General features: G+C 35.8%; 1 protein-coding gene, 2 long non-coding RNA genes and 1 pseudogene across 4 annotated transcripts; 2 read left to right on the top strand and 2 right to left on the bottom strand.

Annotated features, from left to right (window-relative positions):
* Positions 1-2,421: 2,421 nt before the first annotated feature.
* On the bottom strand, positions 2,422-52,251 carry AHR (aryl hydrocarbon receptor). Its single transcript, XM_072783892.1, has 11 exons — positions 51,542-52,251; positions 39,701-39,888; positions 25,565-25,668; positions 22,625-22,714; positions 20,849-20,972; positions 19,457-19,587; positions 17,838-18,040; positions 17,022-17,131; positions 16,236-16,377; positions 7,533-8,790; positions 2,422-4,926 (listed from the first exon to the last, which is right to left on the bottom strand). The coding sequence occupies exons 1-11, from the start codon at positions 51,604-51,606 to the stop codon at positions 4,780-4,782; spliced, it is 2,562 nt and encodes an 853-aa protein (XP_072639993.1). The 5' UTR covers positions 51,607-52,251; the 3' UTR covers positions 2,422-4,779.
* On the top strand, positions 51,797-135,706 carry LOC140608926 (uncharacterized). Its single transcript, XR_012010925.1, has 3 exons — positions 51,797-51,892; positions 64,555-64,628; positions 127,932-135,706. It is a non-coding gene; the product is annotated as an uncharacterized lncRNA (long non-coding RNA).
* Positions 135,707-195,041: 59,335 nt separating this feature from the next.
* LOC140609638 (U6 spliceosomal RNA) lies at positions 195,042-195,155 on the bottom strand (annotated as a pseudogene).
* Positions 195,156-262,078: 66,923 nt separating this feature from the next.
* LOC140609505 (uncharacterized) lies at positions 262,079-282,372 on the top strand. 2 transcript variants are annotated; one of them, XR_012011323.1, is made up of 4 exons: positions 262,079-262,188; positions 272,581-272,677; positions 273,986-274,047; positions 282,049-282,372. It is a non-coding gene; the product is annotated as an uncharacterized lncRNA (long non-coding RNA). The 2 variants fall into 2 exon arrangements; XR_012011324.1 differs by lacking the exon at positions 273,986-274,047.
* The last annotated feature ends 5,986 nt before the right edge of the window (positions 282,373-288,358 follow it).

The raw sequence follows: 288,358 nt of genomic DNA on the forward strand, positions 1-288,358 counted from the left end.
GATTTGGTTTCATATTTTGCCAAAACTCACACTAGCTACACCTAATCATGAAGGAGTCTGGAAAATGTAGTCCTTTTCCCTTAGTGTGACCAGAGGAAAGTCAGAGTTCTCTTACTAAGAAGGTAGGGGGTGCTATTAGTGTAGGTAATTGTCAGTCTCTGCCATAGACATGTTAAAAGTTTGTGGTGAGGCCAATTCTTTCAGTTTTGTCACTTTTTCCAGCTTATTAGGGAAAGAACGTGTTTTGGCCAGGACTATGGATTAGAGTAGCAGTTACCAATTTAGGAAGTGAGCAATTACAGGATACAAGGAAAAAATACTGAAATCCTGATACTGAGGTCCAGGCTGATGGACTGAAAAAGAATAATATTCCATCTAGGGACTGGAGATTATTAGAAGGTGAGGGGCTAAACGAAGGCAGGATTGGGAAAGGGGAGAAGATAATGTGATTAAAGAAGAAATTTTCAAATTCACAGGATAAAGCATTTACACACGTGCCAAGTCTGACTTGGGGTCGTACTCAGCTGGAATGGAAATATAGACTCTTACAGTTGATGTGTAGGAGTTACAGAAATAAGACTAGAAGGATCATTGATAAGGATGGTAGTAGGAAGTAAAAGAGAAAAGGAACACTGAACTGGAGACTAAAAACCAAGAGTAAACAGGATGAGAAGGATTGGTGTCATGCAATTTTACCTCCACTTGAGAAGAGTTTAAGTATCACAGGGAAGAGGAATGGCAGGTATTTACCGAGTACTTGCTATGTAGCAATCAACAAACTTTTTTAAGTAGGAAAATGATTTTTAAATAAACTATTTTGGAATAATTTTGGATTAACATTAGATATGCAAATCGGGAGTTCCTTTATTCCCTTCATTCAGGTTCCTCCAACACTAATGTCTCCTGCAGTTCCAGGACATGGGTGAAACTAGGAAATGAGTTCGTCATCTTGTACCCCTCACTGTTCAGTTTTATTAGGATTTCTACATTCGTTGCTTTTCTTGTGCAGTTGGACCCTTGGTTGCAGCTGTGTCCTTTCGCTGTAGCAGGATGTAGTCCAAGGTGCCATACCATGTTTAATCACTGTGCCCCCCTCAGTATCCTTTGGTCTGTGACAGTGTTTCTGTCTCTGCTTTTACTGACTTGTACATTTTTAAGGAGACTTGTGAATGTTTCTCAATTTGCATTTGTTTGATATTCTCTCACAAGTGGACTGGGATTATGTGTTTCTGAGGATACCATAGAGCTGAAGTGTGCTTGTCACAGTATCATTTAGGAAGAACATGCTAGCCTGACTTAACATTGGTGACATCAACCTCGATCTCTAGGTTAAAGCAGTTGCCAGGTTTCTAGAATGTAATTTTTTCCCCCTTTTCTGCTCTGTTCTCAGTTTAGCCCATTCTGAGAAGGAGGAGGTATTAAACTCCATTGATTGGAAAGTGTAGTATCTCTAAATACTCGGGCTTCTTCCGTGAGGAAGGTTTGCCCATTTTTGCTCCTTTATTTAATCACTTCTATATATGAGGAGGCACTCATGGATATTTATTCTTTGCGTTTTAATCATATGCTATTATTTATTTTGTTGCTCAAATTGTTCCAGTTTTGGCCATTGGGAACTAAATATTTTTATATAAACTATTTATTGAATCCTTCCAACAGTCCAGTGAGGCAGGTATTAAGGTGATCCTTACTTTGCAGAAACTCTCAGAGTAACAAACCTTTCCAGAGATCCCTGTCATATCTGTGGAAGGCCAGGAAACTGACTCCAGGGCATGCATGCTTAGCTTTGCTACATTCTCAGATGTCCCACAAATGTCAATCAGGATTGAGGTGTCTTTTTATTTTACCCCTTTACAGAGGGGAGATAACTGATTTTGAAGCAATTCATAAAGAGTTGCAGAATGGGTGTGCTTCCAAAGGTACAGTATATTGAGAAAGAGAATCACAAATGGTCAGAACTAAGCCTGCTGCCAGACGTGAAGGAGGAGAGTAGTCATTCTCGTTCTAATCTAAACACAAAATACAATGAGTTGTTCTAAAAATGTGTTGAATATTCTTAAAATATGAAAATGGAATTTAAAAATGTAATCTGAGATCCTAACACCACCACATCTAAATACTAATACAAAGTCTAAAAAAAAATTCCATTTCAGCAGCACTTTAATCTATGAAGTTACTTGAAGAGTGTATTTATAAAAAATATATATATATATATAAATTCAGGTAAAGGCTACAATTATCCAGGATAATTTATTTATCCAATAAAGTTCTTCTTAGAACTTTATAAGAAGTTTATAAATTATTTAACATATCCTTAAATATTGTAGATTGCCTTCATTAATATAGTTATAATACTATAATGCTTAATTAAACATGCTCATTTCTTCTATATGGATCAGAAAGAATTTACATCAAAACATATTATTTATACTTAGTGATTATTTTATTACCATATATTACTGTATACAATTTTGCTTGATAAGGATGTTATAAATCATATTTTGAACAAAAATGTATGCATGGCATAGGTAAACAGTAACATTTTGAAGAAAAGAGAAAAGCCATGAAAACATGTGCCTAAAATTTGGTAATACTGAGAAACACTTTGGTGCATAGTAATGATTAACAGTTTCCTAATACACCAGAACACTGGTAAATCTTCAGATACTGTAAGAACAACCTGGTATAGGAAGAGTTCGAATTAGACATATCCACATCCTCAGAAGTGCGCTTCATGTAAAAAGGAATCCCTTGTTAGAGCAGTACACATAGAGCATTCTTTGTTTGGCACTTAGCAATATAGACAAATGGTTATTTGGTTTAATGTGATTTTATTATTCTTAGATACATTTTAGTTATTTTATATAGATAAAAATATACAATATTGCTTTAAAATTTTGTAATTGTACAAGTGCATAACTGTCATCCTATTCACAATTTTAAATAAGCCTATTTTTCTGCTAATTAACTCACCCAGTAACATGTTGGGAAAGACTAACAAAAACGGTTACATGAAGACTTTTGATGAAAGGCTTATGTGTAAAAAATGGAATATTAATGCAGACCCTACTCTAATTCTTCTGTGATACTTGGTGCTGGAAACAAATTATGAAATGTTTTAAAATCTGTTTTTTTCAGAATTTAAATAGATTTTACAGATTCAAAATTTTGACTAAAAATGCATAGAACTGACATTTTATCTGAAGCCACTTTTATATACATTTACTAAAAAAGTGAAAAATGTTATATTTTAATACTACATCTCAGTTTGTTACTCCATCATATTTTTATGCAATACATGCAATGTGTCTGCCCTTCAGATGTCACATTTAAATAAAAGGGTATTTTTTAAAAAATCACCTGAGGGACGGTCAAGTTAGTAGGGTGATTAATAATAAAGGTCATTTTATCATAGAAACAACATAATGCTTGAAGTTAAGAGAACTGCATGGTTGTCTCAATACCAAGGTAAAAACAGTTGGATTCATTATATGATTTCTTACAAAGACACACAGATAAAATATCTAAGACCCAAATTATATGCATATATAAGGTATAGACTTTTTTTAAATGAAAGATTGAAAATATTTTACAAATAATTTTGTTCATTATAAACTATAAATGCACCATTCATTTCACTCATAACAATATTTTGCATCAAACATTGCTATATTCAATCTGAACACTCCTCAAATATGAGAAAAACAAAGTTTCCACCGTACTAAGAAGTGAAATTTATAAAGTCAACATACTATACCTTAAAGCTCATTCTAGATCTAAAATAGTTTTTAAGGAATTTATACACATTGAAATGGGTGATTGATTAAAGAGCTAGAAATAAAGCTACCTCTCATTGCAAGTTAATAAACAAGGTTGCATTCAAGCAGATTTTTCCACATTGCAACATTCAACTATCATGGAGATTTTAGTAAATGGTAGTATATCTCTTTCTTCTGAAAACTTCGAATTTTAGTGCTGTGGTCTTAATATTTATAGGATAATCAAAAAATAATTTGGAAACACAATTTACTTCGAAAAATTTTCAACATAAGGCACAGAGCAACATTTAAAGTCTAGGAGCGACTAGATTATATAATAAATATCTTTTCAATCATTATTTGCCCTTTTCCTGAAGAAAGTGGGTGAGTAGTGCAGTTTAAAACATGCTTGGAATAATAAAAATGACTGAATTTAAGAAATACAAATGATATTTGTGCACAGAATGTTATTAAAAAAAGTATATTTTCTATCAAATATACATCCTACAGTGTTATAGGTATAAAAAATTGTGAGGCACTTATATTAACAATGAAGGAGGAAAGCACTGAGATTATCTTTTATAAAAGCACCAAATCACTTACTTTAATATCTGAGATAAAAGCCAAAGCTAAACAAAAGGAGTTTAATTTTGTATTTGGTATATTAATAATAATCTAGAAGCTGAAAATTCAAAAGTATTTTTTTCTGACAAATTTTTATTTAAAAGTGTCCTACAGTTCCCCTAAATAAGTTTTGTATATTCTCTGGTACTCAGAATCATGTGAAATAGAGATGGAACCTCACTCCCTGTGGCAGCACAATTTATAGTTTAATGACTATATGTATTTCTGGTAATTTTCTTAACTCTTAAAAACACTGAAGTTTGGTTTGGAAAAATAGCACAAACAACACACATCAATGCCTCCATGTAAACTTGCTGATGACCAACACTGACAGTATTATTATTCTGTAATCTTCTGCAAACTCATCCAAAAACCAAGGTGCAAAAGGGGCTTGGAATTACAGGAATCCACTGGATGTCAAATCAGGGAAAGGTCTGGCTTCTGGTGGGTGATGAAGGGGCTGAAGATGTGTGGGAGTCTGAGTGTTATTTATATTACTTAATTCAGCGGGATAGGTTTCATTTAAAACTCCTCCATTCTGAAACTGCAAACAAAAATAGCAATGCGATTAATCAGACTAGATCTTTCAAGTATCTTAAGCCACTAAATGATATATTAAACTGCATTTTTAAAACATTTGCCTTGCATATTGTTAAACTTCAGTTCTTTACTGTTGCTAAAATTTCAATCATTCAGCAAAGACCTACTGAGCACATACTATGTGTTGCATTTATAACTTCCTGGTTTCTCCATTAGATGGTACAAATGTGTGATATATCAGTCTGAGCTCAGATTTGGCATTCCATACATTAGAAGAGTATCTGATGAACAAGTTGTCTTTGGTTTGGATAGAAACTGACAGATCAGAGAGTATCAGCTATGATTCACAGTTACATAATATATCTGTCATAAATAGGTTTGCTTTGACCAGATTCCATTTTAGTCAAGTTCTGGGTACCAATGGATTGACTGCATTCAAAATTAATACATTGGACTGCAGACCTAGGACTTTTCCATAAAAGGTCAGTTCTGATAGAGATGTCTTAATATTCCTAAAATATAGCATAGATAGGATTTCCTAAACCAATTTTTTATCTGTTATATGCTTTTGAGAAGTACTATTAAAAATGGTCCCAATTACAGATTAAGTTACCAAATAAAGTGCTCTCATCTTCTTTACAATAAAATTAGTCTATAACTGCTACTGAAAAAAAAGAGGCAGATACACAATTCTGTAGGGATTTATATGGAACTTTTGTATTTTAGTATATAGTTAGTGAAAGTTGTGGCAACTTTCAAATAGCTTGAACTCATAACTCTAATTGCTTCAAGTAAATCCTATGTCACATGTTAACATTAGACTTAAAAGATCCTCCAAAACATTAAATATATAGTAAAAAGTCACATAATCTAGGTCTTTAATGAATGGCATCTACATGGAGTCTTCAAACAGATGTTGGTATTATCAGAGAATGGTAGTCTTTGAATAAATGACTCATTAGTCAAAGCGTGATGCATGTCAGCAATTCTCTTTAAATATATTGTCAAAAGCAGTGCTGTCTAATAGAAATACAATGTGAGCCACATAGGTAATTTTAATTTTAAATAATTTCCTGGGGGAATCCATAGGGCTACTCACTTCCTATTATCTTCTTACTCATAAAGTAATAAAAAAACCTAAACTGGGGAGTAAAAAACAAAACTGAACAACTTGAGTAATATAATTGTAAACCCTGTAAATGAGGGACGTGTCAGCAGTTTACTCAGGTTGCCTACCTCTGCCACGTTATGGCGATGTTGTGAGATAGACTCGAACTGAAAACTAAATTTTGAGATAACTGAAGGATGTCGGGAGGGACGCTGGATATGTATCAGAGGAAAAACTTCCACTGCCGTTTTCTACTAAAAACCTCATCTATAGGCAAACCAAATGTGTGAAAAATGTCATGAACTTGAATCTCTTCTGCTATTCCAACACTTTAATACACAGTAAATAGAGATCAATGAACTTAATTTTGATCAGGATTTTCTTCAAAAGCCTACTGAATTATTCTTTAAAGTGCACTAAATATTTTTTAATGGAAAAGCATGAATGCAAACAAAATATATTCCCAGGAGGCCAGAGAGATAGAAAGAGAAAGCAGCTACCATCATTAATGTTTTTTTTTCAACGATTACTTTTAGATTTAAACTGTGGTGGCTGTTAGAAGAATCCTGATGACACATTAAAAAAAAATCAAAATGCAGGGGTGCTTACAGTAAAGTATATGACTCTTAAAAAATAAGTAAAATTTTTAAAAATAAAATGAAAATACAGTGTCAAGCTTGACAACATGAGAGAAAATTTTTTAAAATTCCAGAAGAAAATATTCCACTTTTAAAGATAAAATGAGCATCTGGCAGATAACTTGAAGGTACTGTGGCTGAATTCAGGGGTCACCCAGGACAAAGGCATTTGAAGAAAGCACAGCTATATTGGCTTTAAGTCATATAAAAAAGACTGAGCTTTAAATTTTTTAAGAGGGGGAGGGAGAGGAAGAATCTTATGCAGACTCCATGCTGGGCTCTATCCATGGCCCTGAGATCATGATCTGAGCAGAAGTCAAGAGCTGGGCACTTAACCAACTGAACCACCCAGGTGGACCTAAAGAAAACACTTTGCAAATACAGGGGCACGTAAATGGTTCAGTCAGTTAAGTGTCAGCCTTCAGCTCAGGTCACAATTCCAGCATCCTGGGATTGAGCCCCATGTCAGGCTCCCTGTTCAGCAGGGAACCTGCTTCTCCTTTTGTTTGTGCTCTATCTCTCTGTCAAATAAATAAATAAAATCTTTTAAAAAATGCAAATAGATTTCTGAATTTTTAAAGGATCATATAAAGAAGAGAGATAAACTCAAGAATCTATTCTAAACAATATATTTTGTAATAATTTCACTTGGTAACTAAAGGACATATTAGGTTGCCTTAGCCCTTGACTTCTTTTTCCTCTACAATTCAAGCAAAAAAGACCTATTCATATTAACATACTAATACCAGAAAAGTACTGGCTAACATAAAAGTAGTCACAGACATAAAATGTTTACAACTCATGTGTATTTATAATGTAAGAAGGATCACTGAAAGGGTTTCTTCAGTCTGATAAAACCCTTACCTTGTTTAAAAATGCCTGTGGACCTGGCATGGTTGGATTGTATGGCATCTGAGCCACATGGCTGTGCTGAGGTTCCGGCTGGCACTGGTACATGGACACAGCCCCGGCATAACAGGACTGAGGAGTTACTATGGTTGACTCTGGATTTAGTCCATGTGTTTGGTTTTCAGGGACTTGTAAACATGTGACAAAGTCTTCCAAATTAGTAGTATGGTAGGGGGATGGTTCAAAATTTCCTATGGGAAAGTCTAACTGTGTCCCCTTGGAATGCTGTGGTAACACAGACTGATTACAGGGAATAAAGTTCTGTGTACATGGCATAGCATCAATCTCAGATTTGTAGGGAAACTCCTGACTGGTCCCAGGTAAGTCTGAAAAGACACTATACTGTTGTAGATCTTGCTGAGGACAACTAAAAGGCACAGACTGGTTAGAGTTCCAATTGGCAAACATGCCATTGACTTGCATATGCTTCATTTTCTGACACAGTTGCTGCTGCTGCTCCACTGCTATGTGATTTTGGTGGTGTTGGAGGAGCTGCTGCTGCTGCTGCTGCTGCTGTTCTAACTGCAGGTGCTCCTGTACCATACAGCTGGAGTTCAGAGCCATGGGCTGTTGCTGCTGGTAATCTGAACACCCGAAGGCAGGCTTACTTAAAGAATCTTGGACGTATGTCAGGATTTCATCTGTTATATCAATATCTCTGAAGTCATCCTCACCAGAAAAGTCAGTTCTGAAAAATTCCTCATTCTGTTGCATGTGTTTGATATCTTCAAAATCAATACCTAGGTGTTTCATAATGCTATACAAGTCACTATTTCTATTGTCAGGAAGGAGCCCTGGTTGAACTCCAGAGAGTGTTGGATTCATTTCCTGAGAATGACCTATTTGCTCATGTTTTAGGATACTATCACTTCCCATGGGTGTGATATTGTCTTGCCAATTACTGCATTCATTCATAGAGTCATTAAAAAGATTTCTTTCAAATGGTGTACTACTTGAGGAAGGATAGAGATAAATAGACTCATCTTGTTGCATCATGGCAGCCAGGAGGGAATTGGGATTGAGAGAATCCTTATTTAGAGTTGATTTGGTAGCAGAATCTCTTCCACTTGCACCATTTTTAGTCCTTAGTGGTAAGGGATCCATCATGGGAGGAAAGGGATTTGTTATCTCATACAACACAGCTTCTCCAGTAGTAAACATAAAAGGCAACTTCATATTTCGTTTTCGTAAATGTTCTGTTCCTTCTTCATCTCTAAAATTGGGTGCAAAAAATTTGGCATATATTACGAAGAGTTGTATCATAAATATTTTAAAATAAAAAAAAATTTAAAAACCCAGCAAAGTTCATTGTAATTGAGTTTGAGAGCAGGGAGCATGAACTTAATTTTGACAAAGATTTCTCTGATGACAAGTGCTATAAAAGTTTTTAGAAAAATATTATTTCCACACTTAGTTTACATCCATGACATCCTGAAGAAAAAATAAATTCTGAGTAGAATAAGGATCCAAATATAAAAATAAATTGTAAGAATTTAGGAATTAATCATCCTGGCCAGGGTACCCCCTGTGCAGAGCAACCCAGGATTCCATGTGCCCAGGACAGCAGCAGCCAGCCAGCCAAAGGTGCCAGTGGCATACATGCAATCTACACAGGAGATGTTCCTACACAAGGTCACTCCTTCATGACTGGGAGAGGTAGTTGTTTCACTTAATTAGAAAGTGAAAAATGAGAAGACAGAGGGATATGCTCCAAATGAAAGAGTAAGGCAAAACTTCAGAAACAAAGGAAACAATCTACCTGATAAAAGAGTTCAAAGTAATGTTCACTGGACTTGGGAGAAGAATGGATGAACTCAGAACTTCAAAAAAGAGAAAGAAAAAGTTAATAACTAAAATGAAAAATACACTAGAGATCTGCAACAGGTTAGAAGAGACAGAAGAACAGATCTGTGATCTGGAAGACAGGGCAATGGAAAGCACCCAAGTGGAACCACAAAAAAAAAAAAAAAAAAAAAAAAAAGAAGATCAGTTAAGGGACCTCTGTGACCACATCAAGTACACAAATTTCACCTTATAGGTATCCTAGCAGGAGGAGCGATGGGGGAGGAAAGGCAGAAAACATATGAGAAGAAATAATAGCTGAAAAATTCCCTTAACTGGGGAAGGAAACAAGCATTAAAGAGAGCTGCAAACATGATGAACCCAAGGAGGTCCCACACCAAGATACATCAAAGTTAAAAACAGTAAGAGAAAAGAGCTGTTTAAATGCAAAGGAAACTCCATAAAGGTTGTCAGCTACTTTTGCAGCATAAGCTTTGCAGGCCAGAGGGGAGTGTCATGAGCTATTCAAATGCTTAAAGGAAAAAACCTACAACCAAGAATATTCCACCCAGCCAGGTTATAACTCAGAATTGAAGAAGAGAGGAAGAGTTTCCCAAGGTAAAGAGAATTATGAAAGAAAAAAATTTCACCAGGAAACCTATAGTACAGGTAGAGCAATCATTTGCAAATGATTGATTTAACCTTATGATGGTTAAAAGACAAAAGCGGTAAAATCAGTTATCTAGAAAATTAGGGAATCACAAAGATGTAACATTTGACATCAGATGCATACAAGATGAGAGGGGTAGTAAAAAAACAGTGCTTTTACAATCTGTTCAAACATAAGCGACCATTAATATAGACTGCTATATACTTGGGATGTTATATAGGAACCTGCAGGTCACCACAAACTAAAAATCTAATAGATACAGAAAAAAAAAAAAAATAAAGAAAAAGGAATCCAACCATAACATTAAGTAAAGATATCGATCACAAGACAAGAGAGCAAGAAAATAAGGAACAGGGAATAACCATAATAACAACCAGAAAACAATGAACCAAATGGAGTAAGTACATCCCTACTGAATGGCCTAAATGCTCTAATCAAAGGATACAGGGTGAGTGAAGGGATTAAAAAAATAGACATCGATATGCTGCCTACAAGAATAAAACTTCAGACCTAAAGACAAATTCAGATTGAAGGTGAAGGGATGGAAAAAAAAATACTCCATGCAAATGAAAGTAAAATAAATAAATTAGTATCACCCCAGCTTATTTTATTTATTAACAGAGAAAATAGATTTTAAAACAAAGACTATAACAAGAGATAAGGAAGGGCATTACAGAATGATAAAGGGATCAATCCAACAAAAGGATATAATAATTGTAAATACCTATATAACTAGCATAGGAGCACTAAAATATATAAAGCAAAATATTAATAGACATAAAAGGAGAAATTGTCAGTAATACAATAGTAGCAGGACTTTAGCACTGCATTTACATCGCTGGATAGATTATCCAGGCAGAAAATCAATAAAGAAACTTTGGCTTTCTAGGATACCTTAGACCAGATGGGCCTACTATATACACACACAGCATTCCATCCAAAAGAAGAACACCAAAACAAAACAAAACCAAACAAACAAAAAAGAAGAACACACACATAAAGCAAGATCATGTTAGGTCACAAAACAAGTCTCAATAAATTTAAGACCGAAATCAAGCATTTTTTTCTGTATGAATCTAGAAATCAACTATAAGGAAAAACACTAGGAAAAAAATCACAAACACATGGAGGCTAAACAACATGCTACTGGCTAAACAACCAGTGGGTCAACAAAGAAATCAAAAAGGAAATCAGAAAATACCTGGAGACAAATGAAAATGGAAACACAATGGTCTAAAATCTTTGGGACACAGCAAAAGTAGTTCTAAGAAGCTTATGCCAATATAGGCCTATCTCAAGAAATAAAAATCTCAATCTAACTTTTCACCTAAAGCAACTAGAAAAAGAACAAAAACCCCAAGTTAGTAGAAGGAAGAAAATTAATAAAGATCAGAGAGACACAAATGAAATAGAGACTATAAAAACAATATAAAGGATCAATGACACCGAGAGATGGTTCTTTGAAAAGATAAAGTTAATAAACTTTTAGCCAGGAAGAAGAAAAATTGAAGACACAAATAAATAAAATCAGAAATAAAAGTAATAATCAACACTACAGAAATACATATAAGGAACTAGTAAGAAAAATTAGATGCCGACAAATTAGAAAACAAAAGTGAAATAAATTATTGAGACTACACTGAAAACAAAAAACTTTTGCACCATGAAGAAAACCACCAACAAAAGGAAAAGGAAGCCTACTGAATTCAGGAAAATATCTGCAAATGATATATCCAATAAAGGGATAATACCCAAAATATATAAAGAATTCATACAACTCAACAACAAACAAAATCTGATTAAAAAGAGGACCTAAGGGATCCCTGGGTGGCGCAGTGGTTTAGCGCCTGCCTTTGGCCCAGGGCGTGATCCTGGAGACCCGGGATCGAATCCCATGTCAGGCCGCTGGTGAATGGAGCCTGCTTCTCCCTCTGCCTATGTCTCTGCCTCTCTCTCTCTCTGTGTGTGTGTGACTATCATAAATAAATAAAAATGTAAAAAAAAGAGGACCTGAATAGATAGTTTTCTAAGGAAAATATACAGATGGCTAACAGACACATGAAAAGATTACCAATATCACTATCATCGGGGAAATGCAAAATAAAACCACAGTGACCTATATCACCTCACACCTGTCAGAATGGCAAAAATCAACAACACCAGAAATAATAAGTCTGAGAATATGGGGAAAAGGGCATCAAAAAAGTACACATCCCTTGTGTCTACTGATGGGACTGTAAATTGGTACAGTCACTGTGGAAAACAGTATGGAGGTTCCCTAAAAAATTAAAAATAGAAATACTATGCAACTCAGTAATTCCACTGCTGGGTACTTACCCAAAGAAAATGAAAATACTAATTTGAGAAGATAAATGCACCCCTCTGTTTACTGCAGCATTATTTATAATAGCCAAAATATGGAAGCAATCTAAGTGTCCATCAATAGATGAAAGGATAAGGAAGGTACGGTATATTGCTCAGCCGTAAAAAAATAATGAAATCCTGCCATTTTTAAAAACATGGATGGACCCAGAAGGTATAGCATACCTAATGAAATTAGTCAGAGAAAGATAAATATATTATATCACTTACATGGAGTCCAGAGGAAAAAAATGAACAAAAAGACATACACACACAGATACAGTCTCAAATACAAAGAATAAACTGGTGGTCGCCAGAGGGAAGGGGGTGGAAGGATGGGTAAAACAAATGAAGGAGATTATGAGGTTTAAACTTCCAGGTATAATAAATCATGGTGATGAAAAGTACAACATAGGGAATACAGTCAATAATATTGTAATAACTTTGTATGCTGACAGGTGGTAACTACACTTACAGTGAGCATTGCAATGTATATCATTGTTGAATCACTATGTTGTACACCTGAAACCAATATAACATTGTATGTTAATTATACTTTTAAAAAATTTAGAAATCTGAGTAGGAAGAGCCATATCTAAATAAAACCCAGAATCTCTAAAGGAAAATAGTGGCATAACTGATATAAAAATTAAAAATCTTGCATGGCAAAAGAACAAATCAAGTTAAAGCATAGACAAAAATAGGTCATATTTATGATTTCATATATATATACTCTATATAGTATATGTGTATATAAATATATACAATTTAATATCCATGTTAAGTAAAGAGGTTTTTTTTTTTTAATATTTTATTTATTTATTCATGAAAGACACAGAGAGAGAGGCAGACACAGGCAGCGGGAGAAGCAGGCTCCCTGCAGGGAGCCTGATGTGGGACTCGATCCCAGGACCCCAGGATCATGCATGACCTGAGCCAAAGGCAGATGCTCAACCACTGAGTCACCCAGGTGCCCCAAATAAAGAGTTTCAGTGAGGACCAAGAGAGAATCAAACAACACAACAGAAGATATGAACTGACAATTCACAGAAGGAAAATGCCCTAGAAAGATTTAAAAAGATGTCCTGACTCATTAGTAATGAGAAAATGCAACAAACCTCTTAATAACTTACAAAACAAGCAAACATGAAACTCATATAATGAAAATATGAACAGCAGAAACTATATTACTGACATATGAAGAATATCATACATACAACAGAACATATATTCTTGAGAGCACATGGGATATTTTACTAACATTGACCATATGTTAGATCATAAATAAGCTACCACAAATTTCAAAGAACTGAAATCACTCAGAAAATGTCTTCTAACTTCAGTAAAATTGTCCTAAAATTCAGTAACAAAAAGACTACACAATCCCCAATGTAAAAAGTACATTCCACTATATTTCTAAAGAAATCATGAATAGAAAAAACAAAACCTGTCAAAACATTAGTACTGTAGTTGAAGTTGTACTTAAAAGGAAACTAATAGCTTAAAGAAAAGGTTGGAAAAATATCAAATTATGCCCAAAGAAAGTAGAAGGAAGAAAATAATAAGCAGACAAAGTGAAATAGAAAACAAATATACAATAGGGAAAATCAACAAAAGTTGGATCCTTGAAAAGACTAAAAAACTAATGAAAAAAAAAAAAAACAAAACTAATGGCCTTCTAGCAATAATAAGAGACAGGGAACAAATTTCTAATATCAGGAAATGTTTCTTAATCACTATAGATCTTACAATGAAAAAAAGACAATAGAGCATAAAAGAGAAAAATCATCATCATGTCTATGAATCCAGAGGAAGTATTTAATAAAATTCAATGTCATACATGATGATAATATTTAGTAAACTAGAGAGAAAAGAAGCTTATAAATTAAAAAAAAGTATATATGTATATATAAATAGCAAAAGAAAACACTACCACAAACATCATACTCTACAGTAAAATACTAAAGTTTCCCCCTTAGACTGGAAAGAAGACAAAAATGAAACCTGATATCATTATCTTTTTGTTTTTAAAGATTTATTTATTCATTCATGAGAGACAGAGAGAGAGAGGCAGAGACATAGGCAGAAGGAGAAGCTGACTCCTCACAGGGAGCCCGATGTGGGACTAGATCCTGGATCCTGGGATCACGCCCCGAGCCAGAGGCAGACACTCAACTTCTGAGCCACCCAGGCGTCGCAGTATCATTATTTCTTTCACATTTTATGGAGGACCTAACCAGTGCAATAAAGGAATTTTTTTAAAATAAATATCTAAAGATTAAAAAGAAAAAAATTACATACATGGTATATATTAGAAAATATTGAATAATCCAGACAACTTTTGAGAAAAAGTGGATTATAGTAAGGTCATTGAATACAAGACAGTATTAAAAAAAACAACAATGAAATGAAATGAAATGAAATGAAATGAAATGAAATGAAATGAAATGAAATAAATAAAATAAATAAAATAAAATAAAAATTAAAATAAAATAAAATAAATAAAAATAAAAATAAAAATAAAAATAAAAATAAAAATAAAAATAAAATAAAATAAAATAAAATAAAATAAAATAAAAATAACCAACAATTAGAAATTGCTATACAGGGACACCTGGGTGGCTCAGTGGTTGAGCATCTGCCTTTGGCTTGGGGGGTGATCCCAGGATTCTGGGATCAAGTCCCACATCAGGCTTCCCACACAGAGCCTGCTTCCTCCTCTGCCTCTCAGAGACCTGGGAGAGGTCTCTGCCTCTCTTTCTCTGTGTCTTTCATGAATAAATAAAATCTTAAAAAAAATAAATTGCTATACATACACCATTTAGAATACCATTGCAAAGGTTCAAGTATCTAGAAATAAAATTGAGAAAAAAATATAAGACTTGGGTAAGAAAAATACAACCCATTATTCAAACAAAGACAGGTATATATACCCATGTACCCATATGCCCATGTACATACATTTATTCACCATGTTCACGGGTTGGAACAATATTATGAAGACGTTAATTCTCCCAAAATAAGCTATAGTTTCAATGTAATTCCATTCAAAATCCCAACAGATACTCTGGTGGAAATTGACAACTGATTTCTAAAATATATATGGAAATATAAAGAACAGAGGACAGTCTTAAAGGAAAACAACAAAAATACTCAACAGACATGATGGAGAGCATACACTCAGAAATCAAGATTTATTATAAAGATTGAGCAATGGACAATGTGTGGTTGGTGTGAAAATAGACAACTAGACTCATGGAATTCAGTCTAGCAATAATAAGAGATAGGGGGCAAATCCCCTAATTAAAATTCAGTGCAGGGGGGATAAGATGGCCTTTTCAATAAATGTTACTGGTCACTTGGATATACACATAAAGGAATATAGACATTGATCCTTAATAAAAAGCACACAGAAATATCAACTCTCTAGAGTGGAGAAAATATTTGCAATACAGTATTTGACAAAATACTCATTTATAGAATATGTAAGAAACCTAAAAACCACTGCCTGCTTAGAAAGTATACTAAACACAGCATTCTTCTAGATTTATTTTATTTTACAGATGGTATTACTTTTCATCTTCATATACCACAATAAAACCCTGGAGTTTTCATTGTTAATTCTCTTCTGTAGTTCTATAAGTTTGGTTGTTCAATAAAGTTTGTTAATTCTATCTTCTCAATGTCCTTCACTTATGCCTTCTTTCTATACATATTATCTTTTCAACTTTTATTTCCAGAGAAAACTCTCATAGGATTTATTTGGAAGTTTTCATGTAAGAGGATTTATAAGCAGTATCATTTAAAAAAATTAAAATATGAGACATTTTTGTCTTTGTACTTACGTTAGAGGTCTCTGTGTTGCAATGATATAATCTGGTCTTCCATTTTTATACACTAAACGTGCATTAGACTGAACCCAGGTCCATCGATTGTCTTTGGTAAGGAGCCTGAATACTATCATGCCACTCTCTCCTGTCTTAATCACTAAAATAAAATACAAAAATTATCAAACCCAAAATCAACATACTAAAGAAAATCTCTGAAACAAAGCCCCTCTAACATATTTTTCGATGTACTGATCATCAAATATGATAAATGTCTTGACAACTTTTAAGCACAGTTTATTAAAATGCATAGAAACAGTTGTTCAAAGTTGTTTTTTTCTATTTCAGCCTAAACTTATTATTTAGTAGGTTAAAGGGAAGATAGGTCAGAAAATCCTGGTAATACATGAAACTACAGAGTATACATTTTGGGGAAAACAAAAAGATAAAAATTATTTTCATTTTAAAAGGGGAACATTTCTATCATTTATGTTTAAAAATTGTGTAATAAAATGTTAATATATATTAATAGATTTATAAATTAATGATACCATTTAAAATGCTATTAAAAATTAAATAAAATGTTGGACAAATGGTCATTTTCCTAGTAATTAAACTGTTATATTCTTGTGTGGCAGCTATAGAGCACTTTAGAATAGAGTGTAATCCAGGGCTATCATAATGGTATGACACTAAGTGTAAGTTTATTCAAATAGTTACCTTAAATACATTATGTAATAATCTGAAATATGTACCAGAATGTATGCCACTTTTCAGGCATGCATACAAGGAAATACAACTTACTCCGGATATGGTACTCAGCACAATAAAGCATATCAGCAGCATGAATAAATTGGTATCCTGATCCCCTCATGCACAACTCTGCTTCAGTATAGCCTAAAACAAGTTTTCCTCTGTTTAAAAAAAAGGTAAAATAAGAAATTAGTTATATGCTCTTTTCTGCATTGTGTCTTCCTTGACATTCAGAATTTAACAGTAGCAGGTAGAAACAATCAATTCATGTAACTGCTTTCTTCTTTTTATGACTGTTAATTTAAGTTTTAGATGATTTTCATCTCTTGAACAAAGAACATGATTATTAGCGTGGAAGATGAATCTAACAGAGTTACATACATAAAAAAGAATCTGTAATAAAAATGTTAGAATGCTCCATTTTGAGGGACAAAGTTTTTCAAACCGGTCTGCAATCCCATAGTTACAAGAAAAACAATTTTACATTTTGATATGATAAGAATGCTAATATCAAATCCACTTCATAATTTTCTGGAAGTTACTAAACTTCTAAAGCTAAAAATCAAAGTTTGTATGTGTTAAAAATGTAAAATAAACCAACAATAAATGTCATCAGAATACTGAATCTTATTACTAAAATAAGCAAGTCATCTTTATGATACAGAAATTGTGATAAGTATTGTAAAAAATTTTAAGATGATCTGTGAGCCTGATGAAATTACTTTAAGAGGCTATAGTGAAAGAGTATGAAATAATCGCTCATATAATAATAAACATTACAAGGTATACTCTATGTTTCATATGCTAAGAGATTTACTGCAACAAAATATATATTTAATGAAACAAAACTGAAAAAGTTTTACTTACTTGGCATCACAAGCAGTAGGTGTAAAGTCTAGTTTGTGTTTGGTTCTAAAGATGAAATTTTTGGTTCGGATCTCAAGGATGGATGGTGGTTGAAGTGGAGTAGCTATTGCAAACAAAGCCAACTGAGGTGGCAGTATTGAACCATCTTTCCCTTTCTTGTTCTGTCCATGAAGATACTTTAACCTCCCTTGGAAATTCATTGCCTTAGAAAACCGAAACCAGTTCATTAAAATTAATGCTTAAAAATTGTTCATTTCAAAAGGCTCAATCATGGCCATTTCCAGTAGTCTTGATAATTCCATAAAAGTTCGTGAGGCTGACTAATGCTATTTTCATTCTTTTCTTCACAGGAAGCCCATTAACAACTTTCCCCACAGGTAGTACAAACAGTATCCTAAAAGGGCTGACAAGGGAGCTGTCACAACAAAATTATCTGTATCTTTCTCTGAGCTCACAATTGCCCTGTTATTAATACCTTCCTTCCCCTCACCATGGCATTCAGTACATATTTCCTCAATGAATGAATAGTGATAAAGTCATCAAGTACATACTAATTTTCAAATACAGATAAGCTATAGTCCATAGCTCACTGTCTATTTCATAACCTATGGTAATCTTTCATATAGAGATAAAATGCAATTTTATTAAGATGCTAGAATGAATAATCAAATCATGTAAAGAATGTAGAACTCTACTAACAATATAGGGCACTTTTAGAAGACAGGAAACAAAGAAACTTAAATGTGAAAATGATCAATTTAGTTGCTTAGAAGTGTATTAACCAGGCTGAGCAATGATTCTGACCTCAGTATATGACAGCAACACAAGGAAGAAAAGACCCAAGTATACAAATTCTATCTCAGAAATACATATTAATTGATCATCAGTACTAAGAAAACTACCTCAAAGCACAATTCTAACTGTGGGTCAGCAAAATTACCTTCACAAATAAACACATCAACAAAAATAACTGCTAATATTTAAGATTTTATTATCTATTTCAAAGTCCTGATAATTCACAAAAGTAATATGTATCATGCTTTATATTCTCTTCTGTACCCATTGGAGTGCACTATCTTAAGGACAAAGACTCCTTCCACTCTGAGTATCCTGCTAAACCTGCTTGCTCCCTGATTATCTTGTTCAGGTGTTCAAGCTACACAATGGCAGCTCATACCACATGACAATTCTGCAATCACGAATATACAACCATTTTTAGATAGCAATTACTGTAGCTGTGTAGAAAAAGCTATGATAATATTTCTGACTGGCAAGGATTAAATCCAAAGAGGGTAAGCATTTTGCTCCTAAAAAAGGGCTACAAAGTTCTCTGTCTTACATATTATGAAATCCTGAAAATAGGCAGGATCAAGGTTCTATAATATTTCACTCAGTCTTTGTTACTACATCCTAAAAGATTAAGATTTTGAGTTATGGAAGATACTAAAATCTGAAAAAAGTAATTTTTAAGTTACTTTCCTTCATGAAATTATTTCTTAAAGGAGTTTTAAATATCAAACTCAAATCTAACCAAAGAAAGTAGTTTCAGTTTTCTTTTTTTTTTTTTGCTTTCTGAAACTTAATAGAAATTGCCAATATCATAAGACTTTGCACCTTACCAGAAAACCGGACGAATTATCCAGCAGACACCTTAGTCGGCACACGAAGCTCCTTTCCATTAAGGAAGAGTTTTCTGGAGGAAGCTGGTCTGGGTTATAACAGACTACTGGCTGTGGCAGCCCATTAGCGTCTGTAGAAATAATAGCAACACAAATTTACGCATTTTGCCGTACAATCAAGTGTTTGGAGAGCTGAAATTTGCATTAATTTCTAAATTGGATTCTGTTCTGATACAAAAAAGAATCATTTTCAGAAGAGTAGCTAATGAAAAGAAACTAAAATGCACAGAATATCACTTTTACTACATAGAACTTTACTCAGTTTTGTTTTTATTTCTATTGTCAAAAATATCTATATTTTCCAATGCCTTTTATCTTCTTAACACTTTTCATAGACTTTTTTTTAAGATTTTATTTATTTATCCATGAGAGACACAGAGAGAGAGAGAGAGGCAGAGACACAGGCAGAGGGAGAAGCAGGCTCCAGGCAGGGAGCCTGACGTGGGACTCGATCCCGGGTCTCCAGGATCACGCCCCGGGCTGTGTGCAGCGCTAAACCGCTGAGCCACCCGGGCTGCCCACTTTCCTGGACTTCTAAAAGCACTGCAGAGGGAAAAGTTTTTTTTTTTAAAGATTTTATGTATTTATTCATGAGAGACAGAGAGAGAGAGAGAGAGAGGCACCGAGACACAGGCAGAGGGAGAAGCAGGCTCCACACAGGGAGCCCGATGTGGGACTCAATCCCGTGACTCCAAAATCGCGCTCCAGGCTGAAGGCAGGTGCTAAACTGCTGAGCTACCCAGGGATTACAAAAAGTTTTTTTATACTTGCATATTCTAGTTTGCTTTTTTATTTGGTCCATTCGATAGACAGAACAATTTATACATACTTGAGTATCAACCTTACACATTCCTTCCAGTCTCTCAAAATATTATATGTGATTTTTATAAAATATATTACTGAGAGGGGCGTCTGGGTGGCTCAGTTAAGCATCCAGTTCTTATTGTGGTTCAGGTCGTGGTCTCAGGGTGTGGGACCAAGCCCTAAATATTCCTCAGCAAGGAATCAGCTTCTCTCTCTCTCCCTCAGTCACTTCCCCCACCTGTGCACAATCAATCAAATAAATAATAAATAATTTTTTTAAAAAAAATTAAAATATATTACTGAGTATGGTAACACTTTCTTGCTTGAAATTCATCAATAATTTGTCAAAATATTCCTTAGGTCACTAAGCTCTTTGTTATCTGGCTGGAGCCTACAACCACAGACTAATGTCTTCCTACTTCTTTCCAACCTTCACCATAGAGTTATACATCTCCCAGAGGTTCTGGCCTCCTTTCAGAGAACTGTTATCAAGAAATCACCATACTGTCTTTTGGCAAACATTCTTACCATCAACTCCTTGTCCAGAGTCTGTACACTGTGAAGGGTTTAATGTCCAGTGTAGCTGACGCTGAAATTCACCTCGGTCTTCAGTATGAATAAGTTCATATACGCTCTGATGTATGACATCAGACTAAAGAAAAAAGATACAAGGAGACTTTTTTAAAGTACTGATTTAAAAAACGTGGTTTACTAAATTAATATCAAAACGTAGCTAGATTACTGAGTGCTTGTCAGCAGTGACAAATGTATGTCAGATGGTCGCAAAACTCTCTAGTCATCCAAGATAGGAAAAGCTAGAGCGAGCAGAACACTGTAATTGGTCAGCCAAAAGTTAACTACCATCACTTCCCTACTTGAATGCTTTTCAGTCAACTAAGTCATCTTCTCATTCCTTAATTGCAACACATTCAGTTCTGCTCATTTTAAATTTATTGATCTTTTAAATCCTACTTCTTTCACAAAACCTTGTCTGAAAATCTAGCATCTTAGACTTCTCTAACGCTTAAAAGTATTATGTATTTCTTTCACTGTCCTCTAATGATTTTCTTTAAACTTTTACTTCTAGCATACTCCAGAAGAGTAAAGGATCATGCTTTTACCAGCTTAGATTCCTTCTTCTACCTCTTGCCTCTCAGTAAGTCAGGCTTTGTGGCAGGGCCAGATTCCGCTATCTATCGAGTTTAGCTATCTAAACCTCCCTGTGTACTTAATCTAGCATTAAACCATCTTACTGCCATCTATTCTCCAATTGCCAGAGTTCTCATCTAAAACACAGACTGCAGCATACACAGTCCCTTAACAAAAACTAAAGACTCTTGGTGGTTTCTATTGTGTATACAACATAGTTTAAATTTCAGTCTATATAACACTGTAGACGCTGCTATTCCAACCAGCACCCTTGGCATCACCTGTGAGCTTGTGAGAAATGCAAACTGATAGGCCCCACTCTGACCCAAACTGAATCAGATTATCTGGAAGTAAGGCCCAAAGATTTTCGAGTTTTACATGAAGTTTAAGTGAGTCCTACACATATTAGAATTTAAAAATGCTGGCACATAAGAATAGCTAACATTCAAGGGTATTTACAAACTGTTCTCAAATTATACCAAATATTTTTGTCCCTCAAATATGACAATCACCACTCCATTTATGCACCATTTATTCAATAACACTAAACAAACCAAACATGTTCATCTCTTAAAGTACTTCTGGTCTACTACTGCTTAACATAGTTCTACCTTTTCTTTCCTGTGTTCTCTCTACAACTGCCCACCCACCTGAATCTTATGCTTTCTTTAGGTTAGCTTAAATACCATTTCCTTCAGGAAAGTTTCCATTATCAGCTTAAGACAGAATTAAAGGTTTAAGCTATGATACTTTGCCTGTACCTTTACATATCACTTCATTCACTTCACAGTTGCCGTATGCCCTCCGGTATCCATAACTAATGGGATGGCAAATATTCCCTTGTCTGCCCCCCATCCAAAGTGTATCTGCCCCTAACCTGAATGTTTCTTATATATAAGAGTCTTTAATAAGTGTAAGATGAAACACAATATGTATGAATCTCATAAATATTTAAGAAAATTGTAAATTTTCTTGTAGTAAATTAATAGTATAAAAATTTTAGCTAAAAATATATTTTTACTTTAAAGCATATTTTGATTGATATTTTATATATACAAATTATCTTTTATGTCCCTAAAACATACGATACGTAAAAAGTAGAGTTAATTCTCCAAAAAAAATTTTTTTTGCATGGCTTGAGAAAAATATACTTACCTGCTGAAACCCTAGGTAATCTTGTATGGTAGAAGAAGCATAAAAGACCAAAGCATCTGTGGTGACAACCAGCACAAAGCCATTCAGAGCCTACAAGGAAAAAGATTATAAAATTAGTAATGTGACTAAATAACAATATTGCCACTCATAAACTGACTTCAGTTACGGTTATCACTTTTATTGCTGAAAAATCTCTCTTTAAAATGGCTAAAATGATAACATCTCATAAACACAGATATACCATATACTGTGGAATGAAAAGAATCTATTTATACCTTTTGATTTAGGTAAGGAAAAGCTGACAGCTAAACTTAATGTTCAATCACAGTAACTTCAATAAAAAACTGGTTTCTTTTTCCTCATGCTTTGGGTGTTCAGAGATCATAGCTATAGTACTGGTGAATGCCCTCAAATGAATGGTGGTGGCACCCACCGGGAACTGAAATGTTTAATAACACCTTCAAAATTAAATAGTCTTAAATTTCAGTTAGCAGTTACACCCAATTTTGTATTTTTTTCCTTCTGAAATATCTTTTTTTATAGAGAAGAGTATCCATTGATGATATGCATTTTCTTTTGTGGAGAGTCATGATTGTTCAAACAGTGAAATGAATTTAGTACTTTCCAATAAACTCCTTATGCCAGAAAGCACAAAGATAATTTAAGATACAGTATCACAAGCTTTTAGACAAATGTTAATTGTCAAAAATAAAACAAAAAAGCCTTTAAAAAGAATATATGCATGCCAATTTTATGTATCTCTCAAAAGATCTTAAATACTATTTGGAAGAAGGTTATTACTTATATTGAATTATTAGTGAACAAACAGAATATGTTAATTACATATTAATGAAAGAGATTATTATTCTTTAGTATTAGTCACAAAGATTTGCCCTACTTATCTGAAAATCATGATGAGGTTCACTTACTATTTAATATGAGAGAAATAAGTTGCAACTGATAGTGTTATTTATGGTTTCAACTTCTGTTAACTCAAAAATGAAGCTGTAGATTCTAATAGGCATGATAGTAAATAGCAGCAGGCAGAAGATGATTAAACAAATGAAAATGACTGAAATAAATGATGGATAATGAAAAGAGAAAGTCATTTTTTTTAAAAAGATTTTGTTTATTATACATGAGAAACACACACAGAGAGAGAAAGAGATGCAGAGACACAGGCAGAGGGAGAAGCAGGCTCCATGCAGGGAGCCCCACGTGGGACTCGATCCCGGGACTCCAGGATCACACCCCAGGCTGAAGGCAGCGCTAAACCGCTGAGCCACCTGGGCTGCCCGAGAAAGTCATTTTTATTTTTAAACCTTATATAATACTAATGAATTTAAGCTAAGCTTGAAAGTATTTTAAATTTTTCGTAATAAAACACGATGTAACATTTTCTTTATCTCCTTTGTTAAAACTAAAGGAAATGATTTCTCATTAAAAGTGTCATGGCAAGTAGTATATTGTATCTCTGGAAACATTCTCTATGCCTTAGGGATACTTGGTTGATAACCACATGTTGAAAGTATAGTTAGATGTCATTATGGCAACTGTATGTAATGAAATACACCATTTTTCATATGTCTACAATGTTCTTGATCATCTGTTTCAGAAGAGATCCAGCCAACTGGGTCCTAGCAAATCATATAATATGCGATGCTTCCTATTTGAAACTAATTTACAAGTGATATCCAACATAATTTGTAACAGATGCATTTACTTTAAATACCTAAATGTTTCCAATTTTCAGAAAATTAAAAAATAATACTAGTCTTGCATTAATATCATTTTTATTCTCTGTCCTTGACATAGTATATGCATACAATTTGCCTAAATATTCTAGGAGGGAAAAAATCATTGGCCCATAATTTAAACTGCTTTATCAAATGTTAATCATTCCATATTTGTTTATTTTCTCTTGAAGTGTAGGACTTCCTTATTACTTTACTCCAGAACCCGAGGTGTGTGTTTAATCATATAAAGCAGCAATTATAAAAATGTTTTCCTATGACCTGAATAAGGAGTCTTTACGTTTGAAGCTATTATATAAATAAAGATCCTCAGCCAGGGCCAGGAAGAGGACTCATGCTTGAATACATTTAATTTGTTTAACCTAATGGGAGCAAAAGTTAATTTTCACCATTACAAAAATAATAAAGAATGTTAAAATTATTGAGTTACACATAAACATTTTCAGAATGAATTAAAGGAGTTAGTAAAAGTTGCAGCTACTTTCTGTCACAAAAGGAAACTAAGTTCTTTACTCTGTTCACTGGATGGAATTGAAAATGATCACATAATAGTAATAGCACATAGCACAGCACACATCTTCATTCTATCCTTTTTTTTTTTTTCAGCAAAATAAATACCTGAGAATTTTAGATGAGAATTAAACATCGTATCAGTTCCAAAAAATAGAGTGAAAAAAAATAAAATAGTTTTACAAACAAATCTAAAAACTCTCTGAGTTCTAAAGCAAAAATTAGTGCTTCTAGTTGTTGAGAAAAAACTTTAGCATGTTGATACGACATGACGTAGCTAAGAGACAATACAGTTATAAGAACATAATGAAAAATGAAATTTAGTTTAGGAGCAATACTGAACTATTAAGTAAATGTAATTAACTGTTTTAATAAAGTGGTACTCCTGAAAAAGCGTATGTAAATTCAATGTCTTAAATGAGAACCTTTGAAATAATCTAGGAGTTCTTTCTAGTTAAAGAAATACAACAGGGAAATCGCTAAGTAGACTTCTAATCTACTTGATACAATTACATTTTTTCACATACTAGCGACACAACACCACTATTGCAGTTCAGATGAAGTGACATGAAATACTGGGTAAGTTCTAAATAAACTGGAGTAACTAAAAGACTGATTCATTAATCTTTCATTTACCATGTCTTTATTATGAGAAACTACATTTACTAAAATTTACCTGTAATAAGAATTCTCCTTCTTGCAGATGCAGACCTTCTCTGAATTTTGTTCTACAGTTTTCCTGGACTTCATTTCTGTCAGTTGGGGAGGACTGTAATGCAACTATGCAGAAAAGGGAAAAGCAATGATATAGTAAGTAGTTTTTCAAGTAAGTGACTTCAAAGGGCTATAATGGAAAATCTCCATATACCTAACAGAGACACAATGTGAAATACTGTCCACTAGTACTAGAATGACTAAGTATAATCCTTTGTGAATAAGTGGTTTCCAAATCAGTGGACAGATTGCTAAAAATAATTACCAATAAATAATTTATTAAAAAATAAAGTATTAAAAATAATTTGTGATGAGCTCAATAGGATTTTTGGCATGTAACTTAAGAGTTTTAAAGAACTGCATGGTGCTGCTATAAAAACTCTCCCCACTCTTACTCATTTACTTATAAGGTTCCTCAGAACATGACCTGTAAAAATGATTTTACTATCAATATATACATACCTAAACAGTGAACATATAGTGGTGAGGAGGAAGAATCAACTATCAGCCTTATTAAGAAATATATTTCCATTAAGGTTAGAATCCTTCTGTCTAGCTTTAGAGTAAAAAGCAAGTAGTATTGTTACTAGAGTCTTGTTAAATTTGTAAATCAACACACGAAGAATTAACATCTTTATGATTTTGAATCATTCTATCCAAGAACATGTTCTTCCTTTTGTTTAAATCTGTATTTTTTGTCCCACTAGAGTATTTTGAAATTGTTCACAAAAAAGATTTGCATATTAACTTTTATGTTTATTTCTACATATTCCGTTTCTTAAAGTGGCTTCTCCATTATTATCTTCTAACTGCTTGTGGATTATATATATAAGGGGAAGTCTGATGCCATGGCAGGATGCTTACTCCTGGAGGTAGCAGGTTATAACACTCTCTCTCCTTCTCTGTCATCTCTCTTCTTTATCTCATGTGTGTGTGTGTGTGTGTGTGTGTGTGTGTGTGTGTGTGTGTGTGTCTTGTATAGTCTGGGAGGCAACACAACTGAAGAGTAGTAAGAGCTATTGTGTACTTACTTAGAATTTTTCCAAGCACTCTCAAATATCATTTCATTTAATATTGGTAAGTGACAGAATGAAGTTCAAATCTTAGCTTTGCCATTTACTAAATGTGTAGGCTTTCTGAGCCTATGTCCCAAAACGTGAACTGGTAATTGAAAACAAAAACCAAAAAAACCATGTTGCTCGGTTATTCTGAAGAATAATGAGAATATATGTGAAGTTCCTGGCATATGGCAGCTCAGAAGTTCAATAAATGGTAACTTTATTAGCAGTGTTTCCCAGATCCTATAGGCTAGTTTGTTAAAAAGTATAGCCTTTTTTATAAAATCACAATGTATTTCCATTTCCTGATCTGTTTTTAAACATCAATATTTAAATACGAGAAATCATTAAATAACATTGACTTTGAGGGCAGCCCCAGTGGCTTAGTGGTTTAGGGCCTGATCCTGGAGACCCGGGATCGAGTCCCACGTGGGGCTCCCTGCATGGAGCCTCCTTATCCCTCTGCCTGTGTCTCTGCCCCTCTCTCTCTCTCTCTCTCTCTCTCTCTGTGTGTGTGTCTCTCACGAATAAATAAGTAAAATCTTAAAAAAAAAAAAAGAAAAAAAGCACAGACTTTAATATTCTTTTTAAGACTTATTTCATTAGATTTCTATTGTGCCAAAGATAATCTGGTTCAGTGGAAAACTAGATTTACTAATAACCAGATTTTCTCTCAGTTTGAGTAAAGCTTCACACATAACACATTTTCATGCTGAAATATATTTTCTGGTAAATCAGTGCATGTGTCACACTGCAATCTTATGCCAAGTTCTTGCCTTTGCAGAACCTGAAACATACTTCTTTTAAAGAGGCCAAAAGTTTGGCCTCTGTAACAATTTCAAAAGGCCAGAGAACATATTTCCTTAGGGCAAAAAAAAAAAAAAATTGAGGTACATAAATTGATCTAACAGTTAATCAGGACCAAAGGAAATGCTTTCATCTTCATTGAAAGAGACAAGAGAAAAAAGGTCTCTTCTCCCTTCCTATTCTGCTGCTGCTTGCTTTCTAACGGCCAAATTTGTTTAAATGCATTAAAAGCTCACAATGTCAGGGTTATCTACACTCTCTTACTTTTTAAAAGCTCCAGTATGAGGCACCATTTAAGGGTTACCATATGTCAGTAAGATGCACCATTAAAAAGAAAACAACAAAACCCTCACATTGTAAAAAGCAGCAAAGTAATTGTAAAAATGGGTAGATGTTACTAGTATCAAATTTTGAAATGTCTAAATTATCATATTAGGAATCTTTTAAAATGAATTTCTAATTAATAGAATTGATGTCAGTTCCAGCTAGAGTTACTGGACCACCAAGATCATTCATCTCAGAATAATCTATGATTTGTTTCTGACCCTGTATTGGGGATACTGGCCAACATAAATGGACATCAAACAGACTCTGCCTTTAGTTGGGAATATAAATTATGGAAAATAAATGACTAGAGAAGAATGTCAGAAACATTAAGTAGCTGAATGGGATTTCATTAAAGTATTACAGGAACTTGAAAGAAAAAATAAAGAGAAGAAACTCTTTTTCAACACCAATGCTTACAACTGTAAATGTTGGGAGGTAAATATTTAATATGTGTAAGGGAAAAGCAACAGGCACATTTTAAAGAAAGATCAATGGAGAGTTCTTCTAAAAATATTTCTGTTGCTCTTATGTTTAAAGTTAATAATTAGTAAAGGATTTAAGTAAATACTGTGCAAAGATGAGTCTAGGAAAGATGAATTCCCTTCACATTCTTTTTAAAAATATACTACTGTGACTTTTTAGAAATCTTATCTATGTCTGAGCCTCTTGACCCATACTAGGCAATTTCTGCCCTTCCACTAAGTTTATCCTCTATCTGACCTCATACCCACTACCTCTCCCTTCTTAAAATTGCTAGAACTACCTTAATACTAGTCACTTCCACGTATATATTTCTAGCCTCGGTTAGACAGCAACAGAAGAGTAATATGAATGTGGAGTACTATTACCAGTGTACTTCCTACCACTTAAGTGGCCTTAAATAACTTCCTTAATAATAATATGTGACACTTACTGAACACATTCCATATACCAAGAAGTTTCTATATATTAGATCTTTTTAATCTTTATAATAATATCCTATCAGACTGGTATTATTTTGTCCTTTCAATGAAACTGAGACTCAGATGAAGAAACTGTCTCCAGGTCAGAGTTTGAAGTAGTGGAGCCTAGATCAAACCCAGATAGCCTGACCCTATGTGTTCAAGTTATTATTAACCACCTGTTGGACTTCATCTGTACTTGAGGACAATGATACTTCTGCAGACAAATTCTTTTTAGGGCTAAAATAAGAGGCAGGGTACCTGAGTAACAAATGGAATACATAATTTACAGCCCAGGACAGCTGAGTTGATATACCCTCAAATCATTATGAAAAGATGACACGAAAAAATGAGTATCAGGACTGCTATGATGCCTATACAACAAAAATTTGAAAGTACTTCACAGCTGTAAGTTATAAAAATTATACACATAATCAGATGCACGGATACTTGAAACATTACATCACTGGAGTTAAATATATGACACTTCATAGAAACAAAATGTAATATCAGAAAGTAAGTCACAACCAATTCTGCTACTTGAGAAGCATTTGCTGTAATAAACAGACATTTATTAAAATCCTCCCCACCTGCAAGAACACTACACCTTCCAAAGTATAAAGACCTGAGTTTAAACAGTCTGTGGAATATTAAGATAATAAAGCACTGAAATATTTCAACTATTTCCTCATTGAGATCAATGAAGGAATTACACAAGCATTTAATCTAATTGATGAAGGAAACCAGAGTATAAATATTACCAGAATATTATCAAATAGTCATTTTACCAAGTGATTCAAGTCTTACTCCCTCAAGTATTTAACCATAACTGTTTCCTATATGACACTTTCCTTCCTTAGACATCTAAGCTTGGATTTCCACTTCTCCCTACAAGCCAAATATTTCCTCTTTGAAAAACATGCTCCAAATTGTTCAACAGAAAAATTCACTAGGAAGAAATATTGGCATGTAGTAAACTATATTTTGTATGTTACTGCAATTTGCAATTAAACAGAAAGATGACATGGTAAATATCTTGCCAGGAAAAAGCATAAGACTTTTAAATCTTCTTGTGTTGATATAAATTCAATTTATTTTATAATAACATTTATCATCCCCTTTATTACTTCTGGCAGAAAAAGTTAAATTCCATTCTCACATTGATATAAGCATACAAGAGAGCACAGCTATCATTATAAAATTCAACCACATAAACTTCTATAAGTTACAAAGGGTTAGGTAATGCAGTATTTCTTGAATATAAGGAAAACACCCCTAGATTAGTCTAGTATAATCAGTATTTACAAATAATTTCCAAATAATATATTAAGTGTACCTAATGAGAGTTCTTCTAAATACTTGGGGGTGAGAGAGAGAGAGAGAGATTTCAACACAAAGATTTTGGTGTTTGTAAATGAAGTGTTCCTTTGGGGAGAAGAAGGAAGAAACTGAAATTAAAGAAAACTGTACTATATTCTCAATTTCCAGGACACAAAGATTAGGTCTACACAGTTTACGCAGTAGTTTCTGATGATACTGACAGATTTTTTTTTCTACCTAGAAATTACTAATCACTAAGGCAGAATAAAAGTAAATTCAGTTTTTAAACATGCAAATGTTAGTCTGTATCTTTATGAATGAATGTAGGTTGCATAACTGGTAGTTTACTCTCTTTTTAGCAAATCTGAAAAACATCATTTTAAAGCTGAGTAAGTCCTTAAAAGTTAGACCTATATCTGCTTAACATTTTCCCAGTTTTACATTTATACACAATTCTATTGTAACTATATTAGGTCTCTGAATTAGCAAAACCAACAGCAGCTTAGTTTACCTTTTCAGTGGGGAATGAGTTGCACTGAGCTTTCCACACATACAAGAGTGGAATTCAAATTGCATTCTGTAGCAGAATTTAATCAAGTAGAGCAGTGATTCTCAAAATTTCAGACATTAGAATCGCCAGGAAAGCTATGGCTATTAATACCTGTTGCTGGACTTCACCCTCTAAAATTTCTGATTTAGGAGGTTTAGGATGGGGGCTTACAGTTTGCACTATTGGAAATTCATAATTTTGGAAATAACTTATAAATGTTCCAGATCTCATTCCCTTATTATTTTCTAAAATTATCATTCCTCTACTTAAAGAGTGCTCTTAATATGAATGTCTTCAGGAAATAACTCAATGCCAATTTTATAAAGATAAAAAAGAAGCACATAATTCAAGAATGAAACAAAAAATAACAAAAATACTGTATGTATACAAATAGAACAAGTAGCACACTGCCCTGTTTATATCTTCACCAAAGCAAGCCATGTCACATTTCCCTGAACAGATTTTCTAGATTTGAGTGTGTGCCACTTCTGAAAAATGAAATATGGGGATATAAATTATTACATATTATGCTATAAAGCTAAAAAATTTATTAGCAAATTTCCATCTCTAAATCAAAATACAAAATGAATTCAAGAGATTGTCAGATGATATGATATGAATGGTCTGAAAGGCCTCTATGCGTATTGAACAATGACCACAAAATCATCCATGAAAATAAGTAAAATATCACTATTCCACAAGAAATAATTATAATTTATGTAACAATTTTAATTATAAAATTGACTTCACACATCTCATATTTTTAGGGTAAATCTACCACAAACTTAAAACCTGGGGCAAGCAAGCATTCTTACTGTCCATGCTGAGAAGATAAAGACCCTGAGCAACAGTGAGGTTAAAGGTCATATCAAAGGCCACAGGATTAGTCTCTCTGTCTCCTGTCTACCAGTGCTTTTGTTAGATGACAATCTCCCTCCACCATCCTAAGATACAGAGAAGGAACCTCCCTAACATAGAGACCAGACACATAACACTGGATACTATCAAGAATCCAGCTGACAAAAGAATATCTGTAAAACTGACCATAAAAGGCACCTCACACCATATGAGAAAATTTAAGGCTAGAAGAAACCAGAATAATTAAATACAATTTTAGGCTAAATTGATTCAATGTGACTGCTTGTTTCCTTTCTCAACCTCCCACTGCAAACACCTGAATGGTTTCCTGGCCTCTAAGGACAATCAAGGACCATAATATTACTCCTGTAATACTATGATTTTTCTGTATGGACTTTAATTTCATTTTAGTTTATATTTTCATGTGCAATCTTCTTTTGACCCTCTAATTCAAGAACTTGAAACACCAAATGAAGGCATCCTTAAGCAAACTGTCACCTCAGAAGAGTTCTATATTCCATATATATACAGATTTGCTTTCTTCCACCTCTGCTCATCCTTAAAACATCTCATCTCTGGTATTTCTCCTCTTATTCTATGTGGTCTCTGGAATATTTTATTCACTTTATGATTTAGAATATTATTCCCACTATATTATAATGACTCCAAAATCTAAATCTCCAGCTATGAACAAATAAATGAATTTGAACTACTGACTAAAAATGGTTAGTCCGAAAGTAGAAAAGCTGTAAGAGCATGATTTAAAAATAACATATAAACCTGATTATTAAATAAAATGATTAGTGGTAATATAACTGCATTTCATTACAGGCTTTAAAGTGATTAATTCTCTACTCTATGTGAATACACTTTTTAAAATTCTGTAACAGGAAGATGTTGTAGATTTCCATTAACCAGATAACAAAGCCACACAAAAAAATCAAATTAACTATAGACATTTAAAATCCTTACTTGGGGTGGAAAAGGGGAAAAAATGCTATAAGTTAGCCGGCTTTAATATTACCTCAATGGTAATCCTCCTTTAAAAAAAAAAAGACAACTAAAGGTATCAATTTATGATCATCTGAACCTGTTCATGGTCAATCTTAGTTTAAAACAGAAAAATGTTGGGGTCCCTGGGCAGCTCAGTAGTTGAGCATCTACCTTTGGCTCAGAACATGATCCCGGGGTCCTGGATTGAGTCCCATATCAGGCTCCACTCAGGGAGCTTACTTCTCCCTCTGCCTATGTCTCTGCCTCTCTCTGTGTCTCTCATGAATAAATAAAATCTTTTTTTTTTAATTAAAAGAATCATTAAATTTTATAGTTTTAGTTATGGAAGCTATCATGAATGTTATAATGAGTTTTGTTTTAGAATGTGAATTCTGGAAAATATGGCTCAATTACAATAAAGTAGATAATACCATAGACAAAAGAAACTCAATACATATGATGATTTCAAATGTGTTCATATTTTGGGCAAATAAACCTACTATAGACATGTCTAGAATTAAGAAATCACATTTGCTGTGATAGAGTTATACTGAAAGTTTATAAACTACTTAGTGTTCAGTAACTTAAAAATTATAGCAATGCAGATGAAATTAAGCATACAAATTCCATGAATGAAAAGCACACATATAAACCTATTAAACTTTATAAAACTTAAATGCTCAAAAGGGCTTTTTATTTAATTCATTTCTCTGCTTGTTCAAGCTCATTCTTTGCATATATGCTTCTCAAGATAGTGTTCTGTGTTACACGGATACCAAAACAGGATCGAAATCTAGAGAAACACACAAACTGAAGATGAATAAACACAATAGCTCTCTTTTGAAAACCTAATGAACTGGAAGGGAGCTGTTAAATAACTAAAAAAGGAAGATCAAGAAAAGAGCGTGGATATTTTTTAAATTTAAAATAAAGTCAACAAAGATCTATGGTAAACACTGAGGTCGAATAAATGTTAGATCTTCCCATCATGTAAATTAACTGTTGTCATCCTCTCCTCTCAGAGCATTTTTAGCCTTTGTGAATTTAGAACATCCCAATATGTAAATATTACTACACTTTATAAACTGGTGATTATTTTAAGTGAGTGTAAATGGTTCAAGAACTACGTTCCTTAGTTTTTTTTTTTTTTTAATTTTATTTATTTATTCATGACAGACAGAAAGAGAGAAAGAGAGAGAGACACAGGCAGAGGGAGAAGCAGGCTCCATGCTGGGAGCCCGATGTGGGACTTGATCCTGGATCTCCAGGATCATACCCCAGGCTGAAGGTGGCGCTAAACCGCTGGGCCACTGGGGCTACCCCGTTCCTTAGTTTTTAAACTAACCAGAAACTGTTCTCTGTGACAGCTTTATAATGCAGGAGTTCGGAATTAGAAACTCAGATCCCCAAACTCACTTTTGTCAGGCTTCCTGAAACCTAGACAAAAATCATCTCCTTCTTATTTCTAAGTTTTCCTTTCCACAGATTAAATTTATTTACCCCAATTATAAAGATGTCACAAAGAATAACCCAGGACTTACATATAATAATGAAAGATGTAAAAGATCTCACAGTTAATAATTATATTTTAGTGATGTAATATGTACTATGATTATTTCATTGAAATAACAACTATTACATGCCACTGACCCCTACTATTGCCTCACTGAAAGAAAACTTTTCTGCCTTTTCTACCTCATGAGATACTTGTGTCTCAGCAGAGATATGAAAGAGTCATTTCCATATTTTAAATTTTGGGGATGCTCTCCAAAAGTAATAATAATTTAAACAACAATTAAAACTTACATAATGATGATAAAGTGATAATGAAATCTAACTCAAAATTTTTTATATGCTGTAATTACTCTAAGAATAAAACATTACCATCCTGATTCCAATTGGTCAACAAGGCCAATGTCCACTATTTGAACTGGTACTAAGGGACACAACACGGGAGGAAAAAGGCTGTTCCCTTAGTATCAACCAATTTCAAATGCTGGGTTGTGAACATGCATATCCTAGTCTCCCTGAATAAATTATTATTGATCGTAGTCATTAAGTTATTTAAACATATTAGATATTTTTCCCTCTAGAGGTACATGGTATTTGAGTTTAATACCCATTTTGTGCAACAACAAATACTTATTTTGTGACTTCCTTTAATGCTCCACTTCTTAATTAGCAAACAAGGTTTAATCTTAACACTCTAGAATTTGGTGAAAAAGTTTGAATGTAATGTTAAAGATTTTAGCCTTTCAGACTGTATTTCCAGGACCTAATTCCACACTGACTTGTCAGATCACAGCTCCATTTGATCATTTAACAGTCCTCAAGTCTGGACTGATTTAATTCGTCTTGAGAGGCAAAAGTGGCACTTTATCATGCTTAATCACCAACATCAGAAATCGTCAATTTTGGATTTGGGGTATTTATTTTCTGAAAACACAGAAGATTCTACAGAGAGACTTCAAAGATCTATAATTTTGAGAAGTCTTCAGGGGAAAATAAAAGATAACACAGAAGAGCAATGTTTCTATGGAAACTGAATACAACTTAAATAGCTTTTTACTATTTTAATTAGTCTCATTATTAATATATTGCTGTTTTTAATTCTTAAAACATGTCTACATATGTCCACTGTGTAGAAATTAATAATAAAGTATCACCTTCTTCTGGAATTTTTAATCTTTCAAATTTACAGAGGGAGTGATTTTTTAAAAAATGCTCAGTTCTATTTGCACATTCCATCTACGCTAACAAAAATTTTAAAAGTACCAAGATTGCCAGACTGCTGGGAGGTACAAAAGGAGCATCCAACAAAGAAGGAAACCAGTGAACCACGAACAAGATAATACCCGTAAAGACAAGGCAAAGGAGCAAAGAGATAGCTAACGAATGCAAAGGGCAGGACTGATTTGCGAACGGTACAGTTGATACTAATTTGTCCTAAAAAGATGTATGTAGCTTTGACATTTGCATTCTTAAGTACTTGTACACGTTTTTATATAAGCCAGCCAATCAGAGGCCATGTAAGAAATTTTATGGCTATAATTCCATAAAATATTTCTCACATCTTTTGTTTATAGATAGAAGATAAGATTATTAATAGAACCAATAACTGTAATTGGCTACTAGCAGATTGTCTGGGAAAAGCAAAATTTTAACATTTTTTAAAAAGATTTTATTTATTCATGAGAGATGGGGGTGTGGAGAGAGAGGGGCAGAGACACAGGCAGAGGGAGAAGCAAGCTCCATGCTGGAAGCCCGACATGGGATTCGATCCTGGGTTTCCAGGATCACACCCTGGGCTGAAGGCAGCATTAAACTGCTAAGCCACCCAGGCTGCTCAAAATTTTTACATCTTAAACTAAGCTCTAGAACTGTATTTTAAAATAAATAATCTAGAATTTCAACATGAATTTTACATTGTTTTTCAGATATAAGTTAGTGAAATTAATATTTATTGAATACCTACTATGAATCAGACATTGTTTTAAGTCACTGCTTAAAATACAGCAGTACACATAATATCCTCAAGGAGTTTCCATTCTAATTAGTGAAACAGGCAATATATATAGTACTTTTAAGTGCACCAGAAAAATCAAGGTATTGTAATATAAAAGTGAAAAATTTTATGATTACTTCATCTGTAGTGTAAACAGAGTATAAAGTGGAAAAATAATTCTCTGACGATTCTCCGTATTGTCTAGAATATATACAGTTCAAGAGTTTTCAAGGGTTAAACATTCAAAGATTCTCTCCATTATTTCTTCAGTTCAAACCAAAACAAACTCCTAATCTTCTTACTTCCCTTGAAAATGCTAAATACTGCATTAATAATATTGAATAGGTCCATCTTTAAAGGATTTCATATACTATATTTGTCACAGTTGCTGAGACACTATTAGAGCTATTAGCAGAAATCTTTTTCTCCCTCTTTTTCCTTTTAGTGAATTCAGCACCTGCACAGTGTTTAGAATAAAGTGCAATCTTGAATTACAAAATTTATTATAAATAATTTTAATTGAGTAGTGTAGAAGAAACTGCTTCTAACTTTACCATAAATTAAAAATAACTAAGTCTTGTTCAAGTACTTCATAGTTATATTTCAGAATGTTTGGATTAATTAGAAATGGGTAAATATTTGTGTCCTTAAATCTTAAGCGCTGCTGCTTTTCAGTCAGTCATAGAAGTAGAGTCATGGTTCCAAAGTTTAAGAAGATCCACCCAAGCTGGATTATTTAAACTTGCAATAAATAGATGTATTTTCTTGGAAAAATATCTATTGTTACAGTAAAACCTGAGTTTCCTTTCTAACAAGATTGTATGATTACTCGTTTATATTGTTCTTTCCGCAGGAATTCACACACCCCCTGTTTGCATCCTGTTATTCACTTAGAGCTTCCCTTCACTTCACTATACTATTTCCCTAATAGTGGGAGAGTGGTTTTAACTGCACAGAAAAATTCTCATCAGTCAGCATGCTCCAAGTCTCCTCATTTGCAGCATTTAGTATTTGTTCAGGTCTTAAGAATTACCATGAAAAATTTACTGTCTCTGTCCTTTCAAAATATTGCATTGCCTTCCTAGATCACTAGAGGTCTGGAGAAGACTATGGGATCTTTTCTACTGATTATTTCCTTCACCTTCCATCTAATTCTGTTCCTGTATTGAACAACCTAAGAAAATACTTAGGGTATGCACTCCACTGAAAACTAAGCAAACACATTTATAGTCTTTCTAAAATTTTGTACATTGGGATTTGTCTTTCTGAAGGCAAATAAAAAAAATTTAACTAATTCAAGCATAATTGAAGCCAAGTTAAATCATTGCCGCAGACTCATCTAGGATGCATAGGAAAAATATAGATTCCTTGGTTCTACATAGAAACTACACAGAATCAGCCTAAGAGGAGCATGCCCTAGAATGTGCTAAATTTTAATAGGCTTTCCAGGTTATTCTGATATACAATGAAGTTTAAAAGCAGTAATGCAAAGGACCTAAGATTAAAGGTAGTATAATTGATGAAGGAATGAAGCAAGTAGGGTAATAAGATCCTCTGTTAAATATAGTAAACCAAAATAAAAAAAATAAACTCATTAATGAAGAGTTAAGGAAATAATTTTTAATAAGAACTCCATAACGAGCCCTGCTAACCTACAGCATTCTTTATAAAGTAGGCTTAAAAATCTTCTTTACTTGAGGTACTGAACAGGACACATATGTCTAATCATGATTTAAAAAAATATATATATATATACACACTTATATATAAATTTATACATTAAACATACATACATTACCTTAATTAGCATACATATACACATACTGCCTAGAAAACAGTAATTATGTTAATACTTAAATGGCAGTTAACTACATACTAAGTTGCTTCAATCTCGATTCATTACTTCTAAATAGAGCATAATCTATACATTCTTTTCTCTTTTAACATTTATAGTTTGATTTTTCATTGTAGAGGAGCAGGAAATGAAAAGACAAAATGACTGCCATAAATTCATCTTTGCCAGAATCAAGGAATAACATCTCTGTCTTCTAGACTATAAACTCTCCAAGGGCAGAGACCACATCCTATGTGTTACGGACCGCCCCCCCCCCCCCCCCCCCCCGCCAAGGTCAAGCAGTAAGCACTGCATATGAACAAATGCTGAGGATAAGGATAAGCATTTCACAAAGCCAGGAGTAGCCTCAAGGTTAGAGTCTATGATAGGGACTCTAAACTTCCATATGCATCTAACCCCACCACTTTGCCAGAGTTTGATTCTGCAGGTCTAGGGTGGGGCCCAAGATCTGGCATTTCTAACAAGTTCCCAGGTGAGATACTATTGCTGCTTGTTTGGAGACTACATTTTGAGAATCACAGTTCAGAGTAAAGTCTTTAGGACTATGCTAAATAAATGATTTCTAAAAAAAAAGAGAAGTAACTGAGATATAGTTAGGGAAAAACAACATAGGATATCTAGAAACTGGGGTTCTAGTTTCAGCTCTATCACAAAATGACTATTCAGTTGATAAACGTACACACACGTCACTGAATATCACATTGCTCATCTTGAAGATGAAGGATCTGGTGTAGATGAAAATTGAAAATTCGAAGACTTGATAGGCCAGAAAAAATTTAAGTGTCATTATGAACCTTTAAACATATAATCTGCCCTGAAATAATTATCCTTATATCAACGTATATTGCCCAAATTACAACTGTTAAATGATACAGCTTTTATGGAAAATAAAGAACATACGCGGATAGCAAAGAAAAAAATTCCCAGACTAAACAATCAAACCATTTAAATACAAAACTAAGAGGAAATAACTGTTTTTGCAATATTCTAGAAACAAATTATAAATGTGTATCTTTATATGTGTCTAGGGGAGCAGTATCAGGATCATCTGAAAGCTTGTTAGAAATGCAAAATCTCCGCCTACACCCAAACCTACTGAATAAGAACCTTCATCTTAACAAGATCCCTTTATGATCTGTAAAAGCACTGATATAGGCCATTGAGATTTTATCAACAATTCTTTACCACTGTTTGTAAAATAACATGATATACTTAAAAGACTAAACATTTCCTGGAAAAAAAAATCTACTTCTGACATATAAAGAGATAAAAAGAGAATTTGAGGAATTATTTTACAAGAGAAGATACACTGAAATGTTATTTTCAAAGCAAAACTTCCATTTAAAATACTTTACAACTATGAAATAATGAAAGGTAACATGAGCTAGCTCAACTCCCTAACTTCATGGCTGAGTAAAGCAAGGTACAAGGATGCTAACTGGTTGGGTTAAAAACAAAGAGTTTGTCATGGCACAATGGAGACTGAAATCCAATTCTACTGATTCCTATACTAAAATATTCTTTTGGTTGGAAAAATAATTTGATTTTATTCTCCTGGAGTAAATACACAGTAACCATAAAATAGTAGAAGTGTACATAATTTTTAAAGAATGAAATATCTACACAACATATTGAAGGGAATCAGCAAAAATATGTCATAGTATAAGTGTTTTATTCCATCAAAAAAAAGAGAAAAACTTTCAAAAACTGAATTGGAAGGAGAAGTGGAACTAAAAACTGACATACTTAATATGGGCCTAAGATTTAAGCATATGATTTTCAAAGAATGATACCACATGTCATTTAAGTGGCACCATCTTTTTGATGAATGAATCTGGAACACTTAAATGTTACTATACAGCAATAAGCAAAACTTCTTCTTACCATCAAAGAAGCTCTTGGCCCTTAGGTAACTGACACTGAGCCTAAGCACTGAAAGTTTGTCCAGCTTATTAATAACATCTTGTGGAAAAGGCAGCAGACTAGCCAAACGGTCCAACTCTGTATTAAGTCGGTCTCTATGTCGCTTGGAAGGATTTGACTTGATTCCTTCAGCTGGGATTGGCTTGACACTGAAAAATAAACAAAATATCACAAAATAAAATACATGAGGCAAACATTTCTATTGCATTATAGCTCCTCAAATATTTCTCTAATAAAACAAACATCTAAAATCTACTTCAAGTTAATATAAATTCTTTCAAAATGCTCCTTTGTATCTTGATTAAGAAAAACAAGGGAGTGGGTAAAATTCTTCATGTTTTATTAAAAGCTTATGATCCCATCTTGAGAAAATGCTGCATATATCTTATATGCGTCATACTTCCTTTACTTCATAGATTTGTTGTATAATGATTCCCAATAATGAGTCCACTAGGAGTCTTCTTCAAACCCAGCCATTGTTACAAAAAGAAAAAAAAAAAAGGTATCTGCAATAAATTATGTGAAAATTATGCTTCCTTTGCTATCTTCTACAAGAAGCATCTTGGCATCATTTGTGCTGCAGATAGTTAAGAGCTACCCCAAATAAAAAGCTTATCTTTATCACCCTTAGCTTCCTATATTTAACACTTTCATCCTGTCAGTGACAAGTATTCAAAGGGCTTCAGGTACTTCCAGATGGTTGCCCAGCCATCTAATGGGGTCTTCTGATATTTAAAAAAAAAAAAAAAATGACTTTGGTTATTTATACTTGATTGACAGATATCAGAGGTTAACTGTGATTACTGGCAAATTTTGCTGTTAGGACTGGTCAATAATTCTACTTAATTATTAGCTTTCATAGTTAATGTCTCAATTAGAAAATTCAATGAAACCCCAACATTTAACATGATTCTCATCTGAAAAAAAAGATATTTATGATTAGGAGTAGAACTTGAGTTTAGAAATGAGAAACTAAGTAACTTCACAAAGGCTTTAGCCAGGGTTTCACAGCAGAAATTCATTATTTAAAGGGAATTTATAGATCATCAGATACCCATAATGAAATATAGAGAGGATATTAAAAAGCAAAATAGATCATCTTCTGTACCTTTCCATTTGCCAGAAAAATTAAGACTTGTACAGAGTATTCTTACATCAAAGACTCTCCCCCTCCCAGTTTTATTGAGAAGACAAAGACATTTTCAACATTTCAAATTACAGTGTCTTAAAAAAAGTAGAAATTGACCTGAGTGTAGTGCTATTAATTTGATTTAATAAATATATTTCTAAGGGATGCCTGGGTGGCTCAATGGTTGAGCATCTGCCTTCGGGGTCCTGCATCAGGTTTCCCACAGAAAGGCTGCTTCTCCCTCTGCACATGTCTCTGCCTCTCTGTATCTCTCATGAGTAAATAAAATCTTTAAAAACAAAACAAAACAAAAAGCAAAAAACAAAATATTTCTACTTTGTTTTCAACGGCATATGTGAAATCATACTTTATATAAAAAATTAATTAAAAAGTCAATATAAAAGGCTAATGTTTTTATATTGTTCCTAACAAATAATTTCTAGAACTTGTATATTTCTATTTTTATTACAGTTCATGTTATTTCTACAAAAATAAGAGTTAGGGATGCCCGGGGGGCTCAGCGGTTGGGCAACTGCCTTCGGCTCAGGGCGTGATCCTGGAGTCCCGGGATGGAGTCCCACATTGGGCTCCCTACATGGAACCTGCTTCTCCCTCTGCCTATGTCTCTGCCTCTCTCTCTCTGTGTCGCTCATGAATAAATAAAATCTTTAAAAAAAATAAGAGTTAATAAATTGGTAAAGTATATGATATACAAAATAAATCAAGTACTTTCTCCAGACTGTCTGTATAATTGCCTACTTAACAGAAACTGGTGACTGTTTCTCTATTTTCCCCTAATTATACTCCATTTATAATCAAATTTAAGTCACCTTAAATTTCTTCAATTAATCAACTAAATTTCAAATTTTACCTATTACGCGTGTCTACCTCACTGAGTAATTCTCTACTGGTTAATTACTTGTTAACACAAATATTTACTTTCACTTATCATGTCCTGGGTAGTCTAGGAAAACATTCTTCTTCTGCACATTCAAAAAGTGTAACAGGAGCAAAGTATGTGAGCAAAGGCTTGAACAAAGATTTTCATAGACAAGGTGGTATCTGAGATGGGCCTTTAAAGATGAACAGGATTTTAGGAGGAGGCAGGCCTGAAAAACTGATCTTCCCTATGTGGAGTGTAAAGCACAGAGAACAAGAGAAAAGAGAAGGAGAAAGCTGGTTAGGCCACATTCTTGCAACAATGACCACCTACCATGGGCCAATCACAGAAGATTTGGCAGTGAACAATACATACTCAAGTTTCCTGTTCTCATGAAGCTTACATTTCAGTCGGAAGACACATGAATGAATGAATGAATGAATGAATGAATGAATGAATGAGAAAGAAAAGAAAAGAAAAGAAAAGAAAAGAAAAGAAAAGAAAAGAAAAGAAAAGAAAAGAAAAAAAAAGAGAGATTGATTGATTTGGGGGGCTGGTAAGTGTTAAGAAGAAAAATAAAGCAAGATAAGGAACTGGGGAGTGACAAGGGTGCTCGTTTTGATAGCCAGGAAGGGTCTTTGATGTTACATTGCAGCACTGACATAAATACAATGAAAGAGTGAGCCATGTGGGTGTCTGATGAAAAAGTGTTCAAGATAGAGCAAACAGTAAATTTCCTCACAGAAATGGCATAAAATCAGACTTTGAGATCTTAAGAGTCATCTTAAGCTTTCAGTTGGGATTTACATGACCAGTCTTGTTTTTTACAAAGCTGACTCTTGCTACAGAGAGGATGAAATGTAGGGCAGCTCTCACTGAAGCTGGCGCTTCTCTCTAAAATACAAATCTACGTCACTCCTCTGATTCAAAGCTTTCAGTAGCTCTGCACAGTCCATGTTCCTTAGCCTAGCAAGCAAAATCCTTCTGGATCTTTTATAGCCCCCTAACTATTTCTCTGGTCTCATTCCTCCAACCAAAGCCTCCCTTGTCCATTATACTCCAGGGGGAAGAAATTACTTCACTACTAACATATACTTTGATGGCTTCATACGTGTTACTCTCCAGAATCTTCTTGTTCTGTCCCATCAGCTTCAAAGCCCTGCTCAATTAGATCACTTTTGTGAAGTCCTCCCTGACCTACTCACAATAGATTCCTCCTATAGTACTTCTGTGCCTTATGTATATTGTGCAAACGTCTTCTACAACCATTCCATTAAGGAATATCCTCTGCAAATAGCATTTTCAGTAAGTTGAAAATGCAATTTTGCACTCAAGTAGCTTTCCAGTAATGATTATAAAACATCAAAAAGAAGACACAAACACTGAAGCAAGACAAACGGATAGGACACAGAGAAATAACAATCATGGTAAAAGAGAAAAATAGCACTCAAGATATTCCTCCGTAGGGATCCCTGGGTGGCTCAGCGGTTTAGCACCTGCCTTAGGCTCCGGAGTGGATCAAGTCCCGCATTTGGCTTTCTGCACAGAGCCTGCTTCTCCCTCTGCCTGTGTCTCTGCCTCTCTCTCTCTCTCTCTCTCTCTCTCTTTCTCTCTCTCTGTGTCTATGAATAATAAATAAATAAATAAATAAAATCTTTAAAAAAAAACGGATATCCCTCCATGTGGTACTGCTGCCTATCTTGTGCTGGCACCCAGCAGTACTCCACCCTGCACTAGATCAAACTATTTCTTTGTGCCATGTAAAACTGCCCACAGCTCTAATGTGTTACTATGCACATTATGGAATACATAGCATGAGATCAAATTTCCCAAGTTACATAACCGGTATTACATATACCTGTTAGTTGCTCCTATTACTATGTAAATTTGATCACTTTTGTATCTCCGTTGCTCAGCATAGCATTTCACATAGAGTAGACTTTAAATTAGTGTTTGCCAATCAGAAGTGTCCCCCCCAAAAAAATTATCAGAGCCTGACCAAAGGCAGTGATAACAGGGACTGTAAGGTGTCATGGGAGACGTTTAAAAAATGACACTTTGTGCCTATCACAAAGCTTGCTATATAGCAAGACTCAAATGCTTGCTAACAGGGCACAAGAAGTATGGAAGAGGAGAAAATTGAGTGAGGGTGAGGTTGCCAATGACTGGAATTTGCAGCTTGGGGTAACAACTATATTTCCTAAACAGAAGGTACAACAAACAGAAAGAGACTTGAAGACAGACCTTGATGATACCAACATCGAGGTTAAGGCTGAGGAAAAAGCACAGGCAAAGACAACAGAGAGGGAATTATAATAAGACAGGAAAAGAGCTAGAGCAGAATACTTTCAAGGTTACAGAATAAAATCAAATACACAGAAAAATTAAGCAAGGTCAGAGCTGAGAAGTATCTACTTGGCATTGCATTTCAAATCCACTGTTGTTAAAGCTAAAGTAACAGACATGACATGCTTTTTCACGGATTTTGTGAGAGATACTCATAACTATTTTGTGAAAATATTTCACCTTTATTTACACATTTTAAAGATGCACATAATAAATATAGAGAGTAAACTTACATCAATTATACTCAACTTGGGTTATGCTAGTACTTTTACTTTTGTAAAGCCTTTAAATCTATGCCAAAACATACTGCCAACCATCTATTTAAATGAAAAGCTACATCTGAAATACAAACAAAATCCCTGTAAGATTACATTTGGGAGATCTGAAGTTATGATATCTCCTGAAACAGAGAGACCACTGATGTTGATAAAGCCAAGGAGCAATTTATTATTTTTTAAGCCTTACCTCAAAAACCTTGCCCCAACCTGCAAATCAGAATTGTGAAATCAACACTCCAGCGGACTGCATACCGTGCTTCTGTTTTAGAAGCCCTGCATGCTCTAAGTACTGTCGTTAATAAGCCCAGCAGCACAACTAATGCCAGTATAAGTGCTATCTTTCAAGCTTTTTTCATATCCCAGTGTAGAATGTCTTAGACACATCACTTGTGCCCACTGTTAAAAGCAAAATTAAAATTTTAACCCAGTTTAGTCATAAATTACCTTAACTGTAAATGTTTGTTTTTATATGACATTTATCGTAAAACCTCAAATGACATGCAAAGATACAATTTCAGTAATCCTATGAGATTAAAGCAGCATTTTCTAACAAAGATTACCTATCACAGTACTGAGTCTGCTCTATCAGCATTTTCCTCTCAGTGATTTAATCTACTCTCAACCGCTTCAGTCTACTTACTCATAAGTTGTTTATCTTTACTTCTAGCCCCTATACCTGAATGTCCTCTCATTCATATTTTCCAGACCTCGGGCATCCCCCTCTCTCCATGGGACATGGTAATGGCTCTTCACTCTAGCCAACAGCTAGGAAATTGACATATTCTTCAATAAATCTCTGTACCATAGTGACTATACTCAAGCCATTCATTCATCATTTCCACCTCATGGTTTCAGTGTGTACTTATTTATCTTTGAATGTAAATGCTGAAATGTTTAAAGTCATACATTATATGATTAATGTAATGTTAGAGACTGATCTGTAACACAGATGAGTCAAATTTCATTGGCAGGCTGAATACAGGTGAATATTTTACTTTCTTAGATGAGAAAAAAAATCTATAAAAACTTCAGAGAATCTAACTGGAAGTCACTTTTAATGAGTCAGAATTCTTCAGTCACTCTCCTGATGTTACTCTACAGTAATACGTCCTTCCTTCTCCCTTTTTTTTGCTATACAAAAGAAGAGGCAATACATACAAACAGTTTACAGTCTCTAGGACTTTACCAGTGAAAACCAGAACATGAAATATGCCCTGGAAATCATGGTTACTTCCAAAATCCCGAAGAAACTCATTAAAAATATTCCCCTTTACCTCTTCTTATATCAATGTACCTTTTTTTTTCTTTTGTCTTCTTTTCTTTTTTTTAAAATTATTTCTCTTGGGACCCACATAAAATATATCTACGATACCAAAATCACCGAAATGAAAATTTTAAGTGGTCAATTGTTAAGTTAGTAAATAAAGCTCAACTACCCACGTGCATGATACTAGGATGCTCTCGTTGTTACAAAGACAAAAGACTAACCTAACCTTAAACAATTCATCTTTCCTACCAGGAGGGGATGCATTATAACAAGGCAAAATCAAACACAATGTATCCTACAATAATACAGTTGCCATAAAAAAGTGACGCCCAAGAGTTCAGGAAAGTAAAAGCAGGTAGACTAATGAGAGAAGGTTTCATGAAGATGTGAGATCTTAAAAGTCAGGGATGTCACCTCCAGTTTCATGACAGCAGAAAACATAACTATCTACAAAGACCCTTCTCTTTGAATAAGTCATCCTAGACAAGGAAAACCACAGACAGAAACAGCCTGTCTCAAATACACCTAAGAGAGAGTTAAACCCAGATAATAATATGAAGATGAAAAATAGGTAGAAACAAAATAAATGATAAACAGAACAGGAGGAAGGGAAGGAAAATGTAATCATAGCATATTACTTGGCTCAGCAGCAAACAACATTTACTGTTAAAAACTAATGGAACATATAAGTGTATTTAAACTGACGTAGTGATAGTTATACTGAGAGGGTGAAAAAGGGGGGTGAAGGAGAGATGAAAGAACACTAATAACCTTAACTATCACAATAAAACAGATCATACCTGTGCTAAAAAGAAGATAGCATTTATACACATATTATGGACTTTCTTAACCCTGCAATATGTATTTAATACGAATACTTTTCACCCCCCCCCCCAAAAATTCTATCAATAAAAGGGAAAAAGCAAACTAAAAATTAATTGAAAAATATAAGACAAAGAAAAATAGCATGTAAAGGACATCTCAAGAAGAAAAATCTGCAGACACACTATTACTACTACTAGTACTACAACTTCAAATACATACACACACATGTACACTCACAATCCCAACCTTTATGTTCGATTACCTACCCCACCTCTCTTTTTTGCTTACAAAATTGGCAATTCACATTTTAAAGCAAAAATGCAAGGACACAGGCACTCTCACATATTACCAATAGGAATTGAATTTTTGTAGAGTAATTTGACATTATGTTTCAGAGCATATCTGGCTCCACCTTGAAAGTATACATACATGCCTTTGAACTTTCAAATTTCATTTATAGGAATCTTTCCTTAGTTAACAACTAAGAATTTGCATAGAAACTCACGTATCTCAAGGTTATTTTCTGAAATAGTAAAGTACTAAAAGGTTGGAAATAAGAGAATTTACCCCCAAAAGAAAAGCAGTTAAATAAATCATGGAATATTCACATAAAGGAGTACTAGTCAGCCACTGAAAACAATATTGTAAAGGACAAGAGGTGGGTAGTAAATCAAGAGGATTGTAGGAAAAGACTAAGAGGAAAGAGTGTGAGTGCAAGTGTGGAGTTCACAAGTCTAGGAAATGGTAAATCATTTATTTCAGAACACTAATTATTTAAGGAGAAACAGTGGATATTCAGGAAATCCCTAGTATATTGGTGGACTGAATGCATCACTACACTTACCACCTGAGCAGTACAGTTGATAATAACATAAGCTCTGGAGCCATAAGATCTGAAACATGATATTCAAACTCAAGATTTTTCATGTACTACCTGACAATTCTGAACCTGAACCTCAGACACCCATCTATAAAACAAATAATAATACCTTTCATACTATCATTATATAAATAAAATATGATGTATATAAAACACTGTGCACACCTGCAACATAGTAAATACTAATAAACAGCAGCTTTTTAAGAATTAAACCACTGTACAAAAAATACATTTTAAAAGAAGTATGGAAGTAGAAAGTTACTACTGTTAGATATCTGCATGGTATTTATTCCTAAGTAATTATCCTAATTATATACAATGCTAAGCACATACTATGTAAGTTTATTTGTCAGTGGAGTAGTCCATTTCAGTTTTAACCATAACTGAGAACATAATCATACACTGCCTCTTGCAGGAGAATTGATTGTTCTGTGATAATATGAGCTAGAATTATTTAAAGAATAGAATTTATGTTTCTGTTTCATTTATATGTTAACAACCTTTACAGTTTATAAAAAGCTTTTGTTTTGTTCATTTCAGTTGTGAAACTGGCATTGTAGGTATGGACCGTCCTGCTCTATTGGTCAGTCACTTGCTCAGATCTACAAAAGCAAGGAAACTAGACCTCATGTCTTAGTTTAGATCTAATGTTATTTCAATTTATTTCTCACTTTTTCTTATTTTTGTCATTTATTTTTCACAAATATTGATAACTATACACTTTCACTTATCTAATAGTTTCAATATGTAAGTCTCTAGAGTCACTATGTACAAACTAAGTAAAACCATCTGAAAGAAAAATGATGGCGAAGCAATAATTATATAATTGAAAAGACCTATCCTTTTATTTCAAAAGCTATTTAGAATGGTATTATAGTACATTTATAAAAAGCATTTTCAGCAAAGCAATACATAATTTTATTCTACTATTTATATAAATGAGGTTCATGAGGCTTAAATGGAACAGCAACTTAGCAAATATAGCAAGAAAGAGCACGCTTTTATATTCTTTTTTTTTTTTAAGATTTTATTTATCTATTCATGAGAGACACAGAGGCAGAGAGAGAGGCAGAGACACAGGCAGAGGGAGAAGCAGGCTCCATGCAGGGAACCTGAGGTGGGACTCGATCCCGAGTCTCCAGGATCACACCTCCGGGCTGAAGGCGGCGCTAAACCACTAAGCCACCTGGGCTGCCCGCTTTTATATTCGTTAACAATATTACTATGTTAACAAAGGAAACAGGATCATCTAAAACTGAGAAGTTATTACTGGTTCTGACATTTCATGATGGCTATCTTGACCATCACTATGGTGATAATCATTTTTAAGTGTAGATATCATTTATTCAACACCTATTATTTACCAACAATCAGTAATTATTTTCTAGAAATACAGTAAATTGAAGTAGCAATAAAATTTTCCCTGTAGTAATAAAACTTTAAAAACTATAAAAATATATACAAAGTTATCACTAGGAAAAAAAAAAGATTGTTTAATTCAATAGTGTGCTTCTCACCTATCTTCATAAGAAAACAAAGCAAATGAAGAAAAATACTTTCATCTCCAAAGAAAACAGAAACAGAATGTAAGCAAAAAAAAAAAATTGTTTGTCTTCCAAGCAGGGTTATTACATATAGAGCAACGCCTTAAGGAAAGTTACAAAAGAATCCACTGTTAAGTGTATCTTTTGAAAACTCCTTTAGGAACATAGGTCTGGTGCAAGGTTGTTTTGGATCTTTATATTTCCTATCCTAATTACTCCAAAAATAAATGAAACATTTACTGAGCATCTACTATGTACAAGATACTTTAGTGGGATTAAATTTAACACATTAAAGTTGTATATCCTACCAATTAGGTAATTTTCAATGTTAGACTTGCCACTAGGGGGAGTGTAATAAATTCAATTGAAGATGGACTGGAAGAGCTTCAGGTTAAAGTTATCACCTACTTGGTTCCAAGATGCTGTGGAATTGTGTATTAAAATGACTGTCTTAGTAACAATCCTATAATTACAACATATTTTTTCTTTAAAATAAAATGACTCTCACTTAAGGGATCAAAGTTAAATAGATCTCAATAGCATTCTCAGCTCAGACTAGATGTATTTTTCTGACAACACTGTCATATTTTAGACCTCATTAGCTAAGAAATAGTAACCAAAAATTCAACTTAAATTTAACATTGGGTTTAACAGCCACATTCCTAAAATGAACTTTGATTAACTGCATTATAAAGTAAACCATTTTTTTCATTCAGGCAAAAATAACTTATAATCAATTTTATATGATTCTGTATGTGAATGCCAGTACTAGGCTTTTCTTAGGGAGCAATGTAGTGACATTTTAAGGTATTTATATGACTAGCAGCAAGGCATGGTGCTCAACAAAGATTAAGGTGAATGTGGAAAATGCTTTAATTATACTGTATTATGAGATTATTAAATACAAGTATATTAAAAAGTTTTAGAAGTATATTAAAACACTAAGATGAAATAATGAAAGGTACATCTTACATTAAAAAAATACGTTTAAAGGGAAGATCTTTAATAAAATGTTAATTAGAACCAAAGTTGCTACACTTTATAATGAATACAGTATTAAGGCTTTTGATTTTGTTTTTTAAATCAGCCTTTGTTCCAACAATGACTAAAACCTAAAAATTCATCAGGGATATGTTCAAGTTTTCTAACCATACAGATAAAACCCATGATATCTCTATTTTATATTATATTAGGTGTATTAGGATATTAATAAATACATGAAGAGGCATTTGGGATGCCTCTCAATTTTAAATAAGGATGAGGGTAAGTTAGGCAAATACATTTTTATGTAAGATGCCACTCTACAAAATATGTATCACAGAACTGCCAAGACAGAAAACTGCTGACTAGGCATTATGCCTAATGTCAGCCACACTGCAGGATAAGACTTCCAAATTTTAATCAGTGTATTTAGAGGTTAACATTCTCTGTTAATGCCAAGTCTAAATCCGAAGAACTATAATAACGGAAATTCTAAAAGGAAATTAAAACTCCAGAATAATGAAACATAACGAAAATAACGAAAAATCCAGTTACTGGCTCCAAACACAAATTTTAAACTTATTTTTCTGACCTGCATTAATGACCTAAATTAAAGTCTTAAGCAAAATGCACACTTCTGACTTGCGTTGAGTAAACGTTTGTGTTCTTAAAATGGTTTATGAAAATTTGAAAAACGTCAAGTAACTCAAACATCATCATTAGTAAATAAACACATGAATACAGCCAACACGCAGCAGTCAATCTGTGTCAAGCACAGATTTTTTTTTTCTTGAAACATTATTTTATTTACCATCTCACACAAATACCTCACCAAAACAAAATACCTAAGTTTCTAATCACTATTAGAACTGATGAAACTTTGAAGGGGGGGGGGGTAATTAGAGAAAGATACTAAGAATGCAAACGTCTGTTTCAATAATTCCACCTCTAAATCTTTCAATTTCCAGACCCTAAAACCGTCTCAAAAGTAAGAAAGTTCCCCCCAACGGGGTGGCTGAACATGCAAATCCTCCGTTGTCTCCTGTCCACGACATTCACTCATCTCTGCTACCACCTCTATGTGTTTTACGGATATGATCACGTTGAGCGCTACAAAATTACTGCCAAATAAGTAAATAAGAGCGCACCAAAAAGCCGGTTGCAAGGACCAAAAAGTACCTTCACAGGAACTGAGAGCCTTTCTTGCAGACGGCACGTGCTCAGCTCTTTAAAACATCTGGCCCTACCAGGAATGAGGATAATAACCGTCCTTTAACCTAACCCATGAGGATATTAAAAGGGGAAGGGGATTTCAAGGCGGTTTTATGTTAACTAATCCACGAGCCCCACAGGGCAGGCTAGACCTGTCAACAAATTAGGAGCAGAAAAAAAAAGAGAAAAAAAAAAAAAAAAAAAAAACACAGAACAGAGGTGCAGATGGGTGGGGGTGCGAGAGGGTGTGCGCGCGCCACGGATTGCGGGTGGGGGGCGCAATTTTTAAAATGCAATGATTAAAAACGGAAAAACCAAAGGCCTGGGTGTCTCCACCCGCCTCCAAGTCTCGGTTCCAGAGACGGCGTCGGGGACGAGCCTGAGCTCTGGACGGCGAAGATCGGGGGCGGGGTGGGGCCGCCTCCCGCACCCGGGCCGGGGACGCGCGCCGGACACTCACGTTTTCTGCACCGGCTTCCGCCGCTTGCGGCTGGCGTAGGTGATGTGGGCGCCGCTGCTGTTCATGGTGCCCGGCGGGCGGCGGCTCCTCCGCGGGAGCGGGCAGGAACCGGGGCGCCTGCCGCGGCCGGCGCCGGGCTCCACGCAGTGCCGCCCGCTCCACCTGCGTCCCCCCGGGCGGTGGCGAAGGCGCCGGGCCCCGGAAGCCCCGCGCGTCCAGGTGCGCTGCGCGGGTCCGCTGCCGAGGGGCGAGGGGCGAGGGGCGAGGGGCGAGGGGCGGAGACCCGCGGGCCCAGAGGCGCAGGTGCCTTCTACATCGGCGGAGGCGGAGGCGGCGCGGCGCTGTCCGCAGGTGAGGCGGCCCGGCCGGGGGAGGAGCCTGGGCCGCCTGCTTGGAATCCTGGCCCGGGTCGCGAGCTGCGGCGCCGCGCCCCGCGACCGTCGCCGCGGCCCCCTGGGGAAGGGAGGCGCCGCCGCGCTGCTCCTGGGGCTTCCCCTGTCCCTATCCCGGTGCTTCCCGCCTGCGGAACGCGGACTCCGGCCGCGGTCCGGGGCCACAAGCTTCCGCTCGGCTACGCGGCTGCCCCCGCTCTGAGCCAGTGGTCCCGGCCACGTTCTCGGGACCGGGCGTCGAGCGGACTCTCCCCGCGCTACCTCTCGCCGCGGCGCACACCGGCTCCACGGCAGCAGCGCCCCCGACCCGTCTCCGGCTCCGCCCAGCTTGCCGTAGCCCCGCCCTGTCCCGCTTGGCCCCGCCCCTCCACCCCAGTCCCTCGAGGGCCCCACCCTCCTTGTACGTGGTGACGTAAGGCGCAACGACGCCCCCCCCACCACCCCCGTAGCCATCTTCTTGAGGTCAAGGGGAGGATTCTGTGGAAACCTTTCCAGTCCAGAAAAGAGGTGTGACAACTGATTACGTAGGAGCCGAACTCTGTAGCTAGAGTAGCTCAAGGACAGACTTGCCAAGTACTGAGCGTAACTTCACCTCTGTGAGGGTGACTCAGCGAACTTTGACTAAGAATTACAGCGAGCTGGCCGATAACCAGTGGGACTCTACATATTTTCCTAGAGGGGAAGGCTTCGTTCCGGAGGCTCCGTATGAGTTGAACTTGAAGCCTAAGAGTTTGCTTGGCCTTTTTTTTTTTTTTTTTTTTGTCTCCACGCTAGACAATACAATATCTTTTTCCCCAGCCAGAATAACTTGGTTATTTTATCGTCAGAATAACTTGGTTATTTTATAGTCCATGGGATGGAAAGGGAGCAAGGAAGAAGGAAATCACGGAGCATTTGGAGATAATAAATCTGTTAGGATTGGAGAGAGGAGCTGAAAGTGAAGTTCAGGAATTCTAGAATCAGATCACAGAGCCTTGATGAAGAGTCTAGAGTTTATCCTGTAGTCAGTGGAAGCCTTTTTTTTAAAAAAATATATTTTTTAAGTCTTTATTTATTCATAGAGATGCAGAGAGAGAGAGAGAGGCAGAGACACAGGCAGAGGGAGAAGCAGGCTCCATGCAGGGAGCCCGATGCGGGACTCGATCCCAGGACTCCAGGATCATGCCCTGGGCCGCAGGCGGCGCTAAACCGCTGCGCCACCGGGGCTGCCCCAGTGGAAGCCTTTAAAAGATATTCAGCAGGAAAAGTGCCATTGCGGTTCTCAGAAAAGTCACTCTGGGAGGAAAGTGCAAACTGGATTACAGGAGGGCAAGCCTGCATGCAGGGGGAGTATTAGAGAGTTGTTGAAATAGTCCAGGGGAAAGTCCAGGAAAGTGGCAGTAGGACAGAGAAGAAAGAACAAACATGATGATGGAGAGGGGTCAGGGGATGAGAAGACATCGATCTCAAATGGCTCCAAGATTTCTGACTCTTTCTGTGCTGGTAACCAGGATATTGAACACAGACAGAGAAGTTCTGTTTCCTTGCTGGGAACAGAAGGGCATCCAGGCTAAGATGTCTGGATGATATCTCTCACCGTATCCTACATTCCTACATTTTGATAGGCCTTCAAGCCCTTTCCAACTGGTGAGCTTGTAACTTCAAATTCAGTGCATCAATAAATGGAGCTTATTGTTTAGTTTAGCTGAAACTGCTTTATCATCGACTCTACCATTCTCCAGGTCCCGTATGAAACATCTTCAAGTCCCCTTCCACTTCTATTTAATTATTACAGCAAATGCTAATACATTTTGTTCTTTGCAATATCCTGAATTTATTTCTCTCCACCTTATTCTTCAATAATTACAGAGGGAGAGTACCCAACTCAAATGGCATACTATTTGGGATTCTTAAACTGGTATCATCCTCTCCATACATTAATTCATCAAGAGATATTTTGTAAAGGGTAACACCTATGTGTCAGGAACTGTGCTAGAACTGGGGAGATAATGGTGAATAAAAGCAGAAACGTACCGTGTTGTCAAGGAATATTGTAATACTGTAATCTATTAGGTAAATTTGACCTGGTCATTAAGGCAAAGATAGGTTCCCCCCCCCAAAAAAAAATAGTAACTCAGTTAAGTTCTGAAGGATAAATGGCATTAGCTAGGAGAAAAGAGGAGAGAAGCATTCCAAGCCAGTGAAACAGTATAAGCAACATCTCTTTATTGGGAAGGAGCCTGGCAGATATGAAGGACAAAAACAAGCTTGGAGCATCAATGGTGAAATTTGTCTTTAAAAAATATCATATCTGCAGAGTGTAGAACAGATTAAAGAGGGAGGATTAGAGTAATACACCTAGGGAAACCATTTGCTGTAGACTACCCCAGAGATGGCAATTATTGATACTAGGGTAGAGGTGATGGTAGAGATGAAGAAAATTGAATACATTCCATAGATAGGTGGGAGTTCTTGGAGGATAGAGTGGATATATGACAGCAAGGGAAGAGGATGTGTCAACAACTTAATAGTTTTCTGTACTGTGTACCTGGCTATGTGATGTGGCAAGTACTTCTGGGAAATCATTAATTTAGCATGGATCTCTTATGTTTGAGTTACCCTTAAGACATCTAAGGGAAGATATCAGGCAATAAGAGTACACAAGTTTGTAACTCAAAGAAGCTGTATAAGCTAGAGACATAAATTTAGAAGTCATTTGCATTTAGTTGACAGAGCATGGAGATTTTAGGGTACAAATATATACTAGAAAAGAAGGACTGGGCCCCAAACAATTTCAATATATAATATCTAATAGCCGAATAGAAGATGATGGACTTAAAAAACAACAATTTAAAAAGAGTCACTAAAATGTTAACTGGAAAATATGCAGATCATTATGTCATAGAGAACAAAGTGGAGAACTGTTGGGAGTGGTTCACAGTATTGAATGCTGTTGATGGGTTTACATAAGATGAGAACTGAAACTGTTGGCTTCTCAACATGGACTCATTGGTGACTTTACTGAGCTTATGTTGGTGGATAATGAATTGGGTTGGAAATAAAGAAATGACATAAATACAGACAATTTTTTAAAGTTTGGCTGTAAAAGGGAGAGGCTTGGGAAGGTAGCTAGAAGGAGAGTAAAGGGTTAGATTGGGATTTTATGTGTGTGTGTATTTTAATGAATGAACTTGTGCAGTTGAGAGAGAGAGGAGAAATGGATATTGACTATGTAAAAAAGATAAGGAACAATAGATATTAAAAATAGTAAAGACAGAAAGGAATGAGTGGCCCAGCAGAACAGGGGAATTAGGAGTATAGTAGATGAGGTAATAGTAGAAATAGCTCCTCTAGTGCTTTATTTTTCATAGTGGTCCACAGCTTGTTAGGGAGTTATAAGAAATGCAGATGCTCTGAGTGTCCTTGCTGAGCCAGAGTCTGACCTTAACAAGAGCTCTCAGATAGTTCAAGTGTACATAAAGTTTGAGGTGCACTACCCCACAGAAGCTGGGGGAAAGAAGAACAGTGGGTGAGACCTGGTAGGCTGGTGATTTTTGTTCAGAAAGATGAGGGAGATGTGATGAGGCACATATTCTAGCACGACCTACAAAGAAACCAGGTGTTTTTTGTGGTTGATGGGTTTTGTTTCCATTTTACACATCAATGAAGTAGAAGTGATCTTGGAAATGGCAACAGGGAACTAGGTAGACATCACCCCTATATCCTGGGTGTGTGATGAGAGAAAATAATTAGGCACCATTTGGGAGATGATAGTCTCAGGGACAGCTAGCTTTCAGTTTAAGGCTAAAGAGGGAACAAATTCCCAAAAGTGACATCGCATGCAGAGGACTTTGCTGTCTATGTCTTACCTTCTCTTTTATTTCTTCATCTCTGTATTCTTATTCATTGCCATTCTATCTAAAATGTATAAAGTGTACAAATAATTTCCTCCTAGCATAGGAACTTCAGGAGTGAGAAATGCATATCAAAATATAATTTATTGATTGTGTAGCTTAAAGCTCCTTTTAGAAATGAGATAAATGCAATGTACTAAGTCACATAAACCAATCCTATTTTAGTGTTATTACAAAATGTCCACCCTTTTTAAAGTTGCTAGTGACTTGATATAATCATTATCTTATTTTGTCCTACTTCCATACCCTAATCTTCTGCTTGACTTCAGGACTATTTTCATTATCCAGAAATCCTATGATGCTATACTATATTACAGTCTTCTTTTAGTAATCGATCTTTGTATAATAGATCATAAGACTAATACACTTTTCAGAATTCCACTTTAATAGTAACACCATGCACTTGACAATTTTTGCTTAGTATGTCAATGAAATTAGTCTTTGTAGTATAATTCCATTATACTACATTCCATTAAAAAAATAATTCCATTATACTTCTAATTCCATTAAAAAAAAAGAGTTGCCATTTTCTGGAAGCTATCACTTTCTACTTCTAATATGTCTGCTGTTGAATATGGTTCTCAAAGTGTAGTTTGCGGCTATCAGTCAGATTTTAAAATTTCCTGTGATCAATTTTTATGTAACAATATAATTTCTTTCTTATAACAAATAATTAGCCTAAAAGAGTTTGTGAATATTTTACTCCTTTATCCAAAGCAATGTTAGGCTTTTATTTAAATTATGTGAGATTACTCTCTGATGTTTCAGATGCAGCTATAGGTCTATTGGTTCCTATTTCCTGCTAAGTATTATGAGAAAAAAAAGAATTAAGTTTTAGGAATGCTGCTAAAGATAGCAGCTGTTTTAGAATAAAGGAAAATAACTAAATTGAACACTAACCCTATTCTGTCACAGTACATGTATTCATTCATTTCATTTAGCCAACACAATGACATCAGTTGAACACCATGCAAACCACTAGCTCCATGTAGTTCAGAACTTCAACATGAAATTGTACTTCTTCCTTTTGATGACATCATATCTTTGTGATGCTGGGTTTTTGTAAGTTGTAGTAATTTTTTAAAAAGGATTTATTTATTCATTAAAGACACACACAGAGAGGGAGAGACATAGGTGGAGGGAGAAGCAGGCTCCCTGTGGGGAACCTGACGTGGGACTCGATTCCAGGACCCCGGGATCCCGGCCTGAGACAAAGGCAGACGCTCAACCACTGAGCCACCCAGGCATCCCTGTAAGTTGTAGTTATAAAACACAAGGACCATGAGAAATTGACTATGAAATAGAAAATGAGGGTAGTGGTTTCCAATCCAATTCCAAGCTTTGAGAATTTGTAAAGTGCCCAATAGATGTGTACATCTCTTTAAGAACGACATAAATATTTTTAAAAATGCAAGGTGCATTATTTTTTTTAAATACCAACTAATAACTTTAGACTTAACTACTTGATAAATGGAATTGTGAAGTATTTCTTTTACCCTGTGTTATTGTGAAAAAGTTATTAACACACTAAAAATACCATGAACTGGGGAAGTCTGGGAATCTGTAACATTGCTAAACCCTTCCCTTAACAGAGGAGAAACCTTGGGGCCAGAGAGAGAAAGTGGCTAGCTTCTCATAGCCTACCTAGACTGTAGGTCTTATGACTTCTATTCCAATAAAAAATATTTATCTCACTGTGAACTGGTTGATTCATTTCTTACAAATAATCAGTTTATACATCACTTGCTTTGACACTAAAGAGCAGACATAAATATCTAATGGCTATTTCTTAATGCTTAATGCCTTCTCTCCCTGTTTGGATATCCCACAACACCGTCATAGGTAAAAGCCAAAAGCAAAAGTAATTAACAGGTAGTGAAGAACTTTGGAAATACCTTTTGGGTCAGTGCTAATCTTAACACTAACACTAACGCTACAATAAAATGTAGGAATAATTTGAAATTAGTCAAGATTATTTTTTTTTTACTTAGGGATAATATTTTATTGTAAGAAACATCAAGAGTTTTAACACACGAAAGAACATTCGTAAAATATTAACATGTATTTTATTTATTTATTGTTTGTTTTAGCATGTATTCCATTTGGATCTTGGCTTTTGCTTGCTGGAACTTTTATAAATGTGAAATTTGATTACAGGATAGGTTATGAAGAAGTTTTATGTTTCACATGCTAAATTTCATATCTGATTTATTAAACATTTATTTAAAAACATACAAATGTGTAAATATTTTCTGTTTAATGCCATTTAACTTTACAGATAAGTATATTTGGGATTCCTATAATGATACATGTTTTATGTATTTTAAATTATCATATAGGAGAAATTGAAATGAAGATTAAAAACATTTATATTAGATATTTTTTAAATTATATCAAACATGCTAAGAAAAATTTTAAGGAAATGTAAGTTATTATGACATTCTAACCTAAAATCTATCATTTAGATCCGCTAAACGTTAAAGACTAGCACATTCTTATACATATTAAAAAGCAAAAGCAGGGGTGCTTAGGTGGCTCAGTCAGTTAAGCATCTGCCTTTGGCTCAGGTCATGATCCTGGAGTCCAAGGATCAAGTCCCATGTTGTCCAGCTCCTTGCTGAGCAAGGACTCTGCTTCTCCCTTTCTCTCTGCCCTTTCCCCCATCCTCTGCTTGTGTTCTCACTCTCTCTCTCGCAAATAAATAAATAAAAATATTTAAAGAAAATAAAAGAAAAAGAAAAAACAATGTTTTCTTTCTTGAAAATGTTTAACTTGGATTTAATCTGTATGTAGACAGTGGTTCTTCACTTTCATTGTACATTGAAATCACCTGGAAGCTTTAAAAAATACTGATGTCTAGGGTTTCTTTTTTCTTTTTTTTTTTTTTTTTTTTTTTCGTCTAGGGTTTCTTTACAAAGATTTTAGTTTAATGATGTAGGTTATGGACTGGGCATCAAGAATTTTAGGGATAATAATTGTATTGTGGTTACATAGGAGAAGACCCTTATTCTCAGGAAATGCATGCTGTAACATTTAAGTGTGAAATATCCCCGTGTCTGTAACTTATCTAAGAAGGGCCTAGCAAAGAAAAATTAAAATAAAAAAACAAACACACATACATATAGATAGATATGCATATTTACACATACACATATACACTGTGAAGGGTATAAAGGTATTTGTTGTATTATTCTTTCACCTTTTCTGTATCTTGAAAATTTTCGCAATAAAAAGTAAGAATAAAAACAACCTTTGACCCTCAAGTTTAGAATTCAGAAACAAAATAATTATTTGGAGCCTAATAACTGTTTCAGTGAGAGACAAAGCCAGGACTGATATATTAATCACCCAGCTCTTGCTAAGATAAAGCTTTAGATCTTGCTCTAACCCTTAATATTCCAGGAAACAGATGAAAGATAAGTGAAAAAGAAAAGACTCACATGAAATTTCTGCTCTTCAGTGTGAGAACAAACCTAAAAGCCTAAAATCACCATTTTGCAGCATCTGTGAGCTGAGGAATATATGTGTTACTAGTTGGGCATTTCAGGAATTTAGCTGGTTTATGCTAACTACAAATCATTTTACTGTATTCATTTGTTAGTTATACACACTAAAATGCAAATAGTTTCATTTCTATTTTATTTCTACTCTAGTCTAAATTTCTAATACCTCCCAAATATATTTTTACTTGTTCTTATGCTGTAAATTAGAATTTTTTTCTTTATCCATTTTCTTGCATAAACTCCCTGAATTGCATAAGACTTTATAATGCATCAATAGTCAGGATTTATGTGTTAGGCTTACATGCTAAAATAATCAGTTTTTAAAAAATTTTTAGGGAAAAAATGTTAACTTGCACACCAAATTAAATCTTTTCACATTAGTGCTAGCAGAACAAGTATGATATGTAAAGGTTAGGACCCTTCTCAGTCAAACCCTGTACCAAGCATAGTAAAAAATCTGCCATTACCTGATTGGTAAATTGATAATGATAAAGGAGATCTGGTTACATAATTAATCAAAGGGATGTAGCTGCGGGTGGAGTGTCCTGTATAACATCAGGTTCTCCACCCTTCCCTCCTAAAGCAGGGTAGAAGAATTTCCCTTGTAAAATTTTAGGCGTTAGTTGAGTTTCTTTCCTGCCTGAACACAGATTGACTTCCCATATGCCTTTACAGAGGCAAGGAGTCCTGAAGGAAATGGATTGGAAGGATTCAGTTGATTCCCAGTTTTGAGCAAATCTATCAAAGTCTTTCAGTCCCTGCTTTGGGTTGAATTCTTTTTGGTTATCTGGGTTGATAAAAAAAAAAAAAAAAGAATTACGTAAAGCAAATGCGTTTCTAAAAAAGAACATGGAGATCAAACAATTATTTTGGAATTCGTTAGTATTTAAAGAAATGCCAACCAGATTATCTTATAATGTAAATAATCTTTATCTAAACTCTTCAGAAACCAAGATTTTCAAATATTTGTTACATATTGTTTTTTCCGTTTTATTTAAACTAAGATTTCGTGAGTGCTCAGATTTCTGCCAACTTTTCACGTGATACTTTGAAACAAATCACCACCACCATCACCAAAAAAAAAAAGTCAACACACACCTATGTTAGTAAAAACAGTAATCTGAATCCTGCTAAAGTGCTTTCACTGTATACAGAAAGTAGATGAAGGATAAAAAATGCAAACTTTGACTTTTTAGTTATTCTTGAATCGGAGTTACATGTTAACTTTGCAAGAACTGAATTTTTTATGTAGTAACATAAATTTAACCCCTTCTTTTCATTTTAACATGGTATTGTTAGATCTAAATGGACATATATCTAGTAATTTATATTATTTTAGTCTAGTAATTTATATTCTTTTAATGTATACGAAAGGAATGTCTATACTTAGATCATTAAATGTGCAATTAAAGATGTTTCCAAAGTTCCTTTAAAAAGCATTTGGAATGAAAGTTATGACTTAAGTGATATTAATGTGATATTACTGATGCATTATAAATTTTCTGTTTATCCAAATATTTTATTTACATATTCTGTATTATTAATTTTAATATTGAAGTACAAACTTAGGAGGATTTCCTTAAGAGGATTTTCATTCTTTTTTCTTTTATGTATGATTAAAATTCAAGAGGATTTGATATCCCAAATCTTTTCTTTTTAAACCCTTTTCTTAGATGGTTAGCAGAAAACACAAATTAAAATAAAGATAAGGTACGAATATTGCCTTACTGGCGGGTTTTATCCCGCAGAAAGAAAGCCGCTAATGTGGTCTCTAATAATGTCCTTTCCTCCATTTTAATAAGAAGGTTTGTGTTGTTCTGACATTAAATGGATTAAGCAGCAAGCCTGCTGAGAAAAATACTCAAACGCATTAAACCCTTGCAGTGTTGGTTTAACTGTAAGTACTGTAAAATAAGATTAAGTCTGAGTTTGGAAGAAGAACGAGATTTGACATAAGACTAAAAGGTAACAATATTCACAGATGCCTAAATTAATGCTTCAGTGAAAAATATAATTAGCACAAGATTTGAAAATATGTCTCCTTTGGCAAATGTCTTCAGAGAGTAATCAGTGCTGTAGACTGATGTAGTGGAAAGAGCACTGGGCAAGTCGCCAAAATCTTTGAATTCAAGTTTGTTACTCTAACACTCGCTAGTTCTGTGACCTTGGATGAGAAATTTCTAAAATCTTTGAAACACAGTATTGTGGATGCCGCCAACTGGCAACTGTTCTCCACTTTGTCATAGTGTGCATTTCTTTCTGTACTGCAGAGTCCCCAGATTTCTGTGCAATTGAAGTTGCAGATGCAAATTAGGTTCAGCCAATTAGATGCACTTGTTGAGATTTGGAAGGCAGAAGTCAAGTGAAGGTCATTTTCCTGCTGCTTGCTTTGTTTTCTGCCAATAAGCGAGATTGTGAAGGCATGATCTTTGTGTGATAGCTTCCTGCATCCAAGTTCTTGTTTCATGGGATTCAAGAGGCTGTTGCGGTGGCCACAGTGGGGGTTTCTTGATTCCCTACTTGTAGCTACAGTGGTGTGTTTCTGAACTCAATAAATTCTGAGGTGACGTCTGGATTCTTTACCTTTCTGATTGAAGAAGGACTAGTAGCCCCCCTAATAGGTGACGTCTGCAGTGTTCTGGAAACGTTCCTCGATGTCCAGCCTAGAGCCTCTATCTCTAGCCTTTCCAATTATTTTGTAAGCTTTTAATTTCCTCCATTAAATTTCTGTCTACTTTAAGTACCTGGACCTTAATCTGTTTCCTGAACTGAACCCTACTTGATAAATACATAAACAAATTTCATTCATACCATGTGGGTGGTTGAGAAGACCAAACCGTACCACCTAAGTCTATTTATAGCTATTTCCTCTTTTTGAAAGATGGGTAGTCATGATATGACAATAGCTGTTAAAATTTTCTCATGGTATTTCCCTGTCATTAATTTTACTTGGGTAATATTGGTCTAAACACATTTTTTGAAGTATTGGTCCTGTTCGGCAAATGACAGAAAAAAAAATTGTCTACTTAGTAAGTAGCTAATATTATAAATTTCTAGTTCCTAAGACTGTCCATGAGTTTGAATGGTGGCTTTCTTATAACTGAAAATTAATATTTTGACTTTAATTTTATATTTTCCTGTTAATGTTACATTTTTTTGATGGTAATAATTAGAAGCACTATGGCTAATTCCAAAAATGGAAATGTACCGATAGACATAACTCCAAGTCTGTCAAGATTTTGAGCAGATTTGAAAAAGCTCTGCTCTGTGTTCTCATACTTTTAAAGGAATAAAATAAAATACAAATGAATAAAATTCTTTTTTAGCATTTTTTTTTCAGAAACATTTGTTGTGTATACGGAGCCAAGACATAGTTTACCTTTAAACCAGTTCATGTGCCCAGCCACCATTAAGGCACCAATTCTCTTCAAATCAATTTCTTGACTTTACTTCTCTGCTGTCCAGTTTCAGCCTGGCTCCCGACTCTTGACTCCATTTCTATTTGTATCTTTTTCTGTACACTTTAGACTTACAATGAGCTTTTTATTTTGCCTTTTCCAAAAGGTCTTATTCCATTGGCTTTTTTTTTATTCCTGAGACTTTCTTAGAATATATACATCATAGGGATGCCTGGGTGGCTCAGCCATTGAATATCTGCCTTTGGCTCACAGCGTGATCCAGGATCAAGTCCCACGTTAGGCTCCTTGTGCGGAGCCTGCTTCATCCTCTGCCTATGTCTCTGCCTCTCTCTCCCTCTCTCTCTCTCTGTCTCTCATGAATAAATAAATAAAATAAAATAAAGAAAATATATACATCATATATATCATGATACATAGAGAGTCTTATTATATTGGTCTTAATCGGTGTTGGTCCCCTCAGGACTTTAATCCATTTGGATCTCATCATGATAAAGATCCTCTAGTTCTCCTCAATAGGTGAATTAAAAAAACAAGAGAATTACACTGAATACTCATTACTTTCTTATATAATTTTAAATATTGGACAGAATAAACTACATTGAATTTTCTAGTGCTCTGTGAATAAAAGCCTATTTATTTCCACGTCTATAAAATTCCATCATATAACCCTATATTCATGATTAAATCATTTCTTTAATAGCAATTCTAACCTTAATTAGTTTCTAATTTTACCCTTAATTAGTTCCTAAGTTTTAGATTTATCTAAGAAATCAGCATCTCCTCTTAAATACTACCATGAACTTCATTCTGAAAATAGTTTGTTCTGAATATGTACTCCACTTCCTTTCTCAAGAGCCTATAATTTCTCCTTTTCCATCAAATCAATTTTAAATAGCCATCCTAAGAAGCCTCATCAACTAATCTAACTTTACTTTCTTATCTAATTATATCTTCCCCATTCCCTAATACATGCCCTCCACTTCAATCAGACCAATTATTTAATGATTTCCTGAATATGACAAATTTATACTTCTCTCTTCAGCATCATGTTTAGTTGGGAAACCTACTCTCCACATACCAAAACTGAACCCACTAATTTCATAAAGTACTGGCTTGTGCCATGTGTTCTTCACATTAACTTATATTGGATCTTGTATTATTTATGATTTTTGTTATTAGTAAGCCATATTTCATGCAATTGAAGAACGTGCTGGTGAAATGTTAAGTGCTTAATCAATATGTATTTAATTGAGTTGAATTTATATACTTAATATAATATAGGCTGGACATTAGTTTTTAAGATTTTATTAATTTATTTTAGAGAGAGAGAGAGCAGAGGAGGGGTAGAGGGAGAGAGAATCTGAAGCTGACTTAGTCCTTAGTATGGAGCTTGACATGGGGCTCCATCCCACACATGTGAGATCACCACCTGAGCTGAAACCAGGAGTCTAATGGTTAACAGATTGAGCCACCCAAGCATCCCTAGCCTGGACATTTTATTGACATTAAACATCCTAATAATTATAGTCATTTTTTTTATCTTAGTGTAGTCACTTGCTAGTTTTCTCTTCTACAGTGCCTCTTTTTTTCAGGTGTCAGTAATAAGTTTGGTATATTACTTATAATTCAAGATGATCTAGAGGTAGTTTATATGCTGAAGACAGATAATTTCATTAATTGTACAGTATAATATTCATTCAATAGCTATAAAGGATGCATTCCTTCAACAAATATTCAGGAATCTGCAATGTGCCAAGCAATGGAGATAGTATAAAGAATAAGACATAATCCTTGTCTTGCTTTCAGAACATGTCCTGGGCATGCAGGGTGAGCAGAGTGAACAGGATGTACCATGGAGTGTGATGAACTTGAAGATTATGGTAAGTGCAATGTACTCTGAAAGCGCAGAAAAGCACATCTAACCTCAGGCATTCTGAAATGACAAGGTCAACCCTGAAGAGTAGGCATTATCCCAGCAGACAGGCCTTGAGGAAATCAGAGGAAACCCAGGCCAGGGTCTAAAGGTGCAGAAAGAAAGAAATTCTTGGTTGACATGGGAAGTTTAAAGATTTAGGGAAAATCACTTAATGAAACTTTTCTGCTGGTATATTTAGTTCTGATTCAGATTTCCTATGATCTAAGTCATTTCTTAAAACTAACAAAATTACCTCAAACCAAAAGAACATGCTGGGAATAAACATTTTAAAAATAATATTGCATAAACAATTATTATTCATAAAACATTAGCAAGGGGAAAGTTCTTTTCCTTTGGTGTCAGGTCACATTTCTAAAGAGCTTTTGCAGAGGGAGTGTTCTCAGGAGAAGGAAATGTGAGAAGTGGGAGAAGATAGGAGCTAAGTAGGCATGTGAAACAGCTGGAGCCCAGCTTTAGCTTGGTCCAAGGGCAACTCTGGAGCATGAATTGCATCCAGAGCTGGTGGGACCTTGAGGCAAGAGGTCTGGCTTGTGTTAGGGAAGAGGGAAGGAAGGATAACCTCATGGATGCAGGATACAGAGACTTCCACAGAGCAGAGAGAAATCTTATGGAAAATGGGGAAGCTGTGAGCCTCGTTAGCCAAGATGCACAGCATCTGGGGAATGGGTGCAGGTGGGTGCAGAATGTGGTAAAGAGAATTTGGGCAGGGAACTAACAGGACCTTCTAAACCATAGTTACTCCATTTTAGGGATTTTAAATTCCAAAGAAAAAATACTTGTTCAATTGTCTACTATAGTTTCAAGTATTGTGAAACTTAATTGGCTTTGTTGATTTTTAGAAAAGTAAGTAACTTAGAGAATAAAGAAGTTACATACTATCCATGTAGCCTATGACACATCCGTGTGACATAATGAATTTGGTTTTAGTGAGATTGCAGCCATTTCTTTGAAGTTTTATTATATACTAGGAAACTGCACCAACAGACGTTTGCCATTAGTTTGGAAAATAACAGTCACATTATGATTTTGTTTTATTGTTTTGTTTTGTTTTAGGCAAAGCCTCAGTTTCTTTTGGTTTTTCTTCCTATGATTTTTCTTTCTTTTTCTTATTTGTTCTATTTCCGCTTTTTTTTTTCATTCCCGTCTCTCTTTTTTCTTTTCTTTTTCTCTCTCTCCCTCCCTCTCTTGCCATCTTTTTCTCTCTCCCTTCCTTCTACCCTTCCTCCCTTTTTTTCTTTCTTTTCCCAGTGTTGTGAACTGCCCATCACAGGATAACTACAGCTCAACTTGGAACTCAGAAGAAACAAATTATTTCAGGAAACTGAGTGTGCTTATTTTTGTTGCTTTTTGTTTTTCACTATTAATTCACTTAAAACTTTGTGAACCATTTTTGGTTCACTTTGTAGTCTTCTCTGGATTTTAATCTTTGGCATTCACTTCCAAAGTATGGCCCAATAAATTGAATAACATTAATTTTATTTCTTTGTCGTTAAACTTTGGAGAGTCTAAATAATGTACTTTGAAATGACATTCCTGAGAAAGAAGTCCTTTAGAGACCTCACAACCTAGAAAGCAAGGATTTCCTAGAACTGTTGTACTTAGCTAAGTTATTTATCTATTTTTGTATGAAGTCAACTTGTCATCAAAACAAAATTAATATTGCATTATTTTTTGGTCAAGGACACATTAAACATTTAGAGCAGCACGCCCAACTTTCAGAGATGTAGAACCATAAACAATTAGTTGCATATACTTCTTATGACATAAGGTGACTTTCATGATGTGCAGTGCTACTCTTTAACATTAAATGCTCATCACTATGTACTGCACCTAGGAAAAGATTATATACCAACATAATTTAGTTCTCATAATTTAAGACTGGTTTTGCCTCTAGATAGTGCTTTTGTTGATGGTTATATGAAACTCTGACATAATGGCGATTGCACTGTAGTTTTTAAATATCTGTTGTGTAGTTTTTTATGTAGCAACCAAAATATTAATGACAAGGGCAATTCAGTAATTGGTTTACTTAGTTGTTGGATGGGGTGCTGTGCCTAACCCTAGGCCTTGTTATTGTGGTGTTACATTTATATTAATACAAACTGCATTGTCTTCCTTTTGATACATAAGCTCTATAAGAAGTATTTTGATAAAGTTTTAACACATTTGCATTCACTCTCCATAGAGCTTGCATAAACTGTATATTATTTATGTAAATTTTCAATCCTCAAAATGAATAATGTCTACCTTTTCCATTCAGTTCTTTTTTTTTTTAAGAAAATTAGTGTTTACCAAATATAGGCCCTGTGCATTTTATATGCTTTCTTCCACTTTATCTTACAATAATCCTATGAATCAGGTGCTTTAAAAAAAATGAACTAAAATTCACATGCCATAAAAGTCACCATTTTAGGGTGTGTAACTGTTTTTCAGTGTATTCATGAAGTTATGAAACCATCAATATTATCTAATTCCAGAACATTTTCATCACCCTACCACCACCACCACCACCCCAAAAAAACCCTGTAGTCATTCACTGTCACTGTCTATTGCTCTCTCACCAGCCCTTAGAAAAACCACTAATCTACTTTCTGTTTCTAGAGCTTTGTTTGTTCTGGACATCTCATATAAATGAAATCATACAATATACGTTCTTTTGGATTACTTTCACTTCCTGTAATGTTTTCAAGGTTCACCTATGTGGCAGTATTTATCGGTATTTCTTTCTTTATTATAGCTGAATGACATATCGCTGTATTGACAGATCACATTTTGTCTACCCATTCATCAGTCGATGGACAATTGGGTTGTTTCCACTTCTGACTATCTTGAATGATGCTACGATGAACATTCATGTCCAAGTGTTTGTGTGGACATGTTTTCATTTCTCTTGGGTATACATCTAGAAGTACAATTGCTGGGACATATGGTGACTTTATATTGGGCTCTTTGAGGAACTGCCAGACTCTTCCCCAGTGGCTGCAACATGTTGCATTGTCACCAGCAAGGTCTGAGGCTTTCACTATCTCCATATCATGTCATACTTGTTCTTCTTTTTTATAAGTCATCTTAGTAGCCACTTGATTATGGTTTTGGTTTTCATTTCTGTAATAACTAATGATTTGTGCATCTTTTCATATGTTTATTGGGTATCTATAGATTTTCTTTGGAGAAATACCTATTGAAATCCATTCATTTCTCGTTAGGTTGTTTTAATGTGTTGTAAGAGTTATTTATATATTGTGACTTCTAGATTCTTATCAGGTATATGAGTTGTATATATTCTCTTCCATTCTGTATGTTATCGTTTTTCTTGACAGTGACTTTTGATGCACAAAGTTTCTAATTTTGATGAAGTCCTATTAGTCTCTGTTTTCTTTTTGCTGCTTGTGCTTTTGGTGTCACATCTAAGAAATCATAACCAGATCTGAGGTCGGAAAGATTTGTCTGTACATTTTCTTTGGAGAGTTTTATAGTGTTAGTTATTACATTTGAAATTTGATTGACTTTAAGTTAATTTTTGTACACAATATGAGGTAGAGTCCAGCTTCATTCTTTTACATCTATATATCCAGGTATCCTAGCACTTTTGTTGAAAAAACTAGGGGCACCTGGGTGGCTCAGTCACTTAAACAGCTAATTCTTGATTTCAGCTCAGGGCATGGACTCTGGGTCCTGAGATTGAGCCCCATGGCAGGATCCACACTGGTTGTGGAGCCAGCTTCGGATTCTCTCTCCTTCTCCCCATCCCCCACTCCTCTTCTCTTTCTCTCTCTCTAAAAAGAAAGAAGGAAGGAAGGAAGGCAGGAAGGAAGGAAGGCAGGAAGGGAGGAAGGGTGGGAGGAAAGGAGGGAAGAAGGAAAGAAAGAAAGAAAGAAAGAAAGAAAGAAAGAAAGAAAGAAAGACAGACAAAGACTGTTCTTTTCTCCTATTGATTGTGTGAGCACTTTCCCTCAAATACTAATCATTATCTTCTTTTTAAACAGACTTTCATAGGCTTTTTTATATAACTCCCAAGTCATCTCTTATTTATTTTTTTAGAGGGGGAGAGGCAGAGGGAGTGGGAGAGAGAGAATCTTAAGCAAACTCCATACTCAGTGCAGAGCCTGATGTGGGGCTCCATCTCACGACCCTAAAATCATGACCTGAGCCAAAATCAAGGGTCTGTCACTTAACCAACTGAGACAGGGGACCCAGGTGCCCCTTCCTTTATATTTTATTTTGCATTTTTGAAATCTCATTTCTTGCACAAAATGATTCTTTTCTTTTTTTTAAAGATTTTATTTGTTTATTTATTTATTTATTTATTTATTTATTTATTTATTTATTTATTCAGAGAGAGAGAGAGAGACAGGCAGAGACAGGCAGAGGGAGAAGCAGGCTCCATGCAGGGAGCCCAACATGGGACTGGATCCCTGGTCTCCAGGATCACACCCCAGGCTGCAGGCAGCGCTAAACCACTGCGCCACCGGAGCAGTCCCACAAAATGATTCTTATGTCAAGTAATTAAGCTAGAAAATATCACCTTATTCATATCTTCTTATAATAATTTTCTCTTCAGATTTGTCACAGCTTGTCAAAAGTTAAAGACAAACGTCAAGAAGAAATGCAACACGAATTTTACAAAATAAATACATTTTGGAGCATTTACATTAATATTTAAAATCATTTAAATTATAATGTGTATAGGGAAAATGGCCATATCAAAGTTATATTCTGTTGAGGTTTCCTCTCTAATAGAGATGTTCAACCTCAAAGGCTGATAAAAGACTATATACCATTCATTATAGAAACATTTTTTGAATACTTGCCATCAGACTGATTGAATGTAATTCATGAGTGAATACCGGCCATTATCACTGATACCAGGAAAACTAAAGCTTTTCTCATCTAGGATTTATCTAGGAATGGAGAAAGATCAGTAACCACCTGATAACACATCGAAGCCTTATGGTAGGGGCGTGTTGTTATAGGAGAACAAGGAACAACTAATTTTGTGTCAGGGAGTTACTTAGATGACACAAATTGAATAGATCTTGTAAATAAACTCTTCTAGAAAGAGGAAAAGGCAAATGATTTCCAGCCTACTGGATGACATATTCAAAGCAGAGACATATGAGAGAGGAACATGAGGTATGGAGACAAGGACCAGTAGTTTTGTATGACTAGATGCTAGAATGTATCTGGGAAATATGCTGGCAACGGAGGACCGACAGATTGTGGTCAAATTATAAACTTGGGTTCCCCAATGGGGACTTGATCCTCTGGGCCATTGGAAATCATGAGAGGTTTTAAGTAGGAGATGGTCTAGTTTTTATCACAGTTTATATGTTATTGTAGTGAGCTTCTTCCAACACTAACCTTCTATTATACTATAAGAGAGACAATATAATGCAGTAGTCAAAAATTTGGACCCCAGGGACAGAACTGCCAATTTAAATTGACTCTTCTCAACTGTACAGTTTATGCAGTTTTAAGTAGGTCACGTAATCTCAATGAAACCCTGTGTCCTTTTCTGTAAACCTCACAGATTTGTTGGGAGAATTAAATAATACAGGTAAGTTATTTAGCACAGCTCCTGGAACATATGACATGCTCAGTAAATGATAGTCATATAAAAATGTCTTTGAAGTCTGTCTTGCCTTTCCAATGACAATGCAGTTAGTAGGTCATTAATCAAAATTCTAGGATGACATAATGAGTTTAAGGGTTTAGTCCAGTAGCATTTGGAAATACAAGTCTAGAGTGTAAGAGTGAGTTTGGGCATGACTGTTATTGACTAGAAATCAGGCTATCACCCAAACAGAAATAGGGTATGAAGCTCTGCTAGTTGTAGAGCTTCGAAAGAGAGAGAAAAAAATAGAGAATATTTTCATAGTTTTTTTTTTTTAAGAGAGAGAGAGAGAGAGGGGCAGACACACAGGCAGAGGGAGAAGCAGGCTCCATGCAGGGAGCCTGATGTGGGACTTGATCCCAGGACTCCAGGCTCACAACCTGAGCCAAACGCAGGCTCTAAACCACTGAGCCACCCAGGCATCCCAATATTTTCATAGTTTAGGAGTATGCAACCTTCGTACAATTAAGAAAACTCTGCTCTTAAAAAAAAAAAAACAAGGAAAGAAAACTCTGCTCTTTTCCAAGGAGGATATGCACATACATAGAATATTTTGTATGGAGTTTTAGGGGTTCATGGACACCATAAGCTCATTCCAAGAACCCCTGATTTAAGAATATGGAAATATTAAAAAATAAAAATATAAGACTTGAAAAAAGATAAAGAAAAAATCCCGAATAGAATATATAAAACTTAGACTGTTTTTATGGTTACAAACCTAGGACCTTTGATGGTGAAATGGTCTAGGAAATCAAGAACAATCATTGTTCAGCATTGGGATCAGATCCTTATTCATCCATATAACCAAGTTCAAACCAAGTATCTGGCAATCTTAAATTGGGCAAGGAAAAGCCTCTTGTAAGTGACAATTTTATGGTTAAACATTTTATGGATTTCCTTCAAGTACATTAGTCAATACTGAAGAGTAGACATCAGACAAAGTATATTGTATCCATATTGTTTTCAAATGCATGTTTCTCATCACCACCAAAATGGCAAGCCCCCCCGCCAAGAAAAAAATAGGCAAGCCCGTAGAATTCCCAGAGAATGATGTTGTTTTCTAATTCTCATGTTTATGGGAAAATAGTATTTAGACATAGTGGTAGATATAGATATAGTGGTAGGAAAAATCTTCCTTAAATTATGTGTTTGGTTTTTTTCTAATTTAAACACATTTTCCATGTTTTGTAGTATCAATCTCTTTATCTCTTTTATAAAAAGGAAATAAAAGTTGAAAGCTCCTAGAATTATATTTCTAACTAGGTCCTATTGATAAAGTGAGTTTATTCTTATTGATTCATTGAATTCTTGTCATCACTTTGAACCAGAATGCTTTGGTAGTTAATAAGTTTAATCCATTGTGGGAATTATTCATCTTATTTTAACTGGTAGTAATCATGAGGATTAATCATGAGACCTGATTTTTGTTCTATGCTTTATAAACAACTAAAACTAATTAGTCTAGGAAGCAAGGCTGAGGGTAGAAGGGCAGGCTAGAGGCAGTAGGTGTTTTCTTGAGTATTTCAATAATTATGCAATCATTTATTAAAAACCTACTGTATCTGAGGAAATATGTTAGGTACTAAGAAAACAAAGATAAACACAAGACTTTTCCTTTCTTCCAAAGCTCAATCTTCATCTAATTGAAGAGTCAACATATACATAATTATAATTCACAGAGGAGAATGAATTTAGCTTCCCTGGATTTGGGAGGGTTGGGATCATGCCATGGAAATCACAAAGAAAAGGTGACTCTGAGAAAATATTCCACGGATGAAATATGAATTTACCTGAAAGGTATGAAAGGGGAAAAGCATTCCAGGTAAAGAGGACAGCATGTTCAAACGCAGGGTGGCATAAATAAGCATAATGTGTTTCTTGAATTACAAGGAGTTCACTGATGTCACAATGTAAAAAGTGGTAGAGAGGATAAATGGGCTGTCAAATATCCTGCATCTTATGAAAAAATTCCCATGAGTTTGTAAGCAGTTGCTTGAAAGCCAGAATTGATTAATCAGCTTTCTGAAGCTGTACCTTGATCATATGAAAGTTTGCTGTGATTAATTTGTGATGTTTGAGCTTCAGCTTATGATCTAGATAGGGAAGTCTTTCTTATAAAAAATCTTTACTTAGTCTGGGGAAACCATTGGCAAATGAAAGTGAAAAAATTGACAGAGCAGAGCATAAGAGCCTTACAAACTATAGCAAAGCTTTTCTGTGCCTAAGAGGTCCATGGATTTTCTTATAATAAGGCTATTTTTTTAGAGCAGTTTTAGTTCACAGGACCATAAACTTTTTCACTAAGTAATTCATATTAATGAATATGATATTGTACAAACTTTATTTGGAAAATAACAGGTAGCAATTTGAAATGAACAGGAAGAAAATAAGACCAGTTAGGAAGTTATTATAATGCAAAAATGAAGGCCTGACCTAAGAGAAAGGAAAAAACAGGATGGATTTGACAAGCATTTTTCATAGGTAAATAGTATTTGATACTTGACAGATGTGGAGAGATAAGTTTTCTAGGATAACTTCCATGTTTCCTTCTTAGTAATTGGATAGGTAGTGTTGCCATTAATGATATGGGGAATTAAAGAGTGGGAGGCAGATGAATTTGATGTTGGACATCCTGAATAAAAATTGCAGGCTGGACATAAAAATAAAGATATCTTATAGGGAATTAGAAAATGTTTCTGAAGGCTAAGGAAAGAGGAATATGCCAGAGATACATAATTGGGTCGATAGACTATAGCTATCATATTTTGCAGGAGAGGTCCACTAAAGAAGTCAACTGGTCACTCAGACAAAGATTTATAGATTGGTTTTACTTTGCATTCACCGTCACAGATCACTTTTTTATTTTTAACTATGGACAACTAGAAAATTTGTTATTGCTTCACAGTTTTTAAGACTCCCAAGAAGAAATAATTTACATAAATGATATAATTGCATCCTATCTTCAAGGAGTATTTTCCCTATTAAAGACTCCATTATAAGCTTGTGATTTTTTAGAAAAAAAATACTTTTCTAATCTTCAAAATGACTTATTTATAAGTTGAGCATGTTATTTCAATTCACATCACAGAGAAAAAGCTAAATACTTTGGAGACATAAATTTGGCTGGATGATTTACCTACAGTATTTTCAGAGATGATGCCTTTTGTACTGACTATACACAGGTTGGGAATGGCTAGGGAAATCCTAGCTCAGGGAATGAATGAACACCAACAGAGCCCAGATTCTTGGAGATATCCTAGGTCTATAATTTGGAGTTGGCTTTGTCTTTAAACCCTATAAAAGCATTTGATGTTTTAGGATGCAGAGGGGCCTGGTAAGGTTTTGGTCCTGTCCCAGTTAAGGCTAGGGTCACAGTGTCAGGCTTTTAGCGGTGTGGGTGGTTTTGGCAAGGTTGCCACAAATTCAACATGGGAAAGTTATGGGATTTGTGTATGTGTGTGGGAAGGAGGCATCAGTTCATCCTACAGTATGTTTAGGAACAGTGTCTTCTGATGCCAGTTTTAAATTCCCTTTTTGGGTAGGACTTGGTCACACTGAATAGGAAAATTCAGTGACAGTCCCTCAGTCTCATGAATCAACCCCTTCACCCTCCCACACCCACTAAAAACACGATGCATGTCATTGTACTCTGCAAAATGAATAGGAGGATAGAGGGAAGAGAATCTGGAAGATCCTGGGACTGCATGTGGTGCCTTGGCACAGACAACTGGGCTGTGTGTGAGTAGACAACACAGCCTGGGAGAGCCTGGGTGGAGGCTGCTATCAAATCCTGGAGTTTTCCATGGTAAAGTGTGTAGATAGTGCATTGGAGAAACAGTATTGGGTAAATATACAACTTCCTCTTCCTACAGGAGACCTTCAGGATGGCCTGAGACTGGGCCCCTAGTGCTCGCTCCCTTTCTCAAGGGTCCATGCTAGACTTTGGCTCCCAGGGCCCATACCTCACCTGTACAGCAGCTCTAAGGTATTTAGAAGTAAATATCTTTTCTAGGAAGGTCTACTTTCGACACACATGAACGCTGTAAACATGATCTGGAGAGGCCAGGGCAGCTTCTGGGCTTGCCCCAAGTACTACAATTTTTCTTTCCTTTTCTGGCAATATGTCCATACTTTATTCATGCATATACATTGGACAGTCTGCCAGTTGCAAACTCAGCATTGTGGGATAGAGATGCCAGCTCTACCAAACCTGGATTCAGGATGATGAGCAAGTAGTTTTGTTTTGTTTTGTTTTTATAAATTGAACAATGAGCACGACATTCTAGGAAGGTTCTTAGAATGTGAAACAACAAAAATAAGAACCCGTGGTTCTCAGAACATTTTTAGACAAAGTGTCAGAGGGATAAAAATGGAGCTGCTCTGGCTGATTTAAACCTGACTGCCCAATGTGGCTAACAAGTGGTCTTCTGTAAACATTTGGTTTTTACTAGAGCATCTTTTGGAAATAATGACCTACCTGGAAGTACACCATTCTCACCCTACTGCCATTGAAGGGCTCAGGTCTTCACACTTCACTATTTCCTCCTCCAGGGGTGCACTAGGACTGCCTTGGACCAACCTCTGTGAGCTGGTTATACACCACTTCCCAATTTTGTGTTCAGTTATGTCATATTGATAGCTTGAAATCAGCCACAGTGGGTGTATTTATATCATAGAAATAAGCAAGCATTACAAATTAGAGCTCTCCTTCCCCCAGAGACCTCTAATCTCTCTCCCTGACTTCTCTCTTTCTGTCTTTCCCCACCCCACCACTTTTTGGTTCTAGAAATATAGGACAAAGTAGCAAATGCTTACTTCTGCACCCATGACTGACCATATCCTTTCTCTAGATTCATTTTTCCCCCCCTTCGGTAGTACTACCACCAGGTGGATTCCAGTGATGTCTTACTCTTTCTGCTTGTGACTAAGGAGAAATTCTTTTATTGAGTGAGTTCTGCAGATTTCTCTCATCTTTTTTCTTTTTTGATTGAGTATGCAGAAACTATTTTTTCTTCTCATCTACTGTTTCTATGAACAAGGAGCATCATCTGAGCAACTCTCCTGGATTCCTGCTCTGCTTTTTTTTTTTAATTATTTAAATTCAATTAATTAACATATAATATATTTTTAGTCTCAGAGGTAGAGGTCAGTGATTTAGCGGTCTTATATAACACCCAGTGCTTATTACATCAAGTGCCCTCCTTAATGTCCATTACCCAGTTGCCCCTCCTCCTCATCCCCCTCCCCTCTGGTGACCCTCAGTTTGTTTCCTATAGTTAAGAGTCTTACGGTTTGTCTCTCTCTCTCTGATTTCATCTTATTTTACTTTTCCCTCTCTTCACCTATGCTCCTCTGCTTTCTTACTTAAATTCCATGTATGAGTGAAATCATATGATATGCTCTGCCTCTTTTTCACTCTTAGTAAAAGATGGAAAATGAGTTATATGACAACATAACATATATTGACCCATGTTTCACAAAGAGGCAAAGTACTAGGAAACTTCCTTCTTTTTTCCTCTCTCTGCCCTGGACCAATGAGAGGAAACATTTCTGGGACAATCTGTTCTTTATACCTAAACATGAGCTTCTTGGGCTGTCCCAAAACCAAGCTAGGGGAGGTTGGAGGGAAGAGAGTTGGCAAGCTGTTTTGCTGAGGTTGTAAAGTTATGTTCCTCAATTGATTTATCAAGCACGTAACTGACATTTAGATATATATTTGTCTTCTGCATCTTCCTTCTTAGTTAGTTCTAAACACAGGAAGGAAAGAATTAAAAATTTTAAATAACCCCCTGAAAGCCCAACAAATTTTACATAATTTGAGACTTCTCAAATATCACTTCCTCAGTGTGAAGACTTCCGTAGGCAAACCAGCCAAATCTTTCCTTCCTGTTCAACTATTAAAGCATTTACTTTGAATCACTCACCTCGCACTCGTGATATACTATTTTATTCATGCATGCATGCACCTTATCCCTTAAGTAGAAATGGATCCAATGTTTCCGCTCATGCCTCTAGAAGAACACATGAGTAATTATTAAAATGGCCATGTCAAGAAAGGCTAAGAACAGTGTGGAGAGAGAGACTTATTTTCAGTATCCTTTTGAAAATTCTGGAGTTTGCATCTCACATTATCTTTTCAAAACTACGTTAAGAGACTAAACCCTCAAACTAATAAAAAATAATATAAAACAAAACTTTATTATTATTAATCTTCTAAGTCTACAAGTTTTGTTTGCTTACTAGAAACTACGTATCTATATCATATCAGTCCAGCCACATTTGGAATTGTCTTATGGGACCACACTTTACTTGTTATACCTTGGACTTTTCCTGGGAAGCAATTTTAGAACTAAATACATTCTGTTTAATGACTCTGCATTTTTCTGAGGAACTGGTATTTTTTCAATAGTCCATAGCTTGAAATTTACCCCCAGAACTCTGAACCAGAAAAAAAAAAATTCTCCAGGATTCCTGGGTGGCTCAGAGGTTGAACGTCTGCCTTTGGCTTAGGGCATGATCCTGGGATCCCAGATCGAGTCCGGCATCAGGCTCCTTGTGGGAAGCCTGCTTCTCCCTCTGCCTGTGTCTCTGCCTCTCTGCCTGCCTCTCTCTCTCTCTTTCCTCGTGTCTCTCATGGATAAATAAATAAAATCTTAAAAAAAAATTTCCTCCTTTTGAACAATATGATTCAAGTTATAAGAATCATTTATCACATTAAATTAAAAAAAAAAAAGTTATACAGACTGTAGTCAAGCGAAAACCTGTGCCTTAGCCCAATATGGAAAGCAGGTGAACATGGAGCTGCTCTCATTGACTCACAGTTAAAAAACCCAGGTTCTGACTACTTGTCCTTAACCTTCCTTGGGGAGTACTAATTTGATAGTCATTGTTATAAACAGTGAAAGTGAAATAATCATCATGTTTCCTTTTTTCCCTTATGAAGTGAGAAGCTTGGAACCAAGATTTGTGGCTTTTTACATACATTTCCTAGTATGAGATCTCTTGATCTCTTGATCACTGCCACTAAGAACTGAACTTGGAGTTCCCAGGGGAAGGCCAGCTGGAGGAGAGTTTAGGGGCATATAGAGGCAAAGCCCCCAGCCCAGAACTGCTAGTCCCTGCCCCTGCGGGCTGTGATGAAGCAGGGTTTGACCTGGCTAAATGAGGGGTGCCTTTTAATGTATGTGAGTCCTTCATAACCGCTAGGTGAGACTCTGTACTGTGCAGTCTATGAAGTCTAGGATCAAAATTTTTTTGCAGCCTAGGATCTCCTAATTTACTTCCTAAACTATGTTAGTCTCCAAATTGTTCTAGGTTTCCTTCTCTGTTTGTTGTATTCACTTTGGCTTTGGCTGCTGATTTCAAATCAACAGGCACTGTGATTAGATGAAGATCACTTTTAGTATTCTATAACCTGTTGAGCCTCTGGTCAGCTATAAGAGGGGGCAGAGGTAAATTGATTGAAGATACTGGGTCAGGTTTAGGTAAAGGGACTGGAAGTAAGTCTTCTGGAGCCCACACGATGTGTTTTGCAAAGTTGGGTTTGGTTAGGATAATATCCATTTTAATGTGACTGAACTGCCTTAGCTGTGACCTTGGATCCTGGAGCATTATGCCAGGGGAAGAATCCAAAGGTATTAAGAAAGCTTTCTCTCTCAATTCTCTTTCTGTATCTTCATCATCATCATCTCCTCTTTTGTGTTTGACAGGGCGAGCATTTGCATGATGTGAATCAAACTTTGTTCCACCAACAAAAGATCCTACATGAATGCTTCCATTCCCTCTTAATCTCCTGGGATCCCATGCAAGTCTGAGATCCAGTGGGGTAGACTCAGAAGATTTTCTCATGTCTTGCCTTAGGATAATCCTAAATCTAGGGTCAACAACTTGGTTTCCCTTGCTTTTCTCTTTAGCAAGTCTTGGATCAGTAGGAATGCTGAGCTCTGTGGAAGGCCTCTCTCCTCTCTCTTTTGTTTTTCTGTAATTATTTCAATTAGTTTGTCTGTGGTTAGAGTTAAAATACCTCAAATCCATTAGATTGATTGTATATACATTAATCTGGTTATTTATTACCTCAACTTGAAGGAAATTGACTGAATCAGTTTCTTTAACAGAGACTTTTTTATCCTCCGTAGCAAGTTTCTACAAAGCACATGCTAGGAGGTAACTAGGTCAGGATTTAGGGCATACAGACCTCTATACATCTCCAATAGTCTCAGTTGGACTCTGATATCCAAAATGAAAATAAAATAATGTGATAGATTATATAGTTAAAATACACGATTGTTTGTGAATTCTGTATATGTGGGACAAAAATAAATTGGTGATTGTGTGTATTTTTTAAAAATACATTTTGAGGAAAACATTTGCCCACACCACTTACTATACTCAAAACCAACAGATGACTCATATAACCTGAAGCTCATAAAACTAACAACAGATAAACCTATTTAAGATTATGGATTGTGACTCCCTGACAGCTGGAGAATGATTTAGTACAACAGTTGCTAAATACAGTAGCTACCTTTTCCATATCAACATTGTAACAATTGGCAGTGAAGCATGGGCTCAGGAAATTGGCAATGTCATGTCCCAAAGCTAGGTTTGTTAAGGTCTCCTAAGTGATATTAGAACAAATAAAAGCCAACCTGAAAATTCATCTGTATGACAGCTAACTCTGGAACTTTCCAGTTCTCTGTAAATTTACAGTAAGTACTGATTTGAGAGGAGAGAAAAAAAAAAAATCTCGCCAGCCTTAATGAAAATTCAATTCAACTATTTTTTTGAGAACCTAACATTTGCTAGACACCATATTAAGACGTTCAAGGTTTACAGGATGAGCAGGACATTTAGATAATATGTAGACTGTCCATAGGAAGATAAGAAAAAAAATAAGGAAAAAAAAAGCAGAATATCAGAATTCAGGCAGTTATTTTAGCATTGTTCCTTATCCTCTTTCTACTTTCATGCTGCTGCTCGAGCACATGCTTAAGGATCAGACCTGTGGTCCTTCTCTGGATTTCAACTCTCCTCAGCTGAAGTTACTGTTATTTAAGCACCCACTGAAGCACAGATGCTAAATTCTGACCTTTAGAACCTACTTTAAGAAGTAGAATTAGAGGACCAGGTACATAACCAGACTAAAAAGCTGTCCTCCCTTGTAACCAGTTCAGATATACTTGAGGAACCATTCCTTACTCTCTGGCTTTCTACTGTGAGATACAGAAAACTTTGAAGCACTGTTGACCAATCAGAATTTAAGAACTAAAATTCAAGAATCCTAGGTTCCCCAAATTAGATTCATCATGATCCTGGATTCATCACTACTTCCATCATCAGTTCACATATTGAGGATTTAAGGTAGTGGTCAAGGTCTCCCAACTAAGATAGATTCCAGTACTCACATCTTTAAGTATTCCTAGAGCCTAGAAACAAATAACACAACAGTATATTCCTTAGTATGCCTATTTTTTTCACTGGTGAAACAAACATGTACACTGTGGCTTGCACTATTAGACTGAAATAGAATGTGCATTTCTAAGGCTAACAGAGTATTTAGCACTGGTAACATTCTAAAGAAAATTTTCATTATTTGTATAACATGGCCCGTTTTTAAATTGTAATAAATAGTGTTTTTGCCAGCTATCTCATAGAGCAAGGAAACAGAAGGATATTGGAACATGAATCTTTGCTTATTTTAGGATTGAGAGCTCTAGAAGGAAGCATCATTTCCATGATATTGGGACTAGTTTGTTCTAATTTCATAGCTTCAAACTTGTTTGCTTTAAAAAAAAAAAAAAAGATTTTATTATACAAGAGACACACAGAGAGAGGCAGAGACACAGGCAGAGGGAGAAGCAGGCTCCATGCAGGAAGCGTGATGGGGGACTCATCGGGATGATCCCCGGGATCATGCACTGGGACAAAGGCAGACGCTCAACCACTGAGCCACCCAGGCGTCCCGAAACTTGTTTGTTTTTAATCAGATAAAAACTAATTATCCTTTATCTTTATATGTATTAATGCACATACTGAGACAGCTTGCCATCCTGTACTTCTTCAAGGGGTGGTCTGCTGGTCACCAATCTGTCGAGGAGATTGTAAGCTCCCTCAGGGAAAAGATCCTATTGGCAGTGCTCAGTTCATTATTATCAGTGTCTAGCACAGAGTCTGGTTCAGACTGGGCACCCAATAAATGCATGTTGAAGAAACACTTTGAGTTAGAAATGAAAAATACGGCTGCTGAGAATTAAGGAGAAAATGAAGAATTTTAAGTTGTCAAAACAAAACTGAACATAGTAAGATCATGTTGTAACATAAAATTAATGTTATTGTATTATTGTAGTTAACATTTATTGGCTGCTTACTAGGTGCCAAACACTGTACTAAGTACTTTTTAAAAAATTTAATCCTCATAACAAATCTGTGAAGCAGCTGTTATTATTGGCCACAATTTTACCTATGAGGAAACAAGCCTTTGAGAGCTTAACTAACATTATTTTGATCTCACTACCAACAGGTAGTGGAACTTCAGTGGTAATATTAATACCACATGCTTCCACAGAACTCTGAACTTCCCTTATCATGATGCTCCTCACATTTCTACACAACTGCCTATGTAGTATCTCTGTCTTCCCCACTCTAGGAAGGCAGAGTGTGGTCTATCATACTTAACATTTTATTCTCAGAACCAAAGTACCAGGAGCCCAGTAGTAGTGGCTCAATAATATTTGTCAAATAAATGAAACCGTAGTTGAAGAATCAATAGACTCATGGAACAATAGGACTTAAAAATATAGAGAAAAATCATAGATTACTAACATTCTTCAAAGGTTACAATGTAGATGTCTATTCCCTGAGATGGTTTCCTACACTCAGCTTTTAAGAAAGATCACAGGGGGGAAATCCATAGAGTAATACATATATATGGCACAGAAGCTGGCCTTGCTGAGCAGAGCAGCCAAGTCTGTGTTGTTCAAAGTAGTGCAGCATGAAGAGAAGTAACTGGCAATATCTCAAAATGATAACTCAAGATAATGAATTAATAGTTCTTACAAGTGAGGATGACCTTGGCATCAGGACATTATTAAATAAACTATCATTGTGAGGGGATGTTTTTCTCCACCTTCTCTATTCCACTGGAGTTGTTTCCAACCCAAATAAGAATAAATAGGCTGATTTCTGCTGTACTGATCCTCCCCTTTTTTGTAATAGAGAAGTTAATTGCATGGAGTTTAAATTAGAAAGAAACCAGGTTAGAGGCAAGTGAAGACTAGCAGTTCCACCAAGTAGAACTGCTTAACATACTCAGAAACACCAAATACACATAATTCAGTCAAAACTGGCGCTGAGGTGGTTTTTTGTTTTGTTTTGTTTTGTTTTGTTTGTACAATTTAAAAGTAAGGTTTGTCTGGAAGAAGATTAACCAGGGGATGATGGTGGGGAGGTGGATGGATGAATTCAGATAATGGCAGCAGGCAGAGATACACAAGCAGTCACTAAGAAACACAAGAAATAATCAAGGCAATTTCATAATTCTTCAAATATGTCTTTAAAGTGGGAGCAAAAATAACCATTTCTGAAGCACAAAAGCTTAGACTGTTTTAGTTTTTGTTTTGTTTTGTTTTGTTTTGTTTTGTTTTGTTTTTAATGGTGTATGGAAAGAGCCACAATTTAGTTAGGGGAATGAGGCTAGGTTTTAGATACGTTAAATTAGGATGGGGCAAAATATAAGAGAAGACCAAGATTTGAGGGTCATTGCCTGGATGCCATAAGGCCATCCATTAGGTAAATTGGTCTCAAGAGGAAAGTAAGAATACCAGTGAACTTCAGGAATACCCACAGAAAATGGACCTAAAGATGAAGTATAATTAGAGGGATGGTCAGGGGTGGTCAGGAATTTTGTTGTTTTAGGATTATGGAGTTCAAGTGATGAAAGAATTTTAAGATGGGCAATAGTCAAACTTGTTTAATATGACAAAGGAATCAAGAAGGAGAAGATTAAGAAAGGACATCTGAATTTGTCTAGAAGCAAAGTCCCTAAAACACAGAATATTTATTGGTTTATGGAAAGCAGCCAAAAAACAAATGAAGGGGTGAGAGGTAAAGGGAGATGGTACCCACACACTACTCCTGTAAGGGCTTTGAGTATAAAAGGAAGGAAAGAAGTATAATGGTGGGAAATGTTAGGGGCATTAGGTTAACAAAATAAAAGGACACTGATATAATAAAGATGAATCTAATCTTCCTGAATTCTGAGCTACTCCCTCAAAGTAAATTAGTAGCCTTGGGAGGCTCATTAACTCTGTGAGGGCACCAGGGTATTGTTCGCTGCATTGTATTGCAGCGCCTGACAAAGCGGAGAGGTTATTATTCATAGCTTTAGGAAAAGCACTTCCTGTCACATTGGAGAGACTCCCCAGGAAATAAAGATACCATTATAAGAAACAGAAGGAGCAGTGTCTGCCTTACTAGAAGAAAGATAAATTTTCAGATAACTGTCAAAATCTTTCACAATTAATGCACCAAGATCAGATTTTAAATCGCTGGACTCCTCCTGTATCATCTTCACATCTCAATTTTTTCACCTGTGAAAGGAGTTTGGAGTTGATGATCTATAAAAAAATAATAATAAAAACTCTTTAGCTTTCAAAATCTATATTCTTTGATTCTTTTCCTTCTCAGACACCATTACCTGTAAACAGAAAAAGGGTATCCATAATACAAAATGCCAAGACATAATGAAGAATGAACACAGGGAGCTTCCCTCTTTTTCTCTTCTTTCTTATCTTATCTCTTCAACCTCATCAAAGTGTGCCCCCTTTGACTTAAAAAAATGCATCTTGAAAGCTTCATGCATTATGGATCTTATGAATGCTAAAAGATATGAACATTACTACAAAGTGGTCAACTTTTTACACATTTTATATATCCTGGTTCCTAGGATTCTTATAAGTATTATTACTATCAGCCATAATGTCAGAAAAATTGTAATAATAAAACTTGCCATGATGATGTTAATTTCTTTGACATAATTACATTTTGCAAACCAAGTATGTATCATTAAAATTGATTTTCTCCTCTGTACGTTTCTGACATTCAGGTTTAACTTGGAAGAATAGGAGAATTCTACTGCCTCCCATCCTTATATTGTGCAGACTTTTAAGGATGCATATTGTAAATGTTGGAGCCTAAAATATGCAATGTTTCAATTTACAACACATTTATTAAAAGCCTATCACTGTGAGAGATTTCGGAGATATCAAAATGAAGTTGGGTAGCTATCTATAGGAGCTAAGTATCTAATGGGAAAGAATGGCCCTATTTAAAACTTGCATTCAGATACCAACATATAGCTTAACATGTGCTTTCTTTTTTTTTTTTTTTTTGAGTCTTTATTTGAGAGAGAGAGAGTGAGAGAGCCTAAGCAAGAGGAACAGCAGAAGGAGAGGGAGAAGCAGACTCCCCACTGAGCAGGGAGCCCCATGTTGGGTTCTATCCCAGGACCCAGAAATCATGACCTGAGCTGAAGGCAGACCCTTAACCAACTGAGGTACCCAGGCGCCCCTTTAAAAATGTGCTCTCATCATCATTCTCATTTGCGCCTGACAGCCACCCTGGAAGGTAAGCGTCCAACTTAGTTTCCTACCTTACATATTACGGCATTAAGGAAAAGAAAGGCAAAGGGACTTATCCCAAATCAATGATATTAGTGGGTTCTGAACTGAAACTGGAATCTTCCCTTTCAAATATCGAACTCTCTCCTACATATGGAAGCAGCTGGATGTAAGAAATGTTTGGACACTTAGACTAGTTGTTTTGGGGGTATAGCAGCAGAGGAGCATTACTGCAGGAGATCATGCCTGAAAGTTCACTAGGAACCACATATTAGAGGAGTTGACATCTCAATCCTAAGAAGCTAGGTGTTATTATTTTTGTATTGGGAGCTAATTGAAGTCTTTTGAGTAGTGGAAAGGCAAGGTCAGATCTGTGTTGAGGAAAAGAGCCTGATGGCCACAGGTAGGCTCCTGAGGGGCACAAGAACATGGAAACGTGGAAGGCAGCTCTGACCACTTGATCCAGGAGGGGGACAGGCAGCCCACTGACCTGCTTAGAGGAAGTGGAACTGAGAAGGAGGGTATTGATTTTACACATGGTTTCTGTCACATGAGATATATGCAACTTGGGATTTAGAAGGATGTTAGCAGGCTTAGGTTCAGGCCACATGTCACAGTACCACTTTCCAGTCTCTAAAAAAAAAATATTTAATCTCTCAAACTATTTACTGTACAAAGTAGGGGATTTATAGATCACTTTCTGTTACCAGCATCTACCTAATGATTTCAAGTAATTCACTTGGTCATCCAGCTTAAGTAAGGCTGTATTCCTAATTTTTTCTTCCTGACAATCTTCCTAAACTCTCTCTATACCAGGTCAGGGTATGAAACTGGCTTTTGGGTTTGATTTCTATCATTTCAGTCTCATCACAGTTTATGAGTCCTTCAAAATAGAATTGGTATTTGAGAATCCACATCTGCAATGAAACGCCAGGACACCTGCACCCCGATGTTTATAGCAGCAATGTCCACAATAGCCAAAGTGTGGCCTCGGTGTCCATCGAAAGATGAATGGATCAAGAAGATGTGGTTTATGTATACAGTGGAATATTACTCAGCCATTAGAAATGACAAATACCCACCATTTGCTTCAATGTGGATGGAACTGGAGGGTATTATGCTGAGTGAAGTAAGTCAATCGGAGAAGGACAAACATTGTATGGTCTCATTCATTTGGGGAATATAAATAATAGTGAAAGGGAATATAAGGGAAGGGAGAAGAAATGTGTGGGAAATATCAGAAAGGGAGACAGAACATAAAGACTGCTAACTCTGGGAAACGAACTAGGGGTGGTGGAAGGGGAGGAGGGCGGGGGGTGGGAGTGAATGGGTGACGGGCACTGAGGGAGACACTTGACAGGATGAGCACTGGGTGTTATTCTGTATGTTGGCAAATTGAACACCAATAAAAAAATAAATTTATTATAAAAAAAGAGAGAGAATCCACATCCACTTGATGTCCTCTATCCATATCAGTACAACATTCCAAAAAATCTTCCATCCCAAATAAATAATGTTCCAGGGAGGTTGAGTAGTTCAGTCAGTTAAGCATCCAACTCTTGATTTCTGCTCAGGGTTGTGAGATAGAGCCTTACATCAAGCTCTGTACTAGGTGCGGAGCCTGTTTAAGATTCTCTCTCTTCCACGCCCTCTGCCTTTCAGCCCACTCCCACTCCCACTCCCGTGCATGCTTTCTCTTTCTCTCTCCCTAAACAAATAAATATATTCCATTCTGGAGTTTGTAATAAGGATGCACACTGCACTAGGCATAGTAACCCTCTTGTGTCTTCAACACTATAACCAATATCTAAACCTTACTACCTTGTAGACCACAAAATAAATTTAGATTTTCCTTAAATATCTGAATTAGAATTGCTTAAATTTCCATAGGTTGAATGCAGGAAATCAGCCCCTCAACCCTGATGCCCCAGTCCCAAGTATTCCTGCAATTCCTAAGGATACATTTATATGTGCTAAGAAAAAAAAATAGATCTTCCATCTCCCCCACCTTGACCTTTCTCCCCGTGAAATTGTACTTTACTGATCACTCTGGTCTTGGATGTTACTCGCCTTTGGTTTTCTGTGAAGATGGTCAGACTGGCCCTCTTCTGATTGTCTACACGGACACTAGACTGTAATGTTGAACAAAAGGGATCAGAGATGATAGGACAGAAAAAATGTATATTTTATAACTGTTGTCTCTAAACATAGCCTGGCTCAGATATCCATCAGATCCAGACTCCTCTACAGATGGAGCTCACCCTGCTTCTAGGAAGTCCTCAGATGAATTTCACTAATGATTGGGACAAATCCAAACTGACAGATGTTGATAATAGGAGCAGGGACAGAGTGTGAATGTAACTTTCAAGAAGTTTGGCTTTCACCCTATGATTAGAAGAGCATCAAAGGGTCTCCCAGTTTTCTGTTATGTGCCAAAGCATGCCTCACTCTGACAGTTCTCTTAGTAACTTTGTCAGCAAAAGCCCAGACAGAGACCAATAACTAAGCAAAAGTCTGTCAAATTGAAAGGAAATTGAGGAGGAATTTTCTCCCTTCTTGGCTCTGGGAATGTAGCCCAAGACAGTTGAGTCATTGTCATGAACTTCTCTTGCTTAGTTTTGTATCTTTTGTGTGTGTGTATGTGTGTGTGTGTGTGTGTGTGTGTGAGGGGGTGTTGGTGTACTAGTCTTCTGCTGCTGCATCAAATTACCATAACCTCAATAGCTTAAGCAATACCAGTGTTTTATCTTATAGTTCTATAGGTTAAAAGTCAACCTAAGTTTCATTGGACTAAAAATTAAGACATCAACAGGGCTGCATTCATTTCTGGAGCTTTTGGAGGCTGCTAACATTCTTTACTTCATGGCCCTCTTCATCATAAAAGCCAGCAATGGCAGGTCAAAACCTTTAGAAATACAATCTTTCTAGTGCTTCTTCCATCATCATTTCTCTCTTCCTGACTTATAGCCAAGAAAGTTTCTCTGCTAAGGATGGGGAGTTTGGGCCCAGAATCCAGAATCATCTCCGCATTTTAAAATCAGCTGAGAAGTGACCTTAATTCCATCTGCAACCTTAATTATCTTTTCTTGTAACAAATATTCAAAACTTCTAGAAATTAGGACTAGGACCTCTTTGGGAGGTCACTGTTCTGTCTACTATGGTTGGTTAAAGACAAGGAGCTAAGAATCAGGAAGTCATAGGCATTATAGTGAAAACTGGACCAAAACAACAACAACAACAACAACAACAACAACAACACAAACCCACAAAAATGCAATAGGTTCTTGAGACCATTAATCAAAAGGAAAGTGGAGAGGATGTTAAAGAGGTGAGGGTAAGACATTTCTCCCAAATGAGAGTATGTTTATTTTTCAGTATTTTATTTAAGTACAGTTCGGGAAAAAATAAGGTGCCTTAATTGTCCACAGTTCCTAGCACTTTTGTGTATTTCATGGGGCAGTCCAGAAGAGCTTGTTCCTGTCTCAATTTCTTGTCTGGTAAAGAGATCCTTTGGTGGAAAACTAAAGGTTGGCCTTAGCAAATTGTGGGCCAGGTTATAGGCACTGCTTACTCTTTGCTGGGGTAGATATCCCTCTAGCATTATGCATGCTGAACATGTCCTAAGGTCTCCACAACCATTCAGAAGATTTTTCTACTCACTGTTGCTTCATGGATGTGAAAAATAGAACATAAGCCATGGAATTTGTATGTGGTAGACTAATGCCATGGGCATAAGGTGCTTCTTTCTGGGGGTAAGTAGCTCCAAAGCATGATGGCAGTTATGGCTGAATAACTGAGTAGCAGTGGAATCCCTCTAGTGGAGCACTTAAGTTATGAGAGGTGAAGATGTAGCTCAGGTGTGGACCTTGGCATAGTGACTGGTACGGGTCCTCTGCTCTGTCTGTTTTCTTGGGTGTTGCTTGCCACTCATTCAGGTTTTCCATGAAGGGGATTCCAATGCATCATGTTTAGCAGGCCAAAACTCAAAATGACCCAGCAAGTGATGCTGTATGAACTCAGGTGAATGAGGGCTGAAGCAGGCCATAGCACCCAAGAAAGATCCTAGAGATCATTCATCAGGCTTGGTTGTAAGGAGGACTACTATTTCTGGGAAGGGATAAGGCAAATAAATCATGGAGGAAGCTATAAACCAAACAGTACAGAAATATTTATAATTTAACAACTGATATGCGCATATGAATAGTAGCCCTGTTTTGGGTTCAACCAAAGCACTGGATAGTATTTTTTTCAATTCTCAAAATCCAATTCTCAACCTTCTCCCTAGGCAAATAGGAACTTCTCATCATATTTATCCTTCTAAAGCATTCTACTCTTGGTAATTCTAAAAGAATATTCTGTTTTTATGCCAAGAAGAATTGTCCCTTTTTCTCATTAAAGAAAAAAAATATTCAAATAATTTTTGGTAGGCTACCCCTTCATTATAAATCCTCCTATATCATGCTTATCAAAACATTTCATAAGAGGTTTATAGGACTCACAATATATTTGCCAGTTGATTCCAACATTTTAAAACCTCTTAAAGATTGGGGCCTAAAGGAATAGTGTGTGATAAAATTAACATACAGTTTCCCAAACCTCCATTTTAATTGCTTTGACCATAACAAGCAGATTTATTCACGCTAAAGTGACTGATATTCCAAAAGATACTCTTCCAAGTAATATCTTGCAATTAAACTTGATTTTCCTCTAAAATTAAAAATCTGTTAACAGTAACATTTATGTGATCATTCATAGCTATAGTCATATCTGCTAGTTGGTAAAATAGGAGAACACTGAAAATCAGTGAAGAATTCTAGAAGCTGTTAAGAAATCCTTAGGGAAAAGACTTAGGTGGAAAAGAGTTGGATACATATATCAGAAGTACGTGTTTTGCAATGGCTTTCCTGTAAGTCCCTTGAAGTCAGGGTTCATTCATTTAATAGGCTTTTACTGATTTAGTAGGTTTTTTACTGAAGCTACTAAAGCAGCTAGAGATACAAATAGGACAGGAAGAGATTATTCTAGAGATATGAGGTTTCCTGATGAACAGTTGTTGAGACAAATGATAATAAATGGAAATGGCGGGAATGGAAAGGTTTAGCGGAGGAAATGACTAGTCAAGATTTTGTGGGTTTGAGTATATAATATTTGTATTTACACAGAATCATTTTACACCTACATCCTCTTTCTAACGATACGTATTCATGTGAAAGCTGGTATATCAATCATTAAAGTGAAATGTCTAGACTAGACTGATATTCTCAAGGTTCTTGGCAGAATGACTCACTTGGGTACAAAACCACATGCACACAAAACAATCACACTTTAAAGTCCAAGGTGCTAGTCTGGCATTTCTCGACATTTACAATGTTAGAAGTGAGTAACCACAGAATGGCAAGTTGCTATACGTGGTAATCTGATAAATTACTCAAGGAAGATGCACAGAAATGAAAATGAGTTTATGTCTGTACCCTTTTAGTCCTTTCCCACTGATATGACTGGTACTTGTGGTTGAAATAGAGTCTGCTAATTTTTCAATGATTAAATCATACCTCTGAATTTTTGGTTCCCTTACAGTGAAGCTGGCAGTGTACAACCTCAAATTTAATCTTGTTGCCAAAAAGGCATCTATAGTTCAAGTGTTTAAAAACTACTAGAACTACCAACTCTATGAAAAGTGTAGAAAAATTAAACATACATTACTATACACATTCACGGGGTCTGTCTCACCCTGAAAAACTTAACAGGTAAACAAAATCACACACTATCAGGAAAAGAAGAAGAATCTTTCTGAAAAGTGCAGACAACACTAAGCAGTGTTCTGGGGGGAGGTAGGGCGGATGACAGTGTGAGCGCATTTCATTTACAACTTACACAAACTCAACTTGGTTTTATCTTTAAGATGCAGAAATTAATATGAACAAACCAATAAGTAAATTTAAACAATGTGGCTTTAGAACATTACAAAACTAGGAAGGTAACAATAGTTATCAAGAAAGAAAAAATATACAGAAACACGGAAAAGTAATTGTTAAAAAGGGCATTTTAAAGCATTGAAATTACTCTGTGATGTTACCAATGATGATATAGGTTGTTATACATTTGTCAAAGCCTTAGGACGTATGACACCAAGACTGAATCCTCAGCTAAAAAATGGACACCAGGAACTGTGATGTGGCTATAGGGGGTTATCCGTGGGAGAAAATGCACCATTCTGCTGAGTAATGCTGATAATTTGGGAGACTGTGTGTGCATGGGAGCAGGGAGCATTTGGAAAATTTCTGTACTTCCCTTTATTTTGTGTGTGTAAAGCTAAAGCTGCTTTAAAAATAAAGCCTTTTTAAAAAAGAAAATAATCATTAGAAGTTCAGAAATGAAACAAACTTCAGTTTTCTCTTCAGGGAAATTTCATAGAGCAGAGAAGTATCATCTACGTATTTTTCTGTTAGAGAAGGAAGAGTGTCACAAGAAAGTAAAGATAACAAATACAATATTTTGAGATATGTAATACGCTTATATCTTTGCATTTCCTTGTGAATAGTTGCTTTCTTAGACAGACAGGAACTTGGGGGAGATGATGAGGGATGCCTCAGAGAGGCCAAGAAAGAGCAAGAACTTCCCAAATGAAGTATGCAGACAGACAGTAGTCTTGAAAGCCTGACTTTGAGAGAATTTTCTAAATTTCTTCATTTCTCCCTTGAAATTTCTAGAAATTTCACTTCTCCCTTTAAGATTTCTAGAAGCTGGCTTAGCAAGATGGAACATACAGTTTTGAAATAAAAAAGCTCCAGACAGAAAGAGGAAGAAAGAAAGTTTTATCCTTTTGGTTCCCAGGGTTGGTGGGAAGAGAACAGGAGGGGCATGTGGAGGAAGGCAGAGACACACATGGCTAGATGTGTGTCTAGAACCTTTCCAGGTTCCAGTCCTACAGGGAAAATTGTGTGACATGAGAGGAGATGCCCCCAAAGTCTAATTAATCTGAACTGGATGTAGCAGGTGAACTTGGTGGCAGGGAGATGACATGAGTCTGGCTTCCTCTTACATCTGCTTCTTCTGTGTCGCAGATAGAATCTACAGTGTCTGTGCTCCCTGAGGAGGACATGATGTGCAAGTAAGATGAGAGTTAGGCTGGGGGCTGCACCAGGGACCTCACAAGTCAAGGCTCAGTAGCTGAGTAATCAATTGCCTGTGAAGATCACAGTGAGGCTGAGTCAGCAGGAAGGTGACTGTGCCCGGACCCAATCCAGGGTGTTCAGGACCGAGTTTCACTAGCTCACATTTCCATAGCAGATGCCTGAACACTCCTCAGATGCTCTGGGAGCCCTTCCACTGCCACCTGGCTGAGGCAGCAAACCAAACCAGCTACTGCGCATCAGAAGCCAGAGAGATTCCAGAAGTGACACTTTCCAACAGCCCCTACAATGATCAAGTAAACCGTACGCTCCCAAGCTTCAGAAACGCTGTTAGGAAAAGCTCAGGAGAGAGCCTGATCTAAGAAACTGTTCTTCTTACAAGAGATTCCTATTATAGTGAATTTAGCTATGGGATGAAACTAAACTGTTTCTTTTTCTTTTATTTCTTCCCATCATGTGGATGCCTATGATGGAGAAGATCTGATTGTTACCAAAAACTGAGGCAGCTATGATTTCTTTTTAAATCTGAGGATGTGAGTAAATTTGTAACTCTATTACGACTACCTTATGATTACATACTTCTTCAGAGCTTTCTACTCTTTTCCTGGAGACCTAGATTATTCTTGTCCATTTTTCACAGAAGAATCTCATTCCTTGGCTCCCATGACATTGACCTTCTTTGTCTTTTCCTATGCCGTCCAGGATGTCTTGTTTCACTTGCCTTTATCTGCAGATCTTTAAACTTAGCTACTTCCACTGCTTATGTTTCAGTGCCACATATTGATTCATTCTGTCTGATGTTTTTTTCCATGGGAAATGGTTTCATATATAGCATGGAGGAAAGTATTTTATAAATAATTGTGCTAGGCAATGTCCACAATAGCCAAACTGTGGAAGGAGCCTTGGTGTCCATCGAAAGATGAATGGATAAAGAAGATGTGGTTTATGTATACAATGGAATATTACTCAGCCATTAGAAATGACAAATACCCGCCATTTGCTTCGACGTGGATGGAACTGAAGGGTATTATGCTGAGTGAAGTAAGTCAATCGGAGAAGGACAAACATTATATGTTCTCATTCATTTGGGGAATATAAATAATAGTGAAAGGGAATATAAGGGAAGGGAGAAGAAGTGTGTGGGAAATATCAGAAAGGGAGACAGAACATAAAGACTCCTAACTCTGGGAAACGAACTAGGGGTGGTGGAAGGGGAGGAGGGTGGGGGGTGGAGGTGAATGGGTGACGGGCACTGAGGGGGACACTTGACAGGATGAGCACTGGGTGTTATTCTGTATGTTGGCAAATTGAACACCAATAAAAAATAAATTTATTATAAAAATAAATAAATAAATAATTGTGCTAGGACCAATTTCTTCTATCATCTATAATTTTATATTGGATAATTGTTTCACATTGCCTTTAAAGGAGCTCATGTGTATATGATTGATCTATACTGACTATATCTCAGTCTTTCAACAAGAGCTACTGTCATCAACAGGATATTATGCAATGCTTTATACATCACAGACATTTGTTAGAAAACTGAACTTCTTTGGTTATGGTGGGTAGACCAAGGAGACATATAAGAGGAGTCAAGAAACATTTTTGTTTTAAAATAAAAAGAAACAAAACAAATGGCTAGCAACTAATTTCAAGGTAAAGTAATAAATGCATGCTTTTTAAAGAGAATATGCAATAAATATATGTCTCCACACAAGTTGCATATGACCTCATGAAATAGCCAGGTCCAATTTTAAGTTTCTATGTCCATTTTCTTCCACTCAAATGAATGAAGTATTTGAGGAAAAAATTACAGTGAAACAATGGCCTGCAAACTGTAGTGAGCAAGAAAATCAATTTTAATTAATTCACCTTGAAGAGTTTCAACATAACCAGCACTGACTGGGTATATACTATATGATTGATAAACACAGAGGAAGAAAGCATGATCCTGCCCTCAAAGAACTTTAAGTTTAGCACAGGGACCTATGCAGAACCTAAGACTATAGAAGTACACAAAAGGGACAGCTTTTATTTGTATTCAATGGGGAATGTTCCTATAAGAAAATGGCCAAAGAGTTGGACTCTGCAGATGGGCAGACCTTGAGAAATATTCTGAGCAGAGAGAATCAGATGTGCAAAGGTATTTCCACAAACTTCTTTCCTGCTTCTTTGCTTTTATGAATAATAATTAAGAACATTGGGATCCCTGGGTGGCGCAGCGGTTTAGCGCCTGCCTTTGGCCCAGGGCGCGATCCTGGAGACCCCGGATCGAATCCCACGTCGGGCTCCTGGTGCATGGAGCCTGCTTCTCCCTCTGCCTGTGTCTCTGCCTCTCTCTCTCTCTCTGTAACTATCATAAATAAATAAAAATTAAAAAAAAATAAAATCTTTTAAAAAAAAAAGAACATTAAAGTAATAGTTAATTATAATAATAATGTATCAACCCTGTCTACCAACACATGTATATTTATAGGAAAAATACAACCCCAGTACAAAGTTAAAGTTTCCATCATTATATTATTTTATTTATTGAGGTAAATTAACATATAATTGACCACTCTGAAGAATATACCATTTAGTGGCACACAGTACATTCACAGTGCTGTGCAATCATCAGCTTTCTTTCTCATTTCAAAGCCACAATAGGAAAGATTAAAACTATCTGAATGATCGTATACTTATGAAGTTTAAACTCATTATCAGTCTGTCTCTCCTAATAATTGGTCCATGCTAAAGAAAGTTCCAATTTTGCTAGAAATTAAATTAGCATTTGTATCTAAGGTAAATCTGTATTCTTAGGACTCCATGCCTTCAAATTGTTTCACACAATTCAACAGCTCAATTTTCAGTTTTTTTGGCTTTTTAAGATTTTATTTATTTATTTGTTTGTTTATGAGGGAGCACATGCATGTGCACATGCGTAAGTGGGAAGAGGGGCAGAGGGAGAGATTATTCAAGTAGACTTCCCACTGAGCATAAAACCTTACACAGAGCTCCATCTCACAACCCTAAGATCGTGACCTGAGCTGAAACCAAGAGTAGGATGCTTAACCAACTGAGCCACACAGATGCCATTCAGTTTTCAGTTTTTAATATTTTTAAAGATATTATGTCCATATAGCTTAGGTTATATAAGGTACACATTATTTGTGACATATACATATAATGGAATATCATTCATCCTTAAAAGGAAAGGACTTCTGACGCCTGCTATAACATGGAAAAACCTTGAGGATATTATACTAAGTGAAATAAGCCAGTCACAAAAGCATGAATATTGTCTGAATCCATTTCTAGGAGGTAGAGCAGTAAAATCCATAGAAATAAAAAGTAGAAGGGTGGTTGCCAGGGTCTGGGATGGGGAGGGGTGTAGTTTTTGTTAAAGGGTATAGAGTTTCAGTTTGGGAAGATAAAAAATTCTATAGCTATGTGATGGTGATGGTTGTACAATAGTATGAATCTACTTAATTCCAATGAATTGTACATATAAAAATGGTTGAAATGGCAAATTCTATGTTATTTATATTTTACCACAATTTAGAAAATAAAAGTTATGGGATGACAGGGTGGCTCAGTGGTTGAGCATCTGCCTTCAGTTCAGGGTGTGATCCTGGGGTCCTGGGATAAAGTCCCTACATCAGGCTTCCCACAGGGAGCCTGCTTCTCCGTCTGCCTTTGCCTCTGCCTCTCTCTGTGTCTCTCATAAATAAATAAATACAATATTTTAAAAAATAATAAAAAAGAAAAGCTTATTTATATGATCAGAGATAAGTTACCACACTAAGAAGCATTGAATAAATAAACATGCCTATTGCCATGAGAAAAGAGTAGGGTAAATGTCTTTAGTGTGCTACAGACATCATCTTCATGGTTATACTTATGGCTCCAGATCATTCCAAGCATGGAAAAATCTATGAAATTTATCTAATCATCAGGTACATGTTATCTTTGTGATGAGGGTTAACACATCACGTCAAAAATGCTAGCTTCATTTATGAGAGTTAAGCCTTCCATTCATTGGGACCTCCTGTTTTTTTGTTTTTAAAGATTTCATTTATTCATTCATGAGAGACACACACACACAGAGAGGCAGAAACACAGGCAGAGGGAAGAGCAGGCTCCATGCAGGGAGCTCGACACAGGACTCAATCTTGGGTCTCCAGGATCAGGCCCTGGGCCAAAGGCAGGCGCTAAACCACTGAGCCACCCAGGGATCATCTAGGGACCTCCTGTTTTAAAATAGTCCTCATGAGCAAGAGATCAGCACACCCTAACCTGCTTTATCTTTCTTTGTCAGTGTGAAAAGAAATGAATGATTGTAACAAAAACGATTGAAAACAAAAGGACATTTCTCACAGCATCTTCTAATGACAGAAAATTATTCTGAATGTGCACCACTCTTGAGGAGAGAACTAAGCTCTTTCCGGTTTTAAAAAACAAAAGCCCCAACAAATATTTATGTATTGGACACATTCCATATGTTATCTTAGTGACTTCTATTTCTATTGGATAATGGTTACTGGAATACAAATAGTCTAAAAAACCATATTGTAAATCTGGGCACTTACATGTAACTGGACATCTGGAGAAATAACTAATTTAGAAGACATCTATCAGTAATTTAAGAAACTGAGGACATACAATAAGATAAAACAGTCCTTTAAACATTATGTTTACATTACAGCTACAAAGGAAGAATTATTTTTGTCATTGATTTTTATTTATAGCATCGATATTATCAAATAATGTGTCATATTACAGGTACACAAATTACCTGTCAGGGATACTTTTTTTAATGAGGGTCTATTTTAAATTAACTTTAAGTGTTTTTTTTCCTTTAGAGCTTGTGGGAAAGGTGGTATGTTGAGCCCAAATCCAGTTGACAAATATAAGTTAGATGAAAGTATTTTTTTGTTGGTGATGGCAGTGGTAAAAATTGCAGAAGAAATAATGCCTTGTATCCAGAGAAGCTCAGCTGTTTATAAAGTTTAGTTTGTGGAGTTTCTACCTATTCTTGGGCTTCTCATTGCCATCGCAACTGGATGCTGTTTCTACCCTGACGAAGAAGATCTGAAGGGAATATTTCCAAGCTGTCCCTACCCCATCTTTGCCTATGATCTCTTAATTTCTAAAATGAATGAAAACTTTGGAATGCTTATCTTACCTGATGTCTCAGCATCATCTGATGATACTATGGGCAAATCATTCCTTCTTGAAGTCTTTCCTTTTTTGGCTTTTTTTTTTTTTTTTTTTTGACACCATGTCTTGTTCTTGTCCTCTATTTTCCCTTCTGTTCATGGACTTTTTTTCTATCCATCCCATAAATGTTGGTGTGCCCAAGGTTGCTTTCCTCAGAAGTCTTTACTCTTACACATAGTGGGTTTTCTTCCCTACTTATGTAGCTTCTTGTAGTACAAATATGCTTTTGACACAAATCTGCATTTTTAGCTTGGATTTCTCCCCAATACCACCATATCCACAGGCTCAAGTCTTCCTAAGGATCTCTAGTTAAAGTTCCCAATGGCCCTCACACTCCAACTACCCTCCTGTTTTCTCACATCTTCTTTCCCACCTTACTCTCCAAGTCAGGAATTAGGAGTTACTGTAAATGAGCTAAAGATGAGACAGTCAATAAAAGTTACTTTATGTAAAAAAAAATATATTTTTTTTGTCACAAGCATGCATTGTTTCTATAACAAACTAAAAATGTCCTTGAAAATAAAAATAAAAATAAAAATGTCCTTGATAAACTCATATTTCTCAGCTATCAATTTCATATACAGATAAAATAAGACCTTAAAATTTCATTTGATATCCTGCCTGCAAGTTCCAGATTAGGGTAATTGATTTATATGTTTTTCTAAGCAGTAACCATTTTGCATTTCAATGAGGCTATGATAGGAAATAATTCAATAAATATGGTCTATGCATGAGTTTTCCTATCTGTGTGTTGACAATAAACTAAAGTCATGGTCAGGCACTGACACATGGACATTGGTAGAAAGTTTAGATAAAAATCAGTCTCAGGAAAATGTTTTAATGCCTGAATTTTAAGTAGCAGAGCTTTATGTCTGGAAAGTATTTTGTTTAACAGAAACAGCACCAAATACAATCAGGCAAAATGGTGACTGTTGACTATTTATGCTCACAGTGTTGAACACATCATGACTGTTTTATGTTTTATATACCTTTTTTTTCACACATTAGGCAAATGTTTACCAGATTGTGAATAGCACACCAGTCAATGTTGTGACCTGTGAAAAAGCATTACTTAATTCTTTAAGGTCTCAAGTATAGATTTTAAACTATGAGTTGACCTTTGGCCTGTGAAACAAGTGAATTGTTCAGAATCTTCATCCTTAATGTCTCATTACAGAGCCTAAGCTGGCACTGGAAAGGGAAGGTTGGATTCATAAACAATTCAAGACAGATTGGTAAATTAATGTTAAGCTCTCACATCATTATATTTTCATTTTCTTTTGCATTTATGTTTTGAAAGCTGTCATTAGGCTCTGAACTTAATATGGTCTGGGTGTGAACAGTGGATATGTTCAGCATGGAATGTTGAAAAAATTCTCACCGAACAAGTGTAGCAGTTTTATTCAGAATTAGCTAAAGGGCATAACACTGTAAAAGAGAAAATGAACCGCTCAAGTGCTGTCATCAACAATGAGGAAAATGGCTCCAGGCAATAGCTGAACGGTCCTTTTGAACTTGAGAAGCTCACAGATTTGGCAGTGAGGAGGATCTTGTTTGTCCTGCTAGTTCTAAAGAACTACTTATTCTGAAATAATTCCAGTAAATAAGGCACAAAGAAAAAATTCATCAACCTCATTTTTTTCTAAACATCTCTCCTTACAATTATTTTACATCACATCCAAAATATGAGATTGTTTTTATGTAGATCTTGATATGTACTATATCTTCCTACTTAGAAGAGAGTATCTTTATAACCTAATACTGCATATAAGGCAATACATGCTATAAAGTTAAAGTTGAAAAAAAAAAAAGTTAAAGTTGTTTTGAAAAATGGTTTATCTGTTGTCATAAGAAATAAAGGCAGAAAATTTAACATGGCCTCAACATTCTTATCTTTGCATTCCCACCAGCAATGTATGGGTTATTCAACATCCTCACCAGCATTTAATATTATCAGTAATTTTTATTTTAATTCGTGTGTAGTAGTAACTCACCACGGTTTTAATTTGCATTTCCCCAAAGGTTAATGATGTCAAACATTTTTTTTTCACATGTTTCTTTGCCTTCCAAATATTCTCTCTGCTGAAGTGTCTGGTAGGGTTTTTGTTTGTTTGTTTGTTTTATTTTGTTTTGTTTTACCATGTTTTAATTGGGTTGTTTTCTTACTGTGGTATTTTGAGAGTTCCTTTTTTTTTTTTTTATTCTGGGGTGAGTCCTTGTCAAATATGTAATTTTCAAATATTTTCTCTCAGTTGGGAGCTTGTCCTTTCATTCTCTTAGATAACTGATTTGTGACAAAGATTCAAAGGCAATGTAGTAGTGAAAAAACAATCTTCTCAACTAATCATCTTGGAATAAATGGACATCCATATGTATAAACAAACCTGGATTCCTATTTCACCCTATACACAAAAGTTGACTCAAAAGACATCATAGACCTAATTGCTAAATTGAAACTATAAACATCTTGAAGACAACACTAGAGAAAATGTGTGTGATCTCACATTAGGCAAAGATTTCTTGGATGAGACACTAAACACATATTCTCTAAAAGAAAATTGACCAATTGGATCTGATAAAAATTCTAAGTCTACTCTCTAAAGACAAACACTATTTTAAAAAGGCAAAACTATGAGAAGCTGAGAAGAGAAGGAATCAGCAAAGGACTCTGCAAACAAATGGCTAATGCACTAAGAAACTCAGAAGAGTGTCCTGGAAACGAAATAAAGAAATGGTGTCAAGAAGGAAGAGGCAGTTGGGACACCTGGGTGGCTAAGTGGTTGAGTGTCTATGTCTGGATCAAGGCGTGATCCCGGGGTCCTGGGATCGAGTCCTGCATCTGGCTTCCCAGGGGGGAGCCTGGTTCTCCCTCTACCTACATCTCTGCCTTTCTCTCTACATCTCTCATGAATAAATAAAGTCTTTTTTTTTTTTTTTAATAAAGGAGAGTAATTATTTTAGTTTGAATCAAGGAGTAAACAGGGACAGATGTCCCCAGACTCTACCAGCTCTAGGCAGTTTCTGTCCTAGTCATGGCTCAGCCATTGCACTAAGGTAGGAGGTACAGTGGCATCACTGGCCCATTACCTAGTCAGATAAACTTACACTTGGTGCCGTAGGCTTTGTGTTGGGTATACAAGCAGTTGAATTCAGGCTTTAACTTCAGTTATTATTATATCTGCATTCAATCATTCACTCCTTCAGTAGTTGCTGAAAGCTTTTCTCTGTGCTCAGCATTAGGCACATACTGAGGATGGTTATACACTAGTGATTTAAAACAGGCCCAGTATTTGAAATTACAGAATTAATAGGCTGGAGGAGATGACAAGAATTAACCAAAGTCACAATGGGTGAAACTATGATGTTTCTTTCCGCTGAATGACAAGTTTATTATTGATCCTACTATTACAAGGTATTATGAATCATAGCATTATGAGGACTATGTTGGGAATAAATCTTTGCCCTGAGTGTGAACAGTGGCTTGTTTGTATCATTTAGTACCTCATACTATAAATGTGACCCTGGGTATGGATAGACCCTGAGTGTTTTAACTCATCTTTATGTTTCTAGCAGATTTCTTTATCTTTCCCCAAACTGAAGTTGGCATCCACCTTAATGCCATTCTCATACCTAAATATCTCCCCTCTTTTTCTTTGATTCCTTTTTAAAATGAGTAAGCGAAATATAAATCAAAGGACTTGGAAAACACTAATCATGATTTACTGGGATGAATCTTAAACATATGTAGAATATTCATAGGTTTTGCCACTTAGGAAATTGATAATTAAAAAGATATTGGCAATAGAAATGGAAAATAAAGATACATTTGAATAAAATAACTTATATTCTATTTCTGCAAGTATATCTTCATAGCAGTATATTTTGTTACTAAAAATTGCATTTTTAATATGAGCATTTTTCTCAGTTGAAAGAGAATATAATACAGAAGTTGAGAACACAGATTCTGGAACTAAATGCTTAGGCTTCCTGTTTGTCTCCCTACCAATTGTGTTGACATGAGCAAGTTAACCTCTCTAGGCCTCAGTTTTCTTATCTATATAGAACATATAATTGTGCTCACTTTAAAAGTTATGAAGATTAAATGTGTTAATGCATATGGAGCATTAGAAGGGTTGCTAGCAGATAGTTAAATTCATTAAATATAGATATAGATGATATAGATATAGGTATAGATACACACACACACACCCTCACAGAGAATTAGAGAAAGAAAGAGAGAGAGAGAGAAAGTGCTGAAGCTTTTGGGTTAGACAAGTAGGTTCAAAGGCTGGTTTTACTATTTGTATGAGCTTGGGTAGTTAATTAACTTCTTCATGCCTATCAGCAAAAATAGGACTCATAATAGTAGCATTCATTCCTCATAGAGTTGCCATGAATGAGTGCATATGAAGCAATTAGCACATGCAATTAATACTAGGTTTTCTTTTAGAATTGATGTTGATGTATTTACAAAGATACAGATGGAACCATGTAAATGGAACACAAATTATTTGTGATTTACTCTAAAATAAAAGAAAAAAAAGAAAAAAAGGGAGGAGGAAGAAAAATATAACCTAAATTGCCTGGATTTTGGCAACTCTGAGTGAGTTTGGTCACTCAGAATTTCTCACAGATAGTAACTTAAATCCAAAAAGAACATAGAGCAGAAATGATAACTGAATAATTTTAAAGTCATGGGAGTGAATGGGGCTTGTCATTAATTGGTGATCTATTACGTGATTTATGTGCTGTGAAGATAGATTTATCAATAAAAGAATGCTAACTACTTCACCCCTCTTGATAGAATGGCTATATGCAATAAATGCATACCAACAGGCTGTCCAGACAGTTGGTTAGTGAACTCAAGAGGAATAGCCTTAAGTATGGAGGTAGAAAAAATACACTTTTTTTAATGATCTGGGGCAAACTTGTACAAGAAGTGTAAATAACAGAGAAACCACTGCAGCCTACATACCAGCTGGCAGGTAACCATAGGAAAAGAGCCAAGATTGGGGCCATTAAGCATTTCCAGAACCAGGTTATAAGTAGCTATAGGCACTGTGAATAAGAACCACAACAATTAAAGGACAATCTACATGTACAAAGAACATAGAAAGGGATGTCATGACCACATTTATCTTTCCTGTGACACCTGCCTGTGTAGATGATATCCATCATCAACAGTACCACCTTTTCAACTGACATGGAACTAGCTTCTGGAGGGACCCAAACATTTTTTAAACCAAAGTAATTGAACTACTTTCCCTACGTAAACCCAATTTCATTATGCCAGGGAAAGAAGTATAGGTTTTTTTGCACATTTTATTTTCCATGGTGGGTTTAAAAAAATTATATCTATTATAAAACTAACATGTTGAGGAAAGGTGGGATGGGCTAAATTTTTTAAATTATAATTAAATTTTAATTATAAAGCCATTTTTTGAAAAATACTATATTAGTAAGTTGACGATAGAAAAATAGGAGGAAGTATTTAAATTAAGAAGTTAAGACTTTTTAATCCATGCATAGAAGTTTCCTGAGATGCCATAGCAACCTCTCTCCTCAAACTAAGGTTAATTTTACCATGATAAGAGAACATGATTGTGCTTAAGATAATTTGCTTTTACACTGAAAATTCCCCTGAAGATAAAGAAGATCAAGTACTCTGACTTGGGCCAAATGATGACGAAAACTGTATTTGGATTTTGATCTTCAGTCATTGCCTTGACTCTAATTTAAGTGAGTAAAATGTTTTATGTAAGTGGAAATAAAAAAACCTCTTTAACTTAGTATTCCATAATATTTGCTAATTAAGAATCAGAGATTGAAGTTTGTTTTTTCTTATAAAAGAATAACAGTAAAGACAAATATATAACTTTTAGTAAAAATTCTTATATTAGAATTCTTAATATTTTATTGTCAGGACTTTATTATTTGCCAGATGATAGCTATTACTTCTTAACCAGAATTTACTTTTTTTCTTTTGTTTTTTAGTTTTTAATGACTATTAAAGCTTACAAATTAAACCTGCTTAATTCTTATAAGCCAACACACAACCATAAAGTCAAGAGTTAAGTAGAGGGCAGCCCTGGTGGCCCATTGGTTTAGCGCCACCTGCAGCCCAGGATGTGATCCTGGAGACCTTGGATCCAGTCCCACTTTGGGCTCCCTGCATGGAGCCTGCTTCTCCCTCTGCCTGTGTCTCTGCCTCCCTCTCTCTCTCTCTCTCTCTCTCTCTCTGTCTCTCATGAATAAATAAATAAATTCTTTAAAAAAAAAAAAAGTTACGTGGAGAGCTGAGTAATTTTCTAGCTAAATCAGTAACTGTAGTGACGATCTACTTATACCACCAGGGACCCAAAACATTCTTTATAGGCCTGGTGAATTACCTGCGAAGTATTCTCTTTCTCTTTCTTTATTTGGGGACAGTGTCATATCAACAACTCCAGTGTCACATTTACTTTATCAATTCCTTTATAATGCACAAAGATTAGTAAATTCTAAGTGGGAAATAACCAGACCAATGTAGCTTTATGGCTAAGATTAAAAAGTGAGTGTCCAAGTAAAAATATAAGGTTTCTAGACTTTCACAAACTTCTGAACTTCCTCAGCTTGCCAAAGTTAGTTAAATTTTAATTGAAGTGTAAATATTATTTATCTTAAATGGAAAGATGAATTAATCCAAATCGTTTAAAGCAGGTAGAAAGTATTCTATTTAATGATTTCTTAGATATGTATCAATAAGGAACAAATACTGTTCTGTCTGATAACTTCATATATCCCATGCTTTTTACTTCCTAATGGTATTATACAGTAGTCTAACAGGTAGTTCTTAAAACTTGGTGGTGAAAAGGTCATGTTGCTAACAAGATTAGATTCATAGCCAATCATCTTCAAAAATGTGTATGAAGAGTAAGGGAAACAGAAAGTCTGTCCATTGCAAAAAAAAAAAGGGTTTCTAGCTCTCTAAAACCTTGTGAGCTGAAAGGTGATAATCAAAACATCAAAAAATAAAATGTCTGCAAAACTGGGTTTTGTGTGAAACACTTACCTTAGTCAGTTACATTAGCAAAATCCTGTAGTAAGGTGGTGTAAGAGAGGATATGAGTGTGCACAATGGTTTTGTTAGAAACAGCATAACCTACCAGAGACATGAATCCCACAGTTGAATTTCACACCATCTAACCAATTCTTCCTTTCCCAGGCACTGAGAAATATTTCCTATCAGTCCAATAGATTTTCTTACTGATTTAGGGCTTTGTATTCATTCAGGGAAATGGGAGGGAACCATTAATAAAAAAAAAAAATAGTGAAATGGATGGTACAGGTCTTTGAGCATGCTTAGAAACAGCCTTTTTCTAAAGCCTACATATGAAAGTAGTAGTAATAATAATAATAATAATAATAATAATAATAATAAAAATACCTTTAGTGCCACCCCCTTTGAATCAATTCCAGTCTCTCTTTTTTAAAAGAGTTTATTTATTTATTTATTCATGAGAGACACACAGAGAGAGGCAGAGGCAGAGGCAGAGGCAGAGGCAGAGGGAGGAGCAGGCTCCCTGCTCTCTGATTGGGACTTGATCCCAGGACCTTTAACTGAAGGTAGACCTCAACCACTGAGCCACCCAGGTGCCCCTCAATTCCAGTCTCAAGAGACCCTTTTTTCCCTCTTTCTCAAAGGAGTGTTAAGCCTTTTTGGAAGAATAGAGACCATTAAATGTATACTACTTGCTCCAGGTAACAAGTTAAGGGTTCATATTCATAAACACTGTGTATTATTCAATCTCTAGTCATTGTGTGATTGCTCTAGTTTACAAAGCTTTTCTATTTTCAGGGAATAAATATTCTACCTCTCCTGAGTATCAAAGGAATAAAAAAGGTAACTAATCCGTAGCATATTAAATAAGTGAAGAAAATGAAAGTTATAATATTAGCAGAGACTGAAAAAAGTATATTTAGAATTGATTTAAAATAAGAGCATAACATATCAAAACCTGTGATACACAGACAAAACTGTATTCAGAGGAAAATATGTCACCTTAAATGTATTTATTAGAGAATTAGATTTAAAATAAAAAAACTAAGCAATCAATCCAACAATCTAAAACAAGAACAAAAATAAATCCAAGAGAAGAATCAAGTAAGGTAAGTAAAACAATGAATAAAGCAAATTAAAATAATTGATTACTTGACATGATTCAAAAATCAAAAAATACTTCATTGAACAGTTAAAGGTTTATAAAATGCATAAGGCTTTAAAAATTACAAGAAAAATAAGGCACAGATTTTTAAAATAAGACTACATAAAATCATATCTATACAAGATTTAAAAATTACTAAAATTGGCAAAAGAAGACCCGGAAAACCTAAGAAAACCAGAAAAAAAAAAAAAAAGAAATAAGAATGTAACAGACATTGAAGTGGTAATAAAATAATGACTTGCTCCCTACTAGTCCTCACTAATAGCTCCAGACCCAAGTATTTTTTATGGGCAAGTATTAACAAATCTTCTCAAAACAGGAAGTTCCTGTTTTAAAAAGGCAGATTATGGACACAAATAATAAAATGGTAACACATTGAATCCAACAATGTACTGTAAAAAAAAAAAAATACATGACCAAGTAGGGCTTTATCTTAGGAATGCAAAAAATGGCTTCACATTATAAATCTTTCAATGGAATGCACTGTATTAATGTATTAAATTATATAGTTGATCATCTCACTTGATTTTGAAAAAGCATTCTGTATGAATTCAAAATGTTTATAACAATTTTTGAAAACTTTTGGTAAAAAAAAAAAAAAAAAACATGTCAAGTAATTTCCTGACTTTATAAAATTATCCACCAAAGTCCTGAATTGATTTTGGCCCCCTGACCTGCTCCATCATCACCAAAACTCGAAAATTCTTCACTATTTTGGCCTCTGTGATTGTCTTTGCCAACCCTATTAGCCCTATACAATGGACAGGCACCATGCTTGTGTTCTTGGGTCTCAATCTCAATGCCAAGTTAGGGAAAGGAGCCAAGAAGCCATCCCACTAGGAGGAGAGAGACTACCTCCACTTTGAGAATATTTAAGTTATTATCTCAAATATGGACATCTCTTGGGCAAATGGACACAATAGTGATAAAGAACTGAGTTCCACTCAGTTTGGTTTTTTTTGTGTTTTTTTTATTTTAATTTTTAAAAAGATTTTATTTATTTACTCATGAGAGACAGAGACATAGGCAGAGGGAAAAGCAGGCTCTCTGCGGGAAGCTTGACCTGAGATTCCATCCCATGACCCCGGGATCATGACCTGAGCCAAAGGCATTATCTCAACTGTGAGACACCCAGGCACCCCCTATTTTTTTCTTAACAAAAGAAAGCAAAAGCACATTCTTTCTTTAAAAAGCACTTGGAGGGATCCCTGGGTGGCACAGCGGTTTAGCGCCTGCCTTTGGCTCAGGGCGCGATCCTGGAGACCCGGGATCGAGTCCCACGTCGGGCTCCCGGTGCATGGAGCCTGCTTCTCCCTCTGCCTGTGTCTCTGCCTCTCTCTCTCTCTGTGACTATCATAAATAAATAAAAATTAAAAATAAATAAATAAATAAAAAAATAAAAAGCACTTGGATTTAAAAAAAAAATGCTTGAGCATTACCCTTGATGATAAACTATGAGAAGTAGGCCTATATGAACAAGAAGAAAACTGTTCAACCTTTAACTTGAGGCCCAGCCAATGTAATAAAACAAGGAAAATAATAGAAAGGAAGTTATAAAACTGTGACAACATGCAGATAATATAAAAATTTGTATGAACACCTCTATGGGGTAAATAAGGAAATTTAATCAAGATGGCCAAATACAAGCTCACCATATAATAACCTGTAGCTTTTATTCATATCAATAAGTCAATTAGAAAATAAAAATAGAATGAGAGGTCTATTATAGTAATTGTATCAAATACTTAGAAATAATTATAACAAGACTTCACTGGAAGGCATAAGAGGAAACCTAAATAAATGGAGAAAAAATACTTTGTTCATGAATGAAAAGGTTTAATATCTTAACAATATCTGTTCTCTCCAAAATAATCTATGAGTTTAATACAATACTAGAAAAAAAAATTTTTTTTTGAAATTTAAAACCTGTTCTAAAATCCACAAAGACAACCAAATATCTAAATATAAATACTTGTAAATAAGTACTCATTTGGATAGCACATACTAAAATTAGAATGATAAAGAGAGGATGAGCATGGCCTCTGTGCAAAATTTTTTTTCTCTCTGTGCAAAATTAACAATGATAAATATATAATAGAAAATGAAGGGATGGCCTTGCCTACTACATATGAAACATGTTATAGAATTATAGTAATAAAAACATTATTTTAGTAGGATAGGAATTGATAACTAGATCAGTGGGACAGGAGTCTAAAAAACAGATAAAAGCAAAAAAAAAAAGCAAAAAAAAAAAAACAGATAAAAGCATATGCTTATTTAAGACATGATAACAGTGGCGTTTTAAATAAATGGGGTAAGGAGTACATTTTTTTAAAAAGATTTATTTATTTTAGAGAGAAAGTGAGACCATGCATGCACTTGTGGCAAGAGGGGCAGAGGGAGAGAATCTTCAAGCAGACTCCCTGCTGAGGGTGGAGCCCTACATAGGGCTTGATCCCAACACATGAGACCATGAGGTGAGCCCAAATCTAGAGTTGGTTGGTTATTGGACCGAGCCATCCAGGTCCCCCAGGGGTACATTTTTCAATGAGTTCCTGGGAGGTTTATTTACTCATTTACAAAGGTGAAGTTAACTCATATCTCATATTCATAAAGTCTAGACTACCCCTATCTTAATCTGATGGCAATGGTTGGCTATGTAGAGGGGAATAAGAATTTAGGATTACTGTTACAGGTACATTAGCCTTGTAAATAATACTTGAATTTTAATTAAGGATGTAAAACAATGGATAAATTATAGGTAGATAGATAAATTTAAAAAAAAATCATTATGTGTGTGGGGGGGGCACCTGTGTGGCTCAGTGGGTTAAGAGTCTGCCTTCTTCTCAGGTCATGATCCCAGAGTCCTGGGTGAAGTCCCACATTGGGCTCCCTGCTAAGTGGGGAGTCTGCATCTCCCTCTCCTCTGCCCCTGCTCTTGTGCTCTCCCTCTCACAATGATTCTCAAATAAATGAATAAAATCTTAAAAACAAAAAACAAAACAAAAAAAAGCATTGTAAGGAAAGGTTAATCAATCTGTTTTATAATTTCTACAAAGGGAATGACAAGTATGAAGATCAAATATTAGAAATAGAACAGCTGTCCAATTTGACAACTCTGGGGAAGAATGAGTTTGTTTTACCAATTCAGTTGAAATCCAACAGACTCAAGCAGTTTTAATTTATTCTATGTTTTAGTAAAATAAAATGTTTCCAAAATATTTCAAAGTATAAATTATTTCATTTCAAAATAAGTGAAATAAGCATAATTTATAGTGCAAATTAAAACATTTAAACCATGTTATTTTTGTGTTATCATGGGAGGCAAACTTTTATCCAAATGTTCTTCTTTGTAGCTTAAATGCATATGTTAACCTGGGGTCCATATTATTTTAAGTGTATTTAGTGCCTAAATAAGTTCTAGGAATTTCTCTACTCAAAATTAGCTAATGTTGACTATGTGGGATTTAAAAGCAGTATTAACCCGAGGTCACTGAAATGGCCCTAAGAAAACAACTTTCCTAAAAGTAAACACATAGACCAATCTTCTGCATATTTTTAGAACTAAATGCTTTTTTTTTTTCCACTGTTGCTGATCATTTTGTGGATGTTTTAGCTCTACCAGGAATCCTATTTTGATCTGTTCATGCTGAAAAAGAAAGAAATAAGAAAAAATAGAAAGGAAAATAAAAAGTGGTGGTGACTTGGAGCTTAAACTTAATTAAAATTAATGCCAGTAAAGATTTTCTGGAAGATAGCTAATCCTGCTGGGTTAGTGAGAACGGTCTTTTTAGACACTGCTAGAGAGTAATTTAACAGTGTGGGTCAAGAACTTTGACAGATATTCAAATAATTGATTATAGAGGATCTTTTCTTAGGATTTATCTTAAAATAATAGCAGATGGAAAAAAATTAATATCTTATGATACACATTATACCATCATTTACAACATCATAGATACACTAAAATTCCAGCAATAGGACCAAGCAATAGAGTACTTCTGGTTAAACAAACTGTATGATACATCTGTATGATAATAGATTATTATCTATTCAATAAGATGTTTTTGAAGATTAATTCATAACATGGGAAGATGCTTATATTTAGTGAAAAAGACAAGAGATAGGATTCTATTTATAATAAGGAATGAGCACACATACACCTATATCTATCTTCCTACTATCTACTTCTCTTCTAAACTTTGAGAGGAAAGAAATAATTGTCAGGTGGTTCCTGAGATAGTAAAAAAAATCTACTTTCACTTTCCCTACCCTATATCGAGACTTCAACCTAATTTGATTCTTTGACAATACGTACCACAAAAGTGAAAAATCTCTTTATTGTGTAAAGTGAAAAATAAGAGAACAATTAACTATAGTCCAATCATTTCTCCTCTAATTTCCCTGGGTCCCAGTGGAAGATTCTTAAAATCAGCTTATTCTTCCTTGAGTGCATATGCATGGGCTCCTCTTGCTCAAAGACTTGACTGCTGCTGCACTGTAATTTTCCATTTCTTTGACTTATTCTTAAGGTTGAAGAAAGTGTGTATATTCTGAGCCCCTAAAGCACAACCTGACACTGTCCCACAGAAGGTGGTACTGAAATCTGTGAGATCAGTATCACCCTGAAAAGCAGATTGTAACCTCTTGGCTCCTCAGTCTGAAAGGTGGAGAGAGGAGAAGGAAGAAAATATGTTGGTAGTTAAGAAGAAACTGGGTCTCGAATGATGTGAATGACAAAGATACTCACTGTTGTGCTCTTGTCATTGACTGGGCTCAGCTGGGACTAGGTCAGGGCCAGATGGCTCACCACCAATTTCATAGCCACCACCGTCTCCACCCACTCCAGCTTCTGTTTGTGAGAATGAGGCTAGCTTCTCCATGGTCCCTCTCCTTCAAGGCTACCACTTCCAAAGTGGGGTGGGCCTGTATCTTTTTTTTTTAATCACTTGCTTAGAGAGGTAAGATTTGGCAATTTTTGAAATCAAAGCATTTCTCTGTTCCTATTATTCTGACCTCTACAACATTTTTTTTGTGATCAATTCTAACTTTTAAACCAAAATATGCTGATTACCATGCGAACTGTGAATATCAGCATGACCTCTATTTCTGCTTCTCTTTTTTCTATGCGGAGTTAGCTACCTACTTTATTTAACCTAATTTCACAAAGGTTAGATAACCACAAACAGAACTTAAAAAAAAAATCTGCTTTAGGAATACACCAACGTATGAGTAACATTTACATTTAAGTTTTTGAATTGTGAGCAAATGTTATTTGAAATCTTTATTTTTTAAAAATTTTTATAATGAGTCTTACTTATATACTAAAAGGAAAAAGAGAAACAGATATATCCATTGTGGATCTTAGCTGATATTTGTCTAAGTTATTTTAGCTACATTTGAATGAAATTAAATTTACTGATAGAAAAAACATATGTATGTAAGATGAGAAAAAAATACTATTGGTAATTCACCTCTCTCTCTATGGTTGATATTTCTGTACTCCGTTTTTCATAATATAATGTCACCAAATTCTGTGCCTTCTGGTCTTTCAGGTTTGGGCTCAAACCTTCCCAAATTACCCTAACACTTCCCTCCATTTTCCTACTAACTTAGTAATCACCCTGTACATTTTTTCCATGACTCCCATCATAAAATCTGTATTTATTTTGTTTACTTGCTTATTTTTTGTCTCCTTACACCTGTAAGTAGGCTTCTTGTGGAGCACACAGGCTGTGTCTCCTTTTACTAGAAAACTGCCTTATGTAAGAGAGTACTCAACTGATATTTACAGACTCAGTGATTAAATAAATTATATAGTAGTGATTAAATAAATTATATAGCATTTTTAAAGTTCTACTAATTTTTATTTTGTAATTGGTCATCAGGATAACTCCCAACATGATGATGAGGTGATTAATTCATACTCCAGTGAGATCAAATAACTATCAACTTTGCTTTTATTTCACATGTGAACCATCACTTTTCTCAAAAATGAATAAAAAACAATTTTTGGATCACATTATTTTCACATAATTTTACATTTCTGCATGCAATGCTATTTCCAGTTCCAGCTGGAATGGAACTAAAAGTACTGAAATATTATGAGAAAAGCTATTCCTGTACAATGTCCAATCTGATTTTGCAAACTAAGTATGTTTGGAAACGTGGAGAGTATGAAAGAGATTTTAAATGCTAATGCCACAAATATCTTGGGCCTAGCCTCAAAAATTGACCCCAAAAAGTCACTTAGTATTTCTGCCCTTCATACTGCACAAAATGTATTGCACATGCTCTATTTCAAAATAAATGATCAAAGTAGTGACAAAACCAACCATTCATATAGTGCCTTCTAAGTACCAGGTACTATTGTAAATGCTTTGTGTATATTATTAGCTCCTGTAATCTTCCACACAACCGTATCAGATAGGGGTCATTATCATCTTCAGTTTACTGACTTGGAAACTGAGGCACAGAGTAAGCATATTAGGTGGCAAGAAGCCTCCACAGCAGCCCATCTGAGTTTCCTTCATCAGGTGTGGTGCTTCACTTTATAAGGCAATTTTTTTTTCCCTCTCCAGAGTGACTGTTGGCTGGCCTGGGGTCACACGGCTCAGCAGAGCCAGGAATTAAACATTAGAGCTTTGCCTGTTGCTCTCTCTCTCTCTCTTTCTCTCTCTCATAATGCTGCTCTAAAGACCTGTAATGGAGGAGATGTATCAGAGGAGCTCAGTCTGCTATCATTTACACACACAGCAACCTGTGATATAGGTGGAAGGGACATGGGAGTGGGATTTTGAAATCTTGTGATGAAATTCTGAGCTCTGTTCCTGAACCTGTTATTCATGTAGCCCTAATTTCCTCAGCTCTGAAGTGGAGATGCAAACCCTCCACTGTTGTGTTTTTGTGAACAGCAGCTGATGAAATGGTTGATGTATGCTGCATAGTCTGGAAGCCTTAAAGAATGATTTGAGTACTCTGTGAATTATGGCTACCTGTTTATAGACCTCTTTGTTCTATTAATAAAGGAGCTCATGAAATTATTTAAGCAAATTAGGGGCATGAAATAGGCAGTAGGGCTGATCTCAAGTGGGAGACAGAGACTCTTCCTGTGTCTTTTACACTTAGGTATTTAACTCAACAAATCTTTCAAATGTGCTCAGGAACCAAACCCAGAGCATGCTCTGTAGAGAGTAGCAAAGGAAAGGATATGGTCATTGTTCTCATAAGTCATGGACAGCAAAGGAGGTAAAACGAAAACCAAAGCAGATCATGATACGTGCTATGAGAGAGGGAAAAAGTTCAGGAAGTTCAGAGGAGGAAGGAGCACTTTTGGGTGAGGAGATTAGAAAAAGAAGACTTCTGGTATATGAATATTAGCAGAAAAGAGGAGTAACATATACAGGAAAAAAAAGTTATCTCTGAATCAATTTTCACCTTCCATCAGACATCTGCTCTTTTCAAGGTGCTGTGCTGATGGTGGAATCAAGGAGAAGAAGAGAGAGCTTAGAGTCTGGTGGAGGTGGTCTGAATTCCCTCTCCAGAGCCATGCAAAGCCAGAAGGACACCCATAACTAATAACTATACTCCACAAAGGTGGTGTAAAAAAAAAAAAAAATAGGAAGTGGGTATAATGTCGTTTGTGAATACTGATGAGGAAGCATTTAATTCTGCCTGTGGGAGACAGGGTCCAGGGATAACTACAAAAAAGGGATAGTTGAGCAGTCTCAAATGAAACTTAGATAGTAATGTCCAAGTAGATAAGAAAGGAAGGGAAAGAGAGTTCAAGCAAAAGACACAATATGACCATTGATTTTGGATATTTCTCTGGTCGTGTTTTTAGAGAATCACAGAACTGGGGACATGGTGGGGCAGAGGGGTAAACTCTCAGTTCTCCTGTTTTCTTGCAGAACATAGCTGGTCTCTCCTTTCACTTTAAAAGAAAAATTAGGGGCATCTGGGTGGCTCAAAGGTTGAGCATCTGCCTTTGGCTCAGGTTGTGATCCCGGGGTCCTGGGATCAAGTCCCACTTCGGGCTCCCTGCAGGGAGTCTGCTTCTCCCTCTGTCTGTGTCTCTGCCTCTCTCTCTGTTTCTCATGAATAAATAAATAAAATCTTAAAAAAAAAATGTTTTTAACTACTTGGCTTGACACCAGGATCTTCTATTTGAGCACATCAGCAGTTAAACTGGCTTAGTTTCACATGTCAGTCTCTGCTCTCCCCCACCCCCCCGCCCCCAGAGACTCTCCCAGAACGTTGGGGCTGGAATAGAGGGGGAAAAAGAGGCTTTTAAGCAAAGAAGGAGCAGATTCAAAGCGGCTGAAGGGGATAAGAGAGGAAAACAATGAATTAAGTTTTAAGGAGTTTGTATTATAAAACATGTCAAATACATAGTACATAGAATAGTATAACTCCTTCTTTTTATTGCCTCCTGGGTTATTTGGAAATCAATTTGAAACCACGCATTATTTTATCCATACGTATTTTAATATATATCTCTAAGGGCAAAAGGACTCATTATAACAACAACAACAACAACAACAACAAAACAATATAATTAACACACCTACAAAATTTAACAATACCAACCAACTTCAGAACATTTTTGAGACTAGGAGTTTATAAACATAAAGTTTGATGCTCTGAGGAGATATTAGAGCTAGAGATCAAGGATGTTAGTGTCATCAACATGTCGGAAATGGCAAGGATTAGAAAACAGGAAACATTAGGGACAACATTTAAATAAAGGCCATAGACATGAGGAGTTTGAAGAATGTGAGATCTGGGAGGGCTGGAAGAATCAAGAAGTCTCTCCCCTTGTGAGTACAATGAGACAAGCTGGGCCTGGAAATAGGCTAGAACATGAGCAGGTGGTGAGAATGGTGGTGGTATCTTATCTGAGGGAAATGGTAGGAGACAATCAGGGGAGCTTGACTGGTACAAACACTCACCTTACAGTAAAGTAGGGAAATGAGATTATCTAGATAGGGGAGACAAAAATTCAAGATTTCCAGGATTTGAATTTCATTCACTGTTTCAATAAATGTTGGTTGAACATGGAGACCATGCTAGGAGCCAGGGTTACAAAGATAGCACATCAGACCTCCACTCACAAGTAGATTTAAGTCTAATGTGGGAGGCATCCAAGCAAAAATGCCACAATAATTATAAATCACTTAATGAACATTTATTGAACATCTTCTATGGGTCAGGTGCCACCATATAAGCTGCAAATGCAATGATAAATAAGCCATGGTCCTCAAGAAGCCACTGAACAATAATGAGTTTTGATTGGATGCTGACATGGGAAAAAGCATTTTAGAGGAGGTTATTTTTCTCTCTGTGCCAAGAATCAAGTAAAGGACAACCTGAGCCAAGAAGACAAAGTGGTAACTGAAATAAGGTCATAGTAACAAAAACAGAGATGTATTATAGAAAAAAATACATAGGAGATGTATTAGCGGGGGAAAAATAGCAGGAGAAACTCAGTGACATCCAGAAGTCTCAGTTTTTGTGTGTGCACATGTGTGTGTGCACACCTGTTTCAGGTGTGAGACATTCAGCGCTCTTTTCAAGAGTCTGAAAATCTTCTCTATGACAAACATCAAGCTATATATCGATCACCTTTCTTTGATACAAAGAAAAATTTAGTTTACTTGCAACAGTGTCCTGAAACATCTTCCTGGGGACATGGGTTTTGTTTGTAGAAGGGAAACTTCCCCACTGCTGATGCCTTGATGTGCCGACCTGTTCCCCTCAAATGTGAGTGTGGCCGTAATTAAAACAAAACAAAAACAAACAGTGTTTTTTCGGATATCAAGGTCCACTTGGAGCATTCAGAATGTTTCTTAAATGATTGACCAAAGTAAACTCTTTTGCACTCTGCATGTTCACTTGGAGTCAGAAAGCATCACATAGTTAAAAACAATCAGTAAATTATTTCCAAGGATTGGAAACAGAAATCCTCAGATGATTCACTGATGATTCAGATTTCTGTGTATCGCTTCTACCCTACTTGTTGCCAAGGGAACTTGGGGCCTACTTCCTACCACATCACGGCTATAAAAAGTATCAGCAAAAGCCGCAAGGGAGAAACTTCTCTACTCTTTTATTAAAAATGGCTAACAGACTAAATGTCAGTTACACAAAGGAGATTTGCATTTTTATCTATGGAGGTCATATTCATGAGGCAGTGAGATGCTGTGTAATTATTCTATTTGTCAACTGCTTTTGTTTTGCCATTTTCTTCATGCAGGGTACTTTCTATAAAGAATTAATGATGCCAATGGAAATTGTATTTTTCCCCATAAAATCCAGGCTGATGTGCTTTTTTAATATTAGCTATGGTCTGTGAAATCGGTGTCAACCTTAGCCAGAGTCAGAACCCATGGTCCTACTGTCAGCCTGACTGCTTCTCTGTGTCATGAGGGCAAGAGAAAGACTGAGACAGGGAGAAGGAGGGAGGTGACTTCCACCTCTGGGTCCTGTACACCTTGTAGCCACATCCATTGATCTTTCTCTAACAATCGCTGTTATCAAGCAACATAAAAATATCATTACAGTCAAATATTAATAAGAGAAGACCAGTGATGGGTGGATACATTCTACTGAACATATAAGCTACATTTTTCCCTTTAATGTGTACTTTGAGTTCAATTCTCATCTGGAAATAGGGAATGAAGGCCGACTTTATGCATAGTTGTCAGGAAGACATGCAGAACACACTCTATGCTTATAGAGGGCAGGGTCTCCCATCCATTAGGAAGGGCTGGTAGGACAAGACAATTGAAGGCATCCCAGGAATAATAATTTTTTTCAAGGGGAATACTCGGTTTATTTCTGATGCAGGGGAATCTTGGGACAGTGGCAGATTCTGGGCTGAGGGGTGGGCACCAGGGATGGAGCTAGAACTCCACCTTGCAGGCGGGGAAGGCCTCGTCTTGCACGGACACGGTGTTATTGTTTTCCAGTATGGTGACGCCCAGCATCTGGTGTCGAGCATCTGTCTCCTCGTACCACTCGTGCATTACCACTGAATCAAAGGTAAAATTTGTAAAGAAATGAAATATCCTCTTTTCAGATGGACACATTTTTCTCTCTACATTTTCATGAGAGAAGCTCCCAACTATTCTTGTATGAGGCCTACCTAAAAGGTATGGGACACATAAGTGGGTTTTTTATGCTTAAACATATACACTATTAGAGCTCTCTTGCTCTTTGAAGGGGCAATACAATTGAAATCCAAGTTATTTTTTCATGGGATGCAGAGCCCTTCATGGTCTCATCTGACATCCTCTGGCACTTAAAAAACACAGAAGTACTTATACCTCCCAATTCCCATTACTGCACCACACCTCTGTCACTTGGCACATGGACCTTGCTAAACCTGGCATGTCTTCCCTCTCTTCCTAAAGGATTAGTTCCCATTTATTCTCATCACAATTCAAATATCAATTGCTCTGCTGAGTCCTGATTCAACTGCCATCAAATGCAATTCTTATGTACTCCTTTGTCCATATTTGTAGTATTGTACTCATTATACTATATGTAACTATTTTTTTATGTGTACGTATACTTTTTCTTCATTACACTGCACAATTCTTGGGAGCCAGACCCATATTATTATTTTTTTGATCTTTTTATTTCTAGCACTTTGCATGGTGCCCAGTATACATTAAGTTGTCACTTTTGTTGAAATCTTTTTCCATTTGATTAAAGGAAAATTTATTTAAAATAAATGTATCACTAGAAAATATTATTGATACATTAAAAAACTTGCATGTCTGTGCCTTAGAATGCCTTGGAGAAGAGAATTGTGTCCAAAACTCCTTTTTGAATGAACAAAGAAAAGGTCAAAGTATCGAAGTCAGGTGGATATAAATTAGATATTTGTTCAACAAAGAACAGTAACAATGAGGCCCTCCTCATCTCTGATCTTGGGACTAGTTGGTGGAAAACCAAAGATGTAATTTTTCTGATTGTTCCAAGGACTCTGAATGGAACTAATATGAACATTTATCTTAATACCTGATTCAAGTGGAAGATTTGCAACAGTTGCATCAATCAACAACTGTGAAGAAGGGAGGGCTCATCCTGTCATATCTAAATCTAGTGGGCTCTCTCTCTCTTTTTTTTTTTTTTTCCAGAGTAGTCACATGCCATGGGCCCAAGTATCTGAGAAGTCCCCAACCCTGATACTGAAAAATCCATGTGAATTGACAAGGATGGATGTAGGAGAAGGGACTTATTTTTTAAAAATATTTTATTTATTTATTTATTTATTTATTTATTTATTGAGAGAGAGAGGCAGAGACAGAAGCAGGCTCCATGCAGGAAGCCCAACATGGGACTCGATCCCGGGTCTCCAGGATCACACCCTGGGATGAAGGTGGTGCGAAACCACTGAGCCACTGGGGCGGCTGCCCGAATAGCCTTATTTTAAAACAAGACTCATATTGTACTTCTGGAAGATCTAAGGTAGCTGTAGTGCATGGGTTATTACAAAGGAAACTAAAATAAGTACTGGGTACTCTGGCTTTTCATCAGTAATTGGGACCCTGTCTGGCAAAAGCTGCTGTAGTATGGTGTTGAGGTTCCTAGGGCTAAAGTCAGAGTCACATCCACTAAAAGGAGAGAAGTTAGGCCATGCTGAAAAAGCTACAATAGAAACAGTATAATTGGGCCAAATGCTAGAGTAGGATCAGGAAATGAAGAGAAACCAGGTTGTATTTGAGAAGCATAGGCATCTTTAAACGAGCATCTAAATACCAATGAGCCTTTCTATAGGCAGATAACCTTGGTGTAAAGTAGTTGGTAAATAATTGGAAAACGCTCTCTACTTCCCCTATAGGAGTGAAAATTTTCTTCAAAAAGAAGAAAGAGTAGAGAATTTATCTGTGCCTGGGTTTCTAACCCCTCAGTGGAGTTACTATTTGGAATTACTGCCTACTTCCCTGATAGTGGGACTCCTAAACCAACCCCATAGAGTTTAGGTTTTCACAAAACTAAAAGCCCAAAGTGAGAATGAGAAATGGAAGCCAGATTTCAAGAAATGCATCAGGCAATTTGAATACATGAAAATGTTTGACCTTCTCAGTATTTCCCTTGGCCCCTAACATCAATGAATGGACTTTTATCCTCCACCAGGGTATATTCTTTTATTGGATATTGTCATCTGCATGTTCCTCTATACCTAGATATTTTCTGAACAACACCCCTGTGAATTTAGCAGTCAAGACTCTCACAAACTCTCAGGAGGGATACTTAAAGACCTGAGTTGGCTTCCAATTCTGGAACAAGATGGCATACACTCACTTTTCCCTACTCTTCCCACCTCCAGAAGATCACCCAGGAACAGTAGGTAGCCCAAGGAAATAAATGTCTTCTGTCCTCACAAATGGCATCAGAAGGAACTGAGCAATAACCCTAATAGCATCAAAGGAATGAAGTTGACCAGAATAATACCACAACAGCTCAGAAAGCCAAACTGTCATTAGAAAAAAAAAAAAAAAAAAAAAAAGCACAAGAGTAGGCCAAAACATATAAGCACAACCTAAACAGGGCAACTGCCTTCTGAAACAGAAGGTATAAATAGGATCAGTCTCCTAACATAATAACCAGAATGTCCAGGATATAATAGAAAATCATTCAACATACCAAGAACCAGGAAAACCATAATATGAATGAGAAAAGACAATTAACTGATGTCCATAATGAGATAAATTATATGGTGTAATGTCTGACAAGGACGTTAAAGCAGCTTTAAAAACCAATTACAAATCATCTTGAAATAAATGAAAAAAATAGAAAATCTTAGCAAGGAAATAGAAGTTATGGCATCCTATGGAATGGGAAAAAAATGTTTACAAATGATATATCTGATAAGGGATTAATATCCAAAATATATAAAGAACTCATACAACTCAACAGCAAAATAAATAATAATATAATAAAAAATTTTTAAAACAATTTAAAAATTGTTAAAGGACCTGAAAAGGCATTTTTCTAAAGAAAACATACGAAGGACCAACAGGTACATTAAAAGGTACTCAACATCACTAATCATCAGGGAAATACAAATCAAAACCACAGTGAGATATCAGCTCTCACAATGGCTATTATTAAAAAGCTGAGACAGTAAACACTAGCAAGGATGTGGAGAAAAGAGAACTTATGAACACATTGGTGGGAATGTAAATTGGTCACCACTGTGGAAAAGTATGGAGTTTCCTCAAAAAATTAAAAAAATAGAACTAACATATGATCTAACAGTCCCACTTCTGGGTATATATCCAAAGGAAATGAAAACACTGTTGAAGAGTTATCTGGACCCCTGTGTTCATAGTAACATTATTCATAATAGCCAAGACAGGGAAACAACCTAATGAATAAAGGAATGAAGAAGTTGTGATGTATTATATATAATTATATTATATATATCAATATAATATATATATGAAAAGATGGAATTTTTAAAAAAAGGAAAACAAAGAATTAGGAGTTATAGAAAAGACCCAAGCGAGCTCACTAGTACCATTTCCAGGCCAACTTCCGTATTTCTGGTTGTGTTTCAATTCATCATAAATATTACACATGGCACTAACCGTTATGAACTGGAATAGGCCCAGGACAAACAAGGATATGTAGTGGCTCTTAAATTTCCTCAGCTATCATCAGTATTTTATCCACCTCCCACTTTCCCAGTCTGACTTAGTAAATTAAACTCTTCATGAAAGGTCAGATTATAGTATTCTGAGAAACAAAAATAACGTTTATTCATGCCTTGTTCTGGGATTACCCAACCCAACCTAACTTGTTATTATCAAAATTAGCATGTGCAATACTGGGGAACAAGCCATCTTTTTGTAAGAATTTCCTGGTTTAACTATCTGTAAGTCTACATCTAGTTTCAGGAGAGATGTTCTTATTGAGGTCAACTGTTTTGAAGGGAAACTGAAAGCACAGCTGATGATCCAAATTGCCTTTCAAGTTCGGAAACATTACCTTGAGTGGATCTGCCCTAACCCCTCAATTCAGCTTGTACTAGGTGAAGTGAATTTGATTCTCAAAACATTTTAAATTCACATCTGTTACTTATCGAGCAGTCAGAATTGACAGGAAGATACCCAAGAATGTTAGCAAGATCTTATTTAAGCACTAGCAAAGGCATCTTGCCCAGAAAGATGCTTGAGGAAATAAAGAAAAAGTTCAGCTAAATTTGGTTACAACCAACCAAAGCAAAATGGGGAAATACTATTATTTGCATGTTGGTATGTCAAGTCAAGAAAGATCAACCAGAGGGCTAAAGCAGCTGGAGATGAAATGGAATGGTGGGTAAGGTACCCCAAACAATGGCTCTAAGTGTTGCTGCTGGCTTGAGCTGCTTTGTAGCCTTGCTTGAAGGGCCAGAGCCAGATGACAACTGAAAGTCCAACACACAAATAATTATTCCAAACAAGATTTTCAATCATAACTTTGGTGGTGGAAAGCTGAAATGCTTATCTATGGATAGCTTATTTAACTATTCTATGTCATTTCATGTCACTGAAAGAGATACTTCTACTGTACTTTCAGTTTGCTCTGAAATAATGTGTTATGACATAAGATTCAGACTCAAGTGTATCAAAGGTCAGATTTGTTCAATTTGCCCAAAGGAAAGATCATCAGAAAAATTCCTAGAGAGGTTTTAGTATGTCAAATGTAATTATATCTCAGTCAGTTGTTCAATATTTTTGAGCACATTCTTCATACAAAGGTCAATGTAAAGTGCCGTATATTTGTATTTTCCATCAAACTATTTAGCTTTGAATTTCAAAGGGAAACACGATTCTCAAAGATCAAAATATTTCTCATATGAATCACTTTTTGGTTCATGGATGTCTATGTCCAGTCATAACGTGTCCATTTATTACAATCTTTTATTTGCATGTTCCATCTCTTGTTAAAAGTACTTTGAAATATGACCAAAGAATAATAATCCCTTATCAAGTATAAGTAAGAATGGCCATATAATGAAGGATAGGCATAAACTAGTTCATATTACAATTAAATTATTTTGAAGTGAAAACATAAATTCAAAGATAAATGAATAAATTAGAAAAAATAACATGGCATATGGCTATCAAATATAATTTTTCACACATTATGAGAACATTAAAATGTCCAACTATAAATATTGTTTTATCTTAATCCAAGATCAACTAAGTTTAAAAATATTTAATGTCTGGACTAGTTAAGACAGGTTAATATACTATCACATGATATTGCTCCGACCAAGTACTTAAGCAAACACCCAGTACTTGAATTAAGAAGATATTTGCCTTATTTTACACATAATATTTTTAAGTAAGATGTTTCTTTTTCTTTGAAACAGTATATGTTTGAAATGGTCAGAGACTATGTGAATTTATACTCCTAATCAAGCTCTTTAAGTATTTATTTCGGTTGGAACTCTACATTTAAGCTACTTTGTTTGATTAAGTTCAATGCAGGGAAACCTCTTATTTGTTCTTTCTCCATAAAAGGACTAGTCTTTGATAAACAGTTTTGTCTCTTATCCTGGCCTATAATCATCAGTGTTTACTGGGAAAGATAAAGTCTCTGAGGTTTTCACATAGAGAAGGTTTTTAAAGAGTGCAAAGTGTACTCTGACTAGTACATCACATTGCATCAATAAAAGGTAGAAGACACACTTACTTTGATGTTTTCATTTATAACCCTTCTGTTTTCCCTTTATTCTTTCATGTTTTCACTGTTTTCATTACTCCACTATGCAGCCTGCTAATAGCTGAAGAATACTAATAACCAAATGTTATTTCACTTAGGGGGATTTTCCAGTTTCAGAGGACATTTCCATTTTAGCATAATTTTAAAATGAGTCCTGGGGAGATTCATTTCTAATATCTGAAGGCAGCTGTTTGTGAAATTTGAATCCCAAATATTACAAATTTAAACCTTTTAAGTAGTAAATCTCTCTCAGTAAATGTCTGACAAATGGTAAACACTCCTAAAAAAATGTTTAGTGAATAAATGAAACATGTGATCCTAAATACACAAGAACACTGAAGTTCTTAAAATTATTTTTAATCATACACCATTCTTTACAAATCTCTTTGTAGATGACCTTACCTTTCTCTTGGATGATTAGTACTATCCTTAGAGAAGGGAGAGAAGGCCTTGTGATGTTGCAGAACTGAGTTCAGATCCCAGTACTACCTCTACTGGCTATGTGATACTGAACAAATTACTTAGCCTCTCTGAATCTATTTTTTTAAAGAATTAGATATAAACTATATAAAGTAATGGACAAATTGAACATAGTAAGTGTTCAATAATAATAGAAAAATTGCCCAAAGAGAAGAAGTGGGGATACTTCAGGGTTCACCAGCCTTTCTTACTTCTATCACCTCTTTACTTTGTAGTAATGTAGCGATGCTATCCCTTGGACAATGCATGGCTTTAGAGGCTGCTGCCTTCAAAAGAGAAAAAAAAAGAATTCAGAAGCTCCTCTGCCAGCCTCTTTCCCACAGCAGTACTCCAGGCTGCCTGTTAGCTTCATACAAAGCCACCCTGCCCTCTATCTCCCTGGGTTTCTCAGTCTTCACATTAGTTCACTGGACCCACTCTTCCTCTCCCTCTTACATAGAGTCTACAGCGCTGAGTATGGGGAGGAAGGCAGCTTGTCTATCTTGATAGAAATGGCAAGTCTTGGAATCTGCATGGGGCTAACTTGACCCAGGAGCCTGTGTGAGTCTATGCAAGAGTCCTATGAAAAAAGTGCTATGAAGAGTTTTGAATTATACATCATGTCCAATGTGGGGCAGGTGATCATTACTTTTTCTATCAAAATAAAACACCTCTTGACTTTCAGGATACTCACTGTGAATGTTAAAGATGTTTCAAATAATCACTCAAAATTCTTGGAAAACAAAATATCCATTCAATTGCTGGACACAACTCTCTTCCTGGAGGGGGAGAGGAAAGATAGATACAGCTATAGAAATATTTAAATATAAATACACACACACACATATATATAATGTAGTTATTTATTAAACACATGTGGCAACCCTTTCTGTGAAACAGCCTGCTAGAGATTATTTTGACCTGGAGGTTGGGGGAAAGTGGCTCCCAGGGAGGTAGGCTTAGGATAATACTCAGAGGAATAGATTCTTGGAATATATGCCATCAGTTCAATGAGTGTGCATCTCTGATCACTTCCACTGTTTTGATGGTGCAAGAGCAGAGTAACATAAAGCACCTCACCCAAGGGATCTGCCAGTGGGAGGAAAAAAAGGGACAGCCTGAATCTTAATTATTTTATCTTCTCTATTTCTTAGTATAATCACTTCCCTCATTTTTTTTGTGTTACATGTTCTCATATTAGTTCAGCCTTTTTTTTTTTTTTTTTTTTTTGAGAAAGAACAGAGCTGGCTAAAATGACTAGATCCAAAGGGTAAATTTCCTTCTTAATTTACCTGCATGAAATAAGCAATCCTGGAGCACAAAAGACTTTACTGAAAGTAGGAACATAGAAGAAATACAAGACTTAGAAAATGACTGTTCCCTGTCATGTCTACTACATGTTTGGGCTGATACATATCCTACAATACTATGTGACACAAAAAGATTGCAAAGCTGCAAAGCCACAAAGCTGCAAAGCCACAAAGCCTAGAGTAGATGACAAGTTGGAAGAGTTAGTAGGAAAACAGCCCTGATGACATCTGGATCTCTTTCAAATATACTACAGCACATCAGGCAGACAAAACTTTCCGCTTTGTCTACTTTAGTTTAAAACTGTTATATTTTACAAGGATTAAATATAATGAAAAAGAATGAACACAAATAATAGGTCCCAACGAAAATACTCATAAAAACTTTTACAGAAACTCTGCCATGGCATCTGCATTTTTCACAATTCAAATACTGAGGGTGAATTTAATACAATTCAGTAGTAACACTAATAAGACAAAAAATAACTACACTAAAGTTTTCCCATTTGTCTTCACAGTTAATATTCTGATAGCAGCAGTTTCTGAAGAAAGGTATTCAGCTGAGAAATCTGCAGATTTGCAAAGTTCATGAGCCTGAAGGAATTACTAGAATAAATAAGTATACAAATGATGCTTTGTTAATCAAGTCTAAATGATAAAGCTTAATGCATGATAAGCACGGGGTGTTATACACAACTGATGAATTACTGAACCCTACACCTTAAACTAAGGAGGTACTATATGTTGGCTAATTGAATTTAGATTTAAAAAAAGCTTAACCCATGTATATACATACAAAATCATTTTTATAATACTATAACCCTGCTGTGCATGCTACTTTGAAGTCTGTTATCTTCACATAAGATACTATAAGTGACCATCTTTTTAAATCATGAATTTTAAAAATACAAACTACGAATGCATTTAACTTTTAGCCATTATTAATTGTACATTTGTTTTTAAGATTTCATGACTATCTATAATCTTTTGATCAATTTTTAATAAATGAATATTTGGACATGTTTCGTGATTCCTATTGAGTAAATTCCTGGCAATAGAAATGCTGGGTCAAAGAGTAAAGTCTCTTGAGACATTTTGCCAAAATCTTCCCCAAAATGGTTGTGTCAAGAAAGACTCTCAAAAGCTAATGCATAAGGATACACTTATAAATACCTAAATTCTTTGCATTATCATCTAGATAATCTCATATAGTATGTTTGTAGAAAGAACCTCTTTGCTAATCAAAATGCCACTGTGATGACATCTGCAGAGATCAAAAATCAAAATAATCATATAACCTCAAAAACACCTGCACAAGAGGAGCCCATTCATATTAACCATGCAGACAGGATGCTATCAAAACTCTAAGAAAGATCTGCAGCTATTCCCTATTTTTCCTGAATGATAAACTCTGGATAAAGATTAAAAGCTAGTTGCTTTGTAAAGTTGTTTTCAAATTTGATTACCTAAGACATGAAGATGTAATGAGTCATCCCATCAGATTAACACATGTAATAGATTGAATGTTGGGAAAGAGTGAGAATTCAGAGGGTAGAAAAATGATCCCCGAGGTCAAGATATAAGAACTGTCTTGGCAAAACTTTATGTCTAGTTGTGACAGATTAATTACAAGGCCTGTACAAGGTTTGTTCTGACTGTAAAGTCAAAATTATAGGAAATCAATTGCTCTCAAACGATTTGGTTTTGGATATTGGAAATTCTTTTCTGGTAAAAGGATCTAGTAATTTCCAATCTTTGGTATAATGGAGAGAACATAGGAAGAAAAGTCAGAAAATGTTTAGTATCCTAGCTCCACTACACATACTAGATGACTTGGGGGAATGAGCACACTATAATAAAAATAGCTAACTTTCATTGAGCACTCTATTTCAGGCTTGTGCTAGCATATGTGTGTGTTCTCATTTAATCATATAATATCTTTAGATCATATTTCATATCCCCCTTTTTTTGTAGATGGTAACATGGAGGCCCAGAGTTCATAGGCCTTGTCCTGCAGGACTGAGTCATTGATAGAGACTGCGGTTTGCCTCCAGAATAGCCATGGGTTTAACTATTAAGTTCCTCATTTGAAAAATGGAGGCCGTTTGGGAATTAGACTACATGTTTTCTAAATTCCTCTCTAAGTCTAAAATGCTCTTTTCTTTTGCTTCCTATCTCTCCCCCCTCCCTTTTTTAAGATAAAGACTATTCCTCTGTTCACAGAATCAATAAGGACTGAAGATGTCATTTAAACCTCTCAGTTATATTCATACTACTTTAAAAATTAACTGCATTGAGATATAATTCATATAAAGTATACAATTCGGTGGTTTTTAGTATATTCATAGAGTTGTGCAAGCATCACAACAATCCATTAGGAACATATTTTTTTAATGTTTTATTTATTTATTCACGAGAGACACAGAGAGAAAGAAGCAAAGACACAGGCAGAGGGAGAAGCAGGCTCCCTGCAAGGAGCCCGACGTGGGACTAGATCCTGGGTCTCCAGGATCACCCCCTGGGCTGAAGGCGGCGCTAAACCGCTGAGCCATTAGGAACATTTTTATCATTCGAAGAAACCAATTCCCCCTCCAGCCCGTATTTGAAACCTAGCTCTAGGCAACCATGATCTATTTTCTGTCTCTATGAGTTTGCCAATTTTGAAAATTTCATGCAAATGGAATCATACAATATATGGACTCTTGTGACTACCTTTTTTTTCACTTAGTATAACATCTTCAAGTTTCAGCCATGCCGTAACCTAAATCAGTACTTTCTCCTTTTTATGTTGAATGATATTTCATTATATGAGTATCCCACATTCTGTTTATCCATTCATCAGTTGATGGATAGTTGTGTTGTTTCCATTTTTTGGCTTTTATGAATATTGCTGCTAAAAGCATTAGTGAACACATTTCGTGTGAGCCTAGGTTTTTATTTCTGTTGAGTACATATCTATGAGAAATGCTCAGTCATGTGGTAACTCTGTTTAGCATCTTGAGAACCTGCCAGAATATTTTCTAGAACAGCTTTACTATTTTACATTCTCACCAATAGTTGGAGAGTTCCATTTTCTTCACATCTTTCCACCATTCATCACTTTTTGATTATAGCCACTCTAGTGGGTATAAAGTGGCATCTCGTTGCAGTTTTGATTTGCATGTCCTTTATAGCTAAAAATATTGTGCATCTTTTCATGTGCTTATCTAACATTTACATACCTTCTTTGGAGAAATTTCCATTCAATTCTTTTGCCTATTTCTTGACCTGTCTTTATTATTGAATATGAAGCAACTCTTTACATATTCCAGAGACAAGTCTCTTAAAAGATATGATGTGCAAAACCTTTCTCCATTCTGTAGGTTGTCTTTTCACTTTCTTGACAGTGTCCTTTGAGAGACAAAAGCATTTCATTATGATGTCTACTTTATGTATTTTTTTAATTTTGTTTCTCACGTTTTTGGTGTCATATCCTGATTTTTGTTGCCTAATTCAAAGGCATGAAGTTTTACCCCTTCATTTTCTTTTAGGAGTTTTAGGTCTTACATTTAGGTGTTTGGTCCATTTTGAGTTAATTTTTGCATAGAGTGTTAGATGGAGGTCCAACTCGTTCTTTTGTATGTGCGTAGACAGTTGTGCTAGCACCAATTTTTGAAAAAAACTATTTTTTTCCTCATTGAATTATCCTAGCATCCTTGTTATCTACATTGCTTTTGATCTCTAACTTTTCATGTCCACTTATTCACTTTGTTTCTCATTGCACTTATAATGGAATTGTAAGTTCCTTGAGTTGAGGGACCATGTGTTATGCATGCTCCACCCTCAATACCTGGCAGAGTACTGAGTTTGTAGTAGGCACTTAATAAGCACTTCACTGGTTGGTTGTTTGATCAAAGGAATTAAAGATATCAAACGGGTAAAGGAACTAAGCCAAGAGGTTATAGATATAAAAGTTGTAAATTTGATCTTACATTAATGTTTCAATTAATATTTGGAAATGCTTAAATAGTTAACTAATACTTGAAAAACAATGCAAGTTAATATTCTATTAAGAGTCATTTCTAAATCATTATGTTCAAATATATTACAATGTTGGTAATATTTGCTGTTGTGGGAATTCCTTTACAAAACATTTAATCTTCAAAATCCATTCAAGACATGGAGTCAACTTCTTTCATATACATTCTTATCTAAGCATCTTGTATACAATTAATTATATTCTTATTCTATAATCTCTTGTGTGCCCACTAATTATATAGCCAATTACATAGTTTTTTTTTTTAACAAATTATTCAATTACATTAAGCCAAACAACCCCCCTACGGATATCAGTCTGGAATAAAAGAAACTAATTGTAAAACATTGTCTCTTTGTTCATTGCAAATACATTTCTTCTAGATACTAAGTTTAGACTGTAAGCTTTGAGAATTTGAGAAGCAGATAAAGGAAAAAAAACACATTTCTGCCTGACCTACAAACATGAAACATAAAAAAAAGTTCTGGTTTTCCTCCATTAAATGAATATTAAGTTAATCTAATCTAAGACTCATTTTTTAGTTAAGCTTTGCAAGCAAGTCTCTAAAAATGCAAATTGTATAATAGACTCTTGGATTTTTCCTGTCCTTTTCCTTCATCTTATTAATCTTGCAAGAAACATCATATATGTCTTTCAGAACACTGAATTTAGTGGAGATGTTTCTGAGGAAAGAAAACAAAGCTCCACATAAGAGTTTAACAAAATAATGGAAAAAATTTGGAAAGAAGTTTGAGAAATTAAGGCTCTTCTTTCATTATTTGAACTGGATGACTGTCAAATGTGAAACAATGGCTTTCATTTTTATGTAACTTTTTTTAATTTGAAAATATGCAAGGGTGAAATTCTATAAAATTATGTATGCAAATACAAATACAGGAAAATAACACGTATGCATAGAAAAGACCTGAAATCTTAATCAATCTCTTTATTATATTTTAATTCTTCTAGATCTGAAGAGGCCGAATGAAATACTTGAACTACATCAGGAAATAAAAATAAAGTCAACGATGTACATATTTGTTTGGAGGCTCCGTTGAAGAGTTGGATTTCCATGCATCTCATATTTCTTTGGTTATTAACTTAATTACTCTTTCAGCTAGCCATCAGTACATAGCAAGTAGCTGTTGAAGATCTTGTCCAGGGTATATGAATCTTTTGGACAGCAAACATTACAGTGGGATTTAGGAAAGATTGAACTCTTTGAACCTTGCCAAAGCAATAATTACAATGAATGGAATCTGTTCATATAAACAGCTGTCATTTCTTCTTCAACAAGGAATTTTGCTATTTACCAGTTATCAGAAAATCTCATCTCCTAAAAGAAAACTGCATTTTCCCATTTACCTAGTTTTTAAAAAAACATTTTTTATCCAGGTAGAATTCCTGAAAGAACAATCCAAAGGAATGTGTACTTTGAGGAAGTTTGGCAACAAAATGCACTGTAGCCTCTGCTCAAACTCATGGAAATTTAAGGAAAAGTCAGTTCAATATTTTTTCTAATTTTTGTTTGTTTTAGTATCTAATCAAGGTTAGAATTCTTATGCATTATTTTCCTCTACCATCTCTACACCAGTCTTTGGGTTTTAGAAGTCTAGTAAACATGCTCCAGTCTTTGAAAGGCAAACCTCGATTTTTATCTAAATAACTAAAAAGGTGAAACATTTAAAAGTAAAAGGAAGTTCTGGTTATTGCTGGTTAAAGTAGTGGACTTTTATCCAATTTAAATGGTCATCAGTAGACACTAGTTGTCTGAGAAGCTGAACATGCAAAAGTCACCAAAGCTTTCATTCTAAATGCTATGATGACTATAAGGTAGGGTAGAGAGTCTAAATGTTATGAGAGAAAAAAATATGGAGTTGTATGTGAAGCAGACTATTGAGTGATGGGGAAAGTGGATAAGGTATTACAGATCCTCAGGTCATGTCCCTTTATTATATTTATTTCATTCTTAAACATGGGGTGGTAGAGTGAAACTGAGGCTCAGGTAAACTTTATGCTTTGCTTGAGAATCAAGACTAGTTAATTGAAAAGTCATGATAGTGCTTGAGACCCCAACTTCTAGGCCAGTGTTTTTCCTCTTATTTTTCCAAGAATGTTATAAAAATGTGTGAACGTGTAGGTCAGAGAAAATTATACAAATGGCCCTCGTGCATGTGAAAGGATGTCTGATTTCAATGTAACAAAAGAAATGCACAGAGGTATCATCTCTCGACCATGGTACTGGCAAAACCAAAAGTAAAACAACAAACTCTGTTGGTGAGATTGTAGGAAAATAGGTACTCTCATATAATGCTGGTAGGATTAAAACGTGGTACAACCCTGTGGAAAAGAATTTGACAAATTTAATCAAAGTACAGATGTACAGATGCATTTATACTTTGAACCAATCTCACTTTTTGGAATTTAACTTATAAACATACCCATACATGTCCAAAATGACAGATGAAAAAAGTTTTTCATTTGCATATTATTTGTATAGCAAAAATTAGAAATAACTCAAGTATTAACAATATGGGGTTGCTTGAATTGTAGTATATCCCTACAATAGAGTAATATGCAACAATAAAAAGCAATGAGAACTATCTATGTACTGATAAGGAGAGATCTTTGGGATGTAATAGCATATATAGTTTAATATCTTTTCTACATGAAATGGGAAAATATATATGTGTCAAAAATAATACTGGAAGGATGAGCAAAAGCTATAAAAATAATTACAGAGAGCAGAGAGGGCTAAGTTAAAGAGAAAGGCCAGGAGAGGCATCTAGGCATATATTTTTTTGGCATACTTTTGACTTTCATACCATGTAAATGCATTGATCTTCCTGTTTTTAAGGAGATAAAAGTGAAAGAGAAATCCTTAAAACTAGAAACAAACTTAGATAATTACATATAATTCCATATAAACTGGTAACATAATCACAAAGAAAGGCTTTTCAAAGTTACTTTAGAACATAGATCTTTAACTGTACATCTTCAGGAATGTGTTCCATAGGGAAGAGAAAAGAACCACAAAGACATTTTAAACTTCCTTTAGTAGTTTTATTGTTTGTAGTGTTTTGGTAACTACTCTATTTATAAACTATTAAAAAGTTCTATCATTAAAGTCCCACCAATGCAGGGGAAATCATTTTTTTAAGGGAATATAAACGAAAGAACAAACTGTAAAAGGTAATGGAGGAACAGAGAATCCACAGAGAGGAAGTGATAAAGCAATCCAGATTTTAAACACAGCAGGAAGCCACTCCAACCTTAGACTAGATGGACAAAAAAGAAAAGATGGAGTTCTAGAGTCCAGAGGACTAGGTCACCTTTCGGCAGTTATCACCAACATGGCCCTTCCTAGGGGCCTGGAACCACAGAGAAGCAGTTACATTCAGACATCTCCCAAGACAGGGAGGAAAAGGTAGAAATACTCTGGGTTTACCCTTTTGATTAGCACCTCATCCCCAATCTCCCACCAGTGAGTACTACTGATGGCATGGGAGCCTACAAAGGTCATGGAGTATGGAAAGAGTATGAAATAGATCTGAGGGCAAACAGGCTAAGGGACAGTCACAGAAGCTAATAAATATTAATTTTATTAAAAATCAAGATTTTCAGCATTAGGGAAAAATAAGTATAATTATGAAATCAAAGAAATTATGTAAAATTGATGAATCGTTAGTATTAGATTCAAAATCTGAATATAAACCCATGATCTAAAAAATTATTTTCTCACTTCATCCATCAAAATGGACTTAATATAATTTCACTCTAATATCAATGAACTCACTTAGACTGATATTTTGTTTTTAATATCGTTCCTCAGTAAAAGGAATCAGAGCTCTTTAGAGAAGTGGCTCATTCTTAATCTGGAACACAGAAGCTATATACTAAGCCTGGGATATTTCGAGCTCAAGATATGGGGAAAAGGAACCTTTGTGTACTCTGGGTAGAAATATAAACTGGTACAGATACTATGGAAAGCTCCTCAAAATATTAAAGTTCCTCAAAATATTAAAAATAGACCTACCTTATAATCAAGGAATCCCACTTCTACATATATCTATCTATCTGAAGGAAATTATTCATTATTCCTAATAGCCAAGACATGAAAACAACCTAAATATCCAAAGACTAATGAATGGAAAAAGAAAGTATGGAGATAGATAGATATATCTTCATCCACATAAACACACACACACACACACACACACACACACACAAATAATGGAGCATTATTCAGCCATTGAAGAAAGGAAAATCTTCCATTTGGGACAACTTAGATGGACCTTCAGGGCATTAATGCAAAATGAAATAACTCAGACAAAAAAAGACAAATACTGTACAATCTCACATAGATGCGGAATCTAAAAAAACTGAACTCACAGAAGTAAAGAATAGAATGGTGGTTGCCAGGGGCTTAGGGATAGGGTAAATGGGAGGATATTAGTCAAAGACCATAAACTTTCAATTGTAGGGTCGCCTGGGTAGTACAGTTGGTTAAGAGTCTGACTTTCGGTTTCAGATCAGATCAGGGTGCTAGGGTTGTGAGATCGAGCCTTCTGTCATGCTCTGTGTTCAGTGTACATGTGTGCACCCATGCTGGCTCACCCTCTCTCTCAAATAAATAAACAGATCTTTTAAAAAGGAAACCTTTCAACTGAAAGATGAGTAAGTTCTGGAGATTTAATATACAGCATGGCAACTGTATTAATATACAGTTAATACAAATTGTATACTTAAAATTTGCTAAGAATATAGATCTTAAGTGTTCTCATAACACACAAACACACACAAGGTAACTATGTGAGGTGGTGGATATGCTAACTAACCTTGCTATAGTAATCATTTAAAATATATTTATCAAATCATCATGCTGTGTACCTTAAACTTACACAATGGTATTTGTCAATTATATCTCAATAAAACTAGGAAAAATCTAGTTAAATGTTTTGAAACTAAGACAGTTTTATTTAATGGAGTCACTTTAAAAGCAGAGAAAAGCTTGAAAGTGTTCCCATTAGCAATGTCTCAATATTGGACATCAAAAAGAATAATTTTTTGGTTGATTTAAAATTAATTTTTTTAAAAAACTTCATTGTACAATTACACTAAGAAAAGGGAAAGACCAGAAAAATATATTTGTTGTCATTTGAGTTAGATATTAAACCAAGTCTTAGGATATAGGCTTTGTTCTCACTGTAATGTAATTCAACACAACATCAAGCTCAATGCATTCCAGCCCAAATGGCCAGTTTAAATATCATCAACATTTGGACTGAATTTCCAATTAATAAAAAATGTAAAGTTAGATTTAAAACACGCTAAGAAGAAGCTATGAGATAAATCCAGAGATCCATTATCTTCAAGGAATGACATGAAAACGATCTAAATTGTTCTGGACTGAGGCTTGTAGGGTAAGATACCATTGTAATGCATAGTTTTAGACTGGATCTTGATTTTGGACAAAGCAGGGGAAAATTAGAGATATTTGATTATGGTTGGGTATAAAATGAAATTAAGAAATGTTTAATTTTGCTAGTCATAAAAATAGATATTGTGGCTATGTAGGAAAAAATATTTTTAAGAGCTGAATACTGAAATTATTAGGGGCATACTGTGATATCTAGAATTCTTTTAAAATACTTCTGTATAAAAATATTATTTTCTTAAAGAGAGTTTTAGCATGATCCTTTCTGATCTGACTCCAGCTTACTTTTCTAATTTCATCCAGTCATATGGTGAAATAATAAATATCACCTGTATCTTTACTATGATTTAAAAAATAGCTCTCTTTGAGTCTTTCAGGATAAGTAAACTTATTTTATTCAACCTATGAGAAAGTTTTATTTCAGACCAAGAATATTTTTAAGTTCTTAAGTGGACTTCAGGATGCTTTAGAAATGTGTGTGTGGGCACACATGCACGTATTCATGGAACTGTCTTTACCTTGGATGAGTTATGGCTTTCATCAGGTTGTCAGATGGATATGTGACCCAAAAAAATATTAGGAGTGTTAAGAGGTTTGTCAATTTTATCTGTGTAACTCACTGCTCTGTACCCTTTAAAAGAATAATGCATAGCTACTCTGAGGGTCTTGAAAATAATTGAATCAAATTAAAATATTATATGTGAGGCTCATGGTTTTCCTTGTTGAACTTTTGGCCTCTTTACAGATGATGTTTCCATTTATATTTTTCCATTGCATGCTGAGGATTAAGTAACTCCTGAGGGTTATTCATTCATATACATTCACATATGTTATAAACTATGCCTCGTTTTCAGACAATGGGAGGATGACAGTTGATTAAAGGGTCTTGTCTTTGAGGCTTTAGAAAAGAAGGATCATTTAATCCTAAACCATTAGCTGGATCATGTATCTGGAATTAAAGCCTGAGTGTTTACTTGGTTTTAGATTAAAGTAAACTTCCATGGACATGCTAAAGGCTGGGCCACCAGAGACAATTCCTATAGGAATAGGGCTGGTGTTATGGAGAGAAGGAAAGACATATGTGCAGGGCTGGCCCCATGGCATGCTGCTTGAACAGCTGCACGGAGCTCCATGCTGAAAAGGGCCTGGTACTTGGTTTAATGCTTGGCTGTCACTGCATTGAAATTCTTAGCCATTTTTTGACCAAGCTTCAACATTTTCATTTTGCCCTGGGCCTCACATAATATGCAGCCAATCCTGTGTATGTGGCTTGGCCCTGGACTTATCTGTGGAGCTGACTGTCATTCTGTTTTATCCTCGGCTTCCTTCCTGCAGATAAGGACTGGGGTTGGGCTGCTCCAGTTACTACAGTGGTACAAAAGCCATGAGCAAGCATGTATTAGGATTGGGGAATGCAAGGTAGGGTAGGCAAAAAGACCTAGGTTAAGCATAGAAAGTTCATCTGAATGTTAAATCATTAATGTCCAGGTAACTTTATTCAATTATTTACCTTCCATGGACAATTCAATGAATTCTTTGCCCATCCTTCTATTGCTTATGACATCTATGTGTTAGAAGAGGACACCTCATCTGCTGACAGAGTCTCAGAGTTCCTCATACACTAAAACTAAAAATGATATTGAATGGTGCTCCATCTGGCAATTCTGATGTTTTTTTCTCCAAAAAGTTAAAAGTATCACTTTTCCAAATACAAAGACCAACAGTGGCAACATGTTGACAAGTCAACATTTAAAGATTTGTCTCTATCAACAATGTTATGGGGGGCTTTGGTTTGATTCTGTCTTGGGTATTTTGGCTACAAATTGGCATTTTATCAGCTCTGCTTTGTAGAATTGTGCTGTGCCCAGCCTGCTCAAGAGAGCTCAGAGGCATCCAAAGACTATGTTCACTGGCTTCTTATCTGATCCTAGTGTCATTGTGATAAGTTCTACTGATTTTTTCAGCAGGGGAAGTGCTCATAGTAAGTGGAGTAGACATTTATTTTTTCAAGGTGCACAAATAGTAGCAGTAGCAATAATAATAGTAACAGTAATGGTAACCGTATATGGTAATAATTGTAATAACTATTATATATTATACAATGGTTAATTACCATCTATGAGGCACATGTTAAATGTTTGACGTACTCCATTTCATTCAATACCCTCAGCAACCTGAGAAGTAGGATAACTGAAGTGTCCCATATTTGTAAAAGAGTAAAGTGAGATTTAGCAAAATGAAGTGAAGTGCCCTAGATTATGTGCCTAGAAAATGATGGAGCAGAAATTTCAGTTTAGGCCAGAACAATCCAGAGGCCATGTTGTGAAGCACTGTAGTCCCCTTCCTCCACCAGAGGAACCATTTGAGATGAACCTTCATTAAGAATAGGGAGGTCCTGTGGGTGGGGGGAAGGGGCAATTGGGTAATGTACATTAATGAAGGCACTTGATATAATGAGCACTGGGTGTTATATGCAAAAATGAATCACAAAATTCTACCCCTGAAACTAATAATACAGTATATGTTTACTAAGTTGAATTTAAGTAAATAATAAAACACTTCTATCCTCATGAAAGAAAATGTTCCTTGAAAAGAAAAGAAAAAAAAGAATAGGGAGGTTCTAGCTTTTTCATTGGTCTGTGGAATAAATCAAACAAATAGAAAATCATTCCCTGCAAGTGATTCCATTGTTTTTAAGTTTTAACTATTATTTTAAAAACACAATGATAGCTTTATAGACAGAATTTTAGCTGTGGAAACTTCATGATCAGCAAACAGTCATTCTTCAGGTAGGATTTTAAAGGATCATCAATTGTAGACTCTTCTTGGCTGTTGTGAAAGGGAGAAGAACTGAAGAAGGAGTTAACAGATAAGACTAGGAAATCTCTTCTTTTGCTGAGAAAATAGCGTACTGTGTCTTAAGTACTTTAAAGTGTCATCACATTGATCTCTACTGTTCACATATGTAAGGAATTTAAAATATGATATTTCATAGTCTGAACACCTATCTTACTATCTTTGTGTTTAAGTATCTAGTTGTTTCACACTTTGTGGCTGATTTAAGAAAGCACTAAACATGCTAATGTTGAAAAAAATCACACAAATGACACTTCCTATATAAACAATAAAAGAGTATTAAAATACTATATGATAAAGTCTAATCAGAATTCAAATGCAACCCAAAACTCTCTAATAATCTTTTTAAGATTTTGTTTTATTCAGACAGTATGAATGAGAGTAAATTTTAATAAAATTCCCTTGAAGGAACTTCTGGTTTGAGGATGTTGCTGTGACTATGTGGCTGATGAATATGGAGAAAGATGCCACCATAATTTCTCGGCCCTCATTCTCCTAATTACTTACCAGCTCTATACAGGTGAACACGTCTGGGAAACCAGATGCCAAAGACAGAACAGGTTTTGTTTCTTTTTATTTCCAACAAACACATGCTTCAAAAATCACATGAGGAATATAGGTTTGTAAGTAGCTATCAGCAGAGTTAGAAAGTTCCACACCTTTTCATCCTATGAAGGCACAGGCAAGTCTCAAAAGCAGAAAACTGAAAAGCCACCATGGAATATAAAAAAGGAAAATGATCTCGATGGAACCTCATTTTCCCAGAGAAAATATTAATAAGGGCTGATATTACTGACCAAGTTCAAAAAATGGCAAATGATATCTCCATACTATGTATTTTTTAATCGTCATGTATATTACCAGCAGAGTATAGTAATCAGTTGGATATATCTTCTGTATGTTTATGATCATTAGTGATTAGAGATTCATGACAGATTTCTTGAGACTTCTTTTTGCACCACGTACAATCATTTCATGATTTTTGTGAAAAAAAATCTTTCACAAGAAAGATTGTGAAAAAAAATGATGTGAAAAAAAATCTTTCACAAGAATAGGCTTTAGGGATACAGTTCTTGATTTCCCAAGTTTGAATTTGTGATTGTGATCTCATTTAGCTGATAACTTTATTTATGTGATGGCTTCTGTAACTGATTATGGATATGAGTAGAACTGCTTTGCATAGACAACTGTATGCATTATGCCAGGTTCACATCACAAATTTTGATACTGAAGTACTTTTGGATTTGTTACTACTTAAAAAGCAACATATTCAAACTTACTATTGTTAGGACCACTTAAAACGTGGGTGCGATTAGATCATATACTTGCAATATTCTTTATACACTGAATTTGTTGGAACTTGTGATACACATTGATTCTATGAGAGCCATAAAATTTTAAGAGAAGGAAAGGTATGGGTTGGAGTTCCAAGATGCAGTCTCCAAAGGCAGCTGCATCTTCTAATATAGAGGAAAAACAGCTTAGCCATGCTAACCTGATCATCCTTTCTGAAACTTAATTCTGTATTATCCATGGCTTGTCCCTGGCTGCAGCTCTTTGTTCATGACTGTATATTTTCTCTCCATCCCCAGTAATCCTCTCAGCTTCAGAGCAACATCTCTGCCCAGCTACTCAAGCCTGGGACCCTTCCTTCGCCTTACCTACCCACCAGTTAAGGTGGGTATTATTATTTCCAGTGGGTCCCTTACCTAGACACCTTCTAAATAGTTCTCTATCAGCCCTTTCATCTTCAGCCCATGACTGATCTTTCCTGTTTCTAAGCCTTTTATTATTTCTTGCCTAAACTATCTCAAACCCCCTCCTAACTCTTCCTCAACTTCAAGCCTTTTCACCCTATATAGTCCTCTCTACTTCCTTACCACCATGAACTTTCTAAAGTATAAATGTTATCATGTCTTTTTAATGCTTTTGCATTCCTTCATAAGTAATCTAGTTATTCCTATAAACATGAATCATATCAAATAGCTATAAGAAATCTGTGCACTTGATGTAATGTTTAGTTTCCTTGCCATGCAGATTCCCTCCCACAGCACCCTGGGAAATGCAACATCCTTATAGCCTGCTATCAATTTCATCTCAGCCTGTCTTCACACTTCCATGCTCCTCAGGCTCAGCTCAGGCATTCTCCTCTGTGATGTCTGTCCCTGAGTTAGCTACTCTTTCATCTCTGTTCCCAGATTGCCTTTCTCTGTTTTTTCTTATATTCTTATCTCTGTAGACTTCTAGAAGTAAAGAAGCCAAGAGTTCCTATGCTGTGTCTTGTTCACTGTCTTGTATACCCAGTACCTACCATAATACCTGGAACATTAAAAAAAAAAAAAAAAAAAAAAAAAAGAGCCCAACACATATTTGCAGAATAAAGGCACAAATTTATGACTCCACCTGTTGGTCCCTACTTCTTGTTCTCAAGTTCCACAGAATGGAGAGATTCTGGCAGAAGTGGAGGTAAACAGAAGGAATCCACTGTGCTGTAGGCACTCTAGGTACTGTTTGTATATTTTTTCTAGTTCTCACAACATCCTGTGAGGTAAGTATGAGGATTCCAAAGCACATGTTCAGAGGCATTGAGTTACCTGCCCCAGGTCACTAAGCTGAGAGTCAAATTCTGATTTCTATGTCTCAAAAAAGCTCCCATCCTTTCACTACACTATGCTTCCTTAACAACTTTTTCTCCCAAAGGACAGAAAAATTTATTTTGGATTAAGGCTGAAACTCTTCCCAAACAGTATTTTCTCCTTAAGAAATGTGCAATAAAGCTTCTTTGACAGAATGCTTAAATGATGGCTGCATGAGATAACCAGAGAAGCATGGGAAATGATGTAATCAAGTTGACATTTGTAGACTGAATTAGGTTAGATCAGTCAGTGAGTGCTGTTTTATAATTTTTAATGACTTATTTTGCATAATTAACAGGTAAGAGATAGCTACAGATATTTTTCTAGTTTGTTAGACATGAATGTAACTTGTATTTTTCATCAATGGTCTGTTTTCCCTTTGTTATTCACTGTGTAGCATTCACACAAGAAATTCCAAGAAGCTCTATATTTGCATAAGCTCTTAAGCACGTGGATCAAGTTGAATAAAGTGTGGAACTTTATCTTACTTTTTCTGATTGTATTTTTATATTCCAATAAGTAGAAAAAATAACAGAATATTTCATTATTGCATCAGATCAGTGATTGATTCAGACCAGAATTCTGATGCCAAAAGAAGTTCCACTCAATGGGCCTTGGCAGATGGAGGGAGGGACACTACTGCCCCTCTTGAAAAATATCTTAATGATTACCTGAATGTCAGAACTACTCAGGCTCTTGCAATTAGTAAAATTCCCAAATCCTTTAAAATATAACATGTACTGTTCAATTTTCTGTGTTATTCACAAAAAGTTGGAACACAGAAAAACACAAATTAGAAAAACAGGATTATGTAATTGCATCATGTAGAATAAGCATCTTTTATGATTTTTGTGTCCTTCCAGGTTTTTTCTTTCCTTATATTTTTTTCAGAATACGTCTTTTCTAAAGATACCATAATGCCCTTTCTAGGTCAGTCCATTTTCATGTGCCAGTGTACCATGGCTATTACTTTAACATCCAATATCCTATGGTATTTCATCATATGAATATGCTATTATTTACTCAACCAGTTCAGAGTTATTGAGAATTTATATTATTTCCAATTAATTTGTACTTTTAATCTTAAAAAATTTCCCTGTAATACATCTTTGTATTGACAAGGCACACCAGTCAATATTTTCCTGACAATAATGTCTAAAACTTTGTATACTGTTTATTATTTTTGGCTTACTTCAATTCTTGTGTTGAGTTTCCTAAGAATACCCTATCAGAATTAATGATACATTATTTGTTGTAGATGTGTATGCGGGAATGAGTGAGTTTAACAGAACACCTTTTTTCTTAGGATTTTAGAAGTTTAGTGCCTGAAACAGTTATGGTACAGCAATTTCAGCCATATGTACTTTGCTTTGACAATTTGAAGCTCTAAGGCAGTATAATTGGAACAATGCCTGAACACGGTAGATAATAAATATTTAATGATTTATTAATTAAATTAAAATATTTATTAAATTAACTCTTCTATTTACCACATATTTTATGAGAATCTACACTCTTGCACCGTTTCTTTGATTATAATTAAGTAGTATAGTGGAGGGGACAAATCAGCTGGTATAGTAGGATGTGATACTTCTTATAATGGGAGTGTAAAAGATGCCATAAGGGACATTTGTCATCAGGGAAACACAAATTAAAACAATAATAAGATACCACCATACACTCAAGAGAATGTTTAAGATAGCAAAAGGACAGATTATAATATCAAATGTTGGAGAAGAGGGTTGGCAAAGAGAGCTACACACATGATTGGGTGGGAGTATAATTGGCACAAATATTTGAAAACTTGTTTGCCAATATCTACTGAAGCTTAATAGTGGCATACCCTTTTGAATAAGAAATTGGGAAAATATACTAATAGAAATATTTTATAAATATTTTAAGATTTTACTTATTTGAGAGAGAGAGAGAGAGAGAATGACAGAGAGCATGAGGGGTAGGGGAAAGCAGAGAGAGAAGCAGACTCCCCTGAGTGGGGAGCCTGATGCAGAGTTTGAAACCAGGACCCTAAGATCATGACCTGAGCCAAAGGCAGACATTTAACGAACTGACTGAGCCACCCAAGTGCCCTTCTTTTATTTTTATTTTTTTAAGATTTTATTTATTTATTTGAGAAAGAGTGAGAGAATATGGGCAAAGACATACACAAGAATGGTCTCGAGCAGTATTCATGACACTAAAAACTGAAAACAATATTAATGTCCAATCAAGAGCACAATAGAAACATAAATTTATATATTTCACAATGGAAGATCAGGTGGCATTATAATGCTATATGCTATGGATAGTTCTTAAAAATAATATTGCTGGGATGCCTGGGTGGCTCAGGGGTTGAGTACCTGCCTTTGGCTCAAGGCATGATCTCATTGTCCCAGGATCGAGTTCCACATCAGGCTCCCGGCATGGAGCCTGCTTCTCTCTCTGCCTCCGTCTCTGCTTCTGTCTCTCTGTGTCTCTCATGAATGAATAGATAAAATCTTTTTAAAAAATAGTATTGCCATATAAAACACAAATATTGTTGATATAAATACTGTTCAATATAAAATGCCACAAAACACATCCAGTTAAACATTGCATGAGACATGGCTATACTAAAAAATTCAAATTTAACTGGGTAGCCTGTATTTTTATTTCCTAAATCTGGCAACTCTACTTAGAAAAAGCATTCAGTTAAAGAAGCAAGGCACTAAAGAGTGCATACCAAATGATTACCCTTACACAAAATCACAAACCAGGTGAAAACAGTTTTATGGTGCCAAGAGCCAGTTTAGTGGTAATTTTTGGAGGGAGATAATGACTGGGCAGGAGCATTAGGATGATTTGGGAAAGAGTAATGCTCTATTATCTCTTGACTTGGGTAATGGCTACTTGTATTTACTTTGTTAAAAACGAAGCTGCACATTTGGATTTATTTTGTTTTACCTTTTGGAATACATATTCTACTAAATTAGTTTATTTTAAAGTGTCATTATCATATGTGCATCCCACAAAATATTACTCTGGAGGAAAGTTGACAGTGAATTAGAAAGAAGCCAGGCTGCTGCTAAGAGGCTGAGGTACTAGGATAAGGGTTTGCAGTGGGGCCACGGATCTAATTATGGAGAAGATAGAGTGTGCATATGTTTAGATGATAATGTTGGCAAAACTTAATAATTAAAGGAATATTTAGGAATGATTAACGAGTCTAGGAATACTACCAGATACTTGGCACAGAATATCAGGTGAGTAGTAGTCAGGTCACTGCTTATGGCTGAAAAGTTTGGCTCTGCACAACCACAAAGAGCTACTACCTTCCAATCTCAGGCATCATAGACATGTAACTTATTAAGAAAAATGCCTGGCAAACAGTAATAAAGTCTCTTATTTTTAAAAAATATGCATATTAAGACTTCTTTCTGAGAGATAAAAGTAGTAGCAGCATACTCCTTTAATTCCCACAAATGTTTATTTGGGGTAGTGTAGGTAGCCCTGATAAGGTTCTTAACACCCAGAAAGAGAACAGAAGATGGATTTGCATAGGTTAGTGGGGAGGAAAAAAAAAACAATGAGCTCATTTTTCAGCTATCATACCTGATGTTCATGGAATATTCCATTAAAAATATGCAGCAGAAGGCTGAATATGTGTGCTTGCATTGTGGCAGTCCTCTCTGGGCGAGCAATATAAATTTGGTAGAGTCATCAGTGTGTAGGTAAGAGTTAATGGATGCTGAGCAAAGATCACCCAGAAAGAGTTGGAAGCAAGAAGTGAAGGTGAACAAGAGCAAAATGCTGAACAATAATGTCATTTAAAAATGACAGAACGTGTGAAGATGACTAAATATGTGCACTAGACAGGTACAGGATGAAAATTAGTAAGGAATGGTGAAGGAAGATGGTGGAGTATGGACTGGAGATTGCTCTTGGGATTTGGCAAGCAGGAATGCCTTGGCAAGGGCAATATCAGTGACATGGCGATAGGAGCCAATTGAGCAGGTTGAAAATAGATTAGCAGTTGGGAAAATATCTATTTTCCTCCCAGAAATTCGGTTATGATTCAAAAGAGAAAAATAGATGGAAGACTCAGAACAAACAGAGAGATTTTGTTTTAAGATAGAAGAACCTTAAACATACTTATGCACTAGGACAGCCAGTCATTGAAAGTCTTGAGAAGATACTTTGAGATCTGAATCCAGACCTTGGGATAAAATGGGAATGTCTGAGGCCCAAATGTAAAGAAAAAATTGGCTGATTATGAAATGGGACACTTCATATTCCGAGACTGGATCAAAGGCACATGCATTTAATAACATGTGTGGTATGAAGGAGGAAAATCAAGAGAATTCATTAGGAAAGCTTCTGTTTTGTCCATAAAGTTGTATGGAAGTTTGTGTGCTGAAAGTGAGAGCAAGAAGACAAAATGGGGAGATTAAAAATGGTTGTACACGTTCAGAATACTGAGGGGAGCGGGATACTAGACTGGCCAGGCCAAAAAAAAAAAAAAAAAATAGCAGAACTGTTGAGGGCTATTGCAAGTATCTAAGCTTGGAGGTTACCCACTCTGTTAATACCAACTCCACAGTGGTATAGTTGTTTCCAGAAAGGCTTAGCAGCTTAGAAGATGAGATAGAGTACTGAGATTCTCAGTGAGGGACTCAGTGTGTGGAAGACACAATCCCAGAGAGTTGAGGATTGAGGTATTGAGGAAATGATGCTCCTGAGCACAGTCGGTGGGAACCTTTGGGCATATAAGAAGAGAAGTTGTAGACAAGGACTGGCGAACAAGATGTGAACAGACAGAGGAAGTGCCGTGGGAGTAGGCTGTGTGAGAGCACAGGAAACAAAGGATGCTGTGGTCAGATTATCAGTTCTTGTAGTCATCGATTTTGGAGATGGAGCTGTTCCAGCTATTTATATATTCCAACAAATGACCCTGAGAGTTACAGCTGAGGTGAAAGTAACACTACATACAACAGATCATACAAAGGAACTATGAGGTTACAGACAGGAAACACCCTCAGGGATGTTTAGGCCTCCTCTAAAATGATGACTGCAGGTTATGATCCAGGTGTCAGAATGCTTGATAAATTGCTCAGAATGATAAGGAGTCAGTGGGGCCCAGTGAAGAATCTGATTCACAATAAATGAACTGGTTGAGTAGTGTATCGAAGGGGGTGGGTGATACAGAAGAGCTGAAAGAGCAGAGCCTAGAATCAGTGCTCTGGAGCTAGGAGAATGTGATTCCTAAAGGATTTTTGAAGAGAAGCCTAATCTCCAGAGAGCTACAAAGAAAGCACTAGCCTCTAGGGAGAATCAGACTTCAGAGAAAACAATTAGCTGGACGGAGCATTCAGTAGAGAGGTAGGCAGCACAAAAAAGTTTATTTCCAATGAAATAAGGGCTTAAAGCGTCATGGAATGGGAAGATGTTGGGAATGGGAACAATGTAGAATAATGTGGCAGAGCATAAGAGAAGGCAGATACAGTACCTGGTAGCTGTGGATCCTTCTATGTAACTGAGCTCTGGTGTCATTGTAGGGGTAGGAAGATCTGGTCAGTTGTAAAACAGGACCCCAGCACCCCTGATGGCCAGCTGTTGTTGGGAGGCCATTTTAGGAGGATCAGAAATGAAAGTAGTATGTTCAAAGCAGTTTTGGATTTTCTCCAGTATTTTCTATCTTCTCTATCTATAGCCATGAAAAATTAGGATTGATATTTATAATGATTACTCTAAATCCAGAGAAAATTCTCAGTGATCAGAGAAAGATTCAATAACATTCTTCTAACCATAAACATTAATAGCTGAAATGGGTTATTCCTTACATTGTACTTGTTAAGCTAAACAAGTGAACAACTAATTTTTAAATCAGCTAATTTTTTTTTAAAGACTTTATTTTTTGAGAGAGAGAAAGAGGGAGAGCACACAAGTGGGAGGGGAGGGATAGAGACAGAGGGAGAAGCTGACTCCCACTGAGTAGGGAATCTGACTTAGGGCTTGATCCCAGAACCCCAAGTTCATGACCTGAGCTGAAGGCAGATGCTTAGCTGACTGAGCCACCCAGGAACCCCTAAATCAGTTTCAAAAGTCAGGCATAAAATGAAATTTGGAATACTCAGAAAACTCAGTTATTAAAAAAGACATTTTATTTAAGAGAGTTCAAATATGGATGCTATTTCTTAGCAGCACAGTAAAAATAGGTGAAAGAATAAAAGCCCGAATTGACCTATTTTTTTGGATATGCCAGTGAAGTGAATTACATTGGCTAATGAACAGTTATGACAGAAAGAACCTGTGGAGACATCACCATGAAAGACTGATGAATATTTACACGGCAATATGGAAACCAGAAGTTGCAAGATAGACTTCCTTGCCAGTTTTAAAGACTGGGGAAATTTCTTACACCTACTCTCACACTCTTAAGAGAGAGGACTTTGAAAATCTTTCAACTTCAGGGCTTCTGGGGGCTCAGTCAGTTAAGCATCTACTTTCGGTTCAGTCATGATCCAGGGTCCTGAGATCAAGACGCACATAGGGCTCCCCACTCAGAGAGTCTGCTTCTCCCTTCCCCTTTGTGTTCTCTCTTTCTTTCTCAAATAAATAAATTTATTTAAAAAAGAAAGAAAGAAAATCTTCCACCTTCATGGTAAAATGTCTGCTATAAACCTACTTACAGTGAAATTGGAATTTTAAGTATAACTCCACAAAGGGCTTTATGCCTTGTCCTTGTACACACACATACTTAAACATACTCAGATGAAAGAAATATGTACTGAAGAATTATTTCTTCAATCATCCCTGATTAATATCAACTAAACCATATGCTACATAATTGGGAAACTTGTTTGGGAGAATAGTTGCAAAAAGGCCAACCTTATAGCTGCAAATCAACATTGACATGCATAGCTGTTGAGCCCAAGATGGAATTTAACAACTTAGCCTAAGTTCATTTAAGGTCAACAAAATGTTTGTCTTTAATTCTAAAGAAAAGTATTTCCACTGGAGCATATCCCCCAAATTTGGCTTGCCAAACTTTGTACCTGTAACTAATGCAACAACAACAACAAAAAAATCCTAAAATATTAGTGTTAGAAGAAAATTTGAAAACATTAATTTTCCTTCTCCTTTTTCTTTCTCTCCCTCCCTTCCTGCCTCCCCACTTCTCTCTCTCCCTCTCTCTTTCTTTCTCTCTCTTGATTAAGAAAGCAAAGGCTAGAAAAGTTCCAAATCTTGCTAAGAATGTGACATGAGTTAGCATTAACTTGGTATGAGGAAAAATTTTAATGTAAAGGATGTATTACTTTGGCACTAATCAACATCAAATTATCAACATTATTTATAGTATGCTGAGGAGGATAGGATAAACACAAGAAAACTTCAGGCCTGAAAATGTCTTATATATTTGTGCCACAAACTATCAACTGGAAGGCCTTAAAATTAGAGTATTTTGGTTAACTAACTTTTTGACCAAAAATACCGTTTGCTTCAACTCTTCATGGTGAAAAGATTTTCTTCAGGAAGCTAGGGCACTTTTTGGCCTTTAAAAGACTATGCTGTATATCAACAAGTCATTTCCTTATTTCTGAACCTAGAAACTTAATTTTTGTGCCTTTTCATGTCCTTTTAATGTTCTTCTATGTCTTGTTTAACATGCCTTCTCATCCCTGGAACTCAATATACAGATGACGCCCTGGGATCCCCTCTCCAGATGTAACTTTACTACCGGAGCCCATTCTTCACTAATGGTTCCCAAATCTAGCTGCTGTACATTGAAATAAATTGGAAACTTATTATAAAGTAAATATCTGGGCATGGAATACAGGTGTAAACTACATGTCCATGTACATTTTGTGTACTAATGTACACAAGTCTTGTACCAGACACTTAGAACATAGCTTAAGAGTAATCTCTCCCTCTTCACTCCAGTGAAAATGCAGCATTTGCATTGGGTAGCTTTTTAATTTGTTTTATTTTATTTGTTCATTTTCAAAGTGTCAAGCAGAGAGAAACTCAATAAAACTAACCAATGCTGAGATCCTAATAGTAATTAACTTCTCTAATATTTACTCCTTCTGGGATAATTTGCATTATAGTAGTTAATCTGTAAAGGGCAAACTTCTGATCCTAAGAAATAAATCTCTTCAATAGACTTTTAGGGACCAAAGCAGCCAGAAGTGTTGGTATTTGGAGAAAGGCAGAATTATACAGCTTGTCCTTCAGATCAGCTCTGATTGTGATGCTCCTTGGAGTGATCATTCTGAATGATAGTTAATATCCACCAATGGTTTTACATACTAATTTATTTCCATCCTTATCATAGGAGATATGTAAGTCCATTTTTAAGGATACATAAAATATATACTAATATATATAATTTAGAAATGAAGAAGAAAAAAGGCATAAACTAGAGTCAAGAAAAAGAATGAAAAAAAAGCCAATTGCTAAGAGTTCTTACTATCATTCATTCATTCATTCACTCACTCATTCATTCACAGATAGTATCCACCTATCATCAGTCTGGTAATCAGCTAAATGGCTATGCAATGACCTGGCTGTTTATTTGAGGTGTCTATTCTGATGACTGATGCCCAGGCCTTCTGTTAATTTAATATTTTGAATATTACTCCCTACCACTGGGAATATGACAGAGAAAACAAACATGGACCTTCCCCTCCTAGGCTTCTAGCCTTTCTGATTGACAGATGTGTATATAAGCAGCTACAACAGAGAATGACAAAATCAAATACAATGTATTAGGGAAACAAAAAAATAAAAATCAAACAATAGCAAAGGAAACAAAACAACAGCATGAGTCAGAGATACATGCAGAGACCACCACATCATGAAGGGCTTTATGACATTTTCAAGGAAGTTTGGGCTTGACTCTTAACTGGGTTTTAAGCAGGAGAAAAAAGTAAGAAGAGTTGCACGTTACAGAGATCACACTGGCCCAAGCACTGAACATCTCCTGCTGCCCCCACATGGTCAAATCCCACTAGTTACGATCTTGTTTGGAACTCCGTGTACAGCAAGGTTAATTATGAGAAGTAGTGGTTAGCATTTTACTCCTAGTGCTAGAATGCCTGGGCTCTAGTCCTGATGTAGAATGAAGAGCTCTCTTACTGTGGGCAAGAAATTTTAACCTCCCTTCACTTCAATTTCCTTGTCTATAAAGAGGGGTTGAGTCTCTACCCTAGAAGTGGTTGTGAGGATTAAAAGAGAAAAGAAGTACATAATCTAAGAAACATACTTAGAACCTTTGTCTGGCACATATGAATACTCACTGGGTGTTTTACATATAATTTTTCTCAACTTTATGACAGCACTTGATGGGACAGATCATTGTCACCATTTGAGCACATTCATAATCTCTCGTTTTACAACACCAATTTTTAGATTTAGCTACCATTTGGCAATCCCTTTTTATCGCTCTTTGTTCTGATTGCATTTGGAAATCAACCGTAATTTTGCTTTATGGATTCCCTTTTTAAAAAAATTTCTTCAGCATGAATTTGAAAGTTTCAGTTACTAACATGTGGTTTATGTTAACTTCCTAGACGGAGTCTCAAAAGGTCATCCCTAAGTGATGGGGCCTCTCCCTTTAGGTAGAAAAATGAAGTGATGTTAGCACTTTCTGTGTATCTAAAGCAACAGAAAGAAAATGAGCTCTATAGAGTCTGCCATGGAGTATTTCAGGCCACCAAAGTAGAAGGGAGTGCTTCTCCCAGTGCAGTGGCCTTCTCTGACCTGAGGTTTTATGCAACTTCTGCAGAAGGGAAGGAAAACATGACCTGGTTGAGCTAAGATCTGCCAAACTCAGAGGGACACTGAAATAAATATTTCAGCAGACAAAATATGGAGGTTATTTGTCTATGAAACTTGGAAAACATTTATGGGAAAGGGATCAGGGGAGGGCCCCTATTTTCCTGTATTTGTCCAAGGTGAAAACAGAGCTGTGTGCAGGTGTCAGACACTTTGTCAAAGGCTTCAGTGGAACCAGTGTGCTTTACGTCACTGTAGTTGGACATAAAGAATTTGTTAAGACATTTCATTAGGAATTTTAGGAAACAAAAACTGTAATTTTCAGGACCTATTTTTTCCTTGTAAGACAAGCAGCACTTACATGATTGCTAAATGCTTAGAGGAGAGAGGTCTCACATGAGATGCTCTTCAAGGAGCCCAGACCAACTGATGACCTATACAGTCAGCTGTCACCCACGGGTAAAATCATAGCACCTCAAAAATCTCACCCAACGTTGCCTCTAATAAAAAACAAGAGCCTTTTACAATTTCTTTTGTTTTCTGTAGTTTCAAGTCTACTGTACTCTATGTAAGTTTTCACCTCTCTGACTAGCACTTTTGGTTTGAAGCTTCTCTGATCTATTTTTTTCCCTAATGTAGCTTTGTCTTAAATATTATTTCCTTTCTCTCTCTCTCACTCTCAGCGGGGAGGAGCACTGGGGAAGGACAACTTAACTCAGAACCAAAGGTCAGCCTCATTTCTAGTCTACTGTCCAGGCCAGGGTAATAGAATTATAGTCCAATCGAGTACATTGGAACCGGATTTAGGAGAGAAGAAAATCTGAACTTGACTTTGGGTGCCAAGTCATTACCCTTCAACAGTGTTGAAGCCCCTGGAAACCAAGTCCCGGTTCCTCCTGCAGCAACAACGGAGACTAGTTCATCTTCGACATCCCCTTTTCCCAAATCCATAATAAATATTTTTCCTGCAGTGATTGTTTGCCTAACTTTTTCCCACTGTTGCAGGGAGCAGTCGATTTCCCTGAGGAGATTATTCAGACAGCAAAACCCCCAGCTATTCAGGGAATTCCGGCCCATATTCTCTACATTATCTAGCATACCCAGAGGCTGTCAAATAGAAGGCAGTGTTCCATTGAAAATTTCGGGTGCTGGAGACAGGAAGATGTGCATTCTGTTTCAACTCTTCCAATGAGACCTTGAACAAGTTATTTTAAAAATTGTTCCTTGAGTTTATAAAACTTCAATATTTAGTGAAGTATAATATACACATAAGGCCTGTAGCCCTTGATGAAATCTCATAGATTGAACACTGACTGCTATGTACCCACACCCAGATCAGAAAGAAGACCTAGCTAGCCTCCTCCCGCAGATATCCACATGCCATTCTTTTCAAGAGCACTGCTCTACAAGGTAACAACACCAAACACCATAGATTCTTTGACCCTGTTCTTAGTCTTCCTAAGCCCCAGTTTCTTCTAAAGGAAAATTGGGAAACAATTTCGAACAATGTATAGATTAAAGGAGATAATCAAAAAATAAATAAATAAATAAATAAATAAATAAATAAATAAATAAAGGAGATAATCAATATAAAGTATTTTGCACAGGATTGGTTATTTAAGCTCTTATCACTCCTACAATTTATATTGATTATTATTTAGATCAGTCCATCACCTGCCTGTCTGATGCATGGAACAAGCTCCATATTTTTCCAAGGACTTAAAGCTATTTTTTTCCTACAGCCTTCCAGGTTTTGTACTCAGCCAGAGGAGGTAGGGGTGTTGTGACCCATAGAGAAGATGGAAAGCCAGTGAATACCAACATATAAATGAACACACTGGTGGGTCCATCTTGCCAAACATTGGAAACTACCAAAACAAATTCAGAACAGAGAAGAGGAATGGAGTGGGAACAAAGGAGGTATTTCTCATAGGAGGTGAGGGGAGAGGGTCAGATATTAGTTTCCAAAACCAGAGACATTATATTTGAGTTGAACAGCCGTTAAAAGTCCTGACACTGCCGGGTATGGGTAGGGCCACTGCACAGTGACCCCGATAGGACCGTGATGTATTTGTTTGTTGTTAGCAGCAGAGTATGTTCAACATAGAACTTCAATTTAGCACTTGGCTCCATGCTTCCTTGAGATAATATCAATTTATAAGTAGATTAGCATCTAATAGGCTCTTCTATGACCTCTGGCCTCGCAGAAATTTCTTCATCCTATTTCTTAAATTGCTGGATATTGCCTTACCTCTCATTTTAGTTTACATTCATCTTTCCTCCTCCTTAATTTTATATCATTCACAGTCTCATGGAACAGCAGCTTGTTGTTCAAAGATCTTGGGCCTCAGACTCTCATCAAGACACCTAACCATGAACTGAGTCCATATTTTCAACTTTTGCATAAAGATCAGCTCTTCCTTTTGGGAACTCAGAGCCAGCTTGGAGAAAAACCATCAATGGTAGGTTTTTTTTTTTTTTCCCTCAATTCTGGCCCAAGAAATTAGCTTGATTAAAAGTTGAGAAGCATCGTAGATGAAGAGAAAGCCTACATTCCTGAAATTAACAAGCTCTTGGTAAAAGAGCATTTCTTCAACTTCCCTTGTGTTGGACTCTGAATTGCAGCCCAGATAAGTACACAAAGAGTGTCGACTTCAGAGTCTAACACCTGGGTTTATAATCTGGTTGTATACTGAACAGCTATGTGAATTTGAGCATATTTTACAACTTTCCCAAGTCTTACTCTCCTCTTTTATAAAATACATTTCCTAATGTTCATACATAGTATCATTGTGAAACTAAATCATAGTGTTCACCCAGAGCATCAGGTTAAGCATTTAGCACAGAATGGGTCACAAATACAACCATTCTATTTAATAATCATCATCTTAACAAATTTGCTTTGCATTTTATGACTTGACTATATTGCTATTAATGTTCCTTTGCACAGAACTAATAATATTAACAACAGCAAATATTTATTGAGCCCTTACAGTGTGCTAGACACCAATGTGAAGTCTTATCTTATGAACCGAACAATTACTCTTTAAGTTTGGAATTGTTTTTTTTTCTCCAGCTGTACAGATGAGAGAACAGATTATGTAACTTGCTCAAAGTCCTACAGGAATAGGGGTAGAAAGAGATTTGAACTCAAAAAGCTTGACACCAGAGTCCACAATCTTAACCATGTATCCACCCACCATGTTGCTCTGACGCTTATTCTGTTTACAGATTCAATTTTAGAGCTTGTCCAACACATCTGTAACTGGTTTTTAAGAAAGCATGTACATATGCTTTTGCAAAGTGCTTGGATTCAAGGTTTTGAGTCTGGCACATTTGCCAAACATGTGTCAGTTGGATGTTAGGAGAAGGGTACTAAAACTGCATGCTCATTTTTTTCGAATTACAAATAGTGACTGACATGTTAAACTGTCATGTCTGCTTAATGCCATTCTTTCATGAGATAAGCAGAGTTTTTCAAGAAGTTTGGTTTTAAGGACTGTCTTCCATAAGAGACATGTTATAGGATCAAATCCACAGTATTTGAGAAAATGATTAAATTTTATGGTGATCAGGACAAATTAAAATTATGGATCACAATCCTCACATGTCAATATTCAAAACAATGCTAATGAGAGTTTTCAAATAAGGGTAGGAGCCTGGAGAGAGAAAATGTCCTCATACGATATATATGTGTTATTAGATATTCACATATCAGACTTGTTACTAACAATAAAGCAATTCTTACTATGGGGCAGATGTTCTATGTTTAATAGAAATGACTCTGTTATCAGTCTTCTACTTGCTTATCATATGGTTTCTTCTCTCTTAATTGCCCTACATCTGAGATCAGAGCAATATTTTTTTTCCTAAACGATACAACTCTTCATATGAACTCCTGCATCTCTGGATTATTTCATCACATCTGGAACTACTCAATAACATCTCCTCCTTAATCCTCACCTCTATTGGCTACTAATGACATTCGACTTCCAATTCAGCTTCTACTTGTTGAAACCTGATTTCAATGACTCCTGGATGCTCTGTGTGCTCTGGGAAACAAACAATAAGAAGGCTTGAATCCTTCCCTTAAGATTTACCCAATTTAAGCAGGATGTATATATAAAAGTGTGTTATACCATGAAATCACAGAAGTATGCATAAAGTCAAAATACAGCTCAGAGATGAGGATAGGTAACTCTATGGAGAGAAATTGCAATGTTTGTTCCTCAGAAGAGCTGGCTTTGGGGCTGCTCATTAAGGGATGCATAGTACCTTACCAAAGCGCTAAATGAAGAACATTCTAGACAGAAGAAACAGCATGAATCCATTTGTAAAGACATGAAAGAGCATACTATATTTAGGGAAATACAAGTAGTTTCCTATTTTTAGGGGATAAAGCAAAATGGAGAGAGCTCCAGAAGCTCAGGCTACAGAGGTACTTACAACTTAGATTAAGAATGAACTTTTGATACCTTGAAACATCATCAAATTATTCAGTCATTTGGTCATGCATACACTCATTCACACAAAAATATCCTTGTACATTTTTATGTGTCAGTCTCTGAGAGAGATCCTGTAGGGATAATACTGAGCAAGATAGGGTACAATCCAATGGAGGTGACCCATTATTAAACAAGAAATGATAATAATGTGAGGGATCAGGAATCCCAACAGGCTAAGGGGTCAAGGCACACTGCTTGGAGTAATGGCATTCAATATGAGGCGGGTGAATTGGAGTTAGACATGCAAAGTCCACAGGAGACAGAGTGGGAAAAAATAGTGCAGTCAGGGGAAACTGTCTCTTCATAGCCATTAGGTAACACAGCACTTGTCTCATTGAGTAACAGAAAGAATTTCATTATGACTGGGAGCAGGGTGTAAGTTTGAGGGCCTAGGCTAGGCAGCAGGGGCTGGAGGCTGCCTGCATGAAAGGCTAGCAACAATGTTTAGGAGTTTACACTTTATTCTGAGGGCAAATGGGAGCCCTTAAAAGGTTTGAGGTAAGGCATTTTAGAAAGATTACTAAATTAGAATGGGACAAAACTAGGGGCTGCTAGACTAGTTAGACGGCTAATGAATAATAGTAATAGTAGGAGTAGGAGTAATAGGATTAGTAGGAGTAATAAACATAATAGAAATCTTCACTGTCATTTAATATAGCTTACTAAAAGCCAGAAACCCTCCAAGGGCTTTGCATTTAACACATTTAATCCTCACTGTCCCCTTTCACAGATGAGAAAATGGAGATAAGGTCATATAGCAATTTGTGATAAAATCAGAACTAAAAACCAAGCAATCTGGTTTTAACACAGTCTCTATTATTCTGCCTAAAGGTGATATTGGCAGAAACTAGAAACAGAACAATAACTGAAAAAATCAAATAGAATTGAGAATTCTGGAGGTAGAACCAACAGGATTAAACAAAGCAGTAAGAGAGATGAAACTCATTTTAAATATTCTTTAAATACTATTTATATTAAAGCTCTCCAGATCAAATGGCTACCATTGCTCAAAATACCAAATCCAAACCTATGCTGGCATTTAAAATCCTCTGCTAAATAAAGCTCTCCCTCATCATTCCTTAACTAGATCAACAAATATTTAATGACCTGCTCTGTGCAAAGTCATGGAAATTACAAAGCATACATAGTTCTTGCCTCATAGATCTCTGAGATAATGTATGCAAGGTCTAGCTGTGTGTTTACTACATTAGTATTAAATGCTCAAGGGCAAGGACTGGATCATATATTTTCTGAATCCAACACACACGTTCCAGTTCTTTCTTTAGATATTAATTTTAAAAATATGCTGATTTTAGGGCAGCCCGGGTGGCTCAGTGGTTTAGCGCCACCTTCAGCCCAGGGCGTGATCCTGGAGACCCAGGATCAAGTCCCACGGTCAGGCTCCCTGCGTGGAGCCTGCTTTTCCCTCTGCCTGTGTCTCTGCCTCTCTCTCTCTCTCTCTCTGTGTGTGTCTCTCATGAATAAATAAAATCTTTAAAAAATATGATTTTAAACAAGTATTTAAATCACATATTCATATTTCAGCAACTAAATTTATTTTCTAAAAAGATTTTATTTATTTACTTACGAGAGAAAGAGAAAGAAAGAAAGAAGAAAGAAAGATAGAAAGAAAGAAAGAAAGAAGGAAGGAAAGAAAGAAAGAAAAAAGAAAGAAAGAAGAAAGAAAGAAAGAAAGAAAGAAAGAAAGAAAGAAAGAAAGAAAGAAAGAAAGAAAGAAAGAAAGAAAGAAGAAAGAGAAAAAATGTGCGGGGAGGAGAAGAGAGAGAGGGACAGGTAGACTGTGCTGAGCACAGACCCTAATGTGGAGCTCTATCTCATGACCCTGAGATCATGACCTGCCTGAGCTGAAATCAAGAGTCAGAAGCTTAACCAACGGGCCACCCAGGTACCCCTAAAATATATTTTAAAATATATATTCAGATCTAAAGGTTGATGCTGTATATATCCAAAAATGAAAAAAATAACCCTTACATACAATGCATTTATTCTTGTTAATGGCCCAATAATGCAGTACAACTCAAGATTTAAAATCCCTTCTATATTATGTTTTACCATTTATTATCTATCAACTCCTAGTTGGACTGAATTTAAATTAAGTCTCAGAGATAGCTGCCTGATCAGCTAGATAAGCTGACAAGATGCTGACAATCACCAGGTAATAAATTTTGCGACCAGATTGCCCTACTGACCAAGAAACATGAATTCAATCATAACCTTTAAAAAATTATCAACTAGAAAAGTAATTTGTTAAATTTTTAGAGATTTAAAATAAAGACGACCCAGGTCACATATACTGGTTAAAATGTTGTAGAATCTTAAGGAAGTAGAAAATGTGAACATGTACAGACATTCTATATTCTAAAATAATAAAGTTCTTTCTACTAAATAACAAAAACTCTTAAAAACTGGAATACTCATGTTTCCAAGGGCTTTAAAATCAGGAGAAGAGACTTAACTTCCAATTTGACATAGATTCATTGAAGGAAAATAGTATATTTGGATTGTCCTATGTTTGCCCTTTATGTCTCTTGGTGAAAATGAAGAGTGCTAATTGCCGAATTATTTTGTTCTGTAGTGTTCATATAAATACCGGTTACCTTCACAATGAGGATTTCCTGGCATCAACTGGAAGTTCAGTAGTTTGTCAGTAACTCACTCTTCATTAAAACATATTTTCCCTTGGGACGCCTGGGTGGCTCAGTGGTTGGGCATCTGCCTTCAACTCAGGGCTTGACCCTGGAGTCCCAAGATCAAGTCCCACATTGGGCTCCCTGTATGGAACCTGCCTCTCTCCCTCTGTGTCACTCATGAATAAATAAATAAAATCTTTAAAAAAAATAAAGCACTTTCCCAAAATGAATAAATCCTTTTATTTTCCCAAAAAAGTATAAATAAATTTTAAAGAGCTAGGATTTTCCTTGATGGAAAAGTTTGGTGAAACTTAATATAGGTATAGAACTAGGAAGAAAAGATGTTCATACGGTGGTTCTCAATATTCCATTCTATTTTTTGCCTATTCTTTCTTGTTCTGAATGTTAAAAATTAGAGCTCAAGAAAGTAATTTTTATTACCAAATTTTTCAATATAGCGTCAGATAGAAATCAGCTGGACTATAAATAAACAGAATTTTTTTGCTAAGCATTTTAATTTGTAGCCTAAATTCTGTGTTAACAAATGTAGATCTTGATAACCAATCAGTATAAACTTAGCTAAACAAAAATGAAACCCCAATATAATGTACTTCCTCATTCTATGACTCATGTTATTTTACTGGAAGAACATAATTGTTGATCTTCATGTCTGAAATTTTTTTAAGTATGTAAATATGCTATCCAAGTTATAAAACCTTAGGGTTTTGTTTATTAGACATTCAATTACACAAGGACATTGATGTGATTATCTTCCAAGTTTTGATTCATTATAATTTTGACTTATAATCAAGAATCTTTGAGTTTATTTAACTTCGGGAGATTGTTGTGAAGATGTGAAAATCCCCAGTGTTGCTTCATACTGAGGTCAATTAATATTCTCGTATTCAGAAGATTCTCCAGTCCACAATCATACTACTTAGAGGGATATACAAGCTATTTAAAACCATAATTTAATATATTTTCTGGCAAATAATTATTGACCAATTCCTTTAGTATTATGAATTACTTTTTCTACTAATTGTTTAAAAATACCCATCTCCCCTCCTCCAACACCATTTTCACAGTTCATGGTTTTTTGCTATATAGCAATTCTTTCCTTTTCCTTTGGCTCTGTGTCTAGATCTTCACTGAGACAAATGTTTACAACTTGTGCAGTGTTTGGCTCAGTTCCCCTCTCCCACTTCACATAATTGCAGGCAGGGTGCTCCTAATCAGACCCTATGATTTATTTAGTAAGAGCTAATTAGCCAACTTTTATTTGGTGACAATGTGAACATACTGAGTAATAAGTGAGAGATCCCTTTTCTCCAGTCAGAAAACATGGCTAAAGCCAAAGACTTAGAGCTGAATTGAAAACACATTAAACATATATAAACATGTTAGGTCCAAACTCTGCAAAATGATACTGTTCCATCATTACAACTTGACTTTTCTACCATCTTTGTTGAAGACTTACGACTTACTGACTTATGGCCAACTCTAGCATATGTACATAATAGAAGTTCAACAATCAACTATTTAACAAACCCATTGGCTTACATTTTTCCTGAATAAAACAAGGTGTCAAAAATTCCTATATGATGGCAGTGTGGTCCTAGACAGGGGAGGCCCCAGAATCTGATGAAAATTGAAAGATAAACAGACAAAGAAAAGGCAAAGTAGAAGGATCTATGGAACTAAAGCATCCAGAAAGCATATCCAAGATAGAGAGATTCTTGTAAGCCTATCTGAGTTTCAAATACAAAGTTATTCATGGTTAGAACATGAGATAAAACAAAATCTAGATGAGCAGGCAATGGTGTCTAAAGGACAAGAGAGCAGTTTTCAGGAATGGGTGCAGAGCTGTGAAGTCAGGGACTATGCACAGGACCAAGAACCAGACAATGACAAAAGTTGGATCAGAGCAGGGATGCAGGCCTGGGGAAATGAGGCTCAATAGGACTGCAGCAGGACCCAAAGAAAGAATACTGGAAAGCTGCTATGAGAAATACTGAATACACTCCCATAGACCCTCCTTCGCAGTATCCCCAAAACAGGTCACCCTGAGACAGAATATTCAGGCAAGGCCTGAGCAGACCCATGAGGGCTTAGTAGGAATGACTCCTGGGTTTAGAGGATGAGGAAAGAAACAGGTAAGCCAAATACAGTGATAACATTTGAATGCCATGTCTGAGGAATGGAGCCTTTTAAAAAAAAATTATCTTTTTTTTTTTACAGATTACCTTTCTTTACAAATATAACTCCTTAAAACACTACCACCACCAAAAAAACCACATCCATCTTGTCCGATTTTATAGATTCAGGGCAGAATCGTATCGGTGATCTTTTCTACTTTTTTCCCATTTTATTAGAAGGCCAGTAACCCGAGTTCACTGTGAAGTTTAGAAAGTTTGTCTTCCTGGTCTCCCATTTATGCAGTGATCTCTTCTCTCTAGTACAGTAATTTAAAATTCCCTTGTTCCTGATTTTGCCCCTAAAACAGAATGAGATTTTAAAAGCCTATTTATATTTTTGGTTGAAGAGCAGATTGCAATCTGAAGTTTTTTCTTAACATTGTTTCCTCCAAAGTGGCTTCTTTTTAAATAGGCCATCCATTTCTAATTCTTCAAAGATATGAATTTTCCTCTTAAAAAGAGGAAGTGCGAAGAACAGTGTGAGTCAGTAGCGATTGAAAAAAAGGTGGTTGGAGGTGGGACAATGTCAGTGGCATCAAACTGGTGCATTAACATTCTAGTAGCCTTGCCCTCATTGAGAATCTGACCAGTGTTTTAAAGAAGGCTACAAATTAGTAAGAGAAGGTTAGAAGGTATGCTTTCTCAAAGACAGCTCTCAAGTGACCAGGAGACTGCATAAGGTGCTATATACATATTTCCCAAAAACTAAAGGCATGGAAAGAGCCATGGAAATGGTTTTAAAAACAAAACAAAACAAACAAACAAAAAAAACCCCACCAACAACAAAATACTAAAGAACTCCAAAAAATATGGTAATGCTGAAATTATCATATCTATTCAGGAAGCATGAACGTCAGACAAATAATCTAGTCCAGAGGACACTGCTGCTCTGTTATAAGTGATGTATTCACTGGTCAGTTCCTGCAGCATTAGACAATTGTAGTTTAAAAGTGAGTAATCTAATTTATTGTTCATGGTAAAGATTCAGCAGTTAGAAAATTATAGTTATTTTTAATTTTCTCATTGTTTATTGTTATGCATTTGACAATGGAATTTCATTTTTACATATTCAGACCTTTTCTCCATGTATGGGTACTCTAAAGGTAGTCATTTCCGATTATATTTGGAATCTGAATCTCAGTTCTTTTCCATGCACAAAGGAAATAAACAATCCATTCTACGTCTTTCCTTTTTTCCTTCCTAAATAAGGACTTTTCACTTACACAGACCCATGCTCTCCTTGTGAATTCAGGTTTAGTTCCCACTAGTTTTCTTTCTCGTTTTAAGCCATGCCTAAAAGTGGTGCAAAGAAGTTTTCAATGTTTGACAGCTGTGTTACTCTAGAAAGCGAGGAAGAGTTCATTTGTTACTTTACATTCCCTCCTATACACACACACACACACACACAGAGACAGACACATACACAGGTTCCTGATTAGGTAGTTTGAGGTTTGACATTCTTAAACCAAAAAATAATTTCAAAGTAAACATCAATTTATGTTTCAGAGTATTTGAAAAATAAGCAGCCACCATGAGACTTCCAAACGTTCCCTCTTTGAGTCCATATTTTCATGAAAGTATTTACCAAACCATGGAGTGCACATCTCCACAGCAAGGACAACATGGCATTTCTGATACAAGTTCTAGGGGCTTAACAGAGAAACTTTGTTCTGAACTATCTTTGGGGCACCAATTAAGTATAGATGTTTATTATCTCTGTTCATCAAAAAGACTGATTTTATATTGTTAGAAAGATTATTTAAAAAAAGAAAATTCAGGGGTGCCTGGGTGGCTCAGTGAATCTAGGAAGTGTAAATTTTCACAATTTTAATATGTCATATGCTAATTTATCTTCTCAGTTCACCTTTAAAAATTCACTAGTGTTTGCTTTCTGTTATATCTTCAGAGACTCTTATTTTAATAATGAATTACATTAAATCAACAAGCAGTATATTCTTTTTTTTAGTATAGGGATTTCCTCTTTAATACATTTTTATTAACCTACATTGGTCCTGTCACAAAGACTTTATTGAACACAACTGCAAGCACTCACAGATCCCATTTCTTTCTGAGTGTGACATGTATATCCATATCATTTTGACCTGCTTTATTACTATCAAGCCTTTTCTTTCTATTTTTTTTTTCTCAGCTTTATTCAATCTTCAATTATTGTATTTTATCACTCACCAACTTAGGTTGTCATAGTGAAGGAATAGTTTAAATGCCACATTTAAACTGACAAAGTTGGCAAGCCCAGAAAGAAATGATAATCCTAAGAGCAAACAGATGTCTGCAATGGGTGAGCTTTTCTCTTCAGAGATAAATGAAATAGTGACCCCAAGTTGCCAGAGTTTGACATGGTGGGCCAAGATCTATCAGGAGAGAACGAAATAAATTTATAGGAGTCAGAAAGTGAACTTTGAACATGTGACACACACTTCTGTTTTGACATGAAGTGTTTGCTTGAAAAGTCTGCTCAGATCCCTTTCAGATCGGATCTGGCACTCTTTCTAGGTAGGAAGCTGTTCCAACTGATTGGACTGTGAGCAATTAGGTTAACATACCGAATCATTCATCTTTGGTGAACTGCTTGCGTTCATCTAGTTTGTCACATGCATTATGTTTGTGATTTACTGAGCATTTTTAAAAGACCTTTGTAGCTTTTAAGAGGCAGCATGTCATCTCTCAAAAGAGTTACACTTCATACGCACCAGTTCAAGCTCCAGACAGGCCCGCAGCTGTATCTCTTTTCCCACCAGCAAAAGACAGTATCTCCTCTTTGCCTGAAGCCTCCTTTCCTGGACTTCTCAATGTCTACAGTTATTCCCTCCTACAGAACATCTATGGGAGATCCATATTTCTGAGACCTGGGGAAGCATTTCTTAAGGCAATTAAATATTATAAATAGGGTTCCTACTCCTTGGTATCATATATCCTGAAACAGAATAGCAAATACGTAATTTGAAAGACACAAAAAGGAACTGCTATCAAAAGTAGTACTAATTAAGATCCCAGATGAGATTAGCTAGAATTGTTATTTTGGCTCTATTATTGAAATTATGCAAAGATAATGGTAGTTCCTTGTTTTCTGATTTGTGAAAAAAAGGTAATATCCTAATATACTCATGAAAAATTTGAAAATTAAGATAATGTCTATTGCATTTCTTTGAGTACTTGAGAAGAAAGAAAACATATAAAACAAAACTGGTGGTGTTGTTTAATGCTCAGAAGGATGTTGTCAGCAATTTTTTTTTAGTTGTATGGATTTATATTCTATATTAATGCATTACATATTTAGAAACTGTAAAAAAAAGTGTGCACATTAATAAGTAATGTTTATGCAGCATCCTATGTGATTTTATATTTGAGATATTTGGCCTAAAATTTTTTTCTCCAGTGAAAGCTAGTCAAATAAGAATAACCAAAGTTACATCTGGAAAATCTTATGGGAATTCCCTTACTCACTTTCTTCATTCAGAAGATGTTATACATTTCAAACCCCCTCTAGTACAAAGGGCTTTTGGAGTTTGCAGTGAGTGGTCTATTAAATGACTCTCATTTCAGTTAATTAAATTTTCAGGTGGCTCACTCTTTCTACTAGAAACACAGATGTGTTATCTTCACTTTCCCTCCCTGTTGTAAGAGTGTTTTCGCCTCTGAATGTATTTATTTTCTTTTCACTCATGTGCATACTCTTGGAAGTGATAAAAAGAAAAATGAGAGTGGTATAAATCATGAACATATCATGGTAGACAGAAATGATATGAATGCACCAAAAAGTTAAAGATAAAATAATAATAAAGGCACACCAATAAATGGTGCAAAAACCACCCTGAGGAGAGAGACAAGAAGAAAATTCATCCAAAATAAAAACAAACAAACAAACAAAAAACCATAAATGAATGAAGCAGGATCTTAAAGAGTCAATTGGTTGGATGATCAAACTAAAAAGTGTGAGCAGACAGGAGAAGGAAAGCTGTGAGGAAGAGATCATCTAAGGTAGGTGGAGGCAAAGCTTACATACATGTCTACTGCAGTATATTTCTTATGCCAAGGACAACTCATTTTAATTCTACTGTGTTACTGTATCAGGCACCGGAGATAAGAAATTCAAGAGATGTGACTGATGCCATCATGGAATTGATGGTCTAGTGGAGACATCTGCTGGGTTTAGACATGTCCTTAAATCAGATTTCCAAAATAAAGTTTTATCCGTGCCCCTTGTTCATCCACTGAACAAATATTTCCTAAATGTCTACTTCGCATCTAATATTCACATAAGCACTAAGGTGAAAAAAAGACTATGTGTTACTCTTCAGGGCCTTATGTTCTGATGGGGTTAGGGAAGACAGTCAACATATAATTGAATAGTTTGTCATGTTGGATAAATTCCAGTGAAACTAAAACAGGATAAAGGTGTGAGGAGAGTGAGGAAGTTATCTTGCATGGGAAAGTGAAAAAAAAAAAAAAAAAAAAGCTCACTGATGAGATGCTCCAGCATGTTCCTGAACAAAGTGAAGGAAAAGCCATGTGGCTCTCTGAAGGAAGGGCAGCTTTGCCAGAAGGAGTAAGAGCAGCAAAAGGTAAGTTAGGAAAGTATTTGTTCAGGAACAGCAAAGAAGCAGCCTATTTACAGAAGAGATAACAAGAAGCAAAGTAGTAGGAGATGGCTCAGAGAGGAGAGGGTCAAGCCACGAAATCCTATTAGGTGGCACAGCATGAGGGAGCCATTGCTGTTTACCAGCTGAGCATCTTGGAACAGTTGCTTAAATTCTCTGAACCTCTGTATCTACCTATATAAAGCGGGGGTAACTAAGAGCTTTCTCGTGGTGACTGTGGAAATTAAATAATGCATTTTGCTCTGAATCTGAATTAGAAATGCTGCTACTCAGAGTAAATACTTAATAAAAGTATTAGTTGTTATTGCATTAGCTAATTGGTCATGAATTTCTGTCATTGTCCCCATTTATATGCCCTTGTCATCTCTCAGGCTGGGTTATATAAAACAGCTTTCTCCCTAGTTCAATTTTTCACCAAGTCATTAGATATTTTATGCTTAAATACTGCTATCATCATCATGTCACTGATGGCTTCTTACAAATTTGGTCCAAACATACAGTTCCAAAAGCATCTCTCATGACTTTGCAGCTGGGACCATCTGTTCCAGTCTAGCTCGTCTGTCTCCTCACTCACCCTCCAATGGGTCTCTGTTTGGGCAAAACTTCAGAGCCCAGGTTTTGATCAGCACATCTGAACCTGCCTTTTCCCATGTCTACTTAGATCCTACCAACATTTCTAGGCCTGTTCTCTTCTCGAGAGAACTATCCAGAAATTACTTATCCCCTCCTCTACCTTTAAAACAACTCCTTACTGTTGGATATTCTTTCATTTTCATGTTATCTTAATTAACGCTATTATAACAAATTTGGATGTGGTGGATCATGGTGGATTTTTCTTTTTAAAAGAAATTTTTCAATCGGAAAGGAAAATTTCTTACATGGGGAGGTAAGATCAGCAGTCCTGGTGAATAAAAATATTTAGTCCTATCATATTTTATGGATACCCCAAAATTTCTATGATTGTTCTTTCATGTAATGAATTCACGTAATGTGAAAACAAATAATAAACTGTCAAATAGGATTTGGTGAGTTCTTATAGCAAGTCCCAGGAAGAGGGCATGTTATAATATGAAACATGCCATCTTTAATAAAAAGAAAAAACAAATATGTAACATTGACTCCCATAGCTTTTTTTTTTTTTACAGTTTTGTCATTTTAATATTATTCCAATGTGGTTACCATAATAGCTTTTATTTTGGCATCTCTGCAATCCTGAAAGGAAAAATTTCTCACAAAGAAGTCTGGAAATTTTAAATAAAATTTCCAACAGAAATGTCAAATTTTTGCCTCACTAAATTCAACTTTCAGAGTTTGGCACCTTGTGCTGTGTATAGTGTGTTTAACACACACTTAATTTTCAAAATAACCTTATTTCTAATATTCAAATTTGAAAACTGTTCTTTAAACATGTGAGAATGTGTATGTGCACATTTGCATTAACTTCAGGTTAACTTGATTAGAAGCTCTCAGGGCAGCACGTGATTGGCCAGGCTTAAAAGTAGTGTCCTCCTGGGAATGCTGGCCAATGAGGCATAGTCTGGTAAAAACCAAACCAAACGAACACAAACAATTCTTATGGACACATGACATTGGAGGGAGGAATGAGAAACTTCCGAAGAAAGATGGTAATATTTCTGGAAGAAACGAAGGTGCTAGGCAGCTGATATATGACAACATAAATGCAGGTCAGTCAAACCCCAATGCTTTTACTCATCTATCATACCAAGAAGAAAAGGCTTAAAAGTGTAGCATGAATATTCTTAATAGCATGACCTATCTTACAATAAAAACTGGCTACAATCTTAATTTTTTTTCCCAGTTGGTCTATTGGGAGATTTTATCCTTGGTAATATATAAGACAGAAAGAAAAGAGGATTAACTCCAAAATAAACTTTTCTTAAAAAATTTTTTTTCTTAAAATATTTATTCATTTAACTGCAAAAAAATAACTCATGGACACAAAGAAACTTTCTGACAATATAAAGTAATAATAAATGCAATAAAAAGTATTTTATTTCCCCATTCTGGGTCTCAGTTTCTCTTCCAGGAAGAAACAGCTTAACAGTTTGTTGTCTACTCTTCCAGAGTGTGTCATGAATATATTGCATAGAAAACAATATAAATGACTTTGTGTGAAAGTGCATATGTATGTCTGTATGCCTCTTAGTTTACACACACACACACACACACACACACACACACACACACTCTCATTTTTACTCAAGTGGTAGCACAAGATCCATAATCTTATATAATTTTACTACTCGGTAGATATTATTAATTTTACCAGTCCCATATTGGCTAGATATTTATGTCACTTTTTCTATTACAATAGGATTGTGATAATTATTTATGTCTTTGCAAATACATTTGCATGATAAATTCCTAGAAGTAGAATTTCCGGCTCAAACCTATTTTTCATAGCTTTATTATCAAATTATCCCATCTGAAGTTTGTCACCACTTATATTCCTACTAACCAAGTGTAAGAATGCCAATTTCCAAACAAACTCATTGACCGTACTATTAATTTTTCTTTATCTATGTCAACAAGGGTAGGATATTTTATAACTTTATGGCTCTACTTATTCACTTTTGTAATCACCGTGATCAGAAAATCCTCTCAGGAGTGCAGTAAGTGTGCAGCAGCATAGAGACTTACCCCTCTTAGGCATTTTAACTTGCCTTATATCTGTAAAGTGAAAATTTTGCCACACTCTCCTCAGTGTTATCCTCTGTTATGAGGAACAGTGAAAAAAAAATGGCTTAAACCTTGGACTATGGCATATATCAATAAATTATGTTAATATCACTTAATACCCTCATCAAACCAGGAAATGGTTCTTTAAGTGAACTTTCTGCTCTTTAGAATGAATGAGTCCTCCTGGCTGGGGTACAAAACTCAAAGTGGCAAGACTGTAATGTGATCATAATAGAGAACCTTACAGGGAACTTCGTCCTTCAGACATGATTTGAGGATAAAATTTGATTTCAAATAGGAAACTACGCTATTACATACTTTGTAATTTCAAAGGGAATCTGTCATCATACAAAGACAAATTTATTTCTCGAAAAATAAATCCAAAAAACATCTGGTACTTTTTTATACAAGCCTCAGGCCAGCTCTGTGCAATGAATGAAAAATGTGCTAGAGTTAGTGTTATTTCATGTTGCTTTTCATTTAATCAGCCAGTGAGGAATGTTTGCATTAAATTAAGCATCTCTAAGAAGTCTGCTTTCTTCAAGACCAGGGTGAAGTTTAAAGGTTTTTAAAAATACATATATATTTATCTCCGTATAATAAATAGTGATGAAATAGATTATGTTAGTGGTCTAGGGAATAAATTATTTGTAAGGATAAAGTTTGTTGGGGTGGGAGACTTAGCACCTGATGACTTAGATTTTCTTTCTGTGACTGTTTGTGTGAAATAACTAAATCTATTTTCCAGGATAAAGTTTCTACCTTGACAGCTATCAATAGTGACCCAGATAAGGCTCTGAAAGTCTTTCTCATCTACTGTGTACTTTTCAAAAACCAAATAATAAGTGGAGACCATTTAGAGAAGTATGATCATTTAGAAGAGTATCTTTTACAACCCAAAGCACAAGCCAAGAGCTAGCATTCTTTCCCCTCTTCCCTACCAAAGTTCTCCAAGTCTCCAGCAGGGTAGAAAAACTTTAAGCATTTATCGTACATTTCTAGCTTACTTGGTATTGATGGTTAGACGGATAGCATACCAGCTGGCATCTGAGATAAGAGATGTTGCTTATCAATAGTGAAATATGTCCTCTTTCTAAAATTGAAAACTGCAGATGTGCCGCCACTTTGTCAGACATTTAAGTTCAGCAAACCTCAAGTTCCAAGAGAGGCTCCAAGAGAACCAAAGAGACAAAAGGGCAGTGGTCAGTGCTTGGCTGTGTAGCATTAATTTCAGAGTGCAAAGTTCAGACTGGTATGTTTGAGCATCCTTTGTGCAATATTGTGAAAACATCCTGATAGTATAATATAACCCTGTACACGATATTTCACATAATTTCTGTGTGACATGCCTCAACAGAAAGTAATTCAGGCATTCACTGAATTTGGAAATTATTAGAAATAACAACAGTGAACCTCAATGGAAAGTAGGAACAGGTGCTTCTAGTTTCCCAAAAAGAGTAATCTTGATTTCTTGGTATGAAGGTGTGAAATCAGATACTAGTTGTTCAAAGAAAATTTCCTTTTGAAGACTCTGAATGCTCCCAATCACCCCATCCCAAGTCCAGTTAACATCTTCTGTCCTTTTCCCTTTGGAATATGTTTGCTGTCAGTGGCTTTTATTTTACAATGTACAAATGTTGCTTTCACAGTCATTTAAAGCCTTTTCTATTCTTTTTTTTAAAAGATTTATTTACTTATTTGAGAGAGTGTGTGTATGAGAGAGAGTGAGTGCATGCACAAGTTGGGGGGAGGGGCAGACAGAGAGGGAGAAGCAGACTCCCCACCAAGCAGGATGTCCTGCCTGACACAGGGTTTGATCCCGGGACCCCAGGATCATGACCTAAGCCAAAGCCTTAACTGACTGAGCCACCCAGGCATCCTCAACTTTTCCCATTTTACAGTCCCACAGCAATTTGTGCTCCTACTGTTGAACTGTGGGAACCCAGAATTCATCAATCTATCCAATTCCCCACTTTTCACACAGAAGGCAGTAATTGCAGCTCCATGGTGAGCAAAGGTACAGCCAGCCCCAATAATTCTCTGCTAGAATCTAAAGTAGGCCAAATATGATCAGCTTCCTTTTTGTCCTTATGAGTAAGGTAGTGATTGGGAGAGATTCTCTGTTGCTTTCCCCATTGTTACCAGATAGAAAGAGAACCTTAAGACCACCAATTTGCCCACACCCAAGAGTGGATCACTCCTCTAGCAAGTCCCAGCTTCCTTTCTGATTTGGAGCTGAATAGCCCATCTCAGTGACTTCCCTAATGGATGTACACTCCTCTTCAAATTTCTATGCCCTAACACGTGTTCTCTTCCCTCCTCTGCATACATCACCAGAGTGCAAACACTGTTCTTGTTCCAAATGCAGGTAACATCAAACCTGTCAGCTTTTCAGGGAGACCTCAAATATGTTTTTCTTTTCTATGATTCTTCCAGATATAACTGCAATTATTCTTTCTTTTTTTTTTCCCCATTCTGACCTTATGAAGTTACCGTAGGGTGTGCATGTCTGCATTTCCACTTACTTTATTTTCCCTCTTTGATTTCTTCAATTTTATAGCACAGTATGCATTTGGGAAACTTTATACAAAGGGCCCTAAGACCTCATTTTTCCAATGCTTCGGGCACAAGCAGATGCCTGTTTTGCATTTTAAGTTTACATTATAGTTTAGTCCATCAGAGCATAAGCCCCAAAATAACTTGAATCTAAAAAGCAATCCAAATCCCTCTGAACTCATTTGCCAACTAGAATTCACCCCCGGATAAGAGCCAACCAACTTATTAAGAAATCATGGAGCCACTTGGTGTTATATCTTGATGACAATTCAAAACTAAATTTATAGATACAGATGCAACTTCTGGCTCAAATTATAAGGTATTAGTATTCTATACAGTCTTTTTTCTACTCCCAACTATATAAAACTTTAGTTTCTTTGAAGAGTTTTAAAAAAATTGTGCTTAAAAATGACAATATCCTTTATAATAATATCTATCCAGGGTTGGACCAAGATGTAAGGGAAAGCTTGCAGTTTCTTTTATGCTATGAGCTGGTAAGTCTGAAAGACCACCCCCCACCCACCATAAAAAGCCTTCCCTGGACCTTCCATGCAGGACTTGAAACAGCCCTCTGTCAAAAGAATAGGCCAAAGCCCAAGCCAAACCCTATTATTCATTGCAATTCAGTTCTAGGTAACCAATATTTGTAAAACAGTTACTACTCCTCAAGCAGGTGCTAAAGAGAAAGGAGCCTGAGGAGCTAATAGACCAGCTGGAGAAAAACATCAGAACAATTAACAATATTTTTAATTTCTTACAATGTAGAAAGAGCAATATTGGAAAACATCACAGTGTTATGGGGCCTCTGAAGGTCATTGGGAGAATGGTCTCACAACGGAGATGATACTTCAGTGGACTATGAGGAGTTAGGAGAATTTCTTCTGGGAAAGGAAGAAGGAAGAACATGTAAGGAAGAAAGTATAGCCATAACCGAAACAGAAAGGCACGACAGATAATAAGACATATTCTAGTAAAAAAATTGTCTTCATTTTCATGAAAAAATCTGGAAAAAATGGACCTTTGGATGCATGTAGAAGTGAAGTTAAAAATAGAGCTGGAAAAGTAAGCTGCGATCGGCACACAAAGGGCCTTAGATTCCATGCCAAGGACTTTCAGCTTTTTCCGAGAGGTAATAAGGAAAACCTGAGAGGTATCGAGAAATGAAGTGACATCATGAGGCCTAAATTTCAGAAAGTTACTCAAAGCATTGAAAACAAAGAAGCAGAAAAAGACTAGAATTTAGAGGCAGGAGGATATTAAATGGCTGACCCTGCTTTAACAGGGTGAGGCACTGTAAACTTCCAGAGGATAGAATAAGAAATTATTAGAGTTGAGCATATAGGATGCAGACCACTGACTTCTGAAGAAGGAAAAGACTGCTTAAAAAGACCTCAGGCAGAGGGTGGAGCCTGAGAGGTGCAGTGGTAAACTGGAAGCATCCAGTCAGTTGACCTGAAGACAATTTGCACGGGGCAAAGGTCACTGAGAGGGCAGTAGAGTTTAAATTTTACAACTTTGATTTCCCAAGCTTAGAGAAATCAACAGTTACTAGCTACCAGATTGTACTAGCTAGTCCTAAATTAAGGAAGAAGAGGAGGGGGCATTTATTGTCGACGAAATAGGAAATACAAGTATTGTTTTACAACAGAAATTCTGTGATGTGCTGTAGTAATGCAACTTGTATTGGATTCATCTTCATGAAGAGACTGAGTATGTAAACTGGATAAACTACGAACATTATTAGCTCTCTGAAGTTAACAGAGAACAATTACGACAGCCAGAATGTGAGAAGCCAAGTTCAAGGAGCCAAAGAACCACAGAGAAGTGGTCTTGGAATCTTGTGCTACTATTTCCCTCAAAGCATTATGCTGATTCTTAAATTATAATATCCGCCGCATGTAGCAGACAAGTAAGGACTAGCAGAGCTGAATACTCAGAAAAGCTGGGGGAAGAAGCTCAGAAAAGACCAGTGAAGTGTTTTGTTTTTGAGGTCATGTAGTTCTTGTGAACAATATGATTAGACATGGTAAACGTTCCTTTATAAAGTAAAACAACTTTCAAGCAAAACCAGATTATGGGGCCCTGAACAAATTGCAAACATGAATTAGAATTGTTAGAATTTTGAGCTACTCTGTAATCCCCCATGTAGCTCTCCCCCTTTCAAGATTCCTCACTGCTAATACTGTGAAATACTCAGAAAAGAGCATCCTTCCAAGTTTAAGCCAGTATCACTGATCTTCTGTCAGAAATTTATATGCTACACAAAAGCTTTTCAACTCCATGGAAAGCCCTGGTACAACAGACATTTTACCTGGCTAAAATATTTTTTTAAGTACTGATAATTAAACTCCTCATATTTATATGAGGTACTTTTTATAGCAAATCAGCTCTTTATCTTCTGTAAATTTAAATTCAGGTTCAGATGTAGTTCAGGCAAATCAAATTAGGTAAACAAGTAACAAAATAATTTAATTTCCTCATGTCATCTCCATGATGTAAATTTATCAAAATGAGACTAGGCCAAGGTCAAAGAGAATCAACCAATCAAATTGAGTTATAAAAGACTTTCTAAATATATTCAAAATCAGCTATGGGATAAATTCTGAAACTTGATCTATGATAAAAGAGTTGCATTGTGAATTCAACCTCATATGTTTGCTTATTTATATTTGTCTTGCCACTAAAAGTATTTAAGTTTCAACAACCAAAAAAAAAAAAAAAAACAGTATAACAGAGTATAGAAATAGGTGTAAAAGAAAACAAAAATAAAGAGTAATGGTATAAAATAGAGCCAGAACTAAAGATAACAGAATGGTTCAATACATTGCCCTCTCCGCTAATAAAATAAGCCACACATTTACTCTCAGCTTTTGTGCAGGCCGTTAGAAAAGGAAAAACTGATCCATTGCAGAATTCAGTGTTCCCAGTAGAGAATCCCATTTTAAGAATAAAACACAGTATATTCTGATACAAAGACTAGGAGGTCATATTTTCCTCACTTGTCTTCATCAAGTGGGCACCATGTAACATAGCAACTAACAATTATCATCTGTGCAATACACAAAATGGAGAACTTTTCAACCCTCATCACAGGCTAATAGGTCAAATGCCCAACTAGATTTTACTATTCTGTGTGTATTGATTAGTTACTTTGACATGATGCAAAATAGGATGTGTGTAGTGGAAAAATACTGCAAACAGAAGGAGGCTCAGGCACCAACTGAATCTGTTACCTTGGAAAGGCACTTAAACTTTCTGTGTTACAGTTTTCCAGTCTGTAAAGTCACAGGACTGATTTCTAAGGTTCTTTCCAGCTCATAATTTCTATGTTTCTAAGAAAGAAACCACGTGACTTACTGCAAACTTGAGAGTTGATAATAAGAGTAAAATGCCTTTCACTCTCTCCGTCTGCAAAGTCATTGTGAAACAAAGTGAGAAAGACTGCTCTCTCTAGAATAAAACAGAAACTGTCCCCACGTCTTGCTTGGTAAAACATGAAAGTATCTGAGACACTTCTTTACAAAAATTATTAACAATTTATAAGTAGATGTAGCCACATCATTAATAATGATGTACATGGTTTTTACTGGCATCAACACACAAGTACCCAGCAACCCTCAAGACACACTGAACTTGAACTCACTAAGGTTTGTGAAGGAAGTGGAAATAAAATCTCCATAAAAAAGCAACTATTTTATGAGCATGAACTATGTACAATTCATTATTCTGGACATTGTGGAAAATATCAACAAACACAGATAAAGTAGAAGCTTCCAAGTCTCTTTTTAGTATTATTTCTTTCACTTGCTACTGATAGGATTTTTTTAATTAAAATACTTATTTATTCATTTGAGGGAGAGGAAGAGAGAAAGAGAGCAAGAGAGAGCATGAGCGGTGATGTAAGGGAGAAGCAGGCTCCCCACTGAGCAGGGAGCCTAATGCAGGGCTCCATCCCAGGACCCTGGGATCACAACCTGAGCTGAAGGCAGATGCTTAACCAACTGAGCCACCCAGGTGGCCCCCTGATAGGATATTTTTTAGAGAGTTATTTAGATTCTCCATTTAACATAATGCAGTACTTTTTAATTTTTAGTAAATAGTGAATATAAAAATCAAAATTGGTGCCAAAAAATAATTCAAAAATTTTGTTTGCATTTTTTGTTGTAAAAGATACAAGAATAAAATGAAACCCTTTTTGATTTAATGAGCATTTGTCTGAGTCCTTTGGATTTTTAATCCCATACATTATACTGTAATTACGCCATTATTGTTTGAGAAACCATTATTGGCTTGTCAGGCTAAATATTTGAAATGGCAGAAGCCTTTTACATTGCATATAAAATCTGTATCTTGTTTTATCTCAAATAAAAAAACAAGGGAAAACTTGCAATCTTTCATAGCTAGTATTCCTATAGTAAATGTAATCCATGGGTAAAGAGTCTGGAAATAAATTGGGCCATGGGTGCCCAATAGGAAGCTCTCTGTGTCCTACATTTGTGGCTAAAAATCATATAGAACATAGTCCAAACATAATGGACACTTTTCACAGGACTGTTTCTTTCATACTTGCCCTACAGCTCAATGTACTTGCCTTTTACTTCTTGAAATTTGGCAAGATAGAGACAGGAAGCATTCAGACACAAGTGAGATCAAAATCCTTCCATTCATTCTCTATGATAAATTTTATTCTCCATAAAGAATAAATTCAGTGATGGTCAATACTCAACCTCTTGGCTTAGGTCTAAATCCCTCCTTTCCTATGTTCTAACTTTTTACCTCAGGATATATGCCTTTGTCTTTCTAGACCTCAGTCTTCCTCAACTTTGGCCTTCTGATTGGCTTTCTAGCTCTTCCCAAATTCCTTCATTTGGACAGTTCTTCCTTAATCCTGTATCTGTGGACCCTACACTAAAAGGATAAAAAACAAGACAATTATTAACTTTTATACATATCTTGGTCATAGTCACTTGCCAAAAAGAAAAATGCTGAAGTTTAAAGTTGGCTGAAATGAAAACAGGAATTTGGACCAGAAGTAAAAAATAACTAAAATATAGATTGAAGATTTGCTTTCATCAAACAAGAAATGTTTTCATTATTAGAAAACATTCACATACCTTTGAGGCCTTAGAGTGTATGTGGTATCAACATGGACTTTTGGTGTCTTTTCCTGCTCTACTACTTATTATCAGTAAAATACCAGGTGAAGTTACCTAACTTCTCTGAGTCTCAGTTTTCTCATTTATAGAATGTAAAATAAAAGTTTACCTTTTTCATAGAGTTGATGAAATACATAAATAAAATCACATTTAAATCCCACAGCTTGGCTAAATAAATGTTGTACTTCATCTCTAAGGCATATCCATTTTCTTTCTAAGAAAGCTAAACTCGCTCCCTTAGAACTTGCCCTTCCTATTTTCTCCTCCTTTAGCACAGCATCCCTTGATAAAAATGAGATCATCTCCACATTGAAGCACAGCATCTTGTCATTCACATAGTATCAGTAAAATGAGCTTTCATTTCCTTCTGGCCTAAAGCTGCAGCAAATAATTTGTATCAGTTGGTATGGTGTCAACTCTTCATTTGAGGGGCAATTATTCAGGGTTTATATAAATAGAGAAAGGAAAGAAAAAGGAACTTAATGTGAATTGCTTATAGAGTAGGACTACATACACTCATCCATTCTAAAATTTACTGCCTAGTTTCAAGGGAGCAGTAGGGCATATTGTCAAGAAACAATCTCAGTTCTGATACTCTTAGTGCAGGACTCTGAGACCAGACAAATCTAAATCTACATATGAATTCCATCACTTACCAGAACTTAGGAAAATCACTTAGCTTTCTGGAGTATCTGTTTCCTCATTTGCAAATGATGAAAATAATTATTCTCATAAGGCTTTTCTGGGTATTTAAAGTAAAATAATTAGGTATGCACCAGGCATATATTCCCTTTTCAATATATGAACGTTATAAAAATAAGCTCTAAAAGAACAAACCAAGATCCTCCACCAGATAGAAATTTAGTTTAAACATAACTTCTTTCTGTTTTGATTATTATCTATTTTGTACAATCAGTAAGACATGTAGTTTTATAATCCTGTTTCCCTGAACTTTGTTGGGACTTGTTTTATGACCTAGTATTTTCTGATATTTTTGTTTGTTTGATCTATCAGGCACTGGGAAAAGTTTATCTCCATCATGATGACGGTTTGTCAATTTCTTTTAGTATTTCTATCAACTTTTGCTTTATATATTTAGAAACCTCGTTACTAGTTTTATATGAATTTAGAATGATTACATTTTCCTGATAAAATTAAGCCTATTATCATTTTGTTGTGATCCACTTTATCTTGTTTTTTTGAAAGACTATTTTTTCCTGATGTCATTATAACAATAAGATGGTCTTCTTTATCTTTGCCATGTCATCTGTTGTTTTTACGTACCACATTTTTGTGGCGCAAGGCTTTAGTTACCTCCAATAAATAGAACAATAAATAGCTAGATTTTTTAAATCCAGGATGATTTCACTCAAATGTGGAATTTAAAAAATAAACAAAAAGCAGAATCAGACCTATAAATACAAAGAACAAACTGATGGTTCCCACAAGAAAGAGGATGGGAGCAGGCAAAATAAGTGAAGAGGAGTGGGAGGTATAGGTTTCTAGTTATGAAATGAATAAGTGATGGAAATAAAAGGTACAGCAGAGGAAATACAGTCAATGTTATTGTAATAGTGTTATGTGATGACAGATGGTAACTACACTTGTGGTGAGCACAGTAATGTATAGAGATGCTGGGTCATTAACTTGTACACCTAAAACTAAGGTAACGCTATATGTCAACTATGCTCAAAAATTTTTTGAAATAAAATAATCTGTATGGCTGTCTTTATGCCAGTAACATGCTATCTTAATTACTAGCTTTACAATAAAGTTTGGAATCAGGAAGCACGGGTCTTCCAACTTTATTCTATTTTAATATTGGGCTAGTCAGAAGTCCTTGTTTTCTATATGAAGTTTAGGATGATTTTGTAAATCCTGAAAAACAGCAACACAAAATCCAGCTGGATGTGGACTATGTTCCATCTGCAAATCCATTTGGAGACTATAGTAGATAAATGATGATTCCTAAAAAACAGGTCCACAATCTAACTCCAGAATCTGTGAATAAGACCTTACTTGCAAAGATAATCTTTGCAGATGTAATTAAGGATCATGAGATAAGATCACCCTGGGCCATCCCAGTGGGCCCTTAATGCAATTACAAGGATTCTTATAAGACCCAGAAAAAAAGAAGACAGTCATTCAAAAGGGAAGGTCCTAAGAAGATGGGGAGAGACAATGAAGTTATACACCCACAAGCCAAAGATGGTCTGGAGATAACCAGAAGCTAGAAGAGGCAAGGAAATATTGTCCTCTACAGAATTCAAAGAAACTACTACCCTGTCAATACTTTGATTTTAGACTGCTGGCCCCTAAAATTTTGAGAAAATAAATTTCTTTAGTTTTAAGCCACCAAGTTTGTGGTAATTTGTTTTGTCAGCCATTGAATACTAAGCCAAAGAGAATCACGATCTTAACAGTATGTTTTTCCTATTAATAAATATGGAATGTCTTCTCATTTATCTTCAAGTTGAACAATGTTCTATAATAGTTTTCACTTTACAAGTCTTGCGTTTCTTTGTTAAAGTTAATTGTAGGCATATTCTTTTTGATGTTACTGTGAATTCAATTTTTTTAAAATTTTCAGATTGTTTATGGCATATATAAATATAACCGTTTCAGTATATTGATCTTATATCCTACAAACTTGCTGAACTTGTTTATTGGTTCTTAGAGATGTTTTAAGTCCTTGATTGTTTATATACAAAATCATGTCATCTGTTTATAAAGATAGGTTTTTCCTTTTCCTACCTCATTGCCTTTTATTATTTTTCTTGCCTTGGATAAAATATCCTGTACAGTGTTGGATATAAGTGAAGAGTATAGATCCTTGTCTTTTCCTCATCCTAGGAGGACAGTCTTCCACCTTTTACCATTAGGTATGGTGTTAGCTATGGGATCTTTCACAGAGGTCTTTTCTAAGTTTAAAGAAGCTCTGTTCTTTGAGTTTGCTGTGTGCTTGGCCTTGATGTAGACTGCTTTTCTGTATATATTGCTGGATTCCATTTGATAGTATTTTGTTGAGGATTTCATATCTTTAGAGGAAATATTGATCTGTTGTTTCCTTTTCTAATGCTACCTTGTTTGGTTTTAGCATTAGGTTAATACTGGCCTTACAGACCAAGTTTGAAAATATGTCTTCCTCTTCCAATTTTTGGAAGAGTTTGTGGGGCCTTTGCATTAATTCCTTTAAACGTTTGGTAGAATTGACCTGAAAGCCATTTAGGCCTAGGCTTTCCTTTGTCTATAATTTTTAATTTACCAACTCAATCTTTTTACCTATTAGAACCTAGTGTATTTAGATATTCTTTTTGAGCCAGTTTTTATTGTTTGTATCTTTCAACGAACTTAACATTCTATGTTATTTCATTTATTGGTGTACAACTGTTCACAGTATTCCTGTAACTACATATATAATATATGTATTTTTTTATTTTTATGAAGTGATAATGATAGGCCCTGTTTTCTTCCTGATGTTAGCAATTTGGTTATTCTTTTTTTCTGCATTAGGCTAAGTAATGATTTACTAAATTTTTTGAACTTTTTGAAGAAAAAACTTTGTTTCATTGATTTTTTTTGTTTTCCATTTTACTTAAAATCTGTTCTTTATTTTTTCTTTATTTCTGTTTGCTGTAGATATAGTTTGCTCCCCCCCGCCATAAGTTTCTAAGGTATAGAGTTGTTATCTTTGTTCATTTTAAAGAAAAGCATTTATAAATTCTTCTCTAAGCACTTTAGCTACATCTATGCCCTAGAAAAATTTCCAGACACTTTCAGTGGTTATTTTTCACAATATCCACCAATTATAATTGTTTCTTTGGGGAATGGGACCACAGAGTTCCTCATGGCAGTATTCCTAAAGTGCTTCCATGATTATTTTTATAGCACTAATTATTAGCCAGGAACTAGGGTTATTTTTAAGTTACTAAGACAAATAGTAATAAATCAAGCGTAAGAAAAGGAATACTGCAAATTTATACAACTAAGATTTCATCTTGACTAACCTAGTTTTGCCTAAAGGAGCATGAACTAGTTTACCAGAATTATGGTTCCTGGTCAGCTTCTAGACACTTATTCAAATCATCTTTACTGCTAACATCTGAATGTGCCACTCTGGGTTTAGCCATGTGAATGGCTTCATACAGTAAAAGCTGAAGTTAGTACTTCCCTATTTATATATTTTTACTTTCAATTATAGGTTATCTAAATATCTCTAAAAACAGATGATATTTAAAAAAACAGATGATATTGCTGAATGTATTGTCTTTGCCATATAATTCAATCTGTATTAAGCTGTAGCTGGAAAAAAATGAAATTAAAGAATAACTAGTTGCTTTATTTCACTTCTCTCTTATGTGTGTCCATTTCAGGATAGAAGAGACCCTAGTTAGAGACTTGAAAAGATGTATGTATATAAAAAAAGGTGGGGGACACCTGGGTGGCTCAGTGGTTTGGCATCTGCCTTTGGCTCTGGGCATGATTCTGGATTCCTGGGATCAAGTCCCACATCGGGCTCCCTGCAGGGAGCCTGCTTCTCCCTCTGCCTGGGTCTCTGCCTCTCACTCTGTGTCTTTCATGAATAAATAATATCTTAAAAAAAAGAAGGGTGGGACAGAATGAAGATGAAAATGTAGCTAACTATTAAAGTAAGGTTCTAGAGGAAGTAATTTAGGGTGGAATCACAGCATCAGTCAGTAAAAGCATTAACCTCAGGAGGACCTTGGAGAAGATTTTCACATGGAGATAAGCCAATTTTGAATGTTCTTGAACTAATAAACTAGTAACTTTAATAATCTATGAGAAGTGAGTTGAAAAATTAATTTAGGAAATGGGCAATAGAACATTCAATAGGGACACCTGGGTGGCTCAGCAGTTGAGTGTCTGCCTTTGGCTCAGGTCATGATCCCAGGATCCTGGGATGGAGTCCCATATCAGGCTCCCCAAAGGCAGCCTGCTTCTCCCTCTGCCTCTCTCTGTGTCTCTCATGAATAAATTAATTTTTTTTAAAAAAAAAGAACATTTCAATAGATGGTGGTGAAAATGCTATAGTCCATTTGAGATGAATAAAAAAATGAAAAACATTGGTGAAGAAATGGCTAAGTTTCAAACAGTATGAATTTGTGCTCACTTCGGCAGAACAAACTAAAACAGCAGGAATTTGTCTGATATTTACATGCTTTATTTTTGTACCAACATCATCCAATATTACATGACAACCCAGAAGTAGAAAAAAACAAAGAAGTTAAGGATTGGAGATTCTCCTGAGTGGTAGACTAGAGTTACACAGAAAAGTGACTCTGGATTTACTGGCTATGGATGACCGAGAAAGAAAGAACAAAAAGGAGATGATACAGGTGAGATCATAAAGGTACTAAATGCTAGAGATTAGGGACAAGGTTAGGAACACGTGGACTGGAAGTGAGAGAGCAAACACTGGCAAGCTTGTGACCAATGATAGAGAACTTCGAAGAGTTAAGTAAGATTCAAAAGGGGTTTTTCTCTGAGGATGGCCAGAAGATGAGTCAAATTGATGGTAACTGGAGTTGTGGTTTTGTACACCCCTAAAAATGGCCTATTTTTAAAGAATCTATACTTCTTTGTAGGCCGCTGGTCACTTAACTGGTGTTCTTGTCTACCTCTCAAGAGGCTTGAGTCACATTTAAAAATACTGGGCCTAAGTTGCCCTCATGTCCCACATGCTGACCTCATCTTTGTCAAGTCATTTCTGGATTCAATAAAATACCACACTCGTGGTTTCCTGCACAGCCAGACAAGGCAACATAAAAGTGAAGGAAAGTCAACTCTTTACGGAAACCGTGACCAATGGGAAGTGAGAGTGTAAAGGTGCCAGGTAGATATATTTCCCTTTCTTTGTCTTTTTGGTTAATATTTCAAATTATGGTCTTTCTTTATAATCCTTGCAAAAAATTCCTGCATGTCAGAAGAACATACTTACTGAGTATGGTCTGTGTCCTTCTGCAGCTGGTCAAGAAGAGAAGCTAGGGCAATAGCCCTGTATTTCGCAGCTTTGCAGCACTCTCCTCTCAGTATCATTTTCCCACTGAATCATTTCCCTAAGTTTGTACCTTGTCAGTAAAAAGCATTATGATCTTTGCCTTAGGCTCTGCTTTCTGTAGAACCTAAGTTAAGACAAGAAGTTTTGGTGGGAGATATATCATCACAATGTGGATAGGATCAAAATATAGGAACATTCTATTAATCACTTAGAAATTCTATTAATCGGGACGCCTGGGGGGGGGCTCAGTGGTTGAGTGTAATTATTACACTAAATTTTATGGGTGGACAACTTTTTAAAGAGCTATTAGCATTTGAAGACACATTTACATCATAGATTTTATGCATATATTTTCTGGAATTCATGTATTCATTTCATCATTAATTCATTTTTTACTAAAATGTATTAAATATGTGCTACCCCTAAGATATTCACAGAGCATCTTCATTCTTTGACCTAATAGAAATCCGTACAGTGCTTTCTTGTGGCTTAGGGCTCTACAACTTACCAACACACATAAGTCCGGCCATTTTTACTTGCATCCTCCTCTCTTCAAGTATTTGGAAGTAAATTCAGGTTGCGAACAAGACAAAGATGCAAAATTGAGATACTGTCAAAGATTTGCCTAACAGACCCTTCTTTTGGAACACAATCCCTCTGAGACACCTGGACAAAACAAGAGCATTGATTCCCAGCAGCTGTCTTACCAGGGTACCCCATATGTGCAGACAAGATGGCACTGGGTACAGCTATTGATCTAATGGGGTTTCCCATTAGCCTTTAGTTAGCCTTTAGTTTTTAAGGCTAAAGAGCTTTCAGGTTGGAAAGTATTTTTTCTTTCTTGCCAAGGAGTAGCTTAGATTTTCTCTTGTAGGCAATGGGAAAATGTCCTTTATAGGGATGGATGGATGAATGGGGATTGAATGGATGCTAGGGTGAATTAACTGGTAAATTGAAAATTTATTATGGAAATGTTGCTCTAAACCTCTTTCTATCCTGGGAATTTTGAAATTTTCTTAGCATTGACCTTGGAATCCTGAGGCTTGGTTCAAAACTATAATTCGCAATTGTTATCAGTTGTTCACATTTTCAAAAAACAATAAATATCATTTGGATGTACAGCAGTATTATATAAGAGTTATAAGGAAGTTGCTATACAAGAAGTGTGGCTCATGGGTAATGGGAGATATCTCCCTCTTCATTACCATTATGAATTTCTTCCAGTTTCCTTATGCCCCATTAACATGTTGCTGTTACCATTTTGCAATAACCATCTCTGGGTAAAAAAAACAAAACAAAACAAAACAGGACATGTAGCTTTATCTTTGTACATGTACACTTTAAGGATAATTTGAGTGTTGAAGGAGTTGGTGGAATAAAAATCAGAGGCCCAATTACTTTTTTTTTCATTAAAACTAACTTTCTTATATATACCAGTTTGATCATGTAACACTAAATATTACAGAGCACACATAAAAATTGGAGCTGGCCATAGGATGTAAATGGGGTATAGAATTAATCAGAATTTTCCGTAGTGATGGCAACGATTTATTTGCATAGAAACAAAATCTGAGTGTTACTCATTTCTCTTCCCCAGAATTCACTCACAGGGTTTGCGCACATCTTAAGAGTTCTGTTTACCACCTTCAGCCCTGGGAAATAGTCCTGCCTTGTTTGTCTCTGTGTCTTCCCCAAAGCCAACGTGGAAAGGTTGGAGGAGGGCCCCCGTTGAGAAGCTGTGAAGTTCCCTTAAAATTACTTTCAGAACGACTCTTTTTTCTATAGACAGAATGCTTGAAAATTATAATTTATAATTATACTGAATTTACAATTTATAATTATACTAAAACACCGTTTTCATAGCAGTTTCTTGTAGTGGGTTTTCTGTGTCAAAATCGTAATTTACACTTGGTTCCAAACCTGGAAACTGAGATATTAAGACCATCAAACCATGTCATGGAACTGGAATGAGACCAATTTTATACCTCAGACTTTGCTACTAACAGATCTTGGTAAATGACTAAGTTTTATAAAGTGGAAGTAACATTTAACTTGATCTTTAGATGTGATATTAAGTATATCAATTATATTAAAATAATTCTGCTAAAATTTTCCTTTTGTATCTGCTATGCTTTTTTCCCCATTTATATTTCTCTAAAAATGAGATACTAAATTCAAAGTGTTTTCTCTTTTTATTTATTTTTTAACACATTTCTAGGCTTCACAGTCAAATTAGATTTCAGCAGAGCAATGACAAGGGGAGAAACAAGTATAACAAAAACAAGGGAAAATAATCTTTTGTTTCCTTAGCTATGTTCCCTCAATACTGCCTTCCAATATCTTTCTACAATCTACTTCCACCAACCAAGGCATTTCAGAAAAAGCTTAGAAGCATGTAAATTTGGAATGAGGAGCCCATCCTTTAAAGCAGCCATTCTCAAAGGGGCAATAGCATTCCCAGTGAGTTGAGGAGAGCGTTGGTTCTTGGGGAGGGTGCATAAAATCTTAGACACTAAAATGGCTTGAGGCTCTCCAAATAATACATGGACTGTGTATCTAGAGATAAAGATGTATAGTATGTCTTAGGTATTAACTTTCATAGGGGGCTGAAATGAGGAAGAAAAAAATTCTAAAAAAACTTCATAGTGGAAATGATGGTAATACTAAAACAGTTGGAAAACACTGCTCTTCTCTTCTAAAATGACTTAATCTGTAGAAACAGTCCCTATCCCAGCACATACATTGTTACAACTCAAAACCTAAACCAGAAGGAAACCTATTAGCCTTCTCTTAGTTTTCCAAATACTGTTTCTGTGTCACTGTTTTCATATCAGTTACCAAGATTTGATGATTTTGCCTGTACCTACAAGAATGTTTTTAGTAGTACTTTTCTCTTTGCTAAGTCATTAAGAAAGACTATCTTATCTCTGATTGTTCAACATCCTGTTGACTCAACTACCTCCTTCTTTATCATTAGCAACACATCATTCTTTTGTCCTAAAGCTTTTATAGAGCAGAATGAATGTTATTACATCAAATTAGCATGATCTTGGAAATATTTATATATGGATAATTCCCAAACATATTTCTCTCATTCAGACCTCTCTCTCAAACTCTATATGTGAGTTGGCAAACTATGGCCCTTAGGCCAAATTTGGCTAGTTTTGCAAATAAGATTTCATTGAAACAACCACTCCCCTTCTTTTGTATATTGTCTGTAGCTGCTCAATGGCAGAGTAGTTGTGATAGAGAACATTTGGCCCACAAAGTCTAATAAAATATTGACTACCTGGCCCTTTACAAAAGGCCATTGACAAAACAAACAAAAAAACTTCTAGATGCATCTACCTAATTCTCTCCTTTATCTCCACTTAGATGTTCACACAACCTACCAAACTGAAAAGATTTAAAACCAAACTCTGTTCTTTTTTCTAATATCTGCTCCAAACCCCAGTTGATGGCAACTTAATCTTTCCAGTTACAAATCCAAAGCTCTGGAGTTAAACTTCTTCACTTCTTGGTTTCTTTTACACCCTACTTTCAATCAGAACATCCTTTAGGCTCTATATTCAAGTTGTATTCAGAAATGAGTTTCTTCTCTAGCACCTCCACTAATGCTTTTGCCTGAACCAGTGGTCTTTCAGCTTTTATCTATGGCCTTTGTAATCTTTTTGTCTATTTTCAGCCCACAGCCAGAGTAATAATGATGAAATGGAAGTCACTCTATGGACTTTGTCTTCTCTGAAGTCTATGGTGGCTCCTGGTATTCCTTAAAGTAACAGCCAAAAGGCTAGTAATGGCCCACAAAGTCCTAAGAGCGCTAGCTTTTTCTCTCTACCACTTGACCTTATCACTGTCCCATCACTTACTCCACTCCAGCCACTTTAGCCTCCTTGCTGTTTCTCAAAACACTATTCCTGCTTCAGGCCTTGATCTCCTTTATCTGTTTTTCCACAGCACTTTCTGCCTTTAACATACAGAATTTACTTATTTTGTGTACTATTTATTTTCTGTGTTTTCTCTCAGAATATAAGTTCTGTAGGGCAGAGTTTGGGGGATATTTTGTCTATTTAAATACTTTAGAGGAGTGCCTGTCTCATGATAGATCTAAGATAATGTTTGATGAATAAAAATGAAGGAGGGGAGTCTGGGTGGCTCAGTCAGTTGAGTGTCCAACCCTTGATTTCAGCTCAGGTCATGATCTCAGTGTTGTGAGATTGAGTCCCACATTGGGCTCTGCACTGAGCATGGTGCCTGCTTAAGATTATCTCTCTGCCTTTCCCTCTGCCCTACCTTTTTTATTTATTTTATTTTTTTAAAATTTTTTCCCTCTGCCCTTCCTGACTGACTTGTCCACTCATGCACTCTCTCTAAAAAAAAAAAAAAAAAAAAAAAATCAATTTTAAATTATTCAATAAAAAAAAACACAATAATTCTATTCATCATAAATGTTCTTGGGTGTCTGGGTGACTCAGCCAGTTAAGCATCTGCCTTCTGCTCAGGTTGTGATCTCAGGGTCCTGGGATCCCGCATTGGTCTCCCTGCTCTTTGGGGAGCCTGCTTTTCCCTCTCCCTCTCCCTGCCTCACCTTGCTTGTGTACTCACTTGCTCTCTCTCTAAAAAATAAATAAAATCTTTTAAGAAAAGATATGTTCTTGGAGATATGTCTGATCATGTGTCTGTATGATGTATATTCTTTTGGGTAATTTTTCTTGTCCTATAATACTGTAATCACTACAAATGTCTTCAAAGTAGGATTACACTGTCTCTGAGATCACTACTTTTTCAGCCTTCTAAACTCTCAGTAACAGATTTTAATGTCACACTGTGTCTAGAGAGTTGCTAATGCTCTATGGCCATCTATACATCATGTTATTCTTCTAGGTCCATTTCTTTTACCTTATTCCAAATTTGATTAATAGAATTTTTTTTTCTTAAGATTTTATTTATTCATGAGAGACACACAGAGAGAGGCAGAGACATAGGCAGAGGGAGGAGCAGGATCCATGCAGGGAGCCTGACGTGGGACTCAATCCTGGGTCTCCAGGATCAGGCCCTGGGCTGAAGGTGGCACTAAACCACTGAGCCACCCAGGATGCCTGGGTTTTAAATTTTTTGTTTAAATGTTATCCTTGTATCCCCCTACCAGACCAACATATCATTTCCTGATTAGGAGTGCTGTCTTCTTAGCTTTAGTTAACAGGACTGGGGCCTAGAATTAGACACTACTTAATTTTATGGTTTTCGTTTTTGTTGTTGGTTTTATTTCTGATTTTTAGGGTTTTTTTTTTTTTTGAGAGAAGAAAGAGCATGTGTGGGGGGAGGGGCAGAAGGAGAGAGAATCTCAAACAGACTCCCTGCTGATCATGGAGCCCTATATGGGGCTCAATCCTATGACCCATTAAATCATGACCTGAGCTGAAATAAAGAGTCAGTTAACTTATTAAGGCACCCAGGTGCCCCTCAATTTTATTTTTATATTCATTTTGCCTATCTTCAAAATTTCAGTAAATTCTGAATACATTTCTAAACAAATCCAATAAAGAAATACATTTAGATTCTGTTCTTATTGTTAAATATTAATTGCACACACACAATGGTTTACTGTATACTTGGATAATAAACATATAGTAAATGCAGTTATCTCACAAACACATCATTGGCAATTATTGATTTTCAAGGGAGACTCTTGCACATTTTAATTAAAGATCTAGTCGAAGAATGTATTATCAATATTGTATCTAGAAGGAAACAATAGCTCAATCTAAAATACTTTTCCATTTAAAATTACTCTTCAATGGAATTAATGATGGCCATTGAATGCTATTAAAATGATATATGATGACTAATTCTAAAAGCTGCCTAATTCGGGCATCTGGGTGGCTCAGTGGTTGAGCATCGCCTTTGGCTCAGGTCACAGTGGTGGGATCCTGGGATAAAGTCCTGCATTGGTCTCCCCAAGGGAGCCTGCTTCTCCCTCTGCCTATGTCTCTGCCTCTCTGTGTCTCTCTCATGAATGAAAAAATAAAATCTTTTAATTATTAATTTTAAAAAGCTGCCTAATTTCATAAGGAAGGCTCTATGTATGTAGTTCCTTATCTGCTATTTCATTATTACAGAAGGAAAATTTGATAATGATGTCAATGTGAAATTTAGGTCTAAGTTTTTGAACAATTACACATTTCTGTATATTGTAGTTAGGAAGATTTCTAAAAAGCCATATGGTTATGACTGAAGTCAGTAGTTATACTTTCTATGACATGAGAATGACTCAGGGGCCCACAGAGAATAGCTTCTTTGTCTCTGCCAGTGACCTGTTTCCATGAAACAGCTGTTTATCATGTGGGATGAAATATATGCCATGATACCTAGTGGCTGGAAGAACCTCTGTTCTATGAGAGAAGGCAAATCTCTTCTCTAGCAGATTACTGTCATTTTTATAAATCTAGGAAAAGTCAAAAGAAATAAACAGGACCTACTTCAAGTCACCTGAGTCATGTTAATATTCTGTAGTAAAAATAAAAGTAATCATAGGACTTTGCCAATAAATCAAGCACCTACTGAATTTCTATTTTTTTCAACTTGAAACACTGTACCATACATGATATTTTTGAAACTGAAGCATCACCTAGTTAAACTCATATGGGATAAATTTATTTCAAAAAAAAAATTTATCTCCCAAGTGACAAAGCTTAAGAGAGCTCAAGGACCAAACATATTAAAATAATACTATAATCATGTTAATGATTATATGGATATCAGTTTAAAATAATATTCTTTATTACTGGTCTTTTGTCCTTTCTCTAAAAAGGATTATTTCAGTAGCTATTAAACTGAAGAAATGCTCACTGCTACAAAAACGTTCCATGATTAATTATAATAGTTTTGATTTTGTTTTTAATTATGGTAATTTTAAATAATTATGCTCTATTAAATGGTCTAGAAAATAGTTGTTTTCCAGAATTTAACACCCTGTTCTGGCAGACAGTGTTACCATCGCTCAAGAATTTTTTCTATTAAGTAGAGGAGTAGGGACGCCTGGGTGGCTCAGCAGTTGAGTGTCTGCCTTCAGCTCAGGGTGTGATCCCAGGTCTGGGGGTTCAAGTCTCATATTGGGCTTCCTGTGAGGAGCCTGCTTCTCCCTCTGCCTATGTCTCTGCCTCTCTCTGTGTCTCTCATGAATAAATAAAAATAAAATCTTCAAAAAAAAGGAGAGGATTATTTATAAATACTGTTCACACAGTTTATTCACAATTCCATTTCTATAGAGCAAATCAAGTTTGCTGTGTAGGACCAATCTTTTCTTTGAGGCTCTCTTCTGTGCTTTATGTTATTCTTCACTCAATTTTCTAAAGATAAGGAGGAGAATCTGGTACCAGAAATGTGTACTGCTCCAGACACTCAAATAGATCTTCCATCAGGAGTGTCCTCATCTGAAATACCTCTCTGCTGTTGACTGTTACTGTGTAGAAAACTCTAGCGCAACTGTTTCTGGGAATAAGAGGGAAAGACTCCACAAGAAAGACTAATTGGAAAAAAAAAAAAAAAAAAAGAAAGACTAATTGGTTTTAGCTTTTGGCTCACCTGTCCCTAGTGGCAGTAGAAAGTCATAGAGACTACCTGAAACAATTCTTTAACATTCTTAAAAATCATTATGAGGACATTATCACTCTTCTTTTTCTTGATGCTGTTTGAAGCCACCCAGGTTCCCCTTTATTCACTCATTCATCTCACTCACACTGACCCTTCCTTGACAGATGTAGGAGTTTTTATGTCTGGCCTGGAAGAGCTCAATCTCCTCTCCCTGTGTTCCATAATCTCTCTCAGCTGCCCCACCTTGCTTTGAACAAAGTGGAGAAGTAGTGATGACACTGCTCTATTAGTCTATTTAGTCTCAACCTGCCAGAGCCAATCAGAAATCAAGTGTGATAAGACAGTGCTCAGTTTTACAGTCACCGTCAGAAAGCAATTCTGAGAATTAGCGCTATAGAATTTAAGAAAGATTCATTGCTTTTGATGCTTTGGTTAAGTGAGCCTCCATCTGAAACGGAGTCATTTATAAAAATTCAGGGTTTGCAGTCAGGGTGTCACATCTGTCTCATCTGTACCCTATGAGCCATTTCTTCTGCCACACTCCAAGTCAGGTTCTCATCTGACATAGAAATACTCTGACTTTAATATGCATAGAACCACCTGGGGGAACTTGTGAAGGTTCCCGAGCCCCACCACTTACACACTCAATCATACTCACAGGACATGAGCCCAGTCATCTGCTTTTTAGTTCACTCTACAGACTATTCTCATGCACACTGATGTTTGAAATCCAGACCTAGAGAACAATTGTGATGACTCCTTGATTCCCATTTGCTTTTTTATTATTTCATCTAATTTACCTTAAGTATCGTTGCTAAAATAATGGTCTTGAAAACCTTCAATGGTGTCTTATTGTCTAGTGAATTAAATATAATTCTGCTGGACTTTTAGGGATTTCCAAAAATGTAAGTAAACCTTGTTCTATTTCTAACTTATTATTCACTCTTAACCTCCCCAAAATATATGGAGGATTATTTCATGTTTCTTAAATATTTACCATCCTTTTCCACCTCTAGCATTGCCCATTCTGCTCCCAATTGTTAAATTCTTATCAGTCCTTCAAGTATGCCAAATGCTCCCTCCTCCTTAAAGCTTAATCTGTCTTTCCTAGTTAGGCACAGTCTTCTTTTGAACTCCTCAAATCTCTACATTTAGGTTTATATGGTGATCACTTACCTTATATTAAGATATTAAAATAATGTAAATTATTAGTTACATCTGTATCTATATTTCTCCGTCTCGATTGTAAAATCTTCAAGGTAAAAAATTGTCTTAGTGCAGTTGATACTCAGCATTTGTTCACCTCAAATATGAAATAATTCATGCTCTATTAGTCCTTGACCTTAGCAGAAAGTCATCTATGTTCCACTGAAATTAAGGACTAAACATGTATCAACTGTTCTACATTTCAGGTGGATCTATCTTGAGTGTAAGTTTTGCTTAGAAATTTATTATTATTATTTTTACTCCCATCACCTCATCATTAGTTACCATTTGGGGATGTTTGCATACCTATTATTTTCTGATAAATTTAAATATTGGTAGGTAGACTCTAGTACTGATTTCTACCTTTATTCTTATATATGTGATACTATGAATCTTGCTAAAAACAGATATGTGAAAGGAGGGAGGATAAGAATAAGAGTGTTAAAAAGAAAAAAAATTGAGCTGATAAATCTTTAGACACTTTGTTGATAGCATGTTTCTTAATACAGGTTGAAAACCTACATTTTTTTTTAAAGTATGTAACTAGTTTTTTTTCTAATGAATTAGAATTAAAAATATCTTAAAACATTTTTTAAAACATTTTATTTATTTTGAGAAAGAGAAAAAGGGAGAAGCAGACTCTCTACTGAGGAGGGAACCCAATATGGGGCTCAATTCCAGGACCTGGAGTTCATGACCTAAGCTGAAGGCACACATTTAACTGACTGAGCCACCCAGATGCCCCCAAAATATCCTTTTGTATAAATGTTGTATAAGCACTTTGTGAGTGGCTTTTTGGGATGTAAGAAATAGAGGTGACAGAATGAAAAGGTGGCCTTATGTGGAAGAAAACCTTATGTGGAAGAAATTACGGATGATAAAGGAAGAACACATGTATTCGGAGAGAACTGAAAAGGCCTGAAATGTAAGTTACCTGGAAGAACAGACCAGTGTAAATGTCTATAAATGAAAATTTTTGTTCTGTACCATACACTGAAATATTAGTCATAAGACTATCTCAAAAACTGTACTTTCAAGTCTTAAATACTCTGCATTTTTCCTACCATTCAAGTAAACCTAAAATATTAATCATGAGATTCAGTTTGAAGAACTGAAAGCTTCAAGCAAAGTTTTATTAAAAGAAAAAGTAGAGAGACATATAAAAACAAGAAACATACTTTCAGATAAAATTAAGCTTCAAAGTGTACTTTTAAAATCCTATTTATTAACATTTGTTTTACATGAAGAGTAGAGAACTAGGGACTTTGGAGAATAATGTCCCACATTGCCATTGGTAAAGGTGTTTTTCCTTTTCTTTTTTTTAATTGGAGAGAAGAATTATAATAATTTCTCTCCAACTCATGAAGGTTTCCAAGTCATGCATATTCTGGTAGTCAGCCATGCTGTCACAGATGGTAGGATTTCCTTATTTTTAAAGGCTGAAGAATACTCCATTATATTTATATACCATACTTTCTTTACCATTCAGATGTGAACTAGGGGATAGACTCATCCAAAAATATATGTATTCCTCCTAACATAAACACTGCATAGACATGTTAGTTTTCTACTGCTTCTCTAACAAATTTGCAGGAATGTACTGTTTTAAAATAGCATACATTTATTGTCTTATGGTTCTATAGATCAGTTCTTTAGATGGGAAGTCCAGTATAGGTCTCACTCAAGTAAAATCAAGATATACCGATGATACCAATTGCCAGCAAGGAGGCAGAGCAACAGGAACGTTTTGTCACTGTTAGTGAGAATATAAAATGGCCCAACTAATCTGAAAGATAATTTGGTGGATTCTTACAAATTTCAATATTGTTTCAGTATAAAATCCATTTATGTAGAATCATCAATCCATTTATGTAGAATCATGCTCTTTTGGTATTTACCTAACTTACTTTTTTTCCATAGGTTGTATCCATGCACTGCTCTTATTTTTCTTTTTTAAACAGTTTTATTGAAAGTATAATTGATAAAAAAAGAACTGCACATATCAAATATGTTTAATCTGAGAAGTCTGGACATAGGCAAACACCCCCATCACCACAATTGAGGTTAGAGACTTATTCAACACCTCCCAGAGTTTTCTTCTATTTGTGGGTTTTTTCATGTGTGTGTGATAACATTTAATGTATATTTACCCTCTCACCAAACTGTGAAGCGCATAATATTGTATTGGTAACTACAGGCACTATGTTATACAACAGATCCCTAAAATTTATTCATCTAGCATAACTAAAACTTTATACTCTTGCATAACAACTTACCATTTCCTCCACCCCCAACCCCTGGCAAACACTATTGTATTATCTATTTCTGTGATTTTGACTACCCTGGGTACCTCAAATCAGCTTAAGCACAGAGCATTTGTCCTTCTGTGTGACTGGCTTACTTCATCCAGCATAATGTTCTCCAGGTTCATCCATGTTATCACAGATGGTAGGATTTCCTTATTTTTAAGGCTGAAGAATACTTCATTTTATTTATATACCATACTTTACCACTCATCTGTCAATGGATACTGGTTATTTCCCTATTTGGCTACTGTTATTCCTTCTGCAATGAACATAGGAGTAAACATAGGAATGTCTCTTTGAGATTCTGATTTCAATTTAATAATTTAATTGAGCAAATACTCAGAAGTGAGACTGCTGAATCATATGGTATTTGTACTTTTAATGTTTTAAGGCATCTGTGTATTTTTTCTATAGCTGCCATACCATTTTATGTGCCCACCAACAGTGCACAAGAATTGCAATTCCTCCACAGCCTTAACATTTATTTAGATAATAATCCCAACAGACGTGAATGGATATCTCATTATGGTTTTGATTTGAATGTACCTGATAGTTAATGATGTTGAATATCTTTTCATATACCTATTAACCATTCACTTATTGGAAAACATCTTGGTTGCTTCCTATTTGGGGCCATTATTAATAAAGCTGCCACAATGATCCCCATATAAGTGTTTCTGTGTATGGAAGTTTTCAAGTAAGTCCTTTGCCCATTTTTTTAAAAATAAGATTTATTTTTTTTCACTATTAAGCTTTAAGAATCCCTTACATACTTTGGAAACTAATGCTTTATCAGATATATGGTTTGTAAGTATTTTCTCATTCCATACATTGCCTGTTCATCCTGTTGATTAACACAAATCTTTGTCAAACTGTTTCCAAAACATTAAGAGAAAAAATCCCAAATCCATTTTTTTCCCAAATCCATTTTATGAGGTCAGTATCACCCTGATACCAAAGCCAAACAAGAAAAAAAAAATTGCAGGCCAATATGTCTGATGAAAATAGATGCAAAAATTCTCATCAAAATACTAGCAAAGCAAATTCAAGACCACATTAAAAGGATCATACACCCATGAGCAAGCTGGATTTATCCCTAGAATGCAAAGATACTTCAGTATATGCAAATCAAGGTGATAACAGCACATTAACAGAATGAAGGATAAAAATAACATGATCAGAGCAATAGATGTAGAAAAAACATTTGACAAGTTCAGCACTCTTTTATAATAAGAACACTCAATCAACAAGAAATACAAAGAACTCAACATAATAAGGGCCACATATAACAAGCCACAGCGAACATCATACTCAACGGTGCAACGTTGAAATCTTTTCCTCAAACATCAAGGACAAGACAATGTGTCCATTCTCACCACTTCTAGCCAACATAGTACTGACAGTCCGAGCAATTACAAAAGAAATAAAAAGTACCCAAATAAGAAATAATCAGGTAAAATTATCTATTGGCAGATTAGATGATCTTATAAGTAGAATACTATAAGGCTCCACCAAAATCTGTTAGAGCTCATCAACAAATTCAGTGAGGTTACAGGATTAAAAAAAGGGTGGGGGGGATCTGTGGGTGGCTCAATGGTTTAGCGCTGCCTTCAGCCCAGGGTGTGAATCCTGGAGACCCGGGTTTGAGTCCCATGTCAGGCTCCCTGCATGGAGCCTGCTTCTCCCTTTGCCTGTGTCTCTGCCTCTCTCTCTGTCTCTCATGAATAAATAAATAAAATCTTTAAAAAAAAAAAAAACTGACAGCAACATACAAAAACCAGTTGTGTTTCTATAAACTAACAACAAACCATGTGGAAAGGAAAAAAAGGGAAACAATTATATTTACAACAGCATCAAAAATAATATAATACTTAGGATTAAACTTAACCAAGAAGGTGAAAGACTTGTAGCTAATATCTACAAAACATTGATGACAGAAATAAAAGACAAAAATAAGAAGACATCCTGTGCGCATAGAATGGAAGATTTAATATTGTTAAAATGTCCATACTGTCTAAAGGGATCTATAGATTTAATACTATTCCCATCAAAATCCCATTGGCAGTTTTATAGAAATAGAAAAAACAAATCCAAAATTTGTAGGAAACCATAAAAGCCCACAAATAGTGAAAGCCATTTTGAAAAACACACCAAAGCTGGAGGCATCACACTTCTTAATTTTAAAACATATAGTAAAGTAGGTATACAGTACAGCTACAGTACTATGTCACAGGCATAAAAACAGACTTACAGACCAATGAGATAGAACCAGAGCCCATAAGTAACCCCACACATGTACATCAACTCATCTTTGACGAGGATGCCAAGGACATAGAATGGGGAAAGGATAATCTCTTCAACAAATAGTACTGGGAAAATTGGTTATCCATATGCCAAGAGAAAAGAAAAGAAAGAAATGAAATTAGGCCCCACCTTATGCCATACACAAAAGTCAACTCAAAATGGATTAAAGATTTCAACATAAGACCTGAAATTGTAGAACTCCTACAACACCACATAGGAGAAAAACTTCTTGACATTGGTCTTATAAATGATTTTTTTGTGAGTCGAATGCTAATAGTGCAGAAGACAAAATAGACAAGAGCTAGTACAAATTTAAAAACTTCCAGTAGCAAAGGAAACAGTCACTGGCATGAAAAGGTCAACTACAGAATGGGTGAAAATATCTGAAAACTATCTGATAAGGAATTAACTTCCAAAATATATAAGGAACTTCCACAACTCCATAGAAAAAAAAAAATCCGATAAAAAATGGGCAAGGACTTGAAAACTTAGTTGAAAACTCATGGCCACACAAACACTTTCACATTAATCATTATAGCAGCCTTATTCTTAATTGCCAAAAATAGGAAGCAACCAAAATGTCCTTTAATAGGTGAATGGGGGAAAAAAGTTGTACATCCATTCAATAGTCTTTGCTAATAAAAAGTAATGAACTATCAAACCATGCAGAAACGTGAATCTGAAATGCATTTTGATAAATGAAAAAAAGCAGTTTGCAAAAGCTGCAAACTCCATAATTTCATTTATAAGACATTCTAGAAAAGGCAAAACTGTAAAGATAATGAACACATTGCTAGCGGTTAGGGGGATGTTAAATTGGTATAGCACAAAAGTTTTTAATATAGATTAAACCACTCTATATAAAAAAGGAATAGTGGATATATGGCACTATGTATTTATAAAAACCTTATTATTATTAATAAAAATCTAGTTGTTTCTCCAGGGATAGGTATTAACGATTCTGAGGTCACTGTACATGTACACTGAAATCAAACAATTAAACTGAAATGGATAGTGGGAGCAAGTTTTCTCACAATTGGAGTAGGAGATTACAGATAAGCAAGGGGAAGAGACTAGAATGATCCATGTAGTGATGGATGAATGTTGGAGACCTCCACATGAACTCATTTTCAGCTCAGTATCAATAAATATTGTCCCATATAAAAATTTATAGGTATGTATATGTACACAAGTTAGTGTTTACGTATATATTTCCTTCTTATGCCACCTGAAGAGGCCTAAAAGCAATGGCTCCCTGGTAGCAATGAGCCCACCTGACATTCAGATCTTGGTTTATATTATCGTTCACCAATACAAATAACCAGAGCTTCTTGGGGGGGAAAGACAACTGATTCTGGGACTGATTCTAGGGTCAGAAAAACTACAAGAGGAAACTGGAGCATCCTGAATTGTCAGAAAGTAAGGCAACACTGAAAACAAAATAAACAAACAAACAAAAAAAATAAGGAAAATAAAACAAAACCACAGTAATGTGAGTAGGTCAACAGGACATAGGAACAAACTTAAAGAACTCCCAGTGGCTTAGGCAGAACAAGTTATCAACAAAATAAAGTAGTGTTGCATTATAAACCAAAGTATGAGTCATGAGTCCATACTGCTATAAATCATTTACTCAAAAAATAGAGAACAATCTGTACATAATTCCAAATAATTTACACAGATATTCCATATTCAAGAAGGTAGAACCTAACTCTCCACTCTTTATGTATGGGTTGCATATTATAGGTTTCTTCCAAAGACTAGAGTATGGAAAAAAAGAAAAGAATTTTACAGTGGAGAGAACTGACCAATACAGTCTAGCCAGGTGATCAAGGGATTCTCCTGCCTTTTGCCATACCATTAAACAAGAAGGAACAGAGATAATGGAAGAGACAAATGCACAATTTGTGTTGTTGCTTCCAAATGTAGCCATGCTCAGATATTCATCAGGTCCAGACTCCAGTCCCCAAATACAGCTCACCCAAGGCTTCTCAGGAAATCTTCAGATGAGTTTCAGTAGTGGTGGAATAAATCCAAACTGAGAGATATTGAGAATAAGTACTGAGCCAGAGTGTGAAAATTTTCTGTCTCAAAGTTTGGCTTTGACCCTGTGACTGGCAGAGAGTCAGCCTCCTATTTTCTGTTGTGGGCCACAGCATGCCCTCCCCTCCACCCCACAGTGTCCTCAGAAGCATCAAAAGAATGTCAGGGGAAACCCAGATCAGAAGTCAACAACTAAGCAAATGTCTCTCAAAATGAAGGGAACTGAGGGGGAGAATTTGCTCCTTGGTTGGCTCCAGAGAATGTGGCCTCAGAGGGTTGCGTTATCAAGTTTCATAAACTTATTTGTTTTGTTTGGGGAAATGAGATAGTTGCTTTATTCATTTTCTATTGCTGTTGTAAAAATTAACAGAGATGGGGCAGCTTACAACAACATGGATTTATGCTCTTATATTTTTGGAGGTCAGAAGTCCAAAATCAGTTTCAATGAGCTACAAACAAGATGTTGGCAGGCCTGAGTTCTTTCTAGAGGCTCTGGGACACATGTATTTTCTTCTCTATCCTCTAGAGGCTATCAGCATTTCTGGTTCAAGGCTGCCCTTCTCCATCATAACCTGAAACAACAGGCTGAGTCGTTCTCATGTTGCCCTCTCTGATTCTCTGCAGCTGCAGAAAGCTCTTTGCTTTAAAGAACGCATGTGAGGGGCAGCCCGGGTGGCTCAGCTGTTTAGCACCTGCCTTCAGCCCAGGGCCTGATCCTGGAGACCCGGGATCGAGTCCCACTCGGGCTCCCTGCATGGAGCCTGCTTCTCCCTCTGCCTGTGTCTCTGCCTCTCTCTCTGGGTCTCTCATGAGTAAATAAATAAAATCTTTAAAAAAAAAAAAAAGAACGCATGTGATTAGATTGGGCCCACCTAGAAAACGCAGAATACCCATCCCAACCATTCTTAAGATTAACTTCCATCATCTGTGCAAAGTCCCTTTGACATATAAAATAACACTCATCAGTTCTAAGAATGAGAACACAGACATGGAGGGGGGCACTTTGGCACACCTGAGCATTGTCAATTCATATGTATCTGTAGTTATTCACTAGATTATTAGCTCCCACAGACATTTCAAACACATGTTCTTCAAAACTAAATTCATCTTCCACCAAATGTGTTTCTTCCTTGATGGGGATATGTCCAACCAACAACTTAAGCTTGAAGCTGAAAAACATTTTCCTGCAATCCTTTATCAGATTGGTAAATCTGCTCATTTTAATTCCAATATTTCTTCAATCTATCCGTGCCCTGCACCTCTGCTACCATTAACTACACTTGTGCATTTGTCATTTACCTGAAAAGAAAGTGCTTCTTAATTAATGGGGTCTGGCCTTTTGCTAGTTGATGTGAATAAGGTACCCATGTTGCCCACCTTAATGAAATTTACAGAAAAGCCTGGAAAACACACATATATAAATAAATAAACATGTATAATAAACATGTATAATAAATGCCCTGGAAGAAGACATTCCTGATCCTTCTAATCAGGACCCATGGTGAAGTTTTCAAAAACTGAAGTTAAAAATTTGTGAATTTTCTAGAAAGATGCTATCAAGTTAATATCATGAATTTGTGTGTCCTCCTTGTGCAGGGACCATGCTAATCTTCTCTGTATTGTTCCAATTTTAATACATGTGCTGCCAAAGGGAGCACAAGCTGACTAACTTAACTGCAGTAAAATTTAATACCTTTATGGATATGTCACTTTTCCTTGATTCTATAATATAAATATGGGAAAGAAGACTGTGAAATTCTTTGTTAAATATGGCAACTTACTCTTAATAAAATCAAGCTAAAATGGCTTTTTGAATTCATCTTGATAAATCGTTGTCCAAACGGAGTTAACTTTCGGACTAGATATAAAGAATCCCACACTAGATATAATGAATCAGAATGGCTAAGGTCAGGCCTGTGAGATGTATTTTAAACAAGTAGCCCATGAGTTGTTGTACACATTAACATTACGAAATTATTGAACCAATTTCAACTCACCAATACTCTGTTCCATTTCCAGGTTCTATAGTCTCCACATTCCTCAGCTCTGACTTCTTTTTGTCTCCAAAGTCTGGAACAGCAGATAGGATCCTCACCCTAGGACTCTCTGACTCTCCTTTCATGGACACATCTCTGACCAGAGCTGGGAAAGTTTCTCTGCTTTGAGAGAAAGACACAACTGATTAGATTGTTTCCATCTGGATAATCCAGATTTCTCTCCTTGGTTCAGGTTTCCTTCAAATTAATTCCACCTCTATAAAGTTCCTTAAACCATGTAAAGCAGCAGAATCAAAAGTTCCAGGCCTTAGGAGGCAGGCATCTTTGAGGAGAGAGGGACATAATTCTTCCTGCCACTATATACATTGTGTACTAAGGGCCCCCCTTTTTTGTTGTTGTTGAAGTAGAATTTATACATAATGTTACATTAGTTTCAGGTGTACAATCTAGTGATTCAACAATTCCATATGCTATGCTGAGAGTCCTTTCTTAGCTGCCACACATTAAGTACTGTATTGATCATTAGTACATTCATTTTATCCAACTAGAAACAAGAGTGGAGAGAAAACTTTCAAGAGACATACCAATGAGACATTTTACTACTCAACTTTTGATCCAAAATGGAGTCTTGAATTCAAAGAGAGAAACTGTGTCTTTCAATATTCTACATAGGTCTCTATTTGACTTCTAATAGTAATATGCACCTAGTTAAATGCATATAAAAATGCATATAAATGATATAAAAGTTAAATAAATGGCCAATTGCTTAATAATTCTTATAGGAGCTCATATGGCTATAGGATCTTAAAGTATTATTTTAGTAAGTAATAACTGAATTAGGATTCTCCAGAGAAATAGAACCAATAGGATATGTTATGGAGATTTAGTATGAGGGATTGGCTTACACAATTATGTAGGTTGAGTCATCCCACAACTTGCTGTCAGCAAGCTGGGGACCCAGGGACAATGAATGGTGTAGTTCCAGTCCAAACCCAAAGTCTTGAGAACCAGAGGAGCCAGTGACATAAATCCCGATCTAAGTCTGAAGGCCCAAGAAATTGGAGCACTAAAGTCTGAGGATAGGAGAAGATGGATGTCCTACTTTAAGCAAAGAGCAAATTCATCCTTCCAACACTTTTTTTTAAATCTATTCAGGCCCTTCAAGGGTTAGATGATGCCTACCTACATTGGTGACAGTGGATCTTCTTTATTCAGGCTACTAATTCAAATGCTAATTTCTTCCAGACACACACACAGATACAACCAGAAATAGCATTTTACCAGTTCTCTGAGCATCCCTTAGCTCAGTCAAGTGGACACAGAAAAGTAGCCGCTGTTATCAAATGTCTGTAGTGTGTTTGCAGATCTCTGATTTGGATTATCCTCTTTGCCCATGTATCATCCTAGCATCAACACAAAAATCAAACATGAAGACTTCTACACATCCTACAATTCTTATTTCAGCATAGTCTCCTAGAGTAAATTGTCATCAGCTTTTAAAGTTTGAGGCATACTGGCTTGTACTGTTGGTGATATATGTTTTTGTAGTTTTGTGGCAAGCTTAGGAACTCTCTAAGGAGTTATGGATTGAAGCTTAGGAGACATTGAACTTGAGATGTTGAAATTTTTTGTGAGAAGATTGATTGGTTTGTAGTATAGATTAGGAGTAAAAGAAATGAAAGGCAAATGAATTAAGACCTGCTTTATTTTCAAACTGACCGCAGTTCTTTTAGACAAGAAGGACCTCCTGACACTTTGAAGAGGAAGATGCCATAATCAAAGCTATATAAACAGCAGTGCAACAAGGTAAAATCTCCCCAAGGCACAGTGCACTCCTTGTTTGTGCAAACTTACAATCCTCTACCCAGGAAACCCCACAATGACATACTGTTGTCATCACACTACTCAGAGATAAACAAATCCAGTACAGATGTGCATTTGTGGGAAGATGTTCATACACTTCATTTGAACTTCTCTGCTTACCATTAAGATTCAAGAAATCTTGGTTGGTTGGTTTCAGATGGAAGTTTGGTGAGGCAAGCACAAAGGAGCATGTAACTATACTTACTTTCACCCTTGAGCACCAAAGTGAATTAAGTTTGTATCAGGAAGGATTAAAACAAATACTTTTCTAAATGATGCAGTGCTCTGAAATACAGGAACATGTTCCAAAAAATGATTGCGCTGAGCCCATAAACAGGCATTTTATTACATAAAGATCTCCATAAAAGAATGGGTTAAGGAAGTCTACTGTCATGCCAATCCCATTGTTATAAATCTCTTTAAATCTACTTGATGTCATCGAAAACGTATTTGAAAGGAGGATATGTTACCCTTGTCTGTTCAACAAGATACCAGAAATTTTCCCCCACATGCATTTCTTGATTAAAGCTCAGATGTCTTTCCCCGAGCTGACTGCATCATCAGAGAATGCTTTTAGTGGATTCTCAAATATTTCCTAAAGGATTCCTGAATGTTGAACTAGCTGTGATAACACAGTAGCAACAGAGGGTATCCAACATCAGGCACGATTTAATAAGGAGACTTGGCTCATGTCTCCCCAATGTTTCTGTGTGCATGACAATTCATCAGTGGCTTTGTCATACAAGTACCTCATCGGGCATCCTTTTCTCCCCGTTGTCTCTTATTCCTAGAGGAGTACTGGAAACAGACAAAAGCTTTTTCCTTTTCTCTCTCCCTAATCCCAATGCTTCATGTGACCTCAGCCCATGACAAGTGTAATGTAGCTTACTAGAAAGAAAAAAATTCAAATGTCAAAAGATGAAATCAGTTGGGCAGAGCTGAGCAGTGAGTTAGAGATTGAAAAACAAAAATCACAGTAAACTTACCCACTACAAACCTTTGACAGAACACAGATGCCTGTGAAATTGGCATCTCCACTCCTAACTCTTAACATGTTCCAGACATATTCTCCTGGCTGCCCTTAAACATCTGCAGTCCCATAATAGCCATTGTCCACAAACAGAAGTAGCTACTTTTCCTCTCATTCATTTTTTTTCACTGTAATCGTTTTTGCCACTTTTACCATCATTCTTCCCAGACTAGACACCTTGAAACCATCATTTGGCAAAATATGTAATAGACTCTCAATTTCTTTTAGATGTTCAAAGTTTCATAGTTTAGGCATGTTCTAGAAGCTTAATGACTTCTAGATGGAGCTTAACCTCGTGAACCAAACTGGGAAAGACACCTATTTTTGAAATCAATCATTAAAAACTTAAAGATATAAAATAACTGGAATATTTAGAGGTGGTGAAAGAGGACTTCAACTACTTCCATTTTGACCTCGGTCTGTACTTTCTAATTGATTAAGTTCTTCTTTCCAGCTTTTCTCTTAACGCAGGCAAAAGACCATGAAGGCAAAGCACCTCCTAATGGGAACTGAAACTACCCCCTTAAGCGTAAGACTGCCCTGACCCAGCAAGACCCCATGTGACTGACCCTGAGACAATGATCAATTTGACCTTCACTCCCCACTTGATGTACCCACTGGCTTTTGTCGCATGTTTTCCTTATATAAACCTGGAAGTATTTTTGGCACTTTGGAGACAGCCTTTGAGAAGTTAATCCATTGTCTTCCTGGTGTTGATCTCAGTGAAATAAATTCCTTTCTGGTTTCACCACCACTGGTTTTTCTGCTTTTGGATTTTGTTAGTGGCAGGTGGCCAAACCTTATCTGTTTGGGACCCCTGGAGACAGGTGTTCTTGCTCTCTTGTGCTTCAGCTGCAGTGGTCGGGAAGTGACAACAAAATCATCAATACCAATAGTATTGAAGGTGCTTTACAATGTCAATATTTGGGCACCTGGGTGGCTCAGTGGTTGAGCATCTGCCTTTGGCTCAGGTCATGATCTCAGGGTCCTGGGATTGGGTCTCCCTCTGCCTATGTCTCTTCCTCTCTGTCTCTCATGAATTAAAAAAAAAAATCTCTACAGTGTCAATATTTTTCACACATGTAACTAGTATTTGAATGAGACACCTCCTTTGAATGAGTTTTTTTAATGATCTATATTCCTCTGAAGACCTAAGAAAAATCTTTAATATAACTGCAATAATAAAGTCATTTTAAGATATCTATCTGTATCCTTTACTCACATAAATCTCTATTTTTATGATGTGCATCCCTCTAAGGGCTGCATTGATGGTTATGAAAACAGCAGGAAGAGAACAACTGTAACATTCGTTTCTAGTCACCATCCTCATTCACAGCTCTGACATTTTCCCTCTTTGAGATTTGCTTCTATGGTGCATTCCAATTGGGTGGGGGCCAGCAGCATGGGCAGGATAGCAAGGGAGAGACTGTCCACCATGAGGTGGTGGTGAGGGGCTCTAGTTACAGGGTGGAGTGAGGAAATATGGGGATGTGTGCAATTTTCCCTTTTTTGGTAACTCTGCCTGGTTGTAAGTAGTCCATTCGTTAGTTATGGCTTATGGCATTTTGAGGTAAGACACTTAATGAGCCTGTTTGTATTCAGGTCAAGGGTCACTGAGGCCCCTTTTGCCTTGTGGAAATTTCTATTGCTCTGTCTTTTACCTAAAAGGCTTCTATAGCACTCATTAAGATGAGTTGGTTTTTATTCAAACAAGGGCAAACATGTTGCTACACTGCCCTTGAGAATGGAGCAAGTGAAAATGGCCTAAACTTTTACATAAGAATGTGAAAACTGCGTGGCTTAAGTGTACTTGAAGGCAAAGAGAGGACAAATTGTTCTCTCAATATTCCTTTTGTTCAATTGATTGAATGAAATTACTGATGTTATTATAAGTGTTTAATATAAAATTATGAGACCTATCACAGAAAATTAAAAGTGTTAGTTCCCCAAGAATAAGTTCAATAATTCAGTTTGTTTCCATCAAATAGGCATAATTTGCCCATTTGGGGGAAGACTAACACAACCCACCATGTAGATAAACATGTATTATCTTGGGGTGGGGGTGGAAGGTGGAGTTTAAGCCTATGGTGAAGCAAAAGGCTAAGCACCATAGGAAACATCTCTTTCATCCCATAGGGGAACAAACCAAGAAAAGAAAAAAAGTTAAAAATAGATTACAATTACAAATCCTATTTTCTATAATGTGTCCTTAATCCAATGATCTCTTCTCACAATACAATGAAAATGCTGTACCCAAAAATACAACACAATAAATATCACCCTTCATACTTTCCAAGACATATTAATGCTGATTCTTTCTAGACAATTTAGATTTCCTCTATGAGAAAGGAAGGACAGTTCTTTAATTCTCTTTATTCGGGGAGAAAGACATATTCTGGTAAAATGGTTCCTTGGTATTCCATGGAAGATATTCAAAATGTTTCCTGATATTTATGCCTTATTTAGCCTTGTAAACTACAATAAATCAACAATTGCATCAGGGTAATAGATTCTAGGATGTTAGGAAACAGTATGTCACTGCCATACTACAATATCACACCCATACATATCTCATAATCTCAGGGAGATTCCAACCGTCACTGTCACTGCAGATATTTCATTAATGCCAAGAGTGCAACTATAACATGTGTATGGAAAGATATACCATACAAGCAACCACTACCATATACTGCTCTAATACTGGAACTGGGGGAAAAAAAAAAAGCCTGAAAGTATTCAAATGGGCATCAGTGGTTCATGAGCAGTTTTGTTCAATTCACTCCAAGCTTCAGCTCCTTTTGGTCTGGTATTTTGGCTCTTATACTTCCTTAAAACTACTGACCTTCCCATACTTGACTGTGAACTATGACTGAACTTCCACCCACTTGAATTTCTTTTCTTCGTCTGTTTTGACGCATGATCTAAATCCTGGTACCCAAGAAATGATTCCTCCCTTCCTCTTTGATATCACTAACTTTTGCTTGTGCTTAGTACTTCATGAAATACTACTATCTGATCAGATTGGGAGTCTGTTGAGTAAATTGAAATTAAGCAATATATGAGGCAATCAGGGAGCAAATGAATCATGAAATAATGAATGACTACCATTTGCTTAGGAACCTGCTAGATCTTGTGATGCTGCAATGACTGAGCCTATACTCAGAGGTCTTGGAATCTATCTAGGGAGACTAGACTAACACATAAGAATAAGGTAAGACAGTCTAGTCATGAGCCAGATGGTACATTCCAGAGTTGCCATGCTGTTAAGGTTCAAAGGAAGAGCATCAATGGAGTCTAGAACTATTAGAAAAGGCATAGCAAAAGAGATAAGCCTAAACTAAATAATGAGGAAAAGAGAGGATTCAGATAGGTAAAAAGAACAAATATTCCAAGCAACGTGAATATAGTGAATAAAGGCAAAGACATGAAAATACAATGGTGAGTTCTCAAAGTGCTAATATAATGTGTGTATGTCACCAGTGGCCAAAGCAGAGGGAATCTACCTAAGAGTTACAGGTGAGCCTGGATAAAGGCACCTGGTTGGCTCAGTCAGTTAAGTATCCAGCTCTTGATTTTGACTCAGGTCATGATCTGACAGTCATGAAATAGGGCTCTGAGCTGGGTGAGGAGCCTGCTTGGGATTCTCTCTCTTCCTCTGCTCTTCCCTCCCATTACTTGTATTCATGTACTCTCTCTCTCTCAAAAATAAACAAAAATCAAGTGATCTTGAATATATAAGGAGAGGCCCACCTCTTGATAAAATTTTGTTTTAGAGATAACAGATGATTATTTCAGGCTAATGAAGAGATGTATTAGGCTAACAGATGCCTGTGTAATAAAGAAGCTCCATAATCTTAGTAGTTTAATATAATAAACATTTCTTACTTATATGAAGTCCAAACCAAGTGTCTGTGATTGGAGACAAATTTGTGTTTGGATTGATTGAATAGATGATGCCATAGCTCATGTACAACTTTCTGCCAATGTATATTTCTTACAAATTCACTCAGCAAACATCTTTTCAGGATCTACTGTATACCAGGCACTGTGCTTGACTGACACTGGAAATCCTGACTGAGGCAAAAGGCACAGTGTCTGCCCTTGAGAGCCCTCAGCTGCCAAGGAAACCAGACAACAAGAAAACAAATGAGTATTACACTGTCTGCTGTGGAACACAAAGGAAGGAAGTATTTCATAGATTGTGGAAGCACAGAGCTCAGATTACAGCCTGGTAGGGAGAGTTACTTGACTGTCCAATGGGAACAGTTGCTCTAGTAAGTGCTTGAAATAAACATTGTAAATCCCCTGAGTTCAGTGGAAAAAGACCTGACTTTTATCTATCGATTCTTATCAGCTACAAAGATACCTGCCATGCCACTGCCCTCCAAATTGGGGTGATTATTTTTCTGTGTCTTCTTGTGGCATGATAAGCGTATCCTAATTTTGATGGCCACTCTTGAATGCAATGTCATCAGTTTTACACAGGTGTATCACAACTGGGAATAAAAACTAGGTTTTTATTCTGCTGCTCCCAATGACAAGGTGTGTTTGTCTTGGAGACTCATCAGGGCTTTAGTTTTCTCCTTGTACAAAAATTTATGAAGTCCTTTCCAGCTCCAGCTTGAAACACATACTTCCAATATTCTGTTCAAAATTTTAATTCCTCTCGGAACATGTCTCTACAGTGTAATGTATTCGACACTGTCACGGTATTTACATAGTTATATACATAGAAACCGTAGAGTGCTCTGGTTTCCGGGGTGAGATCTGAAGTCAGACTGACTCAGTTCAAATCCTGCAAAATATTCTTTTTAGTTCTGTGGGCAAAGTAGTAAATCTCTTTTTGTGTCTTAGTTTCTGTAAAGTGGTTATAATAGGACTTATGTCGTTTGGTTGATATGAAGATTAAATATGCAGAGGGTCCCAAACCTTCTTTGTTCACAGATCCCTAAGCTAAGTGTCTCCATAATTCCTTTTCCTGTGTCCCTAAACCAAATGAAATACCAAATAGTCTTATCTCTTAAGTAACTATTTCCAAGGCAGCCCAGGACGCTCAGCGGTTGAGTGCTGCCCTTCAGCCCAGGTCATGATCTTGGAGTCCTGAGATCGAGTCCCACATCAGGCTCCCTGCATGGAGCCTGCTTCTCCCTCTGCCTGTATCTCTGCCTCTCTCTCTCTCTCTCTCTCTTTCTCTCTCTGTGTGTATGTGTGTGTGTGATGAGTAAATAAATACAATCTTAAAAAAAAAAAGTTTTAAGTAACTATTTCCAAACAACCAGTAAGTATTTGTGTCCTAACAACTTATAGGAATAGCCACTGGAAAGTATAGAACATATATATATATATTTTTTAAACAGTACTGCAAAGATAAAATATGATTGCCAGGAATATATATAATCTAAGGTTGAATTTGAAACAGCCTGAGCTAGAAGTTACCACAGTGTCCAACAGTTTTCAGGTCCCACACTATGTCTCTTAAACATTTGAAATTCCTCAGAGCCTCTGTGAGTTTCTACAATGATCCACTGGTACACAGTTTGGGAGTCACAGAGCTAAGTCTTATAAAGCAAGTAGAACAGTGCCTGCCACATACCAGCATTCAATAAATGTTAGCTCCTTGTCGATTTTATCTCTGATTCAAACAACAACCTACTGAGGTAAGTTTAAATTTTATTGCAGCTATCTTGAGATGCAGGAAACAGTTCCTAGACGGTCAAATATTTTACCCACTGACGTTAGGAAGTAGAGAAAATAGACTTTTCATTAAGGTTTACCTGGATCCAAAGCCTACATAAATTCTTTCTAATATATCAGACTGCTTTCTTTTAGTTCAAGACCTAACTACACTGATACTTTTAAACTTTAAGTGTGTATCCATGTAGGCGACATATTAAGATAGGTATTTCCCCCATCCCTGAAGAGCAGCTGCTCTGTTATACTCTATCAATAGATTTAAATTTGCATGTTAAATTATGTTACATTTCAAACAGAAGAGCACAAAAGATAACATATAACTGCTACCAAAATTTCACAGATGTGGACATTTTCTTTGTTTCAAAATCTTTAAAGTAATGAAACAAAGTTATGCTCTTCCATAAAGATGGTAGCCTCTACCTATCCCTTCTTTATTCCTCCCTCCTCAGAAGGAACCACTAATCTGAAGCTGGTATCATCACTACACACTTTTTTTTTTTTTTTTTTTTTTTTTGCTATATCTACCAACCATGCACACTCTGGGGGACTGAGATCTATGTATTTATGTTTTCTTTCCAATATTGCATCCTCAGTTCCCTGAAAAGAGCCTAGCAGGCACCGTAAAGATTTTTGGAATGATTAAACTATAGAGGTGTTGTGTTGTTCCTATTTTTAAATACAAATCAATATTATCACATTATGTATTCTCTTGCAGTTTGCTTTCTTCCAACATTATGTTTCTGGGATCAATCATATTGATGTGTGTAGATCTAGTTCATTCATTTTAACTGCTATGTAGTATCTGCTTATATGAACAAACAGCATATTATCCATCTGTTCCCATAGGGACATTTAGATTTTACTGTATTAAAAGATACTTCATTAAATATTGTTGTACAAATTATAGTGATATTGAGATATTTCCCCAAATTAACCATTTTCATAAAATTTACTATTATGATAAATCCAAGTATTGGTGGTAACTCATACATTGCTGGAGGGAGCTTGGCAAAATAATTAATTGAATTCAAGATACTTAGATCTCATGATCTATCAAGACCACTTCTAGATATAGGGTGCCAAGGACCTGAGTACAGGAAGGTTCAAGCTCAAATATTTTTAATATAAATGTTATTTTCTATTTTCTCTTTTTTTTGTTATGTATTAATTCATAACAGATTTATTCCAAAACTTAGTGCCTAAAAATAGCCAGTTTATTACAATCGTGGATTTTGTGGGTCCATGACTTAGAAATGGAATGGCAGGGACAGCTGTATGGGCTCCATGATGAGGCCTCAGCTGGAAGGACTTGAAACCTGGGAGTGGAAATCATCTGGAAACATCTTTATTTACATGCCTGACAGTTGATGCTGGCTGTTGTCAGGAAACTCAGCTGGAGCTCCTTAGATAATCCGCATGTACCATCTTCATGTGGCCTGGGCTTCCCCACAGCATGGTGGCCTCAAGCATCCTCTCCGGAGGCTCAGAGTCTCACTGCAGATTGTCCCAAGACAACCAGGTAGAAACCGCACCATTTTTATACCTATTCTCAGAAGCCACATGGCATTCCTTTTACCATGGTCATTGGCCCACCCAGATTAAAGCACTTCCACTATAGACACAGGCCCCCCAGATTGTAACAGAAGAAACAAAGACCTCATTTCTCAATGTTGTAGCCATTTGGAGGGAAGAATAACATCTGCTCTATCTCTCTGGCCTTCTTCCCCACTCCCCCACTCTTCTCTCCATCTCCATTACGTTCCCTGAAATCATTAGGCATTTGGGCCTCTGTAAAAATCTATATGTCAGGTCTAACTTCTAACTCATGCTATCTTTCATTATTATTATTATTTCCATGTGTAAAATAGTATTTTTATCAGCCTTATCCACTACATACTATTATGTCAAATTTATTTCCCTAAATGGTTTTGCTCTTGAATGATAAACAAGTGACACAAGCATTTACTTGCTGTATTCCTACAGGCCTTGACCTGTTGTGCCAGACATGATTACCTTTCATGATTTAGCCTTTTTACTTCTGTAGCAGGTTCTGCTCTTGTTAGAGCTAGATAAAATTAATATTTGTTCCATTATTATTTTGCTATCCTTTGGTAGAAAACATATCTCATGGCTTTAGATTTTATACTTCTATTTTTAGTAAGCGCATGCATGACTTCCCAAGTTGCCCAGCATGTTCTGGACAATCTTAGAATTTTCCTTTGTATTTTATTTTAGATTTTACATATCAGCACACTGCCTTCTGAAATAAATTGCCAGCCTTTCAACCTAAAACAAATTACATTAGCATCTTTAAACATCAACTCAGAAAACCCTTGTTCTTCTAAAATTAATTTGCTGTTCCTTAGGGGTTTCCCCATGGGTTGTGGTATATTCAAATGCCCTAGATAACTGTAGGGATTTTCCAACCTCGTGAGTGGGTTTGACACTCAGAAATTAAAATTTTTAATTATGCATGGCACTTAACATCTTTTTTTCTAGATCATCTAGGATATTCAAGGCTTTATTTGACACTTGATTTTAGAAATGACTTTTGGCCTAATTAATAGAATATCTCTTTTTCTTCTTGCCTTGTCAAGTCCTTGAATCTACTGTAAGGCATTTGGTCATATTTTTTAAATCTTAGTGATCATATTTTATGTTTTTTTTTTAAATGAAGTCACTGTAAAGATTTTGTGAAAAAGTATATGAAGAGTCAAGAAGAAAGGCAATGAAAAAAGAAGGAAGTCAATGGCAAAAGTGTTGAAATCAAAGACTAAGCAAATTATCTAGCTCTTTCAAGTGGGCAGCAAGAGATGCTCTTTCTCCTCTCTCAACATTCTATTCTAGCTGCACCAAGCCATCAGCATTTCCCAAGGCACTCGGCCCTTCATGCCTATCCCTACACATACAGCTTATGATGGCTAGAATGATCTTCCTTTTCCTTCTGACGAAATCCTACTCTCAGCTCAAATGCTATTTTCTCTGTATCAAATCATGGTTTCTGTTTTAAGCATATAGTTATTTTCACATCATACTGAATAGCTATTTCTGTGTCTATCTCTCCCACAGAGTTCCTCAGGCCTGGACCCATGTTTATTGATGTCTGTAATCCTAGTACCAGACAAATGTTTGCTCAATTTATGTATAATAAATGACTACATTTATGACCTTAAGTAAGTGACTTAAACTATGTGTGCCTTCTGCATTATAAAATAGAAATAATAATTATATCTAATTCAAAAGACTGTTTTGAGGATTAAATGAAATAATCCATGTAGAACACAATGCCTAACACGTAATTTATATTCTGTGAATATTAGGCTGTTGTTATATATATTTTTGAAAAATATTGGATTAATTACCATTATCCTATAATTATAAGTGGTAATGAAAATGAATGTTTTGGGGCACCTGGGTGGCTCAGTTGGTTAAGTGTCTGACTCCTGATTTCAACTCAGATCATTATTGCAGAGTTGTGGGATTAAGCCCTGCATCGGGCTCCACACTGAGCACTGAGTCTGCTTGTCCCTCTCCCTCTGCTCCTCGCCATTCGTGTGTTCCCTTTCTCTAAAATAAATAAATAAAATGTTTAAAAAAAAAGAAGAAAATGAATGTTTCATTTTTTAAGTTGTTTTTTTTTTTTATCTGCCAGATGGTCTAAATACCAATGTTAAACAAATAGACGTGTTTACCACTACAATGAAATATCTATCTATGGGAAGACTGTACAGAGAATCTTCTCTCTCTGTAACAAAAATGCCAATTTTCAATGTGACATCATAAAGTTCCAAAAGGGAAAAATACTCAAAAGAATTGTTAATACTCTTAGCCATCAATGTATGCTCTGTTTGACTCTGGGATCTCACACGTCTTTCTGGTAACTCTTTTATCAGCTGTCCTTTATCATATAAACCATTAGATGTGTCTCATGGTTTAAATTTTTCACATTAAAAAATCAGAACAGATTAATTCACCTATAGTAGCTATTTTTACTATAGATAATTGTTATGAGTAAATAAAGCTTATAAGAAGACACAGGCTACAACCTGTAGTCGCTGATTCTAAAAGCAGAGCATGTTTTGATGAGAATATTTCTTAAAAATAACAAAGGAATTAAAAATTCTGAAAAATAGGCCTCCAGGTTTGTTTTCTAAAGTGTAAAAGAGTGGAACATGGGGGCATGATCCCTGCACACAAAATAAATGCAGATTTTAGCCATTTGAAAGAAGAGAGTTTTACTATTTAAGTATTTTCTAAATAATATATGTGTTCAGACAAATATTAAGTGCCATATTACCCAGGACACCTTTGTGGCTCAGTGGTTGAGCACCTGCCTTTGGCTCAGGGCTTGATCCTGGGGTCCTAGGATTGAGTTCCACATCAGGCTCCCAGCAGGGAGCCTGTTTCTCCCTCTGCCTATGACTCTGCCTATGTCTCTATGTCTCTCATGAATAAATAAACAACATCTTTAAAAATAAATAAATGAGTGAATGAATAAATAAATAAATAAATGCCACATTACCCTTCAATGCTTTCAGAATATTATATATAAAAATGTTCAATTATTTTGCCACTAATAATATTTCACAAGCAAAGATTTATGTTGTGATGTGAATATGTCTAATTCCATTGTTCTTTTTTATTCCAATACTGTTCACAAATTACAGGGTGTAAATAAAGGTATTTTTGAAGTTTATTTATTTGGGGGGATTCCAGTGAAAACTGTTTACCATCTATTTGTATAATTATTAGTAACAGTTATTAAACTTTCCCAAAATGGACATGTTGATTGAAAACACACTTCTGACCAACTTCATCCAAAAAAAAAGAACAATACAGAATTTGAATGGCTGAATGGTTTGGCTTTCTAGTACCATGCAATTGATTTGATTACTGACTTCTTAAGTTATGTGAACCAATCATTTTGTAACTCAGATATTTCACTTATTTTAACAACTGTGGCAGATAATTGACCTGTAATCTACTTATATCTACTTACATCTACTTCGGTTTTTTTTTGTTGTTGTTGTTGTTCTTGTTGTTGTTGTTTTACAAAACCATTCTACACAAACACAAAGACTTAACATACCAGATGATACAACAAAGACAAAGAGGGCAGGAAAAGGAAAAAAAGGAGTTGAAAAAAATTATTAATTTAAAATTTTCTAACTTATAGTCTTCACACAATTCTGTTTCATTATGGAGACCACATTTTTTAGTTGAATGGGGAATAGCAGGGAATGAAAGGAGCTGTTTTTATTAGTGAGGATAGGCTAAATTTATGCTGTACTAACAAACAATACCCAAATCTCTGTGGCTTAACTCAAGATAAGGCTATTGCTTATTTTTCTCAATTATGCAACATCCACTGTGAGTCTGATGATGCACACTGCTTGTTGTAGGAGGTAATAGAGAGGACATGACTGCTGCTTGATCCTTGAGCTGGACTTGCACAATGAGAGCCTCCTTATCTTCTTCCCTGTCCTTAGAACATACATTTTGCCTACTGCTCCCACAGTGGAAGCTATTCCAAGGACAGAAATGAGAGTAGGGTGTTGTTGAGACCATCTGGCTGGTATATGTGACCAAACCCTGTCAAGAAACTTTTAAAATTCTGGTGGGCAGGTACCAGTATAGGTACAGGTACTCCTCTTGTGACTGCCCAAGTTAACCCCACATGTATGTTCCTTTCCTTATTCAGCTACCATCTACCAAACTGGACTGATCAGCCTCCTCTTCTGGTCTTTCTCTGTCCTCCATGTAGGGGTTCCATTTTGGGAACCAAGACTACTTCAACCACCAGTATACCGTCTCTCCACCAAGCCCCCTCCATACTTGCTGCAGCAGGAGGATGAGAACACAAGTGGATCTCATACGTGTGATTAGATGCGTCAGCCCAGAAATGACACTGGCAACTCAGTGCCTCAGCCTGTAAGTCATTCCGCTCCCACCTCATAGGGCTCTTTTTCATTTGCCTAGAAGGATAGGAGATCCAGGCACTGGTGAAAACACTAGAAAGATTGCTTATCATGGGATTCTGAACAGAACCCAATGCAATGATCTCCCCATAATAGTCACTGCAAACTAAATTAACTTCAATTTCAACTAACCAAATAATTTAGTATTAATTTTGGTCTTACATATGTAGTTGGGGTATGGTTGTGTCACTATTTGAACTCAGATATGTCTAGAAAGCCTAGAACTTTGGTGGCACAGGCCTGCTAAAAGTCCATTTGCAAGAGCAATTGAGAGATTAGTGAGGGGAGGACCCACCCTAAGGAAGCAGAGAGTTGAGAAGATCACAGTGTTTCAAAAACAGCATTAGGGACTGGAGAAGAGAGAAGCCCAAGTAGTGTTGGTTGAGTGATGCTCTATTTTAGAGCAAATCAAAGAATTGGTCTACTATTAACTCTTAAAGACATGGCCACAATTTTCTCTGCTCTGAGTCCCATTTAACAAATACAGTGTAACACAATGCAAGGGATCTTTCACTAGCTTTGACCCTGCACAGAAATTGGCAGGAAGAAAGCTGCAGAATCAGCAGGAGTTGGCACTGCCTGGCAATAAATGGTGATATTTAGTAGAAGTGGCCATAGTGCCAGGCTGCGCTGCCAGTGACCAGGAGACACAGCAGTGCCTTGAGGAAGAGGATTACTTTGAAAGTGGCAGTGCCCAGCAAAAGCAGTACCCAGCATATGAGAGATACAACAACATGATAAGGAATGAAGTCAAAAGAGAAGAGTGGGAAGAATGTATACTTATTATATGGTAACTGAGCAGAGTTTTGGGTAGTGTCTTGCTCAGAACCACCTTCACGGGCAAGAACCAGCCCCCAGACGCTGGGTGTATTAGCTGCTCAAAGTTTGAAGCTGGCTCTTATAAAGAGAGCTGCCTCTAGCCAAATGGAGTTTCTCTTGCCCAAGAGATGGCACCCTTCTTAAAGACAGACTGCTGTCAACACTGACTGACCTGAGTACATAAAAGTTTGGATTATGGGGTTCCTGGGTCACTCAGTTTGTTAAGCATCTGCCTTCAGCTCAGGTCATGATCCTGGCATCCTGGGATCAAGCCCTCCATCAGGCTCTCTACTAAGCAGAGAGCCTGCTTCTCCCTCTCCATCTGCCTCTCTCTCAGCTCATGCTTTCTCTTTCACAAATAAATAAATAAAACCTGAAAAAAAAGTTTGGATTACTTGCCTCAAGGTGGCATCAACCCTGGTGTTGATTGCACATCAGACCTCCATGTGTGGGGGAGGGGGATCAGGCTAAAGCTACATTCTAACTGAGGCTATATGTCCTTGTTTAGCTCCATCTTGTTATCCCATTCCCTCTCTTTGTTTTATTCTTCATGGAGCGGAAGCCCTAACACAGTCTCTGCATCTAGAGAAATCACAATAAGCCATTGGAAAATGTGAGCAGAATAAAGACACTAGATTTCCCCCCAAAGAGGTAGCATACACTGAGATGCAGAGCAAAGAAAGTCTTCCTCTTGTCCAAACTTTCACTGTCATTATTGGTTCAGCTGAGAAAGCTTACCTCCCTCCTCAATGATAGCAAGATTTACCCATCCTGTTAGATATAACTTCTCTCCTGAATCCAGCATTTATCAATCCATCCTTTATTTTCCCCATATTTTTACTACATATTTTACTACATAGAATATATATAAATACAATCACCTGGAGGTATTCTTCTGTACTTTGCTTTATTTAATATTATATCTGTGATGTTGATCCTTCAAAGGCATCCAGTTTCACTGGGTTTTGCTGTATTGTCATACTGCACTTTATTTTTCTCCTATTAACATATATTTGGTTTATTTCCAGTTTCATCATTACAAATGCTACCACTATAAATACACTTATACATGTTCTTTGTATATATCTGGGAGAGAGGTATAGAAATGAATTGTGGGTCATATGCATATTTACAGCTTTACTTAATATTGCCAAATTGCCATCTAAAACATGCCAATTTAAAAATAATAATAAAATAAATAAAATAAAATAAAATGTGCCAATTTTGACCCCTGCCATCAGTGCATAAGTATTCTTACTGCCGCTCTTTCTTTCCAATACTTGATGTTATTACACTCGATGCCTTTAGTCTTTCACTGTGAAACTAATATTTCCTGGTGGCTCTAGTTTCATTTTCCTTTGTCATTTTCCTAGTGAGTAGTTTTTTCTTTTTGATTTCTTGTCAAGTATATGTGCTACAAATAACTACTTCAGTGTGAGGTTTACTTTTGTATTTTATTTATCATGCATTTTGGAGACCCAGGTATTTTCATTTTAATAGGATCAGATATGAAGCCAGTTTTTATATTTGTGCTATTTTACTTGCTTGCTTACAAGATCCTTCCATATTTAAGTCCAAAAGAGTACTGTCCTATATTTTTACCTGCATACTCAGTGTTTTTCTCATTTAGATCTAAGCACTTTAAATTTATTTTTATATAATGTGAAATACAGACCATATTTTCAATGTGGGCTTCATAGAGATCACTAAATAATAGGTCTCTCGGTTCTTTTGGAACCAATTGAGAAATAGAAACAAGAGTCAGACAAATGGAACCCAGAAAAAAAGCTGATAGGAGATTATGATTTTAGCTCTGAAGCCAGATAGACTTGTTAATAATTTACTCCTAAATTGGATATAGTTACTGCTATGTTCTGGATATTTGTGTCCCTCCAAAATTCATGTGTTAAAATTTGTGTGTTAACACGATGGCATTATGGATGTTGGGACTTTGGAAGTTGATTATGTCATAAGGGTGAGCCTTCATAAATAGGTTTAGTACACTTTTAAAAGAGAGAAACCTGGCTCCTTCTACCATCTGAGCACAGTGAAAGCACAACTGTCTATGAACCAAGAAGCATATTCTCACCAGACACCAAACCTGCAGGTGCCTTCATCTTGGACTTTTCAGACTCCAGAACTATGAGAAAACAAATTTCTGTTGTTTACAAGCCACTTAGCTTAGGGTATTTTGGTAAAGCCTAAACAAGTTAAAACAGTGATTTACCCAGCCATGGGCCCAGACGCAACTCTGCTGGCCTCGTACTTCTGCAGCAGATCTAGGTGAATGAGGGGATCCCTGGGTGGCTCAGCGATTTTGCCTGCCTTCAGCCCAGCACATGATCCTGGAGTCCTGGGATCGATTCCCACATCAGGCTCCCTGCATGGAGCCTGCTTCTCCCTCTGCCTGTTTCTCTGTCTCTCATGAATAAATAAAATCTTAAAAAAAAAAAAAAAAAAAGATCTAGGTGAATGAGAACAGATAAGAAAGTAGCCTCTCTATAAGCAGGAAGATCCAAAGAGAGTAGTGAAGAAGTTACTTAGCAAAGCATGCTCAACAACCTCTCTTAAACTCACCAACCCAAATGATCCCTACTCATTCCAAGATATGGAGTCAGTAAGGAGTGAAAGAAGACAGAAGAGTTATTTTAGCTGGAGGTGTTCAGGTGGAAACACAGGAAATGAAGGACAGCATCATCTTTCTCCCTTAATATTTGAATAACAATGAACACAAAAATCCTAAATGCATGGAAACTTCCGAAGGAGAGGTAGCCATGCTAGGCCATGTGAAAATCTATAAAGTCAAACAGACGTGGGATTGAAAAAAACAGAAAGAAACCTTTTCAAGTTAGAAATAGCAAACTCAATTTTGAATATCTAGTTTCTAGTTCTACTGTGGCCTGCTTTATTTTGTTTTTTGATGATTAAATTTTCCTAATATACCCTTACCATAACTTGCTCTTCTCTCCACTTCCTGGAGTGAATTCAGGTTTCTTGCAACTATACAATCCATAACTAGATCACAACAGAGAGAAAGAGAGAGGGAGGGAGGGAAGAAGGAAAGAAGGAAGGAAGGAAGGAAGGAAGGAAGGAAGGAAGGAAGGAAGGAAGGAAGGAAAGAAGGACACAAAGTAGAAATAAATGTACATCCATGAAATATAATTACCATACCTTTTCAGAAGATTCTAGATTATAGTTATCCTATATCCATTATTTTGTTGTAATGTCATTACTCAAAGCAAATTTCATGTTTAATGACTCATATACTTTTCCCAATTTTACTTGAAGTTTCTGTCAATTGTACCCTAGTTTTTAAATGTAAATGAAATATTTTAATGTAAAAAACCTTAAGTAACATAAGAAGAAAGCAGTAATATATAGCAATATATATAATACATATAATATATATATAATACACATAGCAATTAACTGGAAGAGACAAGTATAATAATAAAATGCTCCAGATTTTATTATTTTTAAATTTTCTACAAAGTAGGAGTTTAGATTACTTTTGAAAACAAATTACATTTCTAATTTAAAAAAGACATTTAAATGGGACTTTTGGTTATTCAAAAGTAAAGGACAAACTTTATTGTGGAATGGTACTCTTTAAGAAAATGTGTGGAAAACCAGTAAGATAAAATTTTCTAACTAAAATGTATTCTTAGAGGAAAATCTCATTAAAGGCTGCATTTTGTAGATAGAGGATGATCTAGACTATTACCAAAAGTCTGGAAAAGTTGGGGAAAGCCCTTTTACCCAAAGTGTGACAACACAAGAGTCTGATTTATCTACATGATAGGAGATAGTGTGCTTGGAACCCAATCATTCTAAGGTATTACCTCTATGGGCATGTCTGCTACGACAATAAGCAGATAAAGGATACTGTAATATTTTACTTCTTATAAGACTTATGATATCAAAAATAATGAAAGAACCAAGATGTCAAAAAAATTCAATCTATTTTAAAAACGGAGGTAAAAACACCTGATCCAGTGTCTCTCAAGCTCATGAGTAAATTGCTACATAAAAGTGTAATTGATAAAAAGATAATATGGGCAGCCCGGTGGCTCAGTGGTTTAGCATTGCCTTCAGCCCAGGGCCTGATCCTGGAGACCCGGGATCAGGTCCCATGTTGGGTTCCCTGCATGGAGCCTGCTTTTCCCTCTGCCTGTGTCTCTGCCTCTCTCTCTTTCTCTCTCTCCCAGTCTCTCATGAATAAATAAATAAAAACTTTTTTTAAAAAAGATAATATATCACCAACAACGAGATTTATTCTAGGAATGCAGAAGTGTTTTAACTGAAAAAAATCAATAAGTGTTGATATATATCAACAGAAGTAAAGAATAAAAACTACATGGTCATCTTGATATATGCAAAGAAAATATTTCAAGTAGTTCAACATCAATTTACAATAAAAACTCATAACAAACTTGGTAAAAGAATGGATCTGTCTTAATTGGATAAAGTATTTATGAGATTTTTATAACAAATTGCACACTTTATAGTGAAGTGATGAAAAATTTTCCATGAGACCAGTAATAAGACTTTTTTTTTTAAGACTGTTCTTATTACTTATCTGCTATTGCTGCTTTTACTCAGTACCCCACTAGGCATTACCAATATAAGGCATTAAAAATAAAAGCAAAATAATTAAAATTTCAGACGTAAGACTCATTATTTTCAGATGACTTGGTAATACACACACAAGACCAAACCAAACAAAAGCAATCTGCACTCAAATAATTTGAATTAAAAAGCAAACTCTAAAAAAATAAAAAATAAAAAAACAAACTCTAGATACAAATTAAATGTATAAAACCAACTGCATTTTATCTTCCAAAATGAAAATTGGAACATAAAAATTTTAAAACAAAATCAATTATAATGACACCTAAGAAACAACGTCATCAGGAATAAATCTAAAAATATATACATATGGAAGTACAAGCATAACTGAAAGGAATCAAAGTAGATGTCAAAGAAATCAAAGGGACAGACCATGGTCATGAATTGTAAACCTCAATAGTATAAGAATGTAAATTCTCTCCAAAGTGATCCAGAAACACAATACAAATTTCAGTAGGTTTTTTGGTGTAAGTTGAAAAGTTTATCCTAAAATTCACACAAAAATGAAAAAAGCTGCAAATGGCCAAGACAAACTGAAAGAAGAACAGAGCTGGAAAAATTACACTAACATATTGCTAGACATTAAAAAGTTATAGCAATGAAATACTATAGTTTTGGGACAAGGACAAATAGACCAGTGGAACAGAATTGAAAATCTGAAAACAGATATATAGATTTTCATAGATCAATTGATTGGTCAATCTATCAATCTATCTATGGATCTGCTTCCAGATTTTCTATCTATGAACATCATTTATTTATCTATATCTATTTATCTATATCCATCTATCTCTATCTATCTATCTATCTATCTATCTATCTATCTATCTATCTATCTAGTCATCTGAATGACAAAATGACATCCTAGAGCATGGTGGAGAAGAAAGAGTTTTCTGGAAAGAAAGGCCTTTTCAATATGGGTTCTGGATCAATTCGAAAACAATAGAAAAAAATCTTGGGGGGATGCCTGGGTGGCTCAGTGGTTGAGAGTCTGCCTTCAGCTCAGGACATGATCCCAGGGTCCTGGGATCAAGTCCTACATCAGGCTCCCCACAGGTAGCCTGCTTCCCCCGCTTCCTATGTCTCTGCCTCTCTCTCTGTGTCTCTCATGAATAAATAAATAATCTTTAAAAAAAAATGAAAAAAAAAATTTGATCTCAGGCTCACACCATACCCAACAATCAAACTCAGTTGGATCATAGATCTAAATATGAAATGCAAAACATGAAAACTTTCATAAGAAAATTTCTTCATGACCGACAGTAGGCAAGAATCTTAAATAAGATTCTAAAAAGGTTAAAGAAAATGGAAAAAAATAATAAAATTGGAGCATGGTAAAACAAACAATTCCTGTTCTTCAAAAGAAAAAAATCTTTAAAGGATTAAAAGGCTAAACTATATAGCATGTATAAAAATTTATTTATTTTTTACTAAGAATATATATATAGAAAATATAAGTAACGCCTACAAACCAGTAAGAAAATATAAACACCACAATAGGCAAAAGAAAACATCAGAAAAGAAACATATGATCTGTGCATTTTCCTGTATGCATTCTATAGTCCAATAAAAAGTTCAAAGTTTTTTCAAAGTTCCATATTTGAGTGATTCTGAATACAAATATTCACAATGATTCAGAGTTAAACATTTCTTCTAACCATAGAAGAAGGAACTTTAGTAGTTATCATATAAATACTTGTTAAAACTGAAAAGAGATATACTGCACACTTACCAATATAATAAAGCTTAAAAAGAGAGGTAATGCCAAATGTTGGAGAGGACAATAATCAAATGATATTCTTATCGCTTGGCAGAAATTGCTAGAGAAACTGAAGACACATATGCAAATATTCTGCAATTCCATTCTTAGACATGTACCCAACAGAAGGGCACACAAGTGTTCACCAAATGACAATGACAGTGTTCAAGGCTATGCTATTTGCCATAGCTCCCAACTGGGAATATCAAATGTCTGTAACAGTAGAATAGAAAAATAAATTATGGCATATTGACACAACAGATTACTACACAGTGATGAGAATAAAAGGATAACTAAAGCCATGACATGGATGGATCTCACAGGCATATTTGAAGAAAAGAACCAGATGCTAAACAATCCTTGCTGCATGATTCCACTTACATCAAGTTAAAAAAAAAAAAAAATCGGATAGTGGTTATTATCCCTGGAAGCTAATGGTTAGAAGGGAGAAAGAAGAAATCTCCTGGATGCAAATAATGGTTTGTTTCCTCACCTGGGTGAAGGTTCCACATAGAAATCATATTTTGTGAAAAAAAAATCAAGCTGTACATATGATCTGTGCATTTTCCTGTATGCATTTTATAGTCCAATACAAAGTTAACTTCAAAAAAAAAGTTAACTTCAAAGTTTTTTCCAAAGATCCATATTTGAGCGATTCTGAACACTGATATTCACAATGATTCAGAATTAAAGATTTCTTTTGGAAATATCCTCGCTTTTCAATGAGGAACAGAAACTTCCTGCTGCAAGTATTCTTTTTGGTCAAGTATTCCAGAATGAAAATGGAATGCCAGTCCACATGTGAATTCAATATACTGGAGTGACAATGGACTGGAGGCACTGTGAAGTTCCAGAATATAATTTTTTTATCTGAAGGTCTCAATGTTGACTTTTGCTTTACCATTTCCTAAATGGAAATTTATAAGTGCACATGCGTGCCTGGAGCATACTCAGCACTGTTGATTTACAATGACCAACGTCCTTGGAGAGAGATCATTCTTTACTATCCCAGCTGCTCTGAGAGTTTTATGTTCTTGCCTAGCTCTCTCCATGGATGGTTTTTCAATGCTTACTAATACAATTCCTTACTGTCTTAGAATTGATATAAATATGCCTTGTTCCTTTATCTTATTAGCATATTTATTATCTGGAGGCTTAAAAGTACAGTTAGTTGTTTTTAAATCTTATTTAATTGAAAAGGGTATAATGGGGGGTGTAGCCAATATTCTCTTAAGAGGAGCGATCAAAGTTCTTGTTAATTGTTAATTATACCTACCACTGAAATTGCATTTTTAAATTGACTAAGCCTTTTGAAGGACAGAAAGGCAAGTAGTTATGTTTGGAGCCCCTTGCTAGCCTAGGGGGAAGTCCCACCTGACTCTACTTGAAGCATAGTGTCTAAGCACAACTAACTCAGAATGAGCAAGAATCTTCTCTAGAAAGATGAAATTTTCTTTTTGCATTTCATTACTTGGCTCCAAGTTGAATTCAGAGTGGGTTTTTCAGCATCTTGTAACATCTTTACAAAGTAGATAAATCCCAGGATAAACATTAAAAAAAATGTTCCAACATGCTACGTAGTTTATAAAAAAGACTCCAATATTGCAATAGCTCTTCTCTACATATTTTGGGTATAATTGGTTTAGTAAAAGGCACTAAAGTTTGGGGTTTTTTTGTGGTAGTTTTGGGATCCATTAACCTTAAATCCTATGTGAGTAAATCTGAAATTATGAAATGTTTCCTTGGTCTTTTGTGATTTGAAAGCTATTTTTAAAGATACACCTGCTAAATCTATTTCTGAGGCACTTCATTGCAAAGCAGAAAAATCATAAAGTATCTCTTTGTATCTGTTTACTTTAGCAAATCATAAAGGCAATTCTTTTCTTCTCTATAACACTTCAGCACTATGTGTATATGAAATATTTCATTAACTTTAAAGGAACTACATGTACAAAGGGAACCAATTTGGCCTTCATTTATGCAAAATATTTGTACAGTTCCATAAAGAAACTTCCCATGGACAGAATTACTCAGTCCATGAAGTGGGTATATAACTAAGGATAGTCATTCAACACCTGAACGTTTCCTCTATACAGAAATAAAAAATGAGTCAACTACAATCTATTCCCTCAGGGGGAGACAGATATGCAAATAATGAAGTATGGCACATTAACACAAGGCGGTGGATATGCAGACATAAAGTGCAGTGAGAAACGTAATCTCTGGGATATCAGGAAATCTCACAGTGTCACTCCAAGTGATTGAAATCTCAGGGAGTTTTACCTGGGACTTGAGTTCCCCCCAAGATTCTCCTTGGGGGCTTTCCGAGCACAATGAAGTGCACTCAGACCTTCAGGCTGGTCCCCAGAACAGCTTGCTTATTAAAACTTCTGGCCTCTACCTGTATCTGCAGCAGACATTCCAGCAGTCCTCCAAGCAGATTAATTTACAGGTATTATGTGCCTGAGTGATTACCTCAGTTCACTCTTATGGGAAATTACAGTGTGATTCAAAGGGGTTTACAGAGCCAGAAATAGATGAGGATTTTTTTCTCATATTAAAATTCAGGGCATTGGAGTATACTAAATTACATCTTTCCTTCACAACTTTTGTCTAGCACAACATTCAAGAAACCCTTTGATCTAATTCAAAAGTGAATGGCACATTGACATGCAATGTCCCCACTAGCTCGTAGCTCTCAAGGCTTTCATCTCTGAGTAACCATAGATAAATTTAGCTCATTATATCAGGACATTATATCAATGCATTCATGATCTATTTCTCTATTAGAATTAATAGCTCTTATATTTAGAAGGGCACAGAAGCTAGGGAAACACACATACTGTAAATGAATAAATATATAAATCCTATTCTGTGATAACTTTTTGATGTGCAAAATGCTGATGTATAACACTTCATTTTATCTTACCAACATGATAAGAATTGTTCAGCTTTACAGATGGAAACTGGGGTGCAGAGAGATTCTATTAATTTACCTTACTAAGATAGCAAATGTCAGATCTTGGATTTGAACTGAGTTCTCTTTGGCTATAAAAACCACATGTTTGGGGCACCTGGGCAGCTCAGTTGATGAGTGGCTGACTCCAAATTTCAGCTGAGGTCATGATCCCAGGGGTCCTGGGATCAAGTCCCACATCCGGCTCTGTGCTGAGCATGGAGTCTACTTGAGGGTTCTCTCCCTTTCTCTCCTTTCTTTCCCCCTGCCCTCTCTCGCTCTCTCTCAAGTAAATAAATCTTTAAATATATACACACACACACATGCTCTTTTCTAAGTAGAGACATATTGTGGAGCCTAGGAAAGCATTTCTCTTACCAAGACCAATAGATGACTAGTGTCAGAATCACCTGGGCTGCCTATTAAAACACAGATTCCTGATTTCTACCCCCAACCAACTGGTAATTACCATTTGGTAATTTACCACACCAAATTGGTAATTTAACCAATTGCTCAAGTGATTCTTATTCAAAGTTAAAACTTGAGACTGCTGCCTCCACTAAATATTTTTTGATAGTTACTCAAAACACTTAAATTTAAATTACTGCATTTGTTGAGATTACTGACCCCCTCAGTCTACCTCTTCTTTTCTGGGGCAGGGAATACAAATGTTAAACATTTTTTTTTAAAGAATTTATTTATTTATTCACAGACACAGGGAGAGAGGGGTCAGAGACACAGACAGATGGAGAAGCAGGCTCCATGCAGGGAGCCCGATGTGGGACTCGATCCCGGGTCTCCAGGACCACACCCCAGGCTACAGTCGGCGCCAAACCGCTGCACCACCGGGGCTGCCCAATACAAATATTATTTAAAGATCCCCACATGGCAAACCATTTAACAATCATTATCCACATTCTGACTCTTGGATATACAAGCAAAATTCTAGTAAAAGCTTTCCTTCAAAAGATTTTGTTATTTATTTACTAGTTATTATTTACTAAAACTAGAATAGGCAATCTGAAGAACACAGATAATCCTCCTGGATATTGGCCAGTTATATTTTGGACAATGTTGACTTTAACTGCAGAGGATAGAATCAGCTGAAGCCTAGACATACCTCTCATATGTCTATTTGGACCTTCACATACTATTACCTACATTTAAAACAAATCATTGAATGTAGCTTCTTTGAATCCCTTGGATAGTGGCTTCTTTGAATCCCTTGGATAGTACCTATTATCCCAGAAATGTGGGACAAGGAGGCTTCCATTAGAAGTATTCTGAAATAAATTACGGTAGATCTACCCAATCTCTGTTGCTTTTACCATGTAGAATTTTGACTGGAAGGAAACAAATTCAGGAGCAGCAAATAATTTAAGAAGCCCACTTATTCATAAAATACTTACTGAGCAATTATCATGTGCTGGCACAGATGCTAAATGGTAGGTCTAAAATTACTAACTCCCTGAAGCCCTCAAATAGTTCAGACAGTGCATTGGGAGCACTAAAGAAATATGTGGCATCATCTTTTTATCAGAAAGTTTATAAGAGTAATAGGACAAAATTTATGCATATGAAAGAATTATAAAATAATCATGTTCAACTTAGAGATACTGAATAAGAGTTCAAAGGGAGAAGTTTAATATGTTTCAAATGCTGGATACTTTATTGATTGAATATTTACATTATTTTTATTTTCATGCAAATTGTATAATCTGATTATTACAACTGACATTTTTAAATGAAGTCAAGGTAGTAATGAGTAGTGATTATATGATTATATATATTATATATAAATATATATATAATCATTACAATCAATACACAGTAGTTGCAGCTGTAGTACTTTTTCAAATACCCAGCCAAGTAAAATGTAGAGTTGGATTTCAAATCCAGTTTATTTCCCAAATATACATGTGTTCTTTGTGCTAAACCACAATCTGAATCTTCCTCCCAGACAAGAAGGGAGAAGAGATTAATGTGACTTGAAGTACTCAGTAGTCTTTGTAGAAGCAGGAAGGAATAAAACTGAATATTAAATTGGACTTTAAACTTTGGAGCTTTCATATACAGTAATTATCCTCTCCCTCCAAAATAAATAAAGAGATCAGTAGGTAGGTAGGTAGGTAAGTAGATAGATAGATAGATAGATAGATAGATAGATAGATAGATAGATAGATAGATGATAGGGCCATCCCAGGGCCAGAATAGCACAGATCTTCCTATCTTTCTTCTATAAGAAACACTGCAGCCCATTTTCACATGAAGTCATGTGAAAAAAAGATTACTTTAGGATTCCAGGAATGTGGGTATAGTGAGATAAAACAAGACAACCGCAGGCAGAGGGGCACTTCAAAGCACTGCTTCCAGCAATGTAGGGCAGCTGCAACTTATGGAAAACAATAGCAAGAGATGAAGCAGCTTGGCATGTGTATTGAGCAACAGGGTAAGGACTTTGGCAAGGACACTAACAAGTTCTGCAAGAAGTGACTACAGCTGAAACTTTGAGAAAAGGATTCTCATGGGCACTGGTAAAAAGGCGTGCTCATCATTCCTACTTTCATCTGTTGAGTCATCTGCAGAATTTCCCACAAAACAGTTATTCTCCTGTTGTCCTCTATTCTAGTAAGAGGCATAGGTATGTGTGATGAAATCACAGACTTTTGGAAAGGAAAACCATTTGCAATGTACAAAAAACTTATAAAACCATGGCATGCAGACTTATGGCTTAGCATGTGAGAAAACTGAGGGGCCAAGAAAGTAGATGTGTTGTGTGGACTCACAGGTCTTACTTAGCTCTTGGTCTTTGACTCTCATTCTACTTCAGGGCCAGGGCTCTCCACACACTTCATAAGTTATCATCCTGGTCAGAGAATGGGATGATCTTGTTTAATAAAGAAAAGACATGAAACAGTCAAAGCCAGGTCCATAAAACAATCAGATTTCCAATTTTCAAAAAGAAGGAACAAAGATATCCTGAACCCTAAAATTGCCTTCAATAGAATGGAAGTCGTCATGATCTTGCAGATTACGCCAGGCCTTCTTCTGAGAATGATCAGAGGTCCATAGTTGGCGTTACACACCCTTCTCATGTAATGACAATGCAACAAATAACTCTAATACTGCCATTTTTAAATGCTTAGAAATTAATTCATCTTGAAAAGAAGATGAAAACTAAATGTTTTTCTATATATTGTGTGACTTCTTTTAATCCTTTCAGTGTTACTTTTTCAGGGAGGCCTTCCTTGGACACCCACTTTATTTTTTTTTTGGACACCCATTTTAAAACTGCAAACCATATGCCGCACTACCTACCCCTTGGGCACCTGCGGTTCTATGCTTCATTTTTTTTTTCTCCAAGGCAATTAACAGAGGCTAACAAATGATCTTTTACTGTTTGTTACCATTCCCTCAATTAGAATAGAAGCTTTTTGAGGGCAGAAATTGCTCTGTACCCCCAATAGCTGACAACCCAGTACATGAAGGAACTTAGCAATATTTGTTGAATGAATATAAAATATAAAAAAATAAGTTTAAAAATGTCCAGTAAAACAATGCCTGAAATAAAAAATAAACACATTCAAAATATCTTTAAAAAACTACACTAGAAATTTCCTGGCTTCATGCAGACTGAACATAAATTAGTTTTAGATAAATGTCTTAGTCTTTTGCATTCCTTCAGCATATTTATTGAATGTAAGAGACAGGCTTTGATAGCAAACAAAAAAACAAAGGTAATAGCTAATAACTAATTTAAAAGAGCAATTTGATCTGTTTTTTTTTTTAAGGCAGTTTTATAACATTAAGTGAAATTAAACAAATTCATCATGTATGTTTGCTTAAAATTTGTTTTATTTCATGTTTCTTCTTCATACATGTATGAGAGATTCTATTTTTCCTGGATGATATTATTGTACTTTTTATTTATTATTTTTTTTATTTTTTGGGGGGATTTACATAATTTTATTATTAACATCCTCATCATTATTTAACAACAACTCTTATAGATGCAGTGACATGGAACATTATCATTTACTTTTCTCACATTCCATTTCTGGTTATAATTTCAACAATGTATTGTATGTGAATGCAGACATCTCTTCTATATATACTTCTCACAACATTGAAAGTTATTACTATCTTTATTTTTAGTGAAGAAAATGTGACTAATTTTTCTGTAGCTACACATCTAGTAAATGACAGATTTTGAACAGATCCAGCTGATTCCCAAATTTCCAATTTTTGGTGTAGATAAATACTGGACAAAAGTCCTCAAGCTATCACATGCAATAATGCAATAGTCCATGTTTTAACATTTTTAACTTTGGTTATTCAGATCAGGCTTATTCTCTCAGGTTTAAAGCTAGATTTAATCACATATTTGAGACATGAGAGATTTGATGATTAATTGCAAAAATACAATGGATTATCCTATTAGTAAATACTAATTAGTGTTTATTAATGAGGTAAAAATTAATTTCTTAAGACAACATATTTTCTTATAAAATGTAATAGGAAAGTATTACTTGTCAGAAATTCTATAATAGATTGAAACAGTCACTGTTCTGATTGAGACTGAGGTGTTCCTGTTCTTCAAGTTCATGAAAGGAAGTACAAGAAGCAATTGTTTGGTTCTAGTACCAAGTTGTCAGCAAGGAACCACAAAACTGATTGTACACCCTTCCTAAACAATCAGCAGCCTTGCACTTGTATCCATGTTTCTGAAAGCCAGCCAATCACTAAACACACTGAAAGTTAGCCAGTACCTATATACTCACATTTTTAAAACTCGGCCAATCTCTGGACTCTGTGCTTCCCCCAATCCCAATATAAGATCAGGTTTTTGCTTTATCTGATAACTGTGTTTCACCCTATCTTAGCCTCCAACAAATACATCTCTGTTCCAGGTATAGTAGAATGGTTCTCCTCCCTCAGTATTTTTTCCCTCTTTTACTAGGTGAGTGACGCTCTCCTAGTATCTATGACTAGATGTGTTTGGGAGGGGACAAATGACAAGAGATTATCTAAAAATTTGGGGAAAATACCTCTCTCTCCTAAGTTCTCATGTCCCTCGGGAGGAGACTCAAAGAATATATTAAAAGATAACTAAAGAATATATTAAAAGATAACCAGATCTCATAAACTAATAAATGTTAAATGTCCTTTTTTTTTTTCATTTTTTTAATGATGTATATATAGCATTGTTTTTTTTTTCATTTTTTTTATTGGTGTTCAATTTACCAACATACAGAATAACCCCCAGTGCCTGTCACCCAATCACTCCCACCCCCCGCCCTCCTCCCCTTCTACCACCCCTAGTTCGTTTCCCAGAGTTAGCAGTCTTTACGTTCTGTCTCCCTTTCTGATATTTCCCACACATTTCTTCTCCCTTCCCTTATATTCCCTTTCACTATTATTTATATTCCCCACATGAATGAGAACATATAATGTTTGTCCTTCTCCGACTGACTTACTTCACTCAGCATTATTGTACTTTTTAGAAGGCATGAGATATTCTATCAATTTGGCACTTTCTTTGATAAAATTTGCTTTTCTTCTCCTTTAGGACATAAGAGAGAATCTGAACAACCTAGAACAACCTTGATATACCCATTCTGCATGAATTTGTTTAGAAATTACATTTTAAAACAAGGACAATAACAGCTATTGGAAACACTAAGAAAAGAAACCAAGGGTACATTCTGTGCCCTTAACATGATCCAGGTCCCGTGAACATGTTTCTTGGTTTACCACAGCCACAACCAAGGAATTCTGTACCACCTTTATTATCCAGCTGTGTGGTCTCAAAAACTCATTTTCAAAACATTTCAGCTACAAAAAACAGCTAAACAAAACATCTCCGATTAATCTGGCCAGATTCAGAATCACTGAGGTTGCAATACAGGTCTGGGATCCCAGTACATTTTAATGTAAATGGATGGAGTTGCTGGGATTGAGGTGGAGTGAGTAGGGGTTACTCCTCTTGTGTCTTCCCCAGCCCTTCATTTCTCTGAATCCTGGTTGAGGCTAAACACGCTCCTCTGGGTTGGTATTGCTTTACCCATCCAGTGTGTTTAGGGGACTTTCAGCTGAGGGCAATATAGAATGACAGTAGGTAGACTTCTTAGTATTTTCTATTAAGAAATATATATAATTTAAAGATTCCCTGCAAATTAAAATTATTCTAAGAGCAAAATCTAGCTAATATAAGTTACCCTTAATATTGGTCCTAGAAATAAAAATGCAATTCCCCTGGTTCTAATAATTTAGAGAGTTAGCTGGAAATGTAGCTGGGAAGAACTATATCCTCATCAGAAATCTGAACTGAAAAAAATGAACTCACTGCATAATTGTTTAATCAACCTTATTTTAAGCATTATTCTTTCCAGAAGCCATTCCAAAGGAAGAACTATGTGTAAAACTTCCTCATAAAATAGCTAAATGCAAAACCTGTGCTACTAGAAAAATACTGATGATATGTATACATTTTAATAGGCATTCCTGTAAGCCAAAGGCTATATATAAATCATTGAATAAATATAAAATTAATTTATAATTTTAGTCTCTCCCCTAAATCAAACTTTTTATTTAAATTTTCTTTTAATAAAGTGGGGGATTTGAATGGAGAAGAGTATTGTTAAAAAAAAAAGAGAGAGAGAGAGAGTCTTGGTGACTATGGAGTGGCTGTCACCTATGGTAACATCAGGGGGAAGAGTCCTCTCTGCCTATTTGTCTCATCTTAGAGAACCACCCAATGTCCGGGATGGCAGTGATTGTCACCAAATTAGCCCCTTCTGTGGACTAAGTTCACATCTCATTATGAGGCTTTGGATTGCAGTGGCAATGTGAGCTCTTACTGGTGAACCTGGATGGTCCCAGGTGGCAAGATGACCAATGTGACCAGAGCTGAAACAGGGAACATTAGACAGTGAGTGCCTAACAGTGGTGCCCTCTTTAGCACTAGCATAACCTCAGTCAAAAAAGTGGGGGTTGGGGGGTTTGGTCAGAAAAATCACTTTCCTGTATTTTCCTCGCTGTAATAGTAACTAAGGTTGCTCCTTGGAATAATCAAGCATTCTCTGGAGTTATGCATGGGAAGAAAGGCAATGTAAAAAAAAAAGGTGATGTATAGACCTTATATCATTGATTTTGATTACTTTAAAAAATACAATCTAGAGTTTCCTGAATGACCTATCTATACAATAATATCATAATTTTAAAAAGAGTTTTATTTTAAAATTCTTTTATATCTTCTTTGCCAGCATTTATGCCAGATTTTGTATTTTCTTCACCTACTATATTAGCCATATTCTTGTATGTATACGAGTGATATGGGCAATCCCTGTCTAGTTTCTGTTTTATTTAAGTAGCTTTACTGAATCATCATATAAAATAATATTAATCATTAGTATTTGTTCATTTTTTAAAGATTTTATTTATTCATAGAGACAGAGAGAGAGGGGCAGAGGGAGAAGCAGGCTCCATGGAGGGAGCCAGACGTGAGACTCGATCCCAGGTCTCCAGGATCACACCCCAGGCTGCAGGCGGCGCTAAACCGCTGCGCCACCGGGGCTGCCCTATTTGTTCATTTTTATTTATGTTTTATATGTGACAAATCTAAGATCAGGTTTATACATACATGTTTAATGTACATTAAAAAAAATGCATAGGGACGCCTTGGTGGCTCAGCGGTTGAACACCTGTCTTTGGCTTAGGGTGTGATCCCACCCAGGGATTGAGTCCCATAAAGGGCTCCCTGTGAGAGGCCTGCTTCTCCCTCTATGTATCTGCTTCTCTCTGTATCTCTCAGGAATAAATAAATAAAATCTTCAAAAACAAATGTGTACTCTCTATATGAAGTACATAGGCCCTGTCAAGCTTATGGATTGTACTAGTAAATTTCACGATGACCTTCCTTCCTGACTTTTTACCTACTAGAAATATCCTCTTATGAAGAATTATATGAGGAAGTTAATATGATGCATGTATATGAAATAAGGTGTATATGTCAAGGATAATTTAAAATAAAACATAATCCATAAGAACAACATATTGTATTTTTAGAATTTTACTGAAATACATAAAACAAGATGAGAATAAATTGAAAATCACACTACATTTGTGAATGGAAAGTTTAATGTCATTCAAGATTCCAGTTTTTCCAAACTAATGTATCAATTTAATGTTATTTTAATTAGATTCGCAGCAAGTTTTCTTTTTTAAATTAATGATATCAATTTGGGAAAAACAATTCAGACCTTGGTCTTTGGTATGTTATTTCTCACTTGCAAATAGCAGATGAAACTTATAAAGTGCTTTCAAAATTCACTTGATAAACAGTAGACTAGGAGGCCTTTGATAGAGATAACAAACACACATGTTCAGGACAAAATGTAAAAGGGAAGAAAACCAACAACAACGTAGTGTTATATACTGTAGACAAGTATTGAACTGTATCCAGAATCACCCCCTAGCTAATGCTGGGACATTGTATTTGGGCCAAACATCTGTGCTTCAAATCCCTTATGTGATTACTTTTTCTCCTGGTATCTCCTTAATCTCTTAGGTAAATATATCTTAGTTAGGCTTGTCCCATGGTCATATCCCATATCTGAATCCTGAACTAAACACAATTTAGCTTTAAAAAGGGTCACCAGGTACAGTGACTTATTTGATAAATCATCTATAATCCTTTTCAATGGTGAGTTAAAGCTGGCTTTCAATGATCAACAGCAGTCAAGACTGGTTAATAATAGGCTTCTACCGAGGCCTTTCCAAGTCTAACAGAAGACCCACTGCTGTGGTCAGGAAAATTCAGTATGGCATAAGGTCTAAGTGAATCACATTTTAGGGATGACACGGGAAAAAAAAAAAAAGTACATTTTGAACAAGTGAAAGTTAAAACAAGAAAGAGATGAAACAACAAGCTGGAATATTTCAGGAGTCTGGCAAAGGAGAAACAGTGATTTTAAAATAATTTTTGATAAGCAGTTTAGACACATTAAAAAATAACTATAAAAGCTTTTTCTTTCAGTGAAAGGTCACATACCATTTCACAACACACACATACATGGGTAAAATGATAAAGATCATCAGAAACGAAAAATGAGCTGAAAGATCTATGGAGAATGTGAATGTACTATTAATTTACCCAAAATGTGCGTTTTTAAAAGTTTGCATGTTATTTACTTATGAGAGATAAATAGAGAAGAGTAATGAGAGTAGTCAGCTAACCTGGCACTTGGTCAGCAAGTAATACATCAGAGTTTTGAGAGAAATCAGTATTTAATATGCCAGTATGTGGACACAGACTCTGAGTTTACTCAACTGTCCTTCCTAGAATAGGGAGAAGCAAAGAAGAGTGGCCAGAGTTGTCATGGCATGCACTCCCAAGCATCCCCTTTCACTCTCCTTTGGTGCATGAAAAATGAAAGGAGAAGAGTAAGGAAGTCTGTATCTTAAGCCTCCTGGGTTCTCCCATTCAAGGCAGAGGCAGAGGAAAGATGTGATACAGTTTTGTTACTCAATAGTTACAACTGTTCAACAGTTCACAGAACTGAAAGCCTGCTTGCATTCCTGACATCCAGAAGCTTCATGCAAATTACAAAGCTTAGTCTTATAGTCAGTGAAGACCAAAGGGACACTCTGGTAACACTTCTAACAAGAAAAACACAGCTACTTGTAATCATCAAGGCTGTATGGTACTAGCACAAAAACAGACACATAGATCAATGGAACAGAATAGAGAACCCAGAAATGGACCCTCAATTCTATGATCAACTACTCTTCAACAAAGCAGGAAAGAATATCCAATGGTAAAAAGTCTCTTCAACAAATGGTGTTGGGAAAACTGAGCAGCCACATACAGAGGATGAAACTGGACAATTTCCTTTTACCATACACAAAAATAAACTCAAAATGGATGAAAGGCCTACATGTGAGACAGGAATCCATCAAAATCCTAGAGAACACAGGCAGCCAAGTCTGTGACCTCAACCTCAGCAACTTCTTGCTAGACATATCTTCAAAGACGAGGGAAACGAAGGTAAAAAAATGAACTACTGGGACTTCTTCAAGGTAAAAAGCTTTTACACAGCAAAGGAAATAGTTGACAAAACCAAAGGACAATCGACAGAAGCTATTTGCAAAAACTTATCAGATAAAGGGCTAGTATCCAAAATCTATAAAGAACTCATCAAACTCAACACCCACAGAACAAATAAGTCAATCAAGAAATGAGCAGAAGACATAAGCAGACATTTCTCCAAAGAAGATATAGACAGGGCCAACAGATACACGAAAAAAATGCTCAACATCACTTGGCATCAGGGAAATACAAATCCAAACCACAATGAGATACCACCCCACACCAGTCAGAATGGCTAAAATGAACAAGTCAGAAAATGACAGATATTGGCAAGGACATGGAGAAAGAGGAAGCCTCTTACACTGTTAGTGAGAATGGAAGCTGGTGCAGCCACTCTGGAAAACAGTATGAAGGTTCCTCAAAAAGTTGAAAATAGAGCTACTCTATGATTCAGCAATTGCACTGCTGGGCGTTTACCCCAAAGATACAAATGTAGTGATTCAAAGGGGCACTTGCACCCCAATGTTTATAGCAGCAATGTTCACAATGGCCATATATACATATATATACTGGACTACTACTCAGCCATCAAAAAAATGAAATCCTGCCATTTGTAATGACATGGATGGAACTAGAGGGTATTATGCTTAGCAAAATAAGGCAATCAGAGAAAACAATCGTTGTATGATCTCATTCATATGTGGAATTTAAGTAAGAAAACAGATGAGCATATGGGAAGAGAGAAAAAATTAAAACAAGAGGAAATCAGAGAGGGAGACAAAGCACAAGAGACTCCTAACTATAGGAAACAAACTGAGGGTCACTAGAGAGGAGAGGAGGTGGGGATGGGGTAACTCGGTGATGGGCATTAAGGAGGCACATGATGTAATGAGCACTGGGTATTATATAAGACTGATAAATCATTGAAACTAATAATATATGTTAATTAACTGAATTTAAAAAAAATTTTTAAAAAGAGTTATTACCTGGAAACCATAGCCCAGAAGCAAGGCATTGCAGCTAGGTATCAAGGGAACTCAGCCAGCCTACAAGGGAAAAAAATCATCTCATTTTATTTTTACCAAACTTAAAAGATCATCCCATCATAGCTGCAGGGTTTCTTCACTTAAATATCACCTAGGACAAACTAGTGAAGATTTGGCAAATCAGGTTAATGAGTCTCACCAAATGCTTCAATCTAGCATTCCTGGATTCACAAATGAATGAGTTTCATCTAATATTTAATAAATATCTCAAACTTTTCTTACCTAGAAGCAAAACAAAATTACAAAACAAACAAACGTTTTTGTATGAACATAATTTGGAAGCATATCAAATTCTTAATTTTAGAATTTAGTTTTTTTAAGAGATCAGCTTTCTTGTTATGTTTAATTTTATTGTGTCTGAGAATGCATTTGTGTATAGTTATAAAGTCAAGTACAGAGAGAGAGAGAGAGGGGGGTGGGGGAAGGCTGTCTCCTATGCTGTGTTTCCCAGAGGTTAGTGTAGGTCTGCAGCTTAAAGATCAAAATCATTTTTAAGATTATATGAGAAAATAAGAGGATAGAAAGGGAATAACTATTTATTGACCACATTGGTGCACTTAGCCTCTGACACTGGATTTTGGGGTTTCAAACACTTTTTTATATTTGTTTAATTTTTTGGTGTAAATGAAAATATCATTATGTTTTATGAACATAAGTGGCAATTAATATACATTGTATCTTAATAAACAAAGTAATATGCATTTTAAAAATGCAGCTCTTGTTTCTTACTCAAATTGAAGAAAATATTAGGGATGATGTTTAGAAGGATAATTATTTCTGTTTTGCATTTAAATACATTTGAACCAATAATTACTCCAAACGCTCTCTCTTATTATATATCTAGTATGAGGAACTGGGTACTTTATATTTTTTTCAAGATTTTATCTCTTTATTTTGGACAGAGAAATCATGAGCAGGGGGGAAGGGAGGAGGGAGAAGCAAACTCCCCGCTGATCAGGGAGCCTGATGTGGACTTGATCCCAGGAGCCTGGGATCATGACCTGAGCCAAAAGCAGATACTTAACCAACTGAGCCACTCAGGCACCCACGACCGAGTACTTTAACTATCAAGTAGCATTTTTATAGTGTAGTGCTTTCTTAGACTACATGACTTCATCATTGATACTCAGAAGCTGGGCAGAAAGCACTGCTGCCAAGAATGCCACATATCTACGGCTCAGGGTAAGAGCAGGTACGTGGCCCCCAGCATGGGGTTGCAAAGTACAGCCACAACTTAGATCCAGTCTCAGAAGAGTGCTTTATCTATTAGTGGAATTCACCTCAAAATTCCTATTTCTGGCTTCTCTTGAAAAAATTCTGAAGACCCCACACCACTAAGCCTGCACCCATCCTTGAAGACAATGGACTAGGGCTGCTCAGAGGCTGCCTCTTTAGTGAGGGCTTGTTCACCCATCCTCACCATCCAGCACGACCTCGCCTTTCAGTGCTTCAATCCATCTGGCCTCACAAGAATTTTAATTTGCAAAATGAAACCTTGACAGAAATAATGTAATATCCATCACACTAGATGACATCACAGGTTCTACCTCAGTGGAATCTGTCTCTGAGTGGATATCAAGTCATTCATTCATCAACAAGTATGTGTTGAATGAACATGCCACACTGACTTTTACTTACATGTGTAAACATTCAGGGGTGCTTCCTCTATGACCAAGAAGGTGAAACAATGACACGGTGAACTTGTAAAAGACAGAAAACGAAAACCTTGCCTGAGCTGTCACAGTGATTATAGTACAAGCCACATTAGTTATTTAGCTCTTCATCATAAACTATCTCATAGCTTCTTTTCCTTTTTCATGTATATTTACCTTGTCTCTTCAATGAAACTGCAGCTTATCAAAGGTTAAGTTGTTTGTCTTTTACATCTTTATGATCGCCCATGGTGTTTTGTACACAGTAATAATGCCATAAATGTACACCATTCATATAAAATGTTATCTGAGGCAGAAATTTCCCAGTATCCTTCAACAGTAATGATATTGCAATGTCCAAGACCATTTTCCTCTCCCTTCTCTTCCTTTATAGGAATAACGCAAGGCTGAATCACACAAAGCAATGCCAACTAATTTTTCTAGATGTGTTTTCTATTGGCTTCTTTCCCTCAAATCACAAGCAAGGCTCCTTTGAAGCAGACCCTGCCATAGCTGTGATAATGATCAGGCTGTCATTACAATAAGCATGTAGCCCTGGAACCCAGCACTGGTTACTGGCACTTACATGTTCACACCAGGCCCTGCCAAACCACATGGACTCCAGTCCAAGGAGCTTCCTCTCAATATGGAGCAGGCTGGCAGGCTACTCACATGAGGGGATGAATCAAGAACCCCGAAGGCAAGTAACAAACTGCCTCTTCTTGGCATAGACTGTAGACCAAGATGGGTGCAAGTTGATTCCACAACAACCGGTAATTATCTAAAGTGAATGTACCAGAATCTTCTCATGTAAAAGGAGCCATTACATCAAGGTATATTGTTATACATATGTGGCATATTCTCAGATGCCCAATAACTGTTGTTGGATGAACAATTATATCATTACAGTTAACAAGACTTAAAGGGAGTCCAAAATCCTCATACTAGGAAAAAAAAAAAAAAAGAATTATCAGCTTTAGAAAAGGCAAATGGTTGCCAGTGAATAAAATTATAACTGAACTCATGCATAATTTAGAACAAGATGATTATACTTGACATTCTCCTTTACTGCATAAATTTATTGTGTTATTAAGTTTCTCATGGGATGTTAGCAACGATGTTTTAGTATGAGTTAATCACATCAGATTATCACATGAAGTGATAATCAGTTCAGGGGGTTAGAAATTAATAGACTAAAGGAGGAAATGTCTATGTGGGCCTGGTTCTCATCATTCTTTTTTGCCTGCATGACCCACCAGTAGAAATTCTTTTTTCATTCCATAAGGTGTCTCGTGGATAGAAAAATAATAGGAAGAGAGGGCCACACCTCACATACAATTGCATTCACTGAGTGTTAAAGATTGCAAATCAGCATTAATGAATAGCACAAATACTATTTTTTAATCTCTTACAAAACTGATACTTGATCTCAGCCCAAATTCTTCCTCTTTATAAGGAGCCTGGCTCCACAATCTGTTCTAACTCCTCCTCCTCTGCTCAATCCAGTTTTGCTCTTGGTTTACCCTATTTTATTATCTCCATATCACTTAGATTTTGAAGTAACTTTCTGTATTTTTTTTTTGTCTACTTGCTTGTTGTCTGTCATTCCAAGTCAGCAAGAACATTTTCTGTTATATTCACCACATAAAAGGTGCTCAATAAATATTTGCTAAAAAATTAATGAACAAATGAACATTCAATGTTCATTTAATTGTCAAATTGTCAAGGCTAACACATTACAATTTAAAAATATGTTTGTGTGTGTGTGGTTTTTATAAATTTCCAGCATGTATGCCTGAAATATCTTTGAACATCAGCCCGTTTCTGATTCCATCCATGAACAAACACTGCCCCATTTCTTAGCTTTATTCCATCCCAAGCTATTGATGATGTGGGAGATGGGAACATGAAAGGTTTAGAGATGGGGTAAGTGTCAAGAAAGGGATACAAAGTTGTCTTACACAATTATTATGTTTTTCTTTTTGGTAACAAAAAAGCAGAAGTTTGATGTTTTGTTTTGTAGACCACAGAAAACTAATGACTTCAGCTAAAATAATGGATTTCCCTTGGGAGAAGCAGAAGTCTTTGTGTATTTCTCAGGAATGCCTTTGCAGTAGGTTGATTCAGCTGGGAGAGGAGCACTAAGCTGTTTACCTTCCCCCTCTCTTTTTCAAGAAAATACAGATGCAATGGCTCTAACTTTCATAGATAATGTTAAGGACTAAAGCCATGTAAAGATAACAAAGATGAGATACAGGAGTCTGGCCTACCCATGGCCTTATGGGGCCATCAGACCAGCCCTACATTGCTACTTCTGAAATGTTTTTGAGAGAGAAAAAGAAATAATTTATGCCATTATTATTTAGAGTTATTTTTTTTCCAATCTGAATCAGCTAAATCTACCCTTATCAATACACCATCAAAAGGACTACAGCTAAATAATCAAAATTCTCAGTTGAGTCCAAATTGCCATGTTAACATTGCTCTTTCCAAAAACTATACACTTTTTTACAAAGCTTTTAACATGCTTTCCTCATTTGTCATTTTAATCCTTAAAATATATTTCTTAAATTACTTGAAGTAGGTATAAGATGAGAAAATAAGACTACAAAGCTTAAGTCACTCATCCAAGGTTTCCAGCTGGTAAATTAGAGCACAAGTCATCTGAATTTTAGCCAAGGGCTTGAGTATGCTGCCAATTGCTGAAATTTATGTCAAAGTTTCAAGAATATCTACATATTTTTAAATGAGATTCCTGATCTGGTTATAGATTTCCTCTTTGAGAATGAAGTATATAAAGCTTAAAATTGTTTAACGGGGATGACATCAAAGTAGCTATTACTATCAAATTTTTAAAATATTTTCATAAAATCTGAAAAATCCTCCACAGTGAAAATATATACAAAATAGATAGTACAAAGAACTATTATTTTTTATTTTAGTGATAGGTAGTAGATTAAAGTATTTGATACAACAATATGAGTCCAATAACTCAAATGGTAGATATGGGAAAATATATTTAGACAAGGTCAGGGTTCTAACCAGACTCTGCCACTACTTGGTTCTACAATCAAATTGTGATACTCTATCACCAGCAATAGAGGTATGTGAAGATTTTTTTTTTTAAGATTTTATTTATTTATTCGTGAGAGACACAGAGAGAGGGAGAGAGGCAGAGACACAGGCAGAGGGAACAGGCTCCATGCAGGGAGCCCGACATGGGACTCGACCCCGGGGTCTCCAGGATCACACCCTGGACTGACGGTGGCGCTAAACCGCTGAGCCACCCAAGCTGCCCGTTATGTGAGGATTTATTGAAAAACTATCAAATTGATTGCCTCACAATTGACCCAATAGGGTTATCAGATTATATAATATTTTCAATGTGAATCACCTACTAAATCAAGTTTCATTAATACATATTAATATTACATGTTTATTAGAGAATTTTTTTATATAAAAAGAAGTTTGCCATGGAAAGCTACAGCTATTATATGAAAAGAACCTTTCCTTATGGTATCGTGTTAACATGTTCACTATTGCACAGATCATATATTAAGGGGAGATTTTCTAAAACCTTGGCTAGAGCTAGTTTTTGAAGATACATCCCTAAAGCTTTATATCTCTCACAGAAAAGAAATTCTTCTTTTCTGACTAACTCATAGAGATTTTTTAACATTTTGGCCAGTAACTTCATTTTATGACCATAAACTTTGAGAGGGTCATTATCGTTTTCTGGAGGTAAGATAAGTAGTAGACAGATATGATAGTCAATATTGCACCAATACCAATACTTTTCATCAAAGACAACTTTCATGTTCAGAAATAAGAAAGCCTTCTTTTATAACCTTTTAGATTACCATTATATTAAAATTTCATCCCAGTTTAGGAACATTAACCTACTTAAGAAAAAGAGCATTCTTTAGAGTCCACCTAGTCTGATCAGTAGTGAGACTATAAATTTAAAATGATTTTGTGGATACAGGTCTTTCAGGTTATTTCCAGACTGAAGCATACTGACTGAGTTTAGATAAACTTGGATATACTCTGGGAAAATTAAATTCCTAACTGTTGTGAGATCTGGCCTCTTCTAATCTATAGTCCCTGTGCCTAAGATCTATTTTTTTTTTTATTAAAATGAAACACTGAATACTTCTGGCCTATTGGATTCTGTCCTACATCAATGTGCTAATCCCTCTTTGTGTGATTTTGATATTATTTCATTTGGCTTTTTGGGGAATCATATAATAGCACATAACTAAAAACCTAACTTCTTTTGACTATAATATATACTTTGATAACCTAGACATTCAAGTAATATTTACCCAGTGGCTTTTAAGATATAAGGTTGGGGTACCTCATGGCTCAGTTGGTTAAATGTCTGCTTCAGCTCAGGTCACAATCCCAGAGTCCTGGGATAGAGCCTTGTGTGCTCACAGGGAGCCTGCTCTGCACTCCCTTTCCTCCCTGCTTGTGCTCTCTCTCTTGCTCGCTCTCTCCCTCTCTCTAAAATGAATAAATAAAATCTTTAAAAATAAGAGGGAAAAAATAGAAGACATGTTCTTATGTTTTGAAAGAACTACCAAAGAATGTCAGCTAAACCTCAAGTTATTCTAGTCTCATTCCCACATACTACTCACTCATTGTTCAGATTTAGTATTTTTACATGTTTGTATCACATTCTCAAAGATGGTTAATGTTTAAAATAGAAGGTAGAATTGCATTTAAATAATTAAATTTGCTTCCAGTGGAAAAAGGAAACTGGAGTTTTCGTAGAAAAATATTCATCATTTACCATCGTCATCCTTAAGGTGTATTTTTTTACACAACCGGTTTGGCAGAAACTACTTATATCAGTTAAGCCATTTAGGCTGCAAGCAAGAGAAAATTCAATTTGCGATAGCACCAACAATAAAGTAATTTAGTAGCTCACAAGATGGGAAGTCCAGAAGTGAGTACCTCCACAGTCAGTCTACTGAGCAAATCAGTCCCTTCATTATGGACAAATGTGCTTTAGATCATGTTAGTCTGCCATGGTCAGCTGTTGTTGGCCTTTGTTGTTAGAATAGCAGCTACATAAAATAGTCTGAAAGGAGAAAGCTCTTTCCTTTTTTTTTTTTTCTCAAGAAAATCTCCCAAGCATTCCAGCAGACTACCTGTCATCACCTCACACATTCATTCCTAAAAAAATCACTAAGAAGATGACAGAATTATCATGTTTTACTTAGAAGAATCAAGACTCATGGCTCATGCCTTGATGCTTCCAATAAGCCTTGCCTTCCTTAAAACACAAGATCACCTAATACCTGAAATGCTCAGTTATCTAGAAAAATCAGGGATGATGACCTTTGGCTAGGTGACCAGCAGTCTCCAGACATCATAGGTTCAGATTGGAATGATTTATCATTCCATAGCCTCATTTCTTTCAGTTATTCTTTAATTTATGTTTCTTTAATAAACATGCTAGGGCTCAGCTTGAAATTTGCTATTTACAAAACATCTGACTTTATAATTATAATAACTTAAATATAAGACTTAAGATATTCATTAGATGTATTATCTGGAAATGTTTGGAATTTCTTATGTTAAATCATAAACTGAGGCATATGAAACATTTTAAGAGTTTATGTGAGCAAAACCTATTTGAATCAGAAGCACTCCAAACCCAAAGCACTCCAAAGATAGGACCTCAGGGAAAGACTTTTATACAGAAGAGGTAGAAACAAAGTCAGGAAACTACTTGATTGGTACAGCTTAAGCAGCTGTATTATTTGGGAAAGCATAATAGGTGGTTTTTAATTAGTTGTCCTCAGCGTTTAATTTATTATCCTTGAGGATAAGACATACAGGCTTAGGTTTCCATTTGCTTATGTAGGCTCTAAGGCATGAAAGCCACCTCAGTCTAATGGTCTTCTTGTTTAATTAATTTTACACTTATATGTTGGTTATTCAGTAAAGAATACAGTTAAAATGCAATAAAGAATTCAAGTATGATTCCTTAATTGAGATAAATGAAATATTTCTCCTTATAAAGGCTTTAAACCTTAAAATAGCACATTGCTCTGAAATATATTGTGTTACCATTAGATACAAGAAATTCAATTCAAAGAAAAACTATGACACAAATAATCATACAAATATTGGGAGAGCCCAAGAAAGGTGTTCTAGTATTATTAGTAACTTCCTCTTAAAGACATAATGACATGCCATATGCAGAACACTTCATGCAAAGACACAGTCAGATTTCTGTCCTTAATAAGTCTTTGAAAACTGTCTTGTTATTAGGAAAATAAAGGGTAAAATTTACTCAACAAAGTTATTATGAAGTGAATAAAATTATATTTCTCTTGATAGGTTTGTGGGTGGATATGTGTGTGTGTGTATACACACACATTTATATACAATATATATAAATATACATGTGTGTAAACATTTACATATACACACATGTTCACACATATACACGTGTATGTATAAATATAGACATATAGAAAGATATACATTCATATACACACATACCTATACTCTGTTTATTCGCAAATATACTATTCATTGCAACTTATAAAATGAAATTGTAAGTTTAATTAAATTTTACACTAAAAAATTATAATTTTTTTTTGTTTAAGTAGGCTCCCCATCCAGCATGGAATCCAGTGTGGAGCCCAACACAGAGCCCAGTGCAGGGCTTGAACTCATGACACTTAAATCAAGACCTCAGCTGAGATCGAGTGGGCTACTTAACTGACTAAGTCACCCAGTTGCTCAAAGATTATACCTTTATATACTATATTGATGGTATAGATGATGATTATTTTGTGAGGATTTTTGCAAAACATGCATAATGTCCTCTATGCTAACCACATTTAAAAAATATCCCTTGAGGGGTGTCTGGGTGGCTCAGTTGGTTAAGCTTCTGCCTTTGGCTCAAGTCATTAACCCCGGGGTCCTGGGATGGAGCTTCACATCAGAGTTTCCCCCTCTCCCTCTGCTGCCCCCTCTGCTTGTGCTCTATTGCTTTCTCTGTCAAATAAATAAATTAAATCTTTTTACAAAATTTGAAAATAAAAATATCCCCTGATTTGAGACTTTGAGGAGTTTGCTTAGTGTTCTTTGCTGCACCTGATTTGGCCTGGGTTGGGGGGAGGGGAGTTATCCCTTAGTTAACTCCTATCTATAAAATTTATCATTTGAATCCTACAATCTAAGGAGGAAAACATTCAGTTGACTGAGACAGGCTATTTACCTCAGAGCAAAAGTAGAAACAGATCTCTGAGGCCCTTAAAAACAGAAAAGAGTTCTGTTTGTTTTAGAGTTTAAAACTGTTTAAGGGACTCCTGGGTGGCTCAGTGGTTGAGCATCCACCTTCAGCTAAGGTCGTGATCGCGGGGTCCTGGGATCAAGTCCCTCATGAGGCTTCCTGCAGGGAGCCTGCTTCTCCCTCTGCCTATGTCTCTGTCTCTCTTTCTGTGTCTCTCATGAATCAATAAATAAAATCTTTAAAAAAACTGTTTAGAAAGTTATTTTTACCTTATTTGCCATGCAGAATTTCTTCTAACATCACAAATTAAGCAACATTTTCAGTAGTCCTTATGCTTTAAGAATTACCAAAGGAAGAAATGCCATAGATCAAAAAATTATCCCATGTAATTTTTAATGTGTGCTTCTGATGTTTTAATTCAAGTTTAGCTTCTCTTTCAAATTTTAGAGACAGAAAGGCAGGTTATAGGATAATGAAAAGTACTTGAACTCTGGAGAGTTTGGGGGGAAAACAAACAAACCAATTTCTGCTTGTATATTGAATCCCTAAAAAACAAATACATGTGTTTATAAGTGTTTTTTTCTCAAGTTGTTTTAGAAACCAGATATCATTTTTCCAAAAAAAGTTGCTATAAATTATTGTAAATTCATAATTTTGCCCGATAGACCATAGAAATAATACCATTGTGAAAGCTGACCATCAATTTGTTCAATTTTTGGTATGGGAAAATTTATACTGTGCTTTAACACTTGGGAATTCACTCAGCATGGTGGACTAAACTTTGATCTATTCTGGCAGCAGATAAAAGAGCAGAAATTGGTCTGCTTTTTAAAGTTAGCTGCTCCTTGGGCAGTGGCAGACACTACAGTATCTGTTCCTGCAGTGCATGGGAAGGGTAATAAATACAGTTGCTAGACATATGAGCAGAGTACCATCTGACATAGGTGCACAATTGCAGTGTGGGCCACTCCGACATTGGAGATCCATTAATTTGCAATCAGCCATTGATTAAGTCATTCAAAATTTCCTGAATGTCAACCAAAGAGTAAACACAATGCCAGGCTCTGAGAAAACAGTGGTGACCAAAAGCAGAAAGGTCTTTTCTGTCCTGGAGGGATAACCAAACAATCAAATGATCACATATAAATATAAAATTGCAGCTGGGATAAATACCAGGAGAGATACACGTTCATTTGAATAACAGAAGAGGGGAATTCTAATCTGGTAAACTACAGATTTCCCTGATATGTGACTTATCTTACAAGATATATTACAGGTAATCAGTCCGAGTGGAGTGGACTAACCCAGAAGAAAGGGCTGGAAGAAGGCCAGTGGGGCAAGTGATAAGTGAAAGAGCAATAGATGTGAGATGATGTTGGCGAAATAGGCAGCAGACTTAACAGAGCCTTTACAGCATACGTTTACAAAAGGACCTACTGTGATCTTTAGCCTGAGAGCATTTGTGTGCATATGCGTAGTTTAAATATAAATCTGAGCACAGAGTATAGAAAGGAATGGAAGGAGGCAAATTTGGAAGTTTTTGTGATAACAAAGATGAAAGGAGATCTTAGTTTGTTCCAGAGAAGTGCCCCAAATTTTCAGGTCTCAGTAGAAAGTCATTCATCATACCAAGAACCGGGAAGATCTCAAACTGATTGAAAAGCGATCATCAATAGATAGGAGCACTGAAATGACAGCAATATAAGTATCTGACAAAAATTATAAAGATGCTATCATCAAAATTATTCAACAGGCAATTACAAACACATTTGAAACATAAAAAAAAATAGAAAGTGTCAAAAGAAATAGAAAATCTCAGTCAAGAAATAGAAAGTAAAAGAAAAGCCAAATGGAAATTTAAGAGTAAAAAAATACAATAATTAAATATTTTAAAACTCAATGAATGGATTCAACAGCAGAATGAAAGTGATAGGAGAAAGAATTGATGAACAAGAAAATGGAACAATAAAAATTACCTGGCTGGAAACAGCAGAGAAAACATAGACTTATGAAAAAATTAATAAAGGCCCAGAGACCTGTTGGCCTATAACAAAATATTTAACATTCATTCCAGTGGAATCCTTGAAATTAGGAGGAAAAAAAGAGAGAACTGAAAAATAATTGAGGAATACCAAATCAAATAAAGCTGAAAACTTCCCTAATTCGGCAAAAGGCATAAACATACAGAATGAAGCTGAGTGAACTGAAAACAGGGTAAATCCATAAAAATTCATGATGAAACATACCATAGTCAAAATTTGAAAGACTAAAGAACAAACAAACAAACAAAAACTTTAAGGGGGCAAGAGAAAAGTAACACATCACACACAGAGGCAAAATATTTGATAATAACAAATTTCTCATCAGAAACCATGGAGGCCAGAAGAAAGTAGCACTATAGTTTTCAAGTACTGAAAGAAAACATGAAGCTAGATTCCAATATCCAATTAAAAAAATAATGTTTCAGAAATAGAAAGGAAATCAAGATATTCTGAGACAAAGGAATGCTAAAACACTTTGTTCCTGGCAATGGCTATCAGAAATCTTCTAAAGAGAGAGAGAGAGAAAGAGAGAGAGAGAAAACATAAGAAAGAATCCTGGAACATCAGGGACATGGAACATGGTGTACAAAAAAGATAGACAAAATACTAAATTATATTTGATAAACGAAGCAAAATATATCGCCTTCATGTGGCTCTACAGATATGTAGAGGAAATGTTTAAGACAATTATATTATAAACGGAGAATAGTAAAGAAATGTAAAGAAAGTAAGGTTTCAAACTTCAAACTAGTAAAATAACAACACCATTAGCAGGTAATAAGTGTTCTATATATAATGTAATATTAGAGCAATCTTTTTTTTAAAGATTTTGTTTATTTATTCATGAGACACACACACACACACACACACAGAGGCAGAGACACAGGCAGAGGGAGAAGCAGGCTCCATGCAGGCAGCCCCACATAGGACTTGATCCCAGGTCTCCAGGATCAGGCCCCAGACTGAAGGCAGCACTAAACTGCTGAGCCACAGGCACTGCCCTAGAGCAATCATTTTTAAAGAAACTTACAATGAGGTTACCTTAAAAATATGATGATAAATCAAAATGTAGATATAGAAAATGTTTCAATAACCCACAGGAAAATGGAAACAAAAAAATGAGAACAAATAAAACAAAGAGAAAACCAAAATAACATGACTGACTCAAGCCCTAGCATTTTGAAACTACATTAAACTAAAGTAGTCTAAATACACGCATCAGAAGATAAACCCTAGCAAAATAGATTTACAATCATGACCCAATATGCTTTCTACAAGAAACTTTTCAAATACAATTATATAGGCAGATTGAATGAAAACGTTGGATAAGGTATATTAATCAAAAGAAAGTTGCGTGGGTACCTGGTTGGCTCAGTCAGCTAAGCAGCCGACTTGATTTCAGTTTTTGTCATGATATTAGGGTCATGGGATTGAACTTCATGTTGGTCTCTGTGCTCAGTGGGAGTCTGCTAGGGATCCTCTCCGTCTGCCCCTCTCTCCATTTGCATCTCTTTCTAAATAAATAAATAAATAAATAAATAAATAAATAAATAAATCTTAAAAAATAAGAGACTTCAGTAGTTATATTAATATCAGATAAAGTAAATATATATATATATATATATATATATATATATATATCAGATAAAGTAGGGTTCAGAGCAAATGACCACAAAGAAAACAAAAAAAATCCTTAATACTTAGTAACTGAACAATATATTTTAAATAAATCATTGGTCGAAGGGAGAAAAGAATAATGTATTTACCTGAATGAAAATGAAAATATATCATATCAAAATTTGGGGGACTAGGTAAAGCAAGGGTCAGAGGAAAATTATATCACTAAATTTATAGTACTTAGATAAGAAAAGAGGAAATGTTTCAAATTAATAATTCAACTCCCATTTCAAGAACCTAGAAAAAAGAAAAACAAAGATAACCCAAAACAAGTATAAGGAAGAAACTAATAAAGATAAGAGCAGAAAACATTGCAATTGAAAATGGAAAACAATGAAAAAAAATCAATGAAACAAAGAATCACTTCTTTAACAGATCAATAAAATTGATTAACCTTCAGAAAGACTGTAAAGAAAGAAACAGGCAATTCAAATGTCCAGTATCAGGAATGAGATTGACCTTGTGGACATCAAAAGGACAAATTAATATGACAAGCAAGATTGCATAAATCTTGCATAAGCAAGATTGCTTAAATTTGACAACATAGCTAAATTTGACAACTCATGTTTCCTCAAAAACATAAAACTATCATAATTTATCCAATATTAAATAAATAATGTGAACAGACCTATAGTAGTTAAGTAAACTGAATTCATAATTAAAAGCTCTCCAAAAAAAGTAACCTTTGGATCAGTTTCTCTGTAGAATTCTACCAAACTTTCAAAGAAAAATTAACACTAATTTTATACAATCCTTACAGAAAACAGAAAAAGAAAAAACACTTCAGAATTCATTTTATGAAGCTAGTATTATTCTAATACTAAGGACAAAGACAGTACCAAACAACAAAACAAAACCCTCAGACCATGAATATAGATGCAAAACCTTTAATGAATATTAGAAAAGAGAATTCAACAATGTATAAAACAAATTATATACCATGACTAATTGAATTTTAAGCTTGGTTCAATATTTGAAAACCAATGGTTATGATCTACTATACTAACAACCTAAAAAAGAAAAATTACATGATCATATGAATCTATGAAGAAAAAGAATTTGAATAAATTCAACATCCACTCATGATAATATAACTTCTCAAAAAAATAAGAATTACGGGAAACTTCCTCAACTTGATAAGTAGCACATAAAAAAAAATGGCAGCTAAAATTATACTTAAGGGTGAAAGACTGAATCAGATTGGGAACACAACAAGAACATCTGCTCTCACCACTCTTATTTAACATAGTGCTAAAAGTTCGAGCAGTACGATAAAGCAAGAAAAGGAAGTAAAATCATAGAGACTGGAAAGAAAGGATTAAAACTGTACCACATGCAAATGATATAATTATTTATACAGACAACCCCAAGGAATATGCAAAAAACAAAAATAAGCAGACAAACAAGAAGCTCCTAGAACTAAAAAGTGAGTTCAGGAAGGTCACAAGATCACCAAATATAAAGTAAACAGAAAAAAACCAATTGCATTTCTAGACACTTGCAATGAACACAGAGAAACAGAAATATACAATATAACATCATTTATAATCAGTTGAGAAAATAAAATAGTTCAGGGTTATTTTATCAAAATATGTACACAACTTCCATGTTGTAAATTACTACCAACTGCTAATGAAAGAAATCAAAGAAACTTACTCAGATAGACCCAATGACTTACCCAACTCAATAGTACCTAAGAACTTACTCTAATGCACTAAACCTTATGACAAAGGTGCAAAAGCAATTGAATGACAGGATAACTTTTCCAAAAAATAGCATTGGAGCTAGCTGGCATACATGAGACTGGCAAATAAATGAACTTTGAACTAAAACCTTAAACTTTATGTAGAAATTAATTTAAAAGGGGTCATAGACTTAAATGTAAAACTGAAAAGTTATGAAAAGTTTAGAAAACACACAGGCAATCTTTGGGATCTAGTCCTAGGGAGTTTTTAGGCTTGAAACCAAAGCATGATCCAGAAAAGAAAAAAAGAAAAAAATTGAACTTCATTGACATTAAAAACTTTCATTTTGCGTAAGATCTTGTTAGGAAAATGAAAAGATCAAGTAGAGGCTGAGGGATAATATTTGCAAACTTTATGTCAACAGGAGGACTAGTATCCTGCATATGTAAAGAACTCTCAAAACAATAAAAGCCCCCCAAAAATCCAATTAAAAAATTGACAAAAGAAATGGATATTTCACCAAAGGGATGTAGAGATGGCAAGAAATCACATTAAAAAGTGATCAACATCATTAGCCATCAGGCAAGTATAAATTAGAACCACAGTGAGATATCACTATATACCAGCAGAATGAATAAAATTTAAAAATGTACTGACAACATTAAATACTGATGAGGATACAGAGAAACTGGAACACTTACATGTTTCTGGTAGGAATGTAAAATAGTTCAGACATTCTGGAAAACAGTTTCACAGTTTCTTAAAAAATAAATAAATAAATATGCAGCTACCATATGACATAGCCCTTCTGGGCACTTATCCCAGAGAAGCAAAGACCTGTTCACATAGAAACCTGTACACAAATGTCCAGAGTAGCATGCTTTGTAATAGTTCCAAGCTGGAAACAACCCAGATATCCTTCAATGGGTGAATGATTAAACAAACTGTATGAAATGCTACTCATCAGTAATAGGAATAAATTATGAATATACGCAACAACTTGGATAAATCTCCAGAGAATTATGAATGAAAAAATCCAAAAAGTTACATGCTCTATGATTCCATTTTTATAACATTACTGAAATGACAAAATTACAGAAACAGAGAATAGATGGGTGAAATAAAGAACAGTGATTTCAAATGGGAAAAAGAGAAGAAGGAGGAGGAGGAGGAGGAGGAGAAAGAGAAGGAGAAGGAGGAGGAGAAGGAAAAGAAAGGGAGAAAGAAAGAAATCTTGAATAAAGTGATTGGCCAGATGATTGGCTAGAGATTAAAGGAGAGAGAATAGTCAGAACATCGCCCTGAAAGATTGGACAAGAAATTAAGTCCAAATCTAGGAGCAAAACTAGAACATTCTATACCCATTCAAGTGATGTTTCAAAGAAAGAGAGAAAACAGGACTTGAAGACAAGTAGATACAGAAATCTGTTTTTCCTTTTTATTTTTTAAAAGATTTTATTTATTTATTTATTTGAGAGAGCAAGATAGAGAAGGGGGGGAGCGCACAAGCTGGGGGAGGGGCAGAAGCAGAAGGAAAGCAGACTCCCCGCTGAGCAGGGAGCCCAATCCTAGGACCCCAGGATCCTGACTTGAGCAAAAAGCAGTCACTTAACCCACTGAACCACTCAGGCACTCCTTTCCTTTTTTATAACAAAACTTCTAGTTGATATTCTTTTTGCCCTTATATCTATTAGCCTTATCTAATTCAAAAAAGAAGGAAAAGTTATTTTGTCCAAAAATTGGTAACTGTCACCATTTTTTAAATCCTATTTTTTTTGAAACCCTCATAAAAGCATTCAATATAGCCTAACAGCGAAGCACTGGATTTTTAATCCTGACTTTGCCAACCTGACAACTGTTGGACAGATAAAAAAATTTATCTTCATAAAAAACACATTGAATCAGTGTCATCAACTCAAATTTTCTACAATTATGAAAAAAACTAATGTCATCTTCTCTTGGCACCGATGGAATGCCTAATCATGAATATGTATATGGCCTTCTCAGCACTAAACAATATCCTTGGTGAATGAATGACTATGTGAACAAATTCCTTTTTTCTTTTTTAAAGTTCTTTCCATATAGTTTCTAAGCAATTGTTAGACAATGTTCTAGTAAGAACTGGACCTAACAGATACATGCTTGAAACAGATTCACATAAGAGCTGTTAAACATAAATGTGATTTGAAATACACATTTCAAGGTGACAAAACTATTTTTTAAAAAGTGAGCCCAAGTGGAAATCTAAATTGGTCCTCAGGAACTCTGATAGCCTTAACAGATCTCACCAAATATTATTCCTCAGGCATCCCAACCACAGGTGTTCTCTTTTAAACCACATCTTAAAAAACTTTGAAATATAAGGGATAATTCACAATGTTCAGACCTTTCAAACGCATCTGATACAAAGAATGCCACATAGTCATCTGAAGTTTATGAAAAAAAAATCAAACTTAATTCTTGTACTTATAATTGCTGCCTAACCAGTGAATAGTTATGAAAATTAATTTCCTATTCTCTAGAATTATTTATGTATAGTAGACATAGGGAAATCTTTGGAATCTAAAGTCCTTTAATTAGAATATGCAGTTATGGGGCACCTGGTGGCGCAGTGGTTGAGCAACTGACCTTGGCTCAGGTTGTGATCCTGGAGTCCTGGGATCAAGTCCCACATCAGGCTTCTTGCAGAGAGCCTGCTTCTCCCTTTGTCTCTCATGAATAAATAAATGAAATCTTAAAAAAAAAAAAAAAAAAAGAATATACCGTTGTGTTTTTCTTTAAAAGAGTTAAAAAGAGTGTATTTTAAGTATTCATCATTGCAAGATGTAGAAGCATCTTCTTTTAGAAATATCTGTTTTTCCTGGAAATGAATAATGCTTTATAGTAACAAGGCGTGGCAAATAATTATAAGAATAAGTCTAAAATTTAACCCTTCCTCTCTCCTTTCCATTCTCTTTTTTCCTCAAGGCAGTAGCATTTCATACAGGACTTAAAATGTCATGCTTTAGAGTCAAGGATAAATTTTTGTCTATATGATAGAAATGTAATGTAATTTAGAAACTGAATACTTTTGAGCTCTGAAAAATAAGCCCCAAAGAACTGAGTTGCTTATTTCTATGAACCAGCAGGATGCATCACTGTTCACAAGAACATCATCAATAGAAGTCAGTGATTCAAACTAAATGAGAGGGGCAGCCCGGGTGGCCCAGCGGTTTAGCGCCGCCTTCAACCCAGGGCGTGATCCTGGGGACTTGGGATTGACTCCCACGTAGGGCTCCCTGCATAGAGCCTGCTTCTCCCTCTGCCTTTGTCTCTGCCTCTCTCTTTCTCTCTGTGTTTCTCATGAATAAATAATAAAATCTTTAAAAAAAAAAGTGAATGAGAGATGACAACTATGCTATTGTTTCTACCAGTAAATTCTGTTTTTACTTCTTAACAAATTGTTCAATCGAAATATACTAAAACCTTTTTAGAAAAGGAAATTTCTTAGCAACAACAGCAAAAAAAAAGGCCAGTAAATAGTCTTTGAGTACATCTGAATAAGTTACTATCCAAATTAAGCTGTCACTTGCTTAATACAATTGGAAGAAGATGATATTTCATTACTGTGTCCAGAAGAGAAAATTACACTGAAGTCCCACATAATGACCTTGGGTTGTTCTTAGAATGCCATAACTTCCTGCTTTCAATGAAAACTTTAAAAAATCATATTCAAGTTATTTGGGCACCTACATAACTATTAACAAAACAAAATAAAAACAAAAATAAACTTTAATCAAGGGGACTGATAGAAATTTCTGTTCAGTTGTAGGCTGCACAATTTATAAGAAAATTAGAGAATATGAAGCAGATTTAGACCACGGCCAAAATAATGATTAAAAGACTGAAAAATGGGATCTAATAATAAGGATAAAAGAAACATTTAGAAAAAAGGAGACAAGTTAGGGTTTAATGAACTTCAAATTACCCAAGATGGCTGAGCAGTTGTTCCCTAATTGCTTTCTACCCAAGTCTTGGGTTACCCTGCTGTGGTTAGGAACAAGAGCAGTAAATCCTGTTCTCTGCATTTTCATAAAAGAAGGCAACAAAAATCACTTAAAAATGACAGACCTTTTAAATAAGGATCTGGTAAGTGCTATGAAATACACAAATGTTATTGTGAGATTCTTAACACTTATTATCCAAAATTTTTTTTTCAAAATTTTCTTCTAAGAGGTTGTCTCTGTGCAATATTGGACTTCAATCCTTCCCTGTAGAGCCCTTACACAGACTGATGCCATGCAACTGTCCCAATTCATGGAATTTTTGAGACTTCTTTGCTTTCTTATTTAATTGACATACAACAGATTCACATTTAATCTTAAATATCTGTTCAAATGAAAACTCACTGTACCACAATCTTTGTGTTTTCCATTGCTGGCTATATAGGTCTAATATCTTTTGTTCTTATTCCCAAGAGACTATACTTTTCATCTTACTAAATACAGGAATTTTATATTGCTGTCTATGGTTTATAATCTTAATTTTATGTGCCACTTTCTGAAGACATGTGTACTGTCCCACCAGAAACATTCTTATAGATGAGACTTAAAGGAATGTTCAATTATTAAGTCAAATCACATTATAGATTTACTGAGAGCATGTAAAAGTACCTCTCTTCCATCTAAATTCTGGTATTGAATCCCACCTTTTATGAAATATCTAGCACAGTAATCCTTTAATTGACAATTTTCTGAAATTTCACATCTGTGAACATTAAATTTATTATACCTTTTGCAATTTGATGTTCAGCATCACTTGTATTTGAAAACTTGGTTTGCCCAGAACTCCAGAGAATGGGGTTTGGGTCACAGCTTAACTACAAATCTAAAAGCCACATTTTATAAAACACACACACATTCCAAATTGTTTGCCAAATTTCACTGCTGTTAGCTTCCCACAATATTCTAAAAAATATCAGACAAACAGGCGTCAGCATGATTAATTCTGATGACTACTTGATTTTTTTCCTATACACAGTGACCCCTAGAAGCTCTAAGTTCAGTTGAATACACAGAGTCACTTCAGTTAACTAAAGTGTTTGTAAATAAATGATATCTTTTCTCCATTAACATGTCTCCATTTTGACCTACAAGAGTGGATTGTATGGGTTGTCTCAGATGACTAATTTGTCTTTTTTTTTTAAAAAACCCATTACAAGGGAACAAAAAGGGCAGAGAAAAACAGAAACATTTTTAAATATACACATATTAAGACTCTATTCCAAAAAGTGAATGTCTGCTGAATTTAAGTCAAGCTTTCCTATGAGTTTTTATCTTTTTTTTTGTTATAAGGTCCAATAAATAATAACAACCAATAACATAGGAACTTTTTAAATTTTCAAATAAATGGATACTTCCACTCGTATTATCCTGTTTTACTTTCATAAAAATCCTATAGCCTAGATATTATTGTTCTCATATTACAAAGGGGGAAAAGTAAGACTTCGGGAGGTAAAGTTAATTGCTTAAGTCTCACAGACAGGAAGTGGTTCAACAGACCTCCACCTCTGGATCCTGGCTTCAGGCCACCATGATCAAGAATGTGCACGTAGATGCATGTGACACAAATCTGCACACAGAGATAGGCTGAGATCACTGCTTAAATGTGATAGAGATTTCTCCAAATTCCGGTTTGTTCTGGTTGTGCTGGCCATATGCTGCTTGTACGGTTTGTTTTCTGCAAAGTGATATGGTACTTGTATATGTAATTAGAAAGTTACATGTGTAAATTATATCAGCTATCAGAAGAGTATCCCGGGTGTCCCAGTTGGTTAAGCAAATGACTCTTGATTTTGGCTCAGGTCATGAACTCACAGTTGTGAGCTGAGCCACTCACCAGGCTCCATGCTCAGCACAGTCTGATTCAGATTTTCTCTCTCTCTTTCCCTCTGTGCCCCACCTTTCTCTCTCTCTCTAAAAAAAACAATTTATCCTTGTTATCTATTATTTCCTTAAAAAGTGAGATATCTGTGTAACTAATTACAGAGTTCGTTATAAATTATGTCAGTAAAAAGTAACCTTTTATACATTGTCTTTAAAACAAAAAGGGAAATACGCATTTAGTTTACGCAGAATTTATAGCTTTTTAGATAATTTACTTCTTAAATTTCTTAATTTAAAATATATTTAGAGCTTACTTTTAGCTATCACATAATGATATCAATTCCTTATTAAAATGTATGTTCAATTCTATATTAGGTAGATAACACTAGCTGTTATCATAAACTCCAAAATTTTAGGGACTGCAGCAGAAATTTCTCTCTCAGTTGAACATCTGTCTGACCTGGTTGTACCCAGCAGGTTGCGTTCCTTTACATGATGATTCAGAGACTCAGACGACTTTCAAAAAAGAAAAAGAAAAAAAGACTCAGGCAACTTCTTGTTTATGACTCTTCTATCTCTTGGGCCTCATTTTCCTCTGTCAGAGTTGGCATAGGGGAAGAAAGCTCAGAGAAAACACTTTGACTTTGTTTCCGCTGGCATTCCACTGGCGAGACCTATTTGCACATTCGATGCAAATATAAAGGGAGCTATAAGGCTGTAATGCCTAGCTCAGCAGCTACTTCTCAACTCCTACTCAATACCCTGGCTAGCTGCCATCTCTAGGTAACCATGAAAGGACATATAATCTGCTTGCCTTTGTTCTATTACACATAATTAATCATTTTTATATCATTTTATGTTGTATGTCTGTAGTCAAGAGATTAGGTAAACACATTTACTTGGCATATGAATGCAACCTGAATTGCACTGTTTAACGTTGTGTGCAAAAATGAGAAAATTACTTGTACTCCCTCAGAATTAATTTCATTTCTGTAAAATGAAATTATCGAGTTGAACATTTATTAAACCACCCCTGACCTGGGCTGAAATAATTTTATGAAACAAAAAAAGGTAAACTATACTACAATACAATTGTGAATGTTTGTTCATAGCAAATTATTTTATATCTTATATATATGACACATATATTTATATGTTCATATACGAACATACATATATACATACATATGCATACACTCTTCCCATCTGTGATCTTGAAATAATAGTAGGATGGTGCTCTTTCATTAAATAAGACTAATAAAGCATATGACAAGAAGTTCATAACAACTAACATGATGTACATTAAATGTCATAGATTAATATGTATTAATTTTATTAATATGAAAATATATGTGAACCTCTTTTAAACTTTAAAACTCCTTATGAAGTTTTTATTTTCACCTTTATAACTGTTATGATAGAGGATCCTAGAATTCATGTTACATATTTTATTACATAATTAGAACCTCAGTCTCTAAGGTAGTTTACACAAATGTTAACACCAGGAACTTGAGTAGATTATCTTCAAATAAAAGAAGACAAAATTTATACAAAAATCTCTAGCTTCTGACAGAAGACACCTATTAGGTTGTTTTTACTGCAGACCCGCTCTATGGAGTGGAATTGTCAAGGATAAATTTCTGGAAACTGAGGAGAGCAGGAAATAATGGAAATGCTAAGCAGAGAAGCTCCAGCTATTTTCTGCCTGTCGCTAAGTAGCATAGAAGTAAAAGGCAAAAGGAGGTAGGTTTGCAGTTTTGCTATTAAATCTAGAACATATATTTACTATATGTGTGTTTATATGTGTTTAAGTATATTTTGCAGACTTTTAATCCATAACATGCTTTTTCTCATTTTTGAAATCAGGTTTATGATCTTGACCTCATTTTAGCAAAAGTTTTTACATTTTTACAACAGTGTCTCCCACCCTCAAATCATTTCAAGTATTTCAAGCTATTTAGCTTATTGTTTGGGGGATAAGCATCAGGAAAGAAAAAACTCCTAAGACAGCTAGCTATGAGCTTTTCCACGCAGCACGGATGGAGAAAAGGAACCAACGGGTTTATTTGAATAAGTGGTTTATGTTATGTTGTCTGAGACCACCCACACGAATCATTTGTCTGACAACCCACGTGGTGTGCATATGTATGTGAGCCCTCAAAGACGTACATTCAGCATCATATACAACATGTAATTGGAGACAGGTACTGTGTTTCCTTGGCTTTGTCTTTTTAACAGTAATGTGCTATGGATTTTTAATTCACTCAGATGTAAGCGCTCATAGACTTCAATAACCCTACCGTACAAATTTGTTTTCAATTGGTCACTGAGAAGGAAGTGGAAATATATTCAAATTCTTTCTACTCTTTAAGATCTGTCGTTTAAAAATCTGTCAGTAAATAATCTGTTTTGCATAGGAATTGTACTATCTAATCCAGAGGCCTAGAAGAATAACTATGACTTTGTAAATTGAAAAATGCATTCCAGATTTACAGTTGGAATCAATCAAATCAATGCTTTCTTTCAAATCTGATGTCTTGTTTACCACATGTGACCACTGATCATCCAAAATTGAAGATGAGAACAATTGGTCTTAACAACATGGTCAAGTACTACTCTGCCTGAATTCCAGATCTCTGGGTTGTGGAAATACGTATTTGTTATAGGTATCATTCTATGACACATAAGGTTGAGAATTTCTGGTTCTCATGTTTTTGAAAAAACTAAAGTTTGTTTGTTGGCTTTCTTCTTCTTCACCGGAAGACACTGTGGTATAGTGGAAAGTCTTGAACTTGGATTCAGAAGTCATGAATGTTTCATCTCTGACATTTACTTTCCATATCCTCAGACAAGTTACTCCATCACATTAAGCCTTAACTGACTCATGGAAATAATATTCATTCCTCATGGAGTTGTTGTAAAGATAAAACACAGCAATGTTTGTGGTGTTTCATTTCTAGTATTGTGACATGCTGTGGGGCATCCCAACCTACATCTTAAAGTACCTTCAACTGATCTGGGCATGGCAGGGTGGACCCTCCAGAAGCCTTTTTGCAATAGGACTGGGCAACTCCCAGCAGAGTCATCGTTCTGATGGAAAAGGTACCCCAGAGTGAAGAGCTTAACAGAAAGCCTTGGTAACTTGTGATGAGAGGAGATTCTGAGTAATATAATGCCTCTTCCTTGCACCAGCTTTGCTGCTCTCTCATTTGGGACACGTAGAAGAAGAAAAAAAAAAAGTCAAAGGAGTATTTTTACTAAGATCCTAGTCAAGACAGAGAAAGAGAAATAGTACTTCCTTGATGGCCACCAAGAAGTGTTTTCTCATTTTAAGCAGAAACCTGAGCAGCTTTAGTACCTCAAGGGCTTTAGTATCCCAACTGCCCTGGGGTACTGAAGGGGTGTGATAGACATTGAGGCACCCTGAAAGTGCTGGGCCAGGGTTGGGAAGCAGACCTGCTTATCACCGTGTGTTGGGCAATCTGGAAAAGGGGAAGTTCCCTGGAAAACCAGAGGACCTGTAAGCAGAGGCTGAGGTCTTCTACCAGCGAGCAGGAAAAAGGACAAGTAGATTCCATGTATGTGATGTGCCAATGTGGCATGGAGAGAAACTCAGAATATAAAACCATATTGCCTGTCTTGCCTGTCATATGATCAGCCAATTTTTAATTTAAAAAAAAAATCATGCTCTGGACTCCTAAAGACCAAAAACTTCTGTGGAAATAGGATGTGAAAATTTTCAAACAATATTGCCACACAGTTTTTCTTCTTTTTCTCAAAAATAAAAAAGGATGTGAGAAACCTTCCCCTAACACATGTTAGGGGAATCATACAGACTTCTTTTTAAAAGCAGAAATACCTATTTGTTTCATTAACTAAATCTGATACGAGGTCCAAGATGCTACATGATTATGACTTTAATTACAAACAAATGAACAAGCTAAAATAAATTGTCCCAAGACTTCTGAAGCAAATTTGAAAAATAAGTTCTTCTATGTTTGTTTCCTCGTTCTATTCTTTTCTGACATGGTGTGGTATAAAGGAAAATCATGAACCCTTGGAATCTGATAATTCCTGATCCTTCCACGTAACTGGTTGCAACCCTTAGCACACTGTTTACCCTCATAAAATAAAATGTTGCAAGACAAAAAGAGATAAGCTGAGTGTGGTGCCTGGCCCAGTGGCTGGCACATTTGGCAGGCAATGTGAATTCTTTTCCACCTTCTCAATTCCCTGCCTCTCTTTTCTTGCAAACATACATTTCCATTCCAAGTATCCACAGGCAGGATAGCAAAATGATTAAGAAAGCATTGCATGGGTACATATGCTGTTTCTGTAAGTTATGCCAATTTTCAAGACCTGTTTCCTCATCTACAAAATGGGGGTTGTAGCATCTTTCATATGGACTTTTATGGAAATTAAGTGGTTATGTGAAGTGTTTACAGGAGTAGCCACTAGAATATAAGCCCCATGAGAATTTAGTGGTCATGCTTATATCCCCAATACACAGAACAATACCTGGAATATAGTGGATGCAGAATAAATATGTGATAAAGGAATAAATGCAGTATTACATGGTTGCTTCCCTTTGCCCAACCTCAACTATCCCTTTTATAAACTGTGGGACCTGTGTGGGTGTCTGCAGGGATTAGAGATTTTATCCCAAATGTAAATAAGGAAACTCCTCCATGACTTCCCTCCCCACTAACCGTATTTTCCATGACCAATGATCATATCCCTACATAATGAAAATAGCTGCCCCATGCCATACTGGACACAGATCTGTGTTAGATGCTTGAGCACTTATGTATGTGCCAGCACGATTCTCTTCTGCCTTCTGTACAGGTGCAGTGATCAGAGGCTGCTAAAGAGTAGGTGAGCTCCTGGGATCCCTGGGTGGCGCAGCGGTTTGGCGCCTGCCTTTGGCCCAGGGCGCGATCCTGGAGATCAGGGATCGAATCCCACGTCGGGCTCCCGGTGCATGGAGCCTGCTTCTCCCTCTGCCTGTGTCTCTGCCTCTCTCTCTCTCTCTCTGACTATCATAAGTAAATAAAAATTAAAAAAATAAATAAATAAAAAAAAATAAAAAAAGAGTAGGTGAGCTCCTACAGCACACAGGTATGTCAGGTATGTGCTCGATAAATGATGCATAGAGTGAATAGTTCACTTTCCATAGTGCCTTATTAATAAATATTTTTATTATAACAATTTCTATTTGACAGACAAATTCTCAATACTCCGTAACTGTAATATTATGAATTCCAGAGTCAGATTAAGTGCTACTAGAGGATGATATGTCTTGATGATCCTCTTTGGTCTTTAGCATGCTAGCAGAGTTTACCATAGGTGACGGGGGGTTATATATTAGGTCATCCTGTCTCATAGAATTAAACTGTTTTAAAAGTAAAGTATAAATTCAACAAACTGTGATTATACAATTCCTAAGTCTGTCCCATGAAAATTTGTGAGACTTTATGTGATCAAAGCTATATTATTTTTCCCATATACTTTTAAGTGCAAACCCTTAGTGCTTAATTTCAAGCAAACTAAACTATATTAAAGAGTCCTCAGAAATTCTCAACATGCTACGTTTTGAGAAGACTAATACAATGAGGGTAGAATATGAGAATATGTGCTGTTTTAGCCAAACCAAAGGAAACTAGTCCATTTCAGCCTCATGAGTGCTGCTTTGTTTTCTACCTCTCCCTCTGTGATGAGCCAGTAAAAAGTTTAGGCAATGTTTGTTCAATGAAAAAAGCCAGATGAGCAGCCAAGAGGATGTAAAAGCCCAACACACTGTATTGATATTAGGAGTTTTGCATTTAATGTTCCTCTCCCCTAGGCTAACCATGGAAAGACAATCACTGGAGAAAACAACTCCCTGTTTGAGAATATTTATTGTTAGAAAACTGAATTAACTATATCCATTGCTTTGATTCTCTCCACACTACAAAATGCCTAATGAAGACTTCACAGGACAATACAATCATTTTCTCCTTGAGTCTGAATAAAGGAGATTTTATAGTTCCTCATTTTAGCAATCAAAGAAGTCTATTATGATTCAAGCATGAGTCATGGTCTCTATTCCTGTAATAAATTTGTCCAATAGTTAGTAGATGTTTAAGAAGAGCAAATGCAGCAAACTATTTTATTTACAATTGTGTGTATACATGTTTGTCGAAATGCTATTGCAAGAAAATCATCTTTAATTTGAGAACCAGTGATAGTGGAGGATTGACAACCTAAAAGTAGCCTGACACCTTTTGACATACCTCCTTCAAATAATATTAAAACTACGAACTTAAACTTTCAATTGATTTCTTAAAGAAAAACAAACTCTAGTTCGTAAATGCTTAAGCTTGCATGAACAGGAGTATTTTTCTCCAAAACTGAGAGTTTTAGGACTTCTCTTCTAATTCTGGTTTGTGACACTCCGCCAAAATGTCTGTTGAGAGTGTTATTGCGGTACATACATACACACCCACACCCACACCCACACCAGCCAGGTAGGAAATAATCCAAGAATAATGGATGAAGTACAGAGTTGAATGTAATGAATTATAATAAATGTTTGCATCACTTTCATTTAAAAGATTATATAAAGCGGGAAGACTGAGTGGCTCAGAAGTTGAGCGTCTGCCTTCAGCTCAGGCTGTGATCCCAGTCAGGGGATCACGTCCTGCATTGGGGTCCCTGTGGGGGGCCTGCTTCTTCCTCTGCCTATGTCTCTGCCTCTCTCTCTGTGTATCTCATGAATAAATAAATAAAATCTTAAAAAAAAAAGAATATGTAAAGCTTGAAATAACACTAGGGATAAATCATCGAAGTTTTTTCCAAATCACCAATCCAGTGCACTGAGTGTGCTAAGGACATACTGAAGGCACCACAGTTCAGCCCTGCCTTGTGGGCTGAGTGCTAAAGCAGGGATTCTTAGCTTCTTCTGGGTAACTGACTGGCAATGAAAATCTCACCAGAGCTCTGGACATCCCAACTTAAAACTGCATAAACACACACCCACAAATTTTCAATACAATTCCCTTGGTCTGGACTATAGTTTAAGAACCCCTGAACAAATATCTGAAGAAGTCCTTTGCCCTAAGTGGCTTTAGGAAGAATCATCATCTGGACTAATAATCTCCAATGTATTGACATGGGAACTATGGTGACATCAGTGACTCTACTTGCTGGCTTGATAAAAATATTTGCATAAAATCTGCATATGTACACACACCAAGTAAAATGTATTGAGAGAAAATACATGTTTTACCTCTAATTATGTGAGGTGCTTTACACATTTTCTGTAGTTCAGAATCTCATATGCCTTCTAAATATATATATATTTCCTTTCCAAATGAAAAAATATATATATTTAAAATATCAAGTTTATTTCTTAATGAGCCAACATTTTATCTGAAAAACTATTGATCCACTGATATACTATTATTTACAATGACAATAAAATGTACTTCCATAATAACATAGAGCTCAAGAACTGAAGCAAAATATTGACCATTTTTAAGAATTTGCAGTAATGGGATGCCTGGGTGGCTCAGTGGTTGACCATCTGACTTTGGCTCAGGGTGTGATCCTGAGATCCTGGGATGGAGTCCCACAGTGGGCTCCCTGTGGGGAGCCTGCTTCTCCCTCTGCCTGTGTCTCTGCCTCTCTCTTTCTGTGTCTCATGAAAAAATAAATAAAATCTTTTAAAAAATTGCAGTAACAGTACTATGAAATATCATTTATGTAGTCAAGACTTTTTTTTTAAAGAATGTGGCCAAATAGTTCTTATCTTAAAAAAGAACTGCAATGCATAAAAAAGATGAAATCTACATAAAGGAAAATACTGACGCAAGTGTACAGCCATACATACTCAGTTTTAGGTCACCTGCCTGATGGGCTAGCATTAACCCAACATCTGACACGTGGGGAGAACTCCACCCATGTGCCAGAGAGGCTCAAGTTTCATAGCCAAAATGTTAACTGGCAAAGTACTACTTAGAGCAGACAGGGCATGAGGGCACTCATGGACAGACAAGTCATGAATATAATAATATGATATTTAATTAGAAATTATTGGGCATATGTATATTTGGAATAATCTCGACTATGTTTCTGTACAAAAATTTCAATCATCAGGCTGCCAGGTATTCAACCAACACTTGACAACTGTATATGACTCCAACCACCTTGTCCAATGGCAGACTTTCTAATGGGACTCAGTCTTGTGAAAAAAGTTCCAGTACCAATGGTAGGCTCATGCACGGGGATGGCTCAGCCCCTACCCTTCCCTTACCTTAGCAGTCATTTTTCCCCTGGTTCCTAGAGAACTCTTTGGGACACTCAGTAAAATTCCCAGATATACTCAAACATATCTATCACTCTTCAATATTTCCCAGAATGTCTATCATGGAATTTAAGTCCTATAAAATTCCCTGCTAAAGAAGGCAAGAGGGCAGCCCGGTGGCTCAGCGGTTTAGCGCCACCTTCAGTCCAGGGCATGATCCCGGAGGGTTGGGATCAAGTCCCATGTCAGGCTCCCTGCATGGAACCTGCTTCTCCTTCTGCCTGTGTCTCTGCCTCTCTCTCTCTCTGTCTCTATGAAAATAAATTTTAAAAAATCTTTAAAAAAAAAAAAGAAGGCAAGAAAGGAGTAATTTCTCCTTGGATAAATAATTTTCGGAAATATAGCATATAACGTTCCCTCATATTTCAAACTTGGTAAGACAAATTGGCAAATTAAAGATCTGTTCCTGGGATCCCTGGGTGGCGCAGCGGTTTGGCGCCTGCCTTTGGCCCAGGGCGCGATCTTGGAGACCCGGGATCGAATCCCACATCGGGCTCCCGGTGCATGGAGCCTGCTTCTCCCTCTGCCTGTGTCTCTGCCTCTCTCTCTCTCTGTGACTATCATAAATAAAAAAAAAAAAAAAAAAAAAAAAAAATTAAAAAAAATAAAATAAAAAATAAAGATCTGTTCCTTTGGGTATTCACAAAATTGTTTTCTTACCTAATATTTTATCTGGTTATTAACCAAAGCCCTATTATCATCCTGTAGACTAACATTTTGCAATACTTTGGAAAATCCTCCACCATACTCTAGAGTTCATCCACACATCCATTCCTAGAACCCCATGAACCAGAATGGAAGCTCCATTCTCCTTACCCTCTCTCCTACCTGAAGTTTTTTCTTATCCTTTCCTTCCTTTCCCCAGAGTCAATATCAGATATAACCTAACCATTGACTCTCTCCTGGATACATTCACTGTGGATGACTATCTTATTCACAAGTTCAAGAATGTAAGTAACTGAAGGTACAATGTTAATGAAATGTATTCTGCTTCACTGTTTTCCTCTTTATAATAGGTTATAACAAGATACATAGTGCATTTTAATATAATTTAGCTGCAAATTAAATCAATATTGGTAGTTCTTCTTAACTATCATTTCACCTAAATTTGTAAGAAAAGAAACTAGTAAGCAATTTTATCATTATATGCTTTTACCATGGGTTCTCATTATTTACATTGACTCTTCAGCCCATTAGAGAACAAATCACTCATTCTCTCATAAGCTCTTTAATACTTATCAATATTCACCTGAAAATAACAATTTTTACCTTATATCTGACTGCTTGGGCTCTGGACTTCAATCCCTTATGGTGAGTCAATCTTCTCCCATTTACTCTGTTACTTTTTGCAAAGTCAAGCTTTTTTGCTCTTGGTTTTTAAAGTGAGAAATTATAATACAAATAGAAATGTCCATTGGACTAGTGAGAAGATTAAAGGAGATAATAAATGCAAAGAATTTAGAGTATTACCCAGAGTATGGCAAGTTCCTAATATATATTGGCTAGATTATTAGCCAATTAGCCAATATTAGGTGAAAGTGGTAGAGATCACATAAAATCACACATTTCAATGTCTACCTCCAAATTCTTTTTTCTCCACCTTACTAGAACCTGAATAGCCAGAAATAGCAAGAAATTGATTCAGAAATAGAGAAAGCAGAGAGTTTGTCTCAGCAGACAATCAGGCAGAGAACACATTCACAGAAGTCATTTAAATTGATCATGATACCAGATTTGAGAAAATGCAAATACATACATTTTGAGAGGCAGGACGTTATGAGTTCTTATAAAACCTGAGTGAAAAAAAATAACCATGATCTGAATATTAATAGGCATGCTTCTACAAATAACACAGGGAAAAAATCACCAGGGAATTTTATTCTCTCCTATTTCCTTACTATTTTTGCTATAATGCTACCTTCTCACTCTGGCCCTCTCTAATGACTCTGTGTACAACCCACTTAGCATGCCTTATCCCCTTATTGATTTAGTTTCTTCACGGTTACTCATCACCTTTGCTATAGGCCAAATGCCCCCTCAAATTGTCCATCTTGAAACCCTGCCCCCTGATATAATGGTATTATGAGATAAGGCCTCTGAGAAATAATTAAGATTAGATGAGGTCATGAGGGTAGATCCCTTACACATAGTGTTGGTGCCCTTATAAGAGTCAGGAGAGAGCTTGCTTCCTCTCTGCCCTAGGACATATAAAGATACAAGAAGTTGGCAGTCTGTCACCTGAAAGAGGGCTCTCACTGGAATCCAATCATGCTGATACCTTGTACTTGAACTTCCAGCTTCCAAAACTGTAAGAAACAAATTTCTATTGATTATAATAAACTCAGTGTATGGTACTTTTTTATAGCAGCTTGTGCTAAGACAACTTTCTTACACATTTAAGTTACTAAATCATTGTGTTTAATGTCTAGTTTCCCCTACTTGAATGTTAGCTTCATTGCATTGAGATTTTAAATGTTTTTTTCAAAGCTATATCCCCAGCACTTAGAACAATTCCTAGTGCCTAGGAGGCCCTCATGAATGAATATCTGATGAATGAAGGAACAAGTCCAGAAGGGTGTCAGATACAGTCTTGTTTAAGTCAGTAGCTAAAGAATATTATCAAAACACAGGTCTCTTCCATCTCTCTGGTGTGCCATCCTCAATATTGGCTTACTCCCAAAGTAAAAATGTCTTTCCCTTGGTTTTCTATTATCAAAAATTATAACAATATTTTCATGAACTCCCATAATGCTCCTCAGTGGTTTAGAGGAGATAATAAGTGGCCCCTTTTAAAAGCAGGAAAATATTCACAGAAGGCTGTCAGCAGATATCCTCATCGCTCACAGAGCAAACTTGATGACTTTAATGAGTGTTAAGGAAAAAGCAACTATTTCAAATATTTCTTTAAATATTAGAGAACCAGAATTTCTCCCTAAAATGGAGAAAAGGATCACGTTCTCAAGGGGTTAGTATTTGAATCAATGTGGTATTCCACTGGCAAAGAAGAAATTTTGAAAGGGTAGACAGCAGGTGAGCAAATAACTATGTGTGTCACATGGTCAGATCTGTGCTTCCATGCACTACTGATGTGAGTTTTCTTAGACTAAAGGTTTTAAAACAATTTCAAATAATACTGTCCTTAAAGATAAACAAAGAGAAAGGGAAAATAGACCTACATTCAAATAAAGTGAACAGGATCACTTCATGTGTATGCTGATTAAGGAACATCATTCAGCAACTAAAAGTGAACAAGGTGAGTTTTTATATCTACATCCATCTCTCTGGATGCTTTTGTAAAGAGTTTAAGTGGCAATGACCTAAATAAATCCATTTGTGAACTAAATCTATTCCAAGAATGTCCACTTAAATTTCAAAATGTGTGTAATATGTTCATGTTACAAAGATGAGTTGCCTTTTTACTTACATAAACTGTCCATTTTTGTTGGCTTTTCAAGAGTTCGAGTGGCCAAGATAAATTTTAAAAAATTAGTACTCTTATGGATGTGAAAAGTGATGTGTTGAAATATTTTATTGGTTTAAACTCAGTTGGGTAATCTTCTAGCTTTTTTTTAGTTGATAGCAGATGTGAAAATGAGGTTTATAAAAATGTCTTCTAGAAAATAAAACAGCACAATGAAATATTTGCTCAAGTACACAAGTAAGAAATTGAATTTGGATTTTAAAAGGCTGAATTTTAAAGAAACTATTAACGTTAAATAATGCAGCTTAGTTGTAAAACTTTCAGTACCTAGTGATGATTATTTACTTCCTTAACCTTCTTCTGTTAATTGATTTCTATATATTTTACCTTACTATTGACCTCTACAAAAGAAGAAAAGTAGTTGCCACAAAAATGATAAAATGAAATTAGATCTTTATGCCAAATGTAATATTTCTGATTTAATTCCCATAATGGCTAGAATGAAAGTGATTGATGGCTATGAATTTAAATTTTTAACTTCCATAGATAATTGAAAATTATGTCAAAGTTCTCTTTTAAGGAAATATTGAGTGCTCTCTCAGTCAAGAGTCAAGGCTCTCTCAGTAGCCTTTATATGCTTCTGACTAGAGTCTATAAGTGAAAGAAATTGCATGGAAACACACAATTAGGATTTTATTTGGAGTACTTAGATATTCACTCCTTTTACAATGATGTCTTCCTTTCTTTAGAAGCACCTTCAGACTGTTCCATGATGCCTCTTGAGTGCTATGTCTCTTGTCTATTTGCCTTTTCCCATGGCATCTATCACCTATATAATTTACTGATTTATCCTATTTATTTACTAAAAGCTGCAGTTAGATAGGTGATTTCTCTTTGTTAGGAAGCTATAGATATACCACAAATTTAGCAAACAAAACAATTAAGTGGTAATTAAGAATATTTCCAACATATCAATATAAATATAATTAATATAAAATAAGGAATATTTCCAACATATTAAATTAGCTAGTTTTTTGCAATACAAAGCCAGTAACATTTGTGTTTTATCAGCACTGTGATTTATGTAACAGGCTCCTCAAATAAATCAGATAGTAACAAATTTCTACATGGTATACTGTGTCCTGAGGATTTCCTGCTTGAAACATAGAGTACTTTTCTATTCATTGACTTACATACTGAGGAAATAAGATAAAGGCATATAAGTTAACAAAATATGTAGAACGCCAAGATTTGAGGACTTTCTTGGGCAAGGAAAATGTGATAGTTGTGTTTTCACAGATGTGCTGACATCACCCCCTAGAACAGAGGAGTCCAGCCTATAGTCAAATTAAAATCTATCTCTGTGTGGGAAACTATCAAACAGCCTCTCCAAAAAGAGTAGTCCTCATTTGTGGCCATAATAACAATCATTAATTGTATACAGGTTTATGTTTGATGTAACTGAAAGATAAAAATCATAAGCTTTCTACCCATGATACAGGATAAATTGCCCTATTACACAAAGGGACATCACAGTCAAAAGCCTGAATCTAGAGATAACATAAAGTATTATTTCTCACAGAGAAAAGTTATTGCAGTAAGGAATGTACAAAACATGAGAACCTTAGAAAAGAATCCACTGGCCTCTTGACTGAGAGCTCAAAGAAAAGTAAAAAATGTGTCACTTTGGCACTTTTTAGTAAAATACATAGAGGCATTGAATGCAGGGACATCCTTAATGCCTTAATGCATGGACTTCACTGATAGTGTCAGGATTGGAGTGTCTATTCAACAGAATCTGAAAGCACATAATGCATTCACGCTTACACTTTTGGCTATACACTTCTATAAGTATAATAGAATTGTCTAGTACTTGCTTGCATTTAGCTATTCTGTTTAAGAAACCATCTAATTCATATCTATTTTTTCAAATACCTGTTATTTACAAATTTATTTACAAGTTATTTACAAGTATATATTACAAGTCTATTTACAAATGATAATTTTATCTGATTTATATTACTTCTATAGCAAAACACTTAAGATTGTAACGTGTTTTCTGGGATATTAATTTCTAACTTTATAGAGAAACTCTCTATAACAAAGAAGAAAAAAAAAAGAGAAAGAGGAAGTAATTTTTAAAAGCTCTGTCTGGGCAGCCCAGGTATCTCAGCAGTTTAGCGCTGCCTTCAGCCCAGGGCTTGATCCTGGAGACCTGGGATCTTGTCCCACATCGGGCTCCCTGCATTGAGCCTGCTTCTCCCTCTGCTTGTGTCTCTGCCTCTCTCTCTCTCTCTCATGAATAAATAAATAAAATCTTAAAAAAAAAAAAAGCTCTGTCTGCTGTGTGATATTTAGATGGGTTTTACTTTAAAAAAAAACACACTTTAATTTTGTCTCTAGGTAACTTCATTTCAGCCTTGAATACAAAAGGGTCCATATGTTTGGGGAGCCAACCATCAAGTAAATTTACCACACTTGGTCATACTGCATTCAGTCATTGAAAATGAAATAGAATTATCTTATGACAGATGGATAAGAATTGTTTTTTGTTTTTGTTTTTTTTATTCAGCTCACCACATAGAACTTATAGAACTTTGGTACTCAAAATCATGAATTCATGTTAATATCTGAAATATAAGCATGCAACACCACCCTCAGAAAGTACAGCTCCTTATAAGTGTCCCTGGTAAAAATTTAAAAAATGGAAGAGTCAAACATATATATTATGATGTAAAACAAACAAAAGTGATACCATTTGTGGGCGAGCTGTGAAACAATCTCTCCATATAAAGTGACAATGACAATAGTCTTTGAAATGACTCTTGCAACAAGAGAAGGTACTAAGATCTCAGTTCTAATACATATTAGAATGTCACTGGAGATATTCAAGAATATTCTAGATAACTACTCAGCAGATATTTAAAAAAACTTATTCAAACATATTGAATAGGGCAGCCCCAGTGGTGCAGCGGTTCAGCGCCACCTGCAGCCTGGGGTGTGATCCTGGAAACCTGGGATCAAGTCCCACGTCGGGCTCCCTGCGTGGAGCTTGCTTCTCCCTCTGCCTGTGTCTCTGCCTCTCTCTCTCTCTCTCTCTCTCTCTCTCTCTCTGAATAAATAAATAAATAAGAACCTTAATAAAATAAAATTTAAAAAACATATTGAATAGCTGGATGTAGGGAATAAATGAACTTCAAAGTTTCTTTTTTTTTTTCAAAGTTTCTATCTCTTGAGATACTATCATTTCATGACCATTCAATTTACCGATAATCTCTAATAATTACCACCTAAATTTGAATATACTGTTTTCTTCCAAGCAAATTTGTAAAACAAAACAGCAAAATCGAGGCAACTGAATACATAAGGTCCTAGTCTGTGAAAAATAAGCATGTGTATCTTTATCTCTTTGATGACTGTTGAGTTCCGCCAAGCCAGCTTCTGTTTCTGAATTTCCTCTGTGATGTTTTGGTCACAGAGTCAGTTGGTGACTCATCTCCTCATTCTTCTTGAAAAAGCAAAAGTGGTTTGTTGTGTACCATAAATTTTTCTTCTCTATTTTCTATAGGCCTTTTTATTTTAAACATACTAAGCTTTCATTTAATTAAAAAGTGATTTCTTAACCTGATCAAGAATATCAGGTCTCTTGTTCTTCAAAAATTCTCCCTAATAACCTGTGGATTTTTAATTTTTTTTTTTTTTTTTTTTTTGGACATGACTTGCTGAAGAGATTCTGAACATTTTTCTGGGGTCTTTTTATAATATATTTGAGAAATTCATGGAATATTAGAACTAGACAGCAGAATTCAGCTCAAATACCACACACATGAAGAACTCAATACCTAGAAAATTTAAGTGGCTTAGTTAAGCCAGTATCTAGCACAGGAACAGCTAGAACTCAGACTTCCTTATACCTCATATATACTCTTTGCAGGTCAGAGTATTGCCATGATACAATGCCAGTTGAACTTTTCAGAAGTAAGTACTTGAGGGGTGCCTGAGTGGGTCAGTCAGTTAAGCATCTGCCTTCCACTCAGGTCATGATCCTGGGATCCTGGGATTGAGCCCCGCATTGGGCTTCCCACTGAGCAAGGAGCCTGCTTCTCCCTCCCCCTCACTTTATGCCTCCCTGTGCTCGTGCTCACTTTCTCTCTCTCTCAAATAAATAATTTTTTTAAAGTACTTGAATAGGGTATTCCCCTAGATCTATCATCTATAATTTTTTTATTAAATACCAAATATAGAGTTATTATTATTGTAAACAAATAATTGGTATCTTGTATGTGCAAATCATTGCAAGAGGGCTTAAGGATCTAAAATAAAATACTGTTTGAGTCCCTATAAAGTAGGTGCCTAATACTTCAAGATAACCATTGAAGTGGGCATCCCGGGTTGCCTAGTGGTTTAGTGCCGCCTTCAGCCCAGGGCCTGATCCTGGAGACCTTGGATCAAGTCCCATATCAGGCTCCCTACATGGAGCCTGTTTCTCCCTCTGCCTGTGTCTCTGCCTCTCTCTCTCTCTGTATGTCTCATGAATAAACAAATAAAATCTTAAAAAAAAAATAAGATAGCCATTGAAGCAATGTCATCATGCAATGCCTAATTGACTTATGCCTTTAATGACTCTTCATATTCAGAAGAGAAAAAAAACTCACAAAGTAGGGAGATCAAAATGAATTCCATGGAGAAATAGGACTTGAAATAGGTATAGGATTTTTTTCTTACTGTGAAATAGAATGCAGAAACATAAAAATGCACAGTTAAAAATTATAAAACAAATACCATGTAAACATCATCCTACCCATCTCAGAATTAACTTCTGTTTATTCCTTCAGCCCTTAGAGGAAACTTCTTTATTAAATATGATGGTAACCATATCCTTGCTTTGTTTTATAGTTTTGTTATTTAAGTATGAATCCCTAAACATTATAGTTTAGTTTTGCCTATTTTTGAATTTCATAAAATTGGAAACTGGCAGTATACATTCTTCTAAATCTGACTTCATTTGCTCAACATTGTGGTTTTAATATTCACTCTTGAGATCTATGGAACTTCCTCATTTACTTTCAGTGCTGTATTACATTGTATGATTATTAGTTAATCCATTCTTTCTTTGATGTGCTTTTGAGTGGTTTCCAGATTTCTGGCTTTTATGAACAATGCTACTTTGAACATTTTTGTGTTTGAATCCTGGCCCATATAATCACACTTAAGTATTTAATTGCTAGGTCATCATTTATGTGCATGGTTAACCTTACAAGATAATGCCAATTTTCTTTTTTTTTTTTTTTTTTTTTTTTTAGCAAGTAGCTCTAATAATGTTCTTTCTTACCTGCTGGGTAAACTTTTCTATGGTTCTACCTCCTTTTTGATGTTCAATATTGCCAGATTCTTTAATTTTAAACAATCTGGTGAGTATGTAATGGTTTCTCATTGTGGTTTTCGTTTGTATTTCCCTGACTGCTAATAAAATACTTTTTCATATATTTAAAGGGCATTTGGATTCTTTTCTTTGTGAAACAGTTGTTCGGATATTTTGTCTGTATTTGTTTGAGTTGCCCATCATTTTTTTCTTATTTATTTGTAGTTCTTTAATCAACTTAAATTAAACATGTTTTGGATATACATACTGCAGATATGTTTTCAGGACCTATGGATTGCCTTTTCACTCCCTTAATGCAGTCTTTTGATAATGAGATGGTCTTAATTTTAATGTAGTCTTTTTACCAATCATTTCTATTCTGGTTAAAGTTTTTGGAAACATAGATTTCTATAGCCTGCAATGAAGGCATTCAGCTTGGTTAAATGGCATAGACACAATCAGGGAACTAGGAAAGCTCAAGTTATGCTTCCATAGAAAAATAGTGGAAGAAAAATCTGGGACAGGTCCTAAAGTCAAGTTAAAATATCTTAACCCTATATTCTTTGGCTATAGGAGTACTATGGACAAGTTCTAAACTGGGAAGATCTATGATCAAAGGATGCTTTCAAGAGATACACCCTAGAATACTAGAGTCCTAATTAGGAGGAAGAAACATCTGAGACAGGAAAACCAGCACATAGGGTTAGAAAAAGGCAGAAGATGCAGAGGCTGCTGGGATAGAACTGTTAAAGGCTTATTAAATAAGACAAGGCAATTGGAACTTAAATGTTTTAAGTTATTTAAACTTAACAGCAGAATTATTTGATCTATAACTATGAGGTCTGGAAACTTGGGCTCTACTACATTGGCGATATTTAGTCTAGGTAGACATAGGAAAGAAAGAAAAACATAAGCAAACACACAAAGGCATAAACAAATGAAATCACATGTAAAGAAGACAGATGGCATCAAGTCCAATAGCAAAGCAGATTAGATAGCTCCAGTGAAGCTAAAAATGGAGAGAATCCAAGATTTTAAAAAGATAAAGTTATGCTACAGTAAAAAAGATTCTGAAATTCCAGTGGCTTAACACAACAAAAGTTTTCTTATTGCTCATATAAAATGTGCTGCAGGTGTTGGAGATAGCCCAGGGCAACCCTCTATGCAGTGACTCAGTGGTCTGATCTGCTTTGTACTTGCAGCCCTACCATCCTAACAAGAGGACTCTTCAATAATTCTCTCACCAGAAGAGAGTACTGGAGAGCCCCATCCTGACAATTAAACACTATTGCTCAAAAGTGACACAACCAATGGGTCTTGCTAACTAGAAGAGGACTAATAGTATCGTCCTCTGATGTGCACGAAGAGAAGAATTGTGGGTGAAAACTAGAGGAGAATTTAGGTTACATGTGACAGACAAAAGGGAGCCATCCAGAACTTAGCAAGAAGAGTATGAAACCATGTACAGCCACCATTCCACCAGCGGGCTGTTAAATGCCTCAGACACTAACATCTCCTCTTATTTAACCCTCAGAATAATCCTGTTGATGAGGCACCTGTGTGGCTTACCGGTTTAGCATCTGCCGTTGGCTCAGGTCTTGATCCCAGGGTCCTAGGATCAAGTCCCACATGAGACTCCCCACAAGGAGCCTGCCGTTCTCCCTCTGCCTATGTCTCTGCCTCTCTCTCTGTGTCTCTTAAGAATAAATAAATAAAATATTAAAAATATATATATCCTATTGATGTAGGAAAATGTGTTATGGTTCGAAGCTGACAGCCAAGAAAGAATTCTTGAGACGTCTTGGGTGAAAAAAAAAAAAAAAAAAAAAAAGGTGGTTTTATTAAAGCACTGAGACAGGATCTGTGAGCAAAAATTGCTGCACTAGAGTCATGAGGAGTGGCCCATTATAGACTTTCAAGTTGGGAGGGGGTTAAGGATAGCCTAATCCTCCCAGGTATTTTGGAAACAAGTTTTCCAGGATCCTGATGGGGCTAGCTATTGTTAGGAAAGGTCATCTGTTACTGTTTAGTAAAAACTCAGTCATGAGACCCTTCAGATATGTATCATTGGGTCATTTGCTTGGGGAATGATTGCCAACATGTATCTTGGGGGGTGGGGGGGGGTGGGGGTTGGAGGGTAGAGATAAAGAAAGTTCCAAAGGAATTTTTGTATGTTAACTTAGACTTACAGGATCCTGGAGGTTGGGCCAAGATTGCCTTTTGCCCTTAGCAACGTGTCAACATTGAGGCAGCTGAGTCTCTAGAGGAAGATTGTTCTGCCTGTTTCAGAATTTGTCAGTGGGCTGTAGATAGTAAAGAAATTTAACAATTTTTCTTCTGCCTTTGTTTCCCACATCACTATGACTGAAACATTAGATCTTAACAAATAAAGGATCAGAAAAGTTGGGGGATATACCTAAGAGATCCCATGGCTAGTAAATGGAAGAACTAAGATTTCACTGGTCTTTCCAATCCTAAGTCTGTATTCTTTCAATAGCAGTATCCTATTACTTCCAAAAACATAAAGATTCAGTGGTAGGAGCATCAGGAAGGATAAAGGATATTTCAGGGAAGGCTGTGGAAGTTCTCTGCATGTGATGTGCTAAAGCTTTAGTAAAATTATGAAGAGCAGACAAAGAATGCTCACATATATGATTATTTATGGAAAACAATTTTTAAGAAAGATTTAGTATCTAAATCAATAGGAAAGGAAAGAGCAATGAAGAAATAGTGATAATATAAAGATTGTTTCTACTTGCTAGCCAATCTTGTTGGTACAGGAATGGCACACTATAAAAAGAAATGGAGGCTAGAAAAAAAAATACATGTTTGTAGAAAAAAATCATAAATTTGGTTTCAGATATTTGAGGGAAATAAAACATTTAAGTAATAAATATCTAAGGATATGAATCTGGATTTTTGGAGATAGATAGTGAAGCTGTTAATTTTAGCTTTTCTTTTTAACAGTATCTACATAAATAATCTTTTTAACAGACATTGTGACAATTTATAAAAATCACTGTAATTACATGCTTATTAAGTAGTTCCTAATTTTGCCAAAATATTCCTTGGGGGGGAAAATACTTTCCTAAGATCTTGAAATGAATCCTATCAATTCTCAATCTCTCCTCGAAAGGCTTCTATAGCTCCCATTATCTACAGAATAAAATCCAAACTTTTTAATATGGCATTTAACCTTCTAAAATCTAGTCATCCTACCTTGCCTTTGTGCACATCACTGCCCTATAAAAACCTGAGCTGGTCACACTGCCTTTCTCTCAGGTTGAATGTGCCATGCAGTAGATGAATGGGTAATCTGAGATTCTTTATTTTTCTCAAAATGATAAAACACAAATTTAGTTATAGTACTAGTTATTTAAGTATTTTGATTTTATCTTCGTGGCTATAAACTATTGGCTATAAATGATAAATAGCATATAAGTATTTACAATCAGACAAATCCAGATTTACTGTATGTGAAGACACAGCTTTTAGGTAATGGTGACTCATTCAAACAGAACATTTGCTTATACATGTCAATGGGCATCACCCTTCTCTTCCCCCAGCTCAAAAGCAGAGAGTCAATTACTTTATTATCAGTTAAAACTTTTAATCAGAAGTTTTGGTCAACTGGAAGGTGTTCTGTTATGTGGGAAAACTATGGACTGTTTTACTCAAGACCATATATTTCTTCTATCTGTGCTTATTCTAAAAGCCAATTTTTCAATTTCTTGTAGGCATATGTATGAACCCTTTTGAATCAGCATGCACAGTGATAGGAGTTTTGGACATTTATTTCTTTGCTGTTGAATGATAGAAAGAGTGCCCTCTTTGCCTAAGAATATATTTGGTTCTATAACTGACAGTGAAGTTGAAGGATAAGTGAACAGTTCTCTCTTTTTTGTTAATTTTTCTAGAATATGAATCACTCAGTACTAATGTGTGATCTGCTGAAAGTGGTCATCTTCAGGCGATAATATTTGCTTCTGGGGTTGTACTTATCTGTTTTCTAAGGTAAGTCAACTTGCTAAACTTCCATTCTTTCATTTTAAATATTCACAAAGCCATACTCTTGGATGTCTGATAGAACTTTTAAACTCCACTTAATAGTCACTTAATTTCTGATGTTTTGTCTGAGACCTGCTCCAACTTGCCTAAAGAGTGACAACTCCATCTTTCAGTTGCTCAGGCCAAAAACCTTATGGTTGCCCTGACTCTTGGTTTTGATCAGAGTTTCACATCCAGTCTATCAGGAAATTCTGTGGCCTTTACCTTCAAAATAGGCCCACAATTTGAGCATTCTTAGATCTGGGTCGTTTTTTGGCTCTTACGTGGTCTTGCTTCTATCCTGCTTCCCTCACAGTCTGCTCTGAAATCCATAGCCAGAGTGACCCTTGCCACTCTATAAAACCTAAGTAAGATCTGTTATGCCTCACTCCCTGCGGTGACTCTCCATTTTACTCAAAGCAAAGCCCAAGAACCAAATCATGACCTACACAACTGACCTTTGATTTCCTCTCTCACCACTGTCTCCTCCTTTCTTCCCTTCAGTCACTTTGTTCTGGCTACATGCACCTCCTGGCTATCTGCTGAACATTCTAGGCACAGTATTCCTCAGGACCATTATACTCATTACTCCCTCTGCCTGGAATGTTCTTCCTCTAAATGAATGTATGACTTATGAGGGTGACATTAAGTATATGCAACTACAAATGTTTCATTAACTATGAAGTAACAAATAAAGATTATTATTATTATTTTCATAATAAATATCTATTGGCACTATTCCTAATTTCTTTAGAATGCATTTAATTTAACTGTATATTGGAATCTAACTAAAATAGCACTTATAATAAATAAATAGCTTTAATTATAACACTGGTGAAAGCACAGTCTTTGGGATATTTATCATTTAGATATGTGCTATTACTCTCGATAAGACAATTGCCATTTCTTTAGCATTCACTATAAGCCAGGCCTTGGATTTAAGGTGCATTATCTGATTTAATCCTCACCTCAATGCTGTGAGATAGGAAATATTGTTTCCCAATGTAACATCTGAGGAAAGATTAAGTAACATACTTAAAGCCATGGTCAGGAAATATGCTGGTACTTACATCTAGGACTGACTCCAAAGACTTACATAGTCCTCCTTACAGCTCACATCAGAAATAAAAAAAGCATTACTGTGCATTTGAACACATTTATCTGATTTATAATGCTCTTGAAAGTACTTGAACTATTTTGGATGCCAAAGCAGTTTAAAGATGGGACAAAATGATTTCACACTAAAAATGCAATGGTTACCCTGTTTCCATTTAGCAGTCAAGCAAACATGGAACATTCCTGATGCATAGTACAACATCTAAAAACAAAGAGCCAAGGTAAGTTAAAAGTGCAATGGTGTAAAAGACGGAAACATCAAACATGTTTGAGAAGATCAGAAAGAGTTCATTTAAGGGTAAAGAATTCTAAAATGTTATAAACAAAACAAAACAAAACAAAACAAAACACAAAAGGGCCAGGTACTTCTTTTTTATTGTAAGAAATGAGCTCTGATAAACTTGGCCCTGTGATGGCAAATCCAACATATGGACCAGCTAAGGGCAGATCCATGCTGAAATGTTTCTAGTTACCAAGCAAACAAATGGCCACATTGCAGTTCAGCAGAAGAGCTTTCCTCCATCCTTTCCCTTTGCCTGGCATGTGAAAAGACAAGCAGTAGCTTTAAAGCCAAATGGGAGATAGAAATGTGTAGCAATGCCATCTGTGCTTTTCTATTTTTGGTCAAGAGGAGGCATATGCTGATTGAGAAGATACCAACAGATACAGCTGTAAATAGTTACTCTAATTAGCGTGTGTTAGGACCAAAGAATAGAAATTGTCATCTGGCTCAAGGGCTGAGACCCTTTCAGATGAGGAAATGAGTTGTAAGTCTATTACCTCTTGCTGGGAAATACTGTTGACCACGACCCAATAACAAACATATCTACCCAGTTGTTTGAAGGCTTTTAGGAGTCATTAACTGAAAATGTTTTTGTAATTGATACGCATCTGCAAACCATAAGGTAGCCAAGACATAATGGTTATAAAGAAAGAATGGTCAAGTGCCAAAATGAAAGAGTATACCTTAAGAATCTGGACATTATTAATATAATGCATCTCTTGTCCTTTGGATGGCCAGGGAAAATACACTTCTCTATTCACCAAATATATATGTAAGTCTTAGCTAAAGTGTTTTTCATTTTTAAAAAATCTCTAGTGATAACCGAATATAAAAATTAATTACAGGGTCCTGGGTGATTCAGTCAGTTGAGTGTCTGCCTTTGGCTGGGGTTGTGATCCGGGGGTCCTGGGATCAAGTCCTGCGTCTGGCTCTCTGTTGAGCAAGAAGCCTGCTTCTCCCTCTCCTTCTGTCCCTGCTCTACTCATGCTCCTCTCTCTCAAAAATAAATATTAAAAAAATTGCAATCGTGCTTGTTTTCCTCCACAAAGAGAAAAAAAAAATGTTTATGCTGCTAGGGAAGAAAAAAAAAAGACCAAAGGATTAAAGTATTTAAGAGTTCTTACATTTTGATGAAAAGATATTTAACCTCTCTTGGCCATCAGACCTGTGTTTTCTCTCTCTCTCTCTCTCTCTTTTTTAAGTATATCAAAGACTTATTTTGGAATCTGGGAAGAACTCTTTTTAAAAGGAGGAAAGTTCTGTCTAGATGCCACAGGCACAGGTGAAATCTTCTGCTCCTCTCTTTCACTTATTCAAGAAGTATTGAAGAAGGACCTACTATGCACTGGGTGTTATTCTAGTCACTGCGAATAAAACAATGAACCAGACAGACTCTGTTCTCAAGGGGCTAACATTTCAGTGGAGGGAGGAAAGCTCATAAATGAAAAAGATTTTATACCATGATTAGATACAATAAATAAGAGTAAAATAAGAAAATATTAAGATTATGTAAAAGGAGGAAGAACCTATATATTATTCAAGGTGGGCAGGATTTTCTGTACTAATAAACAACCTCAAAGTCTTAATAGTGTGGAAAAAATTCTTTTTCTTTCACAGTACACTTCTACTATGGTTCAGTGAGGGGCTCAGTTCCATGTCCTCTCTCAGGGATGCAGGATGAAGGAAGCTTACTTGACTGCCACCAATAACAGTGACAGGGGTAAGGACACATGTGGCAAATTATATCCCAGCTTCTAGAGGCTGGAGGTAGGGAAGTGCAATCCTACTGCATGCCTGGCAGAAGGAGAACTAGGAATATCAGTTAAAGGCAATAATGCTTATCACAGTCTATTTTAATTAGCCTTATGGAAGAATGCTTCTCTGAAGTAATGGTATTTAAATGAAGATCTAAATGATGAGAAGCGAGTCATAAGTAGATCAGCAAACACATTTGGTGTGCTGAAGGAAAAGAGAACAAGGATGCTGAGGCTGGAGCACAGCTAATCAGCACAATTAAGAAGATTGGAAGAGGGACGCCAGGTGGTTCAATCAGCTGAGCATCTGACTCTTGGTTTTGGCTCAGGTCATAATCTCAGGGTTATGAGATCGAGCCCCACATCAGGCTCCCTGCAGTGGGGAGTCTGCTTGAGATTGTCTCTTCCCTCTCTCTTTACCCCTCCCCTTGCCCATGCATGCTCTCTCTTTCTCTCTCAAATGATAAATAAATCCCCCACCCCCAAAAAAAAGGAAGACTGGAAGATTTTAAGGCTGCAATCAGAGAGGCAAGTAGTGACCACATCACATAGAAGCTTATAGGTAATAACAGTAAATGTATAGTTATTTTATGTATAATGATAGACCATTTATAATTTGATAAAACTAAAACTAAAGAGATCAAACAAATTCTTGATCCACAAAAGGACACACGGTTATATACTCTTTGAACTCTTCATATTGTGGTACTATTTCTTTACTACAAATTAACCAAAGTCATTGTGCTACATGATAATAATGTATATTCTTCCCACATATGTCACTACTTAGACATTTTCTTGAGAAGATATTCTCAAACGCATGCAGAGATTTACTAATGTGCTGCTTGTCATTAGGTTGCCTCATAAGATGAGACACACTCAGGCCTTTTAAACTATGCCAATGAAATGTTTAATAACATGGGAAAATTTTACACTCTTTATAAGCCAAAGTAATTAACTCTACATTTATTTATCTCATTTAAAGAATATTTCATTTTATGAGAATACACACACATATCCTGTTTTGTCGTTTCAAATTGGTATAATATCCTAGAAAGCAATTTGTTATTCAAAGACATAAAAATATACATAATCTTTGCATGGATTAACTATGCTTCTGAGAATTTGTCTTAAGGAAGTAATTAAGGATTTGTTTGAAAATTAAACTGTTAGAACGTTCATTGAACTATTGCTTATAAAAACAAAAAGGCCAAGTAAGTAATGTCCAACAATGTGGTATTTCTGAAAATCAATCGTGTATATCCACAAGATAATTTTATAAAGCTAGCAACTATGATGGTGCAGAACTATACCTATTGATGTAGGGATTATTATATTATATTATATTATATTATATTATACTCTTTAAAAGTACATAAAAATATCCTATAAGATACATAATCTATTTTCCAAAAATATTTATTTGCAAATATACAAAAAATGTTTTAAAGATCATACAGCAAGATATTAACAATGGTTATTTCTGGGGTACTGAGATTTTGCATATTTTACACTCTTTTTTATTGTATTTCTTATTTTTTGTAAATAAGCATTTATTCTATAATAAGAATCTCTGTTTTTAAGGAAATAAACATCCAGCACGTTAATAAACATTGTGCATAAGAGCACAATTTTGTAACAGTATTTAAAAGTATGTTTGTTATAAATTTCTGGTACTAACAACACAGGTACTACACACACACACACATACATACCACACACAAACACAAGAATATACAAACATGTTTTATTTATTTATTTTTTAAAGATTTTATTTATTCATTCGTTAGACACAGAGAGAGAGAGAGAGAGAGAGAGAGAGAGGCAGACACAGGCAGAGGGAGAAGCAGACTCCATGCAGGGAGCCCGGCGTGGGACTCGATCCGGGTCTCCAGGATTAGGCCCTGGGCTGAAGGCGGCGCTAAACCGCTGAGCCACCAAGGGATCCCCACAAACATGTTTTAAATAATTGTGCTAATAGTAAGAAAGATATTTCTTATTTTTTCTTATTTTTTAAGATGTTTTTATTTATTTATGCATGAGAGACAGAGAGAGAGAGAGAGAGAGAGAGGCAGAGACACAGGCAGAGGGAGAAGCAGGCTCCATGCAGGGAGCGCGACATGGGACTCGATCCCAGGACTCCAGGATCCATGCCCTTGGCTGAAGGCAAGCTCTAAGCCAGGCGTCCGAGAAAGATTTTTCTTTTGTTTTGCTATACTTTAAAATTTTCCTGTAGTAATCATATATTACTCTCATGATAAGAATTTTTTTAAACAATAAGTCTTACTTCTCTGCTACTCCCATTTACTACCATGATTTTCACTGAAAATCTTTTACACAATGCAAGATTTAATTCTCCCACAAGCTACAACTCTATTTTGACTGTCTATGCTTATAGGGATTAATTTCAATACAGATGCTTTATTTATCTTTAAAAGATAATCTAGCTTTCTCTCATCATTATGTAATCACCTTTTGGCAACTGTACCTAAGTCTGATACCACAATGAAATTCTCACAATTCATTGATTTGGTAAACTCTAACTAGAGCATAAAAAGGAATAAATCTTGAAAACGCATTTGTCAAACTTGAAACTATGAGTTGACATGCATTTGTTAGAAACCTATTATATGATGAGATCTGTGAGATAAACTTTGGTTCAGTTTTCCTAGAGTTTATATTCTCTAATTTGAAAAACAGTTATAGAAAACAAAGGATATCATTGTATCTTCGAATACTAGCTTAGAGTACTATCCAATATCTGTTCTATTTGAGGAGAAACTCCCTTTTTTTCTATGAGTCTTGGCAGGAGGCAACGAGATCAGATCTCTCTCCTTAGACTCTGACAGGCAGCTATACTTGGATACTCATTGGATATTTTCACCCAAAACTTTGACATTGAACATCTGATGTATGTGTGTGCGTGCGTGTGTGTGTGTGTGTGTGTGAGAGAGAGAGGGAGACTGAGACAGAATGAGAGAGAGATTATGAGAGATTGAGAATTCACTAATGGTGATAGCATACAGTGTCCAGATACAACAGTGTCCAGCCATGATATTCTAACCCAACTGTCCTATAAGAGCCTGCCTATGAGTCCTACTGTCTAGTATCTTTTGCTTTTAACCTATATATTTCAGCCTCGCTATCAAGATATGCTGATGATTCTGTGAGCTACCCAATATAGTTCCGCATAAATTAGCTAGAATCTGTTTCTGTTGATTGTAATCAACAACTTTAACTGATAGAACAGTATTAAATTATAGGCTCTTCAATGATACCAGTTAACATTTATTAAAGGCTTGATAGAACGTTTGGTTCTTTGCATTTACTATCATATTTAATCTTCCCCAGAAACCTATGAATAGATATTATTTGTATTTTGTCAAGGAAAATCTGAAGTTAAGATTGATTGTTTAACTTACCAAATATAGCTGACAACTGACGGAAATCGGATTTTAATCTAGGAAGTTCAACTTCAAAGACAAAGCACTTGACCACTACATACGAGCCACCTATCTTCTTATGTGGCTCAGGTCATCCACATTGGTGCCAATCTGAGAAGTGGGTCAAGGAGATCTCGGGTCAAGCACTAAGCAAAGATTCCATTCAGAGGAGAGAAAAATTTCTGAGGCGAGGTCCATGACATGTTCATGGGTCTTGGAGGCAGCCGGTGTCTATTAAAAAGAAGACTAACTTCATGCATAAAACCAGAGCTTGGAGAAATGTGAACAGCATGGTTCGAAAATGGTTGTCTTAATACAATGATAGAAAGCATCTGGAATGTGAAAATGGTATGAAAAAAAGGCCATTTAACTGACTAAAATCTAACTGAGCTCAAAATGTATAAAAGGTGCCATTTTTGGGTTTCGCATTACCATGACTTTGGCAGTAGTAAAAGACAACCAAAGTGCATGGGACTATTGGTCCTGATTATCATCATTGATAGACTTGCAAGTTCAGGGGAGGAGGGCAGGGGGTGGGGGTGACTGGGTGGCGGGCACTGAGGTGGGCACTTGACAGAATGAGCAATTCTGTATGTTGGCAAATTGAACACCAATAAAAAAAATTTATTATTAAAAAAAAAGACTTGCAAGTTCATAACATTACCTGTTCATCAAGTGAGGGCCAATCGACTAATGTTTATTACAGGCATAGAGCACAGAGAGCTAATAAATCCTTGGACCTCACCTACCCAGAAACCTCTGCCCACAAAGTCATTTAAAAGGGCTGACTGGATGCCTTTAACAACTTTAAGCTTTGTTCTAATTATATTGCAGTTAATTGACTATTCCAGAGAATGTGTAGTTCATGGTCATTATTATCAATATTTACTGAAGTTTTCCCTCTGGACTTTCATTTTTTTTTTTTCCCTCTGGACTTTCAAGGGAATAATGATGTACTCTCCAGAACACATTAAGAATAATCATTTTATTTTTTCTTCACATCTTATACACAGCTCTATCTAGATTTCTGTACTACTCCCTATTTTATATCCCTTTTAGAAAAGACATAATTATGGAAAACTATATGCAATTTAAAAAATGTCTTTATCACGTTGTAAGATGGCAATCTGTTCTATGTTTAATCATGTTCAAGGGAAAGCATCCACACAAAGGTCATAAACAAATGCCTAACAAGAAAAGGTTAGTTACGTAAGTGAGCAGAGCAGGCTTAAGGAGGAACTATGGCAAACGAGAGATTGCAAACCCAACAATAAAAAAAGGCAGTCATACACAGTTTTGGCTAATTGTTGTCATGTGGGAAGGTCAGCCTAGTTGTTACTAGTAATCTTCCGATTTTTCAAATGAAGCCAGAAATCCAGATTTTTATGTAAAATATTTGTTCTTTCAAAGATTAGCAGCTGATTAATAGTTTTTAATAATGTAATCTAAACAAAATATTGAGTTCTCTCTGAAAGTATACTATTAGTCATAAAGACATGCAATTGAGGAGGAGCACTAAACCGGAGTATCAGGGAGGCAATATAAAATATTTGAGTAACTTTAAGTTTGGAGTCAAGTAGGTTTGTGTTTAAACTTCAGTCTTGACATTTAATTTCTATATTATCTCTGAGTTTGAGTATTCTCATCCATAGCACAAGCTTTGTACCGTCTGTGAAGATTAAGTACAAGAACATAAATATAAAATATCTATAATGTGTAATTTATAGAACATGATGAAAAGCTGTTTCTTGCTTCCTATGAGGAACAGATGAAAAATTTAAGAGTTAGAAATAGATGTAATTTGCCGTTAGCCCTCCTATAAAGTGACAATATTGGTGGGATTATGCATACTACTAATGATTTTTTTAAAAAAACTAATATCACTTAAGGACAGACTTTGAGTCTCCTCTCCTATCAAATGGCCTAAAAGGAGGCAATCTAGCATGCTATAAGAGCTCAGTTTTATGATCTCATCAGGCACCCAGGCTCTTTGCAGCCACCATTCTCCCACAGCTGGTGTATGACAGTTGTCCACAAAGTCCAAGACAGCAGCATCTGGATTCCAGAGAGGAGAGTCAGACAGAAGAGGGGCAAAAGGGGTACATTAGGGGACTCTTAAAGAAGGTTCCACAAAAGAGCCATAGGATAGTCAGCTTACATCTTATTGGCTGAAACCTAGCAAATGCCATTTTGCTGCAAGGAAGCCTGGGGTATGTAGTCTTTAGTTTGAATGGTCATATGCTAGGCTGAAATTTGTCACTATGGCCAAAGGAAAGATGAATTATTGTGGAGGGGAAACTGTAGTTTGTGCTTCAGAGATCTTTTACCTAAGGAGGGTGAAGGTGTAACTTCACATCTTTCCATTCTTATCTTACAAGTTGTCCCCAATGCAAACAAACTGTTGTCTACTCCACATTTATGTTCTATTACCTTTCCTTCCTTTTGGAAGATGGGAATGGAAGGGACAACTGGACATGGGTGCCCATATTTGAATGCTTTCCCCAACTTGATTGTCCACATTCTGTTGTTTGTGGGAGTGCCTTATTACTTCTAGCAACATATTAAGATGTATAGTTAATGGAAAAAAGACTTCATTTTCTTTTAAAAATTACTTTTTGAAGCAGCATCACTAGTTTTATCAGGTTTTATATGTTCTAAAATTCTCAAGTGGGTGAAAGAAATAGAAGCCTGGAGCACTGAGCATTTCTTTCCTCATAATTTACTGTTATTTCTCAATTATAGACTTTTAGATTAAGAAACTGTGGAAGGAGCCTCGGTGTCCAACGAAAGATGAATGGATAAAGAAGATGTGGTTTATGTATACAATGGAATATTACTCAGCTATTAGAAATGACAAATACCCACCATTTGCTTCAACGTGGATGGAACTGGAGGGTATTATGCTGAGTGAAGTAAGCCAGTCGGAGAAGGACAAACATTATATGTTCTCATTCATTTGGGGAATATAAATAATAGTGAAAGGGAATAGAAGGGAAGGGAGAAGAAATGTGTGAGAAATATCAGAAAGGGAGACAGAACGTAAAGACTGCTAACTCTGGGAAACGAACTAGGGGTGTTGGAAGGGGAGGAGGGCAGGGGGTGGGAGTGAATGTGTGACGGGCACTGGGGGTTATTCTGTATGTTAGTAAATTGAACACCAATAAAAAAAAAAAGAAACAAATCATCTGACACAACATAGGAATTCAATACATGTATGATGAACGACTGTGAAGAGGGGAGAAGGGAAATAAGAAGGAAAAAAAGAAAAATAGATGACAGAGAAAACAGAAAAGAAGAAAGACCTCTAGCAATAAAATACTCTCTTCTTTGACTCCCCTAAAATCCAAAGATCAGGAAACCTTCTCCATCATGAAGCAGGAATTCAGCAGCTAGTTATTGCTGAGCTCTTTCTCAGATGGAGCAAAAATCTACATTCATACACTTTGCACTTGCACGTGTCCTATGTGCCCTTTCCAGAACCAGAAGTTTAATTTCCACATCAGGATATATTCATTTTAGGCAAGTACTTTCTGACTAGAGCAAGGATTGCTTCATCAGTATGTATCTGCTTTTTAAGTGGTGATAATGTTTATGCATCTTACAAATAGAGACAGTAATGTGCACAAGTCGCTGAGCAAGGCTCAGAGGACAAAAATGGGTCACAGGAAAGCTCCTCACCTCCTTTGAACTCACGTAGTAGGTGAAGAGTTAGGTTACAAAAACATAGCAATAGGTTAGTGTATGCAAAGATCTAAAAAAGAAAGTAAACGCAAACAACATAATTTTGGTTAAGGGGCTCATAAGGTTGAAATTCTTCACTCCAACATCAGGTCAGTGTTTGTATCTTAATCGCTGTTCTCCAAACCTCTCATGCCTGCAAAATCAGGTCAGAGATTTCTATCATGCCCTCTTCAGCATGCACTCATATTGTCAGCGCAGGATGTAGGAAAGTGCATTTGGAGAAACTATTCCAGGAAGAGGCATGAATGTAATGTACACTCAGGCATTTGTTCTAACAAAAGAAGCCAACATTGGAAACTACGCTTTTTTTACATGCAGGATGGCTAAGAGTAAATCACAATGAAAGTGAACACATACCGTGATAGCAGAGCTATTTACTGCTTTGTCACTATAAGATATTAAAACAGAGTTGCTGTGACTTTCAACAGAGTAGCTAAGGCCAGAATTAATTTGAAAGTACCAATACACTTTTCTAATATGGAGAGTCAAAATGGAGTCAAATAATAAAAATAAACTAGGCTTTGAAATCTCTTTCCCGAAATGTTTCACATCTATAACATTATTTATTATTCTTTCTATATTCAGTAAATATTCATTTCTTTTGGTCAGCGCTCCCCACACATGTGCAATTTTTATTTTAAATAAACTTTTTGGAGTAATGCACTTTCTAGACATGTAAATAAGATTGCAGGGAAAGAAAACAAAGTGTGCCTACCACTCCAGACAGGGGAATAAAAAAACAACTACATGACTAAATATTTTATATAGACAAACTTCACGCCATCAAAAGAAATCATTAGTGTCTGCCAGTAAATCCAAGGTTTGCAAAGAACCAAAATGTTGGCTCCTGTCATTCTGATGTCTTAAGAAAACAGAGCTCACTATCAGTTGAGGTGGAGATGTCTGACTGTGATTCTTTCATTTTTTACAAAAGAAATACCAAATCTGAATATTGTAAGAAACAATATTACACAAATTACAGAAACTATGTATCTGAATTTACAGAGAATCATCAAAAAGACTTTCTTCTTTCTCCCAACATTAACCACACTTTTTTCTTATCAAATATGTTTTTCTGACAACCACGTCTGTATATAATATACAGACACATAAACAGTCACTTATAATAGTCATGTATGTATAAAGAGTCATGTGATTAAAGCTTTCTCTCACCTGTACACACACAGAGAAAAGGAGCAAACATAGTACACACAATCTGTCCTCTCTTCTTCATGGTTAGAAGTAGCTATACTTCCTGAATTTTGTTTTTAAAATGCCAAATATGAGTGAAAACCCCAGAATGTGATTCTCGTCTCACTGCATAGGTCTTAATGGAATGACACAATGCATCTAATATACTCTTTCTTCCTCCAAAACTGTACCTTTAAAATAAAATCCATAGTAAAAATGAGTGGCTCTTTTTGTGTTACAGTTCATTACACAAACTATTTGTCTATCCCAGCTGTCCACATTCTCCAAATTAATCTGCTTTGAGAAGCCCTTGAGAAACTCATATTGACTCAACCTCACAAAATTTTAGAGTTACTGTATCATTGCTTGTTTTGTTTTAACTTTGCTGGGCTGGTATAGAACAAAGGGCTGACTTCTGCTTTCTTCTCAATAAAATAATAATAAAAAAAAAATCAGTCAGGCATCATGTCATTTTGATGTGGACTAGGCAGTTACCCGTTTCTAATCATTAAATTACCTATCTACTCTGGCAGTTCCGTGTTTGTTTGTGGCTTCTCTCCACCCAGTGGTTCACCCTGGAGGGTACTCCCTCATTGGCAAACACATTTTACTTGATGAAACTTACTATATTTTCTGTGCAAAAAAAAAAAAAAAAATCTATTTGAAACAGAGCCAGTATCTCATTCCAGGAAGAGAAAAAAAAAAAAAAATATCAAGAGTTTCCATGGCAATCAGTTGATGGAACTAAATTAGGCAGGAAACCTCTTCAGAATGTAAAATAGTCTGCAAAACAGAGTGGCTTGAAATAGCCAGGAAATGTGTCACAGCAAAACGAAAGAAATGTAGATATGAATACCTCCATAATATAAACTCTCTAACCTTAAAATAAACAATTAAAAACTTGCCTTTGTCCTACAAAAATAAACTCCCAAACAACTGTCATCCCTAATCAAACCCTTTGTTCCCATTCTTTTCAGTTTTTTTAAGTCTTATCTTTTATGATCAACACCATGGAAGAATATAAATCCAATTGTTTATGTAGCTAGGAAAAATAATTTCTTTTAGGTTACTGTTGTTGAGTTTAATTTGCACCTACTTCGTAATGAAATTGTACAAACTTCCTACTTCTTTACCAGGGAGGTCAGAAAGAACAAGCAAAATTTACAAAGAAGAAATAAGTAGATTCCTTAGTTTAGAGAAAGGAGTTGAACTTTTAAAAATAGGACTTTCTGTGGTCATTTAGATTACTGATGGTTTAAAAATATCATTCTACTTCCTGGAGTAGAGTGAAAAGAAATGAGTTTTGAAATTCCAAAAAACAGAGGAGCTAGAATAAACCAGGGATGCCTTACCTCTCTTTCTGGTCAATAGCCAAAGCTTCAAGACAGTGTGCTTGGAAACATGGTAGTTACCTGTAAGAGTATTTATTTTCAGAAGGTTTTCAGACCACCCAAATACATTAACATAAACAAACATTTCTAAAGCAGAAAAGACAATGTGACAAAACAAAACAAAAAACACATTTCTAAACCAGATTTACAATTTAAAAAAAATGTTAAGCCATTCCTAAAAGTCCATGAACCACTGGTTAACCTAATTCTTAGGTTAAATTGGTACTTATTTTAGGTGAAACCATAGGGTCTCTTTTGGTAACAAACACATAAAACAAATTTCAGGGCATACATCATAGAAGAGGAAGGTTTTATAGATTTCTGTGTCAAATAGTCTAGCCTAATTTCAATGTGAGCTTTAAAGTATGATCTCAATGATTATTGTGTGTAATAAAAGCATGAGCATTTTTCATTATGAGTTGCTTAATGTAACTTTGCTGGCATCACTGTGCTAAGCTTTCCTCCAAGTTTTTGGTACCCAAACCAGCTTTGTACAAGCACAGCTTTGTACTGATACGGTGCATCATAATAACATGCGCACACACAATTTTACATACAGAGAGAATACAGTCTTAAATACAGCACCAGTAAGCAGAAAGTGCCACAGGAAGGCCCAGTTGAGAGTGTTATCAGAAACTGGACTCTTCTGGTTCATGGCCACCAGCTTCTATTCACCACCATCCTTCCCAAGTCTCTTCCCCAATTCCATTACATTCCTCAAATCACTAATCTCACTGGTGACAAAACATTAATGAGATCTTTTAAAACTCAATCTCTTAAAAATCTACTTTAACTTGGAAGAGATTTTGTGTTTTGGTGGGGTTTGTTTATTTTTTGTTTTTTTTGTTGTTTTTTGGTTTTTGGTTTTTTTTTTTTGGTTTTTTAGGGTTTTTTTGTATGCTAGGTAGAAGAAAAGCAGGTGGTTTTCTAAGTTTGGGTTAGCAGATAGACAAAAGAATCTGAGTGCAAGCGGTTCATTTGGGAAGCACTTCCAGAAAGAACAGTGAAGGAATAGGGAAGTGAAACAAAGAAGGAAAGAAGCCAGTAAAGGGTATGTGAATGAACAGATTACTGAGATGTGACCCAGGCCAGTCCCAAAAGATCCTCTAAAAAGCTGTGCAAAACATTCCTCAGAACTGTCTCCATAACAAGAAAACTGGATACATATCCACCAGCTCTCTTCCCGTATTAGTTGAGGGTCACTATTACAGTTTTAATACCTTCACATCTCAGGCCTTCACCTCTTGGACCTACCATACTCTCTGGTCAGGGAGTGTCCTCGGACAGAGAGATTCCAGACACCCCACTTATTCTAAACTAAAGTTGAGTGACTCAGAGGCTCATAAGTGTTAATAAGCCAAGTGTTCTCCGGACTTGGCTAGCCCTAGTGGAGTGTCCAGGAAGCTGAGCAAAGCAGACCAGGTCCTCTTCAGGAGCACTGCATAAATAGCATGGCTTTTTACCTGGTCTCTGGGGACAGCTAAACTTTGCCCATAACAATGAAGAGGACCTCCTGACCCAGACATCTGAGAGTGTTTGAAGGGAGTTCTTTAATGTAGAGCCATATATAAAGGCAACAAAATGGCAGGAGACACAACAGAAGATGAGACTTATAGTTTTTCCTCTATTGTTAACTTTGATACAAATATGCGTACAAAAACTAAAATGTGGAAAGTGATTTTAGAGCGCAGTTGTCCTGTTAACACCTAAACTCCCCTCCTTAAAGCAATCAGTGAAACTAGTGTCACTGAGGCAAGTCTCTCATTTGGTCCTTTCTGTTATCTCTGTGTCCTCGCTTTCTAAGTCTGCCCTCACCCTAACTGCCACATTCCATGGGGTTACATTCCTCTGTGCGACCATAGCAGGATGATTGCTTCCTTGATGCTAGCCTCCTGATAATAACTCCAGAGAAATGTTTCCACCTGTTATGCTAAAAAAAAAAAAAAAATTACAGGGTGTTGCTCAACACTATTCCTAAAGAGATTGCTCTTCTTTGATGACATTTAAAAAAAATACTTGCTGCCTATTGTACTTTAAGAATGACAATTTTTTATTCACAGAGCATTGAAAACTCCCAATTCTATCTTTCTGAAATACCTCAAGATGTATCTGTGAGAAAAATATTTTCCTATTTTGGCTGTCATGGGGAAAGGGAAGTTCCCAAAGTATTTCCACACATCATGAATGTATAATATATTTAATAATACCCTTCAAATTTCACTGTTTAATTGCTTTTATGCTCACTAATATATAAGTTAGACTAGCATTTAAGAAAAGAGGTACAAGAAATGGTCTTATTGGGACACCTGGGTGGCTCAGTGGTTGAGCATTTGCCTTCAGCTCAGGGCATGATCCCAGGGTCCCGGATTGAGTCCTGCAACAGGCTCCTCTCAGGGAGCCTGCTTCTCCCTCTGCCTGTGTCTCTGCCTCTCTCTCTCTCTGTGTGTGTCTCTCATGAATAAATAAAGAAAATCTTAAAAAAGAAAAAGAAATGGCCTTATTTTTGGGGGGCCACCTAAAACGAGGACTTAAACTTGACCAAAAGATCCTAAGAATAGCATATAAAAAAATACAATGCAGTACAGGCACAAAAGGTAGAGTCTGAAGTCTAAGTTTGTGACTCACTAGTGATCAACTCAAGGCAAGGTGGTAACTTGGAACTCTCTTGTCGCATCTAATAAGTGGAGGGATATCCCCTATGTCACAAGGCATGCAGCCATTCTAAACGA

This window comes from Canis lupus, chromosome 18 (genome assembly GCF_048164855.1).
Source record: "Canis lupus baileyi chromosome 18, mCanLup2.hap1, whole genome shotgun sequence".
Lineage (NCBI taxonomy): Eukaryota > Metazoa > Chordata > Mammalia > Carnivora > Canidae > Canis > Canis lupus.

Excerpts from the sequence above, each read along its gene's own strand:
- AHR (XM_072783892.1), bottom strand. The coding sequence starts at position 51,606 with ATGAACAGCAGCGGCGCCCACATCACCTACGCCAGCCGCAAGCGGCGG. Across the intron at positions 22,715-25,564 it reads AAGGAGAATTCTTATTACAG|GCTCTGAATGGCTTTGTGCT; the intron begins GTAAATTTTAGT and ends TTTTCCTTGTAG. Across the intron at positions 16,378-17,021 it reads TGCTGAGTACCATATCCGGA|TGATTAAGACAGGAGAGAGT; the intron begins GTAAGTTGTATT and ends ATTTTATTTTAG.